General features: G+C 32.8%; 33 protein-coding genes, 4 long non-coding RNA genes and 4 other non-coding genes across 62 annotated transcripts in view; 17 read left to right on the top strand and 24 right to left on the bottom strand.

Moving 5' to 3' along the window:
* LOC102667557 (uncharacterized) overlaps nt 1-2,007 on the bottom strand; it is a gene marked incomplete in the record, with an annotated part of 2,842 nt that extends 835 nt beyond the window's left edge. Inside the window, 1 exon segment of the mRNA XM_014770110.2 lies at nt 967-2,007. Within this exon segment, the coding sequence (XP_014625596.1) occupies nt 967-1,504 (538 nt within the window).
* An 8,958-nt stretch (nt 2,008-10,965) lies between these two features.
* LOC102667434 (uncharacterized) lies at nt 10,966-12,162 on the top strand. Its single transcript, XR_418979.4, has 3 exons — nt 10,966-11,139; nt 11,276-11,365; nt 11,486-12,162. It is a non-coding gene; the product is annotated as an uncharacterized lncRNA (long non-coding RNA).
* A 1,188-nt stretch (nt 12,163-13,350) lies between these two features.
* LOC100803230 (galactokinase) lies at nt 13,351-23,185 on the bottom strand. The gene is made up of 14 exons (XM_006600322.4): nt 23,033-23,185; nt 22,697-22,932; nt 22,393-22,571; nt 22,176-22,222; nt 18,132-18,226; nt 17,892-17,974; nt 17,222-17,290; nt 16,366-16,551; nt 15,707-15,841; nt 15,394-15,528; nt 14,850-14,920; nt 14,148-14,225; nt 13,806-13,947; nt 13,351-13,713 (listed from the first exon to the last, which is right to left on the bottom strand). The coding sequence occupies exons 2-14, from the start codon at nt 22,857-22,859 to the stop codon at nt 13,603-13,605; spliced, it is 1,494 nt and encodes a 497-aa protein (XP_006600385.1). The 5' UTR covers nt 22,860-22,932; nt 23,033-23,185; the 3' UTR covers nt 13,351-13,602.
* Nucleotides 23,186-24,196: 1,011 nt separating this feature from the next.
* Nucleotides 24,197-27,126, bottom strand: LOC100805534 (GPN-loop GTPase QQT2). 2 transcript variants are annotated; one of them, XM_006600320.3, is made up of 6 exons: nt 26,824-27,126; nt 26,440-26,569; nt 26,101-26,327; nt 25,125-25,415; nt 24,730-24,935; nt 24,197-24,602 (listed from the first exon to the last, which is right to left on the bottom strand). In XM_006600320.3, exons 1-6 carry the CDS (start codon nt 26,869-26,871, stop codon nt 24,320-24,322), a joined length of 1,185 nt encoding a protein of 394 aa, XP_006600383.1. In that variant the 5' UTR covers nt 26,872-27,126; the 3' UTR covers nt 24,197-24,319. The 2 variants fall into 2 exon arrangements, with proteins under 2 accessions (XP_006600383.1, XP_006600384.1); XM_006600321.3 differs by having other exon boundaries at nt 26,689-27,115.
* Nucleotides 27,127-29,000: 1,874 nt separating this feature from the next.
* LOC106796727 (uncharacterized) lies at nt 29,001-30,109 on the bottom strand. Its single transcript, XR_001385702.2, has 2 exons — nt 30,024-30,109; nt 29,001-29,277 (listed from the first exon to the last, which is right to left on the bottom strand). It is a non-coding gene; the product is annotated as an uncharacterized lncRNA (long non-coding RNA).
* A 2,268-nt stretch (nt 30,110-32,377) lies between these two features.
* On the bottom strand, nt 32,378-32,800 carry LOC102666969 (uncharacterized). Its single transcript, XM_006601340.1, has one exon. The coding sequence runs from the start codon at nt 32,798-32,800 to the stop codon at nt 32,378-32,380; it is 423 nt and encodes a 140-aa protein (XP_006601403.1).
* A 2,095-nt stretch (nt 32,801-34,895) lies between these two features.
* LOC100786792 (flowering time control protein FCA) lies at nt 34,896-44,923 on the top strand. 2 transcript variants are annotated; one of them, XM_006600319.4, is made up of 19 exons: nt 34,896-35,451; nt 36,514-36,584; nt 36,691-36,769; nt 38,610-38,692; nt 38,779-38,830; nt 39,421-39,488; nt 39,720-39,786; nt 40,074-40,153; nt 40,236-40,300; nt 40,926-40,982; nt 41,091-41,256; nt 42,313-42,387; nt 42,558-43,025; nt 43,382-43,594; nt 43,675-43,881; nt 43,966-44,004; nt 44,150-44,215; nt 44,300-44,345; nt 44,616-44,923. In XM_006600319.4, the coding sequence occupies exons 1-19, from the start codon at nt 35,220-35,222 to the stop codon at nt 44,621-44,623; spliced, it is 2,142 nt and encodes a 713-aa protein (XP_006600382.1). In that variant the 5' UTR covers nt 34,896-35,219; the 3' UTR covers nt 44,624-44,923. The 2 variants fall into 2 exon arrangements, with proteins under 2 accessions (XP_006600382.1, XP_003550740.1); XM_003550692.5 differs by having other exon boundaries at nt 42,498-43,025.
* Nucleotides 44,924-52,893: 7,970 nt separating this feature from the next.
* Nucleotides 52,894-56,087, bottom strand: LOC100808190 (WRKY transcription factor 23). Of its 2 annotated transcripts, XR_001385595.2 has the most exons (5): nt 55,434-56,087; nt 54,873-55,016; nt 54,190-54,691; nt 53,360-53,533; nt 52,894-53,221 (listed from the first exon to the last, which is right to left on the bottom strand). XR_001385595.2 is itself a non-coding variant. In XM_003550805.4 (4 exons), exons 1-3 carry the CDS (start codon nt 55,982-55,984, stop codon nt 54,190-54,192), a joined length of 1,197 nt encoding a protein of 398 aa, XP_003550853.1. In that variant the 5' UTR covers nt 55,985-56,087; the 3' UTR covers nt 52,894-53,533. The 2 variants fall into 2 exon arrangements, 1 of the variants encoding a protein (XP_003550853.1); XM_003550805.4 differs by having other exon boundaries at nt 52,894-53,533.
* Nucleotides 56,088-69,670: 13,583 nt separating this feature from the next.
* Nucleotides 69,671-73,533, bottom strand: LOC100814984 (uncharacterized). 2 transcript variants are annotated; one of them, XR_418977.4, is made up of 5 exons: nt 73,374-73,533; nt 72,224-72,291; nt 70,752-70,872; nt 70,554-70,652; nt 69,671-70,078 (listed from the first exon to the last, which is right to left on the bottom strand). It is a non-coding gene; the product is annotated as an uncharacterized lncRNA (long non-coding RNA). The 2 variants fall into 2 exon arrangements; XR_418976.3 differs by lacking the exon at nt 69,671-70,078 and having other exon boundaries at nt 70,088-70,652; nt 73,374-73,531.
* Nucleotides 73,534-86,881: 13,348 nt separating this feature from the next.
* LOC100803765 (transcription factor bHLH148) lies at nt 86,882-88,068 on the bottom strand. Its single transcript, XM_003550868.4, has one exon. It carries the CDS (start codon nt 87,644-87,646, stop codon nt 87,002-87,004), a length of 645 nt encoding a protein of 214 aa, XP_003550916.1. The 5' UTR covers nt 87,647-88,068; the 3' UTR covers nt 86,882-87,001.
* Nucleotides 88,069-94,436: 6,368 nt separating this feature from the next.
* Nucleotides 94,437-95,654, bottom strand: LOC102666590 (uncharacterized). The gene is made up of 2 exons (XM_014769692.2): nt 95,349-95,654; nt 94,437-95,097 (listed from the first exon to the last, which is right to left on the bottom strand). The coding sequence occupies exons 1-2, from the start codon at nt 95,646-95,648 to the stop codon at nt 94,666-94,668; spliced, it is 732 nt and encodes a 243-aa protein (XP_014625178.1). The 5' UTR covers nt 95,649-95,654; the 3' UTR covers nt 94,437-94,665.
* An 870-nt stretch (nt 95,655-96,524) lies between these two features.
* LOC100813006 (DNA replication licensing factor MCM2) lies at nt 96,525-102,091 on the top strand. Its single transcript, XM_006600317.4, has 17 exons — nt 96,525-96,911; nt 97,010-97,191; nt 97,789-97,958; nt 98,055-98,238; nt 98,337-98,556; nt 98,645-98,852; nt 99,036-99,170; nt 99,257-99,448; nt 99,532-99,704; nt 99,804-99,992; nt 100,107-100,223; nt 100,414-100,498; nt 100,576-100,725; nt 100,824-100,949; nt 101,043-101,225; nt 101,436-101,597; nt 101,679-102,091. The coding sequence occupies exons 1-17, from the start codon at nt 96,697-96,699 to the stop codon at nt 101,793-101,795; spliced, it is 2,808 nt and encodes a 935-aa protein (XP_006600380.1). The 5' UTR covers nt 96,525-96,696; the 3' UTR covers nt 101,796-102,091.
* A 2,392-nt stretch (nt 102,092-104,483) lies between these two features.
* LOC100527230 (putative calcium-binding protein) lies at nt 104,484-105,467 on the bottom strand. Its single transcript, NM_001249793.3, has one exon. The coding sequence runs from the start codon at nt 105,359-105,361 to the stop codon at nt 104,891-104,893; it is 471 nt and encodes a 156-aa protein (NP_001236722.2). The 5' UTR covers nt 105,362-105,467; the 3' UTR covers nt 104,484-104,890.
* A 2,218-nt stretch (nt 105,468-107,685) lies between these two features.
* Nucleotides 107,686-107,759, top strand: LOC113000010 (small nucleolar RNA R66). The gene has a single exon (XR_003265283.1). It is a non-coding gene; the product is annotated as a small nucleolar RNA R66 (small nucleolar RNA).
* A 92-nt stretch (nt 107,760-107,851) lies between these two features.
* On the top strand, nt 107,852-107,939 carry LOC113000027 (small nucleolar RNA snoR118). Its single transcript, XR_003265300.1, has one exon. It is a non-coding gene; the product is annotated as a small nucleolar RNA snoR118 (small nucleolar RNA).
* Nucleotides 107,940-109,851: 1,912 nt separating this feature from the next.
* Nucleotides 109,852-121,282, bottom strand: LOC100812469 (uncharacterized). Of its 4 annotated transcripts, XM_041011295.1 has the most exons (18): nt 120,764-121,282; nt 120,236-120,359; nt 120,030-120,115; nt 117,008-119,894; nt 116,710-116,904; nt 116,025-116,099; nt 115,770-115,937; nt 115,338-115,501; nt 114,925-115,143; nt 113,430-113,556; nt 113,100-113,288; nt 112,492-112,733; nt 111,803-111,922; nt 111,086-111,311; nt 110,946-111,005; nt 110,693-110,866; nt 110,490-110,599; nt 109,852-110,364 (listed from the first exon to the last, which is right to left on the bottom strand). In XM_041011295.1, the coding sequence occupies exons 4-18, from the start codon at nt 117,182-117,184 to the stop codon at nt 110,199-110,201; spliced, it is 2,412 nt and encodes an 803-aa protein (XP_040867229.1). In that variant the 5' UTR covers nt 117,185-119,894; nt 120,030-120,115; nt 120,236-120,359; nt 120,764-121,282; the 3' UTR covers nt 109,852-110,198. The 4 variants fall into 4 exon arrangements, with proteins under 4 accessions (XP_040867229.1, XP_003550564.1, XP_040867228.1 ...); XM_003550516.5 differs by having other exon boundaries at nt 120,030-120,359; XM_041011294.1 differs by having other exon boundaries at nt 117,008-120,115.
* Nucleotides 121,283-122,772: 1,490 nt separating this feature from the next.
* LOC112999996 (U2 spliceosomal RNA) lies at nt 122,773-122,968 on the top strand. The gene has a single exon (XR_003265269.1). It is a non-coding gene; the product is annotated as a U2 spliceosomal RNA (small nuclear RNA).
* A 1,176-nt stretch (nt 122,969-124,144) lies between these two features.
* On the bottom strand, nt 124,145-126,244 carry LOC100813729 (pentatricopeptide repeat-containing protein At3g06430, chloroplastic). Its single transcript, XM_006600316.4, has 2 exons — nt 125,856-126,244; nt 124,145-125,435 (listed from the first exon to the last, which is right to left on the bottom strand). Exons 1-2 carry the CDS (start codon nt 126,186-126,188, stop codon nt 124,302-124,304), a joined length of 1,467 nt encoding a protein of 488 aa, XP_006600379.1. The 5' UTR covers nt 126,189-126,244; the 3' UTR covers nt 124,145-124,301.
* A 3,086-nt stretch (nt 126,245-129,330) lies between these two features.
* LOC100811922 (probable protein phosphatase 2C 42) lies at nt 129,331-134,050 on the bottom strand. The gene is made up of 4 exons (XM_006600315.4): nt 133,146-134,050; nt 132,135-132,505; nt 130,866-131,102; nt 129,331-129,717 (listed from the first exon to the last, which is right to left on the bottom strand). The coding sequence occupies exons 1-4, from the start codon at nt 133,450-133,452 to the stop codon at nt 129,505-129,507; spliced, it is 1,128 nt and encodes a 375-aa protein (XP_006600378.1). The 5' UTR covers nt 133,453-134,050; the 3' UTR covers nt 129,331-129,504.
* A 3,879-nt stretch (nt 134,051-137,929) lies between these two features.
* On the bottom strand, nt 137,930-139,049 carry LOC100811389 (putative ubiquitin-conjugating enzyme E2 38). Its single transcript, XM_003550514.3, has one exon. The coding sequence runs from the start codon at nt 139,047-139,049 to the stop codon at nt 138,048-138,050; it is 1,002 nt and encodes a 333-aa protein (XP_003550562.1). The 3' UTR covers nt 137,930-138,047.
* A 5,258-nt stretch (nt 139,050-144,307) lies between these two features.
* LOC100810844 (probable ubiquitin-conjugating enzyme E2 24) lies at nt 144,308-146,548 on the top strand. Its single transcript, XM_014769427.3, has one exon. It carries the CDS (start codon nt 145,218-145,220, stop codon nt 146,229-146,231), a length of 1,014 nt encoding a protein of 337 aa, XP_014624913.1. The 5' UTR covers nt 144,308-145,217; the 3' UTR covers nt 146,232-146,548.
* A 4,959-nt stretch (nt 146,549-151,507) lies between these two features.
* Nucleotides 151,508-151,807, top strand: LOC112999964 (putative ubiquitin-conjugating enzyme E2 38). Its single transcript, XM_026126477.1, has one exon. The coding sequence runs from the start codon at nt 151,508-151,510 to the stop codon at nt 151,805-151,807; it is 300 nt and encodes a 99-aa protein (XP_025982262.1).
* Nucleotides 151,808-154,678: 2,871 nt separating this feature from the next.
* LOC100810318 (putative ubiquitin-conjugating enzyme E2 38) lies at nt 154,679-155,695 on the top strand. Its single transcript, XM_003550512.3, has one exon. It carries the CDS (start codon nt 154,679-154,681, stop codon nt 155,693-155,695), a length of 1,017 nt encoding a protein of 338 aa, XP_003550560.1.
* Nucleotides 155,696-157,728: 2,033 nt separating this feature from the next.
* On the bottom strand, nt 157,729-159,997 carry LOC100809788 (probable enoyl-CoA hydratase 1, peroxisomal). The gene is made up of 3 exons (XM_006600314.4): nt 159,512-159,997; nt 158,782-159,064; nt 157,729-157,966 (listed from the first exon to the last, which is right to left on the bottom strand). The coding sequence occupies exons 1-3, from the start codon at nt 159,919-159,921 to the stop codon at nt 157,865-157,867; spliced, it is 795 nt and encodes a 264-aa protein (XP_006600377.1). The 5' UTR covers nt 159,922-159,997; the 3' UTR covers nt 157,729-157,864.
* A 644-nt stretch (nt 159,998-160,641) lies between these two features.
* On the bottom strand, nt 160,642-162,663 carry LOC100809250 (GDSL esterase/lipase At4g16230). Its single transcript, XM_003550510.5, has 5 exons — nt 162,333-162,663; nt 162,125-162,252; nt 161,714-161,959; nt 161,328-161,583; nt 160,642-161,203 (listed from the first exon to the last, which is right to left on the bottom strand). Exons 1-5 carry the CDS (start codon nt 162,586-162,588, stop codon nt 160,980-160,982), a joined length of 1,110 nt encoding a protein of 369 aa, XP_003550558.1. The 5' UTR covers nt 162,589-162,663; the 3' UTR covers nt 160,642-160,979.
* An 8,419-nt stretch (nt 162,664-171,082) lies between these two features.
* Nucleotides 171,083-171,904, bottom strand: LOC102665120 (glycine-rich cell wall structural protein). Its single transcript, XM_014769505.2, has one exon. It carries the CDS (start codon nt 171,902-171,904, stop codon nt 171,083-171,085), a length of 822 nt encoding a protein of 273 aa, XP_014624991.2.
* A 6,153-nt stretch (nt 171,905-178,057) lies between these two features.
* LOC100789285 (huntingtin-interacting protein K) lies at nt 178,058-179,083 on the top strand. The gene is made up of 4 exons (XM_003550625.5): nt 178,058-178,370; nt 178,478-178,533; nt 178,632-178,698; nt 178,792-179,083. Exons 1-4 carry the CDS (start codon nt 178,242-178,244, stop codon nt 178,870-178,872), a joined length of 333 nt encoding a protein of 110 aa, XP_003550673.1. The 5' UTR covers nt 178,058-178,241; the 3' UTR covers nt 178,873-179,083.
* A 1,719-nt stretch (nt 179,084-180,802) lies between these two features.
* Nucleotides 180,803-188,909, bottom strand: LOC100785569 (serine/threonine-protein kinase STY8). Of its 4 annotated transcripts, XM_014769922.3 has the most exons (14): nt 188,778-188,909; nt 187,970-188,490; nt 187,060-187,483; nt 186,318-186,978; nt 186,051-186,091; nt 185,589-185,657; nt 183,720-183,820; nt 183,504-183,582; nt 183,251-183,349; nt 183,052-183,120; nt 182,872-182,921; nt 182,687-182,768; nt 182,230-182,324; nt 180,803-181,483 (listed from the first exon to the last, which is right to left on the bottom strand). In XM_014769922.3, the coding sequence occupies exons 2-14, from the start codon at nt 188,386-188,388 to the stop codon at nt 181,357-181,359; spliced, it is 2,316 nt and encodes a 771-aa protein (XP_014625408.1). In that variant the 5' UTR covers nt 188,389-188,490; nt 188,778-188,909; the 3' UTR covers nt 180,803-181,356. The 4 variants fall into 4 exon arrangements, 3 of the variants coding, with proteins under 3 accessions (XP_014625408.1, XP_040867227.1, XP_014625409.1); XM_041011293.1 differs by having other exon boundaries at nt 187,970-188,864; XR_001385819.3 differs by having other exon boundaries at nt 181,449-181,483; nt 182,230-182,335; nt 187,970-188,865.
* Nucleotides 188,910-191,601: 2,692 nt separating this feature from the next.
* On the bottom strand, nt 191,602-198,329 carry LOC100780205 (ATP-citrate synthase beta chain protein 2). 4 transcript variants are annotated; one of them, XM_006600312.4, is made up of 17 exons: nt 198,127-198,329; nt 197,018-197,136; nt 196,793-196,895; nt 196,618-196,683; nt 196,405-196,528; nt 196,174-196,308; nt 195,607-195,667; nt 195,454-195,530; nt 195,176-195,331; nt 194,948-195,076; nt 194,661-194,793; nt 194,430-194,557; nt 194,100-194,205; nt 193,908-193,984; nt 192,559-192,629; nt 192,168-192,452; nt 191,602-191,887 (listed from the first exon to the last, which is right to left on the bottom strand). In XM_006600312.4, the coding sequence occupies exons 2-17, from the start codon at nt 197,115-197,117 to the stop codon at nt 191,812-191,814; spliced, it is 1,827 nt and encodes a 608-aa protein (XP_006600375.1). In that variant the 5' UTR covers nt 197,118-197,136; nt 198,127-198,329; the 3' UTR covers nt 191,602-191,811. The 4 variants fall into 4 exon arrangements, with proteins under 4 accessions (XP_006600375.1, XP_003550659.1, XP_025982336.1 ...); XM_003550611.5 differs by lacking the exon at nt 198,127-198,329 and adding an exon at nt 197,615-198,120; XM_026126551.2 differs by lacking the exon at nt 198,127-198,329 and adding an exon at nt 197,944-198,120.
* A 1,286-nt stretch (nt 198,330-199,615) lies between these two features.
* Nucleotides 199,616-200,850, bottom strand: LOC100808711 (pterocarpan synthase 1). Its single transcript, XM_003550509.5, has one exon. The coding sequence runs from the start codon at nt 200,680-200,682 to the stop codon at nt 200,140-200,142; it is 543 nt and encodes a 180-aa protein (XP_003550557.1). The 5' UTR covers nt 200,683-200,850; the 3' UTR covers nt 199,616-200,139.
* A 2,143-nt stretch (nt 200,851-202,993) lies between these two features.
* LOC100819232 (protein high chlorophyll fluorescent 107) lies at nt 202,994-207,758 on the top strand. The gene is made up of 8 exons (XM_003550601.5): nt 202,994-203,640; nt 203,847-203,990; nt 205,187-205,492; nt 205,587-205,646; nt 205,826-206,071; nt 206,490-206,600; nt 206,692-206,868; nt 207,157-207,758. The coding sequence occupies exons 1-8, from the start codon at nt 203,119-203,121 to the stop codon at nt 207,532-207,534; spliced, it is 1,944 nt and encodes a 647-aa protein (XP_003550649.1). The 5' UTR covers nt 202,994-203,118; the 3' UTR covers nt 207,535-207,758.
* A 4,633-nt stretch (nt 207,759-212,391) lies between these two features.
* Nucleotides 212,392-214,510, bottom strand: LOC100814448 (probable N-acetyltransferase HLS1-like). The gene is made up of 3 exons (XM_003550593.4): nt 214,113-214,510; nt 213,702-213,832; nt 212,392-213,530 (listed from the first exon to the last, which is right to left on the bottom strand). Exons 1-3 carry the CDS (start codon nt 214,299-214,301, stop codon nt 212,642-212,644), a joined length of 1,209 nt encoding a protein of 402 aa, XP_003550641.1. The 5' UTR covers nt 214,302-214,510; the 3' UTR covers nt 212,392-212,641.
* A 7,023-nt stretch (nt 214,511-221,533) lies between these two features.
* Nucleotides 221,534-227,729, top strand: LOC100807658 (uncharacterized). Of its 5 annotated transcripts, none has more exons than XM_041011291.1 (13): nt 221,534-221,878; nt 222,092-222,278; nt 222,731-222,803; nt 223,299-223,446; nt 223,630-223,739; nt 224,015-224,155; nt 224,240-224,381; nt 224,461-224,604; nt 225,039-225,199; nt 225,303-225,377; nt 225,675-225,759; nt 226,563-226,838; nt 227,290-227,729. In XM_041011291.1, exons 1-13 carry the CDS (start codon nt 221,600-221,602, stop codon nt 227,437-227,439), a joined length of 1,971 nt encoding a protein of 656 aa, XP_040867225.1. In that variant the 5' UTR covers nt 221,534-221,599; the 3' UTR covers nt 227,440-227,729. The 5 variants fall into 5 exon arrangements, with proteins under 5 accessions (XP_040867225.1, XP_003550555.1, XP_040867224.1 ...); XM_003550507.4 differs by having other exon boundaries at nt 225,621-225,759; XM_041011290.1 differs by having other exon boundaries at nt 225,285-225,377.
* A 1,436-nt stretch (nt 227,730-229,165) lies between these two features.
* Nucleotides 229,166-236,636, bottom strand: ALDH22A4 (aldehyde dehydrogenase 22A4). The gene is made up of 15 exons (XM_003550580.5): nt 236,269-236,636; nt 235,911-236,116; nt 235,775-235,818; nt 235,528-235,632; nt 233,971-234,098; nt 233,627-233,749; nt 233,196-233,349; nt 232,620-232,723; nt 232,454-232,532; nt 232,193-232,288; nt 231,930-232,067; nt 230,971-231,186; nt 230,323-230,514; nt 229,946-230,089; nt 229,166-229,756 (listed from the first exon to the last, which is right to left on the bottom strand). Exons 2-15 carry the CDS (start codon nt 236,020-236,022, stop codon nt 229,601-229,603), a joined length of 1,791 nt encoding a protein of 596 aa, XP_003550628.1. The 5' UTR covers nt 236,023-236,116; nt 236,269-236,636; the 3' UTR covers nt 229,166-229,600.
* Nucleotides 236,637-238,027: 1,391 nt separating this feature from the next.
* Nucleotides 238,028-240,758, top strand: LOC102665910 (UPF0481 protein At3g47200). Its single transcript, XM_006601335.4, has 2 exons — nt 238,028-238,182; nt 239,389-240,758. The coding sequence occupies exon 2, from the start codon at nt 239,469-239,471 to the stop codon at nt 240,318-240,320; it is 852 nt and encodes a 283-aa protein (XP_006601398.1). The 5' UTR covers nt 238,028-238,182; nt 239,389-239,468; the 3' UTR covers nt 240,321-240,758.
* A 673-nt stretch (nt 240,759-241,431) lies between these two features.
* On the top strand, nt 241,432-245,102 carry LOC102663514 (uncharacterized). 5 transcript variants are annotated; one of them, XR_005889398.1, is made up of 6 exons: nt 241,432-241,553; nt 242,627-243,645; nt 244,150-244,248; nt 244,390-244,479; nt 244,559-244,686; nt 244,795-245,102. It is a non-coding gene; the product is annotated as an uncharacterized lncRNA (long non-coding RNA). The 5 variants fall into 5 exon arrangements; XR_003265214.2 differs by having other exon boundaries at nt 242,627-244,248; XR_418972.3 differs by having other exon boundaries at nt 244,150-244,686.
* A 129-nt stretch (nt 245,103-245,231) lies between these two features.
* On the bottom strand, nt 245,232-247,745 carry LOC100804291 (ubiquitin-conjugating enzyme E2 32-like). The gene is made up of 5 exons (NM_001255733.3): nt 247,574-247,745; nt 247,129-247,260; nt 246,568-246,652; nt 246,139-246,302; nt 245,232-246,005 (listed from the first exon to the last, which is right to left on the bottom strand). The coding sequence occupies exons 1-5, from the start codon at nt 247,679-247,681 to the stop codon at nt 245,559-245,561; spliced, it is 936 nt and encodes a 311-aa protein (NP_001242662.2). The 5' UTR covers nt 247,682-247,745; the 3' UTR covers nt 245,232-245,558.
* A 1,611-nt stretch (nt 247,746-249,356) lies between these two features.
* TENA_E (seed maturation protein PM36) lies at nt 249,357-251,096 on the top strand. The gene is made up of 3 exons (NM_001251400.1): nt 249,357-249,546; nt 249,692-249,909; nt 250,473-251,096. The coding sequence occupies exons 1-3, from the start codon at nt 249,391-249,393 to the stop codon at nt 250,786-250,788; spliced, it is 690 nt and encodes a 229-aa protein (NP_001238329.1). The 5' UTR covers nt 249,357-249,390; the 3' UTR covers nt 250,789-251,096.
* Nucleotides 251,097-251,689: 593 nt separating this feature from the next.
* TRNAH-GUG (transfer RNA histidin (anticodon GUG)) lies at nt 251,690-251,761 on the top strand. Its single transcript has one exon. It is a non-coding gene; the product is annotated as a tRNA-His (tRNA).
* A 493-nt stretch (nt 251,762-252,254) lies between these two features.
* LOC100800557 (uncharacterized) lies at nt 252,255-252,709 on the top strand. The gene has a single exon (XM_003550568.5). The coding sequence runs from the start codon at nt 252,314-252,316 to the stop codon at nt 252,569-252,571; it is 258 nt and encodes an 85-aa protein (XP_003550616.1). The 5' UTR covers nt 252,255-252,313; the 3' UTR covers nt 252,572-252,709.
* A 3,294-nt stretch (nt 252,710-256,003) lies between these two features.
* Nucleotides 256,004-257,644, bottom strand: LOC100791564 (zinc finger CCHC domain-containing protein 10). The gene is made up of 2 exons (XM_003550552.4): nt 257,511-257,644; nt 256,004-257,180 (listed from the first exon to the last, which is right to left on the bottom strand). The coding sequence occupies exon 2, from the start codon at nt 257,076-257,078 to the stop codon at nt 256,299-256,301; it is 780 nt and encodes a 259-aa protein (XP_003550600.1). The 5' UTR covers nt 257,079-257,180; nt 257,511-257,644; the 3' UTR covers nt 256,004-256,298.
* Nucleotides 257,645-260,018: the final 2,374 nt, after the last annotated feature.

The raw sequence follows: 260,018 nt of genomic DNA, 5'->3' as shown, positions 1-260,018 counted from the left end.
GATGAAATACCATAAAACACAATCATGTTGATTGATTCATAACATGAAAGAAATTTGTAGACCATAGAAATAGAAGACAGTTACAGCGTTCTCAAATACAGATGAAACACAATCAGATAACTGGAAATAGAGTTTTCTCAACATATCAATGGTCGTATGCTAGAAAAGTTTATACTAAAAAGTGGGTGCTATATTATAGTCTTACAAACTAAAAGCCCTTTGCATGGCATTCTGAACACATCAAAGAGGAAATAAGGAGAAAATGCATCAAGGGAATGGAAAATGATTCTCTCAGTTGCTAGTTGGAAAAAATAAGTTATTTATTTAGATCCATATGACTAGATTGAACCTCAAAGGAGGCAAGTCTAAAAAAAATAGCACCAAATGCTGAGTGAACAGAACATAATATGAACAAAAGGAAAGAACTCAATAGTCTTCAAAAGTTTGATCCATATGTCTCAATAGAATTACTTGAAACCATGTCTTCAAATGATAAATACTGAATCAAGACCAATTGTGTGAATATACTTGACTGAGTTTATTACTTAACAGATGTTTTAAAATGGAAGACTTTCTATTTTTCTTTTTTGCTTTTGCCTAGTCATAGTAAAATTATCCAAGAGCTTGACATTCCAACCTATTAGCACAGAAAAATAGTAACTATCAGTATACTTATGAATAGAAATTCAACAAATATTAACTTCAATTATCTCCACTTTTAGATGCTGGCACGGAGAATTCTATTCAACATGTAAGTTTTACAAAAACGATTTTTCTGGAATTCATCAAACATAATACTGAAGTAATGATCTCAAAATATGAAAAGTCCTAGCTAAGAAAATAGAACCAATAGGCATAGGTGCCAATAAAATTGCAGAATCCAAAGGTAACAGAACAAGGCAAAACAATACCCGACTCAAAAATGTCATATGATGATAAGAATTAATTTTATTAAAGGAATATTACCTTGGAGTAATACGACAATACAGAAGACAACAGTGAAAACCATAGCAAACGTGCTGCTACTGGAAGATGACGATGCCTTAGCAGCTTTCATCTTCTTCAAGGCTTTCATTCGCTCTATCCTCGCACGCTTTAGCATGGCGAGTTCAGTGATCTCCCTGATTAGCTTCTGGTCAGCTACATCCCACGAAGGAGCTCGAGGAGGTCTTGGAGGTTTGGGAGCCTTCTTATTACTGGACATTTTACGTTTCTCCTTTTCTGGGGTATTATTCTCTGCATATTCTACTGAGTACAACTTGTTTGTCACTTTCACCATGTCCATTGAAACTACAGTTAACTTTGACTCCTTGCAGCATCCACTATACCTATCTTCACCTTTTATACAATCTCCAGCAAACCCACAAGAAATCTTAGTAAGTATTATCTTTCCTTGTTTTGTGTTACCTTGAGTAGAGACATCCTTTGACTCATAATCAGTCAAAACCAACCCACTTTCAAGATCAACTTCAGCATCCTCATCCTTTGCACTCTTATGATCCATCTCAAACCCACAATTGATAAAAACAAAACTAATCCAACTTTTATCCCTTCTTGTTACCTACCCTGCAAAATTATTTCCTCTACAGTGTTTCCCTTAACTAAATCCTTAAACTCAATCCACCTCCTCAACAAAAGATATCACAAAATAAAAAAAGTGAACCCAGGAATGGACTGACCCTGCATCATAACAAGAGACATAGTTCAATCAGTTTCCCAAAAGAAAAATTCTTACTTCTAATTAGTAAGCCAAAGAAAAATGAACTGAAGTTAAGTAGATATAACTGGGCACTTATGAAAATTGGAGAAAGACATAAAGTTTAAATTTTTAAACTAGGTTGAGGACGGCATTGCGGAAAAGTGGATACCTTGCTTGAAAGGAAGAGAAAGAAGGCGAGATCCGATGAGGGACAAAAAAGCAGGAGAAAAGGGGCTTTTTTTTTTTTAATCAAATGGGACAATTTTATTTTATTTTTATTTAGGGTTGATTTTAAATTATTATAAAAAATAAAATAAGTAGTAATAAATATCATGATTTTTGAGTTAAAAATTGTAATATCGAATTATTTTTTTAACTCAAGTTGTAAAAAAAAATTTAAGTTTTAATTTTATTTATTTATGATCTCAAAGTCATATATGTTTTTTTATCTTACATAATTTTTTTTTACATTTTATGATTTTGAAATCATTTTTCTTTTTAAAAAAATTGTTTTAGGATTTTTTATAATGTTATATTTTCTTTTGTTTTGCTTTTAATTATTTTAAAAAAGATTTTAAATAATTGTATTTATTTCATTATTAAATAAATATTTTAAGTTTACTATTATTAGTTTTATTTAATATATTGTATATATTTTTTATATGATTTTATTTAATATGTTATATATTTTTTAATATTATTTTATTTAAACTACTTTATATAATTTTTAATATTTTTTATTTAATATATTTTATATATTTAAAATTTAGATAATTTTTTAATAATATTATTGAATTTGATTTTTTTAATGAAATAAATAATATAAAATAGTTAAATATTAAAAAAGAAAATTTTAAAAGACTTTAATTCAAAAATTTAAGACATTTAAGTAAAAATTATATATTTTCTAATATAATCCTAGTAATTATTGATAAGTAGACGGTTAATATAATTTCTATTTTTTTTATTTTTTTTAATTTGTATTGTTGATTTTATATTAATATATTATGTTTTTTAATTTAATAATTACTTTTATTATTAAATTATTAAATGTTGTTAATAGTAATTTTTTATATAAAATAAATAATATTATTTCATAAATTATAAGTTAATATTAATAATAAAATATTTTAATATTTATTTTAAAATTTTAGTTTTTTAAAATTTAAGTATTTAAAATAAAACAAATATTAAAAAATATTAAATAACATTATGTTAGTTTTTTTATTTCATTTAAAAAAAATAAAATTCAATAACATTATTAAAACATTATCTAATTTTTAAATACACAAAATATATTAAATAAAACAATATTGAAAACTATATAAAATATTTTAAACAAAACAATGTTAAAAAAATATATAACACATTAAATAAAATAATATTAAAAATATATACAAAATATTTAATAAAACCAATAACAACTAAAACTAATAATATTTATTTAATAATTAAATAAATAAAATTATTTATATTTTTTTCAAAAAATTAAATAAAAAATTCTAAAAGAAACTTTAAACGTAAAAAAGGATACAACTTCAATGTCGTAACATATAAAAAGTAAAATAAACTTATAAATTTAAAGTCGTAAGATAAAAACAACATATACAATTTTAAAGTCGTAAATAAAATAAAATTTTATAACTTCAGTTAAAAAAATAAAAAATAAAAAATTTAAAATCAATCCACAAATTTAAAATAATAACACTTATTATGACTGATGGTATTTTATAATAATTTAAAATTCAACCACAAATAGAAAAAAAAAAAAATTGTCCCGTTTGATAAAAAAAAACCCGTGAAACGGAGTTCACAACGTTACAGGGAAACTACTACCTCACTGCCTGCAATCTTAATAGTTCAATTGAAATTTAAACTCTCTCATTTTTTGTCTCTCTTTTCATTGCCAGAGCCAATTCCATCTGATGTCTTCAAAAAACGGCACATTTATAGGAAGGAAGCGCGCCGACAGTTGGCAACACTGTATTCCTATTTTTTTTTTTTCTAGTTTTGTTTTTATTCTCTAACTTTTTCATAACCTCTTTCGATTGAATTTTTCGTCAAACCGTGTCTCAAAAACATGGTTTTAAATTACTAAGTTTAGTATCTACTCGGTAGCTCAGTTGACTCAACTTATTTTAGTTTAAGTTAACCGTGTTAAAATTTGATAAAAAAAAAATAACGCTTATTAACCTAGTTTTTTCTTTATTAATAGTAAATTAGTGACTGATTTTGTTCTATGGACGACGCCTTTGAACACGTTTTTCTTACCTAATCTATTTCTACTTTAGAGACAGTTGTGCTCGATTTATGGATACTTCTTCACCGACACTTTTTCTGGGGCTTTTTATTTATTTAATTGTGAATGGTTATAATATAAAAAGAAATGAGTGTTTTTATTCGATATTTTATTCTTAAATCAGTTTCATTTATAGTACTAATACAAAACGTTCAGTAAAGATTCATTTTCAACCTACATACTCTTTATATATATAAAAAAAATGGTATTATAAGAAAATCTAAAAAGATAAACTTAGAAATTTTTAAAACTTTTTTTAATTAAAATTAGAGTTTTATTTCAATCATCAATATACTAACTTTTGTTATATAGATAGTTGAGGTAATAATTTAATTTTAACTAAATAATCTCAAAAGTATTTAAGGTACTAAATTTTGTCAAGAAAAAACACTCGCAATATCAGGTTTAATAAAATGAACCTTCTATATTTAATTTATTGTTTATTTAATTTTAAAATGGAAAGAATTTTCATTTGAAAAACGTGTTTTACGCTCCCCCTTCACGCACGCGTCTTTATTTAATAAATAAGATTGACGTAATAAATATTCGTTCATAAAGGACCTACCGTTGCCCCCCTTTTTTGGTTTTGGGGGGTTATGTTGCCTAATAAAATAAATTTATCTGGCATTAATTTTAACCTCTACTCATGTTGGCTTGGTTTTGCATTGATAGCCAACAAATTTTATGTCCTGAACTAATAGTAAATAGTTTTTCTATAGCAGGATGGAAATTTTAAGAGAAAAGGTTATAATTTACGAAAAAATCTACATTTGAAAAATTCTTATGCATAATTTATTTTTATTTTATTTTACTAAAATGGATACTTATATTTATCTTATCTCATAAAAATAATAGAAATTTGAATTATGATTAATTCAACGTGAAACCTTGTCTTACTCGTCAGTGAACCTCTCATTTATTTTTATTTTTTTGCACGGCAAAAAGGATTTTTAAATTAATAACAAGTGACATTGTTACAAGTAGTTACAATAGCCACAAACAATTAAAGTAATAAGAATCCAATAAATAAAACACAATCGGTTCAGATATTGCCTTATACAGTGAGCCATAATAATTTAAATACCGCTCCCCTGCATAATCTCATTAATCCCTATCTGATATGTTTGCAAGCAGAGCCCCACACATACAATGATGAGTCAAACTCCTTGATATTGGCCTTACACCATGACCAAGATTTGTATCTTACTGCTTCAAATACCTCTTCTAAATTCATAGTCTTCATGTTGAATTTTATTGCATTTCGATGTAGCCAAATCTCCCATACTACAGCTGCCAATAATGAAATTGTTTCCGTCGGTAATGAAACTTGTCTGTTTATTATTAAAACATCTTAAATAATGATTTTGGCAACTGTAATACAATGACATTATAGCATGTCTTGTCTCTTTTGGTTGCAGGATTGGATATAAAAGGTAGAATGTGCACCAACTTTTCCATATAGTTTAAAATTATGTATAGCCAATTCTTTTATACCTATATTTTTATTTGTCAAGAAATTGGGTTCAGCCAAATGAAAAAAAAAATGGAGGTGGGTAGGACCAGTGCACCAAAATAAGTGAGAGATATGCTGGGTATCTCAAAAGAATGATTCCTTATAATGATCCTGCCCTATTGACCAGTATTAATCTATGCTGATAGTTTGCCTTGGGACAATTGTTTCTTTCCACTCTCTGTTTTAAAAGAGGAAGAGGCACACAAGTTGTCAAGTATGGGAGGCAAGGTGAGAGTGACACTCCTAAAATATGAACTCCTTCCCCATCAATCAGAATGAGTTTTCAATTAAATTTTAATTTAATCTGATTTAACTTTTTATAATTTTTGTATACACTGTTTGAACCGTGTTTATAAATAAACTGTATAAAAACATTATTATAACTAATAAGGTTGAATTCGGCAGAAAAGATTAGTCTTCCAAACACCAAAACTTAATATTTAAACTTTTCTATAACATTAGCATCTAACTATGTTTAAAAGAGAATTGTCTTTAAAGAAATATGTTTGTGAAAAACAAAAAAAAAAATATATATATATTAAACTGAATGAGTTTATCTATAAAAAAATATTAAACTCTTCTATTCACATTATCATTTGCTAGTTTACATTCTTCATTAATAATTTTATAATTTATTCTCTGACATTGCCCTTATATAATTTTTATTAATTTTTAATTGAATATACAAGTAGATAGATCAATCAGCACTTTAGGGTTTCTCAAATTAACCTATTTGAATTACTCTTTTATTAAAGAATTTTAGTTAAATGCATTAACGTTTACCAATTGTTCTTACTTATTTTTCTTCACTTTTGCAATTTTGCTTTAAACATCTCAACGCTTAAGTGTGAATGTAGTTAAAAGAATGAAGCCATGTGCCTCTACAACGAAAAAACTAAAGCAACACATATATGAAAGGAGTTATGTGTCTCTTTGATAGATACTAATGTAGTGTAATAGATGTGATACTTACTATTTAAGAAGTGATTATTTTGTATGTACTCAATACTCTCAGTTTATAAATCTGAAAAAATAGTCAACATCGATCCATATTTTCTAACAGATTAAATTAACCAAGAAACAAAGACTGACTTGTTTAAGTAATAGCTTAATTCTCTTTAAAAAAATATTTTAAATTTAAACTTTGTTTATAAAAAAAATCATTAAAACAACAAACCCATCATATTATAGATTTTCTCAACATAGAGATTAACTTTTCCAATTGATACATGGGGTTGCCATTTAAAAAATGTAATCAATATATAACAAAAAAAAAGGTTATGGTTAACTAACTAATAAAAACTTGATTATATTTTTATAAAAGGCTACATCTATTTTCCAATCCTACTCAAGTTAAATAGAAATCGATAAAAATGAAATTTTAATTTGAAGTTGTGGTTTCGAATTTACCGCCTAGTTAACTAGTTTATGAATGTAAATCTCATTGCTCTTTGCCTTTAAAAAAAATGTGAATTTTTCAAATGTAAAAAGTATTTTTTTTCCTGATAAAATAAAAATTTAAACTCAATAATCCACTCGACATTATGTTAAAACTAAGAACAAAAAATAAAAGAGGAGTTTTCATATATATATTTATCTACATTGGAAAATACATTTACATTCGAAACCACAACTTCAAATTAAAATTTCATTTTTATCTATTTCTATTTAACTTTTGTAGGATTGGAAAATACATGTAGTCTTTTATAAAAATATAATCATGTTTTTATTAGTTAGCTAACCATAACCTTTTTATATATTATATATTGATTACAAAAAATCAAAGAGGAGTTTTCATATATATGTTAAAACTCAATCATCTTGCTGCTGGTTTCATTGTAGTATATATATATTTTTATATAACTTATCTATAAATGTTTACCATTCAATCTCAAGCTTTTTTTTCTTCTTGAAAATAGCCTAACAATATTTTCCTTTTATTTTCTCTACTTCACACTTGCTTTAAGCTAATTTTACTTGTTTACATTTCCTTACCAACCCTATAGAAAGGTGATGTTGAGCATGACGAAAGAAGGCAACGGAAAGAAGTTCGTTCAAAGAAAAAGACACAAATAAAACAATCACTTTTTGAATAGTGTGGTTGAAAGAATGGAATGGAAGTGGAAGTATATATGTTTATCATGTACTGTAGCTAAGACAGTGATTTTGAATTTAATTTAATTTTTATTTACTAAATTTGAATACATATATTTAATAGCAAATTTTTTTAACATGATGTATTTTCTTAATTTCAAACTTATGTTAATTTAATTGTACATTTTTGTTTTTAATTTTTATCTATACTTTTATAGTAGTTATGTTTAATTTTAACTCCAGTAAAAAATGTTTAATTTTAACTTTATTCAATATTTAAAAAAAAGGTTAATTTAAAAAATTATAATTATAACTTGCAAGAGTATATACTTAATTAAAGTTTAATAAGAATTTTTTTAGGATTCCTATCAAAAGAATTTTTTTAGGATAGGATAGTAATAGAAATTGAAATTATAAGTTGCTAGTGAGACAGTATAAACAGAGAAATGAAACTACCTAAATATTTTAAGTTTGCAGGCTTTTTTTTTTTTATCTTAGACAATTTAGGCACCGTCGGTCATCCCATTCTAAAAGTTTAGGTATCAAAAGAAAATATGAACTTTTACACATTCATATTGTTTTATTTTAAAAGCAAGAGTGATGAATAATGATTGATTGATTTGTAGCTGTAGTTGCCCCTGTTCTTTTTTCAGAAAAGCTTAAATCAACTATGTATTTTTAAAGGATCAACAGTAATGACATTTACAATTACCTACTAAAGACCTCTTTAAAGTGGACCTTTGAACAACAATAAACTCTGTCCCTTTATAAGATTGGCTTGCAGAATAAAAAACATTAATTAATATAAGCAATTCACCGATTTAGCAAGATGTACAGGGTCCTTTGCCAGGCCCCATGTATAAATAAAATTCAAGCAAATAAAAAAAATATAAAGTGAGAACAATGTGAAGAAAATTAATAGTTGATGAGCTGAATCGCTTAGTTGGCGAATTTTTCCTCTCTTGCCTTAGAAACATAATAAATAAATAAAATCTATTCTGAAGCATTGCTTGTGTGTGTGTTTTGAATTTTCTCTTCCCGTGAATGATATCTCTGTCACCAAGAACTGAAATATGAAAGAACCAAAATCACATTATTACTAAATGCCAAGATTTTTCTGGGATATTATATGCAAAGATTTAATAATTTTGACGTTTATCGTTAATAATCAATTGAATAGGTCGTGATAGGGGCTTTTGCACAACCACGTGCAGTTTGAACCCACATCTAATAACTAAGCTACAAAAGCACGTGGGTTCTGATATTTCAAGGTTTGGCAGGCCCTAACATAAACAACTCTTATCTTTTTGGAGGAAGTGATTCGACGACCGTAGTTTAAACTCAAGTGAAATAATTTAGTCTGAACCATCAGATAATTTTATAACCTTTTCGTGGCAATTTATAACTTCCACTTTGATTTGATGATAATTAAGGAAGGTTCTTTCCTGGGCTAATCAGAATCATTTTAATTATCTCTATGCCAAACCTTTTTACTTTTTTTTTAGAATGAAATTTGTATTATATGGTAATCTTTCCGTAACATGTTCGCCTTCATGGCTTCATCTCATAAACAAGTAAACTCGAAAGGGAAAAGAATAGGTGATGAGGACATGTTCAAGAGCAAGGGCAAGGATCCACTTGAAGGATTTGGAGGACCTATGACAAGGGTTAGAGCAAGGAAAGTCAAGGAAGCTTTTCAACAAGTGTTGTCCATACTATTTGAATACAAGCCCAAGTTTCAAGGAGAAAAGTTCAAGGTTGTGAGTTGTATCATGGCCCAAATGGAGGAGGACTAAATGACACCACTTTATCTCAATTTTAGAGTGTTTAGTTTGTCTAAATAATGGCACAATCCTTGTAAAGTTGGCTGACCAAAAATATGTTTTGGGTTAATCAACTAAAAGGGCTTTAGTTAGGTTTAGTTCAAGTTGTAATAAGGGCCCAATTGGCAACCTAGGCATCAGCCTTTTGGGAGACCAAATGGTGGCTGACTTGTTGGCTGTTGGGGGTGACTTTTGGTTGCCACAATTTCAGTTAGACTCAGCCATTAAGTTTTTTTTAATTCCCTAGGTTAATGGCATTAAGTTATTTTAATTCTAGGTTAGTGGGTCATTACTAAAATCTGCTGTAAAGCTTCTATATAAGCTGAACCATTTTATCAATAAACACAAGTTGAGTTTTATTCAGAAAATTAGAGTTTATCTCTTTTATCTTAGTGAGAGTGATTCTCCTAAATTCTTGAGTGATTCAAGAACACCCTGGCTGTATCAAAGGACTTTCACAACCTTTGTGTGTTGCCCTCGCTGGAAAGAGTGATTATTTCCTTCCTTTCATCTTCACCCTTGTTCTTTCAAACCACAATTCCAGAAAATCCACCTCTGCCCAGAATTATCTCGTGGTCATAACTCCCATTTTACGCACTCAAATTAAGTGATTCTTGAGCCTAAATTGACTTTCAAAACGAGACCTTTCACCTCGTTTTGGAATCACCTCATTTGGAGCCCTGTAGCTTCAGTTATTGTCATTTCTATATTTCTGTCCAGCCACCACTTAACCTACATTTTACCATCCCATTCATCCATTTTATGCCAAGAACCACCTTATTAAGACCCACGAAATTAACCACCTTATTTTCCATCCTTTCCTTAATCAATTTTCGCATTTTCCATCAAGGTTTAATCCTAGACGATCCTAAGTCAGCCCTTATGCCATGAGGGTTCATATCAATAGGTTATATGATTTCTTCAGGTTTGAAACTTAACAATGTGATTATAATATGATCACTTTTTATTAATTTTAGCTCTGTTCTTTTTAAGGCAAAAATGGTAAAAGAGTAAAAAGACTTACAAATGTTGATATCGTGTGCATAGTTGGCAAGCATACAGCAAAACAAAAGTAATACCTGAAGTTTGGAAGTTAAAATTCTAATATTGCTTTCTAACCTTGACACAATTTTTTAGATAGAAAATCAATATTTGAGCTCCAGTCTAATTTATTCATTTTCTAAATGCAAGTTTGCAAAAAGGTACTGGTATTACATATTAGCATGGATGCTTAAGGCTTGAGGATTCAACTATGTCGTACTTTTGTTCACAGAATTTTCTCACAGCATCATTTTTCAGTGAACTCCTCTATGAATTGTGGTAGAATACACCTGTGAAAATACTCTAACATTAAGTTAACGGTACAAAGATGAACTAGTATTAATGGATAAATTGGAATGAAATTAAATTACCTCAATCTTGATCATCCCGTTTTACAGAAGTGAAACTAGATGTTTTGATCTAAATTTTCCTTTAAAAATAATATAAATAGAAAAAATATAATGTTATCATATCTTTCCTCCAATAATAGATAATTTTTTATATTAGGTGTTATCTCTATCTCTATGCCAGAAGATAAAATTTGTCTTTCTCCTTATTAATTTAAATTTGCTAAATTCTCTAGATCCGGTTAGCCTATTATACCAGCCACTAAATATGAAGGCTTATCCAATCCGAGTAGGAGACCTTTGAAGCAAATAATAGTTTGAAGGTGGTTATCTAAGTCTTTGAGCAAATCAAATAAATAGCATCTTGCTGCATCCAATGTCAACTGAAGCATAACAGTTTCATTGACAATTATTATTATTTTTATTTCTGTTCAATTAGTAAAAATGCTATTTGTGCAGGCTCAGAGTACCTGGCCCTATTGCGAAGGTCTTTAAACTGATTAATTCATGACATGCTCGTGGCAACCCTTATGACTGAAGGATATGTTTGTAGGATCTTTGTTTTTATTATTTATATATTTCCATCATAAACTATAAACTTTATATGAAGAAAAAGTCTTTATCGCTGGCAGATTAGAACTTGCACTGACTTTAATGCTCTCATTTCAGTTCTGCTTCTGAAGATCATCACTTTGCTGTTGAACTTGGGAGCCGTTGAAGCTTGAAATTTGTTAGAATTGGAAAGCTCACTTTTTTCCCCGATATATTGGAAAACTCACTTTGAGTATGTAGATGAAGTTTTACGATTATTTTGATTCCGATTGATTATTCAGATCAAGTTGTATTCCAAAAATGGAATAAGAGTATTCACTATTTCTTATTTTAACTAACATTTTGACAGGTGCGGTGCTTGCTTGTATTCCTTTGATGAAGTGATTTAGGATTCTGATTGAATTTTTAGATATAAAATAAATCATGTTAAAGCTGTAGGAAAGAAGAGATTGCATAAGCAACACCTTCCCATTGCAATTCAAATATATATTTTGCAGTTATACATATAACTATTTTTACGCTTGAAAACAGATCACACATTGGTTTGTTTGAAAAGAATTGCATGTTTGATAAAATGACAATATATTGTTAATTTATCCATATAGTATACATTTTATCACCAGAGGCAGCAGTATAAAATCCTATCACTATATAGATCACCAGAGCCAGAGGTGAAAAGTATTAAAAAAATTAAGTAAAATTTATTTTATATATTGAAAATATATTACTCTGCATAATGTGGGACATTATCTATAACTGTCACCTACTATTTTATGAGGAAAAAAACCATGAACTGAAAGGATAAATCATGAACGGAAAGGTAAAACATTTCACTAAAATAATTGTTTTAAAATAATTTAAATGATAATTTATAATTTGATGATAATATAAAACTCTTTTTACATCTTAGGGCATAGAAATTAAACTCATATTTTATGAATATGACTTTTACATCATATTTAACTTTAGTTGTAATTATTTATATTTATTTGTGATTAAATGAAAAAATCAAGATAAATCTTTTGACTTATTTATGTGTAATCATTATTATCTTCTCTGTGCTAAATTAATCATCACTATTTATTTCTTATTTATTATTTTAACTTATATAATTGACAATTTACTTTAAAAAAATTAAAATACTTGGAAAAAATTACTTTCTCTTATAATTTTAGAATTTTTTTAAATTATTTTATAAAAAAATTTAATATAAAATTATTTTCTACTGCTTACTGATCTTTTTACTTAACTAGTTTAATGTTTATTTTCTTTTATCTAGATCAAAACTTATTTTTATCTTAAATAAATAGTATACATTTAATAAAATGACAAAAACAATAAAATTCAATTCAAAATTTATTTCAATTTTTCACATGATATTTAAGAAATGAAGATGATTGTTTTTCATAAAAGTGTTAAAAAATTTTAACTTAATTTACATGATAAAATATATAAAATATAACACGAGGGGTAATTCTTTTATGAAAGTAAGTAGTAAAGCTTATGCTTAATTTAAGAGAAAAACATAACTAATGGGATGAATATTTTTCATGAAAGTATGAATGACAAATTTAAGCTTAACTTACAGGATAAACAATTTACCTTAAACCACTTTAAACTTTGAATTACTTGAAATAAATTATAATCTATCATAATCTTTGAAAAACTTTTTAATTATTATGATAATTTTAATATAATTTTTTTCTTACTATCTTTTGACATAATTAATTTAATGAACTTTTTTATCTAATCAAATTTTATTTTTCTCTTAATTAATTAGTTTACTGTTAATTAAATTAAATAAATTAAAATAATTCAAAATTTTGTTTCAATTTTTTCCCATGATAGATCCACTTATTCCAACCATTAGAGTAAGTGGATCCCTTCATTTATATATATATATATATATATATTAAATGTAATTTAAGATTTACGTTTACGTGAACTTCCAGGTTCATTATCTCGAGAAGAAAGTTGAAACGTTTTGGTGATAACAAGTTTATTTTTCCATTACAGAAAGTCGCAGCCATAAGAAGGGAAGCGGGTTAAGGCTGCGACTTAAAAGCCGTTCGGCAATATTATCATTATTTGCTTTCATCGTATCAACTAAAATAATTTAACAAAGAAAATATGGTACCATTTAATCTTACTCCATCAGAAATTGCATCTAATCTGTGTCTAGATCTCAGGGGAAGAAAGTCGCAGCCATAAGAAGGGAAGCGGGTTAAAGAACACTAAAACTTGAAGATAGCAGCACCACTTGATGGCTTGGAAGCAAATACATAAAGGCCAAGATCGTTCTTCTTAATAACGCCCTTGTCTATTCTAGACTGGTAGAAACATTCCTGCATTGGATGTAAAGTTCAGCATTGACAACTTGTTAGCTCCAAATCTCCAACGATTAATTAGGAATGTCAAATATAATATGATAGCAAACCTTCAAATTAAGGATAAATTGTGGAACTATGCTCTCTTTCACCAAAGCAACAGCACAACCACCCCATCCAGCTCCAGTAAGCCTTGCCCCAAGAGCACCATTGTTACGACAAATATTTACAAGTTCTTCCAACTCCGGACAGCTGATTCCATGAATAAAGAATATATCAATTTTAAGTGCTGAACAAGGAAACTAAATTTTACAAGTATTCTTCATTCTGCTATTTTCAAGGTTGAAAAAGCTCACATGACAAATCATGCCTTATAAAACAATCCTTCTAGAGGGAACCAAACGATTGACTATGCATACAATTTAAGAGTACTGTTGTCTGTAAGTCAATACCTGCATTCATATAAAACGCTGCAGCTATGATGACTCTCGTTCATAAGGTCACCAAGCTTCTTTAGCATGTCCTCGTCACTGAAAATAATTGAGTAGTTAACATAAAAGAAACCTACAGGTTACTTACAAAAGAATTACAATATATGCAAACTATGGGATTAGTCCTCAAGGATTTTTTATGAAAATAAAGAAAACTCGTTGGAAGAAATTCAGAGTGGTCCTCATCCAATTTACAACCAAGACCAACTCTATACTGCAGACTGCAAGCTACATTGTATAGTAGTAGGACATGGAACAATAACATTTTAATGGGTTTGCTGGATGTCTTACTGTCACATTTAAATGAAAAGCTTATAAACCAAGCATATAATATCAATATATTACAACAAGCACTGTAGCATAGCATCATGTTGCTATCAGTTAATGTCTACAAGCGAAAGCAAATGGAATGGTTGCATGCACCTGATAATAGAAATGTAAAATCAGAGTTTCAAACTCCATTCATCTGTAACTGAAATTTTCTAGGGTTAAAATTACTCTTCAACATTTGGCTCTTATCCCTTTGCACTATCAAAACTCAATCAATTCTTCTAGAAGCTATGAACTCCTAACTTTTAAACAATATGAAAATGTTAATGAGAATTACATTGAAAACAAACAACACAGATGCATAGCTACATAAGATAGATCCAAATGACTCACCTTAGATTCGAAGATACGACATCCTTGAAAGCATGAACCCTCTTGGCTTCTGAATACACATGAGCAGCTCTCTGGAAACAAAATGTGTCAAAATTAAATAACAGCATATAAAAGGGATAATGCATTACCTGTTAATACTTTTTACCAATGGATATGCTTATTGGCAATGGTGAAATACAAAAGCACAAGAAATTTATAAATTATTTCCCAATTGGAGTATGTCATACATGAAACCTTCTAACTAAATAACAAAATGTGCAGTCCGGATATACTAAGTACTAAAACTATCCAATCAGCAATTGTCACATGCTTATATAGGTGGGATAAAAGTAACTCCACCGCTGGGCTTAAATAAAATCCAGTGATATGAACACTAAACCAGTAGTGCTTTCTAATTAGTACAGAAGTACAGAACAAGAGAAAAGACTAATACCATTTAAAAATGTATTTTTTTTTAACCAAACTGACAATAAATAATATATTCAGATCTTGTTATGGTTATACAAATAGCGGTAACTTCGCTAATGAAGCTTAAAGAAATAACCTGATGCAACTTGTATTGCTTTGCAACTTTTAACACTTCTAAATAAGCTGCATTATTGTTCAAAAATGAAGTCAGCTTTTCCCCTGTAACTGCTTCAATTTCTTCAGCTGTATATGGTTCTTCCTTCAAATATTCCTGTACCAAAAGGAAAGTTTTTATAACGGGGTAAAGGTTTTAGAATTTTACAAACACAAGAGAATATTAAAGTTCAAAGAAATCCATATCAATTGAAATGAAATGTTCTCAATACAAATAAAAAGATAGTGTCACACAAGGCTAATTCTAAGGATGACATCATACGAGGTACAATTACCTTTACAGCAAGTACAGGATCAGATGAGTTATAAATACCAGCAAATGATACGCATAACCCTTCAACATCAGACAGTGTGCTCACTTTTGATATTGCCTCTTTTGGATCCATCCCTAGCTTTATAGCGAGCACAATCTGGAAAATTTCACAACAGTGTTTTTAGATAATTAATATAATCGACAAACCAAAAGGATCTGCAAGTTGTTGGTCTGCCTAAGCAACTAGCTTTTGATGCAAGCACACATACATGTGTATAAAATGATTAAATTCAACATGAAAGTACCAAAAACATCTTAAATGAACAAGATTTTTCTTGTTCAATTCAATAATAGAAATAGGTAAAATAATTATTGGATTACAGTATATGAAAAAAATTAAAAAAATGCCACTAGAAGTGAAGTAGGACAAGTGGTTTTGGTAGTTTGCAAGAAGTCATAAGTTGGTTCAAATCACCGTCATCTCTTTGCAGCAAACAAACAAACAAAAAAGACACTACCGTCATCTCTTTGCAGCATACAAACAAACAAAAAAGACACTACCAAACTATTTACGCATTCTCATTCAATAAATGTGTACCCTAACAGGTTATATATCACTCAAGAAATAGTAATTAGGGAGTAAGTACAAGAGTAACATTATTTAGGTTGAAATGTACTCACAGAAGCCAAATGGCATTCAACAACCCTATTATTATAATTTGTGGCAGCAGTAACAGCCTTTTGAGACTCTGCCAAAGAATGAGCTATCACAAAAGTCCCACCAGCAGGAAGTTGCACATCTGTTGCACGAATTGGGTTGAAATCAATCAGTTCTGCAAACCCAGTCTTGGCCATGACAGAGATTGCCTGCCAAGTAAAACCAAATAAAAAGATTTTAGTCCAGGTAAAATGTCAGAACATCTGAAGAAGAGAAGCACAAATTGGATAATAAATCCTATATACAGTACAAAAAATTTAATAAAAAGAATCTGATGAGAACCAGTTGGAAGCAGATAATGCATCAATGGACAATATGATGCAACATACATCTACAGTGAGTGACTATCATTTTCAAATTGTGGCCACAACAATGGTATCCTACAATTAATCATCCTTAAATCATGGAAATTAATCAAACTATTTGCATCACTTCCTACCCAAAAACAACTCATTTTAAAAATCAATATTTTATACAATGTAGAGCTTGTGTTTCAAAATTCATACTTTAAAAAATTGTACAGTGAAATCAAGTAACAAATAGTAAAATATATTTGACACAGTTCAGTTCTGATTGATGGATTAAACAACACCATATGCACATGTTCAATTGTTCACCTGAGACATTATAATTTGAATGTTAGTTATAAACATTGGTCAATCAGTGCCAATCAACAAGAAGCTATAGCATAGTAATTATGAGTGTCATCCCATAGGAGATATGGAGGAAAAGATCATATTTGGATAGGTAGTTGACTAGTTGGGACATGTTCACATAAAAATTAAACTTAAAATGTCTGTAATAAAAGATGTGCACAACCTGATCCATCCCACCAGATTGAGTCCCAATATGTCGTTCACAATCACATGTAACTTGTGCAAGTTCTTTCTGTCAACAATATATGATAATTTGTGTCAGAAACAAAATAAACAACAATAAAATATTTTTCAAAAAGAGATGCATTCAATAAAAGCACTGTAGTAAATTGTCCATCTAAAAGGTACAATAAAAGATGTATCTTAGATGTCTACAAACAAAATTATAAATTTTAGCTTGTTTGAGTAATGAGAATAACAAAATTCACTAAAATAAATAAATCATGGAAGCATAGAGATTTATGAAACATCAACTTCAACATCCACAAATAGTTTGAACTAGGAATTAGATCTGACCTTCCAAGGGTGAATATGTGAAATTCCAGTAATACCATCATGTCAGTGGTGAACTGATATTGAATTTTGATATACTGTTAAATTATTCCACTTCTAAAAAATTCAACTTTTTTTTTTCTATTGTTACTTAAATGGCACATAAAATTCCAGCAATAACTCCTTATCATAACTCTGAATAATTAATATAAAAAAAATCTTACAAGCTATATATGCAAACAATTTATCCATTCAATGCTCAGCAAGAGCTTAACAGAATTTGCTCCACAAAGCACAAACTATTACACACACACTAGTGCTTGCCAGTCCAAAAGGCGTACCTTTGGGAAGTTCACATCAAAAGCAGCCATAATAGCAATTGTGGATGAGCAGACAAACGCTGCAGAGCTTGATAGTCCAGAACCTGCAAAAAAAAAATATTGCTCTTTTCCTTTTAATCTATTGCCATCAACGGACAAATTGTCATCTCTAATAGAGAACCAGATATAATGATCAACATTAACTTAGAGGTAAATTTGCATGTCCTTAGCAGCACATTTCTAATGAACTAATGAACACACCTGTCGGCACTGTTCCATCAACAAGAACTTCAAGTCCAACAGGTTCACCAACATTCACTCCTTTCAACTTTGCATAGTCATGGAAACCTTTGTACCTACAGCAGTTACAATATCAATTAATACTGAATTGAACAACAATGGTATACACTCTTTCTTGTTCACCCAAAAAAGGAAATCACCACATCTATCCATAAGCCCCTTCATTCGTATATAGCAGATCATTTAAAATTCCACACTACAAATGGTAAATGTATCATTAAAATAACTTGCAAGCACTCGTTTTCATAATTTAAATTTGAAAAGTAACCAGTATGCACATTAGTAATAATTCGAATGACAAACAATCTGTATAATCTCGATAGTGTTAACCAAGGTTCATTAAGCAGAATTATAAGACTTCCTACATATGATAATCTTAGAAAAAGGAATGTTATTCTCCAAGATGTGGCCTATGTGCGTCCTTTTTGTCTTGAAATAGAAGAATCCTGCTCTTGACAACTCTTTTCGCACCACAAGCTGGATGTTGTGTGGAAAATTTGTTACGGATGACTCAATTTGAAAACAGTGCTTCCAGCAAATTCAGTTGATCATTTGAGGTAACAGTGGATGTTATGGTGAGGAGGAAGATCAATTTTATGTGCCTACAAGAAACTAAGTGGACAGGTGAAAAAGCGAAAGAATTAGACAACTCGGGATTTAAGCTGTGGTATACGGGAAAAATCAGATCAAGAAATGGGGTAGGGATTATTGTGGACAAGGAGTGGAAGAAGGATGTCGTGGATGTAAGAAGAGTAGGAGATCGTATCATAGTCTTAAAATTGGTAGTGGGACAGGACACCTTTAATGTTATTAGTGGGTACGCACCTCAGGTTGGGTTAGCAGAACACTTTAAGGTAAAATTTTGGGAGGATCTAGAAGGGGTACTTCAGGATATACCCCAAGGAGAGAAAGTTTTCCTATGAGAGGATCTCAATGGACATGTAGGTAGCGTGGCTAGAGGTTTTGAGGGGGTGCATGGGGGTTTTGGCCTAGGGGAGATGAATGGGGAGGGTAAATCCATCTTGGAGTTTTCGGAGGCTTTGGATCTTTCTATAGCCAATACATGGTTTAAGAAAAGAGAGGAACATCTTATCACTTACAAAAGTGGAGGGACATGTTCTCAGATAGATTTCTTCCTTATCAGGAAGTCTGATAGGAAGTATTGCTTGAACTGTAAAGTTATCCCGGGAGAGAGCTTGACTACCCAACATAGAGTTTTGGTTATGGATGTAAGAATTAGAGATAGGGCAAAGAGAAGAGGTCCTCTGGTAGCACCAAGGATCAAATGGTGGCACTTGAAGGGTGAGAAACAAGGAATCTTCCAACAAAAGATATGGGAGGGTTGGTGTGGACAATCACAAGGAAGTGCAAATGATATGTGGAACAAGATGTCCCAAGAGATTATTAAAGTGGCTAAAGAGACGTTGGGTGAATCTAGAGGTTTTGGACCTAGGGGTAAAGAATCGTGGTGGTGGAATGAAAATGTTCAGAGCAAAGTTAGAGTAAAAAAGGAGTGTTTCAAGGAGTGGTCTAGGTGTAGAAATTCTGAAACTTGGGATAAGTATAAGATAGCTAGAAATGAAACAAAAAAGGCGGTGAGTGAGGCAAGAGCCCAAGCTTTTGACGGACTATACCAAGCTCTAGGAACCAGGGACGGAGAAAGATCTATATATAGGCTTGCTAAGGGTAGAGAGAGGAAGACTAGAGATTTGGATCAAGTAAAGTGTGTTAAGGATGAAGAAGGCAAAGTCTTAGTGCATGAAAAAGATATCAAGGAAAGGTGGAAGGCGTATTTCCACAACTTATTTAATGAGGGATATGGATATGACTCTAGCAGTCTAGACACAAGAGAAGAGGACCGGAACTATAAGTACTATCGTCGGATTCAGAAACAGGAAGTAAAGGAAGCGTTGAAAAGAATGAGTAATGGTAAGGCGGTGGGGCCAGACAACATACCTATTGAAGTGTGGAAAACTCTTGGAGATAGAGGTCTTGAGTGGCTTACCGAACTCTTTAACGAAATTATGAGGTCAAAACGTATGCCGGAGGAATGGAGGAGAAGCACGTTAGTGCCAATCTATAAGAACAAGGGGGATATACAAAATTGTGCAAATTATAGGGGAATCAAGCTCATGAGTCATACCATGAAATTATGGGAAAGAGTGATTGAACGGAGATTAAGAAAGGAGACTCAAGTTACTGAGAATCAATTTGGTTTCATGCCAGGAAGGTCGACCATGGAAGCGATTTATTTATTACGGCGGGTGATGGAGCAATATCGCATGGCCCAACAAGACTTGCACTTGATTTTTATTGACTTGGAGAAAGCGTATGATAGAGTGCCTAGAGAGATTTTGTGGAAAGCTCTAGAGAAGAAAGGGGTTAGGGTTGCATATATTCGAGCTATCCAAGATATGTATGATAGGGTATCGACTAGTGTTAGGACACAGGGTGGAGAGTCAGACGATTTTTCCATCACAATTGGTTTACATCAAGGGTCAACCCTTAGCCCCTACCTTTTTACCTTAATTCTGGATGTCCTCACGGAACAAATCCAAGAGATAGCGCCGAGATGCATGCTCTTTGCAGATGACATAGTCCTCCTTGGAGAGTCGAGGGAGGAGTTGAATGAGAGGTTGGAAACTTGGAGACGAGCTCTAGAAACACATGGCTTTCGCCTAAGCAGAAGCAAATCGGAGTATATGGAATGTAAGTTCAACAAAAGAAGGAGGGTTTCTAACTCAGAGGTGAAAATAGGAGACCATATTATCCCTCAAGTCACACGGTTTAAATATCTTGGGTCTGTAATACAGGATGATGGGGAAATTGAAGGGGATGTGAATCATCGCATTCAAGCAGGATGGATGAAATGGAGAAAAGCATCGGGGGTGTTATGTGATGCAAAGGTACCGATCAAGCTAAAGGGAAAGTTTTATCGGACTGCGGTAAGACCGGCGATTTTGTACGGAACAGAATGTTGGGCGGTCAAGAGCCAACATGAGAATAAAGTAGGTGTAGCGGAGATGAGGATGTTGCGGTGGATGTGTGGTAAGACCCGACAGGATAAAATTAAAAACGAAGCTATTAGAGAGAGGGTTGGAGTAGCGCCTATTGTAGAGAAGATGGTGGAAAATAGACTTAGGTGGTTTGGGCATGTAGAGAGAAGACCGGTAGACTCTGTAGTGAGGAGAGTAGACCAGATGGAGAGAAGACAAACAATTCGAGGCAGAGGAAGACCCAAAAAGACTATAAGAGAGGTTATAAAAAAGGATCTCGAAATTAATGGTTTGGATAGAAGTATGGTACTTGATAGAACATTATGGCGAAAGTTGATCCATGTAGCCGACCCCACCTAGTGGGATAAGGCGTTGTTGTTGTTGTTGTATTTGAGGTAACATGCCTGTGGGATGGGTTCTAGAATGAGGAAAGAAAGCTGGTATGTGGTATGGTGTGCATGTGGGTGGTGTATTTGGAAGAATAGAAATGCATGTATTTTTAGAAATGAGGATTTTGATGCTTCAGTGCTGGTCCAGAAAGTTAAGTTCGTTGCTTAGTCCAAGTTAAGGCAGAAGTTTAAATCATTTGAAGCCGTGCCTGCTAGATGGGGAAGTCTTATAATTCATTTGCTAACGTTTGATATATGACAGGCTTTGGCTGGGGTATAGCAGTTTGGGCTGAAACATACATTGCACATTACAATTAATCTGAGGGGGAAGTGGGAACACATCACTGTATGCGAAGTAGTCAGATGGGATTTTGGGTTAATTGGTATTTTTGTCATGCATGTGTGATAAATAGCCATTAACCTGGGGATGATTTATACATGTAACTGTATTGTTTGGTACCACTGGTAACGGTTCATTAATACAGTATAATTGATTTTGCTGATTTTTTTTTTTAAAAAAAGTAGAACAAACACAAAGCGCATACATCTAACTAAGCTTGCAATTATTATAACCTTAAAACAACCAAGGTAATGGCAAGAGAAAAATGAAATAAACTCACCCACATATAAAATAATGTCCCCATTTGTGGTTCTTCAAGTCGATTTCCTGCATGAAAAACACAACCAAAGAATATCAGATCAAATTACCAACAAAACATAGCACGATCTTATTGACAAAATGAATCATAAAGAAAAAAATATTAAACACACATTTCTGAAAACGGTCTTCATTGTTATACAGTAGTATTTAAAACAAAAAAGGATTGGAGGATCCACCTGGAGAGGATCGGCGGGATAAGTACAAAGTGAATATTTTTCACCATTCACGTTAGCTATCTTGAGAACCTTTTCCGCCTCATTTTTCCGAATCGCCACGATCGTGTCTTGCCGAATTGCCATAGGCAGCACCGAATAACCTTCATAATCAATGTGCTCCCCAATCAAGTTCACTCTTCCTGCACCGCAGAAACCAAAATAATCGTGAAACACCGCAATATTCTAATCTCTTATCATAAAAACTAAACAATTAAGAGAGAAAAAGAAATAGAAAATTTAGAAATTGAGAGAGAGAGAGAAGAACCAGGTGAGCGAGCGAAGATTTGAGGATGATGACCGAAGATTTCGACGAATTTGGACTTCAAATTATCGAAACGAAGCTGAGCTTCTTCGAGTGCGGAACCTCCGCCATAGACGGGTTCTAGGTTATTGTTAATCGGGATAGGAAGCTCCTCGTGCTTCGCCATTCCTCTTTCGGAATTCAACTCTGCAAACTCTTTCTCTTTCTTTTCTTGTCTCCTCTATCAGCTCGTTGTATTTCTGAAGCGTAACGAAAACAGTTTTTAATAATATGCCATTTAATTCTGTAATTATTGATTACTAGCAATAATAATAGCTAAAAAAAGGAGAATGTGTTTACCTTTATTCGGACTGTTGATGATATGATTGTCCTTGCATTACAAAAACGTTATTTGGATAGCGAACCATGATGATGACGATTGAGATTTGGAATTTGGAAACAACCCAAGATAGCTATTACGTGGCACTGACTCGTCTCATTCGATAGAAACCTTCTTTTCTATTTTTTTTTTTTTTACTCTTGCTATTTACTTAACTGATTCATTGAGATTTTAATTTTTTAAAAATATCTGATTAACAAATCAGGAACTGCCAAGTGCCAACCCTGATAGAGATTGACAGAGATTGTAGATCTCGCATTACCTTCTTAGGCAACATATTTCAGGTAAGACTGCACTATATCCGTTACGATCTTATACAGTAAATCTCTTGAATTTCGGATAAAAGTTTCAATCTTTGTTTTAAAAAAACAAGAAAAGTCGCTCTAATTGAAAATTTTTAATTATTAATCATTAATCAATTATACATTACTGCCGATGCATTAAATTCATCTGGGGGTCATAAAGAGTTTCAAGATTACATCAATTATTATTGTTAGAATATTTTATGAACAGTGTTTATCACTGTTTTTAGATTCCTCCATTATTATAATGCAAAGCTGTATGATTAGTATATGGCTTTATCATTTTTTTAGTCAACCATCTACGTCTTTGAAATATTACTTTCTCTTCTAAATAGTTATTGAAGTAAAATATTAAACGTATACTATTTTAATGATTTATTGATATTTTAATAAAGTTTATCAATTTAATACGAGTATGTATATCAAGTATGTATATAAATTCAATACGAGTTGTAATATTCAATTTGAATGTCGGGCTTTTGGATATTGGTACCGAGCCGAACGTTAAGCGGCGATAATTTGTTCCTCCCCCTCCCAAACAAAAACACGTGAAGCGGTGAGTGGGATTGCATAACATATGTTGGATCTAAAGGCTAATCAGAGTTGCACACCCAAATAACAATCCAAAGAGGGAAGTCACTATTCTCTAATTTATAATCTATAGTTATACTATATTAAAATTGCCCAATATATGTAATTGAGTAATCACTATTCTCAAATTTATAAGTCCAAAAACAAGCTGCATCAAGCACAACTATCTCTGCAAGTAGTACAAAAACATAAACGTAAAGAACCTAGAGCAAATAGTGCTGACAGCTTATATGAAATAAAGTGGTTGATTAATTAGTAGTCAAACTTTCAAGGTTTGTATACATTTACCAAATGAAGGTCAAGGTGCTATACAAAGATCTAGCTCTGATGCAGTCCAACTGGTGACGAATCACATCAGAAGCCGAACCTATCAACCTCCTCATCTTCGTCCTCATCTATAGCATCTTCCTCTTCAGTATATATCCCCAAATCATCATCATCATCATCATCCATTTCCTCGTCCTCGTCTTCCTCATCCATCATACTTTTACTTGCTTCTTTGTCCTTCAAACCAGTGCTCAAGACTACAGTTTCTCCCCCAGATTTCTCCATGTCCCTCCTCAGTTTATCCATGCTCTCCTTCCTGCGGTCTTCCTCCAAACGTTGCTTCTCTTCACGTCTTTTATCAAGATCAGCCCTAAACAGTGCACGATACAATGAAGTTATTTGGTTAGTCATTTCAAACACCCTGCTATATATGCTAAATCAATAATAATGTAATAGTGAAGCAAACAAATAAAAAATATGTCAAGCTCGGACAATACTTGTATGTCTCCATGTATTCCTCTGCACTGGCTTCGACAGCATTAAAGAAGGCTTCCATTCCTACACCAGAAACTGCAGAAACTCCAACAGATTTTAAATTGTTGTAGAATTCATCTAGCACAAGAGAAAGGCTCTGAGTTAAAGTTGATGAGTACGAGTGATCTGAACTTGCGGCTGTTTGGAACGCCTCAAAATCCTCCATCCACTAGACACAATAAATTTCACAAAAGAAAAAAATGAACAACAAATAGATTTTACTAGTTAACCAGAACCTGATGTTAGTGAGTGAGTAGATCACAACATCCTATTATTAACCAAAAAAATGAAGTAACTAATCTAACCAACACATCTTTTTCAATAAAACTAAAGAAAATTCATTATAGATAAACAATACCTCCAAAGCAAACTGATGTGCTGCTACATCAACCTTGTTGAAAGTCAAGATGAGAGGTAACCTTGTCTTGTAGAGGATACTACAAGCATACAACATGTTGCTCATGAAAGTGGTGGGATCTTCTGAACGGGGTGTATCAACTACATAGGCAACTACAGTGGGAAATGTAGATGCAAAAGCTTCTGTAATGATAGCACCAGAAGCAGACCAGGTAAATATTTCAATCTGACCAGGGGTATCCACAAGAACATAGTCAAGTTGATCTGCCCGTTTCTCAATTACAGAAATTACCTGAAAATGAGGAGCATAAACATTAAATGATGTGGTGCAACTGTAAGACTAAAAACAAATGAGGACACAAATGAGCCACTAATCATGTACACAATACAATCTCAACTCAACTGTACCACCAAGAGCTTAATTAGGAAAAGTAAAACCAAAACATAAGATCAAAGAAGCTCAAGGAAGCTCTCTGCCTCAATAATTGAAAATGAAGCACGGATCATGTATTACTATACTACTATTATCAATCTTATTTGTATCACTAAATTAGTTATACAAATAAGATCTCAATACTAAATTAGTTATCAAATGTCAGTGTAGTGCATTCAGCCATGAAAGGGGGCAACTCCAACCAGGAACAGCACATAGCAAATTCTGAAACATGAAAAAAGCCTAAAAAACCTTAATCAAATTCAAACATGCAGACATAATTTCATTCAGTGTTGATAGGGTTTCGAGTCAGAAATTCGGGAGAGCATAATCAATAGGAAAATAACACTGAATCAAAGAAAAAGAGGCAGTGATTTGTATATAGAACAACCCCTGTGAAGGCCCAGATCTCACATTTAGAAATATAAATTAGTTATACAAATAAGATCACCCGATAAGAGTACTATGTCCTTGTGGGTAAAACTTAATTTAACAAGAATATCACAACTCACAATAGTTTCAGAGATTAATAAGCCAACTTTACCTCATCAAACTTGGTGGCAAACAAGTTCAGGGAAGTCAAAATTCCACCATTAGGGCCAAGGTTAAACTGCTTCATGACTTCTTTGTATTTAACAGTGTCTCTCACATCAATGTTAGCAGCATATGGGAGTGTCATGACGGCAGGATCGAGATTCACCACATAACCCCGAATGTCTTTCAAATGTGTATGGCATACCAACCTATGCATGAGTGTTGTCTTCCCACTCCCTAAAAACACAAATGAGATTTATTGCGAGTCTTTGTTCATAAAGCATAGTATTGTAAAAATGAAAAACAATTCCAACACTTAGCATATCAAATAATATAAAAGCAAAATCACCTGCCATTCCCACAACTATAATGATGACAGGTTTTCTTCTGAAGCTAGATGATCCACTCCCAGACGAAGATCCTTCAATATGCAACTTGTTCATATTCTCGGTGAGTTCCTCCTTTTCTTTGTCTTTTGCCTTCAAAATCGAACAAAACCAAAGAATGAGCATAAAAAAATCTCATCAAATTAAATAACATAGTTAGGGTTAATCCTTTATAGAAGAACAATTTAACTATCCTACGAGCCTAGTATGACCTAGTCGCGTGAAGTCAACAACGCAATCTAACGGCGAACTGAACTTCCCCGTTAAATAGTGGAATCGAATTTCAATTTACAGTATATTTCGTTTCCTAAGAGAGAGAACAGAGAAAAAAGTGGAAAGAGAGAAACGTGTTGGTTGTCGAGTTTGGCGTCTCTGGAACCGTTATCAGCGTTCATTTTCCGATTGAAGAGGTTATCTTCTCGGCGGTGTTGTTGCGACGGCGATGCGGAGAGAAATGAGACGACGCGTTCTGTTCTGCAGGTGAGGGCAGAGACGAAAGGGAAGTTGGGGTTTTACTTCTTTGCGCAATGAAAATGAGGGGTTATGAACGCAGCGTGCCGCTACGGAAAACGACACTACGTTTCGCCTGCTTTTATTTTGCCCTGACGAACTCCGACGAGAAGAAACCGAAAAATCCTGCGACCCACCCAAGACATTTAATAATTAATAATAAATAGATTATTGATTAATTTTAATCTTTTACTAACACTTAAGCTGTTTCCCTCCAAGTTGTTGTTAGGGGTGGAAATGAGCCGAATAGTTTATCCAAGACCTTTGGTTTGGCCTATATAAAGCTCGACTTGTTTACTATAAAAGTCAAACTTTTTAAAAAACCTTTTTAGATTAAAAAGCTAAACTCAAATTATAAAAAAAGCTTGTTAAACTTGACAAACTGTCTTGTTTAACTAATAATAATAATAACTTTATTTTATCAAATCATTTCATCTAGATCTTATTTTATCCAGATTTTATTTCATCTAAATTTTATTCCATTTATATTTTATTTTATCCAGATTTTATTCCATCTAGATTTTATTTCGTCCAGATTTTATTTCATTCAATCTTATTTTATTCAGATTTTATTTTATTTCGTTTATAGGTTTGTACTTAAAATATATTTGTGAGCTTTGGGACTGAGGACCTATATAATAGCATCAAGATTTTAGTTTAGGAATTTTTTTTTCAGAGAGGAGAATAATTTTAGAATTTTAGAATTCCAATTTTTATTACTGTTCATGCACACTGTTCACCTAGAATAAAATTCGTTTTCTGCAATTTTGTTTCGGCTTTAATCTACAATTTCATTTCTAGTGATTAATGAAAGGCTAAGTCTCCGGCATTGTTTTATCTTGAAGATCAAGTACAACTCTCTTTGAGGTTTTGTTATTACTATTGAATATTGATTGGTTTTTTCTCTTCACCAATTACTTTGTATTTGTTGCTACTAATCCATGCATGCTTAGTGTTTGATTAATTGTCTTTGTGCTTAATTTACGTTCATTTTTAATGATCAGTTTCGTTCATGATTAATTGGTGTATGTGTTGTTTAATCACGTAATGACAGCCTTCTGTTAATTTTCACTTAGTAATTTAATTTAGGGTTGGATTAAGTAGTTGAACTGACCTAGGATAAGAGACTTGCTTATGAATTAAGGGAAAACATGTTTTAATTCTGTTAATTTTTAATTCAAATTTGTTTGTTGTTTAATTTACACAAACAGATAACCCCCAATTCGTTACTGTTTTATTACTATCTGATGAACGTTTGGTTGACCATTGCTCGTTGGGAGACGACCTGGGATCACTTCCTAGATAATCATTTTTAATGTTTATTTGATTCGGGTACGGCCTCGATCAATAGTATATAAGATATGACTTGAGTAAACTAAGATGAAATTATTGTAGATATATATTTTTTTAAAATATTAAATATAATTATATATTCAAAAATTGGATTAAAAATTGTTAATTTAACTAATAATAATTTTTGTTTGGCTATATTAGTGTAAATCATCTCTAATCCATATATTTTTTAATATTATGCTATTTTTATTTTCTTTTGATATACTTTGTGTTTTAACGACTTGAATTCAATATAATTTTGTTTATCAATTATTTTTGGATTTGTATATTACTTATACGAAATTTTATAAGTTTCTTTTTTTAGTTAGTACTTCACTAGATTTGAAAATAATTAATTAGTCAAATACGTCTTTAAGCAAACTTTTAAATATGCTCGTGGGCCAAGCCAGACTTTTATGTAAGCCGAGCCGAGCCTTAAAAAAAAAAAGTCTATGACAGGTAATGAGTAAAGCTCAATCTTTACGGATTCAATTCAAGCCGAGTTTAAGCCTAATAAAGCTTGACTTGACTTGGCTCATTTTCATCCCTAGTTATTGTCGGCGTCTCGAATTCCCTTTCTTTTGAGTGTCCTCTTCTATTCTTGCCCTCATTGTATTTTACTTTTTTACTTGAAAAGGATGAAATAACCATATATTTTTAATTGAACTTGTACAACAAAATATACGATAAATTTAAATTTAAAATATTATAAATAAGAGGATGAAAGTAAAAAATAAACACAAAATCTTCTTCAAACACGGTGACGGTGACTGAGAGTTAAAAGAACAAAATAAAGGCAAATGTAAGCCAAACAAGAGAGAGGAAAATAAAATTATTCTCCATTTCAATAATAATAATAAAAAAAACATAATCACTCAGTCATTCGTATTGTCAATGTTTATCCTGGGAGTCACTGATCTTCAATCTTCTTCGAACCAGACATGCCCGTTGTTTCAACTCTGCGTTAAAAGTAAAATGTCTAAAAATTAATGCATTGATATTCTACATAACCAGAATTAAAGCACTTGACAGTTAACATGTAAACAAGAATGTAAACAAGAACATTTGCACTACATGCTAGCTGTCAGATACACTAGTTAACATTTCACACTAGATCCCGAAACAATGAATAAAACAAAGAAGGCCAAACCAAGAAGAAAATAAGAAACACAAGACTTGAACAAAAAAAAAGCATCATATGTTGCATTCAACCTTGAAAGGGGCAACTCCAACTAGGAACAGCATATGACAAATTCAAACATGCAAACACAGTTTCATTAACTGTTAAGTGGGCTTCAAGTCACAAGTTCGGGAGAGCATAATCGATAGGAAAATAACACTGAATCAAAGAAAAAGAGACAGAGATTTGTATATATTATAGAACAACCCCTACGAGGACCCAAGTCTCTCACATTATGAAATATAAATAAGTGGCTACCATCAAGACTAATCAACAAAAGTTTAGGTCCTCAATCCATGTATATCCAAAATTTCAGAAACAAATAGGCACATAAATCATAACTATGGCGAGGGTTATCAAATGTGTGTCAATGCAAATGCAAACTAGACTTGACTATGTGGAACAAACAAATATGCAGTGCAATAATGAAAAATTAGAACATCATGCCCAAACTTAAGCTTGAAAACTTTCATTGTTTCCAATGTAACTAACATAAAAAATATAGGGAGAAAGGAAAGAGCTCACCGAGGTGGCGGGGAACTGGCCCGGATATCGCTGTAGATACCAATTGTACATTGGTTCTCTATCAAGGATAGGAACTTGGCTCTGATGGCACGTTGTTCTAGAACAACAATTTTAACTATCCTGTTGCGTGAAGTCAACAACTTCTTTTTTCATTCATTTTAGTTCCTATTCATTACTCACTAATTAACTAGGTTGCGTGAAGTCAACTACACAAGCTAACCGTTAATATGGTTTCCAAAAGCGAAGATGTAAAATGTAGAAAGAGAAAAACGTGGGGTACCTCAGCGCCGGAAGAGTCGCCAGAATCCATTGCGGAAAAAAAAAGTATTATTTACTCTTATTAATTTCTCATACTTTTTTTTTTTGTTCTATCTTTTCTTTCTTTATCAATTTCAGTTTAAATGTTAACTCATTTTTATAATAATCACTTTAAATTAATGAATGAACATTCATATTTGTTTTCAAATGTTTCTCGTGACTTTTTTTAACTAACCAATAGGAAAACAAGTTCGGTAATTTTGTTGCAACCAATTTTTCTTTAAAAAGAAATACTTATTATATGTGGTTTTGGAGTTCCTTAATACTTTTGTCAAAAAAGAAAATACTAGTCTCTCTTTGGCAGACAGTAATTAGTAAATAATAACCGTACAATTAAATTTATTTTATATAATTAATTTATTCAAATTATTTAGTTGTGAATAATTATAATTGAAGAATGTTTTTTTTACGGAGTAATTAATTTTCTATGGGAGTAATTGCAGATTGTTATTCATCAGAAAGTGTGTGTTTACAAATTAAAGTGTTACACAAAACATTCCCGTTAGTTTTTAATTTTTTATTAGTTTAAAAACTCATTTAATTAGTTAATAAATAAGTTTTTTCTAGTAATTACTCTGTAGCTTTTAGTATTTTTTAAAACTTTACTTGAAATAATATTTTTTTAAACATTAATTTTTTATTTTTATATTTTTTTCACTTTATTTTTAATATATTTATTCATTTTTCTTGTTATATTTTTTAAATAAATTATGATTTTATTAATTTTTTTTTATCATTTTTTAACTGTTAATTTTATCGAATATTTATAATTTAATAAAATATATTCTCAATTTCTAACTATCAATTATTTTCTAGTTTTCAGCTAGATAGCTTTTCTATTAGTTCTACCCAAGATAGTTTTATTTGACTCGTCCATTATTATGCTTGATTAATAATTAGTAAAATGATTCTTTAAAAACAAGTTAATAATAAAAATTATAATTAATTGAATTTAATTATAACACGCTGATAGAGTAAATATTTTTTATATTCACATCCATCATAGATTCTTATGTCATATATAAAGTATTTTTTAATTGGTTGATAGTCTAAAATTTTCTATATCAATAATGTGTGAAATTTAAACTATTTATAAAATTATAAGTAATTAATGAGAAATGGGAATAGTTAAATTTTTTATAGGGGATGTGAATAGTTAAACTAGAGAGACAATAACGTTATTCTTACATTTAGCCCAAGGATGTTGAATCACTTTTAATGTTTACACCATTTTAAGGGCAATTTTTTCATCGTCAATTTTTTTTAATGCATATCAACCAAAAAACCTTTTTTTTACAGAAACCAAAAAACAATTTAAATCAAAATTATAATAACTTACTTCATAAACCTATATGCATCATTGCGTAAAAACAACGAACTCACAATATATTTGGTTTATATAATATCTAGCATACGCAATCTCAAACAAATGAAAATGACATATTGTGTATTGCACACGATTGAATAAACTTTTAGCAAAGACCACCCTTTTTTTTTACTAGATGTGTTTCAAAGTATCAATATTCCGATGCTTAACTATTATTGATTGAGTTGTAGCGTGTTTAAATAGATGTTATCATATTAATATAGTGTGATATACTTGATATGTAACATTATTCCTTAAGCATGTGATTAATGATTTGATTTTTTATTTGTACTCACAAAAAAATATTTATTAAAAAAGATAAATATTTTAAATGAATTTTAGTATCTCAAGGAATTAATTTTTATTTCTTGACCAAGTATATTTTTTTGTTCACATTCTCAATGAATGTATACATGGTTCAAAAAAAAGTGTACACATCCTTAAAGAGGTAGATGATTGTGAAAAAAAAGTGATAAATCTAACAAATGAAATGTTAAAAGAGAAGAGAGAAAAAAATATATGTAACATAAACATTAAAATTAAGGAATGGAAAATTAAAATTAACTATAAGAAGTATTTACACATCTCGTAAAAAAGAAGTATTTACACATAGAAATCTGGCTCAAGTGGTGTATATGCAAAAAATATGAACACTAAAAATTTAGTAATCCTAAATCGAAGTTGGTAATTGGTATGGCAGAACCAATTTTTTAGCAATTGAAATGGCAATAGCACACAGATTTTGCACATATCGGTTGGTATCCCTTAAAGGTGAAGTAGCCAGATTCCTAAATTTAGTATTGCATGACTCAGCTTCAATAATAGTAACATAAGCCTTTTGTTGTACAGCCCTATAATCACCTACGTCCATAGCATTTAGAGCCTCTCTCAAATGTACCTTGACTATCGTGTTGTATGAAACAAGACAATCTTTCAAGGCCATTTTTAGCTTAGGGTCCTCTGTTTGGCCATGAAACTTGGGTATATGTTCCAATGTTATAGAGGCATTAGCATTGACAATCTCAAGGGTTAAATGAGCAAAACCCGCAATATCTGCTTTAGATCTATGATGAATTGATGATCGCAAAGTCATGACACAAAGGTGATAATGAGGTGATTGGCGACATATTTGCTCTAACAAACTTGTGTGAGAGAGAATGGATTGAATTGGTGGAACAAAGAAGCCTAATGAAATGGATAACTGAAGGAGAATAAAAGTTGAGAAACTTGCAAGTATCATTTTTCTCCTAAACTCAAAACATAAAGGAAGATTATTGAATTGAATCACTTATTATAACATGCAATAATATGATTTATTAGAGGAATGACGCTAGTGGTCTATGTTTTCTACCATTTTTAGGAAATATTTTGACGGTTTCCTTTGTATTCGCTAACGAGGTGAAAGTGTGGCCTAAATGGTTTTGAATTCTAAATTATTAGCTTTACAAGCTTGCAAATTAGGGACAGAAAAATAGGTCTCTTTTTTTCCATGAACTTTTTGTTTTGGGTTAATCAGAAACCAATTAAATCCATGAAATCACAAAGAGACCGCGAGAATTTTAAATTTTAATTATGGATGCACCGATTTCCCTTATAAAACCATGCATACCAATTGCAGCTACCTATCTATCTATATCTGTATTATATAGTTTCAATTATTAAATTTATATATAGTATGATATACAATTAACTTAGATTTTTTTTTGACAAAAAATGCAATTAACTTAGATAGTATTATTAAACATTATATTTTTAGAATAAATATATTTATTAAATTTAATAAATACAATATATGTTTATTAGCAATTTCAAATAATAAGAGAATTCAATATACTACAATAAATATTTAATTCCAATAAAATAATAATTCCTAAATTTTAAAGAATCACAAAACACTAATGCAAAATAATTTTTTATAAATTATAAGTATTTTATAATTTTTTTATTGTAAAAAAAACACAAAATTGCATTAGTGACAGAGTTAAGGATAGATAAAGGGTTGAAACTTAAAAGTTGAAATGGAAAATTACTTAACGCAGAACAATATTTGCTTGGGTGCACCATAATTGCATTCCGGATTGAGTCCATATATAATACTTATAACATGGATTGTCCAATTTATAATACAATTGTGGTGCAGCAAAGCAAATACTATGGTGCTTTAAGTAATTAACGTTGAAATGGCAGAATTTGATAAACAGACACTAAAAATACTGAAAGGCCGAGATAAGGAAGGAGTGAGTGGGCTAGGTGGCTGGACCAGTAATAATAAAAATAAAAAGGCTGTTTCTATTTACACCTCAATTTTCTGGAAGTACATCCCTCTACCCCTTTCTACTATCCATTATACCCTTTTCTCTTAAAGATGTACATTCATTTTCCTCTTTGAAAATGTATTTTTGGAATTAAATATATCTATTCCCGAAATATATCTCCAAAACTATAATTTATAGTTCTAGAGATACACTTCCAAAATGGTATACATTATTCTAAAAGGACATTTTCGATAATAAAAAATCATACCAATCAAAGTACTTAAGAGTTTTCGAGGGTTGAGGCCTGAATAATTGACATAGACTTGGATTATAAAATGAATGAACATACTTAAAAGAAAAAACCATTGTCAAAAGCTTTACTTTACAAATACAATGTATAATAGATGAAATTAATCATGAACATACCTTGAAACATAGTGTCACATGAAGGAAAACACTAAATATTACATGTTCTGGATGAAAAAACAATATTATATAATTAATATATGGTGAAAATGGTTTAAAATCAAGGTTTAAAGAATAATAAAGATAGTATGAAAATAAAATTTTAGATAGGATTTAAATAATCCCAATGATAGGATAAAAATAAGACTAACAAACATGAGTAAAAGATAAACATTTATCTCGTTAATATATATATTTTTTTGTATTTCTCATTAACGATCTTAATTTTTAAATGATATTTTATTAAAAATCATATACCTATTTCGAAAGTATATCTTTGAAACTATAAATGATAGTTATAAGTATATTTAATTTTGAAAATATATTTAGTGTACATCTTTAAGGGAGAAGAGTATAGTTGGAGTTATGAGGGTGTACCTAGCGAAAAGGAGTGTAAATAGCAAGAGCCTAAGAAAAATGCTCCCGCAAAAACAAAACAAAACAAACACGAGATACTTTCTTCGTCGTCGTCGTCTCATTCGTGAGTAGTATTTATGAATTATGAATTTATGATTGTGTTGTGTCTAGTGGTGCATAGCAGCGTAAGCCAGAAAGACAAGAGGTGTCACTCCACCGGAGCAAAGGAACACATAACATAACCCACTTCTCCTTTTCTCTCTCTCTCTCTCTCACTATAGGGTTTCTGTTAGGGTTCCGCTCTGTTAAGCCAAGCTGGATAGACACAGAGGAGAACGTTACAACAACAACAATGATTTTCACAACAACAATAATAACTATCGTCACTCCAACAGGGGGGGCAACAACTCTCACTCGCGCTTCTCTGATTCTCCCATGAGCTACCACAACGCGCGCCAGAGCCCCGGGGGATTCCGCTCCGGCGCTGCTCCGCACCACCGCGCCTTCGATAGTCCCCCGCATCGCTCTCCCGGCAGGGGCGGAGGATTCCGGCCGATGGGCGCCGAGGGTCCCGCGGAATTCGGATTCAACGGCCACCAGGCGCCACCGCCGCTCGCTGGCCAGAAACGAGGGTTTCCTTTCTCCGGACGCGGTGGTGGTTCGCCCGGTGAGTTTTATTCACTTTTTCTCCTTTTCTCTTGTTTGGTTTGCGGTGTTGTTGCTACTGAAAATTGAGTCTTGAATAGAGAGTTTTTCGTTTTCCACGAATTTCAATTGCTGCGGTTGCTGTGTTGTAGTAATCATTGCAACTTCTTTGAGTTGCTATTGCTTTTATGGTCGCTTGAACATGGGGCATGTTGAGCGTGTTGCCTTTTGTTTTTCTTTTGGATATTGTTCAGGATATATGTTCTGTTTGGATAAACATTTTCAGCAATTAATTTTTTTTATAGGAGAAGTTCAATTTAACTTATGATGGGGGAAATTGATTTTAAATTATGGGAGAATTTTTTATTTTGTCTTAACCCTCCAGTTCATTAGGGGAAAGAGATGACAACTAATCCGGAGTTCGACCGAGAGATATAAGTAAAGCTTGACTAAGAATTGTTTCTGCCCAAGATCGAATTTGGGTAGTACCCGGACGATTCAATCTTAACTTCGGCACATTAACCACTTGTGCCTACTCACTTGGTATATGGAAGAAATTATTATAATTTATATGAGTAGTTAATTTCATTTTATTCTTTTTTTCTTCTCCTATAAGTACACATGGAGGACAGGAGGAAAGGAGTTTATTCAAACAGGAAAATAGTCTTTAAACTACTGGTAGGAGTTAGGGTTTAAGAGTGGTAATTTGATGGTCAGCAATCGGGTATTTTACATTGCTGCTCCTGGCATTTGTCTCTGTGAGAAGCAACAGTTATTTATTTATTTATTTTTGGGGGTGTTGGGATGCTGCAGCATTGTTTAGGGTTTATGTTGCTTTATAATTTACTTCCAGGGGAGGTTGGGAGGAGCTCCAATGATATGTGGTGATTGACTTGTTGTGTTGGTCTGAACTGGCAACTGATGGGAGGGATAAATCTTGGTGGTGGTTGTATGTTTTGTTGCAACCTTGAGTTGTTTCAGTTATTGTTGTAGTTTTTGCCTTGCTGTTTTTGTTGTCTCTCTAGTTTGGCAACAGTTATAGCATTGGTGTAATGGAAACAAATGACATGTTTTCCTCTTTCAGATCGTTTAGATGGTGGAAGTTTTGCCAAACTTTTTGTCGGATCTGTTCCCCGAACAGCCTCTGAAGAAGATGTAAGTTATATTGCCTAATATTTCTTATTTTCTGTACATTAAATGATATTGACTTTAGTTTAGTTTATTAATGATTAATTATCTCGTTACAATTTTTTCATGCCAGATTCGCCCTTTGTTTGAGGAACATGGGAACGTGATTGAGGTTGCCCTCATCAAAGATAAAAAGACAGGACAGCATCAAGGTATTTGTTATTTTTATATTATGAGACTATCTTGATTCATATACACTTTATTTCAGGTCCTTTGAGAGGCTGATGGTAGAGAAAATAAGCTCATCATCTTCTCAGTTTGTTTTTGCAACAAGTTCAGACTTGTTAGTATTGGTTCCACCTTTTTTTTCCTCATCCTGTCATACCTGAAGGAGCCACAACATGTAAATCTGTAAGGTGCTCTTTGTATAGCAGATGGGATCTTGGAGGACCAAAAAGATCCTGCTCTTGCAATTGTAGCTGTAATGGTGGGGGCACTACCAAATATTTGATTGTAGTTGGAGTGTCAGTTGCCATAGCTGTAGATTTTTTTATGTCAAAATTTTAGAAGTCAGTTATTGTACAGAGGGAACAGTGGAAAAACTTGGATTATTACATTTGAATGGTGTTAATCACTGAATCACAATGTATTACTGAAGGTTTAATGTTTCTCATATTTTGGTGAAATAAGCATTTATTGAATGAATGGCTTGGAATGTCGTATATGAGTTGGTTTAATGAAGTTGGGTTGACTAAATATGGATGATGATTGATATTAGTGCATGGTTTTGCTGGAATTCATACTTCATTAAAAATACCTTATTAGTGGCAGTATCTGCTGAAGATGTGATTGATGGCCGTTCATTTGTGTTTATGCAAAATCTAGGGCAAGTAGTTTTAGCGTTATTTTTATGCTTATGTGTTGGATTTGATGTTCGTATATGGTGCTTGTTTTGAACAATGATTTTGCTTCTTGGTGATGTGATGTCTGTGATTGTGTATAATGATGCAGCTCCTGTTGAACCCGAGCCATGTGGTTGTTTTGCAATTGGAAATGCATGGGTTTGGGAGAACAACAGTGATGATCTGTATATATTTTTATTTTAAAGTTATGGCAGGTATTGGATAAGTATTTCCACATTTGACTGGGTCCGCTGTCAATTGGTCCATCATACTTTTAATGACTATTCTATTGGTGAATAAAGTATTATGCTGGGAAATATAGTTGTTCAAATGGCCATCACAAGAATTTATTCCAAGCTTGTACAATATCCAGTTGCAGGAGAAAAGCAGTCTGTTTCTTATAATACATTACATTGGTGTTTAACTGTTTGAGTATGAATGCCATATCCAATGTCAGAAATCATCTGAATAGAATGTGTGCAACGTATAGGTGGAACCAAAATTCTAGTCCATGAAATATTGAAATTCTAGTGCCTTTCAAATAATCTATAAGAGCATTAAATCCATTTGGTCTGCAACTGATAGTTGTTTTTAGAAATGTTTGTGAGGAATATAGAATCAAGTATACTCTAATAAGATTATTGTCTAACTATAATGTGATATCTTGATGGTTGGATGATTTTTGCCTCATCGCTTGTGATGAGATTATCTTGGAGGTCAACTAAAATTTTTATGAGATCTTAATCTTTGGGATCATCTGGCTTTGATGCCTTATGAAAAATTAGGTGTTCAAATATAATTTGGTTGATCTATCCCCTTATGAATTCTCTTTAGTCTCTTGTCTTCTCCCAAATAGTTGTTACAAAATACACCAGAAGAATCAATCTAATTTGTTTGAAGAGTAATTAGTAAAGACTATGAGTACCTGGGCCTTAATTTTTTACAGTTACTGTCAGCCATTGATTATCCGGGCTTGTGACTGCTAAGTATTTTTAAGCAAAAAAAGGTTTAATATAGAATCACATTAAGTTTTTTGCTGTCATTTTTGCCAAATTTCTTAATTTGTGGATCTATTTTTATTGATACCTATTGCCTGGGGGGGGGGGGGGGTATTTTAATGAAACTGGTATAAAGTATCTTTGTTATGCAGGTTGTTGTTTCATAAAATATGCTACCTCAGAAGAAGCTGATCAGGCAATTAGAGCATTGCACAATCAGCATACTCTTCCTGGAGTGAGTTGTGCTTCTGAATTCTAGATAGTAAATAGTGAGGCAGCTTATAGTTAGTAATTTTCTGACACTTGTATCTTATTATTTAGGGTGTTGGTCCAATCCAAGTGCGATATGCTGATGGTGAACGGGAACGCCTCGGTAACTATTTATATTTATTGACATTGATAGGCTTGAAAACTCTTACCGCCACATGTTTAGTATGCACAAGGCTTAATTAAAAATACTGTTAAGGTATCCATAATCATATTTAAAACGTATCTAGAGTTCTCTGGAGTCTGGCCTGATTGTCAATCTTCTGCATCAGGGGGCCTTATGAAACCTGATCAAATGTTTGAAACATCTTTTATATATGGAAACTTGTGTCTTAATTTATCAATTGGAGTAAAGGGACTTTATAATTGTCCCTTTTATTAACTTCATTCATATGTTCTAAACCTCCTGTCTACATTGTAGTTGTTTCACTTATTATTTTATCAAAATATATTTAAAACTGCTACTGAAATTTACTTTTGGGTTAGAACAGCTAATTAGTTGATAAGGAAAAAAAACTTGTGATACTATTTTCATCTGAACATGTTCCAAAGCTAATTTTTGTTAAAAATAGGTTGTTCTAGGGGAAGAATTTATGTATGGATGTGCTTTTTGTATTTGTGAGTGCATCATTGTTATTAGTCATCTGATGATTGTACTTACTGTTTCATGTTTATGCAAATTAATTTATATAATAGGTGCTGTTGAGTACAAATTATTTGTGGGCTCTCTGAACAAACAGGCTACCGTAAAGGAAGTTGAGGAAGTATGTTTCCTGCTGCAATCAAACTTTACACTAGAGACTCTTATTTTCAGTGGGACAGTTTTTTTATTGTTGTCTTGCACAAGGGAAACTTTGGCACAAGGGGACTGATGTCTGTGATTAATGAATTGATAATTTCTCTATTAAATATTTAATATCTCTCTAGTATTATATCAAACTTACTGTTTTTATTAACATGGAACTAATTGATGGTGTCTCACTCTCTTGCATCAGATTTTCTCAAAATATGGCCGGGTTGAAGATGTTTATCTTATGCGTGATGAGAAGAAACAAAGTCGTGGTATGTTTCCTACCTATATGGGATATTAGCTGGAAACTGGGTAGGGGATGGTGGTGAAATCATGGGGGTGAGGGTTTGGTTTCCGTGCTTCAGTTTCATAATTGTTCTTGAAGAAAGTATGAATTGGTTGGTGTATGAGTGGTATTGTTTTTGACTGTTCCCTTCAATGTTTGGAGGCATCATAATTTTTTATTTTTCGGTTACTTCTTTTTGTGTCTCTGTGTGTTTGTGTTTGATCTTTGATGGCAATACAGAATAGATAATATTTTCCCTTATTTTGGCTGAAGGATGTGGTTTTGTTAAATACTCACACAGAGATATGGCTCTGGCAGCAATTAATGCGCTTAATGGAATCTACACAATGAGAGTAAGAAAAAATATATCTTTTTTCTCTTTTAATAATTCTTTTTATGAAAGCATTCTGGCTAATCTTGCATTTTTCTGCATAGGGTTGTGAGCAGCCACTTATTGTCCGGTTTGCTGATCCTAAAAGGCCTCGCCAAGGAGATTCCAGGTTTGTCATAGCTAATTTATAATCCTTAAGCATAAAAGTTCCTTCTACAGCTAATTAATTAAATAAAGCATGGAGCCATGGACTGTTTAAACCTGAGCCACAAATTGGCTTATGAATATGAAATCAAGCCTAGGCAAGAAGCATTTTTTTTAGTTGGCAGTTTGTATTTATACAATAGTTCTGGTATGTTTGCTTTCTTCAGTCTGGTTAGCCCACATTTTCAAAGGGAACTGTTCAAATGGAAGAGGTCTAAAACAAGGCTAGTATTTGCTGTATAAGTTGTCAAAAGGGATTTTTCTTCGATCCTGGTCTTTTACTCCAACAAGTTGTTTATTCATTGTTGGGACTTATTTACTTTTTGTTCCTCAGGGGTGAAGGGAAGGAATTTCTCTTTCATTTCAGACTTGAATTACATAAGGAACTTTGACGTAATAATATTCTTGACATATTTGTGTGTAGTATGAATCAGCTGCTGCACTGATGCAAAAATAAAGATACATAAGTAAACAAGTCTGTCGATACCAAACTGTTGTTTGACCTTGTATCTTTTTAGATATTCTATTATTCGAATGCATGCTATGCTTATATCAGCCAGAGGTTTTTAAAATTGTTTGGCTTGCTTCAGGGGTCTTGCTTTTGGAGGCCCAGGATTTGGTCCTAGATTTGATGCACCAGGCACAAGGTAGCCTCCCCACCTTTACTTCCCTCTACCTTTTGCATGGTTCCTCTATTATATTCTTGTCATGTTAGGACTTGTTACAATGATTTCTTCTGTAATTCCTATTTGCAGACATCCATCCAATATTACGGATCCTATTGGTGATCGTATGCCTCCCCCTAATGCTTGGCGTCCCATGCATCCGCCAAATGTGGGGCCACCTTCTAATGCTGGTCTTCAGGGCATGGGGCCACCGTTGATTTCAAGATCTGGTGACATGGCATTGCCTACAAATGCGGTAAGTATAAATTTGGTTCACTCTAAATCCTAATATCTAATGCAAAATGCCTCCCCAACCCAATTTCATTTTTTTAAAATGTTGTGCTACTGAATTCTTATTGTTGCTTTATTTTGCATGGTCTGTGGATGCTATGATTTCTTGGTGCTAAACTGTTAGCACTCAGCAGATTACCATTAAGTTTGGCCAAGTAGAGCATGAACATTACTATTGTTTCTTGTCAACTAATGTATTCAGAAGAGTGATAAAAACAATGTTTGAGTTTTATGTGTAAGCATAGATTATAGATATAATCTTGAATATGCATATTATTCACTTAAATCCTTCAATTTAAATACATTTATGGCTGCCTTCTGGATATTTTATGAAGTGAGAGGCAGCTAAGTTGTTTCTTGTCTTTTTGTAAAACATGAAAGCTCCACTATCTCAAGAATGAAACTGCACCGTCTCATTACCTTTTTTTGTAAAAAATAAATAAATAATGGGATTAACTTAGTCAAGAGGGGGGTGAGCCTTGAAGCAGCAGTAAGGTGCAACCTTGTGAGTTGAAGGCCATGGGTTCAAATCTTGGAAATAATCTTTCCAATTTCGAGGTAAGGCTGCATACATCTACCCTTTCCAAACCCCACAAGGTGGGAGCAACCTTGTGACTTGTGGAGGCCCCAGGTTCATATATAGAGATGAAAATAACCTCTGCTTGCGGGGTGAGGTTGTGTACATCTACTGACACTATTATTGGGTAAAATGCAAGTGGATTCTACTAAATAGGGAATAGTACCTGCCAAACAGGGAGTGAAAACCAACATCATTTAGTGGGACCGATTGCATTTCACCTTACCAATAGGATGTTGGGAAGGGTGTGCTGCTAGAATTTTTCCTATAATATATTTAAATTTGAATTAAATTGGACATTTGAGAAAATATTGGCCACTAATTGCTGGTTAGATGCATTTGTTTGTGTTACTGTTCCACCATTTTAATTTATTTATTTTTCAAGTATTAGTATTTTGCTCTTCACAACATCTGTTGCTTATACTAATGCTTGAACAATTATAGGGCGGTCCTATGACTAGCTTGGGAGGCCCCATAGATGGTCGTTTTCAAGTTCAGTCTATGCCGATGTCACAACAGGTATATTTGTCTAATAAGATTCTCAGCATACAATTGTGATTAATTAATAATTAGGCTTCACTTCCTCTTTGGTAGCTTGGAACATATTAGTAGATTTATTTTACTTTCAGAATTTCAATCAGCCCATGCCACAAATTCCACCAGTCAATCAACAAATATCACCATTGCAGAAACCTGTTCAGTCATCCCAGGAACTGCCACATTCCCACCAGTTATACCCTCAAGCACCAGTTCCCTATCCACAAACATCTCTTAGGCAGCATGCCCAGCCACAACTTCCTCTTCCATCTCAGCAGGTACATGGAGTAAGTGGACAGTTTCCAACTTCTCAGCCCCAAACTCAACAGAGTGCTTTGTCTGCTGCAATTCCTCAGACCAATCTTGAAACCGGCATGCAATCTAATGCTGCACTAACTACTCCAAATCAACAGCAAGTTCCTCCCTCTGTGCAGCAGCAGCCACTTCAGCAATCCCCTTCTCCGTTAGCTCAGATGTTGTCACAACAAACACAGACTTTGCAAGCAAGCTTTCATTCATCTCAGCAGGCCTTCTCCCAGCTTCAACAACAATTACAAATGATGCAACCTTCTAGTCAAGCATTAACATTCCAGCAAAATGCAGAAGCTACCAAAAAGCAGGTATTTTTTGTTAAATTCTCTGCCATAATTAGATTTTAATTTGAATTCTATCAAGGTTTCACAAATTGATCTGTATTCTTGCTTAATTTGCTTTGGTCAGACTGATCTATGAAGTTTGGTTCAAATCAGTTCTACTACATTTTTTTTATATTTGCAACTTTTCCATGGATTGTATTCTTTAAATTGATTTTTTGATTTGTTAAGACTTTTTGGTGTCTAACTAGACTGGTTGTGGACATAAAACTTTTTTTTCCTCATGATGCTAGGATGTATCATTTATAATTTTCTAGGGTGTATTAAAGGATGCTTTCAACCTTTCATAATTATGATTATGTGCCAATTTTCTATTTTTGTAGTCTCAATGGGCTGGGCCTGGGACTGCTGTAGCACAAGCAGTGGCCAGCACTCGTGCAGCTGCACCTGCTGCAGATGTGCCTTCATCCACACCTGCTAATTCTGCCTTACCAGCAATAAACCAGAACATGGCTCTTGTCAAATGTAATTGGACAGAACATATATCTCCTGAGGGCTTCAAGTACTACTATAATAGTGTCACTGGTGAAAGTCGGGTAGGAATTTATGAGTTGCCATTGTTTTAGCTATTTTAATTATACCTGTGGAACTAACGTTCACTGGAACCAACCTACAGTGGGAGAAACCTGAGGAGTTGGTATTATATGAACAGAAAAAGCAACAGCAAAGGCCATCTGTTCAGCAGTCTCAAACTCAGTCACAACCTTCAATACTACCTGCCCAGCAAGTTCCCCAAATCCAACATGTTCAGCCCCAAAGTCATCTCCAAGGACAAGTTCTCCACCAGCAACAAATACAGCATCCTTCTTCTTTGTCTTCTTCGGTAAGCATCTGACATATTGACGTACTCCCTTTTGACATTGAAAAGTGATTTTGTATTACTGACTTTCCTTTGGTCCTATTCTAGTTCCAGGCATATGGAGTTACGGGCCCTCAAAATGTTCAGGTAACACTATTTTAGTTAACATTTGTTTAACGGTAATAAAAGCTCTGTATGATGTGCCTCGTGGTCTATGCATGTAGCCCCCTGTTGCTAATGTTCAAGTGTCTGATTTTTGTTGTGTATGACTGAAAGTTGTTTGGCTTTTCAGGAAGTGGGATATAAACAGTTACAGGCATCGGTTATTTCTGCTGGTGATCCAGGACGCTACTCACAGGTATTACAAGTTTCACTTCTCACACTGTTCATAAATTTTATCATGCCCTCTTTACTCTAATGATAATTCCTGATCCCTTTTCAGGGTATTCATTCTACACAAGAATTGATGTGGAAAAATAAGCCTGCAGGTTCCCATCCTTGAGCTTTCTTATCTATCTTATCCTCTCAATGCTTGCATGCACAAACCACATGAAAACCAATGCATAGAAGAATAATTTGTTTTGAATTTAGATAATGTCACATTTTATATTTAACTTTAGTTTGGAGAAGGTGGAATACTTAAATGCATTTGCTATGAATGTTGAAGAGCGGATTGTCAGACTAGGCTATGTTTCTACTTTTGTTTATTATTTTTATAATTTCAATGCTAACTTACGGTATCTTTTTTTCACCTGCAGGAGTTTGAACTTTGATGGGTTGAGCTTGAGGCGGCTAATACAGATGTCACAGCTTCAAAAGGTAGGGACAACCATCTTCATTTTGATGCTTCAAAAAGGTAGGGGACTACCGTCTTCATTTTGATCCCATGTGACATGTAACAATTTATTTGCATTGGCGAGTTATTTTGGCCCTCGTTGTCGAGGTTTCACTATCTGGCTCAGCACTAAGGATGTGGGATTCAAAATACATGGCAGGGGAAATGCCCTACCCAGATCGTTCTGTCCCATAATATTTGCTTAAATATAAATTTTAACCATTAATTTTAGGGACACATCTTACAAAATTTTTAGGTGCTTGCAGTGATGGTTTCCTAATAAAATAATAACGGTTATTGAGAAGAGCATCTAAGCGTTTGTCTCAAGTGTTTTCTGTGACATGCTCATGTTCTGGGACAACAGTAGTGTTGCCTTTTGCAACATAGCACGCCAGGAGAGATTCGTACCTTCTCGTAGCAGTGTCGAGCTTAAGGAATTAATGGCTTTCATTCACGTGTGCTTACAAAAATTTAACTAAAGCTCGATTTAACTAATAAAAGTCATTTTTGGTTTACAATAAAATTGTATATCTTTCTTTTAAGCATTCCAGTGATGGAAAAATATCTTAAACGGATAAATATAACTAAAGATGAGTTTATCTTTACATAATATAACAGAAAAATGAAACTTTTTTTCCTTAAAAAAAAATCCTTTTTTTAACTTTCTTTTATCTATTTAGGGGCTAGGGCAAAAGTGAGCCCTCACATCTTATTTTTATTTTCTCAATTTTTTTTTTTACCTTTTTCATTTTTTTTAATTCGTTTCACATTTTAATTTTCTCGTTTTATTTTTTTATTTTTTGAGACAATTAAATTTTCACAAGACGTTTTTATTGTTTACAAGTATAATTAATTTCTCTATTATTGACAATAACTATAAATACTTGTAGTTTAAGGTTGTCATTAATGGCTTGAGCCCAATACCTGCCATTTTTTATATAAAAAAATCCTCGCAAATCTGAATTACTTTTAGTTTTTAATTCAAGACCGGTGCTTGGTAAAGAAGTCTGCCAAAAAAAGAGTTGTAAACAACTAATCACATCGTTGTTGATAATACAAAAGTGTCAAAGTCTCCATAATATTAACATTTCTCTTATTAATTTATTTAAATTAGTTGCATACTACTTCTTCATCTTATTTATAAGAAACAAGTGATAATATATTTTGTATTATAGTTTTATTTCTCATATAACACCGAGAGTAGTATATCCTACTGATAATTTTAAATATTTCTTTTTTTAAGAAAAAAAATCCCAAATAAAAATATTTGTATAATACACAATTTAATAATTTATTTTTATAATCACCATATAATTTGCTTGATTAAAAAAATTAAAACTTGATTTTTCTCCCTTTCTTTTCCTTCGAAAATCTATAGTTTATAAATTATTTTAAAAAGAATATTTATGGCCCAAAATGATTTAAATATATATTAATTTGATGTTATTTCCCAACTAAGGTAAAAAATAATTAAGCTGCCCATTATAAGTACATTTAATAAATACCAAAAAAACCAAAAGGTTGTTTGAATTCTCAATTATGAATTCACATTTAAATGTTTAGATATATAAGACAAAGGATTGACGTAGTAAGTTACTGACTAAAATTTGTTAAAAATCATCAAACTTATCAATCTCACATCTGAATCAGGAAAGAAAATGAATATACTCTTACATTGTATATTTGTATATAAACAGTGATATATGTTCTGCACAAAAATACTCCTAACTCCATTTTGAACCCCCTTTTTCACGTAAAAGAGTTATTATTGTAAAGAATAAAAAAGTGTATATGCAACTTGCAAAAATGACTGCTGCTTTATTGAATTCAAAGTGGTTGTTACATAGCATTTACAACTCTTAACAGAGTGCTAGAAAATAGCTCATGTACAATTGCGTGATTCTCAACGATTAGAAATTCAAAAGTAACAGAATTCTAAATATCTTAATGAAAACAAACAAAAGTTAAACTCCTAACTTATAGCAATAGACTTGTAACAGCAAGTTAGCCCCTACGTTGTAACACCAAAGATCTCTTCATTCCTTCCCTTAAACTATTATGCAGTTAATTTACTTCGTTTAGATCAAGCATCCTCATCATCTTCCTGAGCTTTTGGAAGACCTCAAGTTTCAAGGCTTTAGTCATCAAATCTGCAATCTGGTCCTGAGTTCCACAATGCACCAAATTGACTTCTCCATCTTTTGCAAGATCTCTTAAAAATGAAAACACACTCTGAAATGTTTGCTCCTTCCATGCATTACTGGATTTTTTGGAAGTTTAATCGTTGAGTTATTATCACACATGATGGCAGTGCTACGTTCTTGATCATTCTTTAAGTTTCTCAAAAATCTTCTCATCCTCCACACAGCTTGACAAGCACAGACAGCAACAACAACAAACTCTGCTTCAGTAGTTGAGAGAGTAACAATTGATTGTTTCTTGAACATCCATGACACTGCTCCTGAACTCAATAAGAAAACATAACCAGATGTACATTTAGAATCTTCTTCATCTCCTGCATAATCAAAATCTGTGAAAGCAAGCAAGTTTTATTCCCCTCCCTTCTTATAGAAAATCCCATAACTGGTAGTTCCATTTAAGTACCTTAATATTCTTTTAGCAGCTTGTAAATGCAACTGAGTTGGTTTTGACTACCTGCTACTTAAGCTCACACTAAACATTATATCTGGCCTTGTAGCTGTAAGATACATTAAACTTCCAACAATTTGCTTGAAGTGTCATCCACAGCTACACCCTCAACATCTTTGTTAATCTTGAAACTTGGAACAATGGGACTTTTCACAGGTTTGCTCTCAACCATTGCAAATTTCTTCAAGATATCAGTGGCATTTTCCTTTGACACACGAAAATCCCATCTGGTTTTTGCAAAACTTCAATGCCAAGGAAGAATCTCATCTTCCCCAGGTCAGTCATGTCAAAAGCTTGCATCATAGACTTCTTGAACTCAATCATGACGCCCTTATCATCACCAGTATAAATCAAATTGTAAACATAAATGCTAACAATTAATATGTTACCTCTAGTGCTTCTTTTGATGAACAAGATTTGTTCATTTGGACATTTTTGAAATCCTTCCTTCACGAAATGGGACTCTATGCGACTAAACCATGCCCTTGGTGCTTGCTTTAGGTTGTACAAAGCTTTATGTAGCTTGTAAACCTTTTGCTCTTTCCCTTTCTTTACATAACCCTTTGGTTGCCCAATGTACACGTCCTCACTCAATTCTCCATGTAGGAATGCAGATTTGACATCCAACTGAAAGATGTTCTGCATGCTGCAAGTGCCACAATCATCCTTATTGTATCCATGCGTGCAACAGGGGCAAAGACTTCAGAATAATCAATTCCATGTTGTTGAGAGTACCCTTTAGCCGCCAATCGTACTTTATACTTATCAACTTCACCCAATTCATTCAATTTTGTCTTGAAAATCCATTCCATTCCAATTGTTTTTGCTCCAGTTGGTACGTCCATGAGCTCCCAAGTCTGGTTTTTTTCTATTGAGCTAATTTCACTGTCCATAGCCTTTCTCCATTTCTCATGCGTCACAGCTTCCTCAAACAAAGTTAGATAATCACGTATCATGTCTCCTAACATGTAGGCCTCTGCTTCTTCTTCACTCAAGCCCTCACCACTTACAAATCCTTCCATCCAAGTCGGTGTCCTCCTCACTCTCCCTTCAATCACATTTTCTTGTGAACTCTCTGCTTCACTACCCCTCATGTTATTCCCATCATTGTCATCACCATTATTGAACTCCATGTCTTCCTGTAACCTATCACCAACAACCTCATCTCTATACTCCCCTTCACTCTCATCACTACTGAAACCATCATCACCCCAAACCAATTCTGCTTCTATTTGTTCTTTATAATTTGGTCCCCAATCCCAACTCTTCTGTTCCTCAAACACTACATCCTTACTAACTACAATCCTCTTTGTCTTAGGGTCAAAAAAATGATAACCCTTTGACTCATCACTTACACCCAACAAGATACAAGGAAAGCTCTTATCGTCAAGTTTACCTCGTTTTGCCTCTGGTATGTGCACGCATGCCATGCAACCCCAAACTCGAAGATGTTCAACTGAAGGTTTGACTCCACTCCAAGCTTCTTGAGGAGTGATGTTCTTCACAGCAAGTGTTGGACATCAATTCAACAAGTAGAATGTCCAGTTTACAACTTCAGCCCAAAAGGATTTGGGAACCTTTTTAGCAGAAAGCATGCAGCGCACCATGTTGATCACTGTTCTATTTTTGCGTAATGCTACTCCGTTTTGGTGTCATGTATATGCTGTGGTAAGTTGCCTTTTTATTCCCTCTTTTTCACAAAAAGATTTGAAAGTGAGAGAGTTAAACTCTTCTCCTCTATCTGTCCGCAACCACTTGATGGATGCCTTTACTTCCTTTTCCACCAGTTTCTTGTAAATCTTGAAACACTCCAAAGCTTTTGATTTTTCAAAGAGCAAATAGACCCAACCCATGCGACTATAATCATCAATAAAGCACAAGAGATACCTCTTTCCACTATTTGAGATTGGCTCTATTGGTCTGCAAATATCTGCATGTATAAGTTTCAAGACCTTATTAGCACGACTTTCACTTTTCTTAGGAATAGGATTACGGTGTAGCTTACCGACAAAACAATCTTCACAAGGGACATTTGAGGCTTCCAGTTGAGGTAGTCCACGCACCATTTTCTTTGTCTGTAGTGTTTTCAGTTCCTTGTAGCTTAAGTGGCCATACCTTTGATGCCAAAGGTAAGTGAGATCGGAGGAAGTATGCAGACATTCTTCAATAGGGGGAGTGATGTTGGAGCTTTCATCGAGAAGGATAAACATACGGTTGGTACTCATCTTTGTGTGCACAATCAAAGCCTTTGCATGGATGATAGATATTGCATATCCAATTTTTATGCGAATGGAAAGACCCTTTTTATTGCAACTGTCCCATACTCAACAAATTGTTTCGAATCTCAGACACATAATATACATCTCGAATAAGAAAAGTAGTGTCATTAAACACCAATCTAACACTACCTTTCCCAGCTACATATATTCGATAGTTATTTCCACACTTAACAGTGTGCTTATGTTCTTCTATCATGAACATTCATATTGAAAATGCCTCAAATTATGACACTTAAAACACTCCACTATGGCCTTTGAGAAAGACTGTCTCCCTCTTCCACATCCTCTACCTCGGTATGCTCCTTGTCCTCGTCCTCTACTCTTTCCACCTTGAGAGCTTGTTCACCATCTCGGTTGCTTCTTTCAAAATCCTGTTCATAAACCACCTGGAGCTTTGACGCTAGTCAATGGACATTGCTTCTATGTCCTTTGACTCCTCGATCACCTTCGAATCAGGCATATCTTCTTCATTGCTCCTCATTTTGTTGGCCACTACCATTACTTTGGCAAAATATTCAGTGATGGTTTCTATGTCTTTCATTTCAAGCACCTCGAACTCCCGTCTCAATGAATTAAGAAGTGACTTCTTCACACGATTCTCAACAATTAGAAATTCAAAAGTCACAGAATTCTAGATATCTTAAAAACAAACAAAAGTTAAACTTCTAACTTATAGCAACGGACTTGTAACAAGAAGTTAGCCCCCACGTTATAACAGCAAATATCTCTTCAATTATTATGTATGGTTTTATAACTTCTGTCGAGGTTATATTCATTTGGTCTATGAATACATATACTTGTTTCAGTCCATATACGGAAGATATTATTTCTTTCTCTTTTTTGAAACATTTCCATGGAATGATATACAGCAAAAGATTGTATCTTGCATCCTCAGTACCTTTAATCACTCTTAATATTCGTGATACAATCTATGATTTATATCCAAACTTTTTCACTAGTAGACTAATAATTTCGAACGACCAATGGACCGTCGGCACCAAAATATTCTAATGATTCAGATTCATCCATCTTTGTCTAATCTCTATTCTCTAGCAAGGAACTGATGGGTATCTATTTTCCCCCTCACTGTTTGGGGGGCTTTTCTTTTTCTTTTTCTTTCAGAATCATAATTAGATAAAGGGACTATGAAGCTTGAAAAGTTGAAGAGTTTTGCATCAAGAAGTTAACACCTTGGTTGCCACATTTTTAACACACTGCTTTTGTCCGACATATTCCTAAACTTGCAAAACAAGTAAGGAATAAAGAAATTGTTACCCGAGTTTTCCACCAAATTTGAAACTTATCTCTAATGGATGTGTCATTTAATCGAAGATAAGGCTAACCAAATATATATATATACAAATTAATTTAAAATATAAAGTAAATCATGTTTCCACGAAAAATGAACGTGTTTATTATATGGTGGTATTTAAAGTGACTAGAGTGAATGAGTAACTCTTTCTACTGGAGTTTGGATTAAGAAGATACCTCCAACGAATCATATGGGTTGTTATGCAAACGACTAGACCTCCTTTCACTTCCTTGATTCGATTTTTTTCTATAAAGCATCAAATTAATTGTCACTGCAGCAGTTGGAATTGGATTACAAGTAGATACGACTTTTCTGTTGCCTTTTGCAATTCGATAACATAAAAGTTGGATGGCTGGAAAGTTTGGGATACCAAATAAAGTCACGCTCTAAATGGGCCTAATTATTTTATTTATATCAGAAGAAAACCTTTTTTCTTCCTCGCTTCAAGCAGAGAATATTCTTTAACCAGCGACATGGTGGGAAAATGGGTAAAGCTTCATCACATGGAATTTCTGTGTACATTTTTTTTATTTAAAAAAAAAGTGATTTCTTTAAATTTTCTTCCTCCCTATCTGGTTGTGTCCATACTACCACTTGCATGCCAATTAATCACGTATGGTTTTAAATTAAGATTGTTACAATCAACAACATATAATCATAACTACAATTACGATATATGGTTGTAGAAACCTTAAAATTGTACATGCGAACAGTAATTTAAAAACATTTACATATATTTGACCTTCCACTAAACCTTAATTTCTATTTCAGCTGGTACTGTATGTGTCATGCTTTATTTAAGGTATTCTTGTATTACCACCTCTCATCTTCAGGGAAACTTTTAGTATGAATGAAAGAAACAGTACGAGAGAATCCTTTACTAACAAGTTTTAGGACTAGTTTATTTAAACTTAAAAAAAAAAAAATTAAAACTAACGTTTTTAAGAAACAAATAAGATTAGTCTTAAAAAAAAAACAAAAAAAAAACTTATTTTAAGTAAAAACAATTTAAACAAATTTATGAGAAAATCATAAAAGTGCTTATTTTGTTTCACAAACATTTATTTTAAAAAATAAGCTTAAACAAATTAGCTCTTGATATCTTCTTCCTCCAAATTGCTTCTAGTATATAGTAAGAGCTTAGAGCAGACACACATCAGTTGTCAATCTAAGATATTCTCACACTTTTAGCAAATTTAAAACCAGCTAGCATTTTATTAAACTCGCTTTAAACCTCTCGAAAATCATGATAAAGAATATCTCAAATATTTAATCCTTAATTTGAGGTGTGATCAACAATTGAAAACTAAAATCTCTTAAACAGCCAAATACAACCGTACGGCAAAAGATCCAAACTTTCAAACTTTTAACTAACTCAACTAGCATGTATGTTGAGTCAATCATGGCTTCTTTCCAAATTCATCCAATCAATTGCACTATTTGGTATGAAAATATTTAGAAGAAAAAGCAAGGGGTGTGATGTTAGTTATTAATTGTTAGTATTTTGTTAGTAGAAGAATTGAATTCATGATCTTTTCTTTTCTCATTTTTTCTTTTATCATCCAATCAACCTTATAATTATTATTTTTACTCAAATCTTAATACATCAGTTAATGACGTGTTTGTAAAGAATCTCTTTGTATGATTTATCTTTTTTCTTCATCGTATTCTGGACAGTTACAAAAAATTAGCACATTGCTATCCACAGCCACCATTGAAATATTCTTGTCTTTCTTTCTTTTTGGAAAATAATCTCAGTTCAATATACTTTTTTCAAACATTGATGCTCCTCTATTTTGAAGACATTGAACATCATTTGAATTTAACTAACCTCTTAACGAATTTGAATTTGAAACAGTACAGAAAATTAGATAAGCCAGCAAAATTGATTATATATATTTTACAAAGTAGATGATTTTATGTTAATTCCAATAAGATAAAAAAAACTATGAATCAAAGGGTTGTACACCAAATAATTATATAACCAAATTTTACAACAATTATTATTTATTTATTTTTGCAACAATTATATAAAAAAAATTGAAACTCGAATTTTCTTTGCATCAAAGGGTTGTACGTCAAATAATTAATGAATCTAATTCCCAAGCAGGGATAGGGATAGTAGCATGGCCCATATGGCTTCTGCTAGTATTACAAAACAAAACATGTATGCTATGCTAGGGCATGAGAACCATATATATATATAATACTTTTCTCCACACCAATATCTCACATCATCCATCTTTTGCAATCATCAAGAAACAATCCATGCTCTAACTATTTCCTTCCCTGGAAACACACATCATCATTGAATGGCTGAAGCCCATCTTTGTTTATAGCTTATAGGGGAAGATGATGAGAAAAGCCATCATACACAAAAAGCTAAACGGTACTACTCAAGTAATAATGTTACAACTTTTTCCATACCTCATGCATTGTGTCAAGTCATGGGGCAATCATAACACTCTCTCTGGTGCATAGTTTTCATCTTTCTTTCTTAAATTTCCCTCATCATAGATATAGAGTTCCCTGCTCCATTGCTTATTAGCTTATATTCTTGACTTTCCCTTTCCCACATTAAGTCTCTGCCACCATAAGTATCTGAGAGGGAAAAGACGCAGCTAGCTAAAGCATTTCACCACATGCAAGTAACTGAACAAATTAAGAAAAAACCCTAGCCCTAAAAAACATTGGGTTTTCCACCATGAAAAAATCCATCGAACCAAAAGATCATAATCACGAGGAAGTACTAAAGAAGCTAATAATGCGGATGACATGAGAAAGACGAGAAAACAATATTTTTTTAAAAAAAAAAAGGGGACAAAAATGGCTAATCGTTGAATATATAAATATCTAGTTACAAAGAATTACCATATATAGAAGGAAAAAAGAAAAAAAAGTTAAAGTCACAAAATCAGAATACAAAGTCCCTCCATATATATCTATTATCTAACCATAAAAAGTGGGAACCTCCAAAATGTTTCATATGAACACAAGCCATCAGTTGAAGCGAGGTTTCTCTATGGTAACCTCTAAAGTAAAACACAAAACACCCCAAGAAGCCCGCCCATAGAGGTTTTCACTTTTCACCATTAGTTCAGTTAGCTAAAGAACCAACGGTACATAATAATATACCATACAAAGATACATATAATTAATATACAACAAAATAATTAAAATAAACTAATTTGTCATAATTAAGTTCTATGATTAATTAATTAACCCAAAATATGACTATATATTATGATGATCATCACCTACACACGATCTTCATTCTCCTCATTCCCCATCTGCGTTGGAACAATGTCCTGAAGAAGCCCATTGTCCCTCAAGAAAATATGAGGAGCCACCACCCTAGACGGCACAAAACCTCGCTGATGATTCTCTTGGCCCTGAAGAAAGCCACTCAACGATGACGTATTGGCATAGCTATTATTAACACAAGAAGCTGAGTTAACAACATTCAGTGGCAATGACAATGACGATGAGGTGGAGTTATACAACATTGCTGCTTGTGCTTGTGCTTGGTCCCGAAACTGTTGTTGTTGTTGCAGCATAAAGTGTGCCGAACCTAGTCCACTGGTGGGTCCGAACCCACTTGCTTCGGAGTGCATGAACCCGAAGCTAGCCCGTGACGTGGCAGGACACGGGTGAGTGTGTTGCCCCTCGTAGGTTGTCACCACCACCGTAGGATCCTCCGAGGAACGCTCCACGCGCTTCTTCACGCCGCATGTCGCGGTGGTGCAACGATAATAGCTCCTGTTTTGCGTGCACCGCAAGAAATAGTTTAATTATTAGTCCCAATCCAAAGTACTAAAAAGGAGAAGAACGAATCATAATGACAAAATGAATTAAGGTTTGATAAATGAAATGCATATATTTGATATTGATTAATAATTATATACTCATGGGTATATGATATATATATATATATATATACCTTGGATGAGGGCTGTTTTTGACGGCTTTTTGACCGTACTTGCGCCATCTATAGCCATCGTCGAGGTGATCCACTTCACTCTTTGTCATGAACGCAAATCTCGGCTCTCTTTGCTTTTTTTGGTTCTTCTTTTTTGGCTTGAGCCTAAGCATGGAATTTGAGCAAAAAACCAATAATTATTGGCATGTTTTTTTGTTTTTGTTTTTGTTGGGTTTCATTATAATAACAACAAACATAAGAAATCAAAATTAAGTAAAAGAAGATGAAATCGGAGAGAAATGACATTATAACGAAAACCCATTATTTTTAAGTTCAATGAACATACACAAAAACGGCCTCCTAATATATCTTCCATCAATTGTCACCACTCAGCAACCCTGTTTGTTAGCAACTGTAACCGACTCTATCCTCGTTTAATTTCATTATTATTTTTATTATTATTATTATTTGACACAAACACATTGAATGACATACAGAATTCATTCCTTTTTTTTCAAGAAAACAAATAAAAAAAATTAAGAAAATAATTAAGTTATTATTATTGGTATTATCATTACTTACTGTTTCTTAGTCTTGTCTTGGTCTTGATGATCTTCTTCTTCTCTGCCTGCTGTTGCATCTATTGCTGTTTCATCTTCCTCCTCTTCATTATCATTTCCCGTTGTTTTGTTGGCGGTGGTGGCGGCTGCTGCTTCGTTGGACGATGATGAAATAGACGAAGAATTGGGAGACGCCGGAGTGTTGAGAACCTCGGAGCCGTCGGGGACATTGGAGCTGGCTGGCGACGGAAGAGGGTGGTTGATTTGGGTGGTGGAAGGTGGTGGTGCTGACGTGGGGGCGGTGTTTTGGGACCAGTCGAATAAAGAAGGGGTATAATAATCAGCAGGGACAGCGAGCAAGTCCATGAAGCTATTAGCAAAGTTGGGAGCTTTAGGATCGTGAGATGAGGAAGGTGGTGGTGGTGGCATCATGTCAAAGATGCTACTAGAGAAAGCAGGGGAGAAAGGGAAGCTCATGCTCATGTTAGGAATCTCGTCGGAAAATGCCACAGAATTTGCCATGGTAGATGATGATGACTTTGAGTTTTTCTCTTTCTCTCTCTTCTCCTCCATTGCTTTTAATGAATTGTAGGTGCTATATATCGACAAAAACCTTTGCACATATTCCTCATTTTCTTTTCTTTCTCTCTCTTTTTGTTTAAAACTATTTCTCAAAAACTTCAAATAAAAAGTTACCCTATTCATTATTATAGGAGTATTATATTGAAAGAAAAGGAGAAACTATTCAATGCTCTCACATAGTAAAGTCTCTTAAACTATTCAATTTGTATACCACGTTTAACAGAGTTTTATTAAATTTTACTTGTAAATAAAAAACGGTTCTTTAAAAGCTAAAAAAATACAGTTACAAACCCTTCTTTTAAGTATATTAATGATGATGACTAGAAATTCGATCCTTAAATCGTAATATATTTGTTAAAATATGACAACTCTTCAAATATGGTAGTTTTCAAAAATGAAAAGTTGCACATAATTTTTTGGAAAATATATGACTAGATGTTCTATCCTTATATATATATTTATGTATATTTTTTTGTTAGGGTAAAAATATTTTTCATCCTAAACAGTTATGTTTGAATTAAATAAAATTACTTATGAGATAAAAAAATTTCTTTTTCTTAGAGTATATTTAAAGTAATTACATATTTAGAATTTAAATTTGAGATATAGATTAAGCTAAAAAAAATATCACACTAGTTAACCTATGGGTTTGATGGTTAGATATTATATATATATATTACAATATGAAAGTATTTATGTAAAGGAAAATTAAATCATTAGAATAGATTTCGGTATTATGAAAAAATAGTGTCTCATTCTCAATCATGAAATATTCCAAATTTTCCTCAGAATATCACATAAATATTAATTAATAACAGAAAAAGAAAGGGATAGTTTGGAGGGGGGTTTTGTTTAAATAAAAAAAATAATAATATAGAGTGTGTGAAAGGAGCTTGGATTTGGTTGGGAATTTGGAAAACAGGTTGGCTCGGGGAGGTTTCCCACCTTAGTGGTGACCGACATGTGGCGGTTTCCGATCTGAGGGTGGATGGCAATAGCATTTACTGCAAAAGAGGACCAGTGGTGGGTCCCAGTCGACGCGTATATTTGACAGGCAATCGGTTTGGGTGTGAACAGGGGGAGTGTACACGTGGGCTGTAAGGAAAAGGGTTTACGCTCTCTGATCATTACCGTCTGATGGTCCTGTCCCCTTTTAACATCATCATGCCAAATTCACCCTTCATTTTCTTCATTTCCTATTGTGTAATCTATTCTAATAAAATTATTTTTGCTAGTGCTGATTCATACTATATAAGTGTAGTTTGGTGACACGTTTTGGCTGGTCAATTCTATTTTACATTATCTTTTCATTTTCGTGTATAAATACTAGAATTTGGATCTTCCACAAATATTTTTATGAACATGCATTTAAAAGCAATAAAATCTAACACATTTTCAATCATAGTGTTTGGTTTGGTAGTGAGCAACTAAAAGATGTGGTGTTATCGTCACAAAATAAGAAGCAACGAAATGTTGCTTTGAGTGTAAAAATGGAAAGAATTTTGATACCATTAAAGTACTCCTATGTTAAACATGTACTAATTAATTAGCTTAAAATTAATTGATTTTAGTGTTGTTTTCAAACCAATTATGTCTAACACGTTTTTATTTATGTAGTAAAAAAATACATTTTTATTGTAGTGTATTATTTGATTTGGCGCTGAGCAATAAAAATTTGTGGTGTCTTCGCAGAAAATTAGAAGCAACAAAATGTTTCTTTGAGTGCAAAGAGAATTGTTATGTATAAATCAGGTGAATGGAATGAAGCACTAAAAATTTAAGTTCGATTGGTGAGAAAAAAAGTGATAAGGTTAACTTAAAATTTGAATTTATGTCTAATTTAATTTAAAAGTTATGTTATAAGATGAGAATAGATTTTTAAATATATAATCTATCTTTGACATTATCTTTAACATGTAAGATTTGATTTTTTTTTTCAATATATATACTCATGTCCCGTACTTTTTTATTTTGATGCATGAATAATATGTTCAATGATTCATTTTAATGGATTTAAGATAAAATTTAATATTATATTATAATGTGTATTAGAGTTTAACTTAATCTCAAAAACCAATTCATAAGATGAAAATTATCTTTCACTGGTATATTTTATCTTGTTATTATTTATAATTAATTTATATGAAATTTGAATTTTTTTTAAACAATGTTTATCCTCGAGGACAAACTTTACAAGAAATTAAGCATTAATAAACATGTAATCTTTGTGTAGTGATTCATATAACAAAAAATAATGTTAGTACATACTAATTTTTGTGGTATTTCAAGGGAGGTACTAAAATCCAAATTTAACATGTAAAACTAGTTACTCAAATTTGATATGTGAGACCAATTGCACATTAAAATATGAGGATTAGGATAGAATTTTACCCAATTATTAAAAGCATAAAAAATGTCAATAAATATATTAACAACATATATATATATATATATATATATATATATATATATATATATATATCTTTTTAAGTATTCATTTTAAGTTAATAACATTTTCAACATCTGCCTAAAGTATACAACCCAATTTGTAAGACATGCAATATGATCGACATGATAAAGTCAATAATAGGGAAAGATACTAATCATCATGTTTTGGATTGATCACTCAAAATTCAAATCAATAATGATACTTCATATCATATAACTACATAGTATACTCGATCTCTATTTTCGTTTGTTTTTCTTTCTTTACTTGTTACATATAGTTCACATTCTTCTGTTTTTATTTATTTTTATTTTATTTCTCTTCGTCCTGACTTCTATACCCAAATATTTAAAAAATAAATTTCCAAATTTAATAAATGTTTAGCAAGAAATATTTGTTGAACAGTGTAATTTTTTTAGAAAATAGATTAAAAAATAGAATAAAATGAAAAGAAAAATAAAACAGAGACCCTTTCTTACTCCGGTTTCATTCCATAAGATGAGGTGGAATCAGGCAGCAAGATCTACAGTGATACTATAAATTAAATTTGAATCAACTGTTGGACTCAGTCAATGAACGAATATTTTAATTGTCAGAAAAAAATGATTAAATATAAAGGCATTCCAGTGAAAAGGAGTCTTCGTGCAGACAACGCTTACGTTTGAAGGTTAAATCCAGCAAGTAGCTATAGTATTAGCATAGAAAGAAAAAAAAAAATCTCCTAGAAAGAGTTACTTTAATTAATTCCAAAGTACTTAAAAAGGAATGAAAAATAAAGGTTTAAGGGAAAAACAAATTAACAAGTAACACGTACAACGTTGTGAGTTGCGACTTGTTAAGATCGTCGTCGTTTGTTAATTAAAAGCTTCGGCACGTGCCTGACTATTACTCAGTCAAGTCCTACTTTGCTTACATCATTTCCACGTCACTCATTCCTCATAAAAACCAGCTGCATTTATACAACTTTTTATTTTAATAAATTCACTACGGTAAAATGTTTTTAACTTATTTCAATAAGTTTGATGTCAAATTTGTGTGTAACTTTAATCTTCTAAAATTTAACGAATAAGTGTTTAATTTTTTTTTTCATTCAATTGCACATGAATAAAGAATTAAATAGATTAAATGTACGAAATATATATAAGATTAGTTCTGTAATTAAAAAAAACAGAATGTTGCCAATTCGATCCAATCCATTGTGCTAATAAAAACACTTCATTTGATGACTTCTGTGTAAATTTTATTTGAAATATTATTGCTCCAGTAATATTTCACTTCCCCACTCAATTTTTAGATCGATGTTTGTTTTTGGTTTTATTTTATTATTACAAAACGGGGCAAGAGCCCAGACGGACCAATGTTGAGAGAGTCATAAATGCTTTTAAAAAATTTAATGCGCCCATCAGTTAGGTGGATTGTTATTTTCTTATTTTATAGTATTTTGATATTATAAATGAAAATGAAAACATACATTAAGAATTTATTGTTAAATAATTTCGTTGGTTTCCTGATTTGTTGGTTTGGAGTTTAAATCTGAAGCCTCAAAAGCACAGTTCAAAACTAGCAACATGAAAAAATAAGTTAAAATGATTTCTTTTAATTATGGTACGATTTCTAGTTGTGAAGATAAATTTAAGGAGAGAAGTTCAGTCCAAGTAGAGAAAATCTCTAAACTCAAATAGTATTTCGAAATGAATTCACATTTACCTTGAAGAGACAAGTGATAACTTAAATTTGCAATATATATTAAGTACAAGACTTTATTTTATTTTACTCGATCTATTTATTCTTTGCAACTTACCAAAATTAAAATTTCTTTTAAGTTTTAAGTGACAATACTAAATTTTAATGAAATCGAAAACAATTTCAGTGCTGTAAATTTTCATAGAAACCTAATTTATTATATTTTTCAAATATAGTATTATTTGTTCACTATTTTAACAGAATATGACAACAGTGCTTCTTAAATACTGAAAATTATGAGTGTCCATTGTTTGACGTTGTGCCTATAAGCTTAATTTTACTTTTCAATGCATTAAGTTCTAACAAAAGATAGTATCGAAAAAAAAGTTCTAATAAAAGATCATATTAATTTAATTACTAAGTTGTAAATAAGTTAAACTAATTTAAAGGGATAAAAGGAGAAAAAAAATAAATATAAGATTTTGTTAAAATATCTTTTGTGGGCAGGGAACGTCACCTCTCACGATCGATGAGGGTGGTGGAGCCCAATAGCTAGAGACAGGCCCACTCCAGTGCAAGTACACGTGGCGGCATCAGAAAGTGTGTAGCAGTTCATACGTGTCGCATCCGACGGCTGGAAGTCACTGAAACAGAAATTGAAAGCAAATGCACTTTACGCGGTTTTGGTATATTCCATGATTGCTTCAAACACACTCTTCCCAAGCAAGCCATATGCTATAATAACCAACCGTTGCTTGCTAAGGCTACATGTTCTTTTGCATTACAATACAATTCCATTCTGTTCATTTTTAACCTTACCTCTTTGTATTTTTCTTCTTTTTCTGCTAAATCTATATCTTATCAATGTTTTTTATGTCCATAAACAAACACCGTCTTTTGGATGTCTAAAGTCTAAACTATCGATTACTTTTTTAATCATGGCAATGATTCCCTTGTTTCTTTTCATTTGTGAATGGCATGCATGTCCACAAAAGAGCTGTGATTTGTAGGAATAATATAAGATAAGAAAGCGTGTATTTATCATCAAGTGCGTAATTACCGTTGTTTTATCGTCTCTGAAAAGACCATAATTTATTTGTGTTCACTACTATAGATATACAAAATTTTACGTACCCCTGCATTAGAATAATAGTACAGCTAATTCTTTTAATCTTTCGTACATCACATTAAAACTATGTAGTAAATTATAAAATCTATTCATCCCCCAATATATATATATCAACTTGAATTTAAACTAACAAGAGAAATATGCTTATAAACAAACTTGGTATTGAATAGTTTAGCATATTGGCTTCTTGCATCCCTATTTCCTATTAATTTATACATTTTATCTTTTTCAAATACGTTCTTTTCTTCCCTTAAAAAACCGTTCTTCTCTAATTTCTCCATAAATTGACATACATAAATTAATTCTAATTAATAGGAGAAATTTTATTTATTAGTTTATCATTTTATTTTTTTCACTTCAAGTGCTGATCGACAAAATTATTTAAATTTGCTGTTGATTTTTATTTCAAAATATCCTTAACTGGAAGGTGTGCTTAAGGCAACGTTTTTCAAACAAAAGAACACGTATCCATAATGAGTAGTTGTTGATTATTAGGTACTGTATTATCTTGGATTAATTCCTGGGCAATAACATTAAAGAGGTGGGACAGGGAAAATGATATCGACGGTAATAGACGCATTTAATTGGTTCGAGTAGTGTTATATTTTTCTTACAAATTCTACTAATGAAAAAAAATAAATTAAAGTGCACAAGTGATGATGTATTTATAACTTTAAATTAAATTAGTCAAATGCTTTAGTTTAAATCACCAATAAATGCAATCTTATTAAATTGTGCATCTTAGAAGTTCACTTACTGCAAAGAAAAAAAAATCAATCATTCAATGCCTTTAAGATATTAAATAAGTTAAAAGTACAAAGACCGTATTTAATAAAAAACATTAAATGTTGCTTAAAAAAACATTAACTATATTTAAAAAAAAAAAACTAAAGTTGAAAAAGTATTAGTACAATGAAACATATTTTACATATTAAAATACAAAAAAAAAATTAATAATTATTTTTTAAAATAACTATAAATATTTGATTTAATGTATTAAGTTCCTTAATTAATGTTTCAAGTGTACTCAACTTATAAATCTTAATTGATACTAGTATATAATAATGTAAGATTAATTTTTATTAGTTTTTTACATTATTCAAAATACATATGTTAGTATTTTATCTTTTAATAATGAAATGTTATTAGTAACATATTGAAGAAGGTTTAGCGATATTCGTTTCACGAGGTCACTCGCAGATGGTGGAGCAAAGTGGCAACGCCGCGGGTTTTTCGGCGGCGCGTGGTTTGTTAATTGTTTATGTGTATATGAGTATATATCTCGTGTTTTGTTATGTGTATGTACATAACAATGGTCAGTGACAGTGTGGACTCTACATCACATGGGAGCAACCGACATAGGATTTAAAGTTCTGTTTGGGGTGTTTGACCGCGGTTTCTATGATTATACCGGCCAACATGTCGCTATATGGGATAATCCCAAACACTGCCATTATCTCTTATATTTAATGCCAAAAGTCAACCTTTTGAATATTTTCTTCTCGTTCGTTCAACCACACAGATACAAAAGAAAGCAACAACTTTTCCTTAATTAATTATTAGTACTACCATGGTCTTAAATTTAATCCCCTGCTTCTGCACCCCACCTTACTTGTCATGCATGTTCATCATTTTCACTTCTAAAATATACTACTATATATCTTCTTGGTTTACTAAACAAACGGTTTAATCGTAACGTTGCAGTGGTAATTTATGATATTATATCTATTTTGTTTTCATATAAAAAATGTAATAAAAGAAGTATAAATTAATGAGGTAATGTAAGAGAAAACTTATTCTTTGACTTAATTAGGTGGATTAAACTTGGTATATGAGGCTCTAGTTTAACATTGCTTGGCAGCTTAATTTGTTTCTTTTAACCAGTTGGCCAGCCAATATTCTTGTTCGCATGAAACAAAAATATTGGGAAAATTGCAAGATAATACGCCCCTTATAATACAAAACATCGTTCTCTCAATCTTAATTCAGACGGCCTCCAACTCCAAGTTCAATTGCAACTTCCAACTTCCATCTTCCGTATTCTATGACCGACCATTATATTTTAACTGCATAGGATTTATTAGTCTTCTTTGTTCTTTTCATTATAAAAAACATTGGAGAATATTTGATGATTTAGTTCTGTGATTCCTCCACCCGCGTTCATGTAAATTGCCTAAAGTTATTGATGATTGACAAAATTGATTCCAAGCTATTTGAATATTTGGGTGTAGCAAATGTGAAAGCAAATTGATTAATCTTTTTTTTTTAACCTATGATTCGAATATATTTTATTTGTCAGAATCCTTTTAATTTTAAAACATGTTAACCAAACCCATTTGTGATTTTAATAATATAAAGCTGTGTTCTAGATGTGTGTCACCATCTATGATTTCCATACTATATTATAGGAGTATTTATGAGTTGATCTGTTTAGGCGAAAATTTCCAAAACACCTACTTCAGTTCTGAGATTCCTTTTCCTTCGAAATGTTTTCAGTAGAAATTAGGTGCTACGATTGTATTCTGAAACTTAACTTATTGCTTTAGATTCTCTCAAGATCTGCCAATGTTTTAATCATTGTTTTAATTTTTTATTTTTTTAAAAATAGCTCTCAACATAGTTCATTCTCATCTTGAACTTGTCATGTTTGTAACTGTAGTCTATATAGCTCTCTAGATAGTCAATCCTACAACTTTTGACCAAAGCAATAATAGTATAAAATTAAAATCAATAAAGTATGAGAACTAATTCATATAAAAATATTAGTCATTGTTCCTTCAACCGCAACATAAAAAAAATGTCATCAGATTAAATCAAGACAACCTTATTGAAGTTTTTGCGGTCTAAGATACCATTTTTTTTCTTCAGTTTTCTTCCCTAGCAGTTGTTAACATGATAAGAGAATATTTATTGCCCCATAAAGTGTTGTTCTCTCCACTTAAACAAAGTTTATCATATAAATTGCCTAAAGCTTAACGTACCGAATTAAATAATTGCAGACAGTGTTCAAAGTAGACGTACGTCATGTTATTTTAGGTGGGGCATCGACTTTAATTTGATTTGGTACTCTTAATTTAGTTTTAAGATCGCAAAGTCTTGACTCCTTTCAGTCAACTTTTAGGGTTATCTCCCCCCAAAAGAGTTATAATCACAAAAGTGTGATGCGATTAACTCTTGAACGATATCGATAAAACGGATAATCAGTGGAAGGAATTGGTTGATACTAAGTTTATGACTACTCTTTACATCTTTTTGTCACGCTTGATTTTATTAAATATATCATGTTACGTTTCTTTATTAATTCATCCAGCTTGCATTCACATAAGAAAAAGCAATTAGGTTTTATTTCATTTTTCATTTTTGGTACTCCCTTCCTAACATTTTATTTAACAATGATAAACATTTTTTTTATGAATTTGACATTTTAAATTGAGAAATCTACTTAAGAAGATAAATATCGTTAATGAAAAGTTAATAATTCATAGTATTGCATATAGTGTACGTATGTAATAAATCATAAATATATATTAATTATCATTTTTTCTTTTATGCCTTTAATTTATTAGGTTATTAATGAGACATTCATCACTTATTTCTTATGAGAGCGGATGCATTCATTAGGTTATTTATAGTATAGGTTACATTTATTGATTGAAAAAATCATTTCTTGAATTACGAGTGTTGTTATTAAATATAACTGTTACTTAAAATATAAATAAATTAATAATTTGAAGTAAAAGTAAAATTTAATATGAAAATATGAAATAACATGTAGGATCCAATCTAATATTTTTAATAAATTTACAAATAGAACAATTATTGAAAAATTCAAATCTCATATAATAATATAAAGCTTAAAAAAGATAAGTTAAAAACTCAAAAGAAATGAATGATTTCACAACAGTCACAACAACAATGGTACAAATCATGGTATGAGTGAAAGTAAATTATACTAATTACATGTTTAGATATTTTTTAAAATTATAAAATTACAATGATTATCTCAAAACCACGATCTCCCCATGATTTTTCTAAAATAATGATATGTTGTTTTACAATTGTTATGATTTTAAAATTGATTTTGACTCACTCAACTGGCATCAATAAAATTACGGAGATGCTATTAAAAAAAATGGGAATGTTTAATTATTTCTCACCATAATACTAATCTTAATACAGTGTAAAATGGATGTTTGCCACTATATTAAAATAAAATGGTGTAAAGCAGAGCTGAAACAGAGCACAGTAAAGTTGGACCCAAATGAAGGCAGAATGGTTCTCGAAATTGTAGAAATAAGAACACGCAAGCGATGATTGCGGCGCCTCTTGCTTGGAATATTTTCTATTTACCTCTGCATATCTTTCTCTTCTCCCGTAAGCTAAAAAAAAGTAGTAGTATATTTTTCTATTTTCTAATACTACATGTTATGAGATATCCTTACAGCTCAAACTGCCCAATAATTTAAGATACGTTTCAAAGTTTCAATTACTATTAAAATATTTAAAACATTTGTTTAGTTGGCTTGTGTGGGACTGTACATGAGGAATGGGAAGTCAAAGTCAACATATATATGGTTTTTATATTATTGCATGGTGTCATTAAATAATGATAGTATGTTAATTAATTTGAAGATGAAGGGGGTAAAAACGCGTAAGAGTAGAAAGAGACAAAGAAGGGCAAAAAGAGGACAAATCGGCATCGTATTGCGTGCACGTCTCTACAAAAGTTAGGGACTCCATCTGTGCTTTTTGTAGCCATGCCCATGCTACTGCTGCTCTTTTGGAAATCACGAAACGATGCACATCGACGCTTTCTACGTAAAAATGTTATTCCAGTAGTATATCATTTCACACAACGTAGACCAAACATTTTTTATTTTTTATATCTAATTTATGTTAAATTATATCGTAAACATAATCAAGGACATTTAATAACACTAGATAAGAAAGTTAAAATAAATTTTAAAAATGGACAAAATACCATAAATATCTAAATATTAAAATGTATAGATTTTAAAAAAAACAAATTAAAAATATTTGATCAAATAACCAAGTTTTATTGGCCGAAGAAAATAATTCAAAAATCAAACTAATCATAATTAAATTAATTCTTATTTAAATTGAAAATGAGTCAATTGATAAACCAATTCAATAGTTTGATTTAAATCATTAGATTCATCGAATCAACCTAATTCAAATAATACCTTAGCCTCTAGTTTATCTCCACAGTACTAAAGTACACCTTCTTCATATATTATAAATTATAAATTATTCTCATTATATAAATTAATCCAAGTATATACTTTAAAAAAATACATATAAATTAAGGAGAGAGGTGGGTTGATTAAATAAAATTTCATCGTAGTGCTAGAATCAACAAATTACAATATATTGTATTTCTATAAATAAGCGAATATATATATGGAAGAATCAGAAGAATTAATTACTTTTAGAATGGCAAGTACTACAAAATATTTATTAGTGATCCATATGTATTAGGTAAAAAAAACAAGCAAACTAAAATATTAATTTTGAGAAAAAATTAGTTCGATTTATTGAAAAGAAAGTAAGTATACATATATAAAAGATCATGCTGAGTTAATGGAGACCTAAAGACTAAAATGACTTCAACAATCCTAGCCCTGGTTCTAGTTGTGTGCTGTTATTTCTAAGGAAGGTGCATGCATATTTCATTTTGAACTTTCTTTGGCACCTTTTGTTGTAATATTTTTGCACCATCAATTATTAAATAATGTATTGAAATTTATATCGTAATTATGTAACAAATAGTTAATAATAATTATAAGTAGAAGGCCCAAAACAGTTACAAGTAGAAGAAAAATACCATCAATGTAAAGTATCATAAATTCTTCAATTTCTTAATTATATCCAACTTTTTTTCACGAGGTAGGAAATATAGGTTATTAACTAATATCACGTTTATAGATTCTTCAAAACATTACGAATAAACAAATACCGGTATCTGGCAGGTTACTTTATACTCCACTGTCGTTGCGTATGATCAGTTAATGTTCGGTGTGTTCTTTATCCGTATTCAAAGAAGTTACGCCAAATAATATCATTGTTGATTACAACTTAAGAAAGATTCCAGTGATTTCTTTTTACAATAAAAAAGCATATTGTGTCACTTCGTGTCTCAATTATTTGTAAGATATAGATAGGTGTTTATTTATTTACACCGCAAATATATGGATGTTGTTAATTGCAATGCTTTGGAAAAAATTATAATTCCAGAGTAATATCTTAACGTGGATATATGTGAACTAGCATATACCAATATTGGTACGTATGCGTATTTCTTTTTCTTTTTCTTTTACCGGGTGTTGTGTTGAGAGAATGCATTTAATTTGAGCAGAATAGTTAGTGTTTCAGAATAAGCCACGCTAATCAGATTGACAATCTCAACTATTTCCTGTTATAGTAATGAAAGTGACATAATTATGAAGCATATGCCCTTGAAAATCGCTTTTTAGATATGATATTTTGTTTATTTGAATAAGATACCCTTTATCAATAATAAAAAAATGATTTCTACTCTGAATGTAACAACATATACATGCAAACGTAAACATCTCAAACTTCACATTTAACCAACCTATCTTTTCCCAATTTGAAGTATTGATCAACCTTTTTGTTTTGTTTTACTTTGTTCAAATTTGATGACCCACGAGAATGAGTAGTACTTACTACCCAGATTTAACTACGTTAAGCTTCTTTTGAATGATCCGATCTTAAACCTTGAGAGAGGAAAGCATATACCTTTAACATTAGATTATAGTGTCTTGCACGCTCACGGCGAATAAACAACTCAATTTTCAAGGGCAAAATGAATGGGGATATCACAAAAATGGCACTAAAAAATAAAAATACGGTGGAAATTAATGGCTTGAAGGGGAAGTGGGGGGGGGGGGACTTTTTGTGAAAGATGTCTCAATTACGTGCCAATAGAGTGAAGGATTGGATCATCACTAAATGGGCCAAGGTCCCGTCTAATAAGGTCAACCACACCTATACCTTGGATAGTTCTTTGACAGAGATAGAACTGACTCTGACGATTATATTTTAAGGTACAGGTGCCTCACCAACCAAAAGCTCTAGATAAGTTTGTGGTTCGTAAGGTGACACACCATTGGCCCACGAAGCCATTTTCAACTTTGTTTACCCTATAAATAAATGATATATTAATAGAAAATATGCATGACAAACTATTGATACAAGAGTTCGCTTCAAGCTATAAAAGCAAGCCACATAGAGTTAGAATCTAGGATAAGACTTCACGGCTTAAATAATAGGTGACGAACTTGGACCGGCACTAACTTTTAAACAACCAACTTTCAACGTATCTAGTGTAGACACAACTAAAACTGAAAATACACTGTCTTTGAAAGAGGTACGCCAATATCCTAACCAGCTGAAAGAAATGGTCATTAATGAGTACATATTTGTTTAGAAAAACAGCCTTTAAACCCCTCCCAAAAATGATAAATAGCTTTTGATTAAATACTTATTCAATAAATTCTTATTTTATGAAAACTTATAAATTTGATCATGAAATTTATTGAAATAAGTTAACAACTTTCATAAAGCAAAAAAAGTCATTGGCGAAAACTAAATTATAACAAAATGTTAAAATAAAAGAATACATAAACATGACAAATTAATTAAGATCCAAGATATATATGAAAATATCTCTAATGATTTAAACTATCCTCTTCCCTTGAATTAATTGTTGAGGTTGAATTGGATCTACAAAATTTTCAGATTTAGTACAGCATCAAAATGTATCACAATCCTAATGTTATGTAATTTCACTGTCTCGATCATGAGGTGTGCACTCTAAATTACGCATGGAACGGAATATGGACAAAGCATACTTTATAATGTTTCTCGTCCGTTGAATTAAAATTTAGGGTTATTTTAAAGTCAATTCTCTCAACAACAATAATAATGACAACAGTAATACCAAAGAAAAGAAGGTTTTGGACTGATATTAGAGGAGGGGCAGGCGGTTTTCCCTAAATAAATTTGTGAGGCATTGCTGCACATATTCGGCGAAAAGTTTATACTATTTGCAACTGAAAAACAAAAAGAAAAGGAGATAAAACTGGTTCGAGAGGTCGATTTTGCTTTTGACTTCTGACACTCACCGTTGTTTATGGGTCCCCATGTGAAGAGTCTATGCCCATAAAATTAATTAGCCTGCTAACCATATAATATTCAACCATATGTCAAGCTAGAAACCAACAACGAGTCCTGTTTTGGCACATGAATAACAGTGCCACTATACCTAACTCAACCATTCAAACTATAAGATCTTTAAGACTAAGATTCTGGATTACCTTGTTTTCCATTACATTGTTGCTTTCCAGAAATTGTATTATTAGTATTAGACCAGTTGTACAAATGGATTTACTCAAATCCCTGCCACGTATAATAACATTGGATTACACGTCTTGTCCCTTCATTTTGCATAATTTCACCGACAAAATTCACTCACAATCTAAAGATTCTGTGGGGCCTTTTTGATTGATTACCCCACTGGCCCAGATTTGGAATTCAAATATTAGCTTGCTCAGACAATAAACCTTAAACACCGGCACTATGAAATTAAACAAAAATACCCATGTGATCAAACTAAATAAAACATGCCTATGGACCTGGATATGATGTTTTTCCAAGCGTTATAGATAACAGTATATTAATCAACATGTATAAAAAAGCAGGTATGAATTTTTGTTTGCTAGTTTTTGAGCTGTTATGGCACCAGCTTGTATAATTTTCCGTCGATGAACATTCTAATTATAACCTGATCAAATAAAAAAAATAAAAAAGATTGAGAACTACAACTAATTCATGTCAAGTAGGTCATATACATTAGCAACATGTGCACAATAAAAAGGATGTGATTGGTAGCTAGAGAAAATTGAAAAGGTAGAAAATTATAGGTGCAAATCGTTTTGTGATTGCTTACTACGAATAAAAAAAGAAACCTCCATGATAGTTTGCCACTGCCAATGTGTCATGCTTCTTAAAAATAAAAATTTCCATATATAGAGATGAAAGTAAAAATGCAATAACAAACACTCCCATCTACTCCTCTCTTCTACGTTTCCTATCTTTTAATTTTTCACCCATCATACTAAGCACTCCCTAAGAGATAGTGAAGTGCTTGCAATGCTTGGCCATGCAATGCAAGTCTGATTCCATTAATTTACTTTTGATGGGTAGGTAATGGCAAATGCACAGACAGATATAGAGCAAGTGAAAATTGGCAATCTGACCGGGGTTAATGTAACCTGGTCCCTCAAGAACTGTATATCAGTGGCAAGAACTTCTAAACTGGCTTTAGCATTATCCTGGTTCTGTAGAAGATCAATAGCCTGCACCAAAAATTCACATGAAGCTATTGTAGGGAAAGAATTAACAAGAAAATGAAGAAACATCCATAACACCTAAAGCTAAAACTAACATGGAAGCACCTCTTCTAATGAATATTCTGACATAACATTTGGTCCCAGCCATAAACACACTGAATCAGTTTCCTCTACACAAGCTTGTGAATATTTTTCTTCTGAACACCTCAAAATCAGCAGTAAGTGTCTGCATTTAAGTAGAGTGAAACATAAACCTTCTGGTTAATAAAAGATTTAACAATGAATTCAAATTTGATTCATTGATACTGATAGTGTAAAACGGTTTACAATATCAGTAAACAAGAAAGTACCACACTCATTATAGAGGTAGTGATTATAACATGGAAATTTCTAGCTGAAAATTAAAATATCACTGTAACTAAAAAACCTTCAAATCATTTGAACTAAACCAATATTGAGCATGATTCCTCCTAGCAAAGACCAACCGAGAAAGCCAATCACAAAGGTCTATCCCAAAGGCAAAATGTGCAGATTTGTGCAAAAATCTAGCAAGTGGACAAATAGGAAAGAGAAGCAGTACACTCAGCACAATCATGAATATTCATGTATATGTATGTTGATTGCCAGGAAAGAGATTAGTCATGCTATCAATGTTATGAGGAGTATTTAGTCATGCACACAAAAGCATACTTCCAGTCATCAGCTTGAGACTGTGAATAATGCTAAGGGATTAGAAATTGACAAATACCAATGAACATCAAGATTTTTTTTTTCATGTTACAAACTTCATGGCATAGAAAATATAGCCAGAAAAAATCAAATGCAAATATACACGGATGCATAGCACTAAAAACTGAAACAATCAGCAGTAGCATAATAAGTCCAAAGAAGGTAATATCAATCCTTAAAATCTTAAATATTAAACTGTATTGACCATGGTTCTCAATGAGCAAGAGTTAAAAATCAACATGGTAAGGAACTACAGAAGGATTTAGAGCTCAATGGTTTATCAGTAGACATGATTAACAATAGAAAATTATGACGTTTCCTTGGTGTAGTTAACCCTTCTCAATGGGAAAAGGCTTGGTTGTTTTCGTCATTGTTTTGTTGTAAGGAACTATAGAATATCTAGAATATCCCACAACTACTTCTTAGAAAATTACAAATCAAGTAAGTTGTATCTCACTTGTATCAATAAATAGAGCTAAAGTTATAGTTAAAGCCACAAGCCCACAACCCAAAAGCTGAATGCAATCACCTATGGCTATATATATATATATTATCTACCAACCTGTGAAGCACATGTAATCAATTTGTGAGTCATACATGATACATGTACTGGGTACAAGTACAAATTGTATATACTTAGGTAGGCATTTACCAACTAGAGAAATCAATGTATACACTGTGAGGGAAACTTTATATATACGATTAGAATAAAATGCACAAATTTTTCAGTTAATCCTACCATTCGAATCTAACACATTTTCCTCAGATATAAAACCCAAGTATCTAGCAGCTAAACAACTTTACAGCCATATACTATATGGGAAAATAAGCTCCAAACAAACCCTCACCAGTACCCCCTCTTTGCTTGCAATGTAGCAACGACATCTAAGCACTTCTCAATATCCGGTATCTTTGCCTGACATTTGACAATCACAATAAATAAATAATATCAGTAATTGGGTACAGAGAGAAAACAGCGTTTTTTTTTTTTTTGCTTACCAGTTATTGATTCAAGTAGAAATTCTTATTTTTATGATTTATGCTTACCAGTTATCGCTGGTGACAGGAGCAAGGAGAATGATACAATTAGAATTAGATAGTAATCTTAGTAACGATGCTTTTGAATTGTAAGCTATTGTACTGAGCCAATACTTATTCAAAGTTCTACCAATTTTTTTGTTTTTTGTTATGATCACAAACTTCTTTTTGTAAGTTGTGATCTTCGTAGTTATGAATTAATGAGAAATGATCAATATCTCTTTCTTTACCAATATTCTGCATCTATATAAATTTTTGTCAACACACTTGGAATGTATTGTATCCTAAATTTTTTTTTTAAAAACTGTCGTATCCCTGTATCTGGGCTTTGTAGATGATAACTAACAACCCTGGTGTTCAAAAAATTGTATTTTGAACCTATTTCAACAGTCCCATCTCATAAAACATACAATTAAACAAATATGAATTAGTTAATTACATTGAAGTGTATACTTACTGAGTTACTGACTCCCAAAAATACTTGTTACCATCAATTGGTCTTTACAAAATCTTTGAAACATTCCAAGTTCTAACTCAGTAAGGTGTACAACATTACATTATAAAAAATGGCACTTGTATACCGTACAAACTAACTGTTGCGTACATGCTGCTGAATCTCACCCACCATCATTTATGTCATTGCTTCAAATCCAATGAACCACAAAAATACTTACAAATGAAAAATCTTGCTCCCTTCCAACCCACTTATATTCTCTTAATCTTACACATAAGCAAATTGTCTCATTATACTCATCCAATACCAAATTTGAAAAGAAAAAAAAATCAATTGAGGGATCAAGCAGCAAAACAAACAGCAGATCCTTTTAAAAATTTCAACAAACAAAACTTTTGAGAATCTAAAAGTGCTCTAAACCCAAAGAAATAGAGTTAGCATTTACAATAACTAAGGAAGAAACATAACATGAATAGTGCATTGATTATTGAGGGGAAAGAAGAGACCATTTTGTTGGAGAAAAGGAAGAGCAAAGTTGTTGACATCAAGGTATGATTGAGTCAGATAAGATTGAACACCCGGAATCCCTCTCTGTTCCGCCACACCATAACCCGTTCCTGATGACATTGCATGTTGAGTTGTTTCCTCAACTCAACACCAATGTCGTGTACACGCTGGTTGTTTGTTTTGGGCCTTTCTTTGTTGAGGGTCAAAACCCAGTGAGAGCTCCATCATGGGTTTACTCTGGGTTCGTACTTATAATGGGCCAAGGATATTGATCCTTCGGCTTTTGCTTCCTGTACCCCTCATTTTTTCTAATTAGGGGTGTTGGAAGTAGAAGCCTAATCCTTTCATAAGTCAAATATGGCCGACAGGCCTCTCAATATAAGCCCATGGATGATTTCACAAGGGGCCTTTTGTGCCATTCCATGGTAGTCTTCTAAAGTTTGCTCATGTGATTATTATATCTGAGTTTGATTAAAGAAGAAGGTTAGCGTAGGGCTCCTTAAACTTGAGCTATTGTATCTGCACTCTCATTGTTGAATACAATATCTTCCATTATATTTCAAAAAATAAATGCCTTAAACTTGGTATAATGTAAATTTATGATTGTTGCGTAAGGAAAGTCCCGAGTGAGTGGAATATATGAGAGTACAGTACCAACTGTTTTGGTCATGTCACTCAATCTAATTGCATATCATGTGTCTCAGCTGTCAACAAAACAACAACTTTAACTGCCGAATGAATACCCTCTGTCTTAACATTTCCCTTCTCACTTCTCAGAATTAGAAAATCACTCTCATTGTCTTTTTTATTATGTCTCAACTTGATAATAAGAGTATTCAAACGGAAGGAATTTCTCCTGGAGCCACAAACTCAAAACATGATTATGATTCCGTCATTTGCAATTTGCTGGCCTCGTCGTATTGTTGAAAATGATGATAGATCGATAACGCTTGTAATTAAAGCATTAAATTGTCCATGCCTTTGCTAACATAAAGGAATTGCCTCAGCCCAGAACTCTTGGATTTGGTTAGCAGTTGCGTAATTTTAATTAATTAATTAATTAGAATGCTAAAATAAACCATATAAATTAAGTACTTTGCTCGCTAAATGTTTGATTCAATGTACTCCCTAGTTCGTGAACATAGTCGCATGAAGTTTAGGACTGGAGTAAACTTTGTGTTAATATTTAATTTTACATGTAATTATTTTATTTTTATTATCAATTTACATTGAAAATAATTAAAATGAATGTGGTTTTACAAATTCAGAAGGAAAGATTTGTAAAATACCAAACACATGTAATGCTAATGTGACAGACAACTTTAGAGGTTTATTCTCCTATCATTGCTTATCAGAGTCATGGGTAAGTGATCAGTACCAAAACCTGATAAATTGCGCTTTATCTGCACTACAGCTGCTGGCACCGCCTCATGTTAGCTAACAAATGTTCTTATGGCTGTGTTGGGGCCATATGGTACATTAAAAAACAACATATTGGGAGAGAAAATCCTAATTCCTGTATTATACTAGCATGCTTTAAAAACGCATTCGTTGTCGTTGAAAATTGATTACACTATCCTAAATTATACTAGTATCCTTTACAAATGCTGGAAATGGGATATAAGAGAGTCAAGAGCTTTAATGGGGGAAAAAATAAGAATAAAAAAAGGGATCTTTTTTCATATTTCATGACCGTTGTTTTCCACCGAATACTGCCGCGGGGTTTTGAAGAAGAAGCCAAAACAGGAAAAACGAGCATGGAAATAATGGTACAAGGATAGTAGATAAGAAGAGAAGCTTATCATTGGAGAATCTTAGGGAAATAATTGCGGGAATTTTGTGGATATAGAACATTGCGAAAACTGCAATCAGAAAGATACGAATCATAGGATGAGGCAGTGAGCATGTGCAGGCCAAGAACTTATGTTATTAAATTTTGTCACTGCATTAGACAGGTCAATTACTTGGATCCATTACAAGGCGGCTGTCAATCTAACCTAACAAGTAGAATATAATTTGTTCATTTAGAAATGGTAAAGAAGGAAAACGGAGCCAATCAATTTCTACTATTAGTGCACAAAATCATTAATGGTGCTATTATGATCTTCAAATAAGTTACAAGTCTTATCCTATCCTACCCCTACAAAAGGATGCACGACTCACTATCTAGGTGATGACTCCACTAATCACAAAAAGTATATGAGCATATAGTGCACAGCATGTGAGAGATATTGACATTTTTTTATAATGCTTCTGTCTTTCTTATTTTCCGTTTCCATTTCTGGTGACTTCACATGCATTAGTTACAAGTGAAAAATCTTACCTCACTTTCTATTTTAGCATATTACAGTCTACTTGATTCATAATGCCATTCACATGCACCTCAAATAAATCTAATTAGATTAAACAAAATATATAAGTGTTATAAGATATTTGATATTGTTTTAATTTATTAAATAAAAATAATAATATTATTGACGTGACACTCTATCTTTCAATGAATTATTTTTTTATTTATTTACTTTTTTTTTCTTTAGAAACTGGAAACACTTTTCTATGAACTATAGCGTACAATAATTTCATACTAAATGTTGGCCATTAATTTTTAACTTTTCTAAATACATAACTTGTTTAACTTCTAGATCACAAGGCATCACTGTAAGTAAGAAACCAAACATAAGATAAGCGATCACTTTTGTGGCTTGAAAGTATGTATAGAGATATTCCCCGTTTCTGGCTCGATTTTTGCAAAAAATATCCCTTGGATAAAAAGTTTATTCATGCCGTTCTAACCTGGGAGACCTTAATGTTCTCTCTCCACAGTTTTTCGATAATAATAGTAATAAACTTAAGGAGCTAATTGGCCAACAACTCAAACTTCAATCTCGGGCCAGATATTGGTCGAACTGTTGCAGCATCAAAATAGTAGCTAATCAAGAGCTCCTACAGTTCCACTAATCACTATTCCATTATGCAAGATATTTGTTGATGGGAAAGACCGGTTTGCGATGCACACCTGTGAACCAACACAATGACAGAGTCTACATTCTTGATAGCTACTTTCACCATAGCCATTTGTTTACATTTCTTTTGTTTTGAGTTCAAAATTGTGTTAAGTTGCAATTTCTTGCAAATTTCTCGTGGTAATGCTAATGGAAACATATTTCCACAAGCATAATCCCACGATACCTGCAATCGTTTTCTTAATTAATAGGCAATAATGTGCCTAGTTAGCTATAACATCCAATAAACCAAAACGAATAAACATTTTCTTTCTATTTGGGACCATTATTAGAGGTCACTTGTGGATTCCTTCCACAATCTCTTTTCACGTGTGCCATTTAAAAAAACAATAAGTAATTCAACAAACAAGGAAAATTAGGTGAAGTGACACATCAAATCACCATTCCCAAGTCCTAGCTAAGCTAGCCCACACACTCCAATTCACTATCGAAATTTTTGCAGTGCAAAAAACTCTACTAATGGTTTTGAATGATGTAAAATAAGCAATCTCGTTTAGAGGATTGAATTATTTTGTATCGTATACGCAGGTCTATAAATTTTCATGAAGATTCTTTAGTTTTTTTCAGCAAAAAAAGAATATACATAGATAGGCACGTATTAAAATATTTGCTCTTTTTAAAGTAAATGGTCTATTTTTTCATGAAATAAGACATGAAAATCAAGGATATAATCCAATTGCTTGTAGATAATTAAAAATGAAGATATTATCCTTAAATTAAAAATGCTTGGTTTTACAAGATTTTATCCAAACTATGCAAATCTTGTCAGCAAATAAGAAGACAAGCCAACCCAATGTGTTATGAAATATATATGCTTCAAAATGAACTCACCTCATCTCCCATTTCTATAGAGTGACGACTATATATGAGATTGCCAACAAGTGGCTATGATAGCAACCAGGACATCAGCACACCCGAACCCGAGGACCATGTAGTGGAAGAAGTTGATACAACAGAAGCCCATGAAGGAAGGCCCAAGAGGAGCACCAATAGACCTGCGTATCTTGAAGATTATGTGTAGCCATTGTAGGAACGGATAACATATGTTCTATATTAGCAAAATGCCAAATTATGTTAGAAGTTGTTAGTAATATTAGTGGAATATGAATTTTGTTATCAGTGGTCTTAGTGGGATATGAATTCTGTTATGATCATAGAAGCATCTTAGGACCTATATAAACGAGCAAATAAAAGAATCTGAGATGAATTTCAGTAAGAACATTTAATGTAGTAAGGAGGCCTTTTGTCCTCGAAATCAAGGTCCTCATTCCTTTATCTCTTCCTCTCCTCCTATAATTTGGTCCAACCTGTCATGGTTGACCATGCTACACGCAAAACAACCATCAATAGACTCGAGGAGGCCATCTCCTGATTAACTATTCATCATGAGTCCCTCGTGTCCAAACACTCCAGCCTGGCCACTAAGGGCAACATCCTGTTGGATCGACTCAACCAATTAACCACAATTCCACCAACATTGTCCCCTTTCCTTCCTCAATCGCGCCCTCATATCAAACTCGAGGTTCCTCGATTTGATGACCATGACCCATTGGAAAGGATCTTTAAGATCTCTCAGTTCTTCGACTATCAAGGTACACCCAAGGATGAGTTCATCATTGCCACTTCGTTCTACATGGACGGTCTTGCTTTAAGTTGGTTTCAATGGATGTCCCGGAATGGGTTCATCACATAATGGTTGGGTCTTCTTCAGGTGTTGGAATCATGATTTGCTCCGACGTATTACGATTATCCTAAGGGTGCTCTCTTCAAACTTTCTCAATGTGGTTCCGTCAATGATTACTTGATGGAATTCGAGCATCTGGCAAATCGTATCATCGAAATTCCCCCTTCATTTCTCCTTTGTTGTTTCATTTCTGGCCTGTCTTTGAAAATCTACCATCAAGTCCTAGCACTGTAGCCCATTTCCTTGCCTCAAGCAACAACCCTTGTTAAGTTACAAGAAGATAAACTTCACGATCGTTGTCGGAGTTATAAACCTGCACCCATCCATGTACCTTCTTAGACCAGTTCTCCCGCCACACCTACCCTTTCCAATCCGAGGAACCCATTTGTTCACCGCACTTCAGATGAAATGACTCACTACCGTGAGAAGGGCCTATGCTATAATAGTGACGAGAAGTGGAGCTCTACCCATAGATGCAAAGGGCATATTCTACTCTTTATTGCGAAGCCGAATGACATCGATAACCCACCTAATTCCCTGTTACCCGAACAACCATGCTCTGACTTCGAACCCACACCGCCTCAGCCCTTACCACGCATTAGCCTTAATGCTCTCTCTGGCCTTTCGACACCAAAAACTTTTCAAGTTTACGGTTCCATTCACCATTTTCGCATCATTGTCCTTATCAATAGTGGTAGTACACATAACTTCATACAACCTCATGTCGCCAAGTTCTTGACCTTACCCATGGAAGATACGTCATCGCTACGCGTTATGGTTGGTAATGGCTTGGTACTAGAATGTCTTCACCGTTGTGCCGACATTCCTCGGCTAATACAGAGTCACTCATTCACAGCGACTCTCCATGTCTTGCCTGTTAAGCATTTGGGCCCCATAGTTATTGACTACACCACACTTTCTATAAAGTTCATCCATCTGGGCCGCCCTGTAGAGCTTCATGCTGATGTTGCAAATGGGCCTACCCGCATTTCAACCAAGCAGATCAAACACATGATACAAATCGGGTCCACATCATCTCTATTCCATCTCTCGTTGCAACCCATTGTCGACCCAGACGCATCCCCTGAATTGCCCCACCACATATATGATATCCAAGCCATCATTACCAAATTTGCCCCCATATTCCTCAAACCCATGAACCTTCTCCCACCCCTCCAGATCGTCCACCATATCAACCTCATCCCTTCCGCTAGTCCTGTCAATGTACGCCTATACAGGTGCTCATACTTCCAAAAGTCTAAAATAAAAAAGCAAGCTTCGGAACTGCTCTACTCCAGCATGATTCGTATCAGCCATAGCCCTTTCTCATCTCCAGTGCTATTGGTTAAGAAGAAGGACAGTTGTTGGCGGATGTGCATCAATTACCGCGCCCTGAACTCAATCACAGTCCGTGATTGTTTTCTGATGCCGACGATAGATGAACTATTAGATGACCTCGCGCATGCTTCACGGTTCACCAAGTTAGACCTCTGTCAAGGCTTCCATTAGATTTTAATGACTAAAGAGGATATCACCAAAATGACATTTCGGACTCACCATGGTCACTACGAGTACCGTGTCAGCCTTTTGGTTTGTGCAATCCCTCTTCCACTTTTCAAGCCACAATGAATGACATACTTCAACCATTTTTACGCAAATTCACAACGATCTTCTTCGATGACATTCTCATCTACAATGAATCCCTGTCGACTCACCTCACGTTTGGAATTGGTGCTCAAAACCTTATTACAAGGCAAGTTTTATCTGGAACGCTCCAAATGCTTGTTTGTCCAATGACAATTGGAGTACCTAGGTCATGTTATTTCTGGCAAAGGCATTGAACCAGAATCATCCAAGATCACCACCATGTTACAATGGTCGATACCCTCATGTCAAAAGGACTTACAGGCGTTCTTAGGTCTCATTGGTTTCTACCGGAGACTTATCAAGGGGTATGCTGCAATTGCCTCTCCTTTCACAACACTCCTATACCGCGATAAGTTCCATTGGTTACCGAAGGCTCAACAGGCTTTTGATCACTTAAAACGAGCCATGACCAAGGCCCCAATCCTAGTTTCCCTAGATTTCTCCTCACCGTTTGTGTTGGAAACCAATGCTTCCGGTAATGCCACGGGCGCAATCCTGATGCAACAAAGTCGACCCATCGCCTTCTTTAGTGAACAATTCAGCGTGATATTGCATCAATGGTTTCACTGTATACCTAAACTTATATACATACACCTTTCCTTAAATTTATCAATGATGGGAGGAAAAAATTAAATCACTTCTCAGTTTTAGAAAGGAAAAAAAAACAATGGAGGACTATTGTAATTTTTTTTAATAAGCAGATTGGTGTAAAGTTCTAATTAGACAGAACATACATTTTTCATACATTTGATAAAGTAAGGACGAAAGTGTTAAGACCGTGGTCCTAGAAATTAAGTATTTTAGTGAAATAACATAAAACATTAGGAAATTAGTTTTACTGGTGATTGATTAAGTTAAATATGCTAATATCTTTAATTGGTCCCTTTTTGTTCGTTTTCTTTCTTCGCATCTTTCTCACATAATTTGTACAGCAAATTAATTTCATTTCTCTTCACCTGTTTTCTATTCCTTCATATTTTCAAATGCATATTCATATTATATCTCCAAAGATGACGTATAGGTAACAAAAGAAATTATCAAGAATAGCAATATCAAAGAAATCTAGAATCTTAATGTTTCTCGTAAAAAAAATCTTATTGTTTCAATTACCGGTGAGTTTGAGACACAGATTGAAATTTCTCACTGTCGCGACCACGTTACCTATTTAAATATTCACAATCATAAATAAACTAAAATGGTAACAACTCAATTCATAGGCAATGTTTTACATATAATTAGCTAGTATTCTGGTCTATAACTTAATTTTTTTGTATTATTATAATTGTTAATAAATAATCTAGGTGATTTGGATTTATTCTCGGCCGGAGACCACAAACGGATAGCTACTGATTTTAAATTACGGCATTTGCTTTAAGCCACCGTTTTATGTCACATGCTAAGCATTAATTATTTGATGCTTTGTGGAGCCCCCTTGTTCTCATTAACCATGATTATACTTCCAAGAGTTAGCGCATTAAAAAAATAAAATTGAAAGGCGTTAGCGCAGTAAATTTTGCACACTTCAAATTTTAATGATCGATCATGATCTTTTATTCCTAGTAGTATTTTCCAAATAAATCTTATCGTTTTTCCCCAGAGAAATGGGGGTATTGTCAAGAGAACATTACATGGCTGTCAAACTATCAATTAATTTGCGTAACAATCTATTTTGTCCCATCCTTTAATTAAAAAAAAAACTATGCAGAGATAAGGCTTACGAATAAGTTTTTCATGTTGGTTTTTACATGAAGTTATTATGCAAAAATATTATATGTTTCCATATAAAAAATTTTAAATTTTTGGCTTAATTTTTATTTTAATCCTTAAATTTAGAAGATATGTTTTTTTAGTCCTTAAAATTTAAAAATATTTTTTTAATCTCTGAATTTTGATAATTTTCTTTTTTAGTCATTGACATAATAAATTAATACTTTATGATAATTTTTAATATTTTGTAATTTTTTTTAATATTATGACAATTTTAAAATGTAAATTTAAACGGTTAAAAAATAATATTAATTTATGAAAACTAAAAATTATAAAAAAAAGTATCAATTTATTATATTAAAGACTAAAGAGAATAATTCGTCAAAATTCAAGAAAAAAACAATTTAAAATTTAGGAACTAAAAGAAACACATATTCCAAATTGAGAGACTAAACAAATAATTAAATCTTGTTTAAAACTAATTTTGATACTAAAAACTAATTTGTATACTTATTTAAAATTTATTGAAACTAGTTTGACAATAAAATGGATTGATTTTCTAAATTAACTCATAATGTTGATTTATTTTGAATTTGTATTTTAAAACTGTTATAAAATGTCAATTTTTATGATTTATTTTGAATTTGTATTTTAAAACTGTTATAAAATGTCAATTTATTGTTTTAGAAACTAAAGAAATAATTTATTAAAATTCACGGACTAAAAAATATTTTTAAATTTTAGAAACTAAAAAAAGCATGCATCCTAAATTCAGGAACGGTAATTAAACATAATTTTTAATAGGAAGCTAAGTGTGTAATGTGACTAATGTCTACTAATAAATGAAAAAAAATGATATAGTTCTATTTTAGGAAATACTCTTACACACAAACATTACCAACTAGTATTTAGATTGAATCTTTTTTGTTTCGAGTTGGACTTGAGATCTAATCCGTATAATAGGTTTGCTCAACCCAAAGTGTTGTTTTAGTCCGTAATTGAAAATGTTGACTATAGTCAATACTTAAGAGTGAGAGATCTTTAAGATACAATTGTGAACAATGAATAATACTTCGGGTTGAGAAAAATTTATCTTTGTCGTTTCACTAAGGTACTGATACAGAAGTATATCAAAGGGACTCAATTTTTTTTACAATTATTTAATAAATAATAAATTTAACAAAAAAATATTTATTATTTATTCTACGTGTAAAATTAGATATATGATCTATCAGTAGAAGAAATTAAGCATAAATCAACGCAAAAATATATATTTTTTATAAGTATTTTTTAGTTTTCTTTTTTTATATATACATAAAGGATCTAAGAAAAAAATATTATCTTGAGAGACCTTTGATCTTATGCCAAGAAATGATTCATCTCAAATTTTTATAAATATAATTAATGTTATTGTATTAATCACTTATTATATTGTTATTTTTGTCAATTAGTGGTTGACCTGCATTGAAATATGTTATTTCAATTCTTATTAGATAATTTATTAAGATGTATTGATCTCAAAACTCAATCAACACTAAAACTCACAATAATTAACATTAATCAAAGTTCGGTCAAAGTCAACAATCTTATCTCATATAATTCACTGTTAATTGTTCTAGGTCATGGGAGAAACATTAGAAGATCTAGGTCAATTTATTTGGGTGACAAAACGTAATGAGATCAAAATGTTTTGATTTTCATCATTATCAATTGAAGCATCTCTAGTTCTTTTACTTTACCGTGCTTATACAATATCACTTGATCAAAGCTTTCAAGGGAATACCCATAGAATTCATAGGAAAAGGATGGGGGAATTAATGATTGGTCCACTATTAGGTAAATTAATCGAATATATCTTCGACGGAAGAAAACGTAGAGGTAAGATTGTATGCATAGGGAAAGGAGTAAGGACAACACAATGGGAATATATATATATATATATATATATATATATATATATATATATTACTTTGTTATTCATCCTTTTCTTCCCTTTCATGAATATGTTTCCGCTATGATAATAACATTTGTGTTGGAAGTTGGTGACACGAGTTTCATTAAGAAAACGCCAGATTGATTAGTGACCATTGCCATTTGCTTTGAAAACGATCATACTTTTATGTTAGTGCTGGATGTGGACACATGCAACAAAGACCTATTTCCATTTCTTTGTAGTTTTTTCTCAAAATTCCTTTTGGTTTTCTTCCTTTGTGTGTTACTATTTTTCAGAAATCATGAATTTAGCCATCATAATGTGAAAAGCAGGATTCAATAGCGGCAAAAACACAAAAAAGGGTCACTTTTACATTTTATTTACTAAATAGGGGCTGTTTTGCAATTATTTACCTAGGGGGTCTGTTTTTTTATTACAAAGCGTCCCCCAGGAAGGCGCTTCCATGGAGCACGCGACACGTGGCACAGCGCGACGCACGAGGCAGCAGCAGGGTAGCGCCCCTGACACGGGCGCGTCTGGTAGCGCCCTGCCGCTGGGCGCGACTGGTAGTGCCCCTGACGCGGGCACGACCCAGGCGCCTATGTATTTTTTAAATATATTTTAATAAATTAAGCTGATTAACGATTAAATAATTTAATAAAATATTTGACATGTACATAATAAATAAATAGTTATCACTTAAGGTTTATAAAATACTTATGTCAACATTTAAAATTGATCACAAAAATTAAAATTGTTGATTTTTTAAAAGTAAAAAATAAAATATCTCCATTAAAAAATAATGGGACTAAAAGTACAAATATAAGAGAATAGAGGAACAAAAATTGTATTTTAACAAAATTAAACATTTAAATTAAAAAAAAAATACACGCCCCCCTTCTCAGTTCCGTTGAGTCTGGGAGAAAATGTATTTTTTTAGTGGGTCTAAATCTAATTTCTTTTTTTTTAATGTTAAGAGACGTTTAAACTAAACCAACGTACTGAATCAATATTTTACTATCAATTCAATGAGTCATCTGTTATATGCTATAAAGTTCCAAAAGATCATAACTTTTTTATTTTTTTTTAAGAAACAAAAGATCATAACTTGGAAATTTCATATTTTATAAAGTTATAAAATTCATATTATACCATAGAAAACTTAATTAAATGATAATTTAATTGAGTTTCGTCGTAAATTAGAAAACTTAATTAAATGACAAATATTTTTTTAAATTATTTAATCGTTAATTAGCTTAATTTATTAAAATATATTTAAAAAATACACGCCTGGGTCGTGCCCGCGTCAGGGGCACTACCAGTCGCGCCCACGCGCTGGGCACTACCAGTCGCGCCCAGCAGCAGGGCGCTACCAGACGCGCCCGCGTCAGGGGCGCTACCCTGCTGCTGTCTCGTGCGCCGCGCTGTGCCACGTGTCGCGTGCTCCATGGAAGCGCCTTCCTGGGGGGCACTTTGTAATAAAAAAACAGACCCCCTAGGTAAATAATTGCAAAACAGCCCCTATTTGGTAAATAAAATGTAAAAGTGACCCTTTTTGGTGTTTTTGCCATTCAATAGCCACATGGGAAGGTATTAAATTCCGGTCTGATAACTTGAAAATTTCGAAATGAATGCTCTACCTGTGTAACCCCCCAAATAAAAAAAAAAGTGACATGCAATTCTTTTCAATCTTTTTTGCGTGGTCCTCTAGTAAATTAACCCAACCCTTCTTTCCCAGCCATTTTATGATTCTAACGAGGGTTGTGGGGTGGTGAGTACTTCTACTGAAAACGATTAAACTGGTGCACTCGTGTGTCTTAACTGGCTCTCAGCCACACAAAGAGAGAAGGGTTCAAAGAAAACGACCTGTTTAGTCCTTCAGAGACCATTGCACCATCTAAAAGGGCATGTGACCCATTAAGCTGAGCATCTCAGATACGCACGCTTGGATTCAAATTCTGTTTCATTTCTCATTTTTCCCCCTTCACACTTGCTTTTATTTTTTAAGGAGGATCCATGGTGTGTTTTTTTTGTCTATACTCATATTTTTTTACGGAAGTTAATTTTATTTGAGTGGAATATATGGAATTATTAAAATCGGGGAGGGAAAAATAAAAGAAAAAAGAAAAAGAGGAGAAGTAGATTATGTCAAAGGTAAGTGGGGTCGTGTAAGGTGTGGGCGACAAGTCACATGGCATGTTTGGCCATTCTGCTGTGTCCAATAAGCATGTTTTTGGCGCTTTCGGGAAAACTTTAGAGAAGTGGAGTTAGCCATTCAGTCCATTCAATTTCCATGACACATTTTACTTTAATTTCTCCCACAGTATCAGAAAACCTTATTGCACTGAGCTCAGCTGAGATAAAGACTAATAAATTCTCACATATCAGCAACCAGATAGACCTTCAAAAGTAGAAGAAAGTTAAAATACCATTACAAGCTTTGTCATTCAATAGTAACCGGAAATAAATAAGCATGTGATGTGAAATATATTTGATATGAATGAATGTTTGTGCTGTATCAACCTTAGGACCCAGTATAGAATGCATCCAAAATACCAACTACTAACTGGAGTTTCAAAATGTACAAGCGAACCCGTAAGACCAATTAAGAAAAGGTTGGCCATGACCTGGAAGAGATTTTCATTTCAGGTCATGGTACTATATATTATTATTCAGATTGAAACAAAGCAACCTAATTAAGTGCACATGTTATTTGTTAATTGCAAACCTACCGACGTACCCTTACAAATTTACAACTCTGATAAGTTTTATTAACCTACTTACCAGTTCAAGTGACACCAACTTACATCGTACACCATAAATTCCTTTCCTCAACAACATTATTATCCCCTGAGAAAAAAGGTGGTTTGTTTTGCAAGCTTCTCGCCTATTATAAAGTATAAACCACCTGCTTATTCATCAATTCGTTACTAATCTATCAACAATTTGGGCAAAGAATGAATTCTCTATCTTTCTTGTTTTTCAAGGATAGTAAATTTGCTAGGTAGAGAAAGAGGTATTTTATTTGAACCCGATTCCTTACCTTTCTGATGGAGAGTCAGGACCTGTAATTAGCCCTTCTCAACTGCAAACTTGTTCTTTTTTCTTAATTTGTATTTGTATTCTTTTCATTATCAAAGAAAGTATGGATTAACGGTACGAAATTGTTAGGATTAGTGGTCTCAGATTTAAATTCTAATTCTAAATATGTATTCTTTATTGTCTGTAATAATCTTTACTTGACTCATCAAAATTACGTCTCACGGAGGAAAGTCACGAACAAAACCAACATTGAACTACGACGACCGAAACTCGTTGGTGAATTGTTGAAGGCAATGTTCACATTCTCACGAACGATTAGTTACTGGAAAGAGAATATATATATATATATATATATATATATATATATATATATATATATATATATATATATATATATATATATATGTATGTATATACTATGCACTTAGTAACATTAAAGGGAAAGAAAGAAAGCTTCTTTGGTTGCAAGGGTGAAAGAAAACGAGGCAAACAATAGTAATATAACAATTAAAAAAATGGACAGACACATGACATGATATGGCATGGCATACATTGTATACATACATAAACGCCTAAAGCCAAAAGTGTGTTCTATGACGAGCTAGGTGGCGCGGAAGTGGAGGCGGCGCCGCCGCCGGAGAGAAGGTTAAAGAGAGCGCTCATGGCTCGAACCTGCATCTCAAGCGCGGGTATGTAATCAATGGCTTCTTCCAAAATAACCGGTAACGGTTCTTTTCGGCAACCGGGAACCAAGCGTCCGAGAAACCTCACTTTTCTCTGCACACCCGGCGAACCCTTCCCCTTCAGCCGGTAAACGCTGACCCGGGGTTTCTTTGACCGGGTTGGGGGTGTTGTAATTGTAACTCTCTGTCGCTTGTGTTTTGTGAACTTGAGCTTGAGCCGGTTGGTGAGGATGGCTCGGCTCCAGCGCGTCCTCCCCTTGGCCGTCACGGCTAGGACTCTGTCGGCGGCGTCGCGCACGGCTTTGCCTCGGCGCGGCGGCGCCGACGACCCGAGGTTAACTCTGGCTAAGGCTTGGCGCAGCTTGGAGGAGTAGATTTGTTGCTGCGCTTGGGATTTCCACTTGGGATTGCTCTGGTCCTCTTGCCGTAGTTGCTGCCTCAGCTGCGCTTTCTTCTTCCTCCGTTTCGCGTCACGTGACCGGTCCGTGTTCGGAACTGGATTTGAGACCATAGACGACGACGACGACGATGATGATGAAGGTGACGATGCCATTTGAAGAATGTTCAATTCTTAAAAATAAGAATTGGAAATTTTGAGATTGATTGGGGGTAGAGAATTAGAGTGAGAGGAAAGCTAATAAAGCTATGAGAGTGGAGGAGAAAGGTGAATGGGTGAGATGTCCCTGGGAGGTGAGGTTGAACTCAAGGGAGAGAGAAACGGTGGACGAGACATATAAAGGGATCACAATCGCCATGGAGAGAGACTGCCAAAGCACGCGTCCTTTTCTTTTTTCATTTAAAGAATAAATTAAAATATTTTATTTTATTTACGTTGTTGGGCCGTAACTTGAGACATTTGTTCAGCTCCCTCCTGGACTGGGTTCAACTTTCGGCACTTGTCTCAACTTGAGCCCAGCCAGCCTGTAAAGCCTATTTTCTCTGATAAAAAAATTAATTAATTAAAATGCCTCTTCTGCTGCAGGTGACGTTTTCTCTCTCTACAAATTATTAGCCTTTCTGTTTCTCATCTCTTATTTAATTTCGGCCAGGAACATAAACAAGTTCTGTCCATGAAATTTAATGGCGAGAAAGCTTTGCTATCTTTCACCGAGGTAAATGTGCCAATGTTTTCTTGTTATGTTTGAGGACATTTTCTAATTTTAAATTGCTTTGCTCGGGAAACTTATTGGTTCTACTTTAATCGTTGGCATTGCACTTTGATACACATAGTGTATCACATAAAAGACTAGAGTATCTATATTACAAGAGTAAATTTTAATCATATAATACAAATAGACTATTAAAATTAAAATTAATTGATTTACTAATTACCAATATAGTTATATTATCAAGACTAATTTTTCTCACCTTCTACATTCTTACTAACTACATGTTTGGAATGTGTCACAAGTTTTAGACATATTGGGATAAAAGTTCATGCCCATCTAATCTGTAGCATGTCTAACTCATTGTTGAAGAAAATAGCATAAATAATCCAGCGAGGTTGAGAGACTCTTGAAGATGGCAAATGTGGTCCATTGAGATTTGAGACATTTTCTGTACAATAGTGATACATATTAAAGAGGGCAAAGGGATTGTATCGAAGGGGTTGGAACTTGGAAGAATTAGAAAATCTTTTTTGAACATGATAAAAATTCCAATCACACAAATTCCAAACATGTTGATAATTTTAGTTTACCCGCACGAGCGAGAGAATTTGTAGTAAACATGCAGTTTTGTCTTCAACGAGTAGTAATTTGTATTGATTTAAGGCTTAAATAAGAATTTAATTCATATAAGTTTGTCGTTCTTGAACCTCTAAGTATATTTCTACACTTTTAATTTAGTCTCTATAATTTATGTATATTCAATTTTGATTTTTGTGAGTTTTCTATTTTTATTTTTAGTCTTTATAAGTTTATATTTTATAATTTGAATCTCTAAAATACAAATTTATAAGTACTAAAAATAAAATCAAAATCTGAAATTGATAAAAATTAAAAAACGTAAACTTATAATAGTAATAATAATAGTTCAAGTTTTTTGTGTAATTATTATAAATTTTTAAGTAAAAACATAAAAGCATTTATAATAATTCCCGTACATATTCAACCAACTACTTAAACTCCTTGTAAAACATCATAAAAACTACCTAAACTTCATTCTTATTGCCTATAATTGATGAAATAAAATATGTGCTTTGTGCAAGATACATTGTTTAATAGCAAGTCTTTGTATATCCCATCTAACCTTGACGTTGCAAGTACACAATGTCAATCAACCCGGTTGCTATCCAAAACCAAAAGGACCAAAACTATTGTTTGACATATTCGAAGAGTTTTCGAGTGCATCGGTTTCATGATAGGTAAGCATTGAGCAACTGGATCCGCATTGGATGGGTGCACGATGTTTATTGACTGAGGGAATAAGGCCCCACAATTCATTTCTTTTCATCCAGTGCAATGATTGTTGGTGGTCATCATCCATTAACATTAACAATAAACAAAAGAGGGGGGGTGCATGTGCTGTGTGGAGTGTTTCTCTGGCAGTTTAATTCCCATCCCCGAATTGTTTTTGTTTTTTTGTTGCGGTTTTGGATTTTTATTCTTTTCTGAGCTTCTGGACAGTCATGCTCCACATTTTCTGAAATGGGTCCCTTCTCTCACGTACAATAGATATTTTATAATTTAATTCTCAATCATTCATTTTTAGCTTATGATAACCAACATGATGCTTGCCACTTTTAAATTTCTTATTTCAGAGCAGGCTTCCCAACATCTTCCTATTCGCTCTCTCTTTCTTTTTCTTTTTCTTTTTTGTAATTTAATTCTCCTATTCACTCTTCTGTTCTGTGATGTCATAATGCTTGTGCAAATTAAAGGGTCGAGTGCTTTGTCCCTACTTCATTGGGTGAGAACTCGGGACTCGAAAGATACCAAAACATAAAGCTACACAATTGGTATAATTACCTATCCTAAGTGAGGGGTGAAAAGTAAGAGCCGATGGAGAAGATAAAAACAAGATCCGAATGCCAATATGATCATGGATGATTTAGTTTATGTTTATAGTAATGCCCATCATAAGCATACTCCTCATTCTCGTTAAAATTATGGTACCATGTGTGTGACAACAGCCAACAGGGGATAATGTTGGATAACTATATTTTGAAAAGCTAAATCACGACAAGGCATTATGAGGAGCCAGCGAGGTTGCCTCCCTTTTGAGACACAATAAGACAGCGACCACCAAAGAGAAGGGATAATAAAAAGAACAAAACAGGGTACTTAGTGCACATCAGCGGTGAAGGGTAATCCAAGATTAACTAGAAATCATTCATGACTACTGTGTATCCTCTGGCCATCTTTGGACTAAGCACCTATCATGACCCACCTTACGAGTCATTAAAAAAATAATATATTTAAGTATAGTAATTACCCTATCTGTTATTTTTGGAGATTATGATATATGATCAAAGTTATATCTTATCTTCAAGAATCATGGAGATAGATTGACATTGGAGATTAATAAAAAAAAAAAAAAAACTATAACTATTGTCGTAGAGACTAGACAGGATACACATACTTGAATGTTTTGGTTAGGTCACCCAAAGAGAAACCTAAACGGGAACAGCTACAGACGCAATAAAATTATGTACCACAATCTGTAAAATAATTAAATAAGTGATTGAGATTTTTGTGTAAAAATTTAAAAACTGATTTAAAAATTATGACCCGCCTAATGAGTGCCTATAAGATCAAATATAATTAAGGTTGGATCTATCCCATCAAATGGATCTGATATTAGATTAAAGTTGTGTATATAATAAGGATACTTGCCATATTATCTTGTTATTTAGGGGTGCACGTAATTGCTTTGGTATGGCTTTTTGAGAATTGAGGTTCATAAGCTAAGGAGGGATATGAATTTGAAAATAGAAAATGTTATGGAGTTAAATGAATTTTTTAGTGATATTGAAGTAAGAAATGGCGAAGATAGCTAGAAACTCTTGGGGGCGTATCTATATCGGTCGTTTGCAACAGTCAAGCCGTTGGCAAATGCATATGTGAATGTCATCAACACGCTAGAAAATCCGGTGGACAGGATCCGGATTCCACTAATGTTGGCATACATGAAACGTCTTGCTATTGACAACCCAGCCGCGCATGCAATCATCGATAGTTAACTATGATAAATTGCATGCAAAACTAATGACATAAAATTTATTGACAAACTAGCTTAGTGTCAATAATTATGCTATACTGTACTGTGTAGCCATCATAAATCTAACATGTATTGTAAGGTAAATTATATCAATAGATGTAGCCATAAAAAAATTATTGACAAACATGTAGTGGTTGTTCTCTCTCATGTATTCCTCGTGTTTGCAAAATTTAATGATCTAAGCAAGTATTTCATATGATCACTCGAACAATTATATCAAAACTTTTTTTTTTTTTTGGTGAGCTAAAAACTTTTACCCTCTGATCAGTAGATTTCACGCAATCTTCATAATTTGGAACCTTTTTTTGTCTCCTGTACGTATATATGCGGAATATTCATATATAGTTTAACATATTTATTTACTAAATGGCAATGCATGAATCACCTAACCCTGAGAGTTGACTTCAATATGGCATCTTTTAATTTCTTGTTTGGTATTAAGGGGGCACCAAGCTCTTCTTGGATTGTGAGAATAGCAACTAATAGAAATATATAATCATGAGCAGAACAAAACAAATAAACAAAAGGAAAGAGCAAGTGGGTAGATTAATTAGATAAGCTTACCTATCAGCCTCAACCAAGTTCCAGAAGATTGGAATAATAACCATCAAGGAACATGGAATAAGCTGGCAATGATGTTCCAGGAAGCTGACCTGTCACGGAAGCCAAATTAGGATCTACCATATGGAGTTGGCCAGTTGGGAATAAGTTTCTTGACAACAATAGAGATGGACACCAACAAAAGCTTGCTAGCTGGGCTGCTAGTGAAAAACTGTCCGTATACATCAAAATTGGACCTACTTTTCTGGGGCCAAACATAGAGTTCTGATATATTAAGAAAACATGATTAGTTGACATAAAAAATAAAAGGAACCGTGTTTTTTCGACCAATAATAACCAAAAAAGGAAAGACTGGTTTAAGACTTTCAGTTTCGTTTGGAATGTCCCAAACCAAAGCACAGATTCACCAACATAAGCATAGAAAGAAAGAAATATTTAATACGGCCTAGTAAGAATCAGAATTTGCATATGACCATAAAAAGAAAAATAATATAGGGAAATGATAATTGGTACGAAGATGTTTTCGCATAAGAAATAAGAATGATGCTTATTGAATTATTGGTTACATTTTCAAAACTAAATTATCGTGTATCCCATCAAATGAAATCATATAAGCGATGAAAAAAACTATATTTTAGTTTCTAAAATAATCTATAATAACTCATTCATCTTCTTAAAAGAAAAGGTGCGTAAGCATTGGGTCAAACATACAACCTCTCACCTTTTTTTTTTTTTCAAAAGCACCACCTGTCATTATTATTTCCTTATCTATCTGCTGATTGAAGTTTGGCAAGTCAATTTTATTTTATTTTTAATAAAAACGTTAAACTATATTTTAGTTTCTACAACACTAATTTATAATTTGATTTTTTTTTCTTTGTAGAAGACTTTCACGGTGTGTTTGATAGACATGAAAGAAATAACATTAAAGAAAATTTTATATTTTTTATAGGCTCAAACTTTTTATAGTCAACTTTAATTCATTTTTTTTTTCATTCTCTAAAACCAAACACACACTCAATTTCATTTTAAAAAGAATTTAGTTTCTATTGTTATCCCTTTATTATTAAAAAAACATGAAATTACTAAATAAAGTACAAAAGTTAATTACAAATATTTTTTCATATCTCTATTGAATATTGATTATCTTCAATACAACTTTTTCAGTACTTTATTATGTGATCTCAATTTATAATATGTATTTTTTTTCTTGTTTAAAAACATTTGTCGTCCCTAGTATTTTTTCATTTTCATCGCTGTAAATTTTTTGCCCTTACAACGTTTTAAATATGCTTTTTTATTATTTAATTTTTTTTACTGTTCAAAGCGCTAAAATGAATAAAAAACACTAGATTGTATGCAAAAAATGTATTTAAGTTTTTTTAAAAAAATTTATTATGTCACAATTCTATTTTTTTTAAGCATGTTACAATTCTATTAAATAATATTGTAACAGCACAATAAAAATTAAATAATTGCATCTATAAACATTTTTAACAAGAAGAATAAACGCCGTTTCTTCCTAATCTTTTGTTGCAGTCACGCTATTAACCTATATATATATATATACACTTTGAGACCTTTGCTTGCTCTTCCGTTGCCATCATGCATGTGATAGTATACCATCAACAAGTATATAGGTTAACCCTTCTTAGAATCAACCGTGACCACTCACCACTGACCACAACCACAACTCTCTTCACCAGAGAATCAATGACTTGCAAAGCCTTTAGAATTCAAACCACAAAAGCAAAACCTCCAGCAATCCCAAAATATAAGTCCCTAGAGACTAGAACTCAGCACAGATCCCTTTTATTTTTATTTTTATTGATAAGAAGCATAGATCAACCTAATAGTAATATCAAGTCGCGCTACCATTTCCCAAGGCGTTGAACACATAATCCCCGAACTTGCAAGTTGCAACTAGCACTCAGCCAAGTCAGTGCAGGCAGAGTGCGTGGCTATAACCAAATTTCATCCATTGCATATCAAACCATCAAGTCCCTGCAACCTAATCACAAGGTCCCTGCGTCAGCCACCAAACCATCACTCACTCACTCTCACTGATCAAGCCTCACATCAGATACATACCAGCTAGGGAGTGGTGATTAAATTAAATCTTTCTCGGTTAATTATACGATGCATAAGAATTTTTTTGCTCAGTATCAAGGTATAAGCGAGCTTTGCCGAGATAATAACTGAATTTAAGATCGCCTTGCATTTTAGTGACGCCTGCGATGCAATGAGCACATTTTCCTTTGAGACAAGACTTTCTTCTAACAGAAATTGCTTATAGCACGCACGAGGGAAACCTATACAGCCTAACTTGACTAACAAAACGTCTGCAGCTTACCACCAGAATCTATGACAGTTTTGGCTTTTATGCTGGGCGATGGCAATTAGCCAATTAGTAGTGAAGTTAGTATAGTATCTTGTATTAACTCCAAGAAAACTGCCCCTATATATGTTATGCCACACAACACAAATCATGTATATATACACGCTTAACTTTACAATATCCGAACCACATGACATGGGCAGGAGGGTATCAGATATAAATCGCCTACTAGAGCAGTAATAAAGCACAACATTCAAATATTTATACATTTACGTCAATTTCGATGAAACTCTACTAGTCCATGGTAATTCAACGTAACTCAAGTGTAAGAAGGACATCATAGTGTCTTAGAGTTTCAGTTTTGAGATATATACTACAAAAGCCACTTAACAAAATATCTAACATCTTTTTCCGCACTCTAAATGCATATCAACCATAATGAAATTAGTAGTTCAAGTCGGCAATGGTCCACGGTAAGGGCAATGAATATCAGAAGTGAAGAAAAATATAGCCAACACTCCAATAAGCCAAGTGCAGAACAACAGCAACACCGTTCGGTTTTTTGCAGACATCAATTGATAAGACCGATCGAAGTCTTCTGGCACAGTATTCGTATAAAGATCTTCTATGATATATTTGGTTATTTCATCCATAAGATTCTTATATTGAGGTGCAGCATTGTGTGAGTTGAAGACCTTAGGTTTTGCATTTGTAAGATCAATAGCAGCAATCTCTGACTCTGTGGAAGGGAACATGGAACTTTCCAATTCATAGGCATACAAACATTTAATGGAAACAATTCCTACTTCATCGATGACCTTTTCAGACGGTATTTTATCAGACGGAAGCAAGGTTTCCTTCAAACCTTCTTCCACCAACGAGATCTGCAACAAATAAAAAAAAACCATTTGAATCGGTTGTGGTTTCCAGTTTCCACAGCACTTTTACTTTACACGGTTTATTTTCTCGGAATCCAAACAGTACATAACACGAGGCATATATTAACCATAAATAATAAAATTGTTCATTTAAGCTCTGCTACTAGTCCGATCTAAGAGTTTTCTTAAATAAGCAATGATGAAGAGCACCTAGAAATTACTTGGAGCTTGAATAGTCAATTCAAATTCAAACTTACAGTAGCGTCTTCACTGCGATTAGCGTATAAAGTGTCGGATATTGTGGAGGAATTCATAGGAACTTCAGAAATGGATTTCAATGCAGCATTCAAACATTTGGTTTGAATCTGGCAAAAGATGAAAGCAACAATAAACATGAAAAATTGAATGTGTAGAAAGCAAAGCCGAAAAAACTGAGTAAGATTTTGCGAAGTGCGTTGTGCCTTATTGAAGTTTGGGGAATCCTGCGATCTGCGATTGCTCTTCTCCGATGAGCGAGCAAGAGCATGGGTCTTGTGAGGCGTTTGAGATTCTTTCATTTGGCGGGAGTTGAATTGAATTTTATTAAGTTCAATTTAATATGGGTCTTGTGAGGCGTTTGAGCAAGAGCATGTCTTTTATGCTTAAACCTTTTTTTTTCTTTTTTTTAAAGTACTATATGACACTAAAAAAAGGTTTTCAATGTAATAAATAATTTTTCTATTACCAATTTAACGAATTCTTTTTCTAAGAGAAAGTTATTTTTTTTGGCCCTTCAACCTATACCTAGTGTATAAAATGTAAAATTTAGTTTTTAATATTTATCGTTGACCGAATTATATACTCAGTAAGCTATAATTTAAAAGATGTAATGAGATTCACATAAAAATTATTTAATAATAAAAAATGTGTTAATATATAAATAAAAAGGTGTTAAATAACATCTTGCTGTAACATATTTTAAAAATAAACTTACTATAAAGGGATCCTATATTAATTGACAATACATCTAGCTGATAATTTCATTCCAATTGCATTATCCCATATATATTACAAAACTTATTACTTTTTTATACATCAAATGTTTCAATTTTTTTATTTTTTTACAAATCTTCTTAATATTTGATATAAAAAATATTACTTAAAAAAACAAATGTATTAAATGCCTTAGAAACATAAAAAATGTAATACTTACCATACAAAATAAGTAAGAAAAATATAAAAAAAGTATACTTATAACAATTTTTTTTAAAGTAATAGTTAAAATTTTAGCGTAAAAATTTCATTATATATATATATATTATAAGTATATTTTTTTTGTAAAGATAAAAATCAATTATTATATTTTTAATCAAACTACATTTTATCCTTTAGCGAACGAAAAATAGCAAGAATATAAGTTTCTGAAGAGTCTAAATCCAAATGCGATCCATAATAATAATGGGCTTTATGCAGAGTGGCCAAGCCAACAAGTGAGAGAATTGGCGCCAAACTTTTCCCGCCAAACGGAGGGCCCCCACAAAAGAGAAAAAATATAGTTGGAAAGAGAAGAGAAAAGAAGGGTGAGAGTTGCAGAAGAGACAGAAAGCCTAGTGTAAGAGAAAGAAAATGGCACCTGAAAACCCTTCAACGCCAGATCCCGAATCGCCAACCTCTCCTTCCGTTGGTTTCAACACCGACCAGCTTCCTCACACCCACACCAGCCATGCCTCCCAAGACGACGAGGCTTCCGTCGATCCCGATATCGTACGAGACGACATTGAAGAACAGCCCGAGGAAGAAGAAGAAGATGGAGAGGATCTTTACAATGACAATTTTTTGGAGTTAGTCTTCTCTTTTTATTTTCTCCCTTTTTTCATCTCTTGGAAAACCCTAATTCATTCTGCACTTACAACTTTTCGCTGCCTGGGTGAATGGACAGTGATTATAAGAGAATGGATGAGGCTGACCAGTTCGAATCGTTCGGGCTGGACGACTCGTTGGAAGACGACAGAGATTTTGATCAGATCATGCAAGATCGAAGGGCTGCGGAGGTTGAACTCGAGGCGCGCGATGGTCGCGCTTCCAATCGTAACAAGCTTCCCCAGCTTCTCCACGACCAGGGTAATGTTTCCATTTTATCTCTTCCCTAATTGTTCTGAATTGGTTGCCCCAAATTGATTATTTATTTTTCATTTGTTGAACTGATTTTTCTTTAAATTGAGTATAGGCAATGGAAGTCCATCGTCCTCGATGGACTGCTAAATTTTTTGTAATGGATGAAAATTGTTTGGCTGCTATACATCAAAGAATTTAATGGTGGAAATTTGATTGTTTGGATGAAATTTGAATTAGATTATAATATATGGGTCTAAAACAATTCTGTATAATGAATTAGTTTGCAACAAACTATTTAATTGATGTGGATACGAGGAAAAATGATTGTATTGCTTGTGAGTTGTGACACAGTGGCAGAAATATTTGATTGATCATGCATTGGTGCATGGCATATATGATGCAAATGAATTTCTAATCATTTATCTATTTAACAAACTTAAAAAAATTTGAGTCATGAAATTTACTTAAAATTATTGGGGGACTAGTACAACTCATTAGGTTTAAATAGAGGAGCTAGAAATGTAAATATAATAAGCCTTGTTAACTATTATTGTTTACAAAGTTTTTGGTGTGGGAAACAAATGGTGTTGATTTCTATTGCAGATACAGATGATGACAATCACAGGTCTTCTAAAAGGGCTCGAGCTGATTTTAGACCTTCTGTAGCAAGTGATGATGACTTTGATGGTATGCAAAGTTCACCTGGAAGGTCACAACGGCACTCAAGAGAGGATATTCTTATGACTGATCAAACGGAGGATGATCGAGATGACGTATTATCTACTTTGTGATTTTTTTTTTCTTTTTAAATATTTTAAAGTTTCGTCATTGATTTTATTTCACAATTAACATGGGTACATGGAATGTAGGATGATTTTGATGATGGATACGAGATGTATCATGTTCAAGGTACACTTAGAGAGTGGGTTACAAGAGATGAAGTGCGCCGCTTCATAGCCAGGAAATTCAAGGACTTCTTACTTACTTATCTTAATCCAAAAAATGAACATCGGGACAAGGAATATGTCTGGCTGATAAATGAGATGGTGTCAGGTAATATAATATATATTCTCTATGATATGTTTGCGTACTTGTGACAGTTAGTGATATCTTTGTTACACCAGCTTACTCTTTTTGTTTTTAAATGCCAGCTAGTAAGTGCAGTTTGGAGATAGATTACAAACAATTTATCTATGTTCATCCCAACATTGCCATTTGGCTAGCTGATGCCCCTCAATCTGTCTTAGAAGTAATGGAAGATGTTACGAAAAATGTTGTCTTTGAATTACATCCAAATTACAGGAATATACACCAAAAGATTTATGTGCGCATAACCAACTTGCCAGTTTATGATCAGATTCGAAATATAAGGTAGATAAAAAAACATAACTGATGTGTTACTCCATTCTCCTTCCCTTTCCATTGGATGAAAAACTTAAAATTGGCTTCTTTGGAGCAGGCAGATCCACTTGAATACAATGATCCGAATTGGGGGAGTAGTAACCAGACGTTCTGGAGTTTTCCCCCAGTTGCAGCAGGTGAAGTATGACTGTAACAAATGCGGGGCAATTTTGGGGCCTTTTTTTCAGAATTCATATTCAGAGGTGAAAGTGGGATCCTGTCCTGAGTGTCAATCAAAAGGACCGTTCACTGTCAATATTGAACAGGTACAAAGTTTTCGAACCCTTTTGGATGCACATATTCTGCTGAGTGCTGATCGTCATTTCAACTAGGTCAAATGATTACAAAAGACATTTGCATTGAGATGTTGCAAAATAAGTTGATCATCATTATTTTAAAAGACTAAAAGGTAAATAAACTCATTTTCTTTCTTTCTATGCTCCTTGTAGACAATTTATAGGAATTTTCAGAAGCTTACCCTCCAAGAGAGTCCAGGGATAGTTCCTGCAGGTCGACTTCCAAGATACAAGGAAGTGATACTATTAAATGATCTGATTGATTGTGCACGCCCTGGAGAAGAAATTGTATCATCTTTTACTTTGACTCATCAATTTTTTGGCCGGCCCTTAGTTGTTATATAATGACCTTCTTAATCATTTTCTTATTTCAGGAGGTCACAGGTGTTTATACCAATAATTTTGACTTATCCTTAAACACAAAAAATGGGTTTCCAGTGTTTGCCACTGTTGTTGAGGCAAATTATGTTACGAAAAAGCAAGACCTTTTTTCTGCCTACAAACTTACACAGGAAGACATAGAAGAGATTGAAAATTTGGCTAAAGACCCTCGAATTGGAGAAAGGGTGTGTTCCTTGGAATTTTTATTGGTATTTCTTTCAATTTGATTATTGTTCTGTAATGTAATGTGCTATGGATTAAATTTCAGATTGTTAAGTCTATTGCTCCATCAATCTATGGTCATGATGACATAAAAACTGCAATAGCTTTAGCTATGTTTGGAGGTCAAGAAAAAAACGTGGAAGGAAAGCACCGCCTGCGGGGAGACATAAATGTTCTTCTTCTGGGTGATCCAGGGACAGCGAAGTCTCAGTTTCTCAAGTATAATTTTCTAGATTTTATTTTGTAGATATCTTTTTACTAGTGATCAATAAATTAACAAATCTATAAATTAACAAATATTTCAAAATCTACTGCAAGGTATGTTGAGAAAACTGGACAGAGAGCTGTATACACTACTGGTAAAGGGGCTTCTGCCGTGGGTCTTACAGCTGCCGTTCATAAGGATCCAGTCACAAGGGAGTGGACTCTTGAAGGGGGAGCACTTGTTCTAGCTGACAAAGGAATTTGTCTTATTGATGAGTTTGACAAGATGAATGATCAGGATAGGTAAGAAAATCAATCTTGTAATTATTTGAATTTTCCTAATTACATTGTTAAACTACACCTTCACATGATATACAAAAACTATCCTTGACCATTAATTTATATTTTTGTTACCAGGGTGAGTATCCATGAAGCCATGGAGCAGCAGAGTATAAGCATATCAAAAGCTGGAATTGTTACATCTCTTCAGGCACGCTGCTCTGTTATTGCTGCTGCAAATCCTGTTGGAGGAAGGTAAGCAAATATGCAAGGTTGCATGTATCTGGAATCTGGCTGCAAGTTGGCATTGTTCATCAGTGTCCCAGCTAAGATTTCAACTGTCATACACATTGAAAGATATTACCATGAGTATTGATATATGGTTTTGATCCTTTTTTCAAGCATTTAAGCTTTACTCTTAAATTAACTTTTCTTTGACTTGCAGATATGATTCCTCAAAAACATTCTCTCAAAATGTTGAATTGACAGATCCAATTATTTCTCGTTTTGATATCCTCTGTGTTGTGAAGGTTATATTTATATTCATTGCTTCTTTGTTTACCTCTTCATTTGAATATATTTATTGAGGGAGTTCTTTATTTTACAGGATGTTGTTGATCCAGTCACTGATGAAATGCTTGCAACGTTTGTCGTTGACAGTCACTTCAAGTCACAACCCAAGGGTGCCAAGCAAGATGATAAGTCCTTTAGTGAGTTCCAAGATATCCATGCATCTGCCATGCCAGCTGATCCAGAGGTCCTTGCTAAGATCCTGCTATTGTTAATGACCTTTACGGAAACTTAGGTTATGTCTTCTGTGTTTTGACTCTTGAGAGTTTTTTGGCTTTTTTGCAGATACTTCCTCAACAGCTACTGAAGAAGTACATTACATATGCCAAGTTGAATATTTTTCCAAGGTTACAAGATGCTGATATGGATAAACTGTCACATGTCTATGCCGAACTGCGGAGGGAATCTTCAGTAATACCCTGTCATAACTTTTTTTACCAAACTAGATTGTAGTTATTGTTTGTATTGAATTCACTAACAAGCTGCTCTAATTTCCTTGTATAGCACGGACAAGGAGTCCCTATTGCTGTAAGGCACATTGAATCAATGATAAGGATGTCTGAAGCACATGCGAGAATGCATCTCAGGCAACATGTTACACAAGAGGATGTAGACATGGCAATTCGTGTTCTACTTGAATCATTCATTTCAACTCAAAAATTTGGGGTGCAGAAGGCTCTTCAGAAGGTATATAAAATATTCTGAATTTGCCACAATTCTGTTAAATGCTGATATTCCATGGCATCATATTTTGTTACAAATTATTTTTATTTTGAATTTTTTTTTTGTATACATACTACCATTTTGCTATTGTGATTCCCTTTAAAATTAGTGGAATTGGTACTGGAAAAATATGCCCTCGGGTCCTTTTCCTAAACAGTGTGCTTGCTGTTGCAGAGCTTTAGAAAGTATATGACTTTCAAAAAGGACTACAATGAACTGCTCCTTTATATTCTTCGCGAGCTTGTAAAGAATGCTCTGCATTTTGAAGAAATTGTCACCGGATCTGCTTCTGGTCTAACTCACATAGATGTCAAAGTAGATGATCTCTACCACAAGGTAATAGCATTTCTCCTTGTGTTTTTTTCCAACCGAGATAATACATTATTTGACCCTCTGAGTTTGTTTGATATTCTGCAGGCTCAAGAGCATGATATTTATGATCTGAAACCATTCTTCAATAGCAGCCACTTTTCAAGGGCCAATTTTGTATTGGATGAAGAACGGAGAGTGATCAGACATCACCTTACCAGATGAGAGTAGACAGTATCTGGGTTTTATCATCCGTCAGTTTAGGTTGAATATTTGATGTTTAAGGTTTTAACCATCGACTCCAGCAGTTACTTATGCTGCTAAATGTAGGTATCTCTTTTGAGTTTTATTGCATATATTTTATCTGTATTTAAAAGTATTCCTTCAATCCCACACAAAAAACAAGAAGTATTCCTTCAATGCTTTGAATATTTCTCATTAGTTAGGTTAAATTACTGCTGATACGGCCTTGACTTCACAACAAATATGCAATTTGAATTGATCTCATTCATTTGGAGCAACTTGTATTTTCCTTTTCCGAGATGTTTTTTACTTCACTATTTGTTAGTACAAAGTATTTTCAATTTTGTCTATAGCTAATTTTCTTCGGACAATGTTTTTTGAGACATGTTTGAAGTATTCTCATTCTTTTTAATATTAAAATATACACTTTTCTTAATAGGTGAATTATGTAAATGAACTTTTTAGAAGTTTTTTTGTGATTCTTGACATGAATAATATTTAGTAGTGTTATTTATTGTGTGTTTAGAAGATAAAATATTAAATTTTAGGGTTGATGAGGGTTATTTAGAATTTTATTGTCTTTTAAAATGTTAAAATCAATAATTTTATATACTTCTAAGAAAATATTATTAGGGACACTCGCTGATAAGTTAAATGATTGAAGTCATACTTTTGTTGATATGACACTCAATGGAATATGAATTTAATATGCTTTTTTTTCTACTTTACAACTTATCTTTATAAATTTATTTTTTAAACAGTATTAAATTGATATTAGTTGTTTGTACCAAAATAAAAGCCTTTTTAAATTAAATATAAGATTTTTAAAGCATTATTTATTATGATAATAAATTTTAAAAACTTTTTAAGTTTGAAAGTATCAAATACCTATGTATATTTACTTTCTATTTTAACACCAAAAATTTATTTAAATAGTTAATATAAAATGTTTTTTCATATCGAAGCGGACGATATTTTTTCAGGAATTAATGTGAGTCGGAAACTATATATATAATACATGAGATTGTTGTTCGTTCTAACCCATGAGTTATAGATTTTGTTTGAGATCTATAAAATTTAACAAGTATAAAAATTGTTACGTTTAATTCTACATTCTTTTTATATTATTATAATTTTTAATGTATTTATTTTTTATTTTTTATAAATATATGTTTGACATTTTAATTATTTTTTTTGCATGTCATATCATTATACATATCATTTGACACATTAATATTTATATTTTCTATCACATACATTGACATCTCATCGTATCACATTGTTATTTATTAATCTCACATTAATAAAATTATTATTATATTTTTAGTGGAAGATTGACCAAGAATCAAAATTATACAATTACAATATTTTGAGTGATTAAAATTGTTCAATAAGAGAATCAAAATTATGATTGCAATAATTAAGGGATAAAAAATGTATTTAAATGTTTTTTTAATATAGAAAGGCCACAAGACATTTATAAAGAAATAATTTATTTAGATGTGTGATTATTTCAGCTTAATTCAACTCAAACATTGTCTTCGGTGAAAAATACTACCAAAAACAAAAACATTAAATTTTAAAATCAAGATTGTTTTTTCGACAAACAAAACAAGAAATTAAAACATTTTATTTTTAAAATAAAACTTAAAAGTAAATTATTTCTTTATAAGATAAGTTTAAATTTAGCATATAAAATTAAACAACATCTGGTGCATCTAGTTCCTAGTGTAATCATAACAATTTTTAGCAATTGAATTCTCCTAGAGGAAAGATAATACATGGAATCAGGCAAAACCCTTCTTCAAATCCCAATCCTGACTCCCCAACCTCTTCTGCTGGTTTCAACACCACCCATGCCTCCCAAGACGACGAGGCTTCCGTCGATCACCATATCATACACTATCAAAAAGACCAACCTGACGAGGAAGAATATGGAGACCAACCTGCTGGTTTCAACATGGAATTCTCTTTTTTGTACATACTTAAATATAACAAAACTATTTTTGTTTTCTAGTGAAATATAATAAGACTCTAAATGTAGACATGTCTTTCAAATGAAAATTTAAATCTTAAACCTATAAGTAATTTAAAACATTTAATACAACTATTTGATTTTTTTATATGATGTGCTCGCAAAGACAATATGTACCATGTAACATCAACAATATCAATATTACTGATAATGAGTTGTACAAAGCTTTTATTTGATAAAAAGAAAATGAAAATATACACCAAATCGTTTATGCATGCGTGTCGTGTTTTTTTTTTTTTGCACAGCAAAAAAGTTTTTATATTAATATTAAATAGCATGAAATACCACAAGGAGTGACTAAATAGCTTTTGACGTTTATTGCCAATACCAACAATGGCGCTTTGTATTACATGGTATTGTCGATATTCTATCAAAACACTAGACGCGGTACTACAACAATTCTCATTCACAAAGAAATTGTGGTGATGAGCAAATTTTAGAATGTGACATACATCGTACCACTCATAAACCATAATACTAACAAACAACCAGGGTAAATAAATACAATAAATTTTGAATTCTAAATTAAACACTGTTGCAATTTAGAAATATAAAACTTAAAAAACGAGCTTATTTTATTCGTTTATTTATAGTCATTTGACTTGATTATCTGTTCTTTGTGAAAAATTAAATATTTAGTAATTAATATTTGATAGTTCCCCAAAAATACTTGCACTAATTTGCCAATAAATCTCACGAGCCAAGCCAAACAAAAATAAATGGTCCCTTACTCCATATTTGGACAAACAAACATTGGAATATGAACGACCATTTTGGCATGGCTCACTACAACCCTTGTTTTTTTTTTAGAATTACTCACCATTTTTTGGTGTATGCATAAAAAGAATCTAGACAGAGAAATAATGAGATAGAAGAAATTGTGAACGTAAGAATATAAGAACGGGTGGTATTTGATTACACCGGTGGTTTGTTTTGGATTCAATTAATCACTGTAATTTCTCAAACTTGGACAAAGTACAAAACCCAACACTTGTTTAATTAATGTAACGAAACGCGCGCAGCCAATACCCGAGAGGTTTAATTAATTAGCGGGGGAACAATCAAGCGCCAATATACGAAGCAAACCATCGAACGTAACGCCGCCGTTTTGGTCGCCGCCGCCGAATCGGATCATGGCGTTGATGTCGTTGTCGGTGGCCGGAAAACCAGCGCAGGCCATGTAAGTCTTCAGATCATGGTGGCTGAGCTTGCCGTCGCCGTCCTTGTCCATGACCCTGAACACGTCCTCCATGGCCCCACAGTACCCCACGGGCTTTCTCTCCGCCGAGACCACGCGCTCGAACTCCTCGTACTCCACGAACCCGTCCTTATTGGTGTCAGCCACTGTCATCATTGCCCCGATCACGTCATCTCCTCCGCCGCCGACTCCGGCGTAGAAGGCGCGGAGGTCGTCGCGGCTGATTTTGCCGTCGCGGTCGGCATCGAGGACGTCGAATGCCGGTCGGAAATCGGAGACGGAGGAAGGGAGGAGGGTGCGACCGGAAGGGCACATTTGGAATGATTGTAGGAACAGCGTGTTTGCGATGTGTGTTGAGAGGAAAAGAAATGCGTGTGTGTCTTAAATAGAGGATTTAGAGCCCATGATATTCGGAGGCTTGGGCAGCAAGGCCTTGGACCTTTCGCTCTGCTTTCGGCCACTCGCTTACGCTTCGTTACGTATGCGATGACATCATTGCCTTTTTGTTTCCTTTTCATTTATCACATGCATCATCCTTTATAGAAGCCTCTCAGATTTTATAATTCAACTTTTATTATTTTTTAAAAATTATCACTCAAATTTTTAGTTTTTAATATTTTATTACTATTAATGATAAAAAAAACAACGTCGCTTTATTATCAATGTGATGATAAAAAGCATAAAATTATAAAATTTTGATGTTAAAATTCATAAATTATTAAAAGTTGGATGGTAAAATTTTTGAAAAAATATTTTGACGGTAAAATCTAAAAAATAATGAAATTTAAATAATAAAATTTGCAAGATAAAACTATAGTAACAAAATTTGCAAAATAATAAAAATTAAATGATATATATATATATAGGAAGAGAAATCTAAAACCTAAGGAAGGAAAGATTTAACACCAATATGGCGTGATAAATAAAGAAAGGATAAAATCTATTTCTAGTGTCTAAAAAAACAAATTAAACCATATATCTGTTACGTTTGATTCATATATATTAGAAAAATGAAAGTGTGAAAAACCATTGTTTTATTCCTATTGTGATTTTAAACTAAAATATTAATTTCTACTATATTTATTTTTATAACTTCACTTTAAGCTTCTTATTTTCATTTGATGTTTCGTTTCTCAATGATGATGATATTAGCAATAATTGTCAGAGACGATTGTGGCCGTTTAATTTTCGAAACCGCCCGACTTGACTTATGAGTGAGTTGTGCGTCGACTTCATTTGTGGAATTGGGAACACGCGGTGAGTCTAGCACGTTATAAGGTCTCTGTCCTTTGGTGCTTTATAGTTTTTTCTCTTTTTGGTCCGTTCTTTTTTAATTTTGTATAATTGAGATAAATTTGCATACTAAATAATTAATAGTATATTTAGCGTTATCAATAGTTATTATACTCCGATTATTCAATCATAAATTATTATACACAATAAATTTATTATTTTTTGATATAACTATACTGTATAAAAATTATCTATTCTACATACTGTAGCTATTAATGTCTTAATAGATATTGATAGGTCATAAAATTTTGATTTTTAGCTAAATAACTTTACAGGATGTTTTTATATCAATTTTTTTATGATTTAAGATGTTTAAATAATAACTTTTTGGTTTCTCCTAAATGTTCTCTTTCAAATGTAATATTATTTGAAAGTTTGATTTTTATTCTTAGATTAGATATATCATTCAACTTATTCATTTGGAGATTAATTTTATTTGTGACGTGTTATTGTCCTGAGTTTTAGAGAATTTTACATGTGAAGGTAACAAGACCTATTTATGTCATTTGGGTTGTTTGAAAGCTTAATATTATATAACTTATTCTAATGTTCAATTTTTATTTGTAATAATGTCATCTTTAAAATACTACGAGTAATTTATTAACTAAAATCTAAGTTATGCAATGGACTAATAAATAAATTATTAATTTATGGGGAAAAATTCAATGAGCCGGCCAAAGCTTGATTGGTTTTTTATTTTTTTAAAACGTATAAAATATTTTGATTCTGTTTTAAGTATAAAAAAATATCTCTAAATTCAATGGGCTAATTAACAATTTACAAAGTTATGGAGTCCAGTCCAATAGGGCGACTAGTTGAAAGTTCATCTCAAAGTTCATAGGACGAAAGGGCTTTTCGACCTAAGAGAAAAAAAGAACGAAGGGTCAAAGTCGTAATTAAAAGAATAAGGGAGGTTCTTTAGTCTTTTCACAAAAATAAAAACCCTATTTCAAATACGACCATTATATAACTCAGAGGCTCTCCTTCTTCACACAAACACAAAGGGTTACAGAAAACCCTATTCCTCTGTAAGTTTCATCCATTCTACCAACGGCGTAGCTTTAGTTGTTTCAATTTTCTTTATTTAATGTTCATTTGCCTCTTGAGATGCCTTTGATTCACCGGCCATGTATTATGGGTTATCTCCTAATCAATGATAAAAAGAGGCATAGATTTTTCGCAGGAATGTTGAGTCACTTCGCCTTCGTCTGTTTTCTCCAGGCGCAGTGAATGATTAAACTGCTAAATTAACTTTTTCATTTTTTAATCTTCAAAACTTTCGATTTTTAATTTAAATACTTTTTCTATTGCTTCAGTGTATTTTTCTTCTTTTTAGACTTGTGGGATCCTATGATGGCATGATATCTTTGAGACCTGATTGTCTAATTTGATGACAACTATAAGCATAATCGCTGAGGATCTAACCAAACCTTAGTAATTTATCCTTTTTTTTTTGTCTGGTAGTTTATGTAACATTGTAATTTGGGAGAAAGAGGGTAAAGGAAAATAGATCTGAATGATGAAATAAGCACTGGGCTCTGAGCAGGTAAAACTGCTATATGTGAAGCACAATGCTAGCCTAGATAGCTATCTCTGACTATTTCTTCTTTCTCCTAAAGATTATTTTGTGGTAAAATCTGATTTCGAGCCATGAATGAGTTCCATTAGGCAATTGAATATGGAATTTCTTTGGGTTTTTATTAAGTTTTATGGCCGGATTAAACGAGTTTGTGACATTAACATTCGTAATTTTTGTTACATTATTCGTTTTGTATATTCTTTATTGAAAAAGAAGCATTTGATTAAGTGTAGGGTTAAAAACACATTTAATTTGATTTTTTTGTCTTTTTTATTATTGATTAAAGTTTGCTAAAAATTATATAATTGAAGGTGATTCATTAAATAAATAAAAGAACCTACAAGTTTACTCTTGTGAAAAAAATGTGTAGAAAATCATGTTAGAAGAATAAGCATTCTGCAGATTTGTCATAATTTAGCATTTTTTTTCTTTTGAAACATTCCAATACCTTTCTTTCAAATCATTACCTAAAGAGGTAAAATAATGATTGAAACAACTGTGAACAAATTGTTCCTAATGGCTAAAAGAGGCAAGACAAAGTCATCTAATACAGTTTTGTGGATGAATAAAATTGATAAGGAACTTGACCATGGCAGAAGTATTTGTAAGCAAAGTATTTCATCTTGAAATTAGCAAATGTAAGTTGTGTGAGGATCTTTAGAGACCAAAATCGAGTTAAACTTTTGGAGCCAATTTCGGTTCTTGAAGATGCATAAAGATTGAGTAGTTGATGTGAAAAGATGAAGCGGAATGGAAATTTTTTTTAAAAATGAGAGAAAAATTGAGGGGAGAATGTGTTCATTGGGCAACCGTGGAAGAAAAACTTGATCTACACGATATTATTTCAGACACTCAATTGCCATAATTAAATTTAAGGGTTTAAAATCTCAGTAATACCTGAAAGATTAAAAATACAATTAAACCTGAAAAATATGGCTCACATTTTGAGAATGGGGGAGATATGTCAAATGAAGTATAAACCAAGTTATTTATTGACAGGCTTGTATACAAAGTGATTTAGATCACCGGACTATCAACAAAATAACTCATTCTCCAATTACTTTTATATAGATCTTGTAGTGCTGTTTCGCTATAGCAAAGAAGAAAAAAAAAGGAAACAAGGAGAGAAAATGAAGAAATGAAGCAAAGATTATAGAAAAATAAAGAAATGGGAGAGAGATAGAGAGACTAGCTGCAGAGAATCCAAGTCCTTTCTTGGTGGATGGGGCCGAGGCAAGCAAGATTGGCACGTTAAGGTGGAGCTTATAAGCCAATCAACAACGACTCCTTGATCCTTAACCATTAGCCAAGACCCAAGATTTGGGGCGTAGCTTTGTCAGTGCCCTTCGAATTAAAGTCTTGCTTTCTTAAATCTTAACTTCCTACGTCACCCAGAAAAGTGAGAAATGGAGATGTCCAAAACATATTTTCCTTTCTAAACAATTTTCAAAAATCTTAAATGCCAAAAATCTACGGAAAACAGACAAAAAAAACTAAAATAAATACGCAAGTTGTAATTGTGATTTTTAAAAGAATTTAACTTAATATTTTCAACTACAATCTTTCAAGTTATTAAAAGCTCAATAGTCCTCTAAAAAAAACTCAATGGTTTATATTTAAATAATTTGTTTTACACACATTTTATTACAATCTTACCATTAAAATATAAGAACATTTAAAATAATATTTAGCTACCAGATGAATAAACCATCAATTTCATTCTTAAAGTATTAATATGTTCTAAATAGTCCCTAAAGTAAATAAACTATTCAAGTATTACAAAATCTTTCAATTTATACCCTGAATGTGAGTGAAATATATCAAGGTAGAAACTAAATTAATAGATATTTAATACTTTAAATACTAATATAATTTCATAGCTTCAAAGACTAGTATTTAGGAGAGAGTAATACTTGAGGGTTTGAATTTATGGTTTAGTCGCTACCAAATTCATTGGTATCTTCAGCATTAAATTTAGGGTTTCAGCTATTACCGCTACTTTGCAACGAATTAAATAATGCACATAAAATTTCTTCAGCTATTACCATTCTAGGAATGTCAAAAGTAAACTAAACCTGAAGCCCCTGCCAGTACCTACCAAAATACATAACCTAATCAATATTACTCTAGTAATTTTGTTCTCTTTTCATTTGTCCTGCATTGATAGCTATGCATTCAAAATTGTATCCATTTGATATTTGATTTTGGTATAGCAGTGATAAGCTCTACCTAGTGTGATATGACTTGGTAGTTTTTGGCAGTTGGCTTCAAAATCTCGATTCAGCGCACCGGAGATGAGAAAAAAATTACAACAAAGTACACAACAAATCCAGCAATAAGTATTCCCCCATATATATAAGTTTGAGAGGAGTGCACCGGGTATTTGTACTCAATTTTGCAACATCTCATATTATCCCTCTCGCTGGTCAAGACATGATCAACATATCTGCAATGCACAATTGTAAATAGCTACTAGAACAGTATCATGGGGAAAAATATCAGTTTACTAGAATATAAACTTTTTCTCATTTTGACAACATATATAACATTTTAAAATACAGGGTAACTTACTGTTCAGTGAACATGGTGCTCTGCAGAATATCTGAACTGTTCAAGTAGGCATCCTGTAACCGATGATCATATAACAGTGAAGACATATCAACAAGCAGCTCCTCAAGGCCCTGGTGTATGTATACAAATTGCAACATTTTAAGTTGTTAACACTAAAAATGCCCACAAAATCAGGTCAAGAACTCCAATCAAGTAAAGCTTACATCCAGATATTTTTCTATGCGATCAACTAATTCATGTGGGAAGGGTTCTGGCAAATTAGTAGTTTTCTTGTAGAACTTCTCTAACCACAGTTCAGTGTTTGACTTTTCTTTCTTTCCCTTTACTGGTTCACCAAGGGGAGTTTTCAGATACTCTGCTACAAAAGTTTGGACAGTCTGCACAGAGTTGGCAGGTATCCATAATCAGGGAATCAAGTACTGGTATTTATATTAACTCGAATGAAGCATGAATTACCTCTGACGTATCACGAATTTTATGAAGCACAGAATCCACACGGGCATATATTGAGTTCCTCTGTCGACAAACAAAAAGCTGATTTGAGAAATACCTCTTGGTAAATAAAAAGCATTTTGGCATATTGAGAGAGCATTCACCAAAGCAACATCTAGGAGCATTTGACTGATGTGAGATGTATTAGAGAATGGTCCAAATGGATGACAACCAGCAGCCCAAAGCCAATTCACAACGGGCCTCTCATGTACATGAGAAGCCTTCTCATATGGCGCACTTAAACCACCAACAACTGAGGCAAGTCCAGCCAATATATGCCGCTGTGCCTGAGATGGAAGAGCATGCCTTCTTTGTGTTTCCGAAACGTAACTGCAAAAAGACAATTAAGAGTGGTGTGAATTTTTGCATGACAAAAGTGATAAATAACGAGGAAACCCAAGGTAACTGAAAGTGGACTTAGAAGTGGTTTCTTTGAGTCAAATCAAGCCAAATAGACAGTCAGCATGACAAGAGAGTAAGAATATGCATTCTAAAACTTAACTTATGAATTATATTACACCGCATTAGCAATATACACTCAAATAGACAGACATCAACATATTTAAAAACAAAATAAAATAATCAAAATGCAATGACTAAAAATTCTTTTTAAAACAATATGAAAATGATCAGAAGGTATATATCATTGTCACTATTTAAGTTGAGATGTGAAAACTTATAATGGACAAAAAGGATTAGCAGTTCCACATAGAAATAAGAGATGGTTTCATACAGACTACAATAGCATAGTCTGTTGCCAATTAGTAAGTATAAATCTTCAATTTGCAAGCACTGGATATCCATACATCATATTTACTCACCTTAAAGGAATCTTTTTATTTTGATGCTCAAGCACAATTACAACATCTTTGCTTGTCCATACCATACTTTCATCCTCCATCATAAGGTTTGGATCAACATCAGCCAGTGATAGCACAAAGCTACATAGTAAAAGCATTACATTTAGAAATTTCAGTTTGAATTGGTTTTGAATCAAAATAATATCATCAACACCGATCAAAATACTTCTTCATTCAGCAATTGCAATATAATGCATTTCATTTTTTTTTAAAAAAAACACCAAAATGAATATAATGTTCTAACCACAAGAGTTTCAATCTTTCACTTTGCTAAATATTTTTTAGTAAGTTAAGAGCTACATATAGTCAATATACTACTATTTTGTTTTGGGGATAACATCATTTATCCTTTCTTTTGGGCAACCATTCCGACTCATTCAAGTAAAGTTATTTGTGCATTCCCTTTCCTTTTGCAAAAGGCCACCAAATTTGGGTAACCGAGTTTACAAAGTCCAAAGTATATAACTCCCAATTTACAAAGTGTTCTAATCAACCTAATTAAGAGAGCAGTTAGAAATAATAAAAGGAGAAAATTTTAACTTGTGTTCTATAAACCTATTAATAAATATGAATATAAAAGAACAAAGACACTATGATGTTAGAGTTGTGTTTTCAATGTACATCTATGCAAGAGATAGCAGTGTACGCACACAGGAATTACTCTAGTTCCATATGTTGGTTGTAGATCCCCTTGTTTCTTTACTTTCTTTCTCCTTTTCTGGCTATATTTTGAGTTATAAGAATCCCAGAGAGACTTATGCTTAAGAATAGAATCAGTTGACCCTTCAGGTTCATCCATCCAATTCTGGCGGAGGAAATATTTACTTGAAAGAGATGGGTCAGACACTTCAAGCAATCCAGCAGCAAGCACATCAGCAGAACGTTCCATCTCCTGTAAAATGTGGTTTAAAGTCCATATAGAAATAGTTAAGAAAGCAATAAAATCAATTTGCATTTAGAATCTTAGATGCTGATGAATTCAATTCAGATACGTCGATAGTGAATTCTGGAAGTTCTTCAGAAGATCACTTAGCCTAAAAGGATAACACGAGCAGCACTGTGACTACTAAGCATTCAACTTTGTCTATTTATCTAAAGGGGTTACAAAGCCATACTCGTGATTCACAACTTAAAAGGTTAGCGCAAATTTCTCAAATAATTACCCCATGGAAATGAAGAGACCACATTACCCATATAAAATCACATGAGAAATTAAAAACAGTAGATTTAAGAAACAAGAGTACAAGGCAGCACCCACTTCTTTTAAAATAGCACCATCCAGATATGTCTTGGTATGAACATGGAAACGGCCATCATTTTTGGTTTCCTGCAGGGAATGTCCACGCATAGCTTTTGAAACAGCAATTGCCAGCTTCTCATGGCGATGTAATGAATGTACACCCCCAATAATTACTAATTCTTGCCCATCGTGAAGCATGCTTTTCACCTGAGAGGAAAGAACAAAAATGTAACAATTACATGTTTTTCCTGTTAAATTGCACAAAATCTCAATTCAAGAAAATCCATCAGACAATTTTCAAACCAAGTTAACAAAAATTGGTAGTCTACTCCAAAGGAAATTACAAACCTCGGCCTCGATTTCTTCTATGTTAATACTGTAATTGTGACCCTTTTCCATAATGTTGTATCGATTATGATTTTGCAACACAATTATTGGTACAAGCAGTCTTGAAGTAAGATCAACAGTTTCAAACCTGAACAAATCAATAAAAATACAATTAAACTCGAGTTAAAACATTATCAGTCAACAAAGTATTTGAGCACCCTTATAATTTGCATGCTAGACACTAAACTGGCAGCCTAACTTGCAAAAAAGTATTCAAAACTAAACAAAATACAAAACTGGCATGAGATGATGATAGCAATGCTTTGGAGATGAAAATTAAGGTTCACATTTATTTTTGCTGTGTAAAATTAAGGTTCACATCATACCAATAGTTTCAAAGTTTAGTCATCTAGAATCCATCTTACAATGTTGTGGGGGCATCAATTGGGATGTCATATGTAAAATTCAAGCTGGGTGGTTGAAATGGGAAAAAGGTCCAGCGTAAGCAAAGAGCTTATGAACTCATGAAATTTCTAGCAGAATACAATATGATCAGCTAACCTCTAAGATAATCAATTTTGGGCAGTGAAATGCCAAAAAATAAAAAAAAAACCTTGGGAGAAACTTATGTAAAGACCTTACTCTTAAAGGTTTTACAGAATTTGAGTTTGTTATAGAGTCCAACGGGAGGGCGAGTCCAGGTGCAATGGTAAAATTCGCCTTTGTGACCAGTCAATCATGGATTTGAATATGGAAACAGCCTCTTTGCATATGCAAGGGGAAGACTGCATATAATGACCCTCTTCCATACCTTTACATGCGAGGAGGTTTCTGGCACCAGGGTATGTTAGTTTTCTATGTGTGGAGTCCCTGTATAGTTGACCACAACCGAGGGCATCTCTATTTGTGAACTATGGTAGGGTTGCTTAACTTACTTTTGATGGACCTTACCATGCCACGTCACATTTTAAGAACTCTAACAACATTTTACTCCAGAGACAAAGGTGCAACTACATAAAAACTTAAAATGAGTCTCATATATTACTCTACATATTAATATCCTCTATTATATTTTTTATTTTAACTTAAAATTTAAAGAATAATATTCTAGTCATGTTTCTCCTGCAAAAGAGTCACAGTCATTGTGCACAGTTTATAATGCCCATAATAATATTTTTATTTTTTGTATTCAAATGAGAGTGGCTTGCAGCTGGCTTGATTCCTGCATCCCTCTCCTCTGGCCCTATTATGATTTTTGTATTCAAAAGAGAATCATAGTTATTCCTGCATCACTCTCCTGTGTCCAACAATCAGTTTTACAGGTTTTAAATGTTTAAGAACTGGTAGCTTATACAAGAAAATTGTTACACCATAGATGCCGCATGTAATTGCTCCATTGGTGAAACTAAATAGGAAAGGTTCTTATAGATAAGAACATTAAGAACCTCTATTGGAGATGCTATTATTGGGATAAGACTTGAGTAGTTGTTTTTGCTTATAGATGAAATCAGAATACCTCACATCAGGTGCAATAACATGTTCCACTGTGGTTGATACCAAAGAAGCAAGCTGCCCAAGAAAAATATCATTGCTTGATTGATGAGAAGTTGTGCTCGAACTACTAGGACGAATCACATTTTGTAATCTTGGCAGGGTTCTAGAACAGACACTTCCCTCTTCAGCTTCAATCTTACCATAAGTACATGGCCCTGCTGAAAGGTCAATCACCACAAATCTGAATAAACAAAAAGAAGTCAGGCTAGGATACATGTATGATGTATGGGCTAACAACTTTTTTGTAAGATACAAGATATAAATTGGACCAGTTTTTGCCAGTAAAAAACCGCTAACATCTGATTACACTCTTTTGAGAGAAGAAAGAAATTGAAGTTAAACAGAAAATATGTTCAGAACCAAACTGTTTTATACCTGCCAGAGCTTAGCCAAACTTGAGTTGCACCCCCACCATTGTAACGATAACGATAGATGTAATCTCCTTCTTGTCTTTTCATATCTTCCTCGGTTAGGTCGGGAATTTTCTCGTACAGTGAACTATCAAGATTGACCTCCTTATTTCTAGGATCTACTCTCACCTACAATAAAATTTAAATTATCAGTAAAAAAGATAAAAACAAAATAGAATTACCACAATAGTAGGGAATTATGATACTGAACAAGCAGGAAGAATGAAGAACCTAGGGATTCAGTTACTCATATTTCCTCCCTTAGTAGTTAGTGAAAACAAACTTACCAATTATATTACATTTTACAAACAGAAAATATAAGGTTAACATCAACTGAACTTGTAGAATTTAAAGTAAGATATATTTAACATTTGCCAACTAAAGGTATTGATTGTACCTTGTCAAAGTTTACAATAAATATTGCACTTGGCACTGGTCTATCCATCTCCGTGACAGAAGATCCCACACTGTCCATGTCAAATATGTAGGAGTACAGCCTTTGAAATATTGGCTCCACAGCTGTTGCCTCAACTTCAAACAAAGGTACCTCCCTTCCAAATTCAGTCTACAAGTTGTGGTAAATTTTAGAAAATGCTATTTCCAATCAAAACAGAAGAAAACGGCATTAAAAAAAAGAAGGAAAAACAGTTACCTCTCTTGCTTTTCCTGCAGGAACCATTGCCCCTTTCAGCTCTTTCTCAAGTGCTATCAGTTCGGGCTGTCCAGCCTACAGTGACAATTAATTTTAAATTGTCTTGGTTAATCCATAAGATTTCTAAAGTACAATTCGATTTTGATTCATAGCCAGTTGGCAATTTTTGACAGGGATTATTGCGTTCATCTAAACAAAAGCTCATATTTCATTCCTCTCTCAGCCTTACAAGGCTGGCAATTCAATCTTGACTATTTTTCTTTCTTTCTTGAGTATAGAAATACAGACATGGTGAATATTTCATTAGTTGTTACATGGTTGTAACTTTTTACTTTATAATATGCAGTTCAGGAAAGCAACTAGGATCTCCTTCAATGAACGTATTCTGCATTTAAGCGCCAATTAACTATTTCAAAACTAAGTCCTATGGTAAAACATTTCAATTTCAGACCAAAATATCGGTGTTCAGAACTCCACCGATCCGAGAACCTCATCCTTCCCAAACCAGCATACTCTGCAAAGTTACAGTGAAACAGTAACCGCCAAAGCTCAAGCTTGAGAAGTAGTATATTTCACCTTCAAACCAATTCAATCAACTATCAAATAGGAAAAAACAACACATAAAGGCGCCAATGAACCGAATAGCACTCAAAAAAGAGTACAAGGCATGCTAAACGTGACTTACAGGAAACGCATTATAGACCATGTGATGCTCAATATCAAGCAGCTCCCCAGTCTCCAAACACGAAGGTCTGTGAACTGGAAAGCTAGTTTTGAGAAACTGTTCCAATCGATGCGCATCGATGTTGTATCTGTAGCCTCCGTCTCCACTAAAACCAATCAGAACCACGTTCACTTCAAGCGGAACTTGAAACGGGACCTACACGAACCACAGACAAAAGCATTCACACTTAAAATAACACATCAATTAATTGGATAGTGATTGTGATTTTGATTTTTGTGGTGACGAAAAAAGAAAATACCTCAGCGCGAGAATGAAGCATGCGGCGAACGTCGGATCGGACGCTGTCTCTTACGTCGTGGAAGGCTCCGTGGTGCCACTGAGGGTGACCGGGTTCTCTCTTGAAGGCTTGAGGTGCCGACTCGGACTGAGTCAAGAGGAGACTCAGCAGGGCGAGTAGGAATGAACGAGGCGCCATTACGTCTCTCTGATTAATTGATTTGGTTCAGGAATGTAGGGAATGATTGGAATGTGAACATGTGTGAAGCTCGCTCGCACAACGCTACTCACTGTGCTTGCCAAGTCCACCCGCCGGGACTCGATGGCTGTGAATGTCAACAACGATTTTCCCTTTTTTTTACATATATAAATTTAAAATACAAATTATAGGTCTAAATAAAAATTTATATATCTAAAAATATATATTATTAGATCAAAATTTATATGTGTATTAAATATATATTAAAAATTTTAGTATTATATATAATAATATTAATTATTTGGCTCAATTGTAAAAAGTGTTTCATTATTTTTCTTATTTCATTAAATGGATTCTCTTATTTTTTTAATTTACTGTCCTCCTATTTTTTCAAAATTCATTATTTGAGTTTCCAAAGAAAAAATTAAATATTAATTGTTAGCTTAGAATGTTGATTGTGTGTTCCATATAATTGATAACTAAAGTAATTATTTATTTAGGTTATGTTCAATTTATTCTAATAAGTAATTTGGTGACTAATAATTATTTCAAAAACAATTATCCCAACCCCAAAAAGTAAACTTTATCCATCCAAAATCTCTAACCTTCACATTAACAAAAATTCATAATTTCCAAAATCAACAACATGAATCCAAATTAAGCAACGGGAATTTCATACGTGTAAAATAAGTTAACGGTCAACATTCAATTTTTTTTCTTGGGACTCATATAATGAATTTTGAGAAATAAGGAGACTTCGATAGTGAATTAAAAAATAAGATAACCAATTTAAAAAATGAAAAAAATAATTAAGGGAACTCTTTTTGTAATTAAGTCTAATTATTTTTTAACATTATTGACATATTAATTTAATTGGTTATTGGTTAGTTTAACGTAAAGATCACGTGTTGAACACCTGCATGGGTCATATGGATTCATATGGACTATACCTAAGGGTATTTTTAATTTTTCCTTCTCACCTGCCGGGTGTATGAAAAAATATGCTGCAGGAAAAAAAATCCCCTGGATCATATCGGACTAGTCCATTCAATGTATTCATATAAATATAGTATTAGGCTATCGAAATATGCACCTCCATTAATTTTAAAACATACCTCCTCTTACATTTTGGACATTTTTCCCCCAAAACACCCTTTTCCCTTTCTGGAAATTAACTTTCACATGTGCTAAAAATCGCTTCACTGCAGCTATAAAAAAATGCCCACTGCTCTTGAATTCTCTTAATTGCACGTTATCTTTCGTGTGTTTCATACTTTAGAATTTCATATCATATAGTAGTATTGTATAAGTAATTATACGTATAGTTGAGAATGAAAATGAATAAGTTTTCCTTGATCATGTTTTGTTTGTTAAGATGGTATAAGAGCTTTAGTAGCTCTGGTCCATCCACTTTCCCTACTTCTTTCTCAATTTATTTTCATTGGCTAATTGTCTAGGTGTTCAAGTGGAGAGTTAGGAAATTGATTACCTCACTAATTCAAATGCTTACTTCGCTTTTGAAAAAATAAAATAAAACTAATGTCTAATGGTATCTTTTCCTCTCGATGGACATGGCAATGGGGCGGGATGGGGACGGGGACGGATATTGTCTCTCCAATCCCCGACTCCGACTCCCAATATGCCCTCATACCTGATACCCAATTTATTATCTCATCCCTGTACCTATCAGGTATCGGGTATCCCTGACCCACATCCGATTCAAATTAAAAAAATATTTTTTATAAAAAAAATATTAAAAATTTAATTTTAGAAAAAAATAAATTGATTATTAAACATTTATTTTTAACTACTTATATGTCAATAAATTTATTATAGCGCATGTGTCTACAAAAATCGTTAAGGAAAGAATATTAAGTTATATAAAAATTCTAAAATAAAATTAACAAGTAATAAAAATTCTAGACTTTTTGATTAAATTATGCAAAAAATTCTAAAAAATTTAAGTGGCGGGACAGGTCTGGGTCTGGGGTCGGGGTGAATGTAGTAATTCCATCCGAACTTATACCTGGTCAACTCGAATATTATTCGTCAAAATCGAGACGGATTCAGACAAATACCCACATGTACGAGTTTTTTTGCTATCTCTAGGTGAGAGAAATTACCACACTTGGACAAGATCTATGAAAATGGTGCTACATTCAAAAAGATAGATTGGAGTTGTCAAACATCAGTTCCAATGTCTTTCACAACATATCCATTATTTGAAGTTTTGAAGAGGTGTAATCAATGATAATTTATTGGTTATTGTGATCCATGAAACCAAAGATTGCATGATGTTATATTTGGAAAGATTTGCATAATCGTTCCTACAAAGATCAATTCTCCATTGCAAATTTGGAAAATAATAAATTCACACCAACAACAAGCCAGGAAATCTCACACTATCTAAATAATTTACAAAGTTCATATCAATTTAGTAGAAATTATAAAAATTTGAACCACTATCATCGTGCACATGCCAGACATCAACGAGACTATGTTTTATTCAAAATACATCTTATTAGTAATTAAACAATATATTGAAACAAACCTCTAATAGTTTCTTGTATGGTTGTAAGGTTAATATAAAAAATCAATAAGTCTTTAATTTTATAAAACATTAGTCATGTATCTATATGTTATAAATTTAATTTGTGTTCTAAAAAAAAAGGGTTGACCACTTGCTGGTGGGCCAAGCAATAAGGTCATCCTGCAACGGAATAAATATAATAAGCTAACATCAAATACAGTCAATAAATATTCCAAATTCCAAATGAGGTAACAAATAATAACTGGCAGTAAATAATTCCGGTACAATAACACTGTTAAACTTAGTATAGCATACCTTCCAGGCTTAATAATTCCATTGTCATTTTTGATGATGCTTATCTTGGAATTTTGAGATTTCAGAACTGACAATTTAGTGGTGTCCTTTCAAGAAAATAAGAGAAGCAAAGTAATAAACAAAAAAGAAAAGAAAAAGAAGTATATCCAAATATTGATAATTTTAAGAAAAGTTATTCATAGTAAAAAATAAAGGAAGTTACTTACAAAGATCCATTCTTTTAGGGTATTCCACAGTGTAGGTATGGGCTTGCCTTGGACTATTTTACACTCAGCTTCCACAGACAGATTTTGGTACCTCAGTTCCACTGTGGGCAAATTAATACCAACTCTACAGAGCAAAATAATGAACAAAAGTTTATTAACCATATTCAAATTTACAACATAAATTATCACTCTACTGGGTATTTAGAGGTTTAGTGAACATCATTCCACCATATATTAAGACACTAAAATTCATCTATTAACACATGAAACTTACACGCCAAATACTTAACTAGATGAAAATGTGTTTTTTCTGTGCCGTTATATTTAACTTTTTATTTTATCCTTTTCCATGACACATTTGAGCTAGACTTATATTGTAACTTTTGCCATTAGAAGAAGTGTGATAAATAATAATTTGGTTGACTTCTAACATGATTCATAATTTAATAAAACTTAGTGAAACATCTCCAAGCAACACGAGCTACAAAGGGAAAGAGAAAGAGTAGTGAAACTAAGAGAAATGGTTACTTGTCAATTCTTTTCCTGAATTTCTGCAGCAATCGAAGGTTATCATTCTCAATGTGTTTAATAAGCTTCTCTATGAACGTGTGCCGTTCTTGAGCTCCAAGCTTTCTGACATCAACAACCTGTTTCCATGCCATCATAAACATCAAACAAAGCTGAAGTAATTCTCTCAAAGGTGGGTAGCCTCTGAATTTCAGCCCATTGTAACGCTTCTCCGGCGTCGTTATCAACTTCTTGTTGCACAGGATTGATGCTTGAAACTCTCTGGAAACTAGAGGCATGACTTCTAAATGAGGACCTTATGTTCCTTCCTATCTCTGCTAACTCATTTCTCAGAGACTCTATCTCATCCGCACCTGCCAGCTGTGCCATCTCAACACAACACTAAGGGGATTAAAACTCAGATATGTGTGGAATGCATCATATTTTGATCCTCTTCTGAACATTATATAGAAACTTCCATGCTGTGTTTGTAAGCTTGATATTGGCCTCTTTGATGATGCAATGCATTTTGTCATGTGAATGGGGAATTGAACATGCTGTTAAGGTACCTAATGAAAAGGAATACAACTACAAACCTTTTTTATACTATTATTGTAACTGAGCTTTCACTGATACATTAATTAATCACCAAAGTCCATGCTGAGACATGATTGAAAATATTTTAGTAAGAAACAGGAAGGTATACGTGGTCAGAATTTAATAAGAGCACGCAAGGATATATCGAAGTGGCATGGTTCATTCCTTTTCTACTTCATTTTGTGAAGCAACAAGCTTCTAGCCTGTTGTTCATATACAACAAAAGATCTGAGTTCTAAACTCTATCTAGCTCCCTTTTATTGTCTCCAATGTGAATAGAGGGCATTTTATGGAATATCATGCTGTTCAATAATAAAATTCCAGTGTCTTGTTAGGGAAGTCTAAGGTAGAATATTTATATTATATAGTGGTCCCTTTGCCCTTGGTTCTTGAAGGAATACATACATATTATGTAAATTTGTTGCGTAATGGATTTCAAAACGACATTGAACTCGTGACTCATGGTAATAATTAAGCTGAACATAATACCTAAGAATACTAGCTAAAATTTTATTAGTGACAGTAGGCTTAGGTGCTACCTAATGTGGGAGGCACTGGACCAAGAAAAAAAATAAAAAAAGTGCTATGTGGGGCACGAGATTTCTCATTAAAAGAGAAGTCAAATCAAACTTGGTCTTTATTTGGATTTTCACTTGGTTAGGTTATACATCTCCGTTTTATTCAACTAGAAGAGTATCCATTGAGACTACCTATCAGACATAGTAGCTACCTAATGCATAACAGTTGATGAGGGGTTGGAATCCGTTAATGTTTATTTATGTTCCTGACACTTATGATGTGTTGCATGTCTTGTTGAGGAAGAAAGGGAGAAGCCCCCGTTCTACCATAGTGAAAAAGTTACAAATGTTTAAATGATAGCTTGTGGTTGTATTAGCTGAAAAGAATTTATTAGCGCAAAATTTAATTAAAAATGGTGTATTAGTTGAAAAGAATTTGTCCGTGCAAAATTCAATTTCATGTTAGCTAGCTTGTGGTTTTTATTTCTACAAATATTTCATTTACAAAATGTAACATTGATTATCATGGTGTGGCAAAAATGATTTATATTAAGTCCAAAAACAGCATGCTTGATATCAATGTATTTGATTTTGTTGTCAAATTTGCTACTGTTGAAAGTTTGAGGTAAACAAATTGACATGATCCTTCATGTGTGCATCTTTGCAGTGAATTTGAATGGAATCTTTTTCTTTAAGACTTGGAGAGCTGAGGAAGGTAGCTTCAGATTACTCGTGTGTTAACTGGGTCATGAATCCGTGATCCAACGTTAGAACAAGAACAAAACCTGAATAGAAGAGAAAGGCTATTTGGTGGATGTTGCAGAAATACTAGCGATGAAGTCTCACATTGCTGAGAAGAGAAAACAATGACCTGATATTTTATTATAAAAGACAACTCTGGAGCCTTAAAAGCTCATACCTTTCTCGGCCTTTTGGCTAAGATCAAGTGTAGTATCTGTTCTTATCAGTTTAATATCTGATATGTGGGCCATTGGTCCACACGATATTAAATTACTTTTTTAATGGGGAGAGTCCATCACAGTAGCTTGCTATTGGGACTCTCATGTGTCGCCCATGCGTTGCACTGTAGCACGGGCCTGGCACACCCTATTTTTCAGTTTAAAGATGTACACTGAATTAATTTTATTTCTGTTTATAGGGCCAAGCTGAATGAAAAATTAAGTCATAGAGAACTATGTTGTCTGAAGGTAGTAATCTTAAAACCCATTTCTAGGTCAACAATTTTAGTGAAAGTCATAATTACCGTATAGTAATGGTACACGGACACAGCCCTTTCCATGAGCCATCAGATATTGTTAAAACAGGATGAAAGTAGATCAAATACAAAGGTAAACCTATTTTAGTACAAAGTAAGATACTGAATTTTATTAGTTCCTTGCATCATCGTGGCATATACGACTCAGCCAAAAAATTGGGCATCCAAACCGGAGACAATAACCCATAATTTGCTTTAGTTACCGTAGGTTTTAGTGCTGTGTGGTGCATGAGATTTATCGGTAAAAGAGAACTCTAATAAACTCGGTCAATTGGTATTTCACTTGGTTCTATGTTCTTCAAAAGATTAAAACATAAAATACATCTTTTGTCACATGATGCACATAAATTCATATAAGGAATTGATATTTGGTAACCAGTTGAAAATCAGTTGCCAGTACTGCATTTGACAAGAGGAACACTGGTCTTTTTGCCTAACAACCACCAGTAAAAATAAATGGTGGGCGGATGAAGTGCTAGAAGAGGATCCACTGAGACTCGGACAGAATACCTATGTCATCCGAACATCAACTTAATTTGGCTCAGCCTGAACTTGAAAATTCAGTATTTCCACAGCACCGCTCTTACTGTTGACCTTCAAAATTCAATGAACACCCTAGCCTAAATAAACTTGATCGCTAATGTGATTTAGACAGATCAAAGGTTGTCATCCATGCAACTAATTTCAGTTTCCCTCTCGATAATAATACTGAAATCTAGATATCTTATAATTAAGTACATTACAAAAGCATGTACCCATGTATAGTTTGGAGCTCTAGCAACACTTTCTAATCCTGTCATCAAACATAGCCTCCTTCAGACAAGGCTGGTAAGCAGCAGGAATGAAAGGCAGCACTTCAATATAACATGAGCTCTAAATTGACAAAAATAAACTAATAAACTCTACTATCAGTTCATTAAATCTGTACACCAAAAGCTGCAGATGTTAAGTTCTTTTCTGCGAATCAAATGGATGCTAAAACATAAATTTAACCTGTACAACATACAGAAGTTAGGCAGGACTAGCTGTCATTCATCGTGAAAAATGAAGTTCGATAGCACAACTCAGCAACTGGTCACTTCATGTCAAAACAAAAATTTACAGCCGCTCCCGGAAAATGGAGGTATAGAATACAGATGCATTAGCAGTCTGAACTATAAATCAAAAATCAAATTAAGATTTCATTCTCAAACTGGCTAGCTTTTTTATCATCAGTCATCATCGTCTGCTTTTCCTGCTCCAAATAGTATATCTTGTCATTCATACCCTCTTTTCTATATGCCTCGATCATGATCGTGTATGTTGTGTCATCTGGCTGACACTGGCTATCTTTCATACGCTTGAAAACTCTCTCCATTTCCATCAAATCCTCTGCCTTTGCACACGCAGATAAGACCGCATTATAAAAGGTGATATTCTCAGGTATCTCAAGCTTTCCCGCCAAGCGAACACTGCTAATTACTTTATGGAAGAGACCAGCATTTGCATAACCATTGATAAGGCAGCATAAAGTTTTGGTATCTGCTTTCATACCCTCAGCACGCATCTGATCAAATGTACATTCCATGTGCTTCGCATCACCTGCATCAGCAAATGCCTCAATCACATTGTTGTAAGTAGAGGTCGTCCACGGAAATTGCAACTTACGCATATACTCCATAACAGATGACATTTTGTCATACATTCTTTTCTTCCCATAGGCACCTATCAAAATATTAAAAGTGCGCGTCTCTGGTTCTATCCCAAAATAACGGAATTTTTCATACCATTTTTCCGTCATATCAATCTGACCCATGTTACCAAAAACACTGATGATTGTGTTCATTGTCCAAACATCAGGCTTGCATGTAGTGCTCTGCAGCATGCTGGACAGCACTTTCTCCATCTGATCAAACATGCCCGCCTTGCCATAACCACCCAAAACAATGTTCTGAGTGACTGTGTTTGGCGTGATAGACCTTTCAGCCATTTCTTCATACAGCAACTGAACCAAATCAAATTTGAAAGCATCGACACAAACTTTGATCAAGGTACTGTAAGTGAAAACATCAGGCTGGCAAAGAGGAAGCTTCTTCATCTCATTAAGAACTGAAAACGCCTCATCAATCATGTTGCTCCTGCAATACGCAGCGAGCAACGCTGTGTACAGTTCAGGAGTAGGTTCTAAACCTTCTTCAATCATTGTGGTAAAAAGCTGATGGGCACGGTGGGGTTGACCAGATTTTCCAAGCAACACAATGAGTTTCATGCAAGTCCCTTCTTTGGGTTGGTAAAAGGTTTGCTCTCTAAGCATATCAAATACCTGTGCATTTAAGTAGATTTCTTACCAATAGACACATGCACTAAAAGTTCTTAGACCGTCAACCAATCAGATTTTCTAAGTATGACTTTAGAGATAATTATTATATGCTAAAATATAATTTTAGTCCGTCATCTGAATTTTTTGTTTTAAACATTTAATTTTGGTCTCTTAAATTGTGTTTATTAAACCAAAAGTTGATATTTCCATCAATTTACCATACCAATTTGGTCAATTGGTGAGACATTGAAAAATTAACGTTATTCGTAAAGGACCATTTTGGTCTAACGGAAGCACTTTAAGAGGCAAAATTAAAACTTTTTAAACTTGGGATACCAAACTAAAACCGATAAGAAACCAAAATGACCTCAAATTGGTTTCATATAGATATAGTGAAAAGGGTGAAGTGAGAGAGAGAGGAACCTGGAGGGCCTGAAGCCAGTGTTTGTTGTGGATGCGTTCGGATAAGGATTCGGTGACAGTGTTGACCCATGCCTTGGCATCGTTCTTTTTGTCGAATTTCTTCTTGAGGTTCTTAAGAGGGGTCTTCCTCCTAGTGTCGTTGGGGAAGGATGGTTGGGAAGTAGCAGGAAACTCCCCTTTTTTCCAGTGTCGCTTTTTGACGGCGGGAGCTGAAATGCCAAAGCGAATGAGAGGGAAAGTAGGGTTATGATGGCTGTGGGTTTTGTTGGATTTGTCGTGGGGAATTCGAGAGGGGACGATGGAAGAACAAAAAGACAAAGATATGGAAGCCATAGCCACCCACAGATAGCTATAGAACAAGAGTTTCTTTTTTTAAATTTTTCATTGAAAAGGATATACAGATATATATTTCTATATATCAGTTGTAGTTATATTCCCCGGATTAATATACAATTTTTTCATAAATTAACAAATTCTTATTTAAAAATAAATCCACTTACGATAATAAAACAAATGCAGAAAGAATTTATAAAACAAATTAAAATATAATTTACTTTATTTCAATTTTACACAAATATTTCATACTAAAAATTTAAATTTCTATTATTCTTGTGACATCTCTTTTTTATCACAAACATATATATTTTTTAGTTTATTACACACCCAAATTATTAACATCAAGTGTGGCACACTCACTTCAAATCACCATTTTCTCCTCCAAATGACAATTAATTTTAATTTTTCTATTTAAAAGAGTTAAATTTTAGATTTTAAAAGTTTGATTTTTTTTCAAACGAGAATGAACCCATTTAATCATTGACATACAAGATGGCATCTTGGAGTCATTAAAATATAAATTTCATTTCAATTTAAAAAATGAGTTAAATTTTATATTTTTAATTTTTTTAAAACGAAAGTCAACCCATTTAACCCGTTGGCTAAAATTTATGTATTGTTTTTAGAGTGAATCTCTTATTATTTGCACTCTTCCAATCAACTTTTTATTTATTTTTAACGTATCATAAATATTTTGAAATATTTATTGATTTATTAATCGCAACCACAAGTAGAGGAAGATATCTATATAATAACATGCATGATTTATTTATTACTTTTTTTGTTGTTTCTGCTATAAGAATGCATATTAGTAATCTGATAGCATGGATGAGGTCATCAATTTATTAGTGTCACTTTCTTGTATCTAGGAAGTTAACATTAGGAATTTTTTTTGCCCTTAATGATTTTATATATTTTTCATCTCTTAAATTTATGTTGATTGTCAACTTATTTTGCAATGTCTAAAAAAGGAAAATTTGAAATGAAAATCAATACTCTCACTCATTGGAGTAATATTATCTCTCGTTGCATAATGGTCACTTACACAATTAACTAGAGTCTCGTTTATTTTTTAAGGTTTTGTATTTTTAAAATATTATTATTGTTATAATTGTGTTATTATCTTAAAAATTTAAACTTAGGAATTTGACATTTGTCAATGATTTATAATAAAATAATTATTTAATTTAGCATTTTAATATTAAACTTCTTTCCAAATTTATCCCTCCTACTGACCAGTGAACAAAACCCCTTCCTTGTACCCATACTCCACACCCCACGATACACATACAGCACATACAGTACACCGACGACACATAAGCCTCCATCGACGGTAACACCAAAGTTCCACCATCACCAAATGATCTTCCTCTCGCGTAATCGCCTCGCTGCCTAGCCATTTCCTCACCAATGACCAAACCCCATAATATAAAAGATAAATTTTAATTTTGATGTGTTTATTTTTAAATCAAAACATTTAATTTTTATATGAAAAGATTAAATAAAATAAAAAACATTTTAATAGAAATTGAATTATCGTTGTCGTGGATGTCGATTCCCTGAAGCCATCAACTTTGATTTTGACTTCCCTTGTAGTGGGTGTCGAGTTTGGCGGTGGCCATCGTTACCAGGCGTGTTATAGTCGAACGTGGTTCTAATGTTATTTTTGAAGATTTCTATGTGATTTTGCATTTCTTTAGTGTTAGTTTTGGTTGTAAATTTTATATTTAGGTGAATTTTTGGTTTGCGAAATGTATTGAAAGATGTTGTTTTGGATTATAATTGTATGACTGGGTTGAATTTTGAGCGCGAAGACTTGACGATGGATGGGTGAGACGGTCGAACGGGTTGATTCATTTGTTGTGATTAAATTAATATTTAGACGATTGACTCAAGAAAATATTTAATTTATTGTTTTAAAATTTTGTAATATTTATGAAATTTGTTAACAAATTTATTTATATGTTTTTACATTTTTTTTAGGATAAATAAGAACATATATTAGAAGATTATAAAAATTCTACTTAATTGTTTATAAATATAATATTTTCATTTTTTTTTACTTATTAAGTGACCACTTCATTTTAACATAAGAATTATGATTTGAGTTAATTAAGTTATTGATTGATTCATATTTTCTAGTGCTAAAGAATCTAATTAATTGTTAATAGATTAAAATTTGCATGAATGTCTCAAATAAATATTTACTTTATTTTGTAGGAATTTTCTTAACATTTATTGAAATGATTAGCAGCACATCTGTTCTATTTTTATTAATAAAAAATAAAAATACATATGGTGGTTTCTGTGCGACTCTAGTACAATCTCTCTTGTTGCTGTTAAAACCTTAAAGGTTAGGTAGAAGGGGATGGACTTATCATAAAGACTATTTTGTCTATTGGATACTCTATGCGCGTGGGATCGTCCGATACAGTATATATCCGACAATCTCGCCCATGTGTTATGGAACATTTGTATCCGGCGGTCAAGATAACTTTTGCATCGTACAGGACTTGTATGACTCACGCACGTTAGAAGGCGTCTATGACTCAAGTATATTTTCCATTCTGTGGCTTCTTTTGCAAAATATGATTGTCTGAAGAAAGAGGGTAAATTTGGAATAAGAAAGAAATTCTAATGGTTAAAATTAATCAATATTTTTTATATAAATTGGGTGACAGCTGTCATGTTTTTAATGGATCAACTGAATTTTCGGAAGAAAACATTCGTATTTCTCAATTCTCAATCTTCTATATGCAAGAATAGAAAGAGAACAAATGACAATTTATAAGCAAAATAAATAAATAAAAATAGACTTTTAAGTGCTAACTTGCTCGCTGGTCATTGTGCCAGCTTTATTTTACATCTTATCTTATAATAAACAGATTAGATAACACTTTCAAGTTTTAATCCCGCGGTATAAAATTGAAATTTTATTTATTTACCTATTTTCGTTGACCCAAATAGCAATTAGATTTCAACTTCAAGGTGCTTCTAAATTATGGTTCTAATTTTGAATTTTCCATATAATTTGTTAATAATTTTGTGAATTTAATCAACATGCTGCTTGATTAGCTATGTTCAGCCAAAAAAAAAAAAATCCAGTATTTTGGGTAAAACTATAAGAGGTTAGAAAAGGGAATAAAAGATGTTTTTGTATTTATTTTTTACCTCTTCACGAATAAAATTCAAATAATATGTTATAACTTAATAAATTATCGTGCCTCAAGAATGGCATATTGTAGCCAGGTACCTAGCAAACCAATGGCGTATGCTTCAGGTATCGGTACAAGACTGCTTACAATGATACAAGTCAGTGATCGAGAGCACTTCGAATTGAAAGTGCCGGGTCTAGCACTGTGCCTCTGGAAATAAGGTCGTGATTTAAGAATAAAACAATAACGGATATATCATCATGAAAATGGCGTCGAACCTTCTTGTCAATCTTACGGAGGTCTGAATATCGCATTTCTCGTTTTCTTGCTGCTTCGTGTAGAGCAGCCTTGATAAGTCTCTTGGCACTACCCTGCAGTAACACAATTTTAGTACAATGTCAACACGAGGAAGACAGCAATGAATTCAATAAAACAGGCTTCTTCTTGAATAACAACCAAATAACACAATGTCATCATGATTCCCTTTTTAATAAGCACAAAGTATGAGAAGGACCAGAGAGAGAGGTGGGTGTGTGAGGGGAGTGATTTGAATTTTCATACAAGTCAAATGCTGGAAGACAAGTTAGGCCTCATTTGAATAAACTTCCCCATAAACACTAGCAAAAAAAAGAATAAAAAAGTAAAATAAATTAAGTTTTTCCCATAAGTTAAAAACCAACTTATGCATCTCAGCTTTTAGAGAAGTTAGATGAAAGCTTCTATAACAGTTAACTGCAAAAGTTCATTTTATTTTGTGGCAGAATCTCGATTCAATTTACCTTTCTTATTTTCTTCTCATATAAATGCTTATGAAGAAATGTATTTAAACAGGACCTGCCTTTATGAGGCAAAAAATAGCAGAAATATTCAATGATAATAAGTTAAAAAAGAATAACTTACTGAAAGGTAAGCATGTAGGAAAAAAACTCAATGTATTAATGAATAAACTATCATATTAAAGGCTACAGTGATGATCAAATAAAAATCTGAACATCATCAAAAGGAATAAGAACAAATTGGAATCTGGCAACTTCTTGATAAAGGAACATACATGACTTGTAAAGCTTAAGACTTCAGCAAATGTACAGACACTACTTACTCCATTAATCAGTCATGCATTTCTACTGTTCTGCACACTATCAAATCAAACCAAAAGTGGTAATCTAAAACCTCTCATGTCAGAATCAGATAGAGGCATGGTGGGAACGAAGAATGAAATTATGGATCAAAGTTGCCACTTGCCAGGGGGAATTTTCCAATCTTGTCCCAACCAACATGTAAACCACGAAATCAATATTATAGGTCCTGCAGGTTACTAATGCATGAAAACAGGACTAGCCCTCCACCAGATGCAACCACGGAATTACAAACCCCCCCCCCCCTCCCCCCCCACACGCACAAAACCCACACACACAGAGCCATGTATTTTATGGCTATATGAGGAAAATATAAAACAGGTAACGTCGATTACATAAATAAGTACAACAAGAAAATCCAAACATGGAAAAAAGAATCTTACCGCATGTGGATTGCTGTTTACAATATCCACGGCTTTCTCATTACTCAAGTGCTCCCATAAACCATCAGATGCGAATATAAGGAAGGAATCATTTGGTTGGAGAGGATGAGAAAGAATAGTGGGATTAGCACTCAAGATGGGCATGTTCATTGGTTCAGGAAGTCTGAATTTTGCATTAAGTGGTTCCCGGTTAAACTGTGCATGTTTCAAATATACGTCACCTATAGATCTAGAAACCTGCACCAAATACAATCAATGAAATGTTTGTAAAAAAATTGGAGTGTGGAAGTAAAACAGATAAACAAAATAATTATGGCAGAACCGTGGGAGAACTTGTGAACCATTAACTAACAAAATATATGTATGACTTCAACAATAAAATAGTGTGGAGAATTAAACTGGAAAGTGTATAGTGACTGTCTTTCATATGACCATTGCTTTTATTTTTAACACACTAATGCAATACAAATCAAATGTAAAAAAAATAGAATATTCTATACCAAATATAAATAGTTTGCTTCCATTTATATGGTTTGGTTTTAACCACACAAATCAGGGACCGACTGAACACACACAACACACCCAAAGAGGCTGTATGCCACAATGCCTAAGTAAAATAGCAAATTAAAATGATTAAAACTTGTGTAAGTATGGGATTTGGTACATACAAACAGTAGCAGGGTCTAATTTTAAGCACCGATAACTTCACAAGGGAATAGGGGACAATTACAATCTTCTTATTGAAAGTTAGCCTGATAATATGTTTTTAAAGGAACTCTGGCAAAAAATCTTGCAGAAGATGAAGATAGTACAAGATTGAGGAACAAGAAGCTTCTGAAAAAATATAATTGGGTTGATGATTCATCATGAATAATACATATGACAGTAGAAAATGTACAACAAAAAGTAAAATAACAATTATTACTATTATTATTATTTTTTTATCAGCGTAAAATAACAATTATAATATATGATTTTTGCTTTACATGCCTTGGGCCTGTCGACAAATACGGATTCAGAAATCATAGACCATATGTAGCATTCAATTTTAACTAACAGAAAAATGGCCTTTCAGGGCACAGTTTAAGTAGCTTCCAACACCTTTCAGCATCAATATCTACGTCTCTTCCACATAGCACTTTCAAGAATGGAAAACAATAGAGAATATAATGAATTAATAAATGTTTAGCCATGTTCACGCAATAACTGCTTTTCATATGTGGAAGATGAGAGATTCTGACTTCTGAGAGGACACAGTATATAAATTACCTGAATAATGCCTTTTACTCTCCACACTCCGTGTTTGAGGACAACAATTTGGGGATCATGTGGGTGTAATTCTTTAAGTTCCTGTCTAACAGCCTCAAGATTTGCATTGTGTTCTGCAGACAGCTGAATTGCAGCCATACCTCCAGTGTTACCAACTTTCTTGCCCAATACAACACGGGAATCTCCAGCGTTTGCCACAAAGAGTGTCTGCTGAAATATCACTCCAACTAGACAACAGGTCCCAGCACTTACAATTTGAGGTCGAGCATTCCATGAGCCTGACACGAGGGCTGTGTACCCCTCTTCTGTTTGGCGAAACGCTCTTTCGATTGTCTCAGGTGTCACAACCCCGCGTGACTCAGCCGATATTGCTGCACAGACAAGAAATCTAAGAGAGCTAGCATCAGAAGCATTCCTTTACCAACAGAAAAAGACAACGTGGAACCAACCAACACCTAACGCTCATACCCCATGAAGGAACCAAGATTGAAGTTAGAATGCTCCACATCAAAATCACGGGTCTTCAACACAAAAAAAGTCAAGAGACCAAAACACTTTACTAATTACAACATTATGTGCCAAGGAATCCCGAATTCGTTTCATTAGAGGAAAGTCAATAAAAAGTTACACACAATTCACCAATTAAAATCGATTCATAATTAAAAACGAACACAAACCATTAAAAGAAAAAAAAGCTTCTAAACAGTATCATACTGCATGTTGAACTGTGTACTTCCCGGTGAAATCTCAGACTCCATCAAAAGACCGATGAGAAAAATAAAAGTATAAAAAGTACTTTTAAAAAAAGTTCACGAGAAAAGCGAATTCATGAAAACAACTGGTAACAGTTACTACTACTACTGCTACTCGTAATTCATGAGGAAACGATCAAGCTGAAAACGTGGCAACATTAAATCCACACTACAACAACCGTGAAAGTAAACATATAAATAAATAAAAAAACAGAGAAACGAAACTGTGGGTATAAAGTGGAGCTTCCGAATGAAGAACCTTGAAAATGGCGAAACAAGTGATCGCAAACGTATCTTGAGGCGTCGGGTCCTCCGTGACCGTCGTAGATGCCGACGAAGGTGCCGAGAGGACCAGACTCGATCTGGCTCTGGTCTTCGAGAACCTGGTTGGCCTGAACGACGGCCATGGAGAAATCGCCAGAGCCATATTTTCCGCCGTCGCGGAACCAAAGCAAGCCGTCTTTGCCTTCTCTTCCGGTAACTCCGATGGAATCGATTCGATCAGCAGCATCGCGGCCAAATGGCTTCCAACACAGCGAGAACAGATTCATCAATGCCTGGAGCATACCACATCTCTTGGAAACCCTAACCCTAACCCTAACGCCCCCAACGCCGGAGCCGCCAGTCTCGCTCCGATCCGAGAGAGAGAGAGAGAGAGGACGGTTAACGCGGAGCTTATGAAGGAGGGGGAATAAGGGAGAGTGCCGAGGCGCAGGGTAAGGAAGGGGCGCACGTTAGCGTTCGGTGGTGGCGGGGTGTGTTCGGTGGTAGAGGAGCATGAACGGGCTCATTCTCTTGGGGGAAAGGATGGTGTGGGGAAGACTCTGTTTGCTGATGTTATTTTCAATGCCAGACCTTTTTTCCTTTTTAAAAACATTAAAATTGATACCTGGGTTGGGACAAACACCTTCTTCAGTTTCGTGTCTTTGGGAGAATATTCCCTCAGCATGTTTTTAGCTTTTTTTTTAATTTTATTTCATTTTCTGATTTAAATATGTATTTTTCTTTATATTTGTTTAGTCTTCATTTGATATATATATATAATATTTATCCGAGTACTTTTTTAATTTAGTATGAGTATTTTGAAATAAGTTATTATATGTGTAAACAAAATTAATACACTTTGAGTGTGAGTTTTTTACAATTAAGTGATCTTTATTTTGTTTTTGGTATAATGTTATTTATATAATTCACATCATTTCGTAATAATTTCACAGTATTACGAAGATAGTAATAATAAAATCAATTTAAAAATATACATTGCTTTTTACACTATACAAACATTCAAATTGTTTTTTTCTCTCTGTACTTAAAATTTTTATTTTCCATTACTATTTTTTAAGGTTTATTTTGTCTTTAAAATGAGACACATTCTGACTTTTTTTTAAAGCTAATAATGAGTATTGTTGAATAGAGAATAGAAGATGAATATCTTCATTCATTTATTTAATTGAGAAAAACATAAGCATTGAATTAATATTATATTCCCTCGGTCCCAAAATATACAAGCAATTTTTCATGCCTGAGAAAAAAAAAGGAGAGAGAGTTGATTCATGGTCTTTTTATTTTTGTTTGTGGATAAAATGCATGAGAGATATACAGAGCGAGAGAAAATTAAGTAGGCAAGCCCAAGAAACTCACAAGCAAAAGAACTTTTATATATAAAAGAGAGAGAGAGAGAGAGAATTTGATGAAATTGAATACACAAATTGATTGAATTTATATCAGTAGCTAATAGCGGGTAGGCATAATTAAATATAACTTTTCAACTAACTATCAAACAATTAAATAATAGTATATAAAAAAAGTTTAACTTCATTGATTGAATAATATATATTTATTGTTATAAATTCTTTAATAATTAAAATTGGATTGTACAGATAAAAAAATATCAACATAGATAACTAACTAATGGCGGGATTTATAACAGTAACATTATTGGAGTAAGGGATGTCTAATTAGCATCACCGACCTCGTTAATTTAAGCTTGGGTCACACATATCCTAAGCCATTTTTTTCTTCCTTGCTTTAATTATTAGGTTTCCTTTAAATTTAATTGGGATAAAAGTTATGATTTATTTTGTAATCCGACTCATAGTATAAGGTAATCGACATATCATGAGATAATGACCAGTTATTAATCATCCAAACAAAGAAAAGGACAAACACGCACTTGCCTTTGTCCCTCTATCAAGAACATAAGTTTTTATGCCAACAGCTAAACAAGGATTAGACGTAAATTGACTAGGGGTTATCATTCTGTTTAATGTAGTTATGTGTTAAATGAAATTAAATTCTACATCAAACTTTTGTCTTCATTCATTTGAACATTTAGCACTACGGATTCTACATGGGATTTCGGCATTTCGCTTTCCTTGGCTTGTTACGGTGTCAGACTACGCAGGGCAATACATAAAAATAGAATCATCTTCTCTCCGCATATAAAAAAAAAAAAAACCATTTTAAATCTTCTAACAAATTTTTTATATTAATTTCTTCACTTATTTTGTATGGTAAGTATTAGATTTTTTATGTTTTTAAGATATTTAATACATTTTATTTTTTTATAAAGTATTAAGAGTTAAGAAGTTTTGTAAAAAAAATATATATATATAACGTCAATTGGCATAGATGAGATCCGTTTATAGTAAGTTTATTTTTAAAATATGTTATAGCAAGATGTTGTTATCTGACACCTTTTCATTTTACACATTAACACATATTTTTTATTATTAAATGATTTTTATGTGAATCTCATTACATCTTGTTAATTATATCTTATTGAATATAATCAGTCAACAATAAATATTAAAAAATAACTTTCTGTTAGAAAAAAGAATTCGTTAAATTGGTAATAGAAAAACTATTTGTTACATTGAAAATCTTTTTTTTAGTGCATGTGTGCATATGAAGGGCAAAAGACCCAACTAGAAGCCCCTATAGAAACTAACAACTATGTGTATATTTGTTTAAGCGGTGCATTAGAAAGTGCATGCATGATCGTGACAGCTTTTTCATATTTCCACTGCCAACCAAACACACCATATGTCAATTAACAACTTAGTACACAAAATAAATGGTTAGAAAAATGTACTTAATATTTCAAATTTAATTAAAATAGATTATAATGATAATTAAGCAAAATTTAAAAATTAAATGCACAGTTAGTACTTACGCATTTTAAAACCAAGTTTGCTTTGATCAATATATATATTGTCCATCCACAAGCACTAGCAAGTCTAAATTAAGAATAAAACCAGTCTAAACCTTAATAATTAATTAGCCTCCATTAGAATTGGAACTCCAGTACAAGCTAGGAATATTATATATGATCACTATATATATATATATGTTATAAATGTTACCAATTAACAGAAGGCAAATGCCTGCAAAACGTAGTAATATGCTTAGATTGAAAAGGTTTCTTCACGGGAGCTGGGTTTGTAGGGTAGTTCAGTTTACATCAATGGCAAGATTGATTCTAGCTAACAGAAATTTCAGACATGATGCCATCATCAATGTTGATGTCGTGGAGAGATGCACGAAGAAATGGAAGACATTGGAAGCCAAGTCCCCACTGGTTACGCATGCACCACTTGTCTGATCATATTCAGTGGCTATATAATAATAATATTGCACGTGAAAAATATAAAAGAAATTAAAAATAAAAAGAAGGCATGAAAATTTCTCATCTATTTTTATTCACTCTAATTTTCTCTTTCCTATTTTCATTCCTTGTATTTTTTACATATTTCTTTTTTTTTTCCTACCAAACACAATAATATGCTTAGAATATCGTTGCTCTTCTTCCCTTTTAACCAATTTGCTCGATATTTTTAAAAGCCAACAAGGGTGAAAATCAAAAGGGAAAATTCATCTAAATGCATTTTGATTTTGGAAAAGGATTATACCTTCTCCCATGAAAAGGGTTTGTACTTTTATATAGGATAATCTACGGGGATTTATAAGGGCGAAAAAAAAACTTAACCGCGTAATTACGATGCTAAATTTTCACGGTCAGTTAATGTAATTTTTTTAGAGGTTTAACCCATTATAAAATCAGTTTAAGTATAAATTTAAAGTAGTTATAATAAAAATCAACAACATTTTTCTTCTTATTCCTGGTTTCTGTTTTATTTTCTGCGGATGGAGATCCCAATTTATTGAGGACGGTACTTGAATTCCATTGGGCTTGTCAAATCATGGCAAGGGGCTCAGGGCATTGTTATTGGCACACTCATGCATTTTTGCTATTGACACACCCTTGCTTTACTTTGTTTGCTTTATTTCTTTGATGAAAATACTTTTGGCAGAAATGTGTTTTCGTTGATCATGAAGCACGACAAAATCTCGTTTCAGTTTTATATAATTTTCAAATACAAAAGAGAAACACATTTTCATTTTGTATAATTTTTTAATACAAAAATGGGAACCCATTGTTGTTTTGTATTTTCATAAAACAAAATAGAGATGTATTTCGTTTTGTATAAGTTAATTTTTATAAACTAATCAATTTTATGTTTATATAAGTTAAATTTTTTAATTGAAATCAAATAATTTATAAGGATATAATTTACATTTTTCAATAGAAGTCAATTTAAGTATGATATATATTACTTTTTGTTAAATTGAAAACAACAAATTAAAAGTTACTATTTGTAATAGTAATCAAATGGTCATTATTATGAAAATTCCCTTTTTTAATATAATTTTTTTATCATAATTAATTCAATTGCTATTAGTAAGAAAATTTTTTTTTTATCATTAATTCAATTTTAATTATTAATTTTTTAATCACAACTAATTGGATTACTCATCATCAATTCAATTTCATATAAAAATGGAGATTTAATTGGACATTTCGCATGCACACATTCATGTTATGTGAATATGTGATACTTTAGAAACTACTCGTCATTAATTTAATTTCATTTAAATGGACTAAATTATTTATGAACTATAACTCATTAAATTTATGTATTTAATTAATTAAATAAACAAGCTAAATGTTGAGATTGAAATCTATTATTTAAATGGATCAAGTTAATCGAAGCTTTATGCGCTTGACATGATATCAATTTATTACCCTCTGATTGGGTTCTTATTAGTTTGATCAGCATGAAAATACTAGACTGTGGTGAGTAGCAAACTTGACTCGGGGCTAACATGATATCAACTTTGAAGCATAAAGCTTCCTTATCTTCCCAATCACCTTCCTCACAAGAACCCTGTACGTTCTGTTAGTAACATTCCCCATATTTTTGGACAACACATTAGTTCTTTCCATCTTCAAGTAGCGTTCCGCATCACTCTGCGAAAAAGCACCGCACCGTAGAAATATCTCCAAGAGCTGAGGATACAACACTCGCATTGACTCCCTGAATTTCTCCGAAACCCTGACTCTCCTATCAGAAGCCTCACCGTCACCGTCTTCACTGTATCGCCCAACTCTCACGCGCCCATTCGCGTAGTCGTCGCACGCGCCCAGAATCGCACGTGCTCGATTACGGAAATGCCCGACGACGAATGTTTGAAAGTTTCGCGGCGGGTGTCGAAGCAAGCCCAAGATGGTTTTGCAGTTAAGAGCGAAGACGGTGTCGTTGTAAGCCAGTGACTTCTTCTCGAAGAGCCCGCGGCCACGCCCAATCATCTCGCACCAAAAGTCGTTGAAAAACGGCTTGTCGTTTAGGACGAGGGCTTGGAGCGACAACAGCAGCTGAAGAACGGTGGAGCCACATGGGTCCCACTTCTCGGTACTTTTCCCTACCCACGTATTGATGAGGCTCAGGCACACGTGTCCGTTGTTGTATAGGTTGGGGTTGAGGGAGAAGCCGTAGGAGCGATAATGGACCTCTGGAGGGTGAAACGGGTAATCGTGTGGGAACGCGATGTCGAAAAAGAAGAGTCCATCGTGGTAGGGTGTGCCTGCGGCGCCTACGATCACTGCCCTGAGCAAATCGATGCGGTTGGCGTAAACGCGAACGTAGATGGATTCAGGAAGGTTGTTGTTGGCAAGAATTTTCCACTCCATCATGATCCTTTTGTGCACGTCGCTTCTTGCGTTGGTGAAGGAATATGGATTCGGACCAACTGCTGATAGAAAGTAGTGGTCGGAATCGTCCGAAACGACGTCGAACCGTTCAATGTCTTTGGTGTTTGCCATGTTGAGCGAACTGGTTTGTTAATTCTTATTATATATGTCTGTTTGTGAGCTAGTAAAGCGGTTAGTGCATGGAAATGAAAGTGAGAGTGGGAGGAAGGGGCACGTGGCACTAGATGCATCAGACATGGATTCAGTTGAAAGAGCAATGAAGACACAATTATGCAACGTGTTCAGAAAATTGTGAGCCAATCCAGAATTATCAATACAAAATTATCACCTCACGTGTTTATTATCTGATCAATCTCAACGTGTTTAAGATTTTTTATTTATAAAAAAATAGCTTTATTTAAATACGTGTTATGTGTGTTGTGTGAAAATTTGTAAAGATAGTGATGCATGTCTTGCACCAGTAAATAATTTCAAAACCCAGAGTAATTAGACGAGTTTCTGGGCTTTTAAAATAGAGGATCCTGCCAACCTTTCACCAAACCACTAATTAGAATTTTAGTATGGGAAAAAAATAATGACAGGGATTACTAACCTTTCTTTAGTAAATGATATTGTAATATTTAAATGTTTGTGTGAACTGTAAGTGGTTTACTAAGGATAAATAAATAAGTAAATGAGCAAGAGTGGAATAGTCTTTTAAGATAATTATTATTTGATGAACGTGAGATTTTAAAAGATTAATTCATAACAACATAAAATATGGTTTCATTCCTAAAGTTAACGTATTTTTTTAACTCTCGTCATTAAGAAAAAGAGAATAAAAGGAAAAATGAAAGAAGTAAAATCTTATTTTCTTCGTCTCAAACAAATCAAAGTGGGTCAAAAATTTTCAACAATCCTGGACAGGGGCGGACCTACGTAGCGGTGAGGGTGTGTATTTCCAGCTTCTTATTTTTTAAAATTTATTAAATTTGTAAATAAAATTTTATATTCTTATATTTTATTTTATTTATATTTATATAATTGAACCCACTCATTCTTAGGGTCTTGATTCCGCCATTGATCTGAATATGAAAAAAGGTATATGATATTTCTTAGTGCTTTTCTAAGATCATATAAATTATTTACACCAGTGCTATATAGTGCGAACACTATTTGCACCAACATGGTACAAATAAATGTAGTTAAATGTTATTGGCTGAATTTTAAATTAATTAAAAATAGAAATTAAATAAAATCTTCTATGGAAATCAAAGGTGTGGGTGTGGTGTGATAACAGTTTTTATCAATGTGCAAATTCGTCAATTTTAATTAGAGAGTATTAAAAAAAATGTGGCTAGTGTTTTTTTTTTAATTTTATTATTAAAATATACTCTTAAATCCTAAGTCAATGTGTACTCTATGAGAATAATGTGTCTGTGTCACTGAATCAAAACTTTTAAAATATATGGTATTGGACTATGAATGAGTCTTCACTGTTTTCAAAAGTAGTAATGACTTTGAAATAACATATCTGTTTTTTCACATATTTTTGTTGGAAGATGTACACAGTTTAGATGGTGTTTAATTTGCAGTTATCTAGAATTTCATGAGGTTTGCTTTGAATTCAGTTTTGGCCAAGTTTGGAATTTGGGTTTAACTTGGACATGTAATAATGAGACAAGACATATAGTGTTATCATATCAAAGACGTCAGAAGTAAACATATTAGCTCAGAACACAAAGATTAGTTTTCGACTAATTTAATGATTATATATATGCAGGAGAAGTGTCTGTTCATGGACCAATTACTCAATCTAAATTTCTTGGTTTGCTGGGAATAAATTTTCGTGTTGAGCCACTCCTTCAAAATTGTACGGAGGAACTGGCTGAATCTTTCAGGATAGGATACTAAAGTCTTCTAGGTGATGGTGAAGCTCCCTTTTGGGAAGGACCTGATCAAGGTGTTCCCATTGGTATGGGTACTCACTACAAGAGAATGAGTATTGTTAGCAAGAAGCATGGTGTTCCAGTTCCTTTTCAATAAACCAAAGCTTATTCAAACTGTGGATACTCTAAAGATTATTTACATTGCTACCTAATTCTAATTTGCCATATATGGTAATTAGTTTGTTATTTTTGTATTAGGATATTTTTGTATGGCAAATGAAATTAATATGTTTACTTTTTATTTTTCAATTGGTTCTTTTTTGGTTAATTTTCAATTATAGGATTTAGGTGCAATAAAATAAAGAAACAAAAAAAAAACATTAGTAAAATATTTTCGGTATAAAACCATAAAAAAAATTTAATTTATCTTTTAACATAGTAAATATCAAAGAAACTTTGAGTAGTTTTAATTTTGATAACTAACTTTCAACAAATAATTACAAGTATTACCAAATAACATTTTTAAAAAACTATATATATATATATAAAGATTACTTAATTTTGTTCATCTAATTAATGCTTGCAAGGGGAAGATGGCCTGCACTGTTTGTTTCTCATCTCATTGGTTTACTTCACACTTCTCAGGTTTAAAACATGAAAATCTGATCATATATAGTAAGGAATATCTTCTGTTAATAACAAAACTTCCTCCATTGCAAGTAGTGCTAAACGCGTTCTCGTTGTAGACACGTGACCTCTTGTCCCAGTTCAACAATAAGGAATATCTCCATGAATAAGGGCAACACTTGGAGCATCGTGGAACGAGTGGTAGTGCAGCTTCGGAGGGAAAAACAATGTCGAAGAAGAAGAGGCCATCGTGGTACGGTGTGCCCGCGGCACCTACGATCGATCAATACGTCGCTCCTAGACACGTACGTATATACTCCGGCCTCAAAGATTTTATTGTCACAACACAACTAATATATTTACTTCTTTCATAACATTAAATCTTCATCACATGCATGCTTGTATGATTTATATTTACTCCTTTTTGTATATGGATGACTTATTATATTTAAAGATTAGAATAAATTACAATAATATTTTCTCTGTTTTATTTCATTTATACATATATCTTCTCCTTTTCTTTTTAGTCGACTGAAAATCTTCTAATTTTTTAATATTCATTACACTAGTACCCTTAATCCCTTAATACCGTCTGTTAACTTCAACAGATCATGTGCCTAGCACATGTCATTTAATGATTTTTTTAATCTCGAATACCCTTCTCTTCTTCGTGCACACCCATTCAAAGGGGGAGCTGGGTTTGTAGAAAAATAAATTGCAGCAAAAACAAATTCAAACCAAATTCAACTACGCAATTTTTTTTTTATTTTTTTTTGCAGTAATCTAATAATCAATCTTCTCTCTCTGTGAACCTCACATAGTTCTTAATTCTCCCTCCTCTGTCATCATTCCCACAATTACAAGTAACTCAACTCCCAAACACTCACCTTACAAAAAAAAAAAAAAAACTCATTCACTCACGCAGCCGAAAAATAAAACGAGAGAGAAGGAAGAATTTATACTTCAATTTCTTACTTTCGTTCACACAAATTCATCTATTGAATTCATTTCAAATGCGTTACAATTGTATAGGGAAGTAAATACAATAAAGTGAGAAAACGTTTAATGGTTAACAAAAGAAATTAAGATAGTGGAGTAAAGGAGGTGCTGCAATTTGTTGTCATCATATTTCAGATTTGGAAGTTTCTATACCCTTCTAGCTTGGCGGTGAATACTTAACAGGGAAGCAAAAATTCTCTTAGTGGCTAAGCAAATTATAATGGCAGTGTATATTTAATTTTTACCGACAGCATCTATGGAGAATGTTGTGTTCCGCTTCATCTTCACAAGACAACGCCGGCAAGAGGCGCATCACCACCATGGACGAAAAATTTGAAGCCACCGAGGATTCTGCTGTCGGAGATAATTAGCTTCTAAAGATTGCAAAGACAAGGGAACTGCTCAAGCGATGCCGGTGTTCGCAGTCGAAAGGCTCTGAAGGTTTTGAATCGTCGTTGTTCACCATCTGCCAGATCCTCGTCGCCGTTGGTTGAAGTCACCGCCACAAAGAGGGTCTAACTTGTTTAATGTAGATCGCATCCCCAACAGGGTTTTCGCCATACCAGACTATTTGGTCCTTGTCGCCGTCCGACGAGGTCGCCGCCACAAAGAGGGATTGAATGTTTGAGAATATTGAACGAAATTTTGGGTTAATTGGGAGAATAAGTTCTGTTAAAATCTGGGGTAATTTTGGGTTTTGCTAAAAATAGATAGGATATATATGCAATTTACTTTAAAAATTTAATGAAAAATTAACCCCATTTAGATACAGGGGTTGCCAAAAGAAATATTTGAAAAAAAAAATAGAATACGTGTGTAATTAAAGTAAAACTGATGGGTGCCAAATAATAATGGGAAAAGTTTAAATTATATTTTGTAATTATTAATTTTTCTTTCTTTAAAATATATGTTTTCATAAAGAAAAATAAATGATTCAAATTTATTTATCTTACTCTCACATGAAATTAGTCATCTCACTGAATATGTTCAGACACTTACACACCCATCAATTTTAAAATAATTTAATAAAAATGTCTGACGTTAATTTACTGAAATATGTATTGCATTGCAAATATCATCTTTATAAATTATTTCACCGTTATTATTGTATAAGTATATGTTTTGTTAAATTTTAGTCATACTGAGTTTTTTTTTTTGAAGTTTTAGAATTATCTTCATATTAAGAATTTCTCACCACGTTTAAGATATTGGTTGATTGTTAAAAAAAATACATTACTTTTTTTTATATATATATTACATAATATTCACTTGAGAAAATCTTACTTGAATCGGTTAACTCTATTTCTGATATTTAACGCAAATGATCACACTAAAATTCGTTCTTGTTGTCTCTTTGGAAAAAAAAAATATTATTGTTTATTGTAATCCTACTATGTTCGAACGAGAGATTAAATAATACCTACTGTTTATACAAAAAATAAATAAAAATAAAAATAATTTATTTCTTTAAATATTATTTTGGTCAAATTAGTATGAATCATTTTTTTATAAAATAATATTTTTTTGGTTAAATTTAAGAATTTCTTAAACATCTATAAAAAAATGGTGTATGTACGTTTTAGAATATTACTACTTTCACTTACCCCTATACCCATGGCAGTGACACGATATATAGCACGGCTTACCTTATAACAGTACATACTTGTTTCAGCCAGAGTTTATTTGATTATTTACTTGTCCTATTATTCTAATTGTGTTATAACTGATAGCTAGCAATATTGTAACTTTGCAAGGTTGATATATACAGCCGATCCCTTTTTACTATACTATCAGCTAAAAAAAAGAGTTAAATCATCACTGCGATGTGGACTAAATACAGAATAGGAGTAAAGTATCAAATAAGGTTATTTTGGACAATATTAGTTCTGCTTGGCAGTCACTTTCAAGTTTCAAGTTTCAAGTTTGAGAGACTAGACTAACTCAACTTGCCTAGTTTTTTCTTAATTAATTGAAACTTTACATATATGGCTATGTAATAGTCCATACATATCCGCATTAATATAGATGGCTCATCTTTTTTCACATCTGCAATTAGTTTGATCGAGGGACAGCCAAAATGATATAGGGTATACATAAGATGCCTCCAACTATTGAAGAAAAAAACAATAACCAAATGTATTTAAGATTTGCATATATGCACCCAGAAATGTTTGAATTGAACAGACTTCCAATGGTATGCAAGAATGCTATTGAGTGAAATGGGTCAATTTTTCACTTTGACAGTATGATCATCATGAAAAGTTGCGTACAAATGTAAGGCTACATAAAGGATTAATTTATTATTATGAATTCAAAGTTTACATGATTGATACATTATATGGCTGGATTTAGTCTTATTTGACAGTTGTCAACGGAAGTATATATGCTATTACAGTATTACTGGTTAGTTATCTGCAACATTGGACATAGTTTTCAGTTTTATTAATTTTAGCTCTTATAATTCACTGAATAAATCTTTATTTTGTATAATTAAAAATTATAATAAATAAATACTTTTAATATATAATAAATTTTAATTTTTTTAATAAATAATTTATATTATAAAACAAAGTTATTTTATCTACTGATAATTTTATTTAAAAACAATTAAAATTTATTAAAAATAAGGATGAAAATGATAGATTAAAATAAATATAAATGTCACTGTTCGTTTGTTAAATCTGGCTTTCTTCTCAAGTCTCACACCTTGTAAGAGTTTTTCTCTCACTCCGATTCAGGTTCCAATTCCTTGAATTGACGGAGAAGCAATCTAGAAAAATTTAACATGGAAGTAAAGACGAATGAGTTTGGGCACTTCGACGTCGTTTCGGATGACTCAGATCACCACTTTCTGGGTTCAAATAATGGAAAATGCTTCTATGATTCAAATAGTAAAGTCTACAGAACCATTATGAAAGAGTGGAAAATCCTGGAGCAAAGCTTACCCGAATCAATCTACGTGCGTGTCTACGAGCGACGCATTGATCTAATGAGGGCCGTGATCGTAGGTACCGCGGGCACACCTTACCACGATGGTCTCTTCTTCTTCGACATCATGTTCCCCTCTGATTACCCTAAACACCCTCCAATGCTGCATTTCCATTCCTTCGGGTACCGAATCAACCCAAATCTCTACATCAACGGCAAAGTGTGTTTGAGCCTTCTGAACACGTGGAACGGGAAAGGAACGGAGATGTGGGACCCATCCAAGTCGACGATGCTCCAAGTGCTGGTCTCCATCCAAGGACTCGTTCTCAACAAGAACCCTTACTTTAACGAGCCTCTGCGTCTCTTCGATTCTGAGAGCAAGTCACGTGTCTACAACGAGAACGCGTTCATCATTACTTGCTACACCTCCTTCCTTCTGCTTCAGAGGCCGCTCCGAAACTTCGAAGCATTCGTCAGTGCCCATTTTTGCGAGCGGGCGTTTCCGATTCTCTCTGCCTGCAGCGACTACGTGAACGGGCGCGTGGAAGTTGGGTACTATTCTAGTGACCTGCGTTCGTCTTCGTCAACGGTACGAGTTTCAAGGGAATTCAAGGAGAAGATGATACAGTTTTACCCTAAGCTTTTTCAAGCGTTTCGACTGAAAGGTGCTTCTGTGGGGGGTTTGGTCGAACACTTGGAGTTGGAGATTGAGCAATCCGAAAAGAAAAGTAGCGGCGGCGGGCAAAGGCAGCAATTGAAGAACAAAAGCAGAAGAATCTTCAAGAAGGTCATGGAAAAGATCAAACAAACTTTGGGATGGAAGAAAAAGAGCCAGATTGAAGGGAGAGATCGCAGTCTTCAAAGTTCTTAAAAATAAAACTATGCCTCTTTTACTGCTTCTTCTTTATTATTATTAATTTTAATAATTCAACAAGTAGTGTACAGTGTACTGCGCTTAGTTTATTATGGCGGATTGATAAAATTTGATGCTTGATTGGAAGGAGAAAAAAAAAAGATTAGTTTTTTCATTTACACCTCCTTTCTTCTGCTTGGCCGGTCACCACTCTGCTATACAAATGATAGTCTTGGCTTTTATTTCCTTTCCTTTAAAGCAAGCCGCAAATCTGCAAAATGCATATGCAAATGTACTTATTATTAAAATCATCTCTCTCTTGTCTAGTTTTTGCATTTTTTTTTCTTTTCATTATATTAATTACAGTATTATATTTTTCATCTGTCTCTCTTTTAAGTATTATGTAATTTTTGTATTTCCTTTTCATCGCGCTATACACTCCCATGACACGAATACAAACACACATCCTTCTTGAAAATAAAAGGAATCATCCTTTCCCGCACCCCCTCACATGCTCGTGTGTGTGTATGTGTATGTATATATATATTTTGTATTTTTTTTACTGAAATATATTTTTTATTTATCTAATATATTAATAGTGTTTTTAATTATTATCTAGAGTAAGTTTAAAGAATTTTAGATTGTTAACAATTTAGAAATTCTTTTAATTATGCCATTTTATTTAATAACAATAAATTATTTAAAAGTTATATTAATAATAATTTATGATTGAATGATAATTTAAAAGTGTATCCCAGTTTTTCATTTTCACAATTGTTTTTCTTTTGGTGATGCTATTTTATTCTATTTATAACTCGTGCGTGGCTCCTCTTTATTGTTAAGTGGTGATGGTCTAAGATGCGAAAAGACGAAATTAAAGTGTAATTTTTTAATTCTTTCATATATTCTTTAGAATCAAAATTTAATTTTTAATTAAGTAATTTTCTTATAGCATGAATTATTATATGGCAAAACTCTATCAAATATAATGAGAGAATAATACTAAAAGTACTAAAAATCTTTGGCATATTGATCTAAAAATTAAAATACTGAAAGTACTTAAATCAGAGGATAATACTAAAATTACTTGAAATCCTTAGCGTAAAGTTTGCCTGAAAATTGAAAAGTAATTGTGTGAGAAATATTATAAGGAAAACTCTTATCATAATCATATCAGAGAATAATACTAAAAGTACTTAAATAAGAGAATAATGCAAAAAATAGTTAAATCCTTAGCATAAAAGTTTGTCTAAAAATTAAAATGCTAAAACTACTTAAATCAAAAGGTAATTCCAAAATACTTAAAATCCTTAGATAATTTTGTTTGAAAGTTAAAAAAGGTGCGTGTATGTGTCCCATAAATCAGTTATTTTAAAATATGTCCCAGTGACTTGTTAGATTGGAGGAGATGAAACTTATCCGATAGATTAAGGTTTGACTCTGTTGATTTTAATTTTTAAAGAAAATCAGTGACTCGACGGTGAAAAAAAATGGACTGTCATGTAAAAAACATATCATCAAGATTGCGTTGTTGCCGGAAGTTTGTAATCATACTGCTTCTGCATTGTGGGCATATGCTTCGTTTAAGAGAGATAAATTAAAACGAGAGAGAGAAACAAACAAATCAGAAACAGAACGAGATAGATAAAAGAAACAAAGCATAAAATATGGTGATGAAATTAGGAAGAAGAGGAACTCCGCGGTCTATGATTGACGTTTGACGAAGGCTAATGTGAGACTCTGTTAACACGAGTCTTTTTAATTATTAGAAGCTTTAAGATTTTGTTAAGAACCAAATTATTTTTTATATAAAATATTATGACTTTTAGATTCTGAAATCACCCCTAACCCTAAAACCTGATATCAACAAAACTGAATATTACTAAAATAAAATCATTATTTTGGTTACATAAAAAAACCACTGTTTGGAAGAAACAGAAAAATCATTCAAGTTATCAGGGGAGATTCTCCATCTGATTCTATCGTGAAAATAGGGGCCTTGCTATCTATGTAACTAATGGGTATTATTATTTATTGGAGAAAGCCAAAAACATTATCCATGTGTGGTGTCCTGATTTAATTGTGTTTTGATTTCCTTAGATAATTATTGACAATAGAGGATGGGAGGGATATTTGGTTGAAGTCTTGGTTATTTTGTATTTACACTTTCAGGTGAAAGTTTATAAATAGAAACTAACCAATAGGCAAACTGTAGCGAGTAAATATGGAGATGTAATGTTGACTTATTAATATTTATCTTGAAACACAAATCAATAGAAAATTTGTAATTAATGTGTATTTGTGTATGTGTTGGTGGTATCTCTGTACCAATTATTAATTTAATTATCTTATTTTTCCGATTAAAAAATATGGGTATTATTTAATTTCCATTATGTAAGGAACAACAAAACTGATGAACTTTAGTTATGTACACCTACCTTTCCCCTTCATTTTTTTTTCACTTGTCCCAAACTACCCTGGTATCTTTATTGTTCTCATACAATCTTCCATGAGAAAAGAAAATACATCCCTCTCTAATAGAATGTTTGATGGAATGAAATGAGCATCAAATCAAATAGAAGTGAAATGATATGAAAGTTTTGAACTAAATAAATAAAAGGAAAAATATGAATCTCATTTATTTTTTTTAACTTTCTTTCACTGCAAACAGGGCTCAGTCATGAACACACCCGAGAGACCAAATGAGGAAATAATTTTTAAGAAATTAAAAAATTGACAATTCTTCTCAAACTAATTCTCAAAACCCCTTACGGCGGCTTATGCTGGTTTCTTTTTTCTTCATTTGCGGTTTTGGATTTGGACTTGGTTTTCACAAAGTCTAATATTTTGTATATCTTTTTGGTCCTTCTGCTCTTTCGGTTATGAATTTTCTCCTTAATTGTTCGCACTCTGATTGATATTTTTTATGATTACTTGTTAAGAACTGCGTTTTTCTTCATTTAGTGTATTTTGTCATTAGGAATACAAGTTTAGAAGGAGTTTGTGCTCGAGATGATTTTGCTCTGTGTCCTGGATTGACCACATATCATGTGATTCTGGTATGCCTATTGAATTAGGATCCTATTTTGCAATCCCAACAAAATAGGTGTATGGAATTAAGGTATGGATGAGGGTATGCGTGGTTGAACTCCAAGGAGGTACAAGAATTCAACCTCGTGAATGTTGTTTCCGTGGGAAAAAAAGTAGAATGACATGGGAGTATAAGGTGAGTTGGGGGACGGGACGGGACGGGTTTAGGAAAGAAAGAAAATTAAAGTTAATTAGCTACAAACGGGACGGGTTTATGAGTAAAAATAAAAAGAAATGAGAAGTATATTATTAATTTAGTTATGGTATATTTAACAATTGCCTATTCATACTAATAAGTATAGCTGAGTTGATAATATATATTAAAAATATTGAAGAGGTTTTGAATTCGATCTAAGAAAGATATGTAAGCATATATACATTCTTAAGGATGTGATTACAATGCTGTAATTAGAAAATAAAATCATTATAGCAACTAATGTTTTAGTCCGTGTATTGCTTGGGCTTATTTAATTTTTCACTATCTTGTTTATATAGTTAATAGATTTTTTTAAAAAATATCACAATAAATTAGAGACTGTAAATTTCTAAAAAACAACACATTGATAGAAATTTGAAAAAAAAAAAGATAATTTATTCCTAAGAAACTAGAGACTACAACACGAAGAATAAAATAAGGGAAGAGCCGTAAAAAAATATACAATAAGGAAAGAGTCGTAAAAAAATAATGTGTATATATATATATATATATATATATATATATATATATATATATATATATATATATATATATATATATATTGTGTAACTCGATCGTATTTTAGATGAAAGAGACTTAGTTCAAATACCTTTAAGTGTGAAGTGTAATATGTCTCCTTAGGTTAGGTTAAGTATCAAGGTATATATAGATATATGTCATAACTGACTAATCTGATATTCCCGAGAGAAGGTTTATCTTATCTTATCGTTGCTTGACGTTTCGAGATCACTGGACATGTTAGGCAGTTTATGTGGCTTAGTAGCCTAGGATGCATAATGGGTCATGTATCTAGTAAACCTAGAGCATTGGTCCATTCCCGAGATGGTTCAACAAAAGGGGTTTGACCTAAGGGTATATAATCTTACAATCTTGAATGCAAGAGCACGAAGGGACTTAGTGTCAGTCTGGTCGTCTCTTCTCTATCCGAGGGGTATACAATCCTACAGTCCCGAGTGCGTGAGTACAAAGGGACTAAGTGTCAGTTTGATCATCTCTTCTTCGATTGAGGGTCTCCAAAGAATACATAGCCCCACAACTTCAAGTGCGAGAGCACAAAGGGACTAAGTGTTAGTCTGGTCATCTCTTCTTTCGTAGAGGGTCTCCGAAGGATACACAGTCCTACAATCTTGAGTGCAAAAAACACGAAGAAACTAAGCATCAATTTGGTCGTCTCTTCTCTGATCGAGATGCTTCGATAAATACACACACACACACACACACACACACACACACACACACACACATATATATATATATATATAACAATTATGAATAATTATAAAACACATATAAAAATATTTGTCATTGATATCATAACTTTTTTCTATAGATTTTAATATCAATAACAATTAATTTTGAATATCTCATAATTAAGTATATTATTCTAAGAAATAAAATGAAGTTTAAATATCTTTAGTATTAACTTTAAAAACTAAATTCTTCAACAAAAAAAACTTAAAAAATAATTTGAAATTATTGATGAAAGAGAGAAATCGGTTTAAAAAATAGAGTTACAACCGATAAGTCATTAGTATGGGTGATATTAGACTTAATTTCCTTAAAAATGATCTTGAATTTAAGTTTTATGGATGAAAAAAAAGTAATTAGAAGAAAAAAACTTACCAAAGGTGATCAGTTAGACTTTCCGATGATCATTAACCACTGTCAAAGCCTATAAATACTCCATACCAATAATATGGTTAAAAAATGATAAAATAACTATTAGGAAAAAATAGCACTAGATAAAATACATTATATCTTAATAGAAAAAAAATTCAAAATAATGATAAATATGAGAGACACAAGAGTGTAAAAGAAGGAGAATATATACGGGTATATGTTTACATAAGGAGAAGGAGGTTAGGTAAAATTAGTTTCATGTTGATTAGAAGAAGTATGTTTTTTAAGCAAAAAAGTATTTTACTAGAGCCTTCTAAACACGTTGACAGGAAAAAAGACGGAGAAGTGGAACCCATCTAGGTCCACGATGCTCCAAGTGTTGGTCTCCATTCAAGCACTGGTTCTGAACGAGAAACCGTATTATAACGAGCCTGGTGTTGCGTCCTCCGAGTCGGCATCACATGTCTACAATGAGAACGCGTTTCTTATTACCTGCAAAACCTCCTATCTTCTGCTTCGGATCCCTCCCAGCGAGCGTTTCGGATTCTCTCAGGCCTGCAACGAGTACGCGAATGGGTGCATGAGTGTTGGCTATTACTCTTCTGACTTTCCTCGTCCGTCTAAGTCGGATACAAGTTTCTCAGGTGTTCAAGGTGAAGATCATTGACATTTATTATCCTCTGCTTCTTCGAGCGTTTCGACTCAATGGAGCTTCTTTGGAATGTTTGGACGAACACTTGGATCTCGAGATGAAGCAATCCAAAAACAAAAACAGCGGAATCTTCAAGGACAAGAACGTCTTGAAGCTCTACAGGAAGCAAAACAAAACCAGTGAAATCTTCAAGAATGTCATGAAAATGACAATTATTGGTTCTTTAACAGTCTTAATTTGTGTTTTTCCTTTTTTTATCTTTGAACTAGTGCCCATAATCCTAATTTGTGTTTTTTTCTTTTCTATGTTTGAACAAGTAGTAGTATTTCCCATAGTTTATTGTGATCAATTGATTAGATTGGATGCTTTGATTGGAAGATCAAAGAATTAGTGTGTTAAATGAGAAATTATTAGGTGTTTATGGCCATTATTTGTTAATGATGATCTCAATTAATTTTAATATTATATATTTTTAATCTTTTCATTTAAAAGAAAATTTAATAATGCCTAATTACACGTCTTAACTAGATTAATGGTAATTATGTAATTTCATAGTAGTATTTCTTAACAACTTTATGTTTTCTTCCTCTAAAAAAACATAACTTTATTTTACACCCGCTTCTTCTTCTAGAGAGGACTATGGTGCTACTTTATTAAAGTTTATGATGCAAGTTGTTGTCATTTCATATCCTTTTAAACAAGTGATACATATGTAAATTCCAGTTATTATTAAATTACACTTCAAATAATTTTACATTGTGCACGTATGACCCCTCTTCTCTTATTCTTTTTTTATCTTTCAAAACAATTTATATATTATTTTTCAATCAAAATTTTATTATTTTCGTGTGGGAAAAAGGAACAATAAATTACAAACGAGGAAACCATGTGCCAATAGGATCAGTTTGCAAAACAAGCCCTAGTCCAAGAGGCGGAGAGCCACGAATATGGAGCAAGCCTAGGCTGTAACATGTCACTAATGGAGTCAGTGATAGCCGCATAATCATGACTCATGAGAAAAGGAATGCGATGGATATGTGTGGAGTCCGTATAGCAATAAACGTTATGACAACCATACTCCTATAAGCAAACCTTAGACCATGGAATAAACCCATGAGTATGATTAGTTTCACCAAAGATAACCTGAAAAACCCATTATCCAATCACCATATTCTTTTCTAATTGATTTTTAATGAAATCAGTAATTACTGCCAACATTTATAGCATCAATTATTAGAAGGCAAAACTTTGTCTTATTAAGAGAATAATATAATTACATTTATAAGAAATAAATAACTTTTAACAAACCAACATGTTATTAATGTTATTAATCTGAGTGTTACAATGCTCGGACTCCTTAATCAAGGGCAATTGTTATTTTCACTTCCCTTATTACTAGTACATTCTCCTTTGTAATTTTATTTTACTGGAATACCCTGTATTCCAAAAACTAATACACTCTCTTTTTACCGTATGGTGATTTTGTAAACAGGAGTTGGCAGTGAGAGGTCTTCTGGAAATCATTATGCCTTCAAACCTTCATAGACTAAGCGTAGGAATCATGAATTGATCAATGTGTTTTATTTAAAACAATAATTAGAAGTAAAACGAGGAAATGAGGAAGAAGTCAAAATAGGTTTTCGTGATTATGCATATTCAGATTGTACCATGATCATCCCTGAAGCGAACAAATGTAATTCTAATATTGCTTTTGAGTTGCAACATAATTATTCAGTGCAGTTTATCACTTTACTTCTTATTCCTTTTTTCTATTTCCATCCACACCTTTGTGTTATTGGATCTTCGATATTCGTTGTCATTATTTAAAGGGTTTTTCAATCACTTTGATTATTGGATCGGTCAGGCTGTTGAACAATTGTGCAAATTAAGTCTAAGGAAGGAGATCTTTAAAGAACGGAAAGCATGCAAAAGTGTTTGTGATAAGATTTCGGGAATCTGGTACCCAAAGGGAGGGAGAAGCATAAGGGGAGTGTATTAATTTCCAGAATTCAGGATTTTTTTTGGGTTTTTTTTTAGAAAGGAGATTGCATTAGTAATAAGAATGAGTGGAAATAGCAATTCTTGATTATGATCTCAGGTTTGTACATAAAATAATATGATTAAGAGAATTTTTTTTAATAAAAATTAGATTGTTAAAATTTTTATGAAAATTAATCATCAGTGTATATTTTTTGGCTGAATTTTTTTTACCAATAATATGATAATAAAAATAATTATTTAAGACATAATAAATAATTTATATTTTGATAGTACAAATTTATTTTTAAATATTGATATCTAAAACGTAAATATCAAAATTCTGTTAAAAAATAAAGGTGAAAATTAAATGATAATAGATTGAAAAAGATAAGAGATTAATAACAATCTCTAAAGTTGGTTTTGTTAAAAAAAAACTTTGAAAAACATTTTAGTTAAAAGATAACTTCTAAAAATGCTCCAATTTAAAATAAATTTTTAAATTTATTTAAATAAAACATGTAATTAATTTCCTAAAAAATGGGGGAAGTATTTTAAATGCTTCAAATATTTGTTTTGTACATCTGTCAATCATCTTTGAATCATCATAAACAATTCAAATTTGTTTTCTTTAACATATATTTGTTATTTTATAACAATAAAATCTTTTTCGTGGGTGTTTGAATCTTCAAAAGATTATCTTGTTGTGGATTAATATACAAAAAACCTTATCTTATCTTTTTTATTTTTTGGAAAAAGTCACAAATTGCTCCTTATAATTAAGAGTCTGGTAGGCATTAGTATTCAGAAAGATATTAAAAAATTGAAAAACCTTACATTACACCTTTAAACGCTCCTTCAACGGAGAAAAGGAGTTTGATAGGCATTAGAAACATACTCGTGAAGAAGATGCAACAACCATTGAGAAACGCCATTGAAGTAACGACAAATGAGTTCGGGCAATTCGACGTGGTTTCAGATGATTCAGATCACCACTTTCTGGGTTCAGAGAAGGGAAAATGCTTCACCGATTCAAAGAGTGAAGCGTACCGCACCATCATGAGAGAGTGGAGAATCCTGGAGCATAACTTGCCCGAATCAATCTACGTGCGTGTCTACGAGCGACGCATTGATCTAATGAGGGCCGTGATTGTAGGTGCTGCCGGCACACCGTACCACGATGGTCTCTTCTTCTTCGACATTTTGTTCCCTTCTGATTACCCGAAGCACCCTCCAAAGCTGCATTTTGACTCTTTCGGGCTCCAAGTCAACCCAAATCTTCACCCCAGCGGCGAAGTGTGCTTGAGCCTTCTCAACACGTGGTACGGGAAAAAGAGGGAGAAGTGGGACCCATCAGGGTCGACCATGCTCCAAGTGTTGCTCTCCTTACAAAGTCTGGTTCTGAACGAGAACCCATACTTTAACGAGCCTGGTGCAACTACATTGGGGCGTTTAATAAACTTGGAGAGCACGTCACGTGTGTACAACGAGGACGTGTTCACCCAAACCTGTAAAATTTCCTTCCATCTGCTTCAGGATCCGCCTCGGAACTTTGAAGCCTTTGTCAGTGCCCATTTTCGCGAGCGAGCGTCACTGATTCTCGCGGCCTGCAATGAGTACGCGAATGGCCGCGTGAGAGTTGGGTATTACTCTTCTGATCACTTGCCTCCTTTGTCAAGGGTACAAGTTTCACGGAGTTTCAAGAAGCAGATGATAGAGTTTTACCCTCTGCTTCTTCGAGCGTTTCGACAGAACGATAATGCTTCTTTGGGGGGTTTCGTCCAACACTTGGAGCTGGAGACGGAGGAATCCGAATACAAAAGCACTGAAATCATCGAGGAGGTCGTCAACAAGATAGTTATCGGTTCTTTAATCTTCTTAATTTGTCTTGTTTCTTATTTATTACTGAAAAGGTTGGTATTTTAATGAGAAATTATTAAGTGATTAATCTTTCGTCACCATTATCTGTTAATGATTTTAATCAATTTTTATATATGATATATTTTAAACTTTTTTTAACCTTTAGTATCATTTTCTTAAAAAAAAAATAACGACCGAAATCTGTTTTAAAACACAACTTACTTATCCTTAGTAAAATAAAATTCAAAAAATCGCCACTACTTACTGAAATTAATTACGAAGTAACATAACTTTTTATTTTTTACATTATACGATAATATCTTATCAGATGTTTTTTCTAATATCCAAAAATAAAACATGATTAAATAAATATTACTAGGTCTATCAAGGAAGATTGATTAGTCTAAGTGTGACACCATTCATCAATAATGGTGCATGTCGGATCAGTATTCAACCCACTTCAACAGTTAGTGGCCAGACCCAATGATGAGTGATAACCTTTATATAAGTAATATTCATAATAAATAAATATTTTTAAAATATAAATTTTTATGTTAGAATTTATAATAAATTGTTTAAACTGTGATATAAGATAATTTTTAATTAGACTAAAGTGTAGTTTTTGTTCCCATATTTTTTTAAAATTTATACTTTTAATTTTTTTTATTTTTTAATTAAAATATTTTATCTTTTACTTTTTTAAATTTGCGCATAGCTAGCACATGCCTCAGTGTATATCAACATCAACATATATACATATATAGACATTTTTTTTTTGTGTGTGTGGCTTGCAGATCCTATTTACCCCAGCTTTCCCTTCTTGTTATTCTCAATAATTATAAGAGGGTTTTTTTCTTTGACTGGTCTTCTAAATGATTTATCAAAGTTACACAAACTTTTCTTTATTAATTTGCTTTGATACCAAAAAAAAAACAACTTGCATCGATCATCAAATAAGTAAATTGTTCACTACTTCAAAAAAATGTAAATTGTTTATTGTTTATGTTAAAATTAAAAGTTATATTCTTACAATAATAAATGTAAACCTTGTAAATTAAAAGTAACGTAATTATTTTTCTCTATTAAAATTTAAAAGTTGCGTGAAATATCTAATAGTTTTTTTTTTTGAAAGGGGGTGAAATATCTTATAGTTGATGATTGTGATTTGGAATTCTTTTTAAGGGTTATATTGATAGGACAATTTTCAAAGATCATATTAAGTTAAAAATTTGAATTAAAGCTTCATCATAATTTTGGATTACTATTTTGAAATATTTGTAAATTTTGGAAAATTACAATCAATTGTTAGTATTGAACATATTTTAATTCAAGTTTTATGAATATTAAACTTCTGATCATTTTCTTAAATAATTAGAGCAAGAAATTTTAATTTATCAAACAGTTAATTAAATCGAATAATTTTTTTATTATTCCTGTTAAAAAAATCAATTGATTGGTTACTACAAATTTTACCAAAATTAACGTAAATGTTGAGAAATGTAAATATTGGAAGTTAATTTGTTAATCACTCTCATAAATATAAATATATTCCTACATTATAAATTAGAATACAAAATTTAAATCTAACGAAAAAAATTATAAATTTAGAAAAAGAGACTTTCACTTAATATTTTAATTTGACATTTTTAATATTATCTCTTCTCTACAGAAACAATTTCTCTCTCAATCAATCTCTTCCAATCTACCTTTTCCTTTTCTCTAACTTGAATTTCAATAAGTTTTTATAAGAGTTTGTCAAAAGTTAAAAACAACCCTAAATCACAATTGGGCGCAAGAACTAAGTACTCCACTAGAGTTCGAATTTGGCTCGTAGTTTTTTTTTTTTTTTTTTTGTGTATGTTACTTCATCGTAATTTACATTATTCATGTGAGACTTACACCTTTTACGTTTTACTTTAATTCAAATTTTTTTTTTTCATTTTTATCCTCTTAACCATTCACACATTTAAGAGTTCAATTCAGGGCAAGGGACTAATAGAATTTCCATATTTAAAAACACTAATACAGACATACTTAAGTCAACAAAAACCAGAAATAATTCATAACAACATTCATTTTGAATTTCGATGACGAGGAACTGCTATCATTTATATAATTCATTATTAAAAACCAAGGTAGGCCGATTTTTGTATGGAATAGTGCTCGTAAAACCCCAAATTGGGGAAGCAAACATATACACATTTACAGCACGAGAGATCAGCGAAAATAAAGAACCTACAATTTGGACTGTTTCTTGGAACTTCGACCAGCTATGAATTCCTGCATCTTCCTGAATTGCTCCTTCGTCATTCCGTTATAATAGTCATGAGCCCTCTCCTAAATTTCATACACAGGTAGAGAATTTGTATGTAAGATGATTTGGAGTGTACAATCCAAGTAAGGATTACAGATCACAAAGAAGAAAAAAATGAAATGGATAATACAGAGTGACAGACACAATAAGGAAAGAAATAGTTGCAAAGAGACAGTAAAGAAAGCAATCGCCAGATAGAATTTCAATTTAACACAACCTTTCTCTATTTGTTTCCAATAATTACGAAAGGTACAGAATATGAAATCTCCGGTTGACGAAAATTCCACTGTAGTCTGAGGTCCATTGATAGAATATCGTTAAGACAAATTAATCACAAGGATTGCAAACTAATTTGACTTTGGATAGACTTCCAGAGGCAAATTTGACCAATTAAATGCTTGTTCAAGATCTCAAACAAAATTTCCCACATTATAAGGTGAGCTAATGTGATCAACATTTTATCTTACTGAGACCATTTGTTCCAATTCTAACAAGAAGATTTTTAATGATGTTACTGCTATAAAGTTTATACATAGTATAAACATACTTTAGACTTTTGAGGTTTTGCTCTTATGCTCTCTGCATTTCTATCAACAACAGGAACAGTAATCAATGGCTGCACCCCACACACTTGCTGATAAATTTAATTTCTATCCCAAGTACATTATTTTATATTCTTTTAGCCTATCATCCAACATTATTCTAAGCACCATTCAACATGTTATGACAGAGACAAACATCGTTGTTATGGTGGGCCTAGACCAGAGAACCAAACCAACCTGTCTCATTGAATTCATGTTATGTAATTATAGACACACAAATTCTACACAACACTGACCTTTTCAAGAGAAAGTGCGCGGCCAAGATCCAGCTTGAGGCCATCATTGATGACCGCCTTGTACCTCAAAACCAAGTCTTGGTTATTTTTCACAATGGCATCCGCAATTTCCCTGCTTTTCTTCAACAATTCAGCCTCTTCAATGACATGGTTCACCAAACCCAACCTCTCAGCTACCTCTGCAGTCAAAGGTGTGGCCGAGAGAGATACCTCCCGGGCTTTATTGGCCCCTATGATCTGCGAAAGCTTCTGAGACAAACCCCACGAAGGAAATATCCCAAACCTGCAACAATACCATGCTATAAGAACAGAAAATTATACATCCAATAATGTTGGAGATCCTGTGATATAGTCAAAATAGTGTATATAAGTGGAACAACTCTCATCTTATGAGTTAGCTTATTCCTACCGGTATTAGAGTCAAATCAAATTCTAAAATGATATCAAAGTCTATTCTAATAAATGTTGTTGGTGTATCGGTACAATTGCAAATAACTAATCCTACAAACACAGATTCTAAAATGGTCATGAAAGCTTATCTTAAGGATTGTTGTTAGATCCGTAAGGCCATCTCTTATCAGACCGTTGAGTCCCTAATATGAAACCACAATCAGAAATCTGATCTTGCAAATGCTAATTTCACGTTCAAGATGTTCAGTCCTACAATATTGACTATTGATATGAGAAAATTTGAAGAGTTGATTACATATAAGAAAAAAAGGGAACGAACCTAGCATGAGTGTCCATGAACTTAGATCCCTTGGCAGCAACCAAGATGTCACAGGCGAGGGCAATTTCGAAGCCAGCAGTGACGGCGAAACCTCGGATGGCTCCGATGATTGGCTTGCGGCAGAGCTCCATTTGCACCACCGGGTCGCTCTCAGGGTCCTTCACATCGCCCTTGAACACGTCCTCTGCCGAAGTGAGATCCACGCCAGAACAGAAAGACCGGCCCGACCCGGTTAATATGACGACCCGCACCGACTCGTCCCGGTCGAGTCTCTTGAAAGCCTGGGCCAGGTCCACCATCATGGGCCGGGTCAGCGAGTTAAGGGAACCGGGACGATTAATCATCACCAGTGCGACGCCGTTTGACTCGCGCTTCACCAGAATCAGTTTCTCCGGCGATTGCCCATCCATGTTTGACCCGAATCGATCTTGCTCGCTGGTTTCGATAGATAGCTATTATAGTACTTATTTACGTTAGATTGATTATTAGTATCAATTGGGGCTTAAGAAGGGTGATTTCTGAGAATGGAGTGTTGAATTGAAGTGCGTGGCGCCAACTAAGAAATGACGTGTCAGGTAATTATCCTTTATCCAACTTTCAAGCTTGAGATCAGTATTTTAGATATTTTTTTTACTGTCTAAAATATTTTAAAGATAAAAAAAATAAAAATATTTTTTAAGAATTAAAAATAATAATTTTGAAGAGATAAAAATAAAAGAAATTAAATTAAAAGGACTATAAATATATTTAAATTTTATTTTTTTCGTATATATTCCTATTTAACACTTGTGATTTATTACACAATTATTCCTATCATAAATATTAGATATTTATTAAATTATATGCATTAACCTTAAACATGTAGTTGGTGAATAATATTAAATATTTCTTAAATTGTAATATACATTAACCTTAAGCATCAAGAGTTTTATTGAGAATGGAGTATTTTTAGTAAAAATATGTCGCGGATGTAACGTTAGAATCTTCCATTATAATTATTCGTGAATGGGTAGCAAGTGGGTGGATGGCTTATGAACATGGTGGCTTGAGATATCAGTAACATTGTATCTTTCATCGTATCGGGATATAGCACTTAATAGTTCATCAAATCTCATAAGCATCAACTTTGAGGCACATTGCCATTCCCTAGGAGCAAAGACATCCTACCCAAACAAATTAACCAAATTTCCCATTCTTGTAAAATTTCAAGTCATGAAACTGAACACCAACACTCACTCATAATTTTCGTTAACTCCTAATTTTTCTTTCATTTTTAAATATATAACTAAGCTAATTATATATATAAACTTAATTTGTACTGAAGCCTTTCGTACCATATAACATGGCAGATTAAAAACCCACTCCGCTTCAATTGTTATGGACATTTATCAATATATTACTTGCCCGTGATTTCAATCAGAAAATGTCATGACTCCTCCAAGCATCCATTGTCACCGGAAGAAACAGGTTAAGATTGAAAGAGTTGGCGAATGTTCTTTGGCCAAATATAATTGGAACCACCATCTAAGAGACGTTTAGCGATGATAACATTTGCAGCATCAGAAGGGTGGTAAGGGTCCCAAAACACATACTTGGATCGGTCCCAGCAAAGTCTCGATGTAGGACCACAGGGGATCAGACCTCCAAAGCGCCCAGCAACGTGACAGCAAGCAGAAAATGCATTATCAAAACCTGCCACACGTGTGGGGTGCATACACAACAAAATAGTGTCCTGATTAGTTCAAAAGCAACTTGCAAATTCAAGTTTTTAATAGATTAAATAATAGCCAAACAATTAAGATAGACACATATATACCAAGTGCTACATAACTCTGGAGAATATCTTGTAAAATTTGGTAGACATCTGCATAAACAAATACTGCACCCTCCAGATTTGAGTTGAGATCTGTAATGAGGCCCTTTAGCTGGGAATTAAATAACTGTGCCAGCTGATTGGGGAAAGCAACACAGCTATCTCCTGCACCTGGGTTTGCATCCCTCTGACTTGGTATACACCCAATGGGCCCCACATTTGCCACAACAATTTTTCTAGCTCCCAGGTTGAATAACCTCTGCATGTGGTAGAAAAATGTTAATTATATACGTATTACTATTACACCAATTAAAATTTTGTAGGAGAAATATTTAGAAACAAAGAAAAGGACTTTATAAAATTATAATGCCGAGAAAAATATATATTACAGTGAGCTGAACTCTGAGTTTTGACATCATGGTGGTCACAAAGATTTCTGGAGACGCCGATTTCCGCTCGGAAAATGTGAGTGCTGGTGCTAGGTAGTTATTTATGAAATCGTTTGAGCCTATTGTGACGGTGAACAATGCCCTTTTGAGTAGATTAAGAGCCGCAGGAACACCAATGCTGGATATGATGTCTTGCCTGGTATTTGCAAAACTATCTATCTGTGCGTCAAAGTTCAGTCGACCACCCTATCAATCCCATCACATATATGCACGCGTATGGTTATTATTCTACTAGAGAAATAACGAAAGAAATAATTAAATGGTCTAAGATCATCGAAAACACTCATGATGATATCCAATAATTTATCGATAATTAGATCTTAAACAATAGCTGCTGAAGCAGAAACTCACGAAGACTTTTCCAGTGAAATTGAGAATTCCACCTCCACCAGAGGCATAATTTACACCCTTCAGAATTACCGGTCCAATTGTGGAGGGTGCCAAATAAGGTGGGGTGAAACCGGTACCCAATTCCTGACCTGGTGAAGTAAGAAAAACTCATTAGACAAAAAAAAAATAATAAATTAAGTAGCATAGGAAAAAAGGTGGTAAATCTTGCCAACGATGTCCACGATGGTTCTTCCATTAGTGAACCTTCCCGTTGGTCTTCCAAAATCAATGCCATTGGGTAGATAATTAGCCTTTGAGAGGGAAACAAGGTAATTATTGTTTCCCGCGTCAACAAGTGAATCTCCGAATATAAAAGTAGAAGGGAGATCGTATGAAGTTGAAATGCCAAACAGGACCACCAAGACTACAAAAACTCGAAGCAGAATCCCAACATTATTGATGACCCTGTTCAAATGGATACCCATTAGAAAGAGTACAATAAGTTATCACTGCAACTGCAATCAAGTACTAAATCGGGATCCTCGATATGGTACGTATCCCTCTGCAGCTAAAATGTACCAAAAACAATGGGCTTTATAATGCGCAGAAGACGTTCCCACTAGCTATGAATAATAGAATTTTATAATAACAAATCAGATGAGGGCATAATATCATGCAGTGGGTCAACATTAATTGCTCTGCCTATAGAGCTACTAGCCTTGACCGTTTGGTTTGAAGAAATAAATGAGATTGAAAGAAAAACATTTGTTCAAGAGTTTAATACTATTAAACTATTCATCAATCTGAAATTACTTTTATATCGCATATCACTTTTAAAATAATTATTTCACTTGTTTAAACAGGTGTTTGGAGCATCAACGTATAAAATCGGAAGCAACTAATACAAAAACGTGTATCTTTAACTTAGATTCAGACACATGTATTATAAAAGTTAATAAATTTGTTTTAGATAATATTTTATGTGATTGATTTACAATGTAAAATTCTTTTGTATTATATATATATATATATATATATATATATATATATATATATATATATATATATATTTTGTTTTTATTTATAATATTCAAATTTAAAATTATATTTTTTTAAGACTCAATTTATGATATTTTTTGTATTAATTATTTTTAGATTAAAAATACCCTTCATTAAAAAAAGAAAAAATATATTGATAAATTATTAGAAAAATAATAATAATGATTAAAGATAATTTTTAAAAAAAATATAAATTTAAGATAAATGTAATACTATCAACAAAATTAATATTTTTTCTTAATATTAATGAATTAGGTAATTAAATCTTATATATAATAAGAGGAGAGGTGAAATATAATGTGATATCTCCAAAATGAATTAGTGAATAAAAAGTATTGGATATTACACTGAACTTGGAGAGTCAGTAATATTTATTTGTTTCAATTTTTCTGAGTAATTAATAACATTAATTAATATATTTTTTAATAAAAACTTTTTTGTTGATTGTTTGTTGGATTCATTATCATTGTTACTATCTGATCCTTTTTACAGAGATCTTGTGGAAAGTTTGTCTTTATTAATGCTTTTGTGCTACTACATTAAGTACTTTCTTTTATAAAAAAAAAAACTCAAATAAAGATTTATTAATTAATTAAGTAGAAAGAGATTGAAAAATGAATTTCACATATTTTATACTACTCCATTGTGAAAGCTTTTGACTTTCTGTGCAACACAACGAAATCTATCATAGCTTTGCTCTGTTGCTCACGAGGTTCTCAAATTTAAAATCATCTTCACCTACTAACAGTGCACTAGGTTGTTCAAACTTCAGAGCTCAGAAGTAATGAATTTTCACGTTTTGTAATTAAATGCATTCCAGCAAAAGAAGGGAAACTATTTAATGTTTGCAGGGACATCGTTGATCGTTCAATTAATATTTTCATTGCTGCTTTAAATCTTAGAAAAACTCATTGTGGGTATTTCTTGAGTAAGATAACCCCTCCTTCCATAATATTCGATGGGTAAAAAGAAAAAAATTATCCTAAAATAATTAAAATTTTAGCTTTTTTTTCACTTGCATAAAAACATTATTTCTTATCATTTACTTATATTTTTATAATATTAATGATAAAAACAATAGAAGCTAAAAATAGATTAATAATAATAATAAAGTTAATTTTATAAAATTAGTATTCTCTTATATTTTTTTAATAATTTTTTTTCATGTAAAACAACATAACACTATAATTATAAATAAGTCATGATACTATTTTTTTTCATTGATATCCCTATCTAATACTATAAACACCTAGTATATCATTTCTCATTATCTTCCTTATTATATTAAATCATACTTATACTACTAAAATCGATCCACTCTTAGTAAGTACATGTTTGGTTGGCGTTAAGTTCTCCATAATCACGTTAAAATATTAAATAACGAGATTTTAAATAAATTTTTATATATTTAATTTCATGCTGAAAAATTGATTATTCATTTAAAATTGATTCTAAATCAAATCAACTTTAAGTGATTTTTTTGTGTTAGATAAAATATTTTATATTATAAGTTTTACCATTGAGTAACTTTTATAATAAAAATATTAAAAAATAAATCATATAAATTTCAAAATTAATTTTAATCAAAATCATTTTTAATAAATTAATTTAATTTAAAATTAATTTTGTTAACAAAAACTCAATTTTCAATGTAAAAATTGTGTTTATTTGTTTTTTCTAAAATGTACATAGTCATAAATTTTAATATGGACCAACTATTTAATATCTAAGAAGAGAGATAAACACAAAACTTTTGACTTAATATAGTTATTTAAAATATTAACATGCAAAAATCCATTGCCTGTATTTAATTAAATGACTGAATATATAGTACAGATACACGCTTTTCTCTATTCTATATATCCTTTTTTCTCTTTAAATGATTTTAGTATGAAGGGCATGCAAATTCTAGCATGGACCAGTAGAGCAAGTGTACATGCATCATTTTAAACTATTTCTTTTGGATCTTAAATGGTACAGCATATGGAAGAATGACTAGCTAGCACGCATCAAGTGTTCAACGTCTAAGAGGCTAACAGGTTTTCCAAACTGAATCACAGCTATCAACAGTAAAGAAACAAGGAAGTAGCATAGCTGTTGATCATGTGTGGCATCATGTTATTCATGACCGCGTAAACTATAATGGCCAAAGAGTTTGACTTAAAGCTTGTCTCATCCTGGGCCTCAACTACTTTAGTTAATGAAGTTAGATGAAATACTGGTTGCCCTTTATTTATTTACATCTATAAGTAACACCTTGCCTCCTTTTGACTTTAGCTAATTTATTATTTCCATTTTTAATATATAATTCATGCATTGATAGAATTTTTATATTATATATCATTCGATCACAATTTATTTTATATATATATATATATATATATATATATATATTACTTTATTCTAAAAATGACTAAATGACTCATGTTTTAACCTAAGTATATTTGGAAAAAAACAATAAATTAGACTTTCAAAAAGACTAAAATATCAATAGATATTGGAATGAGGTAGTAAAAAAAATTAAAATGTCATTTGCTTCCCCTTATTTTTTCTAAATCTATTATTTTTGTTTTTTTATTTTTTAATTGAGATATTTTGTTCTTTATTTTTTAAAATTTCATAATTTTAATCCTCCTATTTTTTACTTTAGACATTTCATCCCCACTTCTTAAAAAAAATATGCGATTTTAGTTTTATTTTTTAATTTCATACTTAACTATGTACTTTTTTAATAAATTAAGCTTGTTAACAATTAAATAATTTAAAAAATATTTTGTCACGTAGATAATAAATAGACATATGTCAGTCAATATTTACAAAATATATAGATCAACATTTGAAAGTTATAAATTTTTTAAAAGTGAGAAATAAAAAGTCTTAATTAAAAAAATGAAAAACTAAAATTATGAACTTTTTAAAATTCAGAGATGAAATATCTCAATTAAAAAATAAGAAGATAAAAATTATATATATGTATATAAGAAAGTAGGAAGACAAAAATTATATTTTATAAAAAAATAGATAAATAAAAAGTATAGGGCTTGTACCTTTTTACATTAATAGTTCCTTAGATTTCAACTTCCAAAGTAAGATTTTATGCAGCCAAAAAATAAGAGTTTACACCAACTTCAAATTAACAAGTATCAATCAATAAATGGGCAAAACTTAAATTGAAGTTTTCAAGTTAAATACCAATACATGGTTTTAGAAATATACTATAATATTTGTTTAATAAAAACCAATTAATATTAAAACATTTAGATATTGCGTACTAGTAATTAATCAAAATTCAACAACTACAATAATAATTTTATAAACAATTACAATAGCGTTGCATTTGCTAAATAACAATTGTTGGAGGTGCGCATCAATTCTTCTCACGACAGTGGTTTGCATATATCTTCTCAAACCATCAAAACTCGTTTGAACGAGGAATCAAAATCAATGAAATTGTTGGAGTTGTGCATGGAAGTTTTCGCTTCTCTGCAATTTTAAAATCTTAATAATTGCCAATATTTGTTGTCGACGGAAATGTTCTCTCATATGATATGATCCAAAGCAAAATTCTACTGCTTTCTTAACGAATGTTTCGTCTACGTTTTTGGTCTTCTACTTCTTTTTATATAATTATATTGCGATGTTGGTACATTTCAGGCATGTGGTCTTATTTCAAGTCATCCCCTGTCCTGTTTCGGACAAGACAAGAGTACAAGAAAATGTATACTCAAATGATATATGTTAAATTTTACTTTCACCCAAAAAAATATATGTTAAAAGTAAGTGTGTGCGGTTGGATAAACGTTACTAAATTTGATTTAGAATGAAATTCATTTTGTAAAATTAATTTTGATTAAAATTAATTTTAAAATGATGTAATTTATATTTGGATGTTTTTATCATAAAATTAAATTAATAGTAAAATTCAATATTAAATTTTGGATTCAATCCAGAAGTTATTTAAAGTTGGTTAAACTCAAAATCAATTCTAATTTATTTTTTAACATAAAATCAAACACATGAAAATATATTTAAAATCAATTTTAAATTTTAAATTTTAAATTAATTCTTCAACGTGGAATCAAGGAGCACTGATTTTCGTTAAGCAACTTTTGGTTTTAAAGTTTTTCGGTAGTAATTAATTATTTTGGCTTTATCATTTAATTTTTTACAGATCGTAGTTATTTTGATATAAGAACTCTGGATAATGAATATCTGGAGGTTAAAAGTATTTCCTTTAGTAACATAATCCCTATTATAATTCATATATTGCTTGCAGACCCTTAGCAAATACAGATGTAGATGTTCTCCAAGATTTAAAGGATGTCAAACTCGGGCAGGTTGGTCATTTCTAATTTACTTGCTCATATTGAACAATGAGCTTATTTTGAACATGACAGTTATAAATTTCCTCCCTCTTTTCAGGTGCACACTCTCTTTAAAGCTAAAATGATCGGAAAATTGCTGCAAGTGCAGACATTAGTTTGTACTTTGTCGGAACTTCAACTCCAGGAAAGTCTTTTTACTTTTGTGTTTAATTTTGGATGTTTCTTTTGCAAGGGTCTTTTGTAAGTATCAATCACTATCAACAATTTGTTTCTTAAAGTTATATTCTTGTTTTGTTGTAGCTCTCCTAATGCACTTCTCACAATGGGAAGGTTGACTAGGTATGTTCCTACTTTGACTCAAAAGTTGATGTATTTATTATATATCTGTACCAAGTGTTTCCATCTCTGGGAAAACATATAGATAAATTCATTTATATTGTTTTTTGGCTCATGTACATCCAAAATATACACTAGTAGTAAAATAATGTTCCAAGTGCACTTTGATAGCTAGGCTTTGTATGCCAATCACTACACTTAAGATGGTGGAGAATCTGATAGAGGAGAGGTTGAATGGCAAGTGATGAAGAATGACCGATATGAACAGAGCTGACAACCATTTGGTGGGTGTTTGAAAGACACCAAACGTCTGTTTGTGCATTCCAATGCACAAAATGGAGAAATATCAATACTGGTAGATCCAAAAAAACGTGGTTTACATTCCACTTATTGGTAACCCAAACACATAGTGTAATTCAAGGGTATTTGACCATTTTGGGTGATTTTAAAAAACATTTTACTCAATTGGATTGTTCTTAAAACTATTTACCCGTGATAGGTGATTCTTGCCGCATCGGGATTGGGTGACGCTACCAATACGTCTTTTTTCATGTAGTGGATAGTGTCATCCTATTCCATGTCATCCATTAGATGGAGTTGTCAAAAAATATAACACCATCCTATTCCATGCTATCAATTCGTATTTTGTTATGTCACCCCTTTAAGTGGGATTAGAACATGTTATGTGACTCTGGTAAATGTTACATAGAAAGCATCATCCTGAAAGTTACTTCCTTTGTTTTATATTTAATAATCATAATTTAATAATTTTAATAATTATTTTAATTTAAGTAATTATATATATATGTGTGTTTATAATGAAAATGAGTTAAATTGAAATGCATTATAATAATTATAATGACAATTTGGATGAAATGATTTTTTTTTTATTCATGGCAAACTTATGTCAATTTTATGGATAATTAATTCAATTGTGCCCTTGATGCCTGTATTGGCTACAAGTTTGTGCACATTGAGATTCAAACCAATTCATTTCATTCCTAATGAGTAAACATTGGTCAACTCCTGAGACATAATTTGAACTCATAAGCAATAACAATAAGACCTCGTTTGACGCACCAAGAGATAACGTGTTAACTAGCGCCACTTGGATGGCAAGGTGTTTGATTGGTGCCACCTATGTAACTCCTACCATCTTACTACCTCAAAAACAAACAAAACGAAGGATGCATGGAACAGGGTGGCGCCTCTTGTTCTACCAATTCCACATGAAAGGGTGACATGGACAGGATGATGTCACCCACTACATACTACATCACAAAAGATATATTGGTGGTGTCACTAAATTTTGATGTGGTAAGAATCACGGATGATAGATAAATAATTTGAAAAATCACCAATTCATTAAAATGTTACTTAAAAATCACCTGAAATGGTCAAATCCCCCTGATTCAAAAATAACTTTACGAGGGTGGGGTTGGCAAGCCAGCTAAATGCTAAGCCCAAACCCCCAAAGAGCATTTACAAGGGCCTAAGTAGCAATGGAATTATGGAAGCCCTTGATGAGCTGTTGTTCCGAACAGTATTATTATTGATCGAATAGCCACTAGTTATGAATTACATTTTGATTTGACACAGATATGAGAAGTTTGTCAAATAAATATCTTTAAACAATTAAATTTCAATTTTATCAAATATCATTATGATTGTATTATTCTTGCTTTCATCAAATTATATAAGTGGCAATATTTCTTTATAATAAAAACCATCGAGAACCTCTGGATAGCCAAAACTGGCTGAAGCGACGTGCCTGAAATTGGGTGTATCGACCTCTTCATTTCTCATAATATTGTTGAGTCGTAGTACAAGTATTATATTCTTTAATATATTTGTTTATTATTAGTTAAAAGTTATTAGAAATTATGAAAAGTTCATTGAATAAGAAATGAAATTTTTAAAAAATGTATTTTTTTAATAAAATTCAGTTAATAAAAAATATTCAAAAAGAGACTATTTAAGAGTATGTCATTATAAATTTTCATTGTACATATATTCTATGTATGTATTTGAGAAGATAATTGAGTAGTTTATATAAACCAGTCATCAACTAAGTATTTGACCAAAAATAAGCTACTACCTGTGTTTTTGGTTAGTGAATACTTTTTGTTGTTTAAAAAACTATCAACTTAAAAACTCGTATTTGATAGATGTAATGTGACTAGCTTATATGCCACGGGTATGTCACAATAATAAAAACAAAAAATTATACGCTATGAATTGCACGATATTTTTTTAAAAAAATATACTTAATTAGCCTTGTTAATTTCCAAAAATATAATACTATTATTAATTTACCCTTGCTGAAGTATATAATACTTTTATCTTTAATAAGGCATATTTACGTATACATCGATCCTATGGATTGTACAATTAGTTTCCATTTCATTTATTCTAAAAAAAAAGTTTACATTTCTTTACTGTCGTCAAGAACAAAGGATAAATTCAATATGGCATGGTTAGTCACTAGAGGAAAAGATAGTAGAGAGCAAAGACAAGGGTAGGTTGTCTTTACACAGCCTTGAGGAGCACTAAAACCAATCTTTGTCATACAAAATGAAGAAACTACGAGGCACTTGAATGATTTTTCTAGCTAGAAAGAATAAGTCCTATAGTTATTTACAGTTACAAAGCCTAGTACTATATATTACTAATATATAATAGGCTATAGCATATATAGCACTAAAGGAGGTACTATATCTTCTCCATTTTGAACTAGGACTTGCTGAACGATCGATCTGCTGTTCACACCAGAGAAATTAATAAGATCGGTAAATTCTAGTGATAAAGCCTAGCTTTCTGTAAGGTACATATATACAACTCGTCAAGCTGAATCAATCTGCATAGGTACCGCATTTGTCATACACGAATTTGTTTCTATTACCTATCAGTTCAATATTCAGTTGTATGCATCGTCTTGGATAGAATCCAACTTGTTAAAGAACTATTTCGAGACTACATGTGTGTATCCGTACAGTTTAATTGCAAGTGCCACATGCCATGTGTCTTAAACTTTTTGGCTTTTTAATTAATTCATCAAACCAAAAATATAATTAACTCGATCGGCTTGTAAGCTACAAAGGAGAAGAATCAGAAGATCATGAAAGAAAACTTACATTTATTTAATCATTAATCTATATATTATATATTATATATAGTACGTTATACGCACTGCTTCCATAAATGAGCCTTGCATATTGCATGGCATATAGTATACATACTATTAAGATTATATTTTAATTCAAAAACCCCCGCCACCACCGAAACCACCACCAGCACCCCCACCTGCACCACCTCCAAAGCCACCACCAGCTCCTCCACCTGCACCACCTCCAAAGCCACCACCAGCTCCTCCACCTGCTCCACCTCCAAAGCCTCCTCCCGCTCCTCCGCCTCCACCGGCACCGCCACCAATTCCTCCCCCTACTCCACCACCATGTCCACCTCCGAAGCCTCCACCAGCGCCTCCACCACCACCGATTCCTCCTCCTACACCTCCACCTTTACCACCTCCAAAACCACCACCTGCGCCTCCCCCGGCACCACCTCCAACGCCTCCACCACCACCAATTCCTCCTCCTACACCACCACCTTTACCACCTCCAAAACCCCCACCAGCACCACCACCTGCACCACCTCCAATGCCCCCACCTGCGCCTCCACCACCACCAACTCCACCTCCTTTTCCACCTCCAAAACCTCCACCAGCACCCCCACCCGCACCTCCACCACCTCCAATTCCTCCTCCTACTCCACCACCATGTCCACCTCCAATTCCTCCTCCTACACCACCTCCAATGCCTCCTCCAGCACCTCCACCACTACCAACTCCTCCTCCTATACCACCACCTTTACCACCTCCAAAACCCCCACCTGCACCACCACCACCTCCAATTCCTGCACCAGCTCCTCCACCAAAACCTCCACCGGCACCACCACCCAATCCACCTCCTCCAAAACCGTCAACTAACTCATTTTCTTTTATTTTTCTGCATTCAGCTACTCCTATCACCAATACAAATGCCACAGCAAGTACTGAAACATAGCTGTGCAATTTTCCCATCTTTGCACAAAGAGAGAAAATAATACAGCTGAAAATATTGCTTGCTGTGGTTGCTATAAGAAAGCTTGGGAAAGAAGGACTTATTTATAGTGTGAACGAGAGCACACACACCATAAATACACGTAGACTTATGGAGATCTCATCTGTCGAACACCGCTAAATGTTCAAACTTGTTTGGAAGAAGAATCTATTGGCCGGTGAAATCTTAATTGTCATGTCCCAACCATCAACTACTTCGATCATTTTAGTATTTAAGTACAGTGGAGTAGGAGTATTAACATAAATGTTAATATGTTGCTTAGAAGAACAAACATGGAGAAAGTGAAAGGAGCTTGGCCCGGGTCATTGTATGAAATAAAATTAAAACGATTAGGTTTCTTTGGGTTTCTAGTGAATTATCATTTTGATATATAATCAGTAGTAAATGTTAACATCTTTTAACAGAAATTGAAGTCGTGTTTCACAATTTTGTAAAAACTAACCATTTTAAGATAGATCCCATTGTTTAGAAGCTTTAGCTCTTTCTTATTTGGATAATGCCCAACTGAGGAAGTCTCTTTTCAAGTGGATCAAATCATTTTTAATGATGTATGTGTTTCCTCTTCTTTAGCTTAATAATGTCCAGTATTTTGACTCTAAATAAAAGATAGAGCTAATTATTATTATTTATTGTTAGAGGAAATTAAATCATTTTTATTGTTAGAGCTTAATAATGTCCAGTATTAGTTTTTGTTATCCTCCTATATATGACAACTTTTGATCTGACTGTTGTTAAATTAAAAGATTAGATTAAATTACAATATTATATACGTGCTATATTTATTGAATCAACCACTTGATACATGAAACATAGTTCTTATGTCAGGAATCAAGATCTAGAAAAAAGAAAACAAATGTACCTAAAAATATTTCTCATTAACTTTTTTTAATAAATTATTGTATTCCTTAACCAAAAATCAATAACTACTCCATCATAGATTCTAAAATTTATTTAAATGGTTGACATACACCTTTTAACAGATACCTTTCCATATACTTAGACCAGATATTGAATTTCTCTCTTAATGCTTCGGAAGTAAACTTATCTGTTATTCATGTCATTTTATGCTCGTAAATTTTCTCTTATATTTCGTGTCCAATAGAATTACTCTAGCCAGTTGGTAAATATATTCAATGCTCGACGTAACTGGTCGAGGTCAAGGATACAGAGCGATTAATTTTCTACTATTTTCAGCCTGAGTAAAAACTGTACGTAGAAAATTTTTCTGTAAGTGGCTGCGATTGGCAGATCGCAATTATGAATTGTTGAAGACTCTCACGTCTTTATACTGCTCTTGTCATCTATAACTGGCAAGCTTGCCCTACCATGTGTATTATTTGTCGGTTCAAAGCCATATATATGGGATTAGCATGTGAACTATCTCAGTATCAAATTAAATGAAGCTCACAACTGTTAGTGTTTAGCCTGGTTATAGAAACATAGCATTCCTGGACGTTTAGCCACCCTAGCACATGTAAAAGTTGCTTCATGAATATATAGTAAAAGGCATATTAGGTATACACATATTTCACAAAACCTCAATATTAAAAAGTAGTTTATCTAGCTAACTAATAAAGCTATAGAAAAATTGACAATTAATGCATGTTACAAATAAAATACCTGCATTTTAAATGGATTTTAATGCCGCCCTTCAATTCTAATAGTTGATCCTTTGTGAAATAAGATTAACCATATTTACATACATATTTTAAAGGACGTCAAGATTTCAAGCTGACATCTATAATTTTGATTATATTTCTAGTTTTGTACTATCCACTATTCTTGATAAAATGAAATAACTTTAATCTTGATAAGAAAAAAAAAGTTAATAACGTTTTCCAAGTAAATGACGGGTGGACAAAATGGGGATAAAGTATCTTTAATACTCTTAACATTATTGTATGCGCCTTTATTCTCGCATTATTATTCTTGTGAAATATTCACTGACTTACATTTCATATTTACATATAGTATTTGATCATGGAGTTTAGATCAACTCCTTCACTCTTAAAAAAAAAATCAAGCTAGCCTAGTCTATAGGCAACCAAGTTTATAGAATCTGGACCTCCACTGGCAACACTTCGGACCAAAAAACATCCCTATCAGTAATCACTTCATTTTCGACAATTAAGAAAAAATGGGATTAATTAATTACTAGTAAGTCAGAATAGCTGGACGGCAGTATCATGTGATCAACCACCCAACTCTTGGGGTGGGGATATCCTAAGCCTTAATTAAGCTAGCTGTTCAGCACTTCAGAAGCAGAATTGAAATGTAAAAGCAAAAGGTACTACGCGCAAGACACTATATTTATCATCAACATTTTATATATACTACTAATTACAGTTATGAGTAGAAAGTTTTTTTTATTGAGAAATGTAAAATTGCATTTTTCATATTTTTTTTCGTTCTCCATGGTATTAGTAGAAGGCATGAGTTTAATTTTTTGAGTACATACATCGTGGACTCGAATACATCGTCACACGATCCTGCTTGGCCCCTTTTTTTTTTCCTTACCAGCGTTTAGTTGAAACTTGTGAGATTGCTGCTTCTTTGCATCAGGAATTACGGCCGTATATATAGACGTAAGAATAATAAATCTAATTTAATTACTTTAAGAATGTGGCGCGCATCATTCCCAAACAAATTTACAGTTTGTCACGTTACCATTTTTTTTTAAAATGTCATCGCATGCTTTGGAATCACACACATTTAAACTGGGCGTTGCATGTAGATTTGTGTTTTTGTTTTTTGTCCAAATATGTATACTTTATTATTTTGTTTTCAAATATTTGTTTTTCACATTTTAACATCTCTAAATTGGACTTTTTTTAAAATTAAAGTTCTACCATGAGTTCATAACAAAAAAATGCATGTGTGTTAGTATTGGTCCCATGCAAATTTGGTTCCTACCAAAGAGTTGATAATTTTTTTATTCCAAAAATATCCTTCTCATATAATCATGAATCCATTGTATAATCGGAAAGAAAATTTACAACGTAAACGTGTTTCTATTGTAATGCAAGGATGCAAACATAATTTAAAACAGAAATATGTTTTCATGACATGTCTTTTGCTAGGTATTTTTCCACGAAAAATTATTTATAAAATTAAGTTACCTTTTTTATTAAATTAATTTTTATACAAATTATATTAATAATAACACATATTACCTTTTAAAAAGTAATCAAATTAATTGTTACATAAATTATCTTTTTAATTTAAATTTAAATTAATGATAACATAAATTATTCTTTTTAATTGTAATCAAAATAATATCATCAATTAATTTGATTATGGTTAATAAAGGTAATTCTTATAATAATTAATTTGATTACCTTTATAAATGATAACTTGTATCCAATTAATTTAATTTTATTTAAAAAAAATATTAAGTACTATTAAAAATGTTAAGTTGTATCATAATTAATTTGATTACTTTTAAAAATGTAACTTGCATTTATAATTAATAAAAAATCATAAAAAAATGAAAAATCCAATTTCATTGCATGTTTCAACGAAGATCAAAGTAGAATCATTTTTTTGTTGGTTATTTATTTTTATTTTAAAAATACAAAGCAAAAATATGATTTGGTTGTATATCTTAATCAAGATCACAATTAAATTGTGTTTTTGTTGTGTATTTAATAGTAGGTGAGACCAAAGAGGGCACAGGTAAGAGGAAAGGGAGAAAGAAGCATGGTGAAGTGTTAGAATAGATTGGTAAAATAATATTTTTTAGAAATTTTAAGATTTTACTGGACCAAGAACAATTATGATAAGGGAACTGCTTGGGGCACCCAGTATTTTTGCTAGTACACTCAATTCACATCAATTTTATGAAAAGGGCAAAATAGGAATTTCACGTACTATGCCTAGTGGGCAAATTTCCCAACAAGGCGCTGTTTTACAAAGTTATTCCCAGTTTAGGGCTGTTTGGAAAGTATTTCCCAGGGGGTGCTGTTTTTGCACGTCCCCAGCATTGGATGCGCCATTTCTGATGGCGACTTCGTGCATGGTGGACACATGTCGAGGGGGGAGGAAAGCGCTATTACTGCTGGCGATTTGAGACGTGGGAAACGCTAGAACTATTGGCGCCACAGTGAAAGCGCCACTGCTCTTGGCGTTTTAGGAGGAAGTGGCGTTTCCTCCTCCTAAAACGCCAAAGGAAGTGGCGTTTTCTTCCTTCTCCTAAATCGCCAAAATGACTAGCGCCACCATCTGCAAAGGACTGCTCCCGCCTACTGCAAAGCTGCCTCTGCTGCAGAAAAGCTGACCCTACCCTAGGCTGAATCGCCAAGAGCAGTGGCGCTTTCACTGTGGCGCCAACAGTGCTGGCGTTTCCCACGTCTCAAATCGCCAGCAGTAATGACGTTTTCCTCCCCCCTCGACATGTGTCCATCATGCACGAAGTCGCCATCAGAAATGGCGCATCCCATGCTGGGGACGTGCAAAAACAACACCCCCTGAGAAATACTTTTCAAACAGCCCTAAAATGGGAATAACTTTGTAAAATAGCGCCTCGTTGAAAAATTTGCCATGCCTAGTGTCCCAATAATAAAAATACTGGGTGCCCAAACCAATTTGCTTCTGATAAGCGCAGCTCAAGATGCATCTACAACATAAATAGGCCCAATCCCCTTCAGCCCACAGTTCCTACGATGCCATGACAACGAGTCCACCATACACACCAACGCAATATGAAATTGAAATACATTTCTTAAAGATGGAAAAAAATATGGCCGAAAATAGAGACTTCTAAAGATCGGCCAAGGCTGACGTGTGTCCCAATTTTGTGGATTGTACGGTGCGAACGACATATTTTAGAAGGGGTTGTGCGGTGCGAGAGGATTTTTCACCGTTAGATAATCGTATTTTAAATCTAATGGTTAAAAATATTTCTTATTTTTTCTTTTTCTCTTTTTCTTTTTTTTTGTTCTTTCCCAATTTGTCCATCTCCCTTAGCTCTATTCATTAATATAATTCTTGTGGTCATTGTCGTTCAACTCCGTGTGGTTATCTCTTTCAACTCAGCATCGCAGATTCCCCTACCCCCAGAATCGCACCTCCTTCACTACCCATCGCAACAATCAGATCAAAAAACTACATTACAAATAAGATCCCCAATTAAAACCAACTACAAAATATAAGAGAAAATCTTAGATCAAAAAAACTTAACAGATCCAAAACGAAATTAAAACAAAATTACAAATTAGATCCTCCACAAGTTTTTCGTGATGCCCGCAACTATCTACCTCACTTGCTGCGAAGGCTGGGTTCTCGTCGAAAAAGGAAGGAAAAACAAACCAAAACCAGATCCATTGTTGGTGAAGGTGAGACAGGTGATGGGTCATCGACGTCGTGCGGTGGGTCGACGCGGTTTGGTGGGTTATTGTCGCAGCGCGCTGATGCTGTGGTTCCTTTATGCGGTGGAGGCTGGTGAGTGGTTAAAGGGAAACGAGACATAGAGGAGGAAGGGTAAATAAGGAAAGTGAGAAAGAAAAAGGAAAAATGAAAAAATATATCAAGCATCCATTAAAAATTAAAAATATTTATTGGTTTCAATTGCTTTCGTACCATGCAACACCTTTAAACAATAGGTACACCATGCCTCTCTCTTCAAGGATATGCACGTCAGCCCTGGCCCTAAGGTCATTAATTAAGTTTTTCAAAGATAATTCGTCATCTGATAAAATCTTTTGAGTGTGAAAAGTCTTTCACCCCCAAATTTGCTATTCACACTTCCATGTGCATTAAAATAATTTTATTACGTAAATACCCTTTTAATGGAATGATGTTTCTGTTGTATAAAATATACAAAATATATATATATTTTTGTTGTATTTTTTATGTAAATACGATTCCATTGACAAAATATATAATGAAATCATGTTTTTATTATGTATTTTTTTGCACTTCCTCATACACAAAAAAACATAAATACATTGTTTACTTTGCTAAAGAAATCATGTTTCCTTAAAAGATTATTTTCAGAATAATTTTTTTAAAAGCACATAAGCGGTAGAAATAGCAAAAGTGAAAATAAGAATAGCAATTCCCTAATGCTTCAGGCTAGTGGTTCTCACGTTCAGCCCAGTACGGCCCGAAAAGCAACCGAGCACAAACAAGCAAACAAACAGTATCAAATGCACTTCTTCCAGCGTTGCGCGTGGGTGTAAGAAATTTCCGTTCGTTAGTAATACGATGGCAAAAGTGTGCGCGTTCTGGAATTGCATTGATTTTTGGGGGCAGAAAGCGTGAATATAGAGAGAGAGAGAGAGAGAGAGAGAGAGAGAAATGGAAGGTGCAGACGAAGGAATAGAGAGGGTTGTGGATTCGAAGGACTTGCAGCAACAGAGCAAAGCTTTCGACAAGCTCACAGACCGCGTCGAGGATCGCCAACTCGATTCTTCTCGCGTCCAAGAGGTTCCTCTCTCTATTCTCTCTCAAACGTTGCTACGATATTTCACAACAACGGTTTGATTCGCGTTGAAACTGATTTTTTGCGCTATTTTCTAACGATCTTGGGGCAGGCCATGGCATCAATTGCTGCATCTGCTGAAGCTGACTGGCAAGCCATGCGTATGAGGTTATATCATTTTCTATTTACACTCCTTATTTATTTTTCTGTCTTCCACATATGATTAATTAACTCTTAATCTGTATTTTTTTTCTCCTTAATTTCAGGGAGAAAGAGTTAGCTGCTGTCAAGATAAATGCCGCTGATGTTGACATAATTGCGAATGAACTAGAGGTGGGTAACTTCGTATTTTTTTAAAAAAAATTTATTTATTTTTCAATTAATTAATTAATTGATATATATTTTTTTATGTGTTGTTTCTAACAGCTGGATAAAAAGGTTGCTGAAAGGACCTTGCGTGAGCATAAAGGTGATGCAGTAGCTGCAATCCGGCACTTGCTTCGCTAGAGTTGTGGGAATGGAAGTGTCAATGTTTATCTCAGTCATCTGAATACCAAGACCTAATTTTTGCTCAGAAATCTTATAGCTATACATTCCCTGTACTGAAACACGTGTTTAAATGTTTACAGAATTACTATATTCATACCTCAAGTCTTTCTAGCTAACACTGGAAAGCATAAATTATATAAAGGAGCTAAGAATAGAATAGATTAGCCAAGTTGTATTGCATTGTTCTGCTCTTATGTTTGGTGCTGACCTTTAGACGATACATTGGGCTCAATTCAATCTAAGTAGTTAGAACCAATAAACTAATGTTTCATGAAGGCTAGGGGACCTGGTGTCAGGGGTAGTTCTCTTGTTTTGATATACATAGTTTCAAGCTAGAATTTGTAGCCGTTATAGGGAAAGTGAAGAGTGGGATTTCAGCCCATGGTCTCACTATAGGGAGCACCCATTGGATCATACCATTCAAACATTTTTTTCTTGAGAAATTCTGTGGAAATTAGAGTTTTGGTACTGATATTTTTTACCAATAGTTTGAATGAGTTCCTATTTAACGAAGTTTTCTCCCTCCCTCCATCCTTCTAAGTGTATTTAAGCTCATTTAACTATTGGACCAAAAATTAACTGCACCAAGATTCTTAGATTTTTCGGCTACCTTAACAACTCTTTTTCTTTCTTTTTTTTCATCCATCAAATTGACAAAATTTTGGAACTAAATTAATCGATCATCCATGCATAGTACTAGTAGTGTTGGAGCTTGGAATAGTTGGCGTCTTGTATCTCCATTGTTTATCACTTGCATAAGCTCATTTGCATGTTCAGCGTGGAGCTCCTTCATCTTCGAGTTCAGTGCTTAATAATTTATCAACTAGTGTTGTCAAATAGAAAGCCTTGTACTTGACAGGCTCTAGTAAATTATTGTGCGGAACAGCTTGTGCAAGTGGTTATTTACATAATGTTGCTACTTCCAAGTTGATGAGCCTAGATTCTCCGTGTTAATTGAAGTTGACATTGTCGGGAAGGAAGCGTCCACCATGTTTTCGCTTACTTTTCCGTATTCAAGAGAGATTCCCAAAATGCTATTGGAAAAGCATATAGCTGGCTCCAGACGCTGCAACAGTTCATGCTATGGTGCCTTTTCTTTATCCTTAGATTCACGATGTCTTTAGAGCCATTAGTTTGTCATCCTTTTTTTTTTGTCGGGGAATCCCAATAATATTTATCTGAAAGTATAATGGACTTCCCAGGTGATAAAAGCAACCTTAGTCCTGAAGTAGGCTTTATAAATTCCCCACCATTGAAGTTGTTTCAGATTTCCACTAGTTGCATGAGATGTTTCCCTCCTTATCGACATTCTTCCGTTGAAAACTAAGTTTTGTTTTGTTGTCATATCAATTAGTTCAAAATGAGAGGGAAGAGACATTAAGGTTTGTAGTGTATTTTTAAAAACTTCAATTAGTTTTTTTTTTTCTTGAAAGTTATTTTTTTCTTTTATAAAAAAATAATGTCTTTGATTTTTCTGTAAGAGTTTTTCTTCAAACGTGTTTGATTTAACTTAAGAGGAAAAAACACTAGATAATGTTAGCCAATTGCACTTCCTGAATTCAAACAATCATAGTATTCTATTGAAAAAACTCATAATATCTTGTAAAAATATGTTGCTATACGTAAGGTTTTGATAATGTTATTAGAAATTATTCGTTAGAAATAAAAGGGGCGTTTGATTTGAAATAAATTTTGCTTATTTTATTTCCTATATATTACTTTATTTTTATTATAGCATCCTTTAGGAGATAAGAATTTTAAAGTTCAGTTAATATATATAAAAATGGTAGCCAAATAGAATGCCCGTGCAATTGAAAATTACCATGCACACTGGAATTGTTCTCTACACTCGTTCCATAAGATGAATTGAAACAGGCCAACCAAATGCTGAATGGGTCTGACGTGCTAAGTTGCACTTTTTGCTTCAAGTGGATAATGATAAAGATCCAACATTAACTGAAAATACAGAACCACACTGACTTTGTGATTCTAATCTATGTAGTCAAACGAATTTTTTTCCCTTTCTTTTCGCTACCTTCTGTACAACTTTTAAATAGTGGCGCAAACATTTGCATAGAAAAGTACAATGCGGGTGGTGATCGATCCGATTGACAAGACTCCAAACACAACACCACCAATCAATTGAAGAAACTTTAAAATGCCACTAGAGAAAAATAAGATGACTAATCCAATCACTATCAAAAGTTTGGCAATCCCCACCTCTCTTTTAAGTTTTATCAGTCCATCTCCCTTCTTCGTTCTTCATAATACCTTAGCAAATGTTGGAGGACTCCAGGATCAGCTACTCTACATGGTTCCAAGACCAGCTGTTTGTACTTGGTACTAACTCATCTACTCCAGCAGCTTTGGTAAAATATATGCAAAAAAATCATTAAGCATCAGCCACAGCCACAGTGACAGAAAAAATAGCTCCAAGGTTGTCTAGGACTCCTTTTGGGTGCTTTCCTTGGCAGTGGATCGGGCAGCCTGGAACTGAATGGCATACTGTTTTTGCAGCTCTTTAAGCTTGTCAAGCAGTTCGGGGAACGTTGGCCGGCAAGCTGGATCACTGGTAGGAAATAGGAATACACAAATTTATAAGTCGGCAAAAGTGTTTGGTAACTCCACATGGATTCAATATTGAGTATTGAGTAAAACTACTAAAAGGAGGTAGAAAAATAGATGCGATCAAGGATTTACATATAAACCAAAAAGGCCCCCATAATTTATTTTTTTTGTGTCGGTTTTGGTCCCTATAAAATTTTTACAGTTTTATTGTCATTATTTACTGATGGCATGGCAATCATCTATTGGACTGTTGTTTTTTAAATAATAGGGACCAAAATGAATATTTTTCAAAAAAAGATAAACCTAAATCAAAAGTTTACACTTTTACAAGGACTAAAAAAATAATGTCAACTACTAAAATCGTAAAACAAAATTTTATCAGGACCAAAACAGAAAAAAAAAAACTAAAAGTATAAAATGAATAATGACTAAACGGTAAGAATTAGAAACATGTTTAAGCCTAGGTAGCAAACGCAACAACCAAAAGTCAACTATGCAACGGCTAGTTTCTTATTCACTGCAGCACGGAAATGTAACATTAGGCATTAACTAATATTAAGAAAAAAAAGCCAAATGATTCCAGTTCGATGAAACAGCAAGTAATACGAAGATTTTTACGGTAAGCTGGCCAACTATTGGAGCACAAGCCACTTCTATGTTCATTTGGGTGATAAAATTCATGCTTGGATATTCAAAGCTATTTGGGAGATTGGGATACAAAAGTTTCAGAGAGATGAGAATACACACCTATGCCAGCAGCTCTCAATTATAGAAGCCCACCGTGGATCAACATTTTTTGGAATCTCTAGCCGTTGATTCATGAATCCTACAGCTCCAATCACCTGCAAGATTCCTAGAGGAACAGTTGTTCATATATGCACCCACAGTGATCCATATTCAATAGTTCCATCAAGAAAAAAGGTCTTCATATGTGATATACAGAAGGAACTGGAAAAAATTATGATATAAAAGATTCCAGTCACCATGGTCTTTAATAACATAGAATAAGTGTAATTCAAAAACTAAATAAGCAACAAACCAAAGGCACAATTTAAAGCACTGGAATAACAAACAACATTAAAAAGCAAATGACCAAAAGATAAAACAACACTCTGCAGTGGATTTCCATTCAATAGGCTTTACTACCATTTCAGGCTGCACGTGTATATATTTTCAAAGGTTCATCTACAGATGAAAGCAATACCTGCATTGAGTTGAGATTATCCCAAGGTATCTTTTCAGTTGCAATTTCCCATAATATTACTCCAAAGCTGTAAACGTCAGATCTGATGTTCCAAAGAAGCAGTAAAAACAGATATTAAAAGTCTGAAATTTGTTTAAAAACATCAGTGGAGAGAAAGAGTACTTGAGAGCATAGATTGAGCATACTTCTCATCAGAGGGTTCATTACGAAGAACTTCCGGTGCCATCCATTGAGGCTATAAAGCAAAATAATGCTAGAATCAGTAAAATGTTTTTGAGCCTCTAGTAGTGAAAATGTAAAGAAAAGGACAATTGCAAACATATACTATATTACAGCCACGGGAACAAAAAACAAGATGAGCCTACCGTGCCCCTTCCTGTCTTAGTTGTGAGATATGTTTCATGCTTAAGACGTGAAAGACCAAAATCACCAACCTGTTTCATTTAACACTTGATTAAGATATTCTCTAACTACACAGACACAATGCTAGAAATCTTTAAGCAATCAACGACAGACTTCCAACCCAACATTGTAGGATAAATAGAAAAGTGACAAGTGGCAGACCTTCACAGTCCAGTTCTTATCAACTAGAAGATTTGATGACTTCAAATCTCTGTGGATGATAGGTGGGTTACAATGATGAAGATAATTTACACCTCGTGCCTGTAGAAAAAGTAAGTTGTAAGCATACAACATGCTTCGAACACTGAGATGATTTCTAAGATACCAAAAAAACAGCATTACAATGATATATCTTTATTTACCAGCTAAAGAGATAGACATCTTACTGTCCATATTTCTATTACTAAATACTTACAATATCCAAGGCCATATGAACTCGCCGTCTCCAGTCAAGTTTAGATGTGTTTCTGTGTAACAAGCGGCACAAGCTTCCACTGAAGTCATAAAATACAAATGAACAGAGCAATGATCAGTCCAGCTAAGTAGCAAGTACTTTGTGATACATAGAATGATAAACTAGAATCATAATGCTCTTGAGACAAAGGGGTCAAAAGAAAACTGCAGAACAAACCGCGGGAGAAACTCTGTCACAATGCATAGACGTTGAGGTGAAGTCACGGCCCCCATGTAGAGAAGAATATTTGGGTGTCGAAGTCTTTTCATGACAGACACCTTCATACAATGAAATGTCAAATTCATATTAGACAAAAGAAATTTTAGGGGGCAGCCGCTTGGTAAAATGAAAAAGTGATCTTGAGAAGAGAAAAGAAATTTTAGGGGACAAAAGAAATTTCAGGAGGTTAAGAAGAGAAAAGTGATCAAAACAGTAAAATGAAAAAGTGGAAGAACAAGGTACAGTTCCATATTAGCTAAATTCTGGAGAGTACATTAAATCAAACCCCCAACAATCCTGATAGCTGCGACTCCACTCAAAATAAACAATTAATAGGTTCTGCACTAATCCAAAATTTTTTCCGATTATTTTAATTAACATGATAAAGGAATTGTCAAACTTGAAAATATAATTCAATCTAGGTCACTATAACAGTATTGTATATCCATGTTACCAAGGTAAATTGGAGTACCATGTCAAATAATCTGAGGGAATAGAATATGTATGGGTCATATCAAATCAACATTAATAGTTTATTATATTTTATTTTAGGAAGAAAGATGTTGCTAATAACAACATGCTGACTAACCAAACAGTATTGTACTTGAAGGACAACTAATGAAGTCACATAAAGCCATCCAATCAAAAAGATAAACCGAAGCCACCTTTTCCTTTAATAACATATTAAATTAAATAGTGTTGTGGCATGCCTGACCCTAGAATGGGATGATAAGAACCTTTGTTGAACTACACCACAAAAGCTAGTTGCTGTAGTTGGAGAGCCAAAACCTTATAAACTCCACTACTATAATCCCATACCTAACAATTTGATCCTAACATCCCATCACACTCTGCAACCTTGGTGCTTTGGCAGGCTGCCTGTGCAACAGCCCGTTGACTAGCCCAAGCTAATGTTGCAATGTCAAAGTCACCACTCGCTGCTTGTTTTCATTTGACAGCTATGATGAATAGCTCTAACAGTAATACCAATTGATAAAAACCTTCGGAGAACTCGACCACAAAAACTAGTTGTTGTAGTTAGAGAACCAAAGGGGTTATAAATCCCACACTAGAATCTCATATTTCCAATGTGGGACTCAAGTCTCATACTTTACAATTAGATTCTAACACAGGAGAACCTATCCTCCAGCTAAAGTTTTTTATTTTTATTTTCAAAGAAGAGATTAAGATAAAAAAAAAAAAAAAAATATCTGCCAGTTTAATTATCCTAATTTATATCACTGGTTAAACAGAATGAACTTTTTACTCAACCAGTCATGCTATGAAAATCATACCTTTATCATTTACGCTAAATGTATGGCTTTACACTGTATTTGGCTAATTATATCCACTCTAATGTGATGTAACAGCCCCCCCATCAAAAAAAAAAAAATCTAGGGCATCATTCACCCCAACCATGCACTTCCAATTATGGGTATAAACACTGATCTCATTCATAAGCTTAGCAAATTCAAAATGATGCTTATTTATCGTCATATAAAATAACCCTAAGTAATTAATAAATTTAACACATGGTTAACAAATGAATCAAGTTCACATATTAGAAATCTATGATGCCCAACTTGCATGTGGATTGGTGTGTCACATAAAATCAAGTTAAAGCAACAAGTATGTCATTCCCCTCCCAATTGTGTAATAAATTTAGCAAACATCAAAGTAAGATCCTCCAAGGAAACTATTCTTTTCTAATGAAAACGAATATTTTCTAATCAAATTTTCTCTCCTAATTACATAGCAACAGAAGTTGTTTTCAAAACCTATGCCACTTCCTCACTGATTAGCAAATTAGGCTACGGGAAAGTATACCTCTTGTCTGAAGGACAGTATCACATCGTCTGAATATTCTTGCTTCGAGAAAACTTTGACGGCAACATCCTGCAAAAACATGAATATAAGTTGACATCAGAATTGCAGTAAGAAAAATGTAGGTTGTCAACCTATAAAAGACACATTCTAACATTGTCAAGCTTAGAGTTGCCATCCTCATTTTACAGGCCAACCAGCAATCCTATGATGCCTTAACTCAAGAATGGTGAATTAGCACAATAAAGGACTTCAGCATACTAAATGCTAGTAGTACCAGTTGCAACAATCACAATTTGCATAAACATATATGAAAAAACTCAAGTACATTCTTACACCTCAAAAAGGCAAGAAGGAAAAGAACGCATATCAAAGAAATCTTAAGTTATGGTAAATTGCTTAGAGAATATCCTTTATAATGCATGAAACTAAAACCAGTAATTACAGGAAGAGAAAAGAACATACTGATCCATACCACAGAGCATGATAGACAGTTCCACAAGAACCTGCAATTTAGAATAGGAAACAAGTTACAAGGCATAAAATGCATAACAACCACTGCTAACAAGATATTTGGGTTTAAAAGCATAGGTTTAGTAAATTATAAGAGCTTTAAAAGAGGCAAATGGCATTTCAAAGATAAAAATACTTTTGTTGTTAAAATATAGATATTATCAAAAGATTATGTTCTCAAGCTTGCCCCTTTAGTAGTTTAGTTAAGAATGTGATTACCTTGCCCAATTTGTTCTCCAATTGTCAGGTCCTCCCACAAAATTTCATAATCCAAGCAATCAGTGTCCACATCCACTTTATTATTGACAGCACCACTGCCAGCACTCCCACAGCTGCTGGCACTACTTGTGCTGTTAACATTAAAGGAGGACCAGGATCCTGAAGCCTCATTGTTAGTAGGGCGATTACTTTCACCTGCCTGGCTTTCTTGCTTCAAGCCAGAAGAAAGAATCTTCTGATTAACTGATTCATTTTCTTGATCATTCTGTCTCCAGGACCCAGCAACACGAACATTCATTGCATCTGATCCTTCTCGATCTTTTGTTCTCCACGGCCATGATAATGTTTTCCTTTGAATCCAGGCTTCAGCCTTAGGTATGATTTTATGAATAGATTTTCCTTCACTCTCATCACCAGACTCTCTCAGAGCTTTTCCCTGGGATTTTTCTTCGACATGAGAAAACGCACCAAAATGGGATGGTGGCACATCACCTCTGGGGGTGCTAGCTCCACTGGAATTAGCATCCTCTCTCTGCTCCAAAAAAACAGATTCCAACAAACTATGCTCAGAATGATGACTTTCACCACTCCCACTTTCCCGATCCAAATTGTTTTCTCCCATCCAGATCCTTGACTTAACTTTGTTACCCACCTTTGATGCCTGTTTAATGATTAAATGTCAAGAGTCAAGACACACCATGGTATATTAATATTCCATAAGCAAGAAAGTTATTGCACAAACCAAATTTGAAATTTTCGAAGCTATAGAAGCTTGAAGCGGCTGTTGAGTGTCAAGGCCAAGTTTATTTGTAATGCTACTTCTAGGTCGGGTTCCACCTGAATCTGAATCTGACTCGATGTTCCTTACACTAGTAGGCATTGGAACTTTCATTTCAAGAAAGGGCCGCAAATCAATAGAGACACAAATTAGCCCAACTAAGCTTCCATCATCGTCATAAAAAGGTGTATTAGTCGCTACAGCTAAAAACTTCTCCCCTGTTTTATTCTTGACCGGAAATTGCCCTGTCCAGCTCTCTCCCATCATAACACGATTCACTGTATTATTGGCCAAGTCCAAATCCCTAGGGTCTACAAGTAGCTCAATCCCATCCTGTCCTAGAGCTTCCTCTGCTGTATAACCATATAGATTTTCCGCACTACGGTTCCTGCAAAATTACTCTCCGATTATATTTTTATTCAAAAACAAGCTTTTAATGTAGATTCCCTGAATTCATGCATTCATCACCATACAACATTACATACTCAACAGTCAACATATATCAAACCTCAAACACAGTCAGCACATCCATTTTTCAGCAAGGGGCTAATCATAAGGTCCTGTTTGGAGAAACTTTTCTATAAATATTTATAGGAAGAAACTTCTCCATAAATATTTATAAGAAGAAACTTTTCCATAAGTATTCATAGAAAAAAAAAAAGACAATGAATTCACTTTCTCTCATAAGCTAAAATTAACTTATATAACTCATCTTAGAAAAGTTAAATGTGAAAGTTTCTATAAAAGTAAAGACATTCATATGTTAGGCATCCTCATTAACTATATCTTCATTACAGAATAGGAAAAAATATATTGAAATTAAAAACAAAACAAATTAATAAAAAAATGTGAAGCACTGAAACTAATTACTGACCAGTATATTATGCGACAGTTAAGATCCAATATATGAACGGACTGTCCCATTGACCGCAAAATATTAAGATACTGCCGTTCCGTGAAATTGACGGCGGAGGGACCACGGCGCGGAGCAGCTTCTTCTCCTCCGCCGTGAATTTGAGGATCGCCGCCACCGCGACTCTCCCTCTGCAGCGGCGACGACTGTTTAAAAGAACACGAACCTCGCTTCCACGCAGCAGCCGGTGCATCGCTCCGCTTCTTCGGCGGAGCTCCCAATCTAGAACGCTGCGGAGAGACGGAGTGCGACCTCTGGCGATGGTGGCCGTGTCTCACATCGGAGAGTTTTAGTTTCGACATTTCTTGCTTCAGGTGCGCGTGTCCTTCCTCCAGCTGTTGGATCTTCTTCACAAGCTCATCCGTTGGTGGAGTTCCCATTGCAGCAGCAGCAGCAACAACAACACAACACACGCTACTACTCTTCACTCTCTTCAGAAGCCTCCACTAATAACAAGTAACAACATTCATCTCCCTTTCTCTCTAGAAGGCTCATAAATAAATAAAAATATTTTATTAGACAGACAAAAACAGATTGCAATAAAAAAACTCAACTCAACTTGAAGGTCTTATCTCTGACTCTCTCTCTCCAACACCCAATAAAGTAGCAAAAACAAGAGAGATATAAAGTAAAAATCATCAGTTGGAAATTTTTTGTTAAACAAAAATTAATAATATTAACAAGTAATATTTGTGGATAAAAAAAAAACAGCAACAAAACAAAAACGAAACAACCAGCGTTTGCGTTTGCTCTCTCTATCTCTACTCACCCTTCCATTTTTTATTTTTTTTATTTTCTCTACAATGCTCTTCTCCTTTGGTTTTGCTTAGTCTTATTACTTCAACTCTCTCTCTCTCCACTCTCTGTCTCATCGTTAATATCTCAATCCAGCTATTTGGACCAAAAGAAAAGTTATTCATTATTAATATTATTATTACATCATCATCAAAAACCCACGCGCGAACATGCGCGTGTGAGTAGCAGCCCGTTCTCATTTAAAGTTCTTAATGTTTGACCAATCTTTGGTGAGCGTACATGCCAACTTCCTCTGAGCGTGTGTGGTTTGTGTTTCTTAACGTACTCTGTCTTTTTGGTTTAAAACTTTTGAGTCGCTTCTTCATTCATATTGGTTCATTCTCATACACCAGCACTTTTTTATTCCGTAGAGCATGCTACTCTTTTTTTTTTTTTTTTTTTTCTTTTTCTCTTCAATTCAAAAGGACTCCACTTGTTTTAGTTTGGTTCAGACACATTTCTGTTTTTTCCTTGTTTGCAAAATTTGTGATAAGTCATTATAAAGCAAAATTAAATGAAACCTCAAATGAGCAAGCATCAGGATATTTTTCTTTATACATTTCGGGAATGTTCATTGTACTGACACATTTAATTGAATCTGTTCCTCGGTGTCCATAAAAATAGGTGTTTTTAATATCTTTTTAATTAATTATATATAAATTTAATAACCTTACAATAATAGCAATGAATATTTATATATGTAAGTGGAGTTATTTCGATGTACATTATCATAGGATAAAAAAATTAAAAGGGAGTATTCTTTTTAAGCAAGGGAGTATTCTTTTTTATAGGTCAAAACACACTATTCTTTCACTAGTATGTATTTTATTTTACTTTTTCCAATTATGAAGGTTTCTTATTTTTAGCCGTGGGAATCAACGGTGTCAAAAAATTTACCATAATTTACTCGTACTAATCAATTAATTGAATTATATCTCATTAACAATTATGTGTGTTTCTAGCAACAACAAAAAAAATAGAAATTGTTTGAAATGATAAAGATATACAACGTCAACCGTCATTCAGCGTTAAGCTAAGTAATATCTAATACAAGTAAAATTAACCTTTTTTTTAATATGAGCAAATACTTTTTTTATTTATAAGAATCAAATACAGTTGTCAAATCAATAAATTTATAATAATTATTTAACGAACAAAGTTAAATTTCATTAATAGTTTATTATTTTTATTATTATAAACAATGATTTATTTATTTTTATTTATTTTGACAGATTTTCGTGTAGACGTTTGACAGACTCAATGTTATCATCCTATATCAAAATATTTATAACTGTATTACGACTCTATAAATTTACCTTTAGGCTTTCAAATGTGACTTTTAAGGTCAAATATCTGTAATTTCTGAAAAAAATTGTCCCTAAAAATTAGTTCCAATCGTGCAATTATACTTGACGAACTAAAATTACATAACTTTTACATTAGGATTCAAGTGATGCAATTGAAATTAAGAGACTAAAATTTTATATTTATAATACTTAAGAGAAGCTATTAATAAAATTAGAACATGAAAGATTAAATTCACACAATTATTATACTTGAGGAACAAAAGTATAATCAAGTAAAAATAAAACCTCCTTTAACCCATTAGAAATATGATGAGGACTTAGTTTTGGTCATGGTTATTGTCATTGTACAATTAAAAAAAATTACACTTGTATCTTTTTTTTGTTTTTCTCATATTGTATCTAATATTTCTTCTTTTTTTTTTTACATTATTTGTATCTCCTCTGTTAACTTCTTTAACTAACATTGCTTGAAATATGTGAGTGAGTAAAATAAATAACTTCTATATATAGGAATTCTATAAACTATATATAGAAAATAAATAAAATTCAATTTGTTATATATACCTAAAATAAATACTTAAAACTAAATTAAGAAATTAAAATAAATAATTGAAAAATTAATTAAAAATTCTACATTCATTTTATAAGAAAAAATATAAATTCAAATAGAATAAATTGGGAATAATTGGTTTGTGATTTTTATACAAATAAATTAGTGGAAAAGGTTTGATTGTGAGGAAAAAATAGAAAAAAATCAAATCACACATTTTTTATTTATTTCACAAATAATCAAAAATAATAAATGAAATAAAAAATATTCTAATGATATTTTTTTGGTAAATGTAGAGAAAAAGAAATAATAAAACAAGGATAGTTATTTCTAATTTTATATTTTATAAATAATTACAAATATAATTTAATATTACATAAATATTTTTTAAAAAATAGTATGACATTTTATTATTATTTGTAAAAGAAAAAATATTTTTTTACACCAAATGAAAATCCTTCAAATTTTTCTCTCTTATAAATATTGTCTGGTTCAATTATTAATGGTTGGTTTCGTGCACATCAATGACAATGAGTGCACGCACACAATTTTAGGAGGCGTGAAAGGTACAATGAACTGAATGGAATCCGATTGCCTTTCCCCATTTAGGAATATATTTTCATCCTGATTTCCACCATTAGTAGAATTACCTGACTTTCACCAGTATGGCATTATCTCAGCATTCATGCTAGCGGACAATGACTTTCACTCATACACCAACAAAAATTACTGTGTTTATTAAAAATATCCCGAGAGTTTTGAATATGTGACTTTTTTCCCCTTCTTTCTTCCAATGCTATAAGAAAATTGTGCAGCACCTTTCCATGGCCTACTAGAACTGTTATTAGCAAAAAAAAAAAAAACTTCGGCAAATTAGCAGTGTAATGCGCTCGAATTTGGTGACCATTTTCTTTTGAACCCATAGTAGAACAGAGAAGATCTTCATCAAGAGAAGGAATAATTTTCAATTTGACCAAGTTATCTCATGAATGAATTTTTAATACAACTTACAAACTGAAGATGGCTAGATACCAGTAGACCCGTATACTCGTCGAACAGCTAAAAACTAAATCATTCCAGCATGATGCATAATTTCCCAAAAGATGCTAATTTGAAGCATAACAAGGCTCCTCCTGCCATACAGAACCCCCTCACTTTGTGTAAAGAACATCCTCCCATGGGTGGCGGTAGAGTGGTTGTTTCAACCTCTTCTGGTCAAAGGTATGCCTGAAAATATTAATTAAAGAACGGTGAATTAGTACAAGTCCCAAATATTGTGTATGTATTTTTTCCTTTGTGCTTGTGGAGGTGGAGATCGTGAGTCCAATTGATTCGCCCAACACATCTAATCACTTTAGAGATATCAAAATCCAATGAAGTTACGAGTTTTGACACAGAATGGTTGTAATTTGTGTTTATATACACCCAAAAATGATATCCGTAATTTACTAAAAAAGAAAAAGAAATGCTCTTACTGACAAATTTATAAAATCAAAATGAAACTCACCCAATCAGACCAATGGAGCGTGCCAAAACAAAAAGCCCATTCAGATAGCCAATCTCCACAATTTCATCAACCTCTTGTTTGGTGAACATTCCGCTACCAGCAAGAAGATCCAAGAAAAGTGACCCGATTGCACCATCTACGTTTAGAACTAGGTTATTTGCCTTGGTGAGGGTGTAGTTTTCAACTTCAACAGCATACTCCATGTATTTCACAGAAGGAAAATGCGTGCGTGCAAACTTCTGTAGCAGCTCGACTCTCTTATCTTTGTTATCCCTATTCTTGATTCTAATTTACAGAACAAAACCAAGCTTCATACAGTTAGATTTTAAAAGAAACAACAACAAAAACAAAATAGTAATAAATTAGTATATGAACACACAGTATACACTACCTGTGCCCTATTCCTGGAACACGGATGCCCTTCTTCTTCATACTTTCAACAAATTCATAAGGTGTAAGACTCTGTAACAAGAAAAAGCATAGCACCATGATAACTGCTAAATAATTGTATTTTGATGATAGAAAATAAGGCAAAATTGTCTTTAAAAATAATTATTTAGCAGTTATTTGCGCTTAAATATTAAAGAATTGATGTTTTGTTGAATTTTGGCTGCAGATATAAAAACTGGAGGTGTAACAAGCAAAAAGGCTCAGTCCAATACTCGCGCTGAGCGCGCGTCACGCGCTAAGCCCATGATCCAACAGAAGCGCGCGCTAAGCCCTCGATCTAACAGAAGCACGCGCTAAGCCTGCAACATGCGCGCTAAGCGCGCGATCTACACGTGCTAAGCGAGGGGGTGTCGCGCTAAGCGCGCCTACGAAAGCCCAAAGCCCACTTCAGCAGCTATAAATAGAGAGCCAGTCCAAGGGACAGAACAGACCACAGCAGAACCCCCTCTCCTAGGGGTTTCATTTACTTTCCTTCTTTTACCCCTTCTCATTGTACAGCCAATGTGATGTATGATGTATTCTTCACTATTTATCAATGCAATACCAGGTTTTTCTTTCCTATTTTCTTTTCTGTTTTTATCTTGCATACTCATCTTTATATTCTGTTATGGGTTAGATGCTCGGGAGAGGGTAACTTCTAAATAAGATTTAAAGAAGATATGCATGCATTAGTTTTAGGGGTTAGACGCTCGGGAGAGGATAACTTCTAATAGAACAAGAAGAAAAGATATCATAATAAAATCATTGCTAGGCATAGAGTGATTGCATTATGCTCATGCGTCAAAGCAAACATGTTGAATTAGAACTTCATGCATTTTATCTGTTGAGTCTTTGCAAAGGCATTTGGGGGATAGATAGGTAAAATAGGCTTGTCATCGTGTGAGGCATCAGGGGCAAGTAAATGAATAGATGTGGGTGGGATAAAATCACCTGAATTGGTAAAGAAAAAATCATAAACTCATACATTTTAGGCAGACTAGGCAAGTCAGTTCCCAACATTATCTTATCTTGACTTTATCTTTTTCTTTTATTTTAAATTTTAAAAATCTTTTATCTTATCTTATCTATTATCTTTATCTTTTATTTTAAATTTTAAATTTCTTATCTCTTGCTTTTAAATTGGGTTTGCATTAATCTAAGTACAAACAAAGTCCATGTGGATTCGACACTCGGACTTCCGAGAACTTTACTACTTGTGACGATTTGGTACACTTGCCAACGAGTCAACACACCACATGTTAAAACTGTAGTTGGATGGCCAGCTTCACAGGAAAAGGCTATTAATCATACCCTGTCATAGGCATCCTTGAAATAGCGAGCAGCATCATCAATGGCACCCCCAAATCGAGGACCAATTGTAAGCAAACCTGTTTCATAAGCTCATTACTGATCATTTAATGGAAATAATAGTGTACAGACACGGGGACTTAGTCAGATACCAAGCATACTTCAGCAGTAGAAAGACTAGAAGCCTGTATTTACCTGAAACAAGACAGGAGACAAGGTCCTTCCCAGCCCTTGCTGTTACTATAGAATTGTGAGCACCAGAGACACAAGGACCATGGTCAGCACATAGCATGATACATATCTGAACAATCACCAATGTAATGTATCAGAAAAATATAAGCAAGAAGAAGATATCAATATTATACTCTGAAAACCAACACCTATATGAAAAGCTAACAACACAATGATGTATCTTAAAAAGCTTGAGCATACACAGTTTCACATGCTTAAGAGATAAACATACATTGAAAGAAAGGGAGAAAAAGTTTAAGGAAAGCACTGCAGACTAGAGTATGAATAATCTACCTCAATAAATTGAGTACAGTAACGGGGAAGGCTGCGTTTGAACCACAAAAGAGAGATTACATCACCCACACCATAACCATTTTCAATAATGGTAGACATTGGTACACCAGCATAGCATGGCTCCTCACCTTCGGAAAAATAATGGAAGAAAAGTTTAATTTAGCTATCAAATGTGTCTAGGACACCTCAGTTCCATGTTACAACTTATAAATTCGAAGGATCCCAACATACCTCTGTCATCAGAGATGGTGGAAATAATGTGAGTTGGAGCACGTACTTTTCCACTCCTAATTGCTGTGTTAAGGTCCTCAGGGATTGGCGGTGCAGTAAACTCTTTAAAAGGTGTGATGTTCCCTTCTTGAACCTAACAAGAAAAAACAACTATGATATTCAAGCTAATCTAGGCAACTAAAAACTAAAGACACTTCTTTAAAACATTGCTCCCTTTGGGAGATGGGGAGTTGGGGACAAGGTAAAATTATCAGTTAGAGAGATGAAAAATTTCAAGATAAACTAACCAATTTGTCAAATGTTTCCTTTATTGCGTCTTCAAAAGCTTCAAATGAAGTGGGAACAACAGCTCCAGCTTCTTTTAGTGCCTGATTCTTTGCTTGAGCAGACTCCATCTCACCACCACTTTTAGCTCCCTAATTTATACAAGTGCCACTGAACATCAGGAATTTGGCTCCCTTATTATAAATGCTATAACTGAGAATTAGTAAAAAAATATTGGGCCACTGACATACAGCATGACCAAATTGTACTTCAGATTTGAAGAGTCGTGCACAGGTTCCGCTAACCCAGGCAACAACTGGTTTAGTCACTTTCCCTTGTTTTAGGGCTTCCACTAGAGAATACTCATCACGCCCACCAAGTTCCCCAAGTACTACCATCATTTTCACCTGAGGTTTAATGTAAATACAAACTGATCATTCACAAGAAAAGGACATACTCCAAATCATTTGCAGTTCTTAATGAGTTGCAGATATTATATACAGTACCCAAGATAAAAGTGAAATTTTACCTGTGGTATGTTGTTAAACCGCAAAACATGGTCAGAAAGTGTGGAACCTGGGAAAACATCTCCACCAATGGCAATGCCTGTAGCAAAACAGGATATTACAATATAATTCAAAACCATCATTAAGAAATACAGAAAAATAAACCTGGGCAGTACCTTCATAAATTCCATCAGTTACACGGGCAATAGTGTTGTATAATTCATTGGACATCCCACCCTGCAGTTCAATTTTTTTTTTCTTCTCTCAAAATCATTTGTGTATAATAAGACCATGCAAAAGAAATAAAGCTCAAATTCCATCTTTCTTGTGACTATAAACCACTGTTTGTTAATCCAACATTGGATAAAAGTTATTCACTTGCAAAATGTAACCACATCATCTTAGCTGTAGTAGCTAGTGCCACTATTTATCAACAGAAAAAGGGGTGGGTGGGGTGAGGGAATGGTGGCTACTAATTAGTAATGTTACAAAATCCTATCATGCAAGTTTACTGCCATTGTAAACTATTAAGCAGAACTGCACTTCTGTATTAAATTGATACATCACTCTAGAGCCATAATTTCCATTCTGAAATCAATGAGATCGAGTGCTCAGCAAAATATTAATAGCTAAGTAACTTTCACTCTTTCATAGTAGGACTAGATAAAAAGATCTATCCTTGATATGAGAAGATCAGGTGAGAACGACAAATGACATAAACAGGAAAATGAATAACTACATACAGATTTAGAAACAAATCCAACAGATCCAGGCCTGTAGAGCTTGCAATGAATTATGTTATCAATTGTCCCAGCTGTGTCACCTATCTTAAAAGCACCAGCTTGAATTCCTCCAACAGTGGCTGGCCCAATAACAACCTACCACATCATCGCCACTAAAATTAGTATTTCCAGCCTATTCTCTTTAGTTATGAAGTTGATTTATTTAATTTGAATTTCCATTTCTCCTCTCACCTTACTGTTTGCTCGAGCATACGCTATAAGTTGCTTAGTGTCTGACTCCGGTACACCTTCAGCAATAATAGCAACAACTCTAATTGTTGTCTGCTTCAAAGCAGCCATGGATGATGCAGACGCACTGCAAGTATATCAATCTATTCTCATGATACCATGCAATAAGATACTCCTGGAGTCAAAAGGAATAACAATAATCATAGCAATACCAACCTTCTAAATGACGCAAAATTGATGAACACATCAGCAGTGGGGTGTGCTGCACAAGCTGCTTCAATACTGAAAAAAGAATTCAACATACGGCTAAGAACACATTAAACTTGGACAACAAAACAAGAATTTCCTTTCATTACAAGTTACTTCATCTTCCAGAACCAAACACACGTACCCAGCATGAACTGGAATGGCAATTTCCACCTGACCAAAAAAGAGCTTTTGAAATCCCTCAGAACCAGGATTAATTATTCCAGCAACTGACGGTGTTTCTCTACCTGCGAATAAAAAATAGGGTCTTCCATTAATATTAAAAACACATTAATATAACACACAAATTTGCTACTGTCAGTCTGGAAGAATAATAAGAATTTAATATGATAAAGTTAATGATACACACCACAAAGAAAGTCAAAGTCAAGCATCCGCTGGACAGGAAGTTGCTTGTAGTTGTAAAACAAAGCTTGTGTAGTACGGGAGAAGAGTTGTCCAGTGGCCATGACGAAGGAACAGATAGATCTGATGACATACTAGTGCATTACTTTCTATATTGCAGTAGAAACTAGATACAGTATAAATGAATTATTGACACCTTACCAAAAGTAACATTTGGAATGTAGTATAAATAACTAAATGAAATATTTTTTTAAAAATCTCTTAATCAGTCAAAATCACATAGAGAAATCGAAATCTCTCTCCAGGGTTCAACATTAATAAACTATTTAAATTTATAAGCAGCAAAACGAAGGTAAATTGTTTAAGATACATAAATTATAAAACAACCAGAACCCTCTTAAGGCTGATTGACTCATTAAAAACAAAAATTCCAGAATCAGAGGACTGATTAAGAGACAATCATAGAGATATACGAATTGGTGATGTAACAAAACAATAGCAGATCAACCATTCATAAAGGGAGGAAAGGCAAAAATCCACGTGTCAGGTCATGAAGTTATAACACACACACGCACGCACACGGAAAAGGAAGATAACAAACCAGAATGTGGAACCTCTGAAACTTGAAAAGCAAGAAATCAAAACATTCAGCAAAGGTATTTACGAAGAAATACGACACGCGTCCCTCACTCTTATAACCGCGGGAAAGGAAATGCCAAAGTAGTAGTACATCATTAAATTCCGTACTTTAAAAAAAAGAAAACAAAAGGAGAAGCAAATTTGTCAATGCGGTGAGTAAATGAGACGGAAGACCAAACAAAGTCTTAAATCACCACCAAACAGCTACCCTGACTAGACAGAAGTGACATTAGGCATTAAGTTCAAATAACTAAAAGCTAATTAACGCTCGTCGAACGTAATTAACGTAACTCGCCAGATCCGAAAATTCCCCGATTCCGCCTTAATTATTGTTTTTAAAAGAAACGGAATGATAACTTGAATGTGAAGGTTCTCGGTTTTAAAATTCGGCACACAAAAAAAAAGCAAGGAAGAGAGAGGAATCAGATTCAGGCACATTAGGGAGCTTTTGCATTGGATAAAATGTTAACTCACAGAATGGGAGGGGATTGGAATCCGCGGCGGAGATCAGAGTGAGTGAAGAGAAGGAAAAATGCTTGAATTTCGGATGGGTGCTGGAGAGGAAAATATTGAATGAAAGAGAAAGAAAATGAGAGGGGTCACGTGGCAGAAGGTAGTTAGCTATGAGTCACGTTTATTATGACTGGTTTTGTTGGTTAAATCGCACCCGCATTCTCATTGTGCAATGTCCATTACTCTCTCTGTCTCGCTCTACGCATTCAACTTGCTTGTTTTGCGGTGCGGTGAGCAGTGAGCACTGCCAGTGGGTTAATTGGTCTTGAATGCGTGGTGAATCAGACCCCGAATTCGTAACATGCTTTTGTTGCGATTGATTAACATCAAAATAACATAAAACGCACAGTGGAGTGTGGCCCATTCTTTTTTTAATAATAATGATACGCAATCATCATATTATTTTAAATATTTTATTAATATTTCTTGTTTTTTTTCTATTACATTATAAATCTTATTAAATTTATATTTTTCTCTTACTTTTTCTTTCTCTTTCTAGACGTAGAATAGCATATTTGATGTCTCATGTCTGTGTAACATTTTTTCTGGCTAAAAATAAAAAATTAATCATTTAAATTATTTGGATTCGGGGTTTAATATCTTCAAACAAATATTTCTCATACACACGGCTCACAATTTGAATTGATAATCACATATTTAAAATTTAAAAAAATAATATTATTTATCTATCACGTTACATTTTGTTAGTAGCTAAAAAAAATGTTAAAAGCATTTTCTCTAACATATTTTGGTATTGATTGAAATTAATCAATATTTAAACTTTTAACAAGCCTCGTATCTCAATTGATTTAGGGATGATATTTGTTAAAATTTGTAATTTTTAATAAATTTCAATAAAGAGTAAAAATAGTGTTAGAAATAATGTTGTTAGTATTTCTTCAAAATTATTATTATTGTTATTATAAAAAAAATATGGTTGTTATTTTGTCATGCTTGATTCATCTTAAACAATGTATATAGTATGAAGTTCGTACATTACAAATATTTTATTTATGATTATAATAATAACAGAGTATTTGTAATTGTTATTGTTTTAAAAAAGATTGCATAAATGAAATTACAATCACTATGATGGAATAAGAGTTATGGTTTATAATAATAATAGTAATAATATTACATTATTTCATATTTATAAGAATATAATATGATACTATATCTATACGTAAAAATATTAAACTTTAATTATAAAGCCATGTATAAATAGTTGAGATTATTTTCATTCAGTTATAATTTAAATTTGAAGATGATGCATATAAAATAATTTATATTATTAATGCAAAACTTTTGTTTATAATTTTAACTACTCATATATTATGCACTAAAACATTACTATTCTTATATACATTTGAATTCTATCACAATTTTTGAATGCGGAGAAATGTATTATGAAGTATAAAATATTAATAATACATAAGTAAATGGTCAGTAATGAGCTTATGGAACAGGTTTGTTTGCTTACAAATTACAGTTGGTCCTCGGTTTGGAGGTGTCATTGATGATGTTGCTCGCTCTATCAAGGATGCTTATGACAGGGTATGATTAATAGTCTTTTCCTGTGAAGCTGACCATCCAACAACAATTTTAACTTTTAACATGTGATGCTAACTGCTAACTGCTATGCTCTTTCTTGTGACAGAGTCTTACACGCACCTTACGAATTTTTTTATAGTATGAAGAAGAAGGGCATCCGTGTTCCAGGAATAGGGCACAGGTAGTGTATATTGTGTGTTCATTGTGTTTTGTTTTTGTTGTTGTTTCTTTAAAAATCTAATTGGACGAAGCTTGGTTTTGTTTTGTAAATTAGAATCAAGAATCGGGATAGCACAGATAAGTCCAGCTGCTACAGAAGTTTGCACGCACGCATTTTCCTTCTGTAAAATACATGGAGTATGCTGTTGAAGTTGAAAACCACAACCACAGTTAAAATGTTTTTGCAGCAGAAATCAAATCCTCCTAATAATGCTTGACTGTTACATTGAGTTTAAGTGTAGCCATGAGACTAGCAATATCCATAAACACCGTTTCCATAATCCCATACCCCTTCACAAACCTGAAATACCCCGTTCCAGACACAACCCCAAATTCCCGTTCCGTCATCGTGAAGATATCTGATCCTTGAATCTCCAAGCTGCTTCCTTTGAATTTCCCATTGGTGAAGATCACGGAGAAAACCATGTACAAGCCTTTGCCATCAAGCTGCGAATTTACGTATATGCCCTGGGCCCTACCAATGAGCTTTGAGTCGTCGCTGGGTCCCACTGTTACTGGGTCGTCTACGACTGCCACGGTGCCAAAGTGCAGGATGTTGGAGGCGGGTCCACTCTTTCCGGCCACCGTGGCGGCGGTGGAGAGCTCGCCGGTGAAGTGGTCGTGGACGTAGAATACGAGGTTTGTTTGCTTTGGTTGGAGCCTGGGGAAGGTGTAGGCAACAAAGAAAATGGTCAAGGTGAAGATGAAGAAGAAGATGTTGGATGTGAGGTTCAACGGAGTGCCCATGACCCTGCTCTGTTTCTTGTACCCTTTTTTCTTTCTACCTGGCGTTAATTTAATTGTTGTCAGTTGTGTGTTGATTAATCAAGACTCCTACCGGTTATTAATTTAATTGTGGCTGGTCAAGATACTTGTGTGTTGATTAAACAAGATTCCGAGTGGAAAGTGACAAACGAAGTTGATTAGTTGAGATTCCAACTGCATAAAAGCATTTGACTTGCATTCATATTATGAGGTCCCACTTCGACAAATGATCTCTTGTTTCGATCGTTTATATGTTGCTTTTGAAAACAAAATTTAACTAGGGTGTAGGATGAACATTGATGCCCTACATAAGTTAATATTCATTCATCTTATACTTCCTTTTGTTTTAAAAAGAAAATATATCAATTTCATTTCACTTTTGATAATGGTTTAAATATGCATTTTTATTGTATTTACTAATTGAAAATATTAGCCAGAGGGATGACGTATTAGAGGAACATTTATCACTTTGTACATTGTCATGTTAGATAGGGTTTAAATTTTGAAGCTCTATCAAACATCTCTATCTTCATAAAAATAATCAATGTTTTTTTTTTAATTTTTCAAAAATCAACCAAAGTGATAATAATAGGTGTAAATATGAACATTTAGGTATCCAACGAGAAAAAACAACAAGTGTTAAAAACAAGTGATTATAATAGGTGTAAATATGAACATTCATGCAAATTTGAGTTCGAATATAACACAGTTATTTAAAAGTGTAAGTATATGAACGAATATTATAATATTCTATGATGTTCTCACACAACAAAGATATATCTTGTGCAGAATAATTTGGTGCAGTTAGTGTCATTACCAGAATTATATTTGTGTGTGTATTTTTTATATTATTTAGTACAACTTTACTACAAACTTATTTTTAACTTCTTATTATTATGTTTTGGTCTGATTTTAGTATGATAGGAGTTACATAAAATAACATGGTAGAAAATGATTGCATGATAAGATATTTTAAGAATTTTTCTTTTCTTTTGTTTAAAAGAAACTAGAGAAAAATCAATGAATTTAGACGAAAATATAAAATACTTAATAATTTATGAATAATTTTTATTTAGATTTTATTTTGGCTCCCCTGATATAAAATAGTTAATTATTTATGAATTTTTTAGACGACTTTATGTTATGATATATGGATACCTCATTGAGACACTTCTTTTTGTCTCATGATTGTTGGGAGCAAAGGAAAAAAGAAAAAAGTGAGTTAAAAAGTGGTTTCCTAAAATTGAATTTGAGTATTTTAAAGTGAAAATTGCATTTTAGAAGATGTATTTAATTTTATCACAATTTTCAATAATTAAATTTCTAACCAATAAAAAAAAATCTAACCATTGTGAATACACTTTATCCTCTAAAGTGTGTCCCCACATTTTAGAAGAGCTAAATCCCCTAAAACGAGCTCTCAACGTGAATAAGTTGAAGGTGGGGATTAAATTAGAAGGATATATTTATAGAAAGTATTAAAAAAAAAGATATTTATTAATCAGGAAAAATGTAATTATCGTTTTTCCAAATGTTTTGAGATGAAATAGTCGATCATGTGATTTGGGTTATAAGCCCAATTCAAAACAATAATAACACAATTTTGAAAAATTGTAATACTAAATCTTGAATATATATTTTTTGGCAGGACTAAATCTTAAATATTTAAAAGAACAAAATAAACCTTTATTCTACTCATCATTTTATGTCTACTGTTTACACAAGCTGTTAATATTCGTAATTATTATTTTTTACACCCATCACCTTCGGTTATAAAAGTTAAAGTTATTTTCGTTCGAGATTTTCTGACATTATTACCAATACGTAGAATTTTATTTTATCTTATTCTTATTTCCCAAGCATATTACCATCAAATGCGTGCCCGTGAATTAATTCGAACGTAATTATTTTAGCTTAATTCAAATTGAGCAAAATTACATTCCATAAAAAAAAACCTGTAACTACCTCAAAAAAAAAAAGACCTGTAACTTCTACAAACAATAATAATTCTATTTAAATTACCGTGAATATTAAAGTTACAATTTTATTTTGACTACGTGTTGTTTTTTCTCATTTATTAATCGTTTCTCATATTATATTATGTTCGTAAAATCACGAACACGACCACAGTTTCCAATCACGAACCCACACGTATGACTAAAATCTGCTTCATGGATGAAGGCCTCAGCCACATAAGCCATGTGGTTACGTGGATAATTTCAGTACACTGACACATAACATGCACAATTCCTGAACTACCCTTCCACCCGAATTATATCAACAAAGCAAAATGTTTTACGAGTCCAACAGAGGATCATAAAAGTAAAATTCTACATGCTCTTCTTCTTCTTCTTCTTCAACATTCAACTATTGGTTTGCACGTAAAGAACAGGAAACAGTTTAGTCCGGTAACCAGAAATGAACGCCCTCCCTTCATCTTCCTCTTCCACCTTCACTTTCTTAACTCAGTCCAAGAACCCCAATCATCTCTTCAAGTTGACACATAAAGTACCCATTTTACCCCTACACTCACCTTCTCCATGTTGCTCCCTCAGTGACTCGTCCTCCTCGTCGACCACGGTGCTGGACAAAAATGCCCTTTCACCCGAACAGAATTCCCGCATTGCAGTTTCGCCGGATGACTCGAGCTTCGAGGAAGCCCTCGTGATTCGCCGGCCGGTGACGGATTTTTCCGCCGAATACTCCGGCGAGGAGGAGGAAGAAGAGAAGGAGACAAAAGAAGAAGAAGATGACCCGAAGGCTTCGGCGATCGACGAGGGGCTCGCGAGATTTGCGAAGAAGATGCCGATGTTTGAGCCAGAGAGGGTCGAATCCAAAGAGAGGCCACTCGCAATTAATTTGGACTTGGCGTTATACAGGGCGAAGCTTTTGGCTCGCAGAACCTTTCAGTATGAAAAGGCAGAGTCATTACTTCGTAAGGTGTGGTGTCCTTTTTTTTTTATGATAGTGTCAGAGACTTTACAATAATTCATACACCCTGCTCAACCATCTAAGCTAGATCCCTTGATTATGTTATGTTTGTTTTTAGTTCTTAATTTGTTTTGTTTTTTGGAAATATTGCCAAGTTTTGCTGGGTTATTTTCTGATGATGGGTTTTCTTGTCTTGTTTTGATTGGGAATGAAAGTGTATAAGCCTTTGGCCTGAAGATGGTCGACCTTACGTGGTACTTGGAAAGATATTGAGCAAGCAATCAAAAACAAGTGAAGCCAGAGAGATATACGAGAAGGGTTGCCAGGCTACGCAGGGTGAAAATGCCTACATTTGGCAGGTTATTGTTCATATGTGTTAATTTTTGCATGTCATGATCATGCTTCGCACTCTCAAGCTGATTTAGGCTATGCTTGCTTTACTGTTTGAGCTCCTCCTTCAACTTACGTTTGTCCAATAAACTCATTCTGGTTATATGTATTTGTTTGGCTTCCTTCAATACTTACATTTGGCTTGAAACCAAAATTCAGTTGAAAGGAATATCGAGGTTGCTTTCACAATTTTTGAAAGAAAAAAAAAAAAAAGAGTTGCTTTTGCAAACTTAACTTTAATCCAAATATGCACTTTTTTGTTTTTAGGTTGGAAATCGTTCATGTATTACTAGAAAGTCAATACATACATGTAGTTTCTTAGGTATTTTTGGTGTAGTTCTAATTTTGATTGGAGAACAGTATCAAAAATATCTAAAGAACTGCACCTAAATTTAGTCCTTGCTAGAATACTTGAGTTGTAACGTCCTTCTCTATGCACAAGTTCTAGTGTTCTACTTTGTAGAGACTACTAGAGAGTGTGTTAAAGGTTTAGAATTCCTGACATAGTTTTATAGGGCTTACAATTCTCCTAAGATAATTCATGGCATCTAAATGGAACTGGATATGGATCAAGGTAATTTTCTTGTTTAGTAATAGAACTTATTTCTCTACTCCATCATTATGAACATGAAGCTGTGATGATAAGCCATGAGGATGATCTGATCATTCAACCCCAGCAGAATCATGGCGGGGTCCCATTTTCCCCTCTTTAGGGATGTGGTTTAGTGAGAGTGTCCACTACAATTGCAGGAGAGCAGCGACATATCTGTACACCCTCACCAACATACACTTTAGAGTTTAGACAATGAGTCAATTGTTAAAGATAAGAGTGATGCATGTTGCCTCTGACCTTATCTATATTTAGTAGCCGTGTACTTGTGTTAGGTTTTTTACTTAGTTGATAATAAACTTTCGGCATCAAATTCCTTCATGTATTAAAAGTGCCCCTACATCTAATTTAAAATCGCAGTTAAGCTTAGACATGACTATAATTTACTGACCTGGCATGCATATGGCCTTTGAGGCATGTACTGGACCCGGCATAGATAACTTTCAGCTGCTAAAATAACATTAGGAATGAGAGTGATTGTTTCTAATACCCTGATATGTTGAATTTTAACCTGTAGTCTACTGAAGTTAACAAGTGCAAGTTCTCTTTGAACAGTGCTGGGCTGTTCTAGAAATGCAAATGGGAAATATCAGGAGAGCAAGAGAGTTGTTTGATGCTGCCACAGTTGCTGACAAGAGGCATGTTGCTGCTTGGCATGGATGGGCAAATCTAGAATTAAAGCAGGGAAATCTAAAGAAGGCAAGGATTCTACTTGGTAAAGGTCTTCAATATTGTGGACAGAATGAGTACATATACCAAACACTTGCACGGCTTGAAGCTAGAGCAAATAGATATCTGCAGGCTCGATATTTATTCAATCAGGCCACTAAGTGTAATCCTAATAGTTGTGCTAGTTGGCTTGTAAGTCATGATTATGTGAGGGGTATCGTTTCTGAATTAAACTTTATGTAATGCTTGTTATCTTATCAAATCATATTCATTCTTTCTAAAATAGAGTTGGGCGCAAATGGAGGTGGAGCAGGAAAACTACCGTGCTGCTAGGAAATTGTTTGAGGTTGTATTTAACATTTCTAGTTCCATCCTTCTTTTTTTCCCCCTTCTGTTTCCTCTTCTTTTGTGAAACTTGGCAGACTATATACTCATAAGGAGTTAGGACATTTTTCTTTGCCATTTGCTTTTATTAATTTTTTTCAATTCATGACTTATGTGTGTTTTACTCTTTGTAATTTACAGAAAGCAGTACAGGCTAGTCCTAAAAATAGGTATGCTTGGCATGTATGGGGCGTTTTTGAAGCTAACATGGGCAACATTGACATGGGAAGAAAACTTTTAAAGATAGGTCATAATCTAAACCCAAGGGATGCTGTTCTACTTCAATCTCTTGCTTTATTAGAATACCAATACTCAACTGCAAACGTTGCCCGGGTTTTGTTCAGGAGAGCATCTGAATTGAATCCAAGGCACCAGCCTGTTTGGTTTGTAAGGAATTTCTTCTCTCGGATCTAATCTATCTTAAATATCTTTATCCTAGTTTTTATTCCTTTTTGTATGATCTTCTGTGTAGTAACTAGTAAGCTTGATATGATGAGGGATTTGTGTCTCTCCGCATCTACCTCACACTATTCATGATGTAGTGCTGACTTGCAGGAAATAAGATATTTTAGAAAGACAACAAAGGAACAGATGTCCTCGTCTGGTTCCGAATCCTAATTAATGTTTCAAAGAATATACTAATTGAACATACAAGTTTATTTATCTTTTATATTTAAAACACCATGTTGCATGGATCATGATTTTTATTTTATTGCATAGTTTTGATTCCCATATATACATTTTTTTGGAATATTAACTATGTGAATAAGAGAATGACTGACCAGAAAATTTTGGGGACATGTAGGCTTGGGGTTGGATGGAATGGAAGGAACGAAACTTGAATAAAGCCAGACAATTATACCAAAAAACTTTATCAATTGATCAAAACAGTGAAACTGCTGCCAGATGTCTCCAGGTGACATGCTTGCATATGATAAATGTCGTGACAACTTGATCCCTTACATAGCTTACTATTCATTTATGGTAACAACTTTCTCCTAATGCAGGCTTGGGGTGTTCTGGAGCATAGGGTTGGCAATCTTTCAGCTGCTCGTCGATTATTTAAATCATCGTTGAATATAAATTCTCAGAGTTACGTGACATGGATGACTTGGGCATCAGTGGAGGAAGATCAAGGAAATTCTGTGCGTGCTGAAGAGATTCGTAATCTCTATTTCCAACAGGTAACTGTCATAAATTGGAGAGATTATTACATGATCTGGTTGCTCCCAAATCCCAATTTCCACATGACATATAATTGAGTTTTATTAATTCCTTCTTAAATTGAAAAAATGACTACATATCACATAGATATTAGTTAAGATCATGAGCATGCAGCGGTCCGGACTATAATAATTTCTCCATAATTTGGGTATTTATCAATTTGTTTATAATGATTAATGAGTTGAAATTTGAGAAAAATATCCTTATGTGCTGCTAATATATGATATATTATTTGTTGCATGCTACAGCGCACAGAAGTTGTAGATGATGCTTCATGGGTTATGGGATTCCTAGGTATTTTAGACCCGGCTATTGACAGTTTAAAGAGAATCCTCAAGCTGAACCCAAATTCGTACAACATGCCACTGGATTCTTTGAGGAACATTGCGGGAACAAATAAAAACAGAGTTGATTCTTCTAGTGAAGACGAGGATGATGATGATGCAAATGGAAAAAGTGACTTTGATTTGGATGCTTTCATTAAGCAAAAGCTAACATTAGATTTGTCCAATCTAGAAATTCAGTTGGAAGAACCAAAATTTTATTCTGTGAAGAGAAGTACGTCTCCTAGAAGGATATGGCGACGATCAATTAATGAAATTGCTGAAGTGCAAGTCACACAGTAATTTAGTTTAGGGTGTGGGGTCTTCAGCTATATATATACATATTGGTGTCTTGTAAAAATTGTTTTGAATAGTATGACCGTGGCATGAGAGGTGTAATTGCCTTGAGTTGAACACGGCATTATAAGAAATATTTTTTTAATGAAAAGAAAATATATTAAACTAAATGACTGACAAAACATTGCTTTTGAGTCAGAGGAAAAAGGTTTCTCTTCCGAAGTTTCCAAGGAATGGTGTATTTCCCTTTTGGATTTATAGGTTACGATTTATGATGCATATTAAATTAAATCCATAGTCGATATTCCTTTTACTCACAGACTTTAATTAGAGACAATGTCACTTTAGAATAGTCTTATCCTTTCTTCAAGATCCATCTGGTTCGAATGTGCATCCAAGAATGTAATGAGAGCTAAGCAGTTCACTGGCACAAAGAAAAGAAAAAAGGAGCAAGGCCGTTCCAGTGTTACTGATAAGCATTAGTTTCCTATTCTGATGAAAAGGCACTTAAGATCGACGTACAAGATTCATCAAGAAAAGAGAAAAAAAATATTAATGATGTTGATCCGTGAAGTTTAAACCTGCCAAAAGTAATAAAATCTCGAATTTTGACTGACATTGATGCCTCGATTAAAATTTGCTGGTTAGTTTGATAGTGTTATGGTGGGATAAACATTGATCCGAGAATAAGACAAGAGACTCGTATTGAAGAAAAATCAGTTTCATTTTACGCAAAATAGGTTAATTATGAAAGCAAATGCTACAAATTAAAGATTGACGGAGAAATGCAATGGTTAGAATAAAAAGACATATACACGGTTTTCATCAATAAGGAAGTCACGCGTTAAGGTGCTAAAAAAGTATTGTAAAAAATATGGGCAATTGGTCCCACAATGAATGCACGTTGGTTATTAATAATATAGTCCTAATTCAAAAAGTTGAAGAAGAAAAAATTGGGAAGTTACGTACAGATGTGGAGACAATATTCCGAAGCACGTGACTTTTGTTTACAAAGGTGAAATTTGAAGATCCTGATCTAATTTTATTTTTTAAGAGAAAGATCCTGTACTATTGAAGTTACATAATTTAAGTATTTTGGTTTTATCATGCAAAGTGATGGGAAATAATGGATGTAAATCATAAAATTCAAATACAGATAAAATGAATGAGTGTTTCATAGAAGAAGTACCAAATTTACTGCACAGCTAATCATGCAAAGTGATAGGAAAATAAAGGATGTAAATCATATAATTCAAAGAAAGATAAAATGAATGGCAGCAAATTTACTGTCACTGCTATATGGCAGCAAATTTAATGCACAGAAAAGGCTTGCAGTGTTTTAATGGTAGCTAGGCGGTAATGAAACATCTAGAAAATTAGATAAATGTGAACCGCGGAGGACGCCAGACGACAGTAGAATCTATAAACACCTGCATAATTTAATTGCAGAAGTTAGTAAATGTAGGAGAAGTGTAAAAGTTGGATTGAGCAGCTGCACTCTACAAGGTAAAGTATGTACATCCTAACCATTTAGATTGTTACAACTAATCTAAAATTTGCCATATCAAATTTATCTTTTAAAAAAATTAAAATATAATACCTACCAATGTTATTGCTTTCACCATCTTCATTGATATTTCTATAATTATCATTATTGTTATTATTATTATCGTCATCAGAATCATCACCATTATACAATCATTAGTGGTGACAACTATAGTTATTGTGGTGGCAAAAACGATAATATAACAATATGTATTTTTTTTATCTTTTTAAAGTAAATTTAATGTGATAAATTTAAACTAGCGGTAATAATATGAATTATTTATTGTCATTAATAGTTAGGATGTGCACAATTCATTCTTTAAAGTTCTAATTGTACTTTAAAAGAAACAAATCTATAAAATTAGGTCTAAAATGTATCCAAAGATATGTGATGTCTTATATAGTGTAAAGAAAATATGAATAAATTTAACTCAATTGATTTAATAGAGTGTGTGAGTATTGTAAATCTTTTCATATTATGTTTCATTCTTAAAGATAAAAATAAATTTAGTGCAGAGAATAATGGGAAAAGTGATGGAGTGATTAGTATGGGCCACGAGACATGATGAAACTCAAAAATGCATCCAAAATAATAAATGTTGCAAAAATGAGAATGTTAATTGTAGTGATGGAATGGATATATGAGATGAGATGACAAAATAAGGATTAGTGTATTAAAAAATAAATTTATATTTATATTTATTGTAGAAAAGATAATAGATTGTATATGTTAAAAGATCAAAATACTAATTTTGTATATGTTTCGAAAGTCACAAAGTCACGCATCGTTTAGAAGTCAAAGTCAAAAGTCATTCCACCAAACACTTAAGTGATTAATACTTCAGAATCCAAAAAATGATGTGGACTTGAGGTCGGAACATTTATAACAAAATATTACTTATGAAAAATACCAAAAAAAGTATTTATAATTTGAAAGATCCCAAATAAGTTTTAAAATTTTGGAAGACAACATTCCACAGACAAAAGTTATGTTCGACAACACATTTCGGTTAATTTCTAACTTTTTTTTACTAATTGAAAAACTCATTTGGGTGTTCGGTAAATAAACTTTTTTTAGTAACTTCTAGAGTTTACTTGAAGGCTATGTTCATCAAAATTAGTTAGAAGTTGAAAGTTAAAAAACTAACTTATTAAATTAAGTATTCGGTAAAACTAATTATTGAAATATCTGAAAAGTGAAAAATTATTAAAAAATAATAAAATAATGATTTATTTAAAAATGATAAATAAGAAATTTGATAAATATATTAAGAGTAAAAATGGAAGAAAATATAAAAAGGTAGAAGTTAAAAACTAGAATCATAAAAAACTGGTTTATCAAAATAACCAAATGAAGTTTTCAGCCGGTACAAAACACTAGAAGCTCTCTAAAATGAACAACATTTTTTAAAATGCTAACTTTTAACTTTTTATATTTTTTACTTTTTATTTTTAATATATTTATCAAATTTCTTGCTTACATTTTTTTTTAAAACAAATCATGGTTTTATTTTTTTTCAATCATTTTACATTTTTTAATGACTTCAACAACTAGTTTTATCGAACATTTATAATTTAGGCTATGTTCGATAAAATTAACTGATAATTGGAAGTTGAAAAACTATGATAAAACTAGTTATTGAAGTAGTTGAAAAATACAAAAATGATAGAAAAATAATAAATGATTTATTTTTTAAAAAAATAACAAGGAAAATACATAAATATATCAAGGATAAAAGTGAAAAAAATATAAAAAAATAAAAGTTATTGCTTTAAAAAAAATACTTCAAGTAGCGTTTCAAAAAATGTTAAAAACTATTAAAAAATTATTTATTAAACAATTAGATGAGTTTTTTCGGTTAATAAAAAAAGCTAAAAGGTAATTGAAATGTTTTGTCAAACACAATCTTAACAAGTTAATTTTTCAACTTCTAACTATCATTTTCTATCTAATTTTCAACTTTATGCTAACTTTACAATTTTTTCTTAGCTTTTCAACTAATTTTTTTTTTTGCCAAACATAACCAAAATATATCATTTTCTTGAATTTGGACAGCTGAAGTGAACTCTAAATTCTGAAGCTCGAGTTTTAATCATTGATGCATTTTTGTTAATTGTGTATAACTAATTTTATTAATTTACATTATATCATGTTATTAAGTTGTTTAACCTCTACATATTTTATTTATTGTGTTGTTTAACCTTCCAGCCACGATGGAAACTCCTTCAAATTGTCCACGTATATGAGAAGAATTGCTGCATATAGTTGCTAAGACCATAATTAACCCTTCCATATCCACGACGTCCTTTTCACCTTCGAGGCAAGCAAAAATAGGAACAAAAGAGACATGTATCAATCCCTTCTGCATGACGAGCCACTTGAATCAATTCCCTTCTATTGTTTTTGATGTGGCTACCTTCCAAACTCCCATATTGCGAGAGCCAACCCAAGATGACGCAAGATAATATTAGTGCCCCACCGCTTCCTGTAAAATTAATTGTAAAGTTGAAGCAGAAAATAACATCCACAACATAGGCCAATATTGCATCTGACGTGAAATTTATGCAATTATTAAAAGTATATGATAACTACATTAACTTTTGAAATAATATATGATAAAATTTGTTATTTTTTATAATAATTATGTTAAAAATTATAATAAAAATGGTTACTTGTTATAAAAACTTGTACTTACAATTAATGTCTGTTAAACTCTAAAAGTAGTATATATTAGCAAATGTATTCAAAGAATTAGCTATATGTAAACAATATCCACCCAAAACAGGATGAATGTTTATGCTTTTCCTTATGCAAATATTTCTCTCAATGGATCTGATGACGCCATGAACAGCCACATCACTACATCAGCTTCTATCCAAACTGATTTGAATTAGTGTCGTGGCACCAAAAGATTAGGTAAGAAAATCGCACCCTTCGTCATACTACATTCTCTTACCTTTCCAAGCAACCCGATGATTCCATGAAAAGGGAAATGGTGTTGAATAGTATTAAACAATATGCTCATATCCTATATAAATTAATTTAGTAATAAAAAGGTCGAATTCCAGCGAGATTAATATACGAATTAATCTATTTGAAACAATACTATAATTTTGCAAAAAAGAAATACTGTTGTTTGAAACGGGGAACTGGCCAGGGTATGTATAAGTTCAGCCATTAACCATGATTCCTGAAGATAGGAGGATTCTATTTGAAACTTTGTATCGTAAAATCCAAGGAAAACATGTAGGTATATATGTCGATTTTGTTTTGAGTTCAATCGATAAATGATAAATAACTACTATTTAAGTCCACCTTTTGATATATAAAACTGTTGCAATGATGACTCGTGGATCTGGGATTTGAAAAGGAAAAGACCGATCGAAAAGTAGAAATAAAAAGGATCACATGATCAATTGATGTTAATCATAAATGTAGTCCTTCAGCTAAGAGATAATTTAAAGTCAATGGTATACATAATTCTCAATATGCTGCGATCTCATGATGCTATAGACGAAGCCTTTGCAACTTAGATCAACAAAAAGTAGCCGTGTGAAGCTTATATACCTAAAAATCTCTAGGGTCAACGAACACGTTCCCGATTTGTCTCTTCATCAGCAGTTCATCATCGTTTTCATCACTGTGGCTTGAAATTCTCTTAGTGTACCAGATATCATCGATACATGACATAGAAGCTGTTAGAGGGACATGGTTTACAAGTGCATCCCCAAACCCTAACTCAGTTATAACCACTCTGCAGTCCTTCAAGCTTTCTCCCAACCTTGATGTGAACCTCCATATGGATTCCATTAACTCCCCAAGGTTCTCTCCCTCTCCATGGAGTCCATAGAGGAAGAGAAACCCAAAGGGTGTGCAGAGTGATTCACTCACCGACATTCTCAGACAAGGGAAGATTTTGTCTCTTGCATGATTTAATGTTGTATGGAGAAACCTAAGTGGCTGAGACTTTTTAAGTTGAAGCCTATAAGCCTCACAAGTATTCCATATGCTAAAGATGATCCATGAGCTTGTGATTTCATTGGTAATTATGTCTTCATCGACACTCTCTACCATATTCCTCTGCAAGTTGAGCCTGCACCCTTCATCTTTGTAATAACTCACCCAGGTTCCCAAGCTGAGCTTCTCCTTCAAAATAGAATCCATGTCTAATGGGTACAACTCTTTGGCCCTAAGGGTTCTTCTGTATAAGGAAATTGCCTGCTCCATGTTCACCTTCTCAATTTTTATATCCTTAGGAATGTGCTTTGCAGGGAAACTAATAATTGGATGGACAAATATGACAAGTGAGCTGAGGCTCACGTATTTGCATTTGTTGGTAAATAGGTTTATAGAGGCATCATTGTTCTTTTCTGTTGCTAGGAATGCATATTCAGCCCCATTTCTCAGCATCCATTCTTCGACTGAGTTGACAAGTTTTAGTCCTATCCCCTTTCTCCTGCATAGATCGATGAGTAAATGTAAAATGTTCGATCTGTGGTATATATTATTATTCAGCACAATACTGATCGACTACTATATTGCAATCTGTTGCTTCATCAGAACCAGTTAAGTTCAATATTTTACATCTCACTAAATTGAAGAAACTGGGTATATTAATTATTATTACCTGTGTGTAGGAGAGACCCTAAGGCCTAGTATGCAACCTATCTTCAGCAATGATTCAGAAGGAGTTCGCATACTCTTAATGCACCCTCGAACCACACCGACAAGCTCCTTGCTTTCAAGCAGCTCAGCCACCTGTAGGCCATTATGAAGCATATGATTAGTACGGTCAGATATTCATGTTAGTAATTACTATATGTATGTTTAATTTGGAAACAGATAAAGCTTAGATATATACAGGAGAAGCAGAATGTAAGTATAGACAATAATGGAGCGTCGTGATCCTGGTTGGGACAGATGTAGAATGGAATACATATTTCTATTTATAATTAGCTAGCTTCAACTCAAGTTTCCAAGTGAGGATTTGAAAAGATAATCATGTAAATGAGAAAAAGAAAAGGTATTAGCTACCCACCAACATAACATGAAGGGGATAGAACCTAATCCTAGATAAAGGGTCACCCATCATGTTGGTGAAAATGGAGACCCCCTTTTTAGTCCCAATCTCACAGTTCTTCTCAAGCTTCCCCACCACCTTAACATCTCTATCTTCATCAAACTCTCTTATAAGAAGCCTGCTCTCTATACTGAAAGTGTCAACCATTTTTCTTCTCTCCTTGCTTACCTAAAAGAAGCAAAGTGATGCAGTACTATATAAGGTGTGATATCTGGGAAAGGAAAGATTTTTCAGATTGGATCTTTCTTGATTGGGTTCACTCCCGACCATCCGATTCATGTGGCATCCTTATATATGGTGAAAAATCATTGGTTGTTAGTTCACAATGTCCTATGATCTTGTATCATCTCTATCAAAATATTCCGTTAATAACTATTTTATCACAACCCGCAACTTGATGCGTCCGTTGAAAATAGCATTACCGTGTTAGCTTTTATTAGTAAAGGCTGACACTATTCATTAAAGTCGTTGTCATTAGGACAAATACAAGTACACAATCTACACGGGTTGCACCACAAAACCGAAACAGTAGTCTTTCAAAATGATCCAGTGAATCTATGCATAAGGATTTTCATAACTTTGTTTAAACATTGTCACTTAAAATATATGTACATACATGCGTGTACGTACTTTATATAGTGTGTGTACGTAGCTAATGAAAAAGACATACCAATGTCGTTTGCGATACACCTAAGAAATCATATGTTATGTGTCCACACTCATCCATGCCCTTCGACATAAAACTCCACGAATTTAATTGCTATTCAACACATAAAGTATTGATTATAATGGTAATGCTGATGATCTTTTACTCCAGGTGTGGCCAGACATGTGAGTTGTCACAGATACGTAGGGGGGGCCGGGGTTTGGTGGGTACATATGCTTGGTCATTTTTTCAACGGATCTAGACCCTTACTGATAATTTTGTTTTTTAGTGTTTTTATTAAATATATATATATATATATATATATATATATATATATATATATATATATATATCATTTTTAAAAATAATTATGTATAAGAGAAATAAATAATGTAGAAGTTATTGTAAAAAATAATTATTGGCACGAGGTTTAGGAAATGATGGGTTTGTGAATACTTTACGAGATTGAATGAAAATGTATACAATGCATTTCTTAGAATGTGGGTTCCCAATAGTATTATGTATACATACATGCATGTACGTACTTTATATGGGCGCATGAATTTATCATATACAAAAATGGATCACAACTGAGATTGGGATGTAAGATTTCAGGCGTGTTTTTTTTTATCAGATTTTAATTTTATCGAACAATGCTAATTTTCTCAAACTTTTTCTTGTATTATATTTCAAGATTAATTTTAAAAGAATCATTTTTCATTTTTATTATTCACTTTTTTAAATTTAATAGTTAAAATTTACTACTCATTATAACAATTACCTTTTTTTAAAAAATAAATGCTAAGAATGAAAAATAACTATAAAAAAATCATTCTTATAGAGTAATTAATTAATCTCTCATCGTATAATATAATACCTAGGTTATATTTGATAAAACTAATTGAAAAGATAATTGAAAGCTGAAAAATTAGTTAAAAACTAAAAAATTAATTTATTAAATTAGAAATGTTTGATAAAATTAGTTATTAAAGTAGTGAATCATCATTTATTTAAAAAGGTAATAAGAAAAAAAAATATATCAAAGGTAAAAGTGAAATAAAATATAAAAAACTATAATCTAGAAGCTAGTATGTAAAAAAATATTATTTCAAGTAACATTTCAAAAAATGTTAGAAAGTATTAAAAAAACTTATTTATCAGACAACTAAATAATTTTTTAAGGTAATATAAAAAACTAAAATGTCTTGTCGAACATAATACTAGTGTCTTTAGTCATTAATACTTAAATACCTTTCCTCTAAAAAAACTAGAGAATAATTTTATCACAGCTTAACTTTTCATCTTTAAATTCATCATTTTGACTTCTATATATACATATTTTTTTTGCATGTAATATCTCCAAACTTAATTAATGGTCTTTTAGAAGACTTTTACAAATTAATTTTAGAGTTTAATGGTGATACATTAATATCATTCAATCACAAATCACTATTTTTATGATTTTTAAGATAATTTTATAAAAATCATAAATAATAAATTGTAATTGAATGATAATGTAAAAAAATTATACTATTAGTGCATAGTTATTTTTCTCTTAAATTTATTTCGACTTACAAAAAGTCATTTATGACAATTATAAATTTTTTTTCTATTTATGAGAATAAAAAATATTATAAAAAAATTATAATAATTCATATATTTTATCCAACCAGCTAAACTAAACTTCGTTAACTTACGTGACATTTGTTTCAAGTCATACAAGTTTATTTTCCGACATATAAGTTGGGAAATGTATTATTCCTATGTTTGGAATAAGTCATACAAGTTTATTACACATAACTTTTCTATTTTCTATTCTCATGTAAATAAATGAGAATATTGTATTTCCATGAGAATAGTATTTATTGTCTAAAATAATTTTTCACTTTCACTTTAGTCTATTTGATTTTTTTTTAATTTTTTAATTGAAATAAAATTTTAAATTTCCAAGAAATGTTAAAGTAGTTACAATTTTTTTTTTTAGACAAGTTACAAACATATTGATGCAAGGAATGAGGAGTATAACTTAGTCCGCCAGACAAACGCCTAGTTAGTATAAGTTTTCTTTTAAATTTATCTTAATATATTTTTTTATAAACTTATTAAATATACGTTATTTTTTAGTGTTCCCATCCTGACTATGGAACTGTGAGAACCTCGGATCCTTATACATTTCATATGCAATTTCAACTCGTATCCTAGCAAGCAGGCCGTGGAAACCATAAGGTCAATCAGACTTTTATCTTAGACCTCAAGAGTTTTTTTTTTTTTTTTACATTTTTAATGTTTTTTTGTTAATTTAAATTATTAAGTGGTAAATTTTGTTAAGATATAATTTATTATTTGTAATCATTTTTTCATTAATAAGACAACATAATCTTAAGTTATGAATGTAATGGTCATCGTAAATCATTTATCTAAAATTTTAATTTTATTTCAAAATGTTAAAGAAAATTATTTTATATTTAACCTCTCCTTTACCTAAAAAAAATTATTAAAATTAATACAAAGTTTAAATTTAATATCTATGGTTGATATATAAAAAATATTTTGGCGAAAAATATTGATTATAAGATCACACATTTAGTTAAAATTTTATTTCATGTTGATATTTTGTATACATAAATTAATTTACAAATTTAGATAAATACGTTGTAGAACTCCAAATTGATTATGTATACATTTAGTTATAATTTTATTTCATGTTGATCTTTTGCTTAAATCATATCTAAAATCAACAATGTTACAAGATAGATTGAATGAATTGATTATTTTATCTATTGAAAGTGAAGTGTTAGAATTGCTTGATTATAAAACTTATATATAGATCCCTTTAATATTTGTGGTTATTTTAACATAAAAATTAACATAAAAATTGATATTTTATGTAATATACTAAGTTTATTTAAAATTTTTATAAAAAAAAGATCCCTTTAATATTTTGCTCTTACTAGTCAGCAATATTGAAGCATATGAAGCTTATATATAGATCGTGGCCTTAACAATTACACGTCGAATGCCTCTTTACTGTCTTGTATAGAATCATTGCTGATCTCATATGGAACCAGTAATCATTCCTAGGTTGCAACAAAAAAAAAAAAAAAAACTAACACAAAAAGAAAAATGGTGTCATATTGCACGCAGATTATATCCTATAAAAAAATAGCATCGCTTTTAGATTTATTTAATTTTAACTGAATTTTCAAGATGGAAAAAATTTGCTATGTTTCACAACTCCTGGTCTCTAGAATGAGTAGAGACTTGAATCAAGTTCAGCATGTTAAATGCCCTTTCCTTGGAAGTACATTTTTTTTTCCTTGGAAGTACTTATAAGTACTCATTTCATGAAGAGACGAATTGAAGTGATATTTAATTTATTTTCTTAAACTATAGTCTTTGAATTGGGTTAATTACTGTTATTTGTGGTTATCACTACTACCATGAGGAGGCAAACTAGGGAACCTTTGTTGAAGAAACCACGTGAAGATGCAGCCACTGCCAATCAAGGAATATAGTTAAATTACAGTGGTATACCCTGTGTGCATATTCGCTCGTTTCTTATCACTTAACTGTTTCTCTTAGTTTTAGTCATTGAACTTATAATTGCTTTGTCCTTCTAATGTCTGCTGCAGAAACACTATCCAAGCCTACTTTAGATGTGTAAAAACCCTACTGATGGAAAATATCGAGAAACATGAGGGTATGGCAGTGTCAGATTCCTTTAATTTTTTTCCCTTTTTCATTTTAAGAACTTTTGTCGTCAATTTTTCTTATGGTTTAATGTACAGAAGGGAAAAGAGTTTTTTAAATCATTTATAAGGAGTTTGACTATTGTGCATTCTAATGAAGAGGTTGTAGAAATTCTGCATGTATTTCTGAAAATACATCGATCGACTACTGCATTATATCTCGAATATTTCAGCGTCTTGTCGATTTCTATCTGTCGCTCCAATCACAAATTGAAACGTTGAATTGCCACTTGAACGCTTCTAATTCGATCTGTTTCTACTTTTATTAGTAATTTTTATTTTTATTTTCAGGAAACTGTTATTAGTAGTTTATTATATATATATATATATATATATATATATATATATATATATGATTTTTATAATTTTCTAAAACACATTGTGTAGTACATAATGTTAAAATTTATAAATATATATAAAACTGTTTTTTTTACTGCTATTGATGTGTTTTTACTGCGGTTCAATATTTTTTATAATATATGAGAATCATGAGGATAAAATATATGAATTTAAAAAGCATTTAAGAAAAATATTATTTTGTTAAAAATAAAATAAATTTAAAAAATAAAATTATAGCTATTGGAAAATTTTAATTTTAAAAATAAAGTTAGTTCAATAAATTGTTCCTTTAAATATAGTCTATATAAATATCTTATGATTTATATTAGGTGTTAAATAAATAATTAAGAAAAGTATAATTTTTTATTCGGTAATTAATTAAATAATATTAAGTTAATTTGATATATAAGTTTATAAAATAAATGTCACGTCCATTAGCTATTAGTCATAATTTAGCAGCGTGCAACCCATTTTTATTTATTTTGTATATCTATCAGAAAGAAAACAACAAAAACAACACGACTAATTATCTACACATAAAAGAAACATGTGAGAAGAAAGATACATATAGAATCAAAGTACACGTAAAATTATCGTATGAATTCCTAATTAATAGTGAATATCATTCTACTACTTTACTTCTTTTTATCATAAATAGAAATTTACAATATACCTAACAGAGTGAAATAGTGTTACTTATTCTTGCAACTTTCTAAATAGAATTTTTTCCTTTTAATTGTTGCTGAAAATAGAAAGATAGCATATTCCATTTCTTAACTTTGTGCATTTTCTACTTGAAAGGCATCTTCCAGATAAAATATATATTTCTGAATATTAATAAAAAATTATTATATTATTCATTATATATTAATATTTATTTTTATCTTCGTATTTTTTTTCTTCCTTGGATACGTATACATTCAAGATATGGATTTATTTAATTATTTTAATAAAGAAAGGTGTATTTTATATAAAAAATTATAAATATAATGCTCAATCATCAGATTCCGTTAGAGGTTAGAGCACTAGATAAGATCTGAAATACAGGACAAAAAACGACAAGACAAGTAAGATAAAAAAATGTTTTTTTTACTGAAAAATAAAAAATGGAAAATAAAATGTTATATGGCCGACTATTATTGATGCATAAATTATTATATAAATAATTAATAATGGAAAATTATATTTTAAATAAAAAGAAACACTATGGTTTAGTAATGAAACAACTTTTTTTTTTTTTTACATATGGAGATTCGATATGTTTGATAATCATTGAGTAAAAGTCTTTTTTGCATTACTAAAAAAGATTTCAAATATTAATAGTTTAATTATCGCTTTACAAAAATAAAAATTGTATCATAATAATCTAAAGAAAAAATTTCAAATTAATTATTCTTCATTATACATATGATTTCATGAACAATATAATTCTCCCCGAGGTAATGTTACATGATAGAAAATACTAAATAAATTTTTTTATAACAACTAATATTAAGAATAGTTGTTATAACATCTTAGATTCTTAATTAAAGAAACAACAGTTATTATAACAAAAATATTTAAAAATAATTGTCCGAACAACCGACAAAACTTTGTTAACCTGAACGGATTAAACCAGGTAAAGCCTCACCACCTAGTCATTATAATGAATTGTTCTTAGACCCCCCTTCTTTTTTCAAGGAGAGAGAAATAAAAATTAGCTAGGGTTCGAGAGAAAGGTGTATATCTCAGACTGGGATGTGACGACAACGCAACGGATGTGACAAGAAGAGTTGTTGTACTGTTTGCCTGACACAGAGAACGGTGAAATCTGGTAGGACTGAGAAGAAAAGGTCACGTGTACACTTTTAGTGATTTAATCTGAGTTATTAGTTTAAAATAAAATGAAGGATAAATATTAAGAGTACATATAATGGACCAGTCTATAGTATTCTAACTCATCATCTTCATTTTTTTTTTCAACCTAATTAAAATTATTAGATTTTAAGAAAATAAATAATAATAAAAACTTTAAAAATAAAGGAATTATTTTTTATCCCTCTTTTTATTTATATTATATATATATATATATATTAAAAGATATATGCTGTTTTATTTAATATCCAACTAATTTCTTTTTTGAGTTAACATTTTTTTTGTGTGTAATTGACATTTTAAACTTTGTTCCAATCTATTATCTTTTGTATTGATCTCTTGATTTGATTTTAATAGTATTTTTTAAAATTAAAAATAATCTTACATAATAATTTAAATTATTAAATATAAATCTAAAATATAATTTATATATTCAAAAGATTTTGTTTGCTATGAACTTTAATTATAACATAATTTACACATTAAAAAAATATTTATATATTATAAGTTTTAATTATTTTTTTACAGCATAAATTTTAATTATATAAAAACATGCTAATCTTATATAATAGATAGACTAAAATAACAGTATAGTATAATTTAAATTGAAGGCATTACGCCAAAGCAATGAAAAGTTGCCTACAAAACAATAAATAAAAAATAGGCAGGTCAGACTCTCCGTATGAAATTTGGGCCCTAACGCCGTATGTTAGCCCAACAAATGATTTCCCGCCAAAAAGTGGAAGACCTATTTACAAGCATTCTCAATTGAAAATCGCGCCAAGCCTCCATATACATTATACACGCAACCCTGGAAAGATCTCTCGTTCTGCATCTGAAAACTCAGCGACTCGAAAATGGAGAATAGAGGTTATGCCTGCAATACAAAGGTAGGCTCCGCCATGGACGTAGACCATTGCCAACAAAAGGAGGAGGAAGAAGAGCAAGAAGATCCTTTCCTCAAATTCGTGGATTACGCAAGATCTGAGCTATTATCGCTGGAAGGCGATCGAAACAAAGACGACGACGGTTCCGATGGACTTGGATGGAGTTGGATCGTTTCTCGTATTCTCAAGACTTGCATTGCTTATTCAAGCGGTGTCACTCCCGCGATCTTGCTCTCTGAACTCTCTCAGGTGCATAACATCACCTTCGCTCCTTCATTTTTCTAATTTCCTCTTCGCACGGACTATTAAATGCATTAATTAGGGATTTCTAGTCGGTTATGTTCATCTCTTTTGGAATGAGATAAGTTATGTAGTAACTGCTGTTACTTTTGCGTGGTGTTGAGTTTATTTAGGTTTCTGCTGTATTTGGATGCTTTTCTTATCGTTAATTTTGTTTTGAAGGCGTGGAGTGAGCAACGCTGGGTTGGGGCTCCGAAGAAGCCTCTCGAATTAATCAATCACCTCAAGAAGAATCATCGGAGGACAAAGCTTCCAAACACTGTTACCATTGATTCCATATACGCGAAGAACTTCCTGTCCTTGAACAGTGTTCTAGAAGCTGTTATTATTGATGCATTTGTGCTCCCAGGTAATTTGGAATTAAAGCATTTTTTCTTCTTCCTGAATACGGTTTAGTACGGGGAATGAATGTGAAATTTAACGTGCCTTGTTTGAATAAACTCATCCATAAACACTTGTAGAAGAAAATATTTAAAATGCATTTGGTTTCTCCATAAGCTAAATTCAACTTCTGCATTCTTGATTCTCTATTTAGCTACACTTTTATTTGGTTGGTTATAATTATAAAATGCTTGGGCGAGATGTGAGGTGGAGATCAAGACATTATTTACAAATAGGCATCAGTTTTGACGTGTTACACCATATTAAGTGCAGTAGAAAGTAATTTGGGTTAGGTATTTAGGAGAAATCTGGAAAAAAAGACTTGCTCCTAGATCCTTTAATTCATGTAACTAATCCTACTTAGTTGGATAAGGCTGTTTTTATTTTGGCTTTGTAATGATTGACGCTTATCATCTGCAGGCACAAACATCCACATGCTTACATTAGGGGATTATTGGAGTTCCAATATCATAGATGTCTATCTACACCGCAGGTAATTGTATTAAATCAATCAAGGTCAAACTCAATTTTGTAATTTGATGCATAGTAAATAAAAGATTTTGTTCTAAGCCTGCACTGTCAGCTGATTTTTGTTTTTTGCTCACTGCATGTAGCTTGGTTATCTTGCTGTTGAAAATATGGAAACATAGAAATACTTTTATTTTATATTTGAGAGAATTTAAGTGCGTTATTTCTTCAACTTACTTGGGCGACAATCTGATGATAATGAAGTTCAAGAAGATATTCTCTCTTTGTACTGCATGTGCATTTAATTGTTCATCGAATCAACTTTTCTTATGGTAAAGATTTTAAAGTTTCCAATGACTTACATTTATTTCAAATATCTGCATAAAATACAAGTATTGAATATGGATTTAGCTCCTCTTTGCAATTTCAAATATGTAGCAAGTTTTTTGAAATCAAAACCTTGGAATGCTCTTATTTGCAATTTCATTTAATATTAAACGTATCATATTTTGTCCAGCAGATTCTATGACTTGACAGGACTGCAGAATGGAATTCTGAAGCGAGGGAGAGAGATTTTCCTCACTGGTTGCTACCTCCGAACTGCCACTGGAGGTTCTGGACATCCACGTCTTTTGCCAACAGAGTATCTTGTGATTCTATTGGATGAGGTAATGGTCAAAGATTTTTTAAATATAAATTTGTGGTAGTTTCATATGCAAGTATTTCAAGTTCGGAATAAATTCTGTGCTTCTGTAGACTAGTTCTTTATTTTGGTCTTTGCTACACCTAAAAGATGAGATTCAGATAAAGTTTTCATGATGATAATCCTTTAATTTTCTTCAAAACCATAGAATCAGGATGATGATGCAATGCTACTAGGAGCTCAGTTTTGTTCAGACCCTTTCTCTTCAATTTCTCTTGATGCGGTGAACCGAGGGGCTTCATATTCACTTTATGCCCGGTAAACTACTTGCAATTGGTGTTATATTTATATTTGCTTATCCAAAAAAACTGGTGTTATATTTTTTCACTTGACTTTGTTGTGAGCATGTTGTGAATTTGCAGAGCATTGCGTCTTTTATGAGATAATATATTTCCATGGTTGATCTTACTAGTTATTTTGTCCATAGCCTTAACTAGTCATTTTTTCCCCTATTGCACGTGACCCTTCTATTATCTTATTTTGATTATAGGATTGAAAATATGTGACCTTTCTATTTTTTATTTTGATTATAGGATTGAAAAGATTGAATCTTCGGAAATTCACAGGAAGTTTGAAACCCTACAAAGAAAACAGATTACTCTTGTTGATGGTGATGGAGTCAAATTAAAGTTTTTCTTGTGGGGTGAGCAGATTCTCCTTGCCAATCTTTTCAGGTGAATTTTTGCAGTGGTCAGACATCTGAAACAGCATAATTCTTTTCATATTCGTATATCATTCATTTTTTGGGGGGTATACAGAGTGGGAAGCATGCTTGCACTGGACAAACCATACGTTAATATTTCAGTGGACTGTGATACTGAGACAAGTGAAGACTTATGTCTTGAATACGGAAGCGAAACACAACTATATTTGGTGCCTTATATTCAACATGAAGAACAGGTGATTTATTGATTTCTGTATTGAAATAAACTATTGTAATTGTCATATGGAGAGAATATTAAACAGCTCTGCCGATTAGGTGTGCGTAACATTGACTCCAAACCGCCGTCATGGTTCACGGCCCTTGGGTTCTTTTAATTCCAGTCAGGATCTTAAGTTTTCTCAAGTGAGCTTGCCCCGTGATTCTCAGGGGACCATTGATTTCAGTAATTATCCTTTTCGGGTGAGTTTGCCCTCTACCTCCTTTCCCAAGAAAAGTAAACGATAGCTTTTCTTAATTTCTATTTGTTCTTGATCTCAATAGCTATCTCGCATGTTATTTTACTTTATGTATGTTAGAAAGATATTTATATTGGAAGCCTGCCAATAACCGGTGTTTTGATTGTATTATTGGCTTTAGCTTAGCCACACGCTTTTGATACTTTTTATTGCGTGAAATTTCTGTTGCCCGATAAATTATGTAGGCCTCAACATTGATTCAGTGGAGCCTACATTAAATTTTCCCAGTAATAAAGGATGTATTGGAAAAAAAAATGTGTTAGCTTTTCTCTTTTATTACTAATATTTTTCACGCTAGCTTATGTGCACTGCTAAAAGTTTGTCTTGTGCATCTTATGGTTGGTTACTTAACTTTATTACTTGTGTGAAGTTTTGCAGTCATTTGTGGTAGACCTTCGTATCAAGATGACTGGCATCAGTCTCTATGGTGCTGTTACAGATATTATCAAAGAAGAAAATAACCAACAAACTGTTTTCTCTTTAAGAATCGCAGATACTAGTGGAGAAATTTGGACAAAGCTTCATTTTGCGAGATTTTGGTAATGAATAGTATAATGGAACCATTTAACATGCTTCTTTGCACTTCCAAATATTCTTTTTCTTATGTACTCTTCCTTCTTATAGTCTTATAATATACCTCAGGTCATTGGGAAGAGTTAGTTTCGGTCACACTGTATACATATCTGGCTTGACATGTACGATGTCAAAACAAAAGTGGTGAGTACATCCAACTTCAATGTTAAAATTGAAAATTGATGCACATCACCAGCCACCAGACTCACACATAAGGAGAAAGATAATTGTGAAAATTGACGATGAAAAAATGTTGCCTAGTTCCCCTTTCCATCATATTGTCTGCTCTACCTGTATTATCTGCCTGTATAGTTTAATGCGTTTTTGTACTCTGGTTAAAGTATCCACATAATCATACAACGCAGTTGAATGTTTTTGGATTGACAGTCTGGAAGTATTATGGTTTGAGAATGATATTGGGGCTTCTTTCATCAATCTCAGTTGTTTACCAGCATTGATCAACTCATCTTGCCTTCATAAGCTATCGCGACTCACTGATATTTTTTACCAGACTAGCTATGCGCAAGTAAGAGTTATGCATTACTACTATTTGAATGTTTATTTGACTTTTTCTCTCCTTTTGTTTCAATTATTACTATGTCGTATTCATGTCACTAGTGTCTTCTCTGTTATTAACATTTTAAAAACAAACCAGTAATTATAGCCGTTGCAACCTGATATCATGTACCGCGAGCATCTTATATTTTGTTTTTGTACTTGAAATAAGACATCTTGCAATAACCTTAGCCACTTTTTCTATTTTTCTTTATTGTCCGAGCTCGATGTTCCTTGTTTTGTTGCTCTATGCACATGCTCAACCATAATGAATGAAGCACTAGTTGGAATACCAGATGATCCGAGTCTGATTTATGGCTGGGCTTGTAGTTTTACCGGTCACAGCTAGTTCACCGACCTTTGGTCGTTTGTACTTAACCAGCCCAAATTGAGAAAAAGCAAAGTAGAAGCCTTTAGGGCTACAAGAAGATTAAGGTTTTACTGTTGTTTCGCACCAAGCCTCATGTATATAAACGCTTTTCACATGCAAGAAATGCAACAGAGAGAGCGTAATATTGTTCAATAAAAGAAAAGTATGGTGTAATAAAAAAATAGAGAGCAAGATAATAATATTATTAAAAATATGGCATAAATAATATATTGTATTATATTATTACGTCAGATATGACCTGACCGTACTTGATGACGGTTCTGAATCTCTTTCCCTAGCTTCCTCACCGTTGCCAGTATGCCTATCCTTTTTAGTTTTTACAGCATCTCCGTTAATTATTGTTTACCTACAAATTCTGATAATTTTCCTTAATATTGTTGTAGGTATGTCGAGTCTGGCTCGATCCATCTGAGTATTTTTACGTTAATACAATATTTTCACATTCTCTCTGTGGTCATTTTGTCAACAAGATTTCTGATAGATGGGTGGAATGCAGCTTTTGTCGTACAATTTCTGATGCTGCGGTAGTACGCACGTTCCATCTGAAAATTACTCTTGCGGATAAGGATACGGGTACGAAAGTTTTAGCATGGTGCACAGGTCAAACTGCTATGGATTTGTTGCAAATATCTCCCGAGGAGTTTTATGAACTTCCCGAGGTAACTTTTAAAACTCGATATCACTTGTTTATTGCAAGCAAAATTGTGTTCATATCTGGGTGGGGATGGTATTTATCCCGTTAACGCATAAGAAGCGGGGGGGCAGAGCTTCCTCATAAGGCGGATTACTATCCGGAAATTGAGGCCCAAGTGTCCAACATATGAATACACTAAACAGGGTAATACTGGCCGGTAGTTGAATAACTATCCGCAATTACACTTCCTAAAAAAAATGAATAACAAATTAATTTATCGGGCAACACAAATTTCAAGCAATAAAAAGTATATTTTGCTTTGCTTGTTGGTTTGGATAATGCTGCACCAAAAAATACTCAGCCCACAAATATAGCATAATTGCATAGGTGGCTATGCATTGAATTCAGATTAAATGTAACATGACTTTCAAAAATACTTGTTTGTTTTGCAAGTAACACATTATTTTTTGTTTCAGGATGAACAAGTAATGTATCCTTCGTCATTAGAAAATGAAAGGTTTATGGTTGCATTGGTAAACTGCAAGCGAGATGGTTGTGTGATAGATGGCCTCTCGCCAGACGATTCAATTTCGTGGGAAATCACACGTGCATGTAAATGTGAATAATTGTTGAATGCACTACGATGGGGGAACTGGGATTGTAATGAGACTTTGAACGCACCATTCCTTCCACTATCGTTTAAGTTTTGAAGCCTGGAATGGAATGTATTTCTATTCTTCAGTGTAGTCGCTGGCACTGACTGCAGTGCACATGGTTATTCGTAAAGAGCGCTACCTCATGCGACGTGTCCAAAGGAAAGTGTAAGGATTTATAGTTCATCCATTGAGTATTGCTGTATATTTTGACTGAATATTTTATTTAATTAATTTATAAAATGAATTTAGTCTCATTATTTTTTATTAACGACTTTTAGATAGTCATCTCACCCCATCATTCTCATTTTCTTGTGTTTTTTTTTGTTTTTACTTGTCAATCTTGTCATTGCTCTAACCTTTGTTGGGAGGAGTTTTTTATATTCTGAGAGACTTGCATATTATATGGATAGATTCAAAATAAAAGAGGTCATGGGTTATAAAAAAGAGTTCACAAGTTTGTAATTGATTGTGGTTCGTGGTTATAGACAACACCAACAAAGACTAAATTTTATTTATAGACGCTTCCACAATGTTATAAAAGTTATGTTCAGATAAAATATGGCACTACTTTATTTGAAATTATCACCCACTTATAATTCTAAAAGGTAGAAAAAAAAAATGAATAAGGGTGTGTATGCATCACAGTAGGCTCACCTTTCAAAACATCGTCATGTAAGAAGTAATAAATTGTTGATTTTGTTTAGCCGAGAACTGAAAAATAATCACTATGGACCTGTTTAGATAAGTAAGAAGCGCATTCTGAGAGCTTTCTACTGAAAATATTAAACTTTTTTCCAGTAAAGAAACTCTCAAAAGTGTTTTTTGTCCTTGTATTCAAACAAACTCTATGAAACATGCTACTCCATTGGAGTGACGCGCATTCTCCTACTTAAAATTTAGTAACTAGCCCAAATATGTAATTATTTACTTTGACAATTAAAATTTTCATCCTTAAATTATTGGAGCTATTTTTACTCATGGCATTAAGCAATGTTAGACTCTTTAGCTCAACTTATATTTGATAAAATTAACTGAAAAATTATTTGAATGCTAAAAAATTAATTGATAACTAAAAGTCAATAACTAGTAGCCAAAAACTATTAAATTAGTTTTATTGAATAAAAAAATATATCTAGAAGTATAAGCTGGAATAATAAAATATTGTAAATAACAGTAGTTAAAATAGTATAATATGAAAATATTCAAAAACGATAATAAAAATAAATAAACTTATTATCTATCATTATCAATACCTTATATAATATAAAAGGTAATTTTGAGTAAACAGTATCAATATCTTATATAATATAAAAGGTAAATTAGAGAAAACAGTATCTTAAGTATCTAATGTATAGAAGGTAAAAATAATAAAATTCTACCTTATCAATGGAAGAAGAGAAAAAAAAAAATTAAATCTCATCTTATATAGGAAAGATTAAAAAAAATCTAATAAATATTCAAGACAAAAAGAAAATAAATATAAAAAATTAAGAGTTAGTATTTTAAAAAATGTTACTTAAAATATCGTCTGAAAAAAATATTGAAAGCTACTAAAAAATTTGTTTACTAAATAGTCAAACAAATTTTTTAATTAGTAAAAAAAAACTAAAAATTTGTTTAAATGTCTTGGTAACCGTAACCAAAGTTGATCATTGTTATATGCCCTAATGAATAGGTATCAAACCAAAGGCCACAATCACAAAAATATCCCATCTCCTGCAATCCAAATAATCGTCAACTAGTTTGAGTTTAAATCCCCTTACATTTGAAAAGAAAGACAAAACAATGATAACTTCTGAGAGTTTTCTTTGACAAGAACAGATAAAGATAGCAACGTTTGATTTTGGGTGTGTGTGGGTGGTGGGGGGAGAGCATTTAAAAATTATATTAAAGTGATACCAAAGCTCAACAAAAATGATGGCACAGGAAACATGTACAAAAAAAAAAGCATTGTAGTTAGATATAAATACGTCAACCAAAAGTGACACCCCCCACCCAACTTGGCAATATTAACCATTTAGCGTGTTCTCTTGACTTGCCGCCAATTATTCATTTCTTCCCTTACAGCTTCCTAGCAGCTGGGTTTGAGTATGACAATATTAGCCATTTAGCATGTTACCTGACCTGACAATCAGTCATTTCTTCTCTTGCCGCCGCCACCAGGATGCTGCTCAGTAAGCATTTTTAAAACGTTTACTAATGCTCGCAAACGGTCCCATATGCCAATACCATAAAGCGCTTCAACAAGTGACTCCTGAAATTCGAATCCATTCTCTGCAACAGGATACTGTAGCAGACAAGAAGCCCATTAAAGTTTCTATTCATGGTGAAGTAAAAAATACTAGTACCTTTTTTCCATATCTTTGCATGTTTTAGCTTTCTTTTTCTTTCTTTTTTTGGAGAATTAGCTTTCTTTCTTTTATCTCAAAACAATTGATGTCGGAAGGAAATAGTAATGACAGTTTTCCTGACTGACCTGAATAGGCTTAGGTATCTTGGTTTTGACAAATGGCCACCATCGATCTTCAGCAACTGCTTTAACAAGACAGCAAGCTCGCAAACCTTCTACACCACCAAATCGTCCAAATCCACTATGTTTCACACCCCCAAATGGTAGGGACTGCAAAATCATAATGCATAATTGCTTCAGTGAAAATGGAGGATAACCTAGGCTGAGTTAACTTTTCCAGGCAGTTTGAAAAAGAAAAAAACTGCACAATCTGCAGTCAGCCTACTTGTTGCACATTCAGAACAGATCAACACATATTAAACAAGCATTTAGATGCAAGATAGACAAGAAGATAAAATTACCATTAAATCCTTTCAAGAGAGTTAAAGATGAAATAAATTTACCTGACACATGTATGTTGATGCAAAATCATTAACCGCAGCTACCCCAGCATGTATCTGTGAAGCTATCTCTCTGGCACGACTCTGATTGCCTGAGAAAACAGCACAGCCGAGCCCATATTTTGACTCATTTGCAAGCCTGACAACCTCCTCATCAGAGCTGAATTTCATTATCGGCATGATTGGTCCAAATGCCTAGTCAAGTATTTAATTGCACAGATGAATTTAGTAAGCAGTTGCTGAAGCATAGAATAATAGAATATAGAAGGGAAATTCTTGAATGTAAATGCACAATTGAGGCGCATGACTGTCATGGGATATGATTACCTAAATTTTAAAAAATCTCAAATGGTTGCAGTCTAGGTAAGTAGGTATGGAATGTATGCATACCTACTAACAATGAACTTAAATACAACAATAGTAATAACGCTTCTTGCACATCATGGCTCACATTATCATTGATTCACACTAATATAGTTTTGTGCAGTAAAATCAAAGCGTAATTGCGCAAAAAACATGGAACAACTAACTGTAATTAGATGATGAAAACTATGGCAATGTGAAGTGATGTATGAGTGTGTAGGATATTTGTAATAATCAAAGAAGAAAATAAAGGCATCTTCAAGTAGAAAAGATAGTGAGTTTTGCTACCTCTTCTTGCATCAATCTCATTGTGTGGTTCACATTCACAATCACAGTAGGGGGGAAATATTGATCAACTGCGTCTTCACCAATATGTCCAAAACTCCCACGGGCAACAATTTCAGCTCCTTTGTCTAAAGCATCATTTACAAGGCCTTCAAGCTTTTCAGAATGCTCATGCATGCATAAAGCTCCCATATCATACTTTCCAACAAGTGGTGGGCCCTGCAAGAAATCAATAACCAATAAATTAAATAAAAAAATTGACTATACTCAATACTCCTAGGACAGAAGTTCATTCTTCAATAATCAGTAAGCAACAAGTTCTTGATTATTGTAGTCGTCAATGTTAATGCCATCTGTGAATGAACATAAATTTCTGATACTTTTGTCCCTCCTCTCAAACAGTATATAATCATGAATTCCAGATTTCAGTACTTTTTGTTTTAAAGGAAAATATCATCTCAGAAGAGAATTGGAGCATCCCAGTGATGCCATGCAATTTGTTCATCTCTAAATTCTATTTGTTTGCTAGACATCAACAACAATTCACAGATACTATACATTTTAAAGAGTTCCAAATACATAGAACACACACACACACATACTAGAATATAAAGCCAGTAATAAGTTGATGCTAATATTTTTCTTTAAAGGTTTATGTAGAAAATGGTTCCTTGGGGGCACACTGGTACAGAAAGGGAGAAATGGGAGAAACAAAAAACATGCAGAGGTTCAACTAAAATAGACGACAATGCAATGTATCCTGAACCAAATGTCTATTTCTCATAGTTTTTGACATAGAGCTAAAACAGATGTATAAACAATAAGATAGATTTCTGAAAAAGCAATCTTGTGACAAACTAGAAATGAAGTGCAAGCATATGTGATTATATGCATCAGAAGCCTATTATGAAAGTTATAGAGTTAGAGAGTTAGATTTAATGAATGTTGTTAAAAACACTTACAGCTGTAACAGACTTCACAATTTTGGTAACTAAGCTAACAAAAGAAGAATATATTTCCCTATGGACATAAAATCGCTCTGCCCCAGCACAGTTCTGTCCACTTGACTGAAGTACAGCCCTGACAGCAATTTGTGCAACCTATATTCAGCAGATCAAAGGCTGTTAAAACTAAGGTACTCAAGAATGGAGATCTCATTAAGCTTTTGTGAATAATAGTTAAATCCAAGCTTTGGGGAATCTGAACAGGGAGAAAGGATTCATACATGGTCCAGATCTACGTCTTCACAAACAATAAATGCATCTTTCCCACCAAGCTCCAGTGTCACTGGTGTAAGAGTGTTAGCAGCATTGTTCATTATCTGCATAAAAAGATGAAGCATATTAGCATATAGTGCAATTCATGGGAAATAGGATGCCATCATAAAAATGAATGGAGTATATGACAATGATTGGAAGCAATGAACTATGATACAATTCCAGGTGATAGCAGAGTGAACCCATTCAATTGGCCAGAAGAATCATACCATCTTACCAACACCAGGCGATCCAACAAATATGACTTTATCAACAGAAGATACTAATGCTTCTCCTGTTTCAGCAAACCTGGAAGAAGATCCAATCAATGTCATAGGTGATAAACACAACCATAGAACAAAAAGGAAAAAGGAATGGTAAGACAAATGGCCGTACCCTGTTATCACCTCAACAAGGTCCTCTGGAGCTCCTATGGCAGCAAGGGCTGATTGGATGATCCGGAAGTAGAAGCATCCAGACCAACTTGCATGTTCTGATATCTACAATAAAAAGCACATGATTTTCTTTCAAATTGCAAAACATAGAAGCATTTTATATGGTTAAATAACAATTCTCCTAAAAGCTTAAGCCAGTAGGTGGAAGCTAAAAAATGGTTTTATGCCTCCAACTCTAACATGATCCTTGAGCAATAGCCTTTTTTATCACTTAATACATCAATAGTGCATAGGCCAATTTTAACTTGTGCTGAAATTCAGCTTAATAATGAAGAAATGGGTGGAAAGAAAGGATCAAGCTTGGTTGCGTTAGTGGAAACCATAACAATCTTCTAAATGGTTATTAGGTGGAAGTTCATCAATAGTTTTAAATCTCTAAAACAAGAGTATGTATCGCACCATGCAAGAGATTTTTATTTTTTAATTTTACCAAGGAAAATAATCTAACTAAAATCAACACAATACACCAGCAGCATGAAGAATAATTGTGATAGGTAGATATTAAGATATTTTATACCTTAATCACAATACCGTTTCCAGAAAAAATTGCAGCCAGCATAGGATTAAAAATATTGTGGAAGGGATAATTCCATGAAACAATGGCTCCAATAACACCAAGGGGATGAAATTCTACTTTAGCTCTCTTATGAAGCATTGATCTTCCAGAAGACCTGCAAAGATTTTTATTCATCACACACAAGGAAAAAGAAAGTGAACATAGAAGTGACTTTAGATAATTTGAAATTTCACCATAGTGATATTAAATGCATGTATAAGGAAGAAGTTATAACTTGATTTTTTGTAATAAAACAATACATATCTTATAAGTTAAAAGGCCTAGTTTTTTGTGTAAAAAAAGGCACATAAAGAACAGAAAATAAAAAGAGACAGATAATTCATCATAATCAGTTTAAGAAAAGAAAATAGTCAACTACTAAAAGAAGGTACCGGTATTCAGGCTTTAACCACTGCTCACCCTCTGACAGTAGCCAATTGATCTTCTCACATGTTGTCATTATTTCTCCTAAAGAGGCATCTACCATTGTCTTTCCAGTATCACGCGAAGATATTCTAATTAAAGCACATGAATTACAAGATGTTATCATCATTCTCATGCAATGATCACAATTTACATCTACTTCAGACCAGATGAATTAAACAGTAGGATAACTATAAACAGTGGATAGTTATGAAAGTTTTGCATATTTGCTAAGTTCAAGTCTGTATCACAAACGTTTCCAAGAAGTGTAAAAAATGAGAAGACTTTTACAAACATGGAAAAGTGTTCTTACTCGCATATAAGCGCTTGATGTTTAATTATATACTTTAAAAGTATACGCAAAAATAGGCGTCTTTGCTTGAAGCTGGACTTTGCCCACATTTTTTGCGCCTTCCTTACTTTTGCCACTCGGTCTTTGACCTATCCATAGATGCAAAGCAGTTATAGTTAATCCAGCAAAGCTAGTAAAAAAATTCCTCTAAAACTAGGAAACAGTATTTTATCATGCATGCTCTGCAACAACTGGCACTTTACATCAATATTCTCCTCTTAGTATCTGTGAATGCTTTGTCATTAATGTTTCCAGATGTATAAAGATCAATAAGAATGCTAATGGGATACATTATACATTAATTCATTTTTACAAATAAGTGCAGACATTCATAAACAAGAAGAAAAAAAGGATGGAAACTAAATATGGTCAACATGAAGAAAAATTGTGAGAACAACAAACATAAAAATCAAAGGAATTCCATAGAACTTGTACTATAAACAACAAAATGAATAATCAATAATTATATTAAAACTGTCCAACAATGTTCTACATTTCAATCATTGTCAAGTCCGCTTCCAGCTTAAATAGTGTTATTCTGGTAATATTATTGTAAAATAGTGATATTCTATTTGGATCGTGTTGTTGCACATGCACACCGGCACTGCTCTAGTTAGTATAAAATTTTATCCAGAAGGTAGAAGCTATGACATGTCAGATTTAATTCAGCACAACCAGCATATTTCTTGCATGGCAATGATGTCCTTGTAGATTTCTTGAGTGTTTGGAAACCAGTTTGTGCCATTTTAAATGGAAGCTTACACATTTGAATGCACCAAATGTAGAAGCAACCTTAAGGGTGGATTGGCATTATGTTAGTTGCAAACCAGGTTTCCAAACACACACGAACACATCTCTTCTATTTATTCGCTCTCCATCTCTTTAGCTATGAAAATTAATTCTTAAAAAGTTAAAATCACACTTCATCAAACACTAATCACAAACTAAGTTTAATTGAAAACTAATTGTGCTTCCCAGTCTATGATATACAGATATGATACTTATTTTCAACTCGATACATATATGATACCGCAACACATATCTAAATATGCATAAAAATTCATAAGACACAATAAATATATATTTGCAATTATGCAAATCCAAATAAAGAAAACAAAATAAAAATTGTAAATCCTTGTTATCATTAATCAATTCCTATTGTCTATAAATAGGAATAGTATCAATCTTATTACTTTCTTGAAATCATCCATAAAAGGATAACGCATCCATAATTTCCAATCTTATTCCTGAGTCTCATATGTATTTGTATCGAATTTTCATAAATTTCTGTTAAAGGTTTGGATACTTCACATGTACCGATGTACGTAACAATAAAGTATCTAGGAGTATCGGTACAAGATACATATCGGATACAGATACTTGAAGTAAATTAAAGTATCAGTGCTTCGTAGTTCCTAATTAAACCATCAATCATTAGCTTCGGTTAAATAGATACAAATACTACTCATCATAACCATTAGCCCACTGTTACAAGAGCACGGGCTGAGGCTCACTGACCTCATCACGCGTCAATGCAGGAACATATCCCAAATATTTCATAGTTGCAGGCTCGTAGCACTGAACTATCTTGCCTGATTGCTGCGATGTTCCCCTCGGAGGTACCTGGATTGGAACCAATGACAGATCATAACGATTCTGAAAAAATGCAATTAAATGCAGTACGGTACCTTATCATGCAACGATTTGCAAGATTCTTTCATATGCGATTCGTTAACCAAAGCAGAAAGAGAGAGAGAGAACTCACATATATGAAACTGTTCTCCTGCGCTTGGTTTCCATCGTCTAACACTGTCATTGTCACAAATTTGACCGTCACAACAAACCTCATTGTGTAAGTGTGTGTGCGTGCGTGCGTGTGGAGAGAGAGAGAGAGAGAGTACCATCGGAAGTGTCAACGTCGATGGAAGGAACCTTAGGAGGAATGAGCATGAGAAGGAACCTACAAATACCGTAAGCGAATGCTAAAACGAGCAACGGCCACCAAAACGCCATTGGAAATGCGCTGTTTCAGAGCGCGTTCTCTTCGAATCGGAAGAAAACCAGCTAGGGATTTTGATTTGGATTGATGCTCTTTAACTCGAAGCTTCTGCGGAGTGTTTTAAAGGAAAATGCTCCCAGTCAGTGAATGCGTAAGCTTAAGCTCGTGGAGATGAGCATGGCATTGATATTAACAATAACAATCATAGTCAGCAAGGAAAAAACGAAACGGAAAAAAAAAACGAAACGGAAAATTCATACTCCGTGCCACGAAAATAAGGAAAAAAGGAAACGCAGATTCCATTCGTAGCGTGATGCGTCCTGTCGTTTTTTATGGCACTTTACTTCTCTATTGGACTCGTATGTTCTCTCTAGTCTATGCCTTCTTTCTCTCTCTCTCTTTTTATGTGAAAGTAAGGAGGGATTAAAATCCTCAAAGAAAAAATAGTAAAGAAAGAAATGGTACTGGTACTTGATAGTTGATAATATCTTGAATATTTTTAGTAGATGAGCTTAGCCGCTTATATAAAGAGACAGCAATCTTCCCTGAGTCCCTCACAAGTCACAAAACTCGTTGTCTCTCTCTCGATCTCTCGATCCCAGGACCTGCATGGCTGTTCTGAGGTAAAGTTTGAACTTATCAGCGTGCAAAAAAGTGTCTTTTTCTCTCTGATTAACATTGACATTATTATAAAGTAATTTCTGATTCTTTAATTACAAGATTTTTTTTTCAAATTATTTATACTCTTTAAAGAAAAATAATTATTTTTTTTGTTTTAATAAGAATAATAATATCTTATATACCAAAATAATATGTGCTTATATATTATGCTATAAATATAATTACTTTGTATATCAGTATATAAAAATTATATTATTAACTAATAAATGTTCAGTAAAAAAAACTAATAAAAACTATGGACTTCTTTAGGCTTGTCACATTATCCATGACTCACAAAAATTTCACCAGTCAATTACTACTATAAAACATCTCATCTAGAAGTGGAAATTAACTTGGTCAGACTGAACCATACTGAAATAGCAAGCCTTTTAGATTACCAAAGACATTCGATAACATTAGGTCTTAGTCTTAAATAAATACTATGCATCTATTAAGAATATAAGCTCATATTATGCATCTTTTACATTTTTTTACTTTAGCATTGGAGTGTTTCTACGGGTAAATACAGATTTTACTTCTAACTAGAGGCCGTTGTTGCTCGCCAGAATCCTCTTCTGAAACATTCACCATCTTTGGAAACGCATTCGAACAATGTGTTTAGAGAATCATTGTAAGTAGTAACACTAATAAATTAAGGTAAAAGATGGGTCCAAGTTTATTTTTCTGCATGTCCTTCTAAACTCTTCCATCTCAATTCTCACACCACTATCAGTCTATCACTCAAACATTCTCCTTCATATATATTACGCCACCATCACCTTCGTTAATTCCTCTTCCTTAATCCTTAGTCTCCAATGGTTGTGCCTCAGTCACCAACACCTGAAACCTCCTTTTTATCTCTTTCTCTATCATTCACTTCGTTGGCTTTGGTGTGGTCCACACAGTCAACGCGTGAACGAAGCTGGCATGCAAGGGGTGACTCGATGGATGGAACAAAAGAGCCCATAAACTAGGTCTAGCGGTCTCTATAGAACCTGATATGAGTAATGGGATCATAGTCTTCTGCACTCAGAAACCTTTAAGAAGAATAGAATATAAGTAATGAAAAAGTAGGGAAAACCATGATGGGTTAATGTACTGGCTAGCTGGTACAGTTACTGTGTAAACAATTCTTAAATTATCTATTAAGTAACAAATGCTAACCGGTTTTCTCTTTACCTTCAGCATGTTGTGCTTTCTTTTTGTTACGTACAGTTCAGAAATATCAAATTATATCTGAGTTTTGTTCTTCCTTTCCTTATTCATCGGTTTTTCTAATTGCTTTCTCTTACCACACTTCTCAAGTTATCTAGGATTCTGATCAAGTTTCAATTAATATATTTATTATATATATAGTAGCTGCGATAGTTTCCGAAAGTATTACTTACCCGGCTGTTAAGAAATCGATATGATGCAATGCAACATTCTTGCATTGGGTGCAGAGGGAGATAAAGAACAGATTGGTAGGAAACAACAATTCAGATAACTGACATAAGAGCTCACATACAATACAGGTATACTTTTTTTTCTTTCTAGTTTCCTTAATCACTTTTTCTTTTTTCTACTATTTTTGTTTTTTAATAAATTTGAAAACTACTCTGAGCTGTGGAGGGCTAAGTAGAGCCAAAAAAATTATGAGTTTTCATTCCGACGGATCGCTTTATTTTTTTTATGGTCTCCAAGAATTTTATTCCCATGAATTTACTACCAATTCTCAAGCAATTATGGGGAGTTGAAATTGAAAACAAAAATGTATAGCAGTAACATACTTTGTTAACGCGCGCTAAGACAAAAATAAAGTTTTATTTAATATTTTTGGGGTATGGTGGGGGCTGCTAATTTAATTTACAGGCTTGATTTTCTCTACATGTGATCTTTGATTGATGTTTAGCATGTCGTCGGAGAGCATTTTCAATTTGTAAAATTCCAATGGCTGTGACATACTTTGTTCCCCTTCTCCATATTCCGAATCTTCTGCATCTGCTGTTGTAAACAAACAAATACTACAACATTATTTCTTAAAACCAAAGTTTCAGTGGCTGCGTATAGCAGATTGGGTTATCAAAAGAGATACTTATTAAGGACATATTTCTCATTTAGTCATGTTTTTAGACACTTGCGTTTAGTAAAATCTATTATGCTCAATATACAGAACCGAGCTAGGTAGTTTTGAATTTTAATAAGTAGAAACCTATTCTAAAATGTTAAATACGATTCATGGGATAGCATATATATAGTATGGACTTAACGAATAAAATGCCAAACTAATAGTAAGCTCTTTGTTTGGTCATAGCACTTATCTTTCTTTGCCTTGTTTTCTCTGCTTTAGTCTTGCCAATTTAACATTCTATCCTTTTTCTTTTCCTTGAAATTTGGATATGATTAACCACATTTTTTTCACATTTGGCGCCTCGTGCCACACTTATTCTCCAGAATCACGAGCCTGTGCATCTTCAATTTCATACTTTATTTTCTTTATTGAACATGCATTGAACAAATCAATTTTATTGGTTAATATTTCTTGCTGTGTATATTGTCTGCATATGTGATTTAATAATGATTTTCATGATAAGTAATATCTTTTTAGAGATATGTAGCATAACAAATTTTATAACTAAGAGACAGAAATATGAAATGTAATAATTTGTTATAAAACATAGATACAGAAAAGGTTATTATATAAATTGTTGTATGAAAACAATTTTTTGTGTGTCTTTCAGTGGATTTGTGTAAGGATCACTTTTCTGGGACTTTTTAATAGGAAACAAGCACTGACAATTCCAGGGACCGGTTCAAAAACATGGACCATAACCCTGCTTCAGCTATCACACAAGCAAACGAAGATCTTGTGTCATCAATCAAAGAGAAGCTCGAAGCCGTTTCATCTTTGAAATCCATCTACAGAGTCCCCGAGAATCTTCGAGAAGCAAATGAGAAGATGTACATCCCTAGCACAGTGTCAATTGGTCCTCTCCATCATGGCAAGGAGGGTCTAAAATACATGGAAGATCGCAAGTGGCATTACCTCTTCACACTTCTGAGTCGACAACCAAACCAGCTTGAATCAAGCTTGCACGAATTTGTTAATGCACTAAGCGATTTAGAGAAGCCAGCACGAAATTTCTACTCAGAACTCAATCTCACATGGAGCCAATTCATGGAGATGATGCTGGTTGATGGGTGTTTCATCATTGAGCTTTTCTTGAAATATTCTCTAAAGGATATAAGAAGCCGTGGGGATCCCACGTTTTCCACGCCAGGGTTACTCAATAGGGTGAGGTGTGACCTTATCTTGTTAGAAAACCAAATACCATTTCTCATTCTTCAAAGGCTATTTCAAATTGTGCTCATTCCAATACAATATGAGCTTACCCTGACCCTCTGTGAGCTTGCCGTTCGTTTCTTCAGAAAAATGTTGCCAGGGGATAAGGACATTGTCAACGAGAAGTTTAGCCAAGAGGGTTATCATTTGCTTGACTTAATTCGCCAGTGTTACCTACCAACCTATGCAAGAGTAATGTCCAAAAAAAGTGTATCTCAAGGTGATCTTGAGAATGAGAGTGCAACAAAGCTCAAGAAAGATGGGATTAAGTCCAAGAGTTCCAAAGCCAAGAGCTTGCTAAATATTAAATTTGCAAATGGAGTGCTTTAAGTTCCTCCCTTCACACCCCATCAGCATTTTACAGAAATGATGTTTTCCAATCTGATAGCATTGGAGCAGCACCAAAATGATAGCCAACCGTTTACATCTTATGTCTTTCTAATGAAAGCCTTGGTCTGCAATGAAAACGATGTGAAGTTGTTCCGCAACCGAGGGATTGTGATCATGGATAATTACACGGAGAAAGAAGTTTGTGATCTGTTTAAAAGGCTGTGTGGGGAAGTGGAATATGTGGAGGACAAGTTCTATTTTGCAGGGCTAATTGAACAAATTTTAGAGTATAAGAGAACTCCGAGATCGTGGAGGAAGATATTGAAATGCAGTTGGCTTAAAACTCGAACTTCTACTTGATGTCAATTTGGAGTACGTTGCTTACTTGTTGCAACGTGCTCCATGCATGCTGTGCACACTCTCTCTTCCCTTATCGTGTGCTCTGTTAAATGTCATCCTCGTTTCTCGATCACCAATTTTTATGACACTTTTTTATTTATCTTTTTTCATAAATTAAAAAATAATAATTATATGTTATATAGTGATTCATCAGAAATATATGATCCCGGATTACCATGTAATAATTACTATTATATCCATAAAAGACTCAAGCTACTGATTACCTATGTTACTCCGTATTCTAAACAAAATTATAAAGTATTTGTAATTATATGCAAGCACATAAAAGTTAATTAGCATGTCAGATGTCACATAGATTTCGTAGCTTGTGAAATATTAATAAAAAAAAGGTTAAGAGTTTAATTTTTTAAGAAATTTTTTTAATAAATTAACAACAAATAATTAAATTATAATATATTATGTATAAAAATTATAAATTAAATATATTGATGTAAATATATCAACATAACGGGAACTACACAACCGAAGGCTGCTAGTACTGGCATTTAAAAAAATTATATTATGTATATAACACTTTTTTATAATATTACTTTATTATATTTATAAAATATAAATTTTATAATATTTATAAAAAAGACTGCCTGTTCTGGACTTTATTATTTTTATTATATTATTACGCATCTTATTTTACATTTTTTCTTAATTATAAAAAAATATATAAATTTATTGCCCAAATATATTCTGTCCTTTCATTGCGACTAACGTCGCTAACCCCATCGAATGAGAAAGAATTTCATTTCCTTTTGATTGCCAGTTTCAGAGGGAAAAATTTTGTGCAGCACTTTGTGCTCCAACTCTATATTACATTTACAGGTACGCTTGATTATTGATTCTTTCAGAAGCAGAAGAGAGAATTTCTTTGTTCTTCCCAGTACCAAGTCTCGTTTTTTTTTAATATATTTTTTTTTTATTTTCACTGTTGCTATTGTGAGCTTATAGTGCTTCCATCCCCATTCATATTCTAACTGAAATTTTCTGCATTGAAGTTATTCAATTTGAGTAGTCGAGGAAAAGAAAATGTGCAATATGTTTCTTCAATGAAAACCAATCCTATCTTCTTTTTGCGAAACTGAACTTTTAACAGTGACATGCATGCGCGAATTTTCGTTCTCTTTAGCTACACTGAGGAAATAAAGGCCGTGAGGTTCCCTTTGTTGCTTCTTTTAATTTGTTCACTGTAATAGTAATAGTTTGTGTATGTTCTTACGAGAGTTAAATTTCTTTGCTTCTCTACCGTGGCAAATTTAAGCTGTAAATAACACTTTTTTGGTTATGGCTGATTCTGAAACAAGGTCAGCGAATCACAATCTATATGTGTTTCTATTGAATCGGTTTTGGGTACTTTTGCATGCAGTTGCTTGTTGCTCAATGTTATTGAATGTCGTGTTTCGTTTCTCGCTAATCTAACTAGTTGACTAATGACCGGTATTGGGTTTTCCCATATTTGTTGTTTATTTTGTTTTTAATTAATATTAATATTGTAAGCTTTTGCTCTGTATCGCTCTTAAAAAATAAAGAACACCAAAAATTACACTAGATCTCTTGTTGCGGATACTCAATTTTGTTTGTATTGCTTGGTTGAGCTGTTCCTTCTGTGAATTACTTCAAAAGAAAACTTGCTTTTGTTCCTGTAGTTGATTTTACGAGTTATCACTAACCAAAAAGTGGATGAACTCTAGTGTGAACATAAATAATTATCAAAAGTTCAGGTTTGTTTCCTTATTTTCCTATGTGTGTGTGTTTTAGTGTTTATATACCTGCCTTTTGTGATTTTTCTTGCAAAGTAATTGTCTTCAATTTGGTATATATCCTTATCTTATTGGCTGATTTGCTGCTATAAAAGTTTCTAAAAGTTTTGTATTAATGGAAATCCTTGGTGTGTCTAGGTTGCTTCTTGCTATGAAGAGAAAAAGGAGTACGGTTTCACATCAACCTCGGGCTAATGCTGATACACTATTTCAGAGTTACTTTGGTCAGCTGTCACCAGTAGAACCTTTTGGAAAACAAGCTGAGAATGAGAATGTCAAGGAAAAAATGGATGCTTCTGCTGGATTAGAAACTGGAAACAAATTGAAGAAGCTAAAGCTCAAGTTTAGGGGTGTTACTCATACTATTCATGCCAAGTCAAAGACAGAAACAGGCTTCAGCAGTGATTCTTTAATAAAAAAAATTTCTCCTTGTTCTGATTGTTCTAAGCCACATGTAATCTGTAATTAATGTTTGGTAGCTTCAATATTTGCAAAAGAATCTTTCAGCATCCTTTAGATCACTTCAAAAAAAATAATTCAAGATGTTGACTCCATATGCTCTTGCAACTGTATTTCCTTCTGATAATTTGTTATAAACCTGAAAGGTTTCTTATCTATTAGTCATCAATGCACACAGGATGATACAGATGGTAATTATGTTTGTCCTTTTGATAAGAGAAAAGGCCTTGGCAATAAATTGCTAATGCCCTCTGTAACTGAATCTGGTTTTACAGCAGAGAATCATTCACATAGAGGAAAGACCACCGGAGAAACTATAGATGTCAATCATGAGCATGTCTGTGAGAGCAAGCACATTACCAGGAGATGTGCCTTGAGTGTGGAATTTAGTGATGAAGATAATAAAGATGCAGAACTTCATTTTCTCAAAGACCCTGGAATACCGGGCTCAATTAAATATGGTAAAATGAAATTGAAATCAGGGAAGAAATATGAGGATTCAGACTATGTGGAAGAAGATCCAACATCAAGTGACGAGTCAATATCGGAGTGGAAGAAGCCAAAGAGGGAATCTGTTGATTTACTTGTACAAAGAGGGAATCATACTTGTTCAGTTGACTCATTGAAAGATGTTTTATCTGGGTCAGCTGCAAGCATTGCCGACATCTCAGATGCTTTAGTTCCCATGGTATCTAAAAGTGAGAAATTTATTTATTTTATATTATTTTTACATATTGATGCTATTTTAGCTGTTCTGTCATTTTTAGTTTTTGTATGTGTAAATTCCAACTGTGACTGTTATTTAGATAAACGGCTATCGATTTTTTGTGTTTGTGCATATTGTTTTTAAATGGCATCTAAAGATTTAAAATCTTTATTACCTTACAACTAAGATTTTTTAAAGAAGATGAAGTTTTGGCCTTTGGGGAGTTATTATTTTTTGAGATCTTTATTACCTTACGGATTTTACATTTGAAGTCAGGCCATGTGTAAAACTGATGTAAGAGGACCCAATGAATATAAATTGAAAGTTATCATAATATACCTGATTAAATAAGCCAATTCAATCAAATAAACTTTTATCATGATTCATGAAGTAATTTGCTAGTACATGCTTCAACTTGAAGTATCAACTCATACTCATAATACCTGTAGGGGAAAATATTTTTTGAATTATTTTTGTTTTCTTTGATGATAATAAGGGAAAAGGGGAAAATTGTCAGAAATGGAGCAACAAGTCAAGAAAGCTGAGGCTGCAGAGACGTAAAATTCAATCAGAGAAGGCAGCTCGGGAAGCTGAGGTCTGCCTGTGATGCTGTGATTCCGTTGATTATCTTAGAACTAGTAGTTGAGATTGTAGTATAGCATTAACATTGGGACGGAACACAGAAGTTCTAGACTATGGCTCTCATAAATCGAGGTCTGACATTGTGTTTCTGTAGGCAGCCGCCATCAGAAAGATACTTGGTCAAGAATCGGGTAGGAAGAAGAGAGAGGATAAGATGAAGAAGCACAGGGATGAATTTGTTAAGGTCTGGATAAGATTGATGACCGACCATGACTTCTTCCTCTTAGTGATTTGTTTCAAGTTCTAACATGTTGGTTGTGCAGGAAAAATCTAACAAATCCTTCAATTTAGGATCAAATACTGTTAGATTGACCATGAGACCCCAAGGAACTGTAGTAACTTTTTCTGAAGATATTGGTCTACCGAGTATCTTCCAAATGGGAACTAACAGGTACAGCTTTGCAACTCAGTCTCTCAACATAAAAGAGTTTAGCATTTCTAATATTTATATGCTTTAAAAACTTGCATTTCTGCAACGTTGATGTTTTGGAATTTTCAGCTATCCTCCCGAGAGAAAAATGCTCTGGTCCAAACTGCACTGATGAGTACAAGTACCGGGATTCCAAGTCAAAGTAAAACAACAGTTATAAGATTTGATTTACATACAAATACTTTTGAGGAACGGGCGTTGCAACATTTGACAAGGATATCCATGTATATGAAAAGTGAACCAAATATTGAAAATGTTAAGTACCGATGATACATTTCAGCTTTTCTAATTTCACGTACAATGAAAGTCTAAGTTCTACAAAGGGCAAAAGAAAAGAAAAATATGCCTCTAAATTTTTCTGTTGGGATGTTAACTGTTTCTTCTCACTCTATAACCATAAGAGCATCTCCAATAGACTTGAACTTTAAGTTGGTTCTTAAAGTTAAGTAACTTGCAAATATCATTGGAAGTTTGGAACAATTGAGAATTTATAGAATATGCTTGTATAAGCAACTATCAATAATGCTACTCAACTATTAAAAATATAAGCCACGAAGTTGTTTATCCGACCTTTTTGTCAATGATGAGTACTTTCGGTTTGTATACATAAATCAGGGGTCATAAGCAAACAATAAGGCATTGTAACTGTACCTACCACATAGTAGACCCTTGCTCACGAACTCATAGCTGTAGTATATATTTATATTACCATAATTACAAGCCAATCGTACAATTCAAAGATCATAAAATATCAGAGAAGTTCTAAATTTTCCTATCGACTATACCTGGGCTAAGAATCTTGATATTGAAGCTAACACGAGCAAATAATTCATCTAAGATTCATCCATGAAAACAGCACCATATTCTGTAGATTTAATGAACTTCTTCAGCAAAAGAACCACAATTGCTATAGTAAGCCCAATAGCAGCAAGTGTAAACAATCGATCGTCAGATTTTTGAATCCTTGTCTCTGGTTTCAGATTTTGAACCCTTGCATCTGACTTTTGGAGCAACTGGTTACTTGAGCCGCTGGATGAATTATCCATTGAAGCTTCAACTCCTGCAGGGTTAGAATTAACATTGACAGGGAGTTCTTGTTCTTCAACAACTCTGTCGCCTGCTTGATCTGGAATCTCCACTCCCGCAGGTAAAGCTTCAGGATTATGTAAATTAACCTGGGCCTCAGCCTCAGCCTCCTCAGTTTTGGAATGTTCTTCAGAAACTTGTGAGGGGGCAAGTTGTGGAACGGGGGATGACTTGCTTAGCATATACTCGTGTATCTGGGATAAAACAGTACAACAGAGAAAATATGCATCCAGGAAAAAACAATAAGCAACATTTTACCTGGTACAATCAGCAGAAGATACTAATGAAAAACATGCACTGGACAAAAAACAATGAGCAACATCGTACCTCATCAATCAGTCTTTGACGTTCAGGAGTCCCAAATTTTGGAGGTGCTTCACGGGATTTAATGGCCAAGGCACGCCTGTCTTCTTTCTTGTAGTTTAATGAGCCCAACGCGCCATTTGGGTTGGTGGGCATGAATGCAATCAGTGCGACTAAAGCAGTCCTTACTGTAAAAATAAATTTACATCAGCTCAGTGAGAAGCTTCTTCCATCAAATGTAAAGAATGAAGCTCCAATGTTTATAATTAATTAATTAATGGTTTTAACAACAATCACAAGACATATATACAGCTTGGAATAAGACCTGTTGCAGATGATGGGAGAAGGGAAGAAAAAAATATTTCCTCACCCTCAACTTTCGTTTCTGTTGGACAAACTTTAAAACACTCTACCATATGGAGCAAGTAAAGAGTGGAAAGGGATATTACTTACCGCTCCATGATGGTTGCCAATGCTCAGGGTGATGATTTGATATGCTCAAGCAAATCTTGGTTTGGGTCTCAAAACGGCCACTAGGCTGACATCACAACAGTGAATATTTAGCTTTTAAGTTCCAATAATTTAAACACAAAATCATTATAAGAAACAGAAACACCCAAAACAAATTCAGGTAAACATTTTAAAATAGTTTAATTACCCATTTGGTTTCTATAGACCTATACTTGAATTATTTTTGGTCTTCATACTTAGAAAGTAGACGTTTCAGCGCCTACATGTGCACTTTTAAAACCGCCACAAAACAAACTCGTAGCTAGAGTGACAATTTTGGGCAGTTTTACATCGCAGTGTTAGTTAACGGCAAGGACTAAAACAGAATTAAGAGACACTTAACAGAAGGGATCAAAAAATGGAATTAAAAGTGCGTGTGTAAGGACTAAAATGTCTAGTTTCTAGGTATAGGAAACAAAACATAAAAATGGTGTAAGAACAAATGATTAATTAAACTTTTTTAAAATAAGAATCTGCTCAGTCTAAAGGGGAAACATATCTTACTGTGAGCAACATAAACGAAGGAGGTTTGAAGGGATATTCTGAAGGCAGCTGAATCCGTCCGTGATAAATACCACCTTCAAATTCAGTATCACGAGGCCCCCTTATAGCAAATTGCCATTCAAATATATTTTCCTGAAAGAAAACACTTTAATGCATTATCATAATGACCACCGTAATCGTAGCTCCAACCAATATTTCTTTTTCTTTCTCAAAAAATAGACCCTTCAATTTTGTATGTTATTTTTTTTATCTTCAAAGAAACACGATTAGCTAGAAATCCAAGACAACAGGCGTAATTGCTAACAGTTAAAGAGGAATACAACGTTTTAATTGCAACAGAAGCAAAATAAGAGAAGGTACCCGTGGCTAAACGAAACAGTTAGTGAAATTGAAGAATGAAAAGCCTAAGAATAATAATAGAGGAAAGGAAAGCAATGAAAAGAACCTCAAGAGGGAGGCTCAGGTAGTCATCGGATGGGTTTGATTGCATCTCCTTGAGCTCTTGGAGAATCCGCTTCACAGCTGGATTCTTAAGGTTGTGTTTCTCCGCCATAGCTGATAAGATCACAATTGCTGCTCAAAGCTATGCCCATAGGGAATGCATAGTATTGTGTTGTGTTAGAGAAAATATCAGAGAGGGAATAATAATGTAATGGAAATTGCAGGGGAGACGTTAGGTATGGCTCAAGGGGGACACGTCATGATTTCTGATATGCCTCTCTTTCATTGGACAGATGGACCTGACGTGTTTATTCTCTCTGCTTGATCCGGTAAACCCCATAAGTCAATCAAAATTAATTTCCTTTAATTTGGATTTCGACAGTCATGTGACTCATGTTCAATTTCATAAAATCCGATTAGCATGGGGTTTGGTAATCTTTTCTGTTCGGTTTAATTTGATATTTAGTAAGCAAGAAAATGTTTTTTTTTTTCCTATGCGAGGATATACACTCCCAAACTTACTTCAACCTTGATTTTATTACTTATTTTCTTAAAATATAATAATTGTAATAAATAATTAATTTTCATCATTAGATCTCAATAAAATAAATAATTCTAAAAGAGTTCAATTTATACTAATTAAATTATTTTTAATTGAAACAAAATATTTTTTTTTTTTCATTTTCTTTAATTTTGAGAAGTATTTTTATCTATGGATTATATATTAAAAGCAAAATATAAATAAAAAGTGGAATAATTATATATGACATTAACTATTTAATATTTAAATTATTTTAAGTAATAATTCACCTTTTTAATATATAAATAAACTTTATTTTAATTTAAATTAAATATAATTAAAAATTTATAATCATACTTTAAATCACATGTATTTTTCTAGAGAAGTAATAATATTGAGACAAGAATGATATTATATATGAGTTTGAAAAAAATGAAAAGTATTTTATATATTCTATTAATAAGTTGTTAATCTAAGTTGAATTGGAGTCAATCTTAGATAAGATATTAAATTTAAATTTTGTAAATGAAAAAAGTGATTAAAATAAATATATAAGTTAATTTATAAAAAAATCATTTAATTTTTTTAAAAATATATTTTATATTATTTTCCTTTTTTATAAAAACGCTTAATATTTAGGAAGAAGTTTACTTTTATCCAAACAGTTTGATCTAATTCAACAAAACTTTAAAAAGCTTGATTTGCAACACCGAATAGACCTAATTGACATCTCTAGAATCTAGCTGAATTCCTTTGGAAAATACTAGTACTAGAAAGCGTGGGACACTTGTAAGGGCTTTAGCTCATGAAAGCCCACCGAGATTGCCAAATGTACTTGTGCATGGGCTTCTATGTTACTTCAAAGCCACGTCTAGTAGTCCACCAGAGCGGATAGCAAAGTTGAACTCTTAAGTTTAAAGCCCCCAATTAGTGACTAGTGGTTAATTGAGCATCCATAAATCTAATTTTTCAGAATAAATAAATAAATTCTTACATTATAAAATTAATTAATTCAAAGTGACAAGTGCTATTTTTTTCAAAATAGTTTTCTATGATATTTACTATAAAATTCTAATTTCAATATAAACATTAAATTTTTAATCTTTGTCGATGTTTGTCTTTTTTTAGGAATTTGTCGATTTATGTTTAAGAATGAATTTACTTTTAATTAATTAACATTAAATTATTATTTTTCTTTTAAATTGTTCACAGCTTACAAAACTATAAATTGGAGTTGCGGGTTGCTAGTCAAACTAAGAAAGAAAGCGAGAAAACAAGAAGTAGTGAGAAGAAGGGAGAGAATGGAGGAAAAGGCAAAAGCTGAGCAGAAGAAGATAGGTATGACCGAGACTTGGTTGAAGAAGCACCGTCTTCTTTACAATGGAGCCACTAGACACCCTCTTATTATTAGCATTCGCGATGGCACCATCAACACTGCTTCCTTCAAAACATGGCTCGTTAGTAATTCTTCACCCTTTTTTTTTAAGTTATTAGTTTAACTTCCTTTTCATATTTAGTACAATTTTGGGTAGCCATGTCAAGATTCAACAAAAATGTTTGCAATTTAACTGTGACTACAATTCTTTCATACTTGTTATGCAGGCACAGGATTACTTGTTCGTTCGGGCGTTTGTCCCATTTGTGGCTAGTGTGCTGATAAAAGCGTGGAAGGAATCAGATTGCAGTGGTGACATGGAAGTCATATTGGGGGGCATGGCTTCTCTGGAGGATGAGATTTCATGGTTCAAGACAGAAGCCAACAAGTGGGGTATTTCACTTTCTGACGTTGTTCCTCAGCAGGCTAACAAAAACTATTGTGGGTAGGTTTGTTAATCAATCATATTTAACTCGTATGTTTTGATATCTACCACTGTCTTTAGTTTTAATGGTGTGATTAGCATCGATGCACGAAACTTGTGAGTGCATGGTTCAAGACAGAAGTGTATAGTTTGCCTACCAAATATTTGCGAATATGAAGGTGGGACTACTGGCCAAAGATATAGGATTAAGTTGCTGCAATATAAAAGTCAACAAATTTATCAAATTTATCTTACATGGTGACTTATGATTCAATAGCAGAATAAAGATTTCAAAAAGAGTCAATTATGCCAAGTTTAATTAACTGTAGACCATTGGCCCCGGTTAAGTTTTTACGGGTTAGATCCTTTCCTAGGTCCTCTAGTTTAATGGAAAAAAGAAACTTGAATTCTTACTCCTCAAACATGACATAACAGCAATGCAATATGATATCGATACAATTCACTGAGAAACCAGGGGAAGGAAACACAGTATACACTTGGATATTTGTAATTTTAGACAAATCAAATGCTACTTTTGTTTGTATTGTGAGTTGTAACATATTCATAGTTTTATACTGTGACAGGTTGCTGGAAAGTTTAATGAGTCCAGACGCGGAATATACTGTGGCTATTACAGCATTTTGGGCTATTGAAACGGTGTATCAAGAGAGCTTTGCCCACTGCATTGAAGAAGGCTCCAAAACCCCACCAGAACTGAAGGAGACTTGTGTAAGATGGGGCAATGAGGCCTTTGGTAAGTATTGCCAATCTCTGCAGAACATTGCCAATAGATGCTTGCAAAAGGCTTCTGATGAAGAACTCAAAAAGGCTGAAGTTATGTTGCTAAGTGTCCTTGAGCATGAAGTTGAATTCTGGAACATGAGCCGTGGAAATGTCTGATATGGTTCAAGAAGCCTTCAATGTATGAATATAATAAAATCATCTAAGCCTAGGGAAATACTGCATATGTTATTGTTCGGTTGGATCATTCACAGCGTAATGTACTGCGTGAAATGTTTACTTTCCTAGAAAAAATAGAGTAAATTAGAACTGAGAAAATTAAAGAAATAATAAAGGAATTCTACTAGTTTGAAAAAGCTCAAATGAGTTTGAACCTTTTTTTTTTTCAAGTCTACGTTCCATTTGCCTTTCAGTGAAAAGAAGTAAAGAAACTTGTTTTTCTGAATTCTGAAGTTGGAAAACTAATAAAGAGAGTTCCATTGGTTTGTATTAGGAGATTTTTCTATCCATTTAAAAGTGAAAACGACTAAAAAGAGAATTCCATTGGTTTGTATTAGGAGATTTTTGTATCAATTTAAAAGTGAAATACCATGTTGAGAGCATGATCATAGCCTCTCCTTTAAGTTGAGCATTACAAACTAGATCAACTAAACTGCAGTAAAAAAAAAAAAAAAGACCAACTAGAAACTGTTACAACAGCGATTAGAATCACAATTTAAAATGGTGGCCACTTAAGTTGTGTCAACTACAATTTTAGCAGAAAGAAGTATTTGAAATGTAAAAATTAACGTGTGGAGTGCTATTTTTATCAGTATGGAATGGTGAATACAGAAATAAGTTGTTGTTCTAAATTGAACTAGTAAGGTAGTCATGCACAAGGGTGAATAGAGATTGCCAAGAGAGTTGAGCTTAATCTGATTCGTTGGTCTTCTATCTTCATTCTTGAAGCTTGAGCGTCAAGATCCTCTTTATCATGCTCAAACATGCAATGAGATTGCAGAGCTTTGGGTATATGATATATTATTTATCTTATTATCATGCTCAAATATCTACTTATAAAGTGGCTGTAGTTTAGTGGTAAGAATTCCACGTTGTGGCCGTGGAGACCTGGGCTCGAATCCCAGCAGCCACATTTTTTTATCTGGGAGATTTTCAACTATCTAAAGTATGCAATTTAAATGAAATGATTTTGACTAACTACAAAATTGTTAATGGAGATCAGTCGAAGTAGCAAATCAAAACCGCTGCACCAAAGTTTATTATAAGAAATTAGCTTTATTAAATGAATCAATTTGTAGGATAATGAATTTGATCAAAACCACGAACACCCTAAAGAAGAAGACGGTTTCATCATGTGTTAATATATGCTTTCAATCTATAAGTTATCCGAATAAATAAGAAAGACAACATAATTTAAACCTTATCTGTTATATCAAGATTCAAGATGAAGATGCTTTCATGCGTGTTGCAATTTTTTTGGTTAAAACAATGTTCCATCAAATGGAACTTTATGCTCCACCCACAATAACTTTATTTGAGAGATTATTCCACTCAAAAAGTGCAAGCTTCTCTATTAAGTTTCAGAACTATTGTTCCTCCCCTTCATCTATATAAACAACACTTCTGATCTGCTCACAAATAAATCAATCTCAGACACATCACATATATCATTTTAGCATAATACATGGCAGATCTTCAACAAAAACTGGATGCTCTGAAGGGTCTTGTTGGTGTGCTAAATAGCATGGATGAGGGTGAAACTCACAACAATGCAACTTCACCCAATAACCCCCATAATCCTACTCCTATGCCTGGAAGGAATCACTCAATTGGAAAATACAACAACAGTGGCACTCAGAAGATCAAAGGTCTGAGTAACCAAACGGGCTTCACCGAAGGCAATGCTAACGGAGCCATCAACTTTGGCAGTTTACATGCCTAAGTAAATCGATGTACCAAGATCTTGAAATACATAAATAATAATGTGACGTATATATTAAAATAAGAGCTTCACAGTTTGAGTGTGGCTCCAATATTTTCAGCTTTTCATTATATATCAATATATGACTTCTTAGATTAACATGCAGAATACATTAGCTTTGTAAATTATTCATTTAGTAGCCAGTTTTACAAAGCGTCATCAATTAGAATTAGGAATTCAGGATGTTGGTAGTGTTAGATTTTGGCACCAACAGTTCGCGTTCCTTATCACGTAGTGAAATCAACAGACGCAATTGAATTTTTTATTTCTTTCTTGACACCACGAGTTCTATAAAATTGATGTGTTTGTAACAACAACAAAAAATTATATTTGCAAAGTTAACAAATGGCTTATGGCTCGCTCCATTGGCAGACGGTAACTGGAAAGAATATACATTATCTTAATTATTTAGGTATAATAAAAAAATTTAAACGAAATTTCCATCTAAGATATTTAGATATATATATATGCATTTCGAACGTAGATTTTGTTTATTTGTTTTGATTTAACATGGAAATTCTAACATGATTCACACCTATATTAAGAAAATGTGGAATGAATCACTAAAAAGCTTTGACACCTAGCAATTATTCCACAAGTTGGATCGTATAAGGCTCACAGTGCTCGATGAAAAAGAAAACTTTTTTTGTCTTAACTCATCATTAGAAGAAATGAATTCCCATTAATATAAAATTCGATCAAGAATAAGTAAAATTTAATAAAAAAAATTATTTTAATTAAGAATCAAATTCACTAATATTTAAATAATTCAATTTTAATTTGAGCACATTACATCATCACTTGATTGATGAAAAACAAAACTAACATTAAGGAGTTTTTTTTCTTCTTTTTTCCATTACAATAAACATAAGACACTTTTAATAAAGACTAAAAAGCACACTCAGACAATAGCAATGATATTGTTCACGGCTTCACGAAAAAATAATTAAGATAATGACAATTAAAAAAAGAATCAAATAAAAGAAAGAGAAAACATTTTTTAATAGACAAAATTACAAATTTAATTTCTATTTTATTTTCAATTTTATTATGATAAAGAAAATTTCAAAATGAGATCAAGTTTGAGGTAGTAAGGTATATTATGGTTTACTTATATGAATTACATATTCACATTAGAGGGGAAATAAAACATTATCATATTAATATATGTAAAAGATCAAAATTATTATTGAAAAATCAGCAAAATAATCTAACAATAATAAAGGTGATGAACTCTTGTGTGCCAAGAGACTATATAAGCGTTTCCTACTCAAATTTTACCATATAAAACATCATTTTTCATTAAAAAAAATCTCAAATTTTTTCATAGTACCTTAAATATATAAATAATTATAAAATTTAAAATAAAATAAAATAAAATCTACAGATGGACTATTGTTTGCGGTAATTGTTAATTTTTTACATTCAATTGTTTAATTCATATTCAATTGAATGACTATTGTTAATAGTTGTAATAGAAACACCTTGTGCTCCAAATCTAATTATATGAATGAATAAACGAAAATTATTGTTTTTTTTTTAAAAAAAAAGTATTGCGTGATGGGTATTATTAACCCATTAAGTTTTTTTAAAAGCTAAATTGTATTGGTATAAAATTTACGATTCTTGGTAATATTGTTTAGTGAGAAGGGGTAGTAAGAGACTTCTAATAACACAGTGGAAACATGCTTATGTTGTGTTAAAAGTTTTACAAGAAATCAAATAAAGTTAACCAGATAAAATCATGTTCTCATTGTGTTTAATTTTTTAAACAGAAATAAGTTTCCGCTGAGTTATATTTTTTACAAAAATATATATATTAACAAAACGAAAACAAGCTGTGTTAAAATAAAGGACGAATAAGGTGAAGAAAGAGGTAGAATAGCAAATTCAAGGGCGGAAAAACTAGGGGGTGGAAGAGAAGAAAAAAATGGTGACAATAACAAAGCCCATTAATATTAAGAGGTGCTTATATACTGCAAACTTCTATCCAGGATTGCTCCTACGCTGATGTGACGGAAACCTTAAAATCGAGGAATGCAGCATTGCATTGCATCCAGGTCAAACTAATGCTAAATTTTAAAAGGAGTGGAATGATTGTAGCACTTTCTAGTTTCTACAACTTTTAAGGAAATAAGGCAATTTATAACATACTACCAGAAGATGGACCACTCTAGCTCAATACACACAGAACGTATAGGTGGCTTGCGTCCTTAATGACGTTTAATTGCTAGATGACTTGTGTTTGAGCTCTAATCGAAAACATTAACTATTAATAAAAAAGAAAAAAGGTAGTACCCCAACATAATTTTCAATTTTCACTTAAATCATAGTTATGCATGACCCAAAACACACACATCAACAAAAGTAAGTAATATAGCAAGACTAACAACAATTGACAGCGGAACTAAACATAAAATATCCACCAGAAGCAACAAAACCAAAAGCTAGCATGGTTCATAATAAGCCAACAGATGTAAGCAATAAGCTCAAGGTCAATTAGTTTGATGTTTAGTCTAGACGCCGGAAAGCCCTCAGATTTTTGTTTTTTTGTGAATGCCCCAAAAAATAAATAAATAAAAAAGCCTCAGATATAGAGAATATGTAAGAACCAACTCACTTATGAAAGGCTCAAACTGTACAAGAATTAAGTTTTAAATGAGTATCCGAGTATAACAACATTTCAAACTTGCATCAATTGCAAAAACCATCCAACTTCTTAAACATCTCTATTAAATAGAGCACATCCACAAATTTTTTACTTAAATCACAGTAATGCATGACCCTTAAGGCTCAACTCACACACACACATCACACAGGTTTCCAAAGATAAGAAGATCCATCAACAAAATTAAGTAACAAGACTAACTACAATTGACAACAGAACAAAACATAAGAGGGTGTTTGGTTTGGTTGTTTTCTGTTTTCATTTTCACTGAAAACAGAAAACGGTGATGAAAATGTGTTTGGTTGGATTTCTAAAAACATTTTCAGTGAAAATGAAAACAGAAAACAACCAGAAAATGAAAACAATAAATTCTCGTTTTCAATGTTTTCAGTTGAGAACAGAAACCTCATTTCGGGTAAAATGAAATTGTGGTGACAATGAATGTAATTTTAAGCAAATCTAAAAATACAAAAAGACAAGAAGTCAATATATCATAAATTTTCAGTATTTTTATTTCATGAAAACAGAAAACAAGAAGTCAAACCAAACATGTTTTCAGAATTTTAATCTTTTAAAAATGAAAACAGTTTTCCGAAAATGAAAACAGGAAATGAAAACAGAAAATGAAAATGCAAACCAAACACACCCTAAGGGATCCACCAGAAGCATCAAAACCAAAAGCTACCATGGTTCATAGTATGCCAACTGATGTAAGCAATAAGATCAAGCTCAGAAGGTTCAAATGAATAATATAGATGCACAAAAGCACTCAGAGCATGTCCACAAAGTTAAGTGTTGAAAGATTAAACCTAATTTGCAAGTATCTCCAGGACAACATAATAATCAAAGATACAAAAACACAACCCCTGCATCTAGCAAAGCTTATTCTACATTACCGATATCACAAACAAGCACCATAGCTGCTGAACCTTCTTGATTGTATCCATGCACTTGGTAACAATCCAACATATCCCCCCACTCACCAACCCTTTTGTTGCTCCCCACATTCTTCGGTCTCATTCAACGTCTTCGATTATTCCTCTTCTTTCTCCGGCTGCTTTTATCATCGGAATCAGAGTCTGAAGCAGAATCTGAATCAGATGATTCTGATGAAGTGTACCTCTTGCGTCTCCCTCTCTTCTGCTTCTTCTTTCTCCTCCGTCTCCGTTCCTCCTCTGAATCAGAAGATGAACTGTAACCTGAACTACTTTCTGAAGAATAATCTGATCCCGTAACAGATGATGACCCACTGCCACTATCAGTCTCGAAAACAGAATCCTCACTATCACTAGCAGAATCAGAGTCCTTCCGATGCTTCCTTTTGGTTTTTTTGGAACTTGTTTTTGCCTTTTCCTCCTTAGCATCAGGAATATTATCATCCAAATCATAAGTCACAGACACATTCACCCTCAATTTAGGGTTTTTAAGTTGCTGGGTCCGGGATGGCCTTGAAATGTAAACCCGTTCATTCTTGCATTCGTATGTCCAGTGGCCACTTTGGAAACACTTTTGGCACTGAGCCAATCCACCGGCTGCCGACATTGCAGGCTTGAGGTCTTTTCTTTCCCCCAATTTAACAGCTTTTTCGGTACTCATCAAATACATCTGCCTCTTTGCTTCCCTTTTCTCCTGCCATCTGCTGGGCCCTTCTTCCTTCTGCCCATAAGCATTGACGTTTCGGGCAGCTGCAGTCGCAGCCCTTTCAGCCTGGGCACGACTAAGGCCTTTCGCAGCACTCAGGGCTGCAGCCTTGATTCTTTCAGCCGCAGCCTGAGATTTCTCTTCCTTCTTACTAGACATGTTCTCTATATGGCCTCAAATTTGTCTTTAATGACAGAAAAATAAACTCCACAGCATCTAAGTTCCCAAAAAAACTAATTGCGCACTATGAACAATCAACACCTGTGATTTAGAGCAGAAAAAAAATAAACGAAAAGCCCAATAATGCAAATTCTACGAAAATCAAAGAATCTCACGAGCGTTGAGGTGTATTGCAGATGCAACAATCAGAGTTAGGGTTCGTTCATAGAGATTTAAGAAGAAGAAAGAAAGAAAAATTAAATCGAACGTATAAAAGAACCCTAAACAATATCCATTGGAGTCATTTTTCAACCAGAATTTTTGGATCTACGACTAACGCTAACGATGAAAGAACTGAAATGAAAATAAAGGTCCAAGAATTGAGTTAAATTAAGAGAAAGCACGGGAAAATGAATTGTGAAAAGATCTCACCTCAACAGGTATTGAGCAAGAAGTTCTCTTTTCCCTCTGATTTTGAAACTCGATTCAGAATTGAGGAATTGGTCACTAATCAGTGCAGCCCATATATAAACAAGAAAATTAGGGTTGAACGGGCTTTTGTTATTTCTTCAAAATATTAAAATATAATAATTATTAATATTACATTCATTGTATTAAAATTCTTATTCTTATATGTAACAAAAAAATGATTGATAGATAATTACTTGTTTTTAATAAATAATTAAATACCAATCAGTGTTATAACAATTATTAAAATAATATGAAAAATATATTTATCGAATTAAAATACTGGAAGTAATTATTAAAATATATTGAATTGTTAGAATATTTAATATAACACTAAATATTACTTGCTCCAAAATTTTAAAAACAGACTAAAAGTTAAAATTAAAATTTACTATTCAAAATACTGTTACATGGATAAAAATAATAATGATTGCACTATATTTAAATGAGTACTCATTTGTTTAAATTCTAAAATAGGATATTTTAATAAAATTAAATTTTATAACAAATCTTATGCATAATCAAATTTCTTTCTTTATTATAGTTATAATATATATATATATATATATATATATATATATATATATATATATATATATATATTAAAAGATAATTACAATGACTAATATTTTTTTTAAATTATTTAAAGCAATGTATCAAATTAATTAGAATTTATAATTATTTTCTTAATTTTAAAAGTTTAATTTTTTTAAAACTAAGTAAAAAATATTATTCAAAATTTAATTTATAATTTGTATAAACTGATATTATTATTCAATGAAAAAATTAGTAAATATTAAAAAGCCTTATGAATTATAATCCTTCAGCAAAGTTAACTTTAAAAGAAAGGAAAAAATAAAAGATAAAATTAAAAAGAATATATCATAAATTTGATTCCTGGAGTATTAATCTCCTTTCTAAATAGTCATCAAAGTAATAAAATTATATAAGTAATATCTAAAGTATCGATTTAGGATTATATACATAAAAAAAAAAGTATCAATTTAGGAACTACAACTTGTATAAATTTAAAATAGCACTAGCAAACGAATGATCTTATCCACCATTTCAAATAAACTGCAAGATAACTCAACTCACGACTAGAAAATTTTGTCTCCGAGGAATTTGAGATCGGAAAGTTTACCGATTGGAGGATAACTTCCCAATCGCAGAAGCCATAAATATTTATTTTTTTATATATAAAAAGCCAGACATAATTACTACCATCGTTGGTAAACTTTCAAATAATATTTTAGAGAGAAACTAATATGAAATAGCTTCTACAAATTCATATAATAATTTTAACTAGAAAAAAAAACTCATTTCGTTTTTATTTATTTATTCTTCTAAAAGTGCTTTTAAAGAATTTTATCCAAACATATCCTACAAATTTTTTATTTCTTCCTCCTTTTCATTATACCATTCTTTTTTCTTTTTTTTTCTAACTTTGAAGTGAGTAAAAATTAGATTGATTGTCTCTCTTCTTAAGTACAAATAAAATATAATAAAATGAAAGAGTCATTAGTAAGAAAGGGGGCTTGCTTGGGCAAGAATTCAAAAGCCTTTGACAAGGAGGGTTGTGCAGGTGCAAATTAATTCATCTTAAAACATACATGTACACAGGAACTGTCCAAAATCAGAAGACAAAAAAAAAAAAGTCATCAACCTCTGAACATCTAATAATCTTAACACTAAACAGGGCAGACGTTTAGAATATCCCGGATATAAGTTTCGTAGCGGCTTCAGTGATTGCACAATGCACCATATGTTCGTGAGATGAGTCTCCTGACGTAAGTGCAAGTGCAAGTGTTGCCACAGTGATTGCTCCAGCCATTGCGCTATTTTTCAGCATCCAACACAATAAATCATTATATAATCTTCTAATAAGTACCAGCAACACAACATTTAATTAATTAGCAGTTAGTGATTGAACGATCAAATAATTTCCAAATCTTAAGTTAATAAGCATGAATGTACCTATGTACACACTAATGAATAATATTGTTCCTTTTAATAACCATATATTTTTTATGTTTAGAATAAATAACATTAGGATAATGTTAGGTGCACCCAGTATTTTAAGTGAATGGACGAAAATGTTCTTTACTCAAATTAATTCGTATGACTTATATGTATCAACTTGATCCGTATGAGTCATAGTTAATCCATATGAGTCGTTGATCCGTATAACTCATACGGATAAAGTTGATCTGTATGAGTCATAGTTAATCCGTATGAGTCATACGGATCAACTTGATTCATATGTTTCTTACAGATCAACTTGATCTGTACTTATAACTTACACATACAGATCAATTCACGCACACCTAGCAAAATGTAGCAAAATGTCGTGCCTTAAATGCCGACGACGACAAAACAATCATCATCGACCCGTAACACTTTCACCTCGACCCAAGCGGCAACTCTCTCAACAATGAAAAACTAACACGAATCAACAACAGAGGGAGAAAG

This window comes from Glycine max, chromosome 17 (assembly GCF_000004515.6).
Source record: "Glycine max cultivar Williams 82 chromosome 17, Glycine_max_v4.0, whole genome shotgun sequence".
In the NCBI taxonomy this organism is placed as follows: domain Eukaryota; kingdom Viridiplantae; phylum Streptophyta; class Magnoliopsida; order Fabales; family Fabaceae; genus Glycine; species Glycine max.
This window is presented reverse-complemented; position numbering and strand designations above follow the sequence as displayed.

Bases quoted from the DNA above. Each gene is read 5' to 3' on its own strand.
- LOC100803230 (XM_006600322.4), bottom strand. From the start codon at position 22,859: ATGGCGAAGCACGAGGAGCTTCCTATCCCGATTAACAATAACCTAGAA. The intron at 17,291-17,891 runs GTACGCCTTTTG...TATTGTTGACAG, and splicing joins TTGATGTGAACTTCCCAAAG to AAAGAACTTGCACAAGTTAC. The intron at 16,552-17,221 runs GTTGTGCACATC...TTTACTTGGCAG, and splicing joins AATCTGGTGGGATGGATCAG to GCAATCTCTGTCATGGCCAA.
- LOC100805534 (XM_006600320.3), bottom strand. From the start codon at position 26,871: ATGAACGCTGATAACGGTTCCAGAGACGCCAAACTCGACAACCAACAC. The intron at 25,416-26,100 runs GTAAAGTTGGCT...CCTCATTTTCAG, and splicing joins TTGCCACCAAGTTTGATGAG to GTAATTTCTGTAATTGAGAA. The intron at 24,936-25,124 runs GTATTGTTTATC...TATTGTGTCTAG, and splicing joins CACATCAGTTTGCTTTGGAG to TGGATGGAGGATTTTGAGGC.
- LOC102666969 (XM_006601340.1), bottom strand. From the start codon at position 32,800: ATGACTTTGCGATCATCAATTCATCATAGATCTAAAGCAGATATTGCG.
- LOC100786792 (XM_003550692.5), top strand. From the start codon at position 35,220: ATGAGCTACCACAACGCGCGCCAGAGCCCCGGGGGATTCCGCTCCGGC. The intron at 38,831-39,420 runs GTAACTATTTAT...TTTATATAATAG, and splicing joins TGGTGAACGGGAACGCCTCG to GTGCTGTTGAGTACAAATTA. The intron at 41,257-42,312 runs GTAAGTATAAAT...GAACAATTATAG, and splicing joins TGGCATTGCCTACAAATGCG to GGCGGTCCTATGACTAGCTT.
- LOC100808190 (XM_003550805.4), bottom strand. From the start codon at position 55,984: ATGGAGGAGAAGAGAGAGAAAGAGAAAAACTCAAAGTCATCATCATCT. The intron at 55,017-55,433 runs GTAAGTAATGAT...TTCCATGCTTAG, and splicing joins CAAGACAAGACTAAGAAACA to GCTCAAGCCAAAAAAGAAGA. The intron at 54,692-54,872 runs GTATATATATAT...CACGCAAAACAG, and splicing joins AAAAACAGCCCTCATCCAAG to GAGCTATTATCGTTGCACCA.
- LOC100803765 (XM_003550868.4), bottom strand. From the start codon at position 87,646: ATGGCATCGTCACCTTCATCATCATCGTCGTCGTCGTCGTCTATGGTC.
- LOC102666590 (XM_014769692.2), bottom strand. From the start codon at position 95,648: ATGAAAGAATCTCAAACGCCTCACAAGACCCATGCTCTTGCTCGCTCA. The intron at 95,098-95,348 runs GTAAGTTTGAAT...TATTTGTTGCAG, and splicing joins ATCGCAGTGAAGACGCTACT to ATCTCGTTGGTGGAAGAAGG.
- LOC100813006 (XM_006600317.4), top strand. From the start codon at position 96,697: ATGGCACCTGAAAACCCTTCAACGCCAGATCCCGAATCGCCAACCTCT. The intron at 100,499-100,575 runs GTTATATTTATA...TTTATTTTACAG, and splicing joins ATATCCTCTGTGTTGTGAAG to GATGTTGTTGATCCAGTCAC. The intron at 100,950-101,042 runs GTAATACCCTGT...TTCCTTGTATAG, and splicing joins AACTGCGGAGGGAATCTTCA to CACGGACAAGGAGTCCCTAT.
- LOC100527230 (NM_001249793.3), bottom strand. From the start codon at position 105,361: ATGTGCCCTTCCGGTCGCACCCTCCTCCCTTCCTCCGTCTCCGATTTC.
- LOC100812469 (XM_003550516.5), bottom strand. From the start codon at position 117,184: ATGGCGCCTCGTTCATTCCTACTCGCCCTGCTGAGTCTCCTCTTGACT. The intron at 111,006-111,085 runs GTGAATGCTCTC...GTTTGTCGACAG, and splicing joins TGCTCCTAGATGTTGCTTTG to AGGAACTCAATATATGCCCG. The intron at 110,867-110,945 runs GTAATTCATGCT...AACTCTGTGCAG, and splicing joins AAATTCGTGATACGTCAGAG to ACTGTCCAAACTTTTGTAGC.
- LOC100813729 (XM_006600316.4), bottom strand. From the start codon at position 126,188: ATGGCTTCCATATCTTTGTCTTTTTGTTCTTCCATCGTCCCCTCTCGA. The intron at 125,436-125,855 runs GTTCCTCTCTCT...TTAAATGCACAG, and splicing joins ACTGGCTTCAGGCCCTCCAG to GTATTTGATATGCTTAGAGA.
- LOC100811922 (XM_006600315.4), bottom strand. From the start codon at position 133,452: ATGCTCCAGGCATTGATGAATCTGTTCTCGCTGTGTTGGAAGCCATTT. The intron at 131,103-132,134 runs GTAATTTATATA...TATTTGGTGCAG, and splicing joins GAGTAAAAGGCATTATTCAG to GTTTCTAGATCTATAGGTGA. The intron at 129,718-130,865 runs GTAAGATTCTTT...GTGTTACTGCAG, and splicing joins TAAACAGCAATCCACATGCG to GGTAGTGCCAAGAGACTTAT.
- LOC100811389 (XM_003550514.3), bottom strand. From the start codon at position 139,049: ATGGCAAACACCAAAGACATTGAACGGTTCGACGTCGTTTCGGACGAT.
- LOC100810844 (XM_014769427.3), top strand. From the start codon at position 145,218: ATGGAAGTAAAGACGAATGAGTTTGGGCACTTCGACGTCGTTTCGGAT.
- LOC112999964 (XM_026126477.1), top strand. From the start codon at position 151,508: ATGCTCCAAGTGTTGGTCTCCATTCAAGCACTGGTTCTGAACGAGAAA.
- LOC100810318 (XM_003550512.3), top strand. From the start codon at position 154,679: ATGCAACAACCATTGAGAAACGCCATTGAAGTAACGACAAATGAGTTC.
- LOC100809788 (XM_006600314.4), bottom strand. From the start codon at position 159,921: ATGGATGGGCAATCGCCGGAGAAACTGATTCTGGTGAAGCGCGAGTCA. The intron at 159,065-159,511 runs GTTCGTTCCCTT...GTATTGTTGCAG, and splicing joins TTCATGGACACTCATGCTAG to GTTTGGGATATTTCCTTCGT. The intron at 157,967-158,781 runs GTCAGTGTTGTG...TATGAAATTTAG, and splicing joins GCGCACTTTCTCTTGAAAAG to GAGAGGGCTCATGACTATTA.
- LOC100809250 (XM_003550510.5), bottom strand. From the start codon at position 162,588: ATGGGTATCCATTTGAACAGGGTCATCAATAATGTTGGGATTCTGCTT. The intron at 162,253-162,332 runs GCAAGATTTACC...TTACTTCACCAG, and splicing joins AACCATCGTGGACATCGTTG to GTCAGGAATTGGGTACCGGT. The intron at 161,960-162,124 runs GTGAGTTTCTGC...TGGGATTGATAG, and splicing joins ATTTCACTGGAAAAGTCTTC to GGTGGTCGACTGAACTTTGA.
- LOC102665120 (XM_014769505.2), bottom strand. From the start codon at position 171,904: ATGGGAAAATTGCACAGCTATGTTTCAGTACTTGCTGTGGCATTTGTA.
- LOC100789285 (XM_003550625.5), top strand. From the start codon at position 178,242: ATGGAAGGTGCAGACGAAGGAATAGAGAGGGTTGTGGATTCGAAGGAC. The intron at 178,371-178,477 runs GTTCCTCTCTCT...ATCTTGGGGCAG, and splicing joins ATTCTTCTCGCGTCCAAGAG to GCCATGGCATCAATTGCTGC. The intron at 178,699-178,791 runs GTGGGTAACTTC...TGTTTCTAACAG, and splicing joins TAATTGCGAATGAACTAGAG to CTGGATAAAAAGGTTGCTGA.
- LOC100785569 (XM_014769922.3), bottom strand. From the start codon at position 188,388: ATGGGAACTCCACCAACGGATGAGCTTGTGAAGAAGATCCAACAGCTG. The intron at 187,484-187,969 runs GTCAGTAATTAG...GTAATTTTGCAG, and splicing joins AACTGTCGCATAATATACTG to GAACCGTAGTGCGGAAAATC. The intron at 183,121-183,250 runs GTCTGCCACTTG...TAAATGAAACAG, and splicing joins ATAAGAACTGGACTGTGAAG to GTTGGTGATTTTGGTCTTTC.
- LOC100780205 (XM_006600312.4), bottom strand. From the start codon at position 197,117: ATGGCCACTGGACAACTCTTCTCCCGTACTACACAAGCTTTGTTTTAC. The intron at 195,668-196,173 runs GTATGTAGTTAT...ATTGAACTGCAG, and splicing joins TTGGATTTGTTTCTAAATCT to GGTGGGATGTCCAATGAATT. The intron at 194,206-194,429 runs GTAGATTATTCA...GTGATTGTTCAG, and splicing joins ACTGTACTCAATTTATTGAG to ATATGTATCATGCTATGTGC.
- LOC100808711 (XM_003550509.5), bottom strand. From the start codon at position 200,682: ATGGGCACTCCGTTGAACCTCACATCCAACATCTTCTTCTTCATCTTC.
- LOC100819232 (XM_003550601.5), top strand. From the start codon at position 203,119: ATGAACGCCCTCCCTTCATCTTCCTCTTCCACCTTCACTTTCTTAACT. The intron at 203,991-205,186 runs GTTATTGTTCAT...CTCTTTGAACAG, and splicing joins AAAATGCCTACATTTGGCAG to TGCTGGGCTGTTCTAGAAAT. The intron at 206,072-206,489 runs GTAAGGAATTTC...GGGGACATGTAG, and splicing joins GGCACCAGCCTGTTTGGTTT to GCTTGGGGTTGGATGGAATG.
- LOC100814448 (XM_003550593.4), bottom strand. From the start codon at position 214,301: ATGGTTGACACTTTCAGTATAGAGAGCAGGCTTCTTATAAGAGAGTTT. The intron at 213,833-214,112 runs GTGGGTAGCTAA...AATGGCCTACAG, and splicing joins ATCCCCTTCATGTTATGTTG to GTGGCTGAGCTGCTTGAAAG. The intron at 213,531-213,701 runs GTAATAATAATT...CGATCTATGCAG, and splicing joins AGGGTCTCTCCTACACACAG to GAGAAAGGGGATAGGACTAA.
- LOC100807658 (XM_014769374.2), top strand. From the start codon at position 221,600: ATGGAGAATAGAGGTTATGCCTGCAATACAAAGGTAGGCTCCGCCATG. The intron at 225,200-225,284 runs GTAATGAATAGT...TCCTTCTTATAG, and splicing joins CTTCATTTTGCGAGATTTTG to TCTTATAATATACCTCAGGT. The intron at 226,839-227,289 runs GTAACTTTTAAA...TTTTTGTTTCAG, and splicing joins AGTTTTATGAACTTCCCGAG to GATGAACAAGTAATGTATCC.
- ALDH22A4 (XM_003550580.5), bottom strand. From the start codon at position 236,022: ATGGCGTTTTGGTGGCCGTTGCTCGTTTTAGCATTCGCTTACGGTATT. The intron at 233,350-233,626 runs GTACCTTCTTTT...AAATCTTTGCAG, and splicing joins TGGTTAAAGCCTGAATACCG to GTCTTCTGGAAGATCAATGC. The intron at 232,533-232,619 runs GTACGGCCATTT...ATCTTCTTCCAG, and splicing joins CTTGTTGAGGTGATAACAGG to GTTTGCTGAAACAGGAGAAG.
- LOC102665910 (XM_006601335.4), top strand. From the start codon at position 239,469: ATGGACCATAACCCTGCTTCAGCTATCACACAAGCAAACGAAGATCTT.
- LOC100804291 (NM_001255733.3), bottom strand. From the start codon at position 247,681: ATGGCGGAGAAACACAACCTTAAGAATCCAGCTGTGAAGCGGATTCTC. The intron at 246,653-247,128 runs GTAAGATATGTT...TTGTGATGTCAG, and splicing joins CTTCGTTTATGTTGCTCACA to CCTAGTGGCCGTTTTGAGAC. The intron at 246,303-246,567 runs GTAAGTAATATC...TTATTTTTACAG, and splicing joins TTGGCAACCATCATGGAGCG to TAAGGACTGCTTTAGTCGCA.
- TENA_E (NM_001251400.1), top strand. From the start codon at position 249,391: ATGGAGGAAAAGGCAAAAGCTGAGCAGAAGAAGATAGGTATGACCGAG. The intron at 249,547-249,691 runs GTTAGTAATTCT...CTTGTTATGCAG, and splicing joins CTTCCTTCAAAACATGGCTC to GCACAGGATTACTTGTTCGT. The intron at 249,910-250,472 runs GTAGGTTTGTTA...ATACTGTGACAG, and splicing joins GCTAACAAAAACTATTGTGG to GTTGCTGGAAAGTTTAATGA.
- LOC100800557 (XM_003550568.5), top strand. From the start codon at position 252,314: ATGGCAGATCTTCAACAAAAACTGGATGCTCTGAAGGGTCTTGTTGGT.
- LOC100791564 (XM_003550552.4), bottom strand. From the start codon at position 257,078: ATGTCTAGTAAGAAGGAAGAGAAATCTCAGGCTGCGGCTGAAAGAATC.